Source organism: Pristis pectinata, chromosome 26, assembly GCF_009764475.1.
Source record: "Pristis pectinata isolate sPriPec2 chromosome 26, sPriPec2.1.pri, whole genome shotgun sequence".
Taxonomy (NCBI): domain Eukaryota; kingdom Metazoa; phylum Chordata; class Chondrichthyes; order Rhinopristiformes; family Pristidae; genus Pristis; species Pristis pectinata.
Genome location: NC_067430.1, coordinates 31,394,579 through 31,682,936, shown reverse-complemented (window position 1 = coordinate 31,682,936; position 288,358 = coordinate 31,394,579). Strand labels below are relative to the sequence as shown.

The window sequence follows — 288,358 nt, the reverse complement described above, 5'->3', positions numbered from 1 at the left end:
GCAGTCTGTGGTCTGGACCTTGCTCCATATTTGTCTACAAGGAGCTGTGGTGATCGGGTGATGTGGGGGGTCAGCTTTAACTTGAAGGTGGACATTAGGCACTGGGTTCAAGGCGCACTCCAAGGGTTCAGGCACTGAGACACGGGCTGGCCTTCAGGAACGGCTGCCGCTGAGATGAGGCTTCCTCTGTCCTCCCAGTGGGTGTAACAGACGTAACCGTTTGAACAAAGAGCAAAGGAGCTTTCTCTGGTGTCCCAGGCCAGTGCTGGTTCATCACCTGGTGTCACTATAACAACCTTGGTGTTGCTGTTTGTGGGAGAATTTGCTGCACAGTCGGCTGCAGTGGGGCCAACACTGGAACGGTGACTATCTTCAAAAACCTGGTTGTACTTTCAGTGCCTTAAAAGGACATGAAATTACGGTATAAATGCTGATCTTTCCTTTTTTGGAAGTTGAAAAGTAGGGTCACAGAGAGTAAGGGGACGTTACATTTGTGTTGGACAAACTTGAGTTAACCCCACACCCCAGATCTCAGTGTGAAGCCCTGTGGGACAGTACATTCAGAGCTTATCCAAGTACCAGACTGAGAACGTTGACCTGAACCTTCACTGTCTGTTGCCAACCTTGCGTATCTCCCTGCATAAAAACCGATGAAGTTCCCATAGAGCAGAGCTAGTGAACATCCACTGGACTGGTTTCAGTGATATCAGATTAATTGTGTGCCGGAGAGATTAAGTAGACTGGGACCCTATTCTCCAGAGTTCAGAAGGAAGAGGAGATCTTTGAACCTTACTAAATTCTCCCAGGGTTCAGTGGGCTGGATGCAGAGCGGACGTTCCCTTGGCCGTGGAGTCTACAAGCAGGGGCCACGGTATCAGAATGAGATGGTATCAGAATGAGATATGACTGAGACAAGAAAATATTTCTTCACTCAGTGGGTGGTGAACTTTTGGGATTGTCTACCCCAAGGACTGTGGAGAGGCTCAGTCACTGACTTCATTCAAAACACAAGTTGATAGGTTTCTGGGTGTTCAGGGAATCTCGCGATATGGGGACTGGGCAGCAAAGTTGTGCTGAGGAGGATCAGAATGGGAGAACCAGCTGTAAGGGCTGCGCTTCCTGCTCCTAGTCTGGTTCCTTGTGTCCTTAGAGGAGAAGGTATACACAGGGCTCGTAAAAGGGAAACGTAACATAACATTAATATTACAACAAAGGCCATGGGCAGCACAGTCACAATGGGCCGAAGGGCCTGTTTCTGTGTGAGTCGATGAGGCCACCACAGTCAACAATCTGCAATAACCACCCCCTTTTCTCTCTGTGGTCCACAGGTACGTCCTGATGAACGCCGGGGAGCCTCTCAATGAAGAGGAGGCTGAACAGATGATGAAAGAGGCTGATAAAGACGGAGATGGAACCATAGACTACCAAGGTAGTTCGAGTGACCACCAGCGGCTGCTGTGAAATGTTGAACCATGCCACACTGATGTACAAACCTGCTTCTTTTCCAGAATTTGTCGACATGATGACTGGTGAATCCTTCAAACTGATCAAGTAACTGCTTCTGAAGGAAGATTCCCATCGGATCAGTGAATTACCAGTGGTGCACCCACCATGGCCACAGTTACACCCAGACTCTGTACGTGATGACAAATATATATTTTTTAATTTTGAGACCTTGTTTTCTCCTGTCTCACAGTGTAACACAGGTTATCACAAGTCACAGTGTAACACAGGTTAACACAAGTCACAGTGTAACATGGTGTAACACAGGTTAACACAAGTCATGGTGTAACATGGTGTAACACAGGTTAACACAAATCACAGTGTAACACAGGTTAATACAGCTCATGGTGGAACATAGGTTAACACAGGTCATGATGTAACATGGTGTAACAGAGGTTAACACAAGTCACGGTGTAACACAAGTCACCATGTAACATGGTGTGACAAAGGTTAACACAAGTCACAGTGTAACAGGTTAACACACCTCATGGTGTAACATGGTGTGACACAGATTACACACCCCATGGTGTAACATGGTGTAACACAGATTACACACATCATGGTGTAACATGGTGTAACACAAGTTATCACAAGTCATGGTGTAACACAATTTAACACAAGTCACAATGTAAGCAGGAGCTTTGAAAAGAGGTGATTCTCTGTGTGTGCCTGTGAGTTTCACCTTGCAAGAATCTAAACGAGGCACATTTGCAAATTGTTACCAGTCAATTGGCTAATTAACAGCAAATAAAAGAAGGTAGGTTTAAGTGGAGCGGCCATTGTCGGAGTGGACCAGGGTTAGAGTGGGGGACTGAGGCTTTGGCTCAAGAGGTTTCGGTGAGAGGAGGCTGAGGTCAGTGGTGTGTTCATCTTGTGAGATGTAGGAGTTCTGGGAGACATCAAGTCTCCCTGATGGCTACATCTGCACAAGGTGCATCCCGCTGCAGCTCCTTACAGACTGTGTTAGGGAACTGGAGCTGCAGCTGGATGGCGTATGGGATACCGAGGGGTACATAGACAAGAGCTACAGGGAGGCAGTCACTCCTAAGCTGCAGGGGGCAGGTAGCTGGGTGACTGTCAGGAGAAGGACAGAGAATAGGCAGGGAGTGCAGAGTACCCCTGTGGCCGTTCCCCTCAATAACAGGTATACCGCTTTGGATACTGTTGGATACTGTTGGGGGGGACCTACCAGGGGAAAGCTGCAGTGACCGTGTCTCTGGCACTGAGACTGGTCGTGTGGTGCAGAAGGGAAGGGGGGAGAAGAGGAGATCGGCAGTGACAGGGGATTCCATAGTAAGTGTGGCAGACAGGAGATTCTGTGGACGTGGATGGTACGTTGAATCCCTGGTGCCGGGGTCAGGGACGTCTCAGATTGGGTCCACAGCATTCTGAAGGGGGAGGGTGAACAGCCAGAAGTTGTGGTACATATTGGTACCAATGACATACCGTTGGTAGGAAAAGAGATGAGGTCCTGAAGAGGGAATATAGGGAGCTGAGCTGGAGGGGGACTAATATTCTTGCGGGCAAGTTTGCTAGAACTGTTGGGGAGGGTTTAAACTAGTTTGGCTGGGGATGGGAACCCGAGTGACAGGTCAGAGCTTAGTTCACTTAGTGTACAGGTAGGTGCAGTGTGTAGAAAGACCGAGGAAGGAGAGGCAGTTGAAAGGGCAAAATTGCAGTCAGTTGGATGGGCTGAAGTGTCTACTTAATGTGAGAAGTATCAGGAACAAGGGCGATGACCTTAGAGCATGGGTCAGTACGTGGAACTATGACGTGGTGGCCATTACAGAGACTTGGCTGTCACAAGGGCAGGAATGGCTGCTGGATATTCCGGGGTTTAGATGTTTCAAAAGGGAGAGGGACGGAGGTAAGAGGTGGGGTAGTGGCTTTGCTGATCAGGGACAGTGTCACAGCTGTAGAAAGGGAGGATGTCCTGGAGGGATCATCCACTGAGTCAGTGTGGGTGGAAGTCAGAAACAGGAAGGGAGCGATCACTCTATTGGGAGTATTCTACAGACCCCCCAATAGCAGCAGAGACACTGAGGAGCAGATCGGGAGGCAGATTTTGGAAATGTGCAAAAATAACAGGGTTGTCTTCATGGGTGATTTCAACTTCCCTAACATTGATTGGCACCTCCTGAGTGTAAAGGGGATAGATGGGGTGGAGTTCGTTCAGTGTGTACAGGAAGGATTCCTGACAAAGTATGTGGACAGGCTGACTAGAGGAGAGGCCATACTGGACCTGGTACTAGGCAATGATCCTGGTCAGGTTTCAGATCTCTTGGTGGGAGAGCATTTTGGAGATAGTGACCATAACTCTTTGACCTTTACCATAGCCTTGGAGAGGGATAGGAGCAGACAATATGGGAAAGTATTTAGCTGGGGGAGGGGGAATTGATGCTATTAGGCAGGAACTCGGGACCGTAAATTGGGAACAGATGTTCTTGGGGAAGTGCACAGCGGAAATGTGGAGGTTGCTTAAGGAACATTTGCATGGGGTTTTGGATAGGTTTGTCCCATTGAGGCAGGGTAAGGATGGCAGAGTGAAGGAACCGTGGTTGACACGAGATGTAGAATATCTTGTCAAGAGGAAGAAAGAAGCTTACTTGGGGTTTAGAAAGCATGGATCAGACAGGGCTCTGGAGAGTTACAAGGTAGCCAGGAGGGAGTTTAAGAATGAACTTAGAGGAGAGCTAGAAGGGGACAGGAGAAGTCCTTGGCGAGTAGGATTAAGGAAAACCCCAAGACATTCTACATGAATGTGAAGAATAAGAGGATGACCAGAGTGAGGGTAGGACCGATCGGGGATAAAAAAGGGAACATGTGCCTGGAGTCGGAAGAGGTAGGGGAGGTCCTTAATGAATACTTTGCTTCAGTATTCACCAGTGAGAGACCTTGACGTTTGTGAGGATGGCGTACAACAGACTGATATGCCAGGGCATGGTGACGTGGGGAAATAAGATGTGCAGAAATTTTTTGAAAAACTTTAGGATAGATAAGTCACCAGGGCCAGACAGGATATATCCAAGGTTATTGCAGGAAGCGAGGAAAAAGATTACTGCGCCTTTGGTGATGATCTTTACATCCTCACTGGCCACAGGAGTAGTGCCAGATGATTGGAGGGTGGCAAATGTTGTCCTTTTGTTTAAGAAAGGGAGTAGGGATAACCCTGGGAATTACAGACCAGTGAGTCTTACTTCAGTGGTGGGCAAATTACTGGAGAAGATTCTTAGAGACAGGATTTATGGGCATTTGGAGAAGCATAGGCTGATTAGGGACAGTCAGCATGGCTTTGTGAGGCAAGGTTGTGTCACACGAGCCTGATTGAATTCTTTGAGGATGTGACAAAGCACATTGATGAAGGTAGAGCAGTGGATGTGGTGTACATGGATTTCAGTAAGGCATTTGATAAGGTTCCTCATGGAAGGCTTATTCAGAAAGTCAGGAGGCATGGGATCCAGGGAAACTTGGCTGTGTGAATTCAGAATTGGCTCACACATAGAAGGCGGAGGGTGGTGGTAGATGGAGTGTATTCTGCCTGGAGGTCAGTGACCAGTGGTGTTCCGCAGGGATCTGTTCTGGGACCCCTGCTCTTTGTGATTTTTATAAATGACTGGATGAGGATGTGGAAGGGTGGGTTAGTAAGTTTGCAGATGATACGAAGGTCGGTGGTGTTGTGGATAGTGTAGAAGGTTACGACAGGACATTGATAGGATGCAGATCTGAGAAGTGGCAGATGGAGTTCAATCTGGAAAAGTGTGAAGTGATGCACATTGGAAGATCTAATCTGAAGGCAGAATACAAGGTCAATGGCAGGACTCTTAGTAGTGTGGAGGAACAGAGGGATCTTGGGGTCCACGTCCATAGACCCCTCAAGGTTGCTGTGCAGGTTGATAGGGTTGTTAAGGTGTATGGTGTGTTGGCCTTCATTAGTCAGGGTACCGAGTTCAAGAGCTGCCAAGTAATGTTGCAGCTCTATAAAAGTCTGGTTAGACCACATGGAGTATTGTACTCGTCACCTCATTATAGGAAGGATGTGGAAGCTTTAGAGAGGGTGCAGAGGAGATTTACTAGGATGCTGCCTGGATTGGAGAGCATGTCTTGTGAGGATAGGTTGAGCGAGCTAGGGCTTTTCTCTTTGGAGAGAAGGAGGATGAGAGGTGATTTGATAGAGGTGTACAAGATGATAAGAGGCATAGATCGAGTGGACAGTCAGACTTTTCCCAGGATGACAATGGCTAACATAACGGGGCATAATTTTAAGGTAATTGGAGGAAGGTATAAGGGGAATGTCAGGGGTAAGTTTTTTTACACTGAGAGTGGTGGGTGTGTGGAACGCACTGCCGGCAGAGGTTGTGGCGGCAGATGCATTAGGGACATTTAAGAAACACTTAAGAGACATGAATGATAGAAAAATGGGGGGGCTATGTGGGAGGGAAGGGCTAGATAGATCTTAGGGCAGGATAAAACGTTGGCACAACATTGTGGGCCAAAGGGCCTGTACCGTGCTGTGATGTTCTAACACAGTATAACAGGTTATCACAAGTCATGGCGTAACACGGTGTAACACAGGTTATCACAAGGCATGGTGTAGCATGGTGTAACATAAGCTTTTGTAAGTCACAAAGTAAAATTGGGAATGGTGATACTGGTGGTAGCTTGTGTCCAAGATTTCACTGGAGTGGGCTTGGGTCTTCAGTATCTACAACCGGGCAGAACCTCCCAACTTATGGAAAGTTCAAGATAAAGCAGATTGTTAGTCATGGTGACAGCTGGACAGCAGCTGAACAGGCTGTGGTGATACTGAAGAACTTTGAGTAACCCTTGCCCATTGAGTGTGTGGGTGTGGGCAGGACACTAGTGAATTGTGCAGTGGAGACTTATTCAGCTGACTGATTCAGTCTCCAGCAAAAGACAAAGAAATGCATAAACCTATGAAAGTCGATGAGGGCAGGGCAGCAGACATAGTTTATATGGACTTCAGTAAGGCCTTTGATAAGGTTCCACATGGTAGGCTGCTCGGGGAGGTTTGATCGTATGGAATCCAGGGAGAGCTGGTTAATTGGATACACAGTTGGCTTGATGGTAAGAAGGTAAGGGTGGATGGTTGTTTCTCGGACTGGAGGCCCGTGACCAGTGGTGTGCCTCGGGTCAGTGCTGGGCCCGTTGTCATTTGTCATCTATATCAATGATTTGGATGAGAATGTACAGGGCACGGTCAGTAAGTCTGCAGATGACACGAGAGTAGTTGGTGTAGTGGACAGTGACGAAGGTTCTTTCTTTTTCAATCTTTTTATTAGTTTTCACATTAATACAGATTAATATATAACATCAATGTTTGTACATGTGATACAAGGACAGTGAAGAAGGTGATCAAAAATTACGGGAGGATCTTGATCAGCTGGGTCAGTGGGTCAAGGAATGGCAAATGGAGTTTAATTCGGATAAGTGCGAGGTGTTGCATTTTGGAAAGTCAGATCCAGGTTGGACTTTTACAGTGAACGGCAGGGCCCTGGGGAGTGTTGTGGAACAGAGGGGCCTTGGAGTACAAGTACCTGCTTCACTGAAAGTGGAGTCAAAGGTAGACAGTGTGGTGAAGAAGGCTTTTGGCACGCTGGCCTTCAGTCACGGCATTGAGTACAGAAGTTGGGAGGTCATGGTGTGGTTGTACGGGACGCTGGTGAGGCTGCACTGGAGTATTGTGTTCAGTTTTGGTCAGCCTGCTGTAGGAAAGATGTTACTAAACTGGAAAGAGTGCAGAAAAGATTTTAACAAGGATGTTGCCAGGACTTGAGGGACTGAGTTACAGGGAGAGGTTGGACAGGCTAGGACTTTATTCCTTGGAGCATAGGCACTGCTGGCACTGAGCTGGTTGTGATGCATCCTCACTGATGGATGTTTCCTACTTTGATGTTATTGCCAGGATAGTGAAAGTCTCTTGTTCCACAGTCAGTCCCAATGTGTGAAGAAATGTTTCCACCAGAAATAGAATAAACATTAGCTTGGATGGTGGTGTCAGTACTGAAGTGGGAGCTCTGCGGGTGGCTCTGATTCTGGATAGTACCTGCCTTGACGAACATTAGTCAGCGACAGAGAACATCACCTTTGCCCAGGATGTCTCCTCACATGGCAGTTGTAGGTTCCCTGGGCATCGACCTACCCAGAATTTGGGTAAACTAAAATCTTAGAAATTAGGGACAGGGGGTGGCTATTCAGCCCTTTGAGCCTGCTCTGCTATTCATTACAACCAAAGCTGATCATCTGCCTCAATCCCAAACTGGTGCTCTTTCCCCACACCCCTGTACAGTACACACCCTCTCCTTTCCTGGCAGTTTGGGAAAGGACTGCTTGTTTGTCTGTGGACATTTCCTCCATTTAGAGATGTTAAACTCCTTGGTCACAGAGTTGCACAACACATTGAGGCCCTTTGGCCCACCATGTCCATGCTGACCTTTTTGCCCAGAAACATTAAACTATAGGAAGAGAAGCAAAAGATTTACCTTTCCAAAGCACCTGTCACATCCACAGAATATATCACAGCCAGTGAGGTGTGCTCATACCTGTTACAGCAGGACAAATAATTTCCTCATCCTGAACTTCCATAACGAGCAGAGGGAAGAGATGATCAAATTATGTCCTCTTATTGTTGTTGTTTGAGGGGTAAATATTGATCAGGAGCGTAGGAGTGGGGTTCCTACTTTCTTTGAGTGCGACCTTATAGAGGTGTATAAAATCATGAGGGGCATCGATAGGGTGACTGCACTCGGTCTTTTTCCCCAGAGTTGGGGAACCAAGAACTAGAGGGCACAGGTTTAAGGTGAGAGGGGAGGGATTTATTAGGAATTTGAAGGGCAACTTTTTGTTTACACAAAGGGTGGTATCCATGTTGAATGAGCTGCCAGAGGAAGTGGTTGAGGCAGATACTGTAACAATTTTTAAAAGACGTGGATTGGAATGGTTTAGAGGGATATGCTGACGCTGACAAATGGGACATCTTGGTCGGCATGGACCAGTTGGGCCAATGGGCCTGTTTCCATGCTGTATGACTCTAGGAGAACAGTTCCTCCAACAAATGCCATAGCATTCGTCTGCATCCCTCTTGCAAGTACAGGCTGGAGCTTGGTGTCACTTCCAAAGATGGAGATTCAGAATTCTGCCTCAATGCCACTGGCTGATTACATCTGGACGCGGTTTCAGGCCTAGCTCTGGAGGTTGGAACGGTTCACTGCAGGAAGTGTGAGGACATTCACGGCAACATTTCTGACAACTCAGTAGTCCCTCAGCCCTGCATGACTCCAAACCCCTGGAGTGGTGCAGAAGTACAGAACTCTCTTGGGCAGACATGGAATACCATCCACACCGAATACCAAAGTCAACACCGCTGAGGTTTATCGTTTAAAGAGAGACTCAAGGCCTTAATAGTTAAAATGGAGACACAAGAGATTCTGCAGATGCTGGAATCTGGAGCATTACACAAAGTGCTGGAGGAACTCAGCAGGTCAGGCAGCATCTGTGGAGGGAAATAAACTGTCAACGTTTCAGGCCAAGACCCTTCATCAGGACTGGAAAGGAAGAGGGCAGAAGCCAGAATAAGATGGTGGGGGAAGGGGGAGGAGAGCACACAGGCAGGGGAGAGGTGAGTTCAGGTGGTAGGTGAGTCCAGGTGAGGGGGGAAGGTAGGTGGGTGGGGGAGGGATGAGATGTAATAAGCTGAGAGGTGACAAGTAGAAGTGGCCAAGGGCTGAGGAAGGAATCTGGTGGGAGAGGGCAGTGGACCATGGAATAAAGGATGGACGATGAGAGGAGCTGGGCAGGTCATCAAGGAGGGGGAAGGGAGCCACAGGAATAAGGGAAGACGAAGGAGTTGGGTGGGGTGGGGTTGGGGGGGGGCAGAAAAATGAGGGGTGGGGTTACCGGAAGTTAGAGAAATCGATGTTGAGACACCCAAGGCAGAATATGAGGTGTTGTTCCTCCAACCTGCGTCTGGCCTCAACATGGCAGGAGAGGAGGCCGTGGACAGACAGGTCAGTGTGGAGGTGGGATGTGGAATTGAAGTGGGTGGTCACCAGGAGGTCCTGGCTGTTGCAGTGGACAGAGTGAAGGTACTCGATGAAGCGGTCACCTAATCTGCGTTGGGTCTCACCGATGCACAGGAGGCCACACCGGGAGCAATAAATGACACCCTCAGACTCACAGGTGAAGCGCTGCCTCACCTGGATGGATTGTCTGGGACCTTGAATGGTGGTGAAGGAGGAGGTTTAGGGACAGGGGTAGCACTTGGTGCAGTTGCAGGGTTAAGTGTCGGGGGGTTATCGATGGGGAGGGACGAGTGGACAAGGGAGCCACAGAGAGAGCAGTTTATTTCCCTCCATGGATGCTGCCTGACCTGCTGAGTTTCTCCAGCACTTTATGTGTTGTTTAATGGGTAAAAGTGGTTCATTTTCTAAGAAAAAGCCCAACTTGACTTCCTGTGACATCTCGTACACCCTTTTCAGGAAGTCCCCAGAAAACCACTGACCCGTGGTCACCGTTGGAACATTTGCTGCACACAGTTTTTATCTTGTTGGCTCAGGGTTACGTTTTTGTCGGGACACATGGGATAGCCCCCAACTCCTCCACAAACAAAACCACGAAATCTTTTACACAACTGGGATACAGCAGACAGGGCAACAGTTTAACATCTCATCCAAAAGATGGTGTGCCACTGTCACAAGGGTAATGTTTGTGACCAGAGTCCTACAATACTTCAGGGCAACACAGGGACAAAGTTTCTAATGAGGTAATCCCATCAGCACCAAGTCCCACCAATGCTGTTGTACAATGCAAAGTCCAACCATCTATGGATGAGAACCGGGAATACTGACAAGAGTGTCCAAACACTAGGCTGCATGTCAGAAGGTGGTGATAACCTCAGTCCTTCCCTCACTCAAGACAAACTTCCTACAATCCCGATTTGGAAATTCATCTCCCTCAGCACTGGATCTAAGTATCCCAAGGCCAGGCTACTCACCAGAAGTACAACACTAACTACCACCAGGGACAATTAGGGATGGACAATAACTACTCAAAACCCATGAAAAATTTGAAAACCAACGATTTCGTACCACCATCAGCTACCCAACGATCTACATCCAACATTTTCAACTTTTATTGCAGCAAGTGAACATTCTGATTGCTCTGACCTGGCCAGTTTCATTGCCCTTGAGCTGGAGTGAACGGAGCCACCTTCTGTAACCTGGTTGTGGGACCGATACAAGCAGAAATATTGAAAGACATTGCTATAGGGCGACGATGCCCAGAATTCTAGGGGTCCAGCTTGCAGAATGCAAAGATGCAGCAAACTTCGGAGCAAAAAACAAGCAGCACACTGGAGGCTCTGTGGATAAACAACCCTGCTTAAACGTGGGAGGTGAGGAATGAGGTTAACACAAGGCTGTGATCCCACTAACACTCAACTTCAGACACTTCCCACAAAGGAGCAGGAGGCAGCTGGCTCCAACAGGTATTAACCCAGGCAGATGTTAACCCAGGAAGGTAGACACTGTACCTTCCAATGATCCAGATATCACAGCAGTTACAGAAATTTGCTCTTTGAATGTTTATTGCCAATTCATATGTTAAAAAATTTAAAAAGTTTGCAAAGAACATTTTATAATAAAACAATAAAGATTTTATAAATAGCATAACTATACACATTCATTAAGACAAAGAATTAGTCACTTTACTTTAAACATTCTCTTTACGTAAACAAAACCTTTGTTACCAACTTCTAGGAGAGTTATAATGTCCTACTTTGATGTTGTAAGCCAACATATCCCAAACTTTTGGTCCAAAATTAATTTCAAATTACTTCATTGATCTGTAAATAGCAGTGGACCCTTTATAATTGGGTAGTCAGCCAAAAAAAGTGCTTAAATTTATTTCAAGGATTGGCCAGCTTTGTCATGACTGAACGAACCAGGGTAATCACCAGCACGGGTGACGTTCACACCAAGTCATTGAGAATGGGACAATTGTGCCGTTTACTTTGTCCAACTCTGTGTTGGAACAGAACAGTCTGAATAAAAAAAGTATAATATTCTTGAAGATTCCCAAATAAAATTGATATTTATTGTCACAAAAGAGTAGGTTTAAGCCAAGCTTTCTTTAACTTGGAAGAGCTCATTTTAGGCTTTGAGAATTTTAGCTGCAAAGGTGCTGGCAGGAACAGAATTCATCCCAAATATGGAATCAAAAATTCAAACACTTGTGCATAATATCTCTTGCTGATTGTCTCGATTCCATGATTTTCAGGTGTTACTTGCATTGATGGCGCCCTGGGTGATAGACCCAGATAAACCCAACCAGTCAGATGTCATTACTCAGTAATGGAGATTTGCAGCAATTTGCTGAATACAGTTCATGTCCTGAAAAGATATTCACTATCAGCACTCCAGATGGCTCTGGGCCCCAACAGAGGTACAGAGACAAATGAGGATTCAAGAGTTCTCATTGCTGTGACAATGCTGACGAGGTCCGTTCAGACATTCCCTCTGCAGAACTGGACCCGTCATTCCTTTCTGGAATTGGAGTCCCATTCCCACTTGAATTCTCTGCCCCGCTCTCTGGTTCAGAGATCTCAGGCAGTTTGGCCATTTTCAGGGCCATCTCGTAGGTTGGAGGGTTGTCAATGGCACAAAGGCTGTACGGTGGAGGAGGCAACATGAACTGGGTGGGATCCTGCAATGTGATGCGGTTCCTGCCGGCGGAGACGTACTGCAGCGAGCTGTTTGCTGGGAAAGAGAATGGAGAGTTAAATAGATTTACCAGAATATGAAATAAGTGATAAAGAATTAATTTATCATCTTTGCTCACGGCACTTGAACAGCGTTGAAAAATGACAAGGATTAGAAAGTTAAACAGACAAAACTTCATCCAACAGAGGTTTGGGGATTTGGACAATGAATCACCAGAAATGACTGCTGGAGCCCTCTCCAGAGAGTTCTTACAACTGAGGCTGTTCAATCTCTTGTAGTGTTCAGATAATGTTTACATTTTTAAACATTAAACCTTCAAATGACAACTTCCTCAATGTCATAACTGCAAGATTTGCTTGTTGATAATTTCTCTGCTTTAGGCTGGGTGCAGGTGGTGGGTTCCAAGCATCAACAGTTTGCTAAGATCTAGAATTTGTTCAAGTTGCTTTCATTTGGGACTTCCAATTGTGACCATCCATTGGTCATCCAGCCTCTGGGGGCTATAGTGTGTTACTGGCCAGCCCAACTCTGTCCTCGTCCACCACATGGATCCCTCAACATGGGCTGCTGGACACTAACCTGGACAGTCCCTGGGGGTGGGGAGGGGGGGGGAGAAAGTTGGGGGGGGGTCTAACCAACCACCACACCAGTGATTGGTGAGGGGTGGGGAGGAAATCTGTCCTGTCCTAGTTAGCTCAGATAATGTACAATAAAAATCATCCTGATCCAGGCAATGTAAAGGTATTAATGGTAATGTGCTTAATCAGACATCACCTGGAAGGTCCCCTCCAAACCACACACCATCCTCACTTGGAAATACTTCACCACCACCGGGTCAAAGTCCTGGAGCTTCCTCCCTGACAACAGTGTGGGGACACTATACCTCAAGGACTGCAGCAGTTCAAGAAGCTCACCACCCCCTCCTTAGGGGCAACTAGGGACGGGTAATTAACTGCTGCTCAGCCCACATCCCTTGAATGAATATGAAGAAGCCAACGGGCAGAAATGCCGGTCCCGTTCACCGAACGGTGCTCCTGGGTTTCAAAATATATCTGATTCCGTTCCATCACTTGGTGACAAAGGATGCTGGGAAGCTAGCCCAGGCATCTCCAGGTGCCCACCTCCTGGTGGGGGTGTCAGAGATCGGAGGCAGGTTTGACCTAGGCAAAGGATTCTCCACCTCCTCTCAGGTAGACTGAGAACAGTCAGAAGCAGTGTCAATGTAGCAAAGCTCCGTCCTGCCAGGACCAGAGGACACTGGCTAAAGAAAAGTAGGAGCTCGTGTCTGGATGACCGTGCAACAAGTGACTTGGATGGGTAGCAGATCCAACAGTCTTCGTCCAAACTAGAACATAGAACACTACAGCACGGTACAGGCCCTTTGGCCCACAATGTTGTGCTGACATTTTATCCTGCTCTAAGATCTATCTAACCCTTCCCTCCCACATCGCCCTCCATTTCTCTATCATTCAACTAAATCCAACTAAAGGGAGCTGCAGGGGAAAGCGGAAGGGAGGAGGCTGGTCTACCGAACAGACAGGAGAGACACATAGTGGGCCAAATGGCCTTGCTGTGCTCCATCATTGGAGTGAATCGGGGTGAAGTGGTTTCTTACTTACGTGATATAGTACTGTCATTATCGATGGCAATCACAGTAACCTCGCAAGGTCTGGTGGCAAATGTGGGGATTTGGGGCTTGGCCCTCCTGCAACACTTCACACAACTGGCTGCCACTCCACACACCAGCAGCAGGAAGACTGTCAACAAAATCAACCTGGAAGGAACCGGGGAAACCATTTACACATTTGCACAAACACTACAAACCTTATTAACAGTTGTCAGCCTTGGTAACCACCACAAGACAACAAACTACTTGTGAAAACAAATCTGGTCTTCAGGGCCGAGCTCCCCTAGAGGAACTGGTGACCGTGGTGTAATTGGCATCTAATTCTCCAGAGTCACTTACACCTGGATTCTTGGTCACCTGGTGAAGGTCCTGCTGCTTCAGTCTAGTCTGTCACTACTTGTGGCATTCACCAGGTGACCAGTTCAATACCAGAACTCATCCAGTTATACCAAGGGTGGACAACAGTGGACCATCCCAGCAGTGGATCTAATTAGGGACATTTATCCCCTGGGAGTCAATAAAACACAGACCAGAGAAGTGCAACTTCACAGAGTAAAAGGCAGCAGTGCAGGCTGGGGTTTGGATTCTCATCTCCAAATCCCTGGGTGACACCTTTTGCTCCCAAGTCTCCAAGGAGCCACAGCATCACTAAACGGATCCACAGGTAGCAGCACAGGTGAGGAGTGAGGGTCCATCACTCTCCACTTTCCCAGTGAAGGGCTCACACAGGCTCCGTCAGAACCATTGCCTTGGGAAAGCTGAAACCTGAAAAAGGCTCAAAGTCTCTGCCACCCCCGGGCGTCAGCTCCCAGCTCCGGGCACTGAAGCAACTGGTTTACCCCCCTCCCCCCCCCCGGCGCTGGCAGGGGAGGGGGGATACTCACCACACGTACCACAGGCGGGTCCAGTGCGAGTGGCAGCTGTGGAGAAAGAGAAAGATCCCATCAGTTCGGACACCCTCCCGGGCCCCGCGTCTTCCGCTCGTATTTAAAACCTGCATTTGTATAGCGCCGCTCAGCTTCTCAGAGCAGGTTGGTGATAAAGTAAAAGGGGTGTAGGGAGCCTGTGGATGAGGAACCTGCAGAAACAGCGGGTCGAGCAGCGTCGGTGGGGGGAGCAACTGTCCGAGGGGCTGGTTCACACCCGGTGCGTCGGGCAAGTGGCGGAATATTCTGCTGGGAGGGGTTCTTACCCTGGGGGGGGGTCCCGCGGGGGTGCGGGGAAGGGGAGGGAGGGGGTAGAAGAGGGGTTCCCGGGAGGGGAGGGGGGGTCCCGCACAGGGGAGGGGAGGAATCAGCAGCCTCACCTGTCCTGGCCCGAACCTTCGCCACAGTTTTGAGCCTCGGTGATGGCGACCTGGAAGAAAGAACCAAGGCGGTGAATCCGGACCGGGACCGGGACCGGGAGCGGGGGCGGGGGCGGGGGCGGGAGCGGGGGCGGGGGTCAGGGCCCGGCCGGGGGAGGCATGGAGTCCCCACTCACCTGCAGGAGGCAGAGGAGGAACACCCCGGGGGTCGGCGCGGAGGGACTGCTCCCCATCTCCGCCTCACCGACCACTCGCTCCGGCGGCTTCAGCCTCTCATGAGAGTCACCGCCCCCCCCGGAGCCATTTATAACCGGCCGTCCCTCCCTCTCCTCCGCCCCGCCCCGCCCGAGACCGGCACCCTGCGTGTGACGGGGGAGGGGAGGAGGTGGGGTGGGGATTGCTGGGGGCTGAGTTGGGGGGGGGGGATTGCTGGGGGCTGAGTTGGGGGGGGGGATTGCTGGGGGCTGAGTTGGGGGTGGGCTGCTGAGGGTGACGGGGATTGGAGGGTGTTGGGATGGTTGGGGTCGGGAAGGGGGGGGGGTCCCCGGTGTGTGGGGGTCCCGGGGGTGGGTCTGAGCCCGTTCCCCGACTCGGTGCCGCTCGTTGTCCCGGGAAAGGTGCGGATCTCCGGACACAGTCGGCGGGGGTGTTGTTACCCCGGTGTGGGGTGTGTGTGAGGGGGGAGAGGGGGAAGGTGCGGGGACCCGGAACCCCCCCCCCCCCCCCCCGCAGGGAGAGGGGGACGTGTTCAGCAGATAAATGTCACCCTGTGAATTGAAAACCACAGGTTCTCGTCCAGATTTGGAAGGAGGGAACGTGTTGAAAATCCTTCCCCAGGTAACCGCAGAATCTGTGCATCGGCGCGGGAAGGATTCCAACTCCCGGTGAAGTTGGGGCAGTAATGATTTTTTAAATTTTAAACACCGATTTTCATGATAAAACGACATCCGAAGGGAGGGCGAGTGCAGAAACCTTCCCATTCGCGCAGGAAGGCTGATTGTAACTGGGCAAGTCTCCGTCACAGGGCGACTTACCACGGGCAGTGGCCTTTGGACATCATCTTTAACATACTAAGAAGCTCCACAAGGCTTCACAGGAACAGCTGCCGGTGAACGAGAGCCGGCAGTGGTGAGGGCAGGTCCGTCAGAGAGGAAACTTGCGAGTGTGATGTCAGGGGTTTAAAGAGGCAAACTTGGGAGGTCAGATGAAACGTGTTACAGCAGTCACTGTGGACCAGAGGGCGCACGGTACAGCAGAGGAGAGAGCAGCGGTACCTGTGCTCAGGTCACTGAAACTGTTGGCAGGACAGACGAAGACAGTGAATAAAATTGAAAATACTTTGCTATATCTGGTCTGTGGTTAAAATTAACATCATGCAGATACATTAGGGACATTTAAGAGACTCAGATAGACACGTGAATGATAGAAAAATAGGGGGCTATGTGGGAGGGAAGGGTTAGATAGATCTTAGAGCAGGATAAAATGTTGGCACAACATTGTGGGCCGAAGGGCCTGTACTGTGCTGTAATGTTCTATGTTCTATGTAAAAGAGCAGGCGTGACTCTGTGATTACTGTAGAGAGTCACAGAGTCGTGACTGACCTTTATAAAACACCGGTTTGGACACCGCTGGATTTGTCCAGGAAGGATGTGACGGCTTTGGAAAGTTACAATTCCAGGGATGAGGGACTTTAGTTCTGTGGATGGACTGGGGGTGCTGCAGTTGTTCTCGGCTGCAAGGGGATTTGACAGAGCAGTTTACATTTATGAAGGGTCTACCTGGAGTAGATGGAGAGAAGGTTCCCGTTGGAGGAGCAGTCGAGAACCAGGGAATGAAGGCAATTGGCAAGAGAACCAAAGAAATAAGTTTACAGGTTTAAGGGGAGAGGGCGTGGCAATGAGCCCAGGTGGATAGTCTTACATTGAACCAGTATGAGCTCGATGGGCTGAGTGGCCTCCTTCCACGTTGTAACTTTTCTATGAAGAGGAAGACCTTGAGTGGAGGAGGTTTCAGGAGGGAAGTCCAGAGTTTGGGGTCTGGGTTCCTGTAGCCACGGATGCCAGTGGTGGAGGGACGCTGAGGTTGCCTGGAGTGGGGGAGTGCGGAGATCTCGGAGTGCGGTAGGGCTGGAGGAGGTTAGAAAAGGACGGAGGGACCACGGAGGGATTCAAAAACAAGGAGGAGAAATTTGAAATTGTGCTTAAGTGGGAGCCTGCATAGGTTGGAGAACACGGGGCGATGGGAGAAAGGGACACGGACAGAGGCGTTTTGGATGACCCCAAGTTTATTGAGGGGAGGACGAGGGAGGCGAGCCCCGGCTGTGTCGGAACCGTCAAGAATAGAACCCACAAAGGCACAGAGGGGGGTTTCTCGGTATGTGACCGAGGTGGTAAGGTTGGGCAGTGTTACAGAGCTGTTGGTGGTTGATCAGCCTGAATGTTGTCGATGAGAGGAGGGTGCAGACACCAGTGATAACGGGTTGGCCTGACCATCATCCCCTCCTCCTGTCCCATTGACATTCAGAGCTGCCATACAACAACACTCCACAGGTAGGCACAGGGGCTCTCCTGCAGAGATAAACAAAGAGGGGTCTGTAATGTACAAGTGAGGTCTTGCAGTGACATTTCAAAGGTCACCAATAATTCATAACGTGGAGAATCTCACTGCAATGAGGAGGCCATTTGGCCCATCACGTCTATGCTGGGAAGATGCTCTCCCCTTAATCCCACTCTCCCATAGGGTGTTCCCTTCCTGCAATTCCTGTTGAATTAACCTGCAGCCTGACCCAGTCCGTGCTCCCCATCACAAACCCGCTTTAGTTAAAGGCAGTCACCTGACCCACTTCCTCTGTACTTGGATGGATTCGTGTGCTGGGAAAGTCCCATTTCTTGTTGCTAGGGATAGATGCTAATTGCAAAAGTTATTTTGTGCCAATCAGTACTCAATGATTTAGTGACTGCTTTAACCAGTGGGCCACCACACTGTGATGGTGTGAAGAAGAGTTATCCCTGCTGTCTTGGCCAATATTTCTCTTTCAATCAAAATAATTAACTGGTTATTGACTTTGTGGAATCTTGCTGTGATTTAATTAGTTGCCGTCACAACAACACCGACAGTTCAAAAGTACTCCATTATCTGTGGGACTGATGGAATGTTCTGGGATGGATGTGCAAGGTGCTGTATGAATGCAAGTCTTTGTTCTTTGTGCTTTGCTTTCTGTTCCTTGATCCAACCGTGCTGTCACTGGTGGATGGGGGTGTTGCTATATAAACAGATTTTTTTGGACAAAATGCCATTTTCCTGAGCTATCGTTTACCAGGGTGGTGTTTGTGTAAACTTTCATCCATCGTCACTTTGAACAGCTTGCAGGGCCCCACATGGTCTCCTCTTCCTCCACCTGCATGTTTGGACTGGACAAGAATGCTGCACCTCATCAGTTTCTGCTGCGGTAAGTACCCTCAGTGGATGGGGTTACCGCAGGACAGGACCGCAGCAGCGAGGGCAAAGGTGAAACACCGGCCCTGGGGGCAAAACGCAATCTCCCAAACTCACTCCCTCCTCCAAAAGCATCTTTAAGCACACCCTGTCTCCCGTCTGCAGGGTGAACACAGAACAGTACGGCACAGGATCAGGCCCTTCAGCCCACCATGTCTGTGCCGACCCTGTTGCCAATTTAAACTAATCCCACCTGCCGGGAGGGTCCGTATCCCTCCATTCCCTGCCTGTTCATGGGCCTGCCTGAATGCTCTTGTATCTGCTTCCACCACCTCCCCCATCAGTGTGTTCCAGGCACCCACCACCTCCTGAAGCTCAGCCTGAACAGAGGCAGAAATGTTGATACTTTCTGTGTAAAAAAAAATTTTGCCCATAAATCTCTTTAAATTTTCCCTCACCTTAAACCCATGCCCTCTAGTATTTGACATTTCTACACTATCTACCCGACCTGATTTCATTATTTTATATATTTCTGTCAGGTCTCCCCTCAGCCTCTGATGCTTCAGAGAAAACAATGTAGTTTGTCCAACCTCTCCTTATAGCTCACACTCTCTAATCCAGGCAGCACCCTGGTGAACCTCCTCTGCACCCTCTCCAGAGCCTCCACACCCTTCCTGTAACATGGCGACCAGAACTGCACACAGTGCTCCAAATCTGCTTAACCAAAGTTTTATACAGCTGCAACATGACATCCAGACTTTTATACTCAACACCTCGACTGATGAAGGCAAGCGTGCTGTACGCCTTCTTTACCACCTTATCTACACGTGTTGCCACTTTCAGGGAGCTGTGGACTTGCACCCCAAGATCCCTCTGTACCTCGATGCCCCCGAGGGTCCTGACATTTACTGTACACTTTCCTCTAGCATTTGACCTCCCAAAGTGCAACACCTCCCACTTGTCTGGATTAAACTCCACCTGCCATTTCTCTGCCCACATTTCCAGCTGACCGACATCCTGCTGCGTCCTTTGACGACCTCCCTCACCCGCCACAGCTCCACCAATTTTCACGTCTGCAAACCTACCGATGAGCCCAGCTACATTTTCATCCAAATCATTTGTCACAAACAACAGCGGGTCCCAGCACCGATCCTGCAGGTGGTGGCTGGACAATAAGACTAACAGCCCTCACTCGCAGCCTGAATTTGGGGCATTTCTATGTGAGGATGCATGTTGTTCTTGGGAAATATATACAGAAATTTCTGCCATAAAATATAGCACAGAAAGAGACCATTCAGCCTCACCCCTCCATGCCAGAGTTTATGCTTCACGAGCTCCTCCTCCTGTCTTCCCCTCACTACAGGTATGACCCACCATTCCTTCTCCCTCAGACCCTGGCCCAGACTCCATATAACTGCAGCCAGATTGTTCACCTTAACTACACCCCTTGGGAGTGAGTTCCTGACAGCCATTTGGAAACTTAACCCAGTCTCCTGGAATGGTTCAGTGCCTGCCTCGCACCTGTTCGGTGTGGTCACCTCTCCCTCCTCTGCAACACCACTTTACAGGAGTGCAGAGGCCACACTGGTGACCACAGCAGGGCAGTGAGGACAGAGATACACACCCCCGATACCCTCAGCGGGGTCTGCACTGGAGTGAGGCAGACTCCTCCCCACTGCCGGACACTCGATCATTGCAGTGACTGCAGCTAAACCACCTGGGCCACGTGGCCTGCCTTTTCATTTGGTTTCTGTGGGACAGAAAGGGTTAACATTCCTCTCCCAACCCCCGCCCCCCACACACACTAACCAGCAGTGTTAGCTCCTCCACTTCCCTGTGTCTGCAGCAGTCACCCAAGGTGTTTAGAGACGGAGATGTTTTGTGGTTGGAAGGGTGCCAGTGAAGCGTTGAGAAGGCGAGTTGCTGGCATCCAGCACACTCCCCACACCTCCCGCATTCCCGGTGATGCAGCTCGGAAATCGGCTAACCTTTCCACAGGAAGTGAACCGTGGGAATGCTTTCATTGCCACCAGGTTCCTGTGTCACTAGCCCTGTGCCTATGGGAGACGATGGTTAGAACATTGACCTGTTCTGTAGAGTGAATCAGTCAGGTCCTGTCCTAACTGGGATCTGTGTGGGGTCTTCCTGTGCAAAGCACAGCTTCCCCATGTTGTACAGACAGTGGCCACACCACAGCTAATTACTCTGATGAAGGGGCTCAGACCTGAAATGTTTCCCTCACCACAGATGCTGCCTGACCTGCTGAATCTTTCTGGCATTTTCTGTTTTTGTTTCACGTTTTCAGCAACCAAAAGTTTTTTTGATTTTTATTCGCTAACAATATTACTTCATTGGTTGTATCTTGGGACATAGAGTCATAGAGTGATACAGCACGGAAACAGGCCCTTCGGCCCAACTGGTCCATGCTGACCAAGGTGCCCCTCTAACCTAGTCCCATTTGCCCATGTCTGGCCCATGTCCCTCTGAACCTTTCCCATCCATGGACCTGTCCAAGTGCCTTTTAAATGTTGTTCAAGTACCTGCCTCACCCACTTCCTCTGGCAGCTCGTTCCACATACTCACCACCCTCTGTGTGAGGAAGTTCCCCTCTCACCTTAAACCTGTGCCCCCTAATTTTTAGTTCCCCTTTCCTGAGAAAAAGACAGTGTGTGTTCTCCTGATCTGTTCCCCTCGCGATTTTGTATGCTGTTGCGGTGGGAGATAGTGTGACCATTCACTTCTTCCTATCCCTTGTAGCATTGGAAGCTGTCGATGGTGTGGAGAGGGTGTAACCTGTGCCTGACTAACTCACTGAGGTCAATGCCTTCCTCAGAGACCCACAGGTTCCCTGAGTCTGCAACCTTTCTCTGTTCCTGTTAACCACCAAACACAAAAGGGTTAAGTATTAAATGAATAATGAACCAGGCTTATTTCAATAATGAGTCACAGGAAGCCCTAGCTGATTGAGGCAAGTGTAGCTCGATCCAGACAGGGGATTGAACCCAGGACAATGACATGAAAGGAGCAGGAGGAGGCCATTCAGCCCTTTGAACCTGCCCCACCATTCATCAGGATCATGGCTGATCATCCACATACAGTCCCCTCCCTCCACATATCCCTGATCTAACACTTCCTTCAATATATTTAATGATTTGACATCAACTGCCTCTGTGACGGAGGAGCCCGCAGGTTCACTGCTCCCTGGGTGAAGAAATTTCTCCTCATCTCAGTCCTTAATGACCGCCCCAGTTTCCCCGATTGTGGACCCCCCAGCGTCAGGGACACCTTCCTACACCTGCAGAGAGAATTGTCTGCAGTCAGCTCCTGTACCATCCAGGACCTGTCCCGTCTCATTCTTCTAAACTCAAGCAAATATAAACCCAGTATCCTCAGTCTCCCTTCACACATCGTCAGCCATCTCGGGGACGGCCCCCAGCAGGAACATCTCTCCTCAGACCAAAGCTCTCCTCAAGGTGGGGTCTCATCGCAGCCTGCACAATGGCAGCAGGACAGCCCTGCTCCTGTGCTCATTCTCTCGGTATGAAGGCCAACATTCGACTTGCCTTGTTAACCACCTGCTGTAGCGGCTTCCTTACCTCCGGTGACTGGTACACAAGGACACCCAGGTCTTGCTGCGCCTCTGTCTTTCCTCATCACTCACCGACAGATAATAATCTGCCTTCCTGTTTGTGACACTAAGGCTGATAACATCGTCCTTACCCACATTATACTGCATCTGCCCATTCCCCGAACGTGTCCAGTTCACTCTGGAGCCTCTCCGCAGCCTCCTCACAGCTCCCACTCCCACCCAGTTCTGTCTCATCTGCAAATGTGGAGAGATTATATTCAATTCCCTCATCCAAATCATCAAAATGCTTCATCGGTTTCTGGGGCCCCAGCACTGATCGCCGTGGTACCCACTCATCACTGCCACCCCAGAAGACCCTTTCATTCCTACTCTTTGTTTCCCGTTGACCAGCCAGTTCTCTTTACATATCAGCATCTATCCCCCCATCCCATGTGCTTTAATTGTGCCCGCTGAACTGTTAAGTGTGACCTTGTTAAGAGGCACATGAAGGTTCAAATACACCTTGTCCACTGGTTCTCCCCATCCTCAAAAAATCCCGGCAGACTTGTATTCTGTGATCTGTCTGGCTCTGTGAGGTGCCAGAACAGATATTGGAGGAATCTGTTTATTTCCAACTCAAAAAAAAAGACATTTTTCTACTTATGCTCTCAGAAAGGAAGTTAGAATTAGGAGGAGCTGGATCCCAAACCAGCCCTGGGGTTGGAACTGGTTTATTATTGTCACATGTACCGAGATACAGTGAAAAACTTTTGTTTGCGTGTCATCCAGACAGATCATTCCCGTACATTGAAGTAGTGAAAAAGGGAAAACAGAATGCAGAATCTAGTGTTGCAGTTACAGGGAAAGTGCAGTGCAGGCAGACAATAAGGTGCAAGGGCCACGACGAGGTAGACAGAGAGATCAAGAGTTCATCTGTTAGTGTGTGAGTGGTCCATTCAAGAGTCTGATAACAGCGGGATAGAAGCTGTCCTTGAGCCTGGTGGTACGTGTTCTCAAACTTTTGTATCTTCTGCCCGATGGGAGGGGGGGAGAAGAGAGAATGTCCGGGGTGGGTGGGGCCCTTGATTATGTCGGCTGCTTTAGCAAGGCAGCGGGAAGTGTCCTTTTCCAACAAGGAATTGATTCAGTTTGGCCAGTTAGTTTTTGCTTTTCATGAAGATAAAAGAAGAAAGTGCTGGAAATCCTCAGCAGGCCAGCCTGTATCTGTGGAGAGAGGAACAGACTTAATATTTAAGGTCAAGGGCATTTCATCAGAAGCTTCTAACCTTGCTCAGTTCTGATGGAAGGGCATCGACATGAATCGTGGACTCTCTCTCTCTCTCTTGGTCTCTCTCTCTCTCTCCCCACAGATGCTGCCTGACCGGCTGAGTATTTCCAGCAATGCAGCCATAGAGTGCTGGAGAGATACGACACAGAGACAGGGTCTTCGGCTGACTGGGTCTGCACTGACGGTTATGTTTTGAGTATTTCTGTGTCTTTACCTGTGTTAACTGTGAGCACTTCAGGGAGAGTCTGGAGGATGCTTTGACAGTTTTTTGTGTGGAATGCAGATGGGGTTTTCATCATGTGACATGTGACATCACCTCATGCCCACATGACATATGATCAAAGGGCACCCCATGGAAAGATTTCCCAGTTTGGACTGTGATACCCTGGTCTTGAGAACTGTGACTTGGTGGCATAGAGGCACAGCTGGTAGACCCTATGCCTCACAGCTCCAGCGACCCAGGTTCAATCCCGACCTCTGGCACTGTCTGTGTGGAGCTGGTATCTTCTCGCCATCACTGCACAGGTTTCCCTGGGTGCTCCAGATTCTTCCCACATCCCAAAGATGTGCGGCTCAGTGGGTTAACTGGCCGCAGTAAATTACCCGCAGTGTGAGGGTGAGTAACAAAATCTGGGGGAGTTGATGAGAATGTGGGGAGAATAATATAGTTTTGGGTAGGATTGGTGTAATGTGATGGACGCTTCTTCAGGGTTTCCACATGATTTGATCTACACCCACCCATTCTCTGTGGTAATAGCTGAGCACATCATTCGGTGTAATGCCACCTGACTTTGACAGCTGGCAGGCCGAGGACTGATGCGAATACCTTTCATCTGCTTCGCCTTGGTGAACGGGACTGGGCTGGGAGATCATGTAGTGCAGAGAGTGCAGCGGCAGTGAGAGGGATGTCTACACTTCCACAGGATCAATGTTCCCCCACGTGGAGGGACGTGGCGAGGAGTCCTGTTACCTTTTAAAATCAAATGCAAGTTGTGAAGTTTACTAGTCATCGAGTGGTACAGCATGGAAACAGACCATTCTACCCATCTTGTCCATGCTGACCAGGGGGCACTAAATGTCACTTCCTGCAATCGAGTTGTGAATTTTTATACCTTCCAGTTCTTGGGACTTCTCTTGCCAAAGGCATCAGCCATCTTTAGCAAAGGTGTTTTGCTGCTAGAGGTTGTGACCACTCCACTCTCCAGGGCAGCCTTGGTTGGTCAGCTCTCTATGGTCAGAGGGAGAACGTGCAAACTCCACACAGACAGCACCGGAGGTTGGGATTGAACCTGGATTTGCGAAGCAGTGGTTCCACCGGCTGTGCCCTTCACCATGTTGATGTGGAAAGTCAGCTGAGCAGCAGGTGAAGGAGGAACTGACGCCTGGTCACAGGTGAGGAGCAGGTGAAGGAGGAACTGACGCCTGGTCACAGGTGGGGAGCAGGTGAAGGAGGAACTGACGCCTGGTCACAGGTGGGGAGCAGGTGAAGGAGGAACTGACGCCTGGTCACAGGTGGGGAGCAGGTGAAGGAGGAACTGACACCTGGTCACAGGTGAGGAGCAGGTGAAGGAGGAACTGACACCTGGTCACAGGTGGGGAGCAGGTGAAGGAAGAACTCACGTGATCACAGCTGGATTGAAAGCTGCTTTACCCACAGTAACATCAGGCTGTGCCTTCTCGGCCAGTCCCCTGGTCTGAGGAGGACTTGCCTCCACTGTAGCTCAGAGGAGTGGGGGATCCCGGGTGTGAATTCTGTAACACAGGAAGTCCTCAGCTCACCAGAGACTGCAGGGTCCTGACTGAGTGAAGTCTTGGTCCTGGTGTGGGGAGACATGTGGTGACTGGGGACTACAGACCTAGCACCTACCTGGACACAACCTGCAGACCCACCGGTGGATTTTAGCTACAGTTCTAGCCTTGATCTTTCTCAGTGTCAGGGAGGATCAACGTAATCCTGCCTCTTACGTGTTCATAGAATCAGAACCGTGCAGCTCATGAGTAGGAACTTGGTACCGACCAGTGAGTGGGATTGGTCTGGTGAAATACGGCTTTCATTCATTCACTGGTCGGTGTGGCTCAGGCTGAAGTGAGTGCAGAGACCACTCTGTTTAACTCAATCCTTCATTCAGTCCTTAGTGAGAGTGACCACGAGACCAGCCGTTCTCTGCAGATCCTCCTTCTGGGCAGGGTTACTCTAACGAGGACCCATCAGAGCCTGGATTCTGTAGCCCAGCCATCGCTCACAGTGCAATTCTAACCACCTCCCAAACAGTCATTGCACCACGAGAGCTCTGTTTGAACCCAACATGGCATTCCATTGTTTGGCTTTCAACTTCCTGTCTGGTACGTTTATTTACAGATGTAACGTTCCATTGCATCAGTCATTGTGTGTGTTGCTGAGTCATTTCCTCACCACTCATGGTTGTCACAGCTTGTTCTTCCAGTCCTTGACTCCCTACCTCACTGACCAGACCGCCACTGTGTGCACTCCCCGTGAGCATTTGGGGAGACCAGCACACCAACTCTGATTTACAGGAATAATGTTGTCTCCCCCGCTGGGACCCTCTCAGTCAGTGGAGGTAACTGGTCTCCAGCTGCCACACATCTGCCCACCACAGGGCTGAGACCCCCCCTCAGCCAGTGGAGGTAACTGGTCTCCAGCTGCCACACATCTGCCCACCACAGGGCTGAGACCCCCCCCTCAGCCAGGACCAGCGGAGGTGTCGCTGAGCCTTCTCTTTGCCCAAACCTGTCACAAACTCAATTAATTTAACTCTTTAACCACCAGCAGTCTCAGGGACCTGCAGGTAACCTGGTTAAAAGATTTGGGCTCCCGTGGTTACTTGTATTTGTGAGATGCATCAGTTGTTGATAACCAGCATTTATTTCCCATCCCCAGCTGCCCTGGGATGCGTGGGCGAGCAGCCTTCCTGAACCTCCGCAGTCCTTCTGATGGAGGCAGTGCCTTGCCTCAGAGACACAAGATCATGGTACAACTCCTCCGGACCTCAGTACACAGCAGGCTGACCCTCCAGTGCAGGACTGCACCGGTGCTGCATTGCTGTGGGTGCTGTCTGTTGGATGTGACATGAAATGGATCTCTCATTTGCTTCTCGGGAGGATGTAAAGGTCACCATGAGTGTGGGGAGGAAGATCAGGGGGGGTTACCCTGTGCCTCGGGGCCAGTATCTCCTTCTTTAGTCATTGTTACTGAAATCTGATCACCTGCTCGTTATCTCATTGCTATTTATGGGAGCTTGCTGTGCACAGATTGGCTGCATGTCACAACCATGAGTGCACCTCAGAAATACTTCATTGGCTGTGTGCTGCACCCTGCATTGCTGGGAGTCCATGTACATCACATAAACCATGCAATCACCTCCTTAAAGCAACAAATCGGATCTGTCGACGACCACCTGACTCGGAAGGTTGTGTCGGTGTTTCTCACACGTTTTCTCTTCATCCAGATTTCAGCTGATGCCACCTGTAATTCAACATCCCAACCCTTCCCTGACACAGCTTCAATCTAACAGAGCTGTGGGTACCCCGGGGTATGTACCCCAGGATAAATAAGAGTATGTATCCCAAGGTATGTACCCCGGGATAAGTACCCCAGGGTATGTACATCAGAGTACATACCCCAGGGTATGTATATCAGGGTATGTACCCCAGGGTAAGTACATCAGGGTATGTACACCAGGGTAAGTACCCCAGGGTAAATACATCAGAGTATGTACCCCAGGGTATGTACCCCAGGGTAAATACATCAGAGTATGTACCCCAGGGTTTGTACTTCAGGGTAAGTATCCCAGGGTAAGTATCCTCATGTTCGATTGGTCGCTCTTTAGTTCTCCCACTCACAATCTCGACAGCGGCAGGTACAATAGTTTTCTTGGGATGTGTGCAAAGAGCTCATCTACTCTCAGCACTTGGAGCTTTTGGTATCACCACCATCTCTCAACAAGTCCCCGCCTTTGCCTGTAACAGACCTGTAGGCTCCCCGCTGCCTGCTCCCTGGTTGGTTCCGTCGGCATGAAACTGAAGTCGATAAGTTCCATTGACCTTCTGACTTTTGTTCAGGCAACTCATCTCACTCTGATGATTCACCTTTACTGGTGACACAAGAAACCCTTGAAGCACTTTATAACATTTATGGGCCTCATTTCCCTTCTCAAATTTCTCTCAGCATCCCTGAGCCCTGGGAGCAAATTCCATTTGGTGATGTCATTTACATACATCTCCCACGGTTGGTTAAAGGACTGGTGCACTAATTCCTTGTAAGGCTGGTGAGCCTTACATCAATGGGAAAGTATTGGATAAAATCCAAAGGGATAGGATTGATGTACATTTGGAGAGGCAGGGACGGATCAGGGATAGTCAGCATGGATTAGTGTGGGGCAGACCCTGTCTCACTGGACTCCAGATGAAGGGTCTCAACCTGAAACGTCAACTGTCCACTTCCCTCCACAGATGCTGCCCAACTCGCCGAGTTCCTCCAGCACTTTGTGTGTCGCTCCAGGCTCCAGCGTCTGCAGACTCCTGTGTCTCCACTACTTTCCCTAAGTTCATTTGCTGATGTTCAAAGTTACTCCTGTCACACATGGGTTACAAACCAAACTGGTACAACCTCCTCTGATGGGTCATCACTACCAAGGTGTTTCACATCGATGAAATAAAACAAAACTTCAGTGGGCCACAGAGAGAGACCACAGGCCACATGGATCAGAACTGGGTTTTGAGAGGTGGCTTAAAGGATGAGTGAGTGAGAGAGAGAGAGAGAGAGAGAGAGAAAAGAGGTGGGGCTGAGAGAAGGGAAAAGAGAGGGAGAAAGAGAGGAAAAGGGAAAGGGAGAGAGAGAAGGGAGAAAGGGAAGGGGGTAGAGAGAGAGGGAGGTGAGGTAGGTGGTGGAAAGGCTAATGGAGGGAATTCCAGAGCTCAGGAGAGATCAAGGTCCGGATGAGCAGGTGGCCAGAACTGGAGGAGAGCAGAGATCAGAATAATCAATGTGGAGGGCGCATTCCCTCAGGAGGGAACCGTGGCAATAGGTTCTTCCTGCAAGGATGTCCAGTTTCACCATATTTTGGGTGGCCCCCTCTGGATTGGTGCTCTGTACGAGATACGTTTAGTGCCCCGGAAAGTGAAACCCAGTCCACCCTCTCCTCAACAAACCCTCCCACCAACCTTAAATCTTCCAGGTCCCACAAACAGAATCACAGATGCGGCTCACATGTGGACCAGGTCACAACAAACGTTCACCAATGAGAATTTGAGAGCAAGCTCTTCCTGATCGTTTGTCCAGAGCTGGGTTAGCTGGACGGTCTCTCCAACGGTGAAGGACGGAGCCTGGGGCTGCTGATCAAACATACACATGGAGCGAGAGTGGGGAGTGTCCTGTGCTCCAGAGTGGACCTTGATCCCACAGCAGACAAAAGAACCACTGTGACTTGGGTTTGAGTGTCTGATGCACAGGGAATTGTGTGCTCAAACGTTTGGCCCTTGGCACCTGACTCAGAAGCTGATCCACAAGTTCTGTGCCATTTCTCTGGTGCTGGGGAGACTCACTCTGCCCACCAGCTTCCTGACACCTTGACCCAGCGCCTTCACCTGAGAATTGGGCAGATGGGGTCGTACAGCTCTCTGTCCGAGCTTGTGGGTCATAGAATGTAGAACATAGAACAGTACAGCACAGGATGGGCTCTTTGGCCCACCATGTTGTGCCAACCCATATAAACCTACTCCACAATTGATCTAACCCTTCCCTCCTCCACAGCCCATAACCCTCCATTTTTCTTACATCCATGTGCCTGTCTAAGGATCATTTATATGTCCCTATTGTATCAGCCTCTACCACCACCCCGGGCAGTGTGTTCCAGGCACCCACCACTCTCTGTGTAAAAACCTACCTCTGACATCTCCCCTAAACTTTCCCCCTCTGACAAACTGATGATCTCTGGCATTGGCCATTGCCGCCCTGGGGAAAAGGTGCTGGCTGTCCACTCTATCTATGCCTCTAATAATCTTATACACCTCTATCAAGTCACATCTCATCCTCCATCACTCCAAAGAGAAAAGCCCCAACTCACTCAACTTTTCCTCACAGGACATGTTCTCCAATCCAGGCAGCATCCTGGTAAATCTCCCCGCACCCTTTCTAAAGTTTCCACATCCTTCCTATAATGAGGCGACCAGATCTGAACACAATACTCCGAATGTGGTCAAACCAGAGTTCTATAGAGCTGCAATATTATCTGGCAGCTCTTGAACTCAATCCCCTGACTAATGAAGGCCAGCACACCATATGCCTTTTTAGCCACCCTATCAACCTGTGCGGCAACCTTGAGGGATCTATGGACACGGACTCCAAGATCCCTCTGTTCCTCCACACTTCAAAGAATCCCACCATTAACCTTGTATTCTGCCTTCAAGTTCATTCTTCCAAAGTGTACCACTTCACATTTCTCCGGATTAAACTCCATCTGCCACTTCTCTGCCCAACTCTGCATCCTATCAATGTCCCGTTGTAACCTACAACAACTTTTTACACTATCCACAACACCAACAACCTTCGTGTCATCTGCAAACTTACTAACCCGCCCTTCCACATCCTCATCCAAGTCATTTATAAGAATCATAAAGAGCAGGGTCCCAGAACAGATCCCTGTGGAACACCACTGGTCACCGATCTCTAGGCAGAATACTCTCCACCTACTACCACCCTCTGCCTTCTGTGGGCAAGCCAACTCCAAATCCACACAGCCAAGTCTCCATGGATCCCATGCCTCATGACTTTCTGGATGAGCCTACCAAGGGGAACCTTGTCAAAAGCCTTACTAAAGTCCATATACACCCCATCCACTGCTCTACCTTCATCTATTTGTTTTGCCACCTTCCTGAAAAACTCAATTAGGCTTGTGAGGCATGACCTGCCCGTCACAAAGCCATGCTGACTATCCCTAATAAGACAATGCTTCTCCAAATGCTCGTAACTTTCTTGAACAAAGGAACAACATTTGCCATCCTGCAATACTCTGGTACCACTCCCGTGGCCAGGGTCGATGCAAAGATCATTGTCAATGCCCCAGCAATCTCTTCCCTCACTTCCCGTAGTAACCTGGGGTACATTGCATCCGGCCCCAGGGATTTATCTATCCTAATGTTTTTCAGAAGATCCAACACAACCCTGTTCTACGCTGACTTCACATTCGTCAAAGTTCCCCTCCCTGGTGAACACTGAAGCAAGATATTCATTAGGGACCTCTCCCACCTCCCCCGCCTCCAGACACATTTCCCCCTTTATCCCTGAGCGGCCCTACCCCCACTCTAGTCATCCTCCTGTTCTTCACGTACGTGTAGAATGTCTTGGGGTTTTCCTTAATTCTACTTGCTAAGGCCTTCTCATGTCCCCTTCTAGCTCTCCTAAGTCCCTCCTTAAGCTCCTTCCTGGCTACCTTATAATTAAGATATAAGATTTCTTCATTAGTCACATGTACATCGAAACACACAGTGAAATGCATCTTTTGCGTAGAATGTTCTGGGGGCAGCCCGCAAGTGTCGCCACGCTTCTGGCACCAATGTAGCATGCCCACAACTTCCTAACCAGTACATCTTTGGAATGTGGGAGGAAACCGGAGCACCCGGAGGAAACCCACGCAGACACGGGGAGAACGTACAAACTCCTTACAGACAGCAGCCGGAATTGAACCCGGGTCGCTGGCGCTGTAATAACGTTACGCTAACCGCTACACTACCGTGCCTGTCTGATTTTTGCTTCCTAAACCTTAAGTGTGCTTTCTTCATCATCTTGACTAAATGTTTCGCCTCTCTTGTAAACTGGTGGGTCGGTGGGGCAGCACTGCTGCTGCTGGATCAGAAGGTTGTGGGCTCAGGTTGTAGATAGACACAATGGTCGGCATGGACATGCTGGGCTGAAGGGCCTGTTTCTGTGCTCTGATTCTCAGTCCAGAGCCAGGTTGACACTGCACTCTGTACCACAGGGGGGAGTGGGATCTACTGAAGCACAATATAGAGTAATACAGTACAGAAACAGGCCACTCAGCCCAACTTGTCCATACCGACCATGGGCACCCTTCCATATTAATCCCTTCACCCAGCACCCGCTCTGTAGCCTTCCATGCCTGGGTGATTCAAGCCCTTGTCTAGACATTTCCTAACTCTGTCAGTGACCCAGCTTCCATCACTCTCCGGCAGTGCGTTCCAGGTACTCCCCACTCTCCGGGTGAAGAAGGTGCCCCTCAGATCCCCTCTGCATCTCCTCCCTCTTACCCTGAACCTACGTCCTCTAGTCCTATCTACCTCTGATGTGGGGAAAAGTTTCCTGTCCATACCCCTCATAATTTTAAATACCTCAGTCATGTCCCCTATTAACCCCCTCCGCTCCAGAGAAAACAGACTCAAACTCTCCTCATTACTGAAACAATCCATCCGGGGCAACATTCTGGCCAATCTCCTCTGCACCATCTCCAGCGCCGTCCCATCCTTCCTATAGTGTGGTGACCGGAACTGCACACAGCTGGGTCTGACCAAGGTTTTATAAAGCTGGAGTGTAACCTCCCTGCTCCCGTATCTGATGCCCCGACGATTGAAGGCCAACATCCCATATGTTTTCCTAACCACATTGTCTACCTGTGTTGCCACCTTCAAGGACCTATGAACTAAACGTACGGTCCACCGCCCTCTCCAAATCCCAGATACTCCACAATGAGTCCATCCACAGATCCAACTGAGTAGATCCGCAGGAACCGTAGCTGGATGCACTTCCTGCAGGTGTATTCAAGAGGGGCATTGGAGATGTCCCTGATCACCCACATCCTGCAGGAGAAGCACGCCGCCGTCCTGGCCTCCAGAACCTTTATGACCACTCCTTTCCACTAAGACTGTTAGAGAAAAAACCCTTACCTTGTCACTAGTCACCCTGGTCACCGAAATCCGTACTTTGACCTTGACAGCAGCACTTCTATCTCCCTGCCCCAAGTGGAGGGTGGCGTGGAGGGAGGGAGGGGTGGCAGGGAACGAGTGGTGGGGAAAGATGGTGACGAGGGGTTGGGAGGGGAGCATCTGCAGGAAGTGGTAGAGGTGGGTACACACAATGTTTTCAAGGTTCTTGCACAGGTCCATGGGAAAGGTTTAGATGGAGATGGGCTGAACGTGGTGTCACAAACCAGCAACAAAAGAAACACACTGAGCATGATTCAGTGTTAAAAACTATTTTATTAATCACTACTTATGATAATACGTAAAATAAAAGTAAAAATGTTAGTATGTTAGAATTCAAGAATGTTAAACCTCGAACGTTAACCCCAAAACTAAACTCTTCGTGTGTGTGTGTGACAAAGTCCAAAACTCCCAGTTCCGGAATGGTTCTTAAAGTTCAGTTCCGCAAGCCATAAGGTGAAACATGAGCAAGGGCTTCTTCAACAACCACCGTTGTCTGAAGATAAGATGTAGATGTAGAAAAACATAGAGAGAGTACATACGAAATCCAAATGTTCCACGATGGAACCCAAACGACACTCCAGTGTTTACTCGGTAGTGACTTCCTCACCCCGAAAAGCATCCGAACCGTGGTCGTCCACACACAAATACCTGTTTCCTTCTACAGGTCAGCAACAAAGTGAACTCCACCGGATTACTTCCAACTTCCATACATGGATTTCAGTGGCAAACACAGTTATTGTTTCTCATCCATCGATAGAGAAAACAAGCAGGCTGGTGTCTCTCTCCCTTCTCTCTCTCTCTCCTTCTTCTTCTGACTTCTTCAACAACGTCATTACGTCCTTTATCTTCTATTGACGTAAGCACGCCCCACACACACATACACACACACTCTCTATCTTAAAGGGACTTTCACTGAGTCCGTAACGGGGCAAATGGGATTAACTCAGGAAGGCACCTTGGTCAGCATGGACGAGTTGGGCCGAAGGGCCTGTTTCCGTTCTGTGTGACTCCATGACTGTGTGGAGCTGGGATGGAGGGGAGAAGGGGAGATATAGAAAGGGAGTGAGGAGGCCGTGTGCTCGGGGAGTGGGGGACCACCAAACCAGAATGCCAGGGAGAGCAGGTGGCAGCCTTGGCGACTGGTGTCTGATCTGCTAACTCTGCCCAGGGGCAACCTTGGCTTCCTCTGTCGGTGAAGGAATCAAATCACCACCACGTCGGTGAAAATCAAAAACACTGCAGGTGATGGAGATCTGAAACAGAAATAGAAAATGCTGGAAATACTCAGCAGGTCAGGCAGCATCTGTGGGAAGGGAAACAGAGTCAGTGCTTCAGGTGGAAGTCCCTTCATCAGAACTGGGAAGGAGACAAGAGAAGCCCACTGGGCAACAGGGAGGGCGAAGGAGGGTAACTGATATGTTAGTCCTCGGCCTCCTCCACTGCCGGGAGAATTCCAAGCGCAAACTGGAGGAACAGCAGCTCGTTTTCCGTCTTGGAACTTTGCAGCCTAACGGCATGAACACTGAATTCTCCCACTTTAGGTCATCCCCACCCCACTTCCCCACAACCCGACCCCCCCCCCCCCTCACCAGGCTTCTTCTCTTCTTCCCTTTCCTAGCCTTTTTTTCCCTCTCCTTACCTTCGACCCATCCTCCGGTGGATCTGCTCTGCCCTCCTCCCCCGCACCTGCCCATCACCATCTCTTACCTGCATCTCCCTATCACCTCCCTGTGCCCACCCCACCTCCCCTCTTTTGTCCACCTATCACTGCTCTGCTTTTCCCTCCTATATATTGGGCTTCCCCTTTTCCCATCTTCAGTCCTGACCCGAAACGTCGACCGCCTGCTTTTCTCCACGGATGCTGCCTGGTTTGCTGAGTTTGTGTTTTTCATTCAGAGTGAAGGAGGGGATGCCTCTGACGGGGGCACAGTCGGGTGACCATGGAGATAAGCTGCAGACGAGGTGATTTGTCAGTGAGTGAATGGGAGCAGTTCGAGGGTAAGAACATAGACAAAAGAATGTGGGAGTTGTGAAATACTGAGAGGAGGACCTGCCCAGCAGGTCAGGCAGCTATGTCCTCCACTCCCAACAAACAGCTGGGCCCACAGCACAGGCGGACTTCACGCCACAGGAAGGATGTGGTAGCAGCAGAGAGGGTACAGAAGGGGTTCGACAGGGCGTTGGGGGTGGAACTGTTGTTACAAGGAGAGATCAGATAGGCCGGGTTTGTTCTCACTGGAACATTTGAAAATTGAGGGGTTTCTAAAATTATCAGGGGTATAGATGGACAGAGAGTCTGTTTCCTAGGGCAGGGGCGTCTGGGACCAGGCGGCACAGGTTTAGGGGGAGGGGGGTGACATTTACAGGAGATCTGAGGGGTACATTTTCCCGGTGCTGTTCCTCAGGCTTGTGTTGGGCCTCACTGTGGCAGTGCAGGAGGTCACAGACCGATGGGTCAGCGTGGGGGTGGGAAATAGTTCCCACTGACCACAGGGAAAGTGGTCACAGCTGAAGGGACCTCTCACTACATGAGCCACAGCAACTGCAGAAGAGGCTGTCATGGGTGTCATGGGGAGGGGGACACAGTGGTCCGTGTGGTGGTCACCACACCATGTCTGCCCAGGCATGAGGGGTCCCACATCACTGGGAGGGGTTTCGGGTTGTTGGGAAAGGAACACTTGCCTTTCAGAACATGGATCAGCAGCTTGAGCCCCGAGCATTAACCTCCTGTCCACTGTATTGCACTGGTGGATTCAGTGAGCACTCAGGAGCAATGAAGCTCTGTCACCTCCAGACTGAAGAAGGACTCCTTGTTGAGACAAGCAGAAGTTAAAGCAAAGGTATCAAGTGGGTTTAAATCATTTATTGAAAGTGAAATGAAAATTGAGAATTCAAAGATAGAGAGAGACTTAAAGTAAGAAAAATGTTTATTTCAAATATTGTCATCACCTTTAAGGGAATGAGACACCACAGTTATAAAATTATAATTGTATAATTATCTGTAAATAATTACACATGATCACAGCTTTAAATATTCACCTGGTCCTGGAAGAATCAGCCCTAACTTGTTCTGGGGCCTTTAGTGAAAACTGGTGGCCACACCAATGCAGGACTTCCAATGAAGCAACACCTCTCACAGGGGGTCAGGTGTCACCTCAGGGTTTCTGTGTTTAAACCTTCTCTGCCAACCACATGACCCTGCACCTCAGCACCAGTTCCCTGCACCAATCCTATCCCCCTCGACCTCCTAATTAAATACTGCTCTGCTTTTCCCTCCTATATATTGGGCTTCTCCTTTTCCTATCTTAAGTCCTGAGGAAGGGTCCTGACCCAAAATGTTGACCGCCTGCTTTTCTCCACGGAGGCTGCCTGACCTGCTGAGTTCCTCCAGCATCATCGTGTTTTTCATCTGGATTCCAGCATCGGCTGTCCTTTGTTTCTCTCAATGTCTGTCTGGAGCATCCTCATGAATTGTTCATGGGTCACTCTGGAAGTTGCTGCCTAAGTTACTCCACAGACCACTGGCCTCACCACTGTTAGCTTTGGAAACACCCACACTGATATCAAGGGGCTCTGTTATTTCATCCCACATTTTCCTCAGGATCCCTAAATCTATTCCGTCAGGCCCAGACCATTTGTCCCTTTCATTTAACCTCTGTAGCATTGCCCTTTCATGCCTGTAAGGTTGCTAATGCCGCTTTTAATCAGTTCACAAGTTGCCTTGTGACCAACACTCTTGCCTTCTGTTGACATTGTTCACCCCTCTGACCCACTGTTGATGAAGTTTCTTCAGCCCCCCGAACCCACCCCTCAACAGGATACTGAACGACATCACTGGAGCCCACTACAACTTGTCGCAGTGCGTGAAACCTGGATGCCAGCATGGCAGAGAGGTATCAGAAGCAGTAAAGAAACTCAAACTTTCCTTCAACGTTGGTGATTTTTGTAAAGCTGCTTGTTGTGACAACAGCCTTCCCAACCCTGGCGGAGATGGTCAGGTAAAACCCGTCAATCGAGCCCATTGACAATTGATTTTATCCATGTACCACCCTTCCCTCACTACACTTTGTTTCCTGGGGAAGTTATTTCGCTGTTACCGGTGGGAGCTGCTGTAGTTTCTACTTCCCCTCTTCTTTAACCAAACTTTAGTTTCTTACTCATTATAGAACACACTGGTGTGAAATTAAATTGCTAATTACAGGTTAAGTAGTCAGTGAAGCACTTGAACCGGTCCAGACGAATTAGTGAGTTATAATCAGTGCTTTTATACCTGAGTCTCTGTGATTACAGAGAAGGTCAGTGCCACTTGTCAGATGTCAAGGACTGCCCATGATCAGTGAGGGAGGAGTGTGTGGGGATTTAATGCTTTACTACTTCCCTGAACCAATAAATAGACACTTGGTTTACTATGCTATTAATTCACCCTGTAAATAATATCCAAAGATAACACTTGATAATTAACTTGGAGGTTAAACAAAATAGGTACAAATGCTACAGTCAGTGTGCATTTCCTGGAACCATAAAGGTTGGAGGTATGTGAGAAATGTGTTGTGCTTTGTCATGATGGATAAGTGATTGGGATTAATAACATTGAACACCAGTCATTGCTGGCGTCACAGAGACTTCAGTCAGACTCACGTTTCAACCTGTGTACTTTGTGAAAGATGAGGTCATGTTATCGCCGTGACCACATGATTCATGCTCAGTGTTGCCACTGCTATTACTCAGGAAGAAGTGTGACACAGTGAATAATCAGAGAAGGATGTGGAGGCTTCGGAGGTTCACTAGGATGCTGCCTGGATTAGAGGGCATGAGCTATGAGGAGAGGTTGGACAAACTTGGGTTGTTTTCTCTAGAGCGGAGGAGGCTGAGGGGAGACCTGATAGAGGTTTATAAGAGGCACAGGTGGAGTAGACAGCTGCTGTCTTTTACTAAATAAATTTAATACTAGAGGGCATGCACTTAAGGTGAGAGGGGGAAAGTTCAAAGGAGATGTGTGGGGCAAGTTTTTTACACAGAGAGTGGTGGCTGCCTGGAATGTGCTGCCAGGAGTGGGGGTGGATCCAGATACGATAGAGGGGTTTAAGGTGCTCTTAGATAGGCACATGGATGTGCAGAGAATGGAGGGATATGGATCAGGTGCAGGCAGAAGGGATTAGTTTAGTTAGGTGTCATTAGCTTAGTTTGTTTGGCACAACATGGTGGTCCAAAGGGCCTGTTCCTGTGCTGTCCTATGTTCTAAGTCAGACCATCGTAACCTCAGAGAGTTACTGTTTCCCCGACGGTGGTGAAGCTCAGCTGGTATCTCGCTCACCCGACTTCCAAGTTCAACCCAGAGACCTCAGCACAAATCCAGACAGCCATGACTGTGCTGTCCATGTTACACCAGGCCACGTGCTCACCTGGAGATTGGCAATACTTGAAGCAGGTGCTATCGTCCTGGTCAATGATAACCATCCCTGAACACCTACCACACTGGGAGGTTCCTGCATTACCCTGATGATCCCACATTTGAAGCATTTCACTGGTGTGGGGAACATTGGCTCATCCTGAGGTTGTGAAAGGCACTACAGAAATGCAAGTTTCTCTTTTTCATCAGATGGTCATTATTTCTGGGGCTGCAGGAACCTCCAGCCAGAGCCAAGGAGAGGTACCTGAGACAGGGAGCCAGTGAAACGACGGCAATACGGTGCAGGACCTGGGTAACCACCGGACAGCTGGTCACAGGGAAAAGGTCAGAGATTAATAAAAGTTTCCAAATATTTACAATGAAAAAATATGTGGTTTTTGAAACAACAAAATAACTTCATTCACACTGAAGAGTTTCTCAACAACAAAAGGAGAAATATTCCTTATCAGAGATTCCCAACTTCCTCTACAACACACGCCTGAGGGTTCCTGTTCTCTGCCCCCCTCACTCTTCATAAATGAATAAAAGTGACTTGTTTCTACAATCAGCACTCCCCCACCCTCCTGCAAGGGAAGGGACAGGAGGGGAGGAAAGGAGAGGTCTTTTGCATCATTCACAACTCCACCAATCTTGGTATCGTCTGCAAACTTACCAACCCACCCATCAACATACTCGTCCAGGTCCTTTATGTACATCACAAACAGCAGAGGTCCCAGCACAGATCCCTGCGGAACACCACTACTCACAGGCCTCCAGCCGGAATAAGTGCTTCTAAAATAATCCTGTTTCTAAAATCCTTGTTTCAAAGTCCTTCCCTGGCCTCCCTCCCAGCCCAAATGAAGGGTCTTGAGCCAAAACGCGGACTGTCCATTTCCCTCCACAGATCCTGCTGCACCCACTGAGTTACCCCAGCAGTTTGTGTGTTGCTCCCTCTCTGTAACTTTCTCCAGCCCTACAACCCAAGATTTTGGCATTCCTCCAATTCTGGTCTCTGGACCATCCCAAGATGCTCCACCATCGGTTGTGCCTTTAGCTGCTGAGCTCCAAACATCGTGGATTCCTTCCCTACACCTCTCTGGCTCACCACATCTCTTCCCAGTAATGTTCTCCTGAACCCCATTGTGATTGAGTTCCTGACCTTCTGCCCCAATATCTCTTTATGTGTCCGTGAAAGGCTGGGACCTGGGATACAGGCAACATATCGTTGATCTGCCATTTGACTGACAAACTGTTACTGATTCAGGTAAAGAACCTGCAATGTGGCCTCTCTGGGTCTTGGCACAAACACCCATCTCGTGCGCTTGCCTCTCTATGCCGTTTGGGCTACAGATCAGACCTATGTCTGACGACTGGGTGACCTATGGATCAGACAGCTTTGGGTCCAAGTTCCCATTCCAAAGGCTTGAGCACAAAGATCTAGGTTAAACCAAGGCCCCACAGGCTTCCTGGTTGAAGGAGAAAGTTCCCAGGCACAATTTTGAAGAGCAGACAGATTCTCCCTGGTGTTCTGAGATAAATGCTTAACCCTCAACCAGCATCACTAGAACTGATTATCTGTTCACAATCACACTTGCCTGTTGCAGCTTGCTGTGCACAAACTGGCTGTCATCTCTCATCATCAGAACAGTGACTAAAATTTTAAAAAACTTAATTCTCGAGCACTTTGGTAGTCTGGAAGTTGTGCAAGTTGCTCTAACAATTCACGTTTCTCATCCAATTGGGACATTTCAATTCTGTACTTCATGCAAATCAATGGTATGTTTTTAGACCTCATTTCCCATTTTCATTATCACTTTGTCGTCTGGTTCAGCTCTGTTTGAACCCTTTGCTGACTGGACTTCCTCTTTGGATACCTTCAGGCTGCTATGGTTTTGGAAGTGTTTTAGATTCTAGTTACACTGCTGCACTTTTATTATCAATCCCTGTATAACCTTAGTCTTGCTGAAACATTTGTCAGTGTTGTTCCTTACCTCATTCTCATTTTTAATTTTCACACCAGTCGATTCCAGTTTAATCTTGTGTACTCTGCTTAGACCACTGCAGCTTCACACTCTGCATGCAGAGTTTTTGAAGGATGTTCAGTTAACCTTGGCAGGTTAAAGTGTGTGGCTGTGGAGCAGGCAGTGCCTGGGAGCTGACATTACCACCGTGTGTGCACTGAAGTTTACAGAGAAATTTAGGTTCTGGGTGGGTCAATAACGTTCAACCTTTAGAACTCGACAGAGCTCCAAATGTTACATTTTTTGCACATACAGTGTAGTTTTACATACTGTCTGGTATTCCCAGGGATAGCTTGGGACATGGAACAAGCTACTGTGCAGGTCTGTCCCCTTTAACCACCCCCTCCCCCAGGTGCTGGAGACCGACAGATACCTCCCCTCGTTTGAAAATTCGATTGTGACTTATTCAGGTTTTATACCAAGTGGGTCAACGTTTTGTCTAAATGGTGGCGTGTTGCAGCAATCAGTGCTCTGCGGGAACTCTGAGCTGGTTCTTTTTTATGCTTTAGGTATTTTAACAAAACAGATCGCTCTGACTGGCAGAGGTGGATATTACGTGGAATGCACTCTGATGGTTGCTAATAGCACAGGCGAACATGGCACAATTCTGCCTGTTTTCTGGTGAGTGACACACATTCTGCAGACTGACTGAGCTGGCGCCTTTTGTTCCCTGGTGTCCACAGCTATGTATGGAGGGTGCACGTCTTAGGAAGGCACTGAGACTCCAGTAGACCTGCACAAATCTTTGGAGCTGACAGAACAGGTGAAAATAGCAAGTAAAACAGAGTACAGGGTCCTGGCCTTTATGAATAGGGACACGGAGGGGACGAGCAGCCAGGTTGTTGTGTCCACCTCTGGTCTTCACACTCGTGGAAGGACGTGAAGGCGCTGGAGGATGCTGAAAGCTTTCAGTAGAAAGGTCCTGGGAACAAGGGGCTTCAGTTAGTGGGCAGGGTGTGGGAGCTGGGGTTGTCCACCGTGGAGTGGACAAGGTGGAGGGGTTATAAGTGAAGGTTCATGCACAAACGAGCAGCTTCGTGCCCTTCCTTATCGTCTCCTCCTTTCCCCTTCCCCTCACCCATTACTCCCTCTTCACCATCTCCCATCCAAAACAGTTTGCTTTCTTCGTATCACCCTTCTCCTTGTTGGTTCTCTTCTGATCCTCACTTCCTAATTCTGTTGGAATCCTTTAATTCCTATCCAGTATCTTTTATCATCTCTCCTCCATCTTTCTCGATTATCTTTGGGCCTCCCAGCCCTGTGTCCGTTTGCTGAGTCTCTTCCCTCAACTGGCCATAAAGTCACAGAATCATTCAGCACGGAAACAGGCCCTTCGGCCCACCGAGTCCGTGCCGACCATCAACCATCCATCTGCACTGATCCCATTTTATTCTCCCCACATTCCCATCAACTCCCCCCAGATTCTACCCCAGACCCACACACGAGGGACAATTTGCATCAGCCAATTAACCCACCAACCCACATGTCTTATGACAAGGGAGGAAACCAGAGCACCTGGGGGTAACTCACAGTCACAGGGAGAACGTGCAAACTCCACACAGACAGCGCCTGACGTCAGGATTGAACTGGGGTCTCTGGTGCTCTGAGGCAGCGGCTCTACCTGCTGTGCCACTGTGTGGTGACAGTTGTTTAAAGAGCAGCAGAGGTCTCCCTGGGGCTGATATTTATGGATTGTCATTAAACACAACTGGTTCACTAAAGTTCGACACCTGACCTGATCCCCATCTGACTTTTAGTTCCCTCAGCAGAAGCTCATGAAGCCCTCATGGTTGTCAGGGGTAGGCAGGTACTTGCTGGCTTTCCCACCAACAGCTGTTTCCCAGGAAAAAAACCTGGACACTTTTCAAGACACAAAGCCGATAACACCTGTCGGGTGGCTTTGGTCAGATCAAGGAGTGGAATCCTAGGCAGTGGATCCAACGGGACCCAACAATAAAACCACAGTTCTGCTTCCATCTAATTTCATCCAATTCGGTCAGTCACCAAAGTCTCTTGCAAATTTCTACAGATGTACGGTGGAGAGCATTCTGACTGGTTGCATCACAGCCTGGTACGGAGGCTCCAATGCACAGGATCGCAAGAGGCTGCAGAGGGTTGTAGACTCAACCAGCTCCATCACGGGCACAACCCTCCCCGCCATCGAGGACATCCTCAAGAGGCGATGCCTCAAGAAGGTGGCATCCATCACTAAGTACCCACACCATCTGGGACATGCCCTCTTCTCGTTACTACCATCGGGGAGGAGGTACAGGAACCTGAAGACCCACACTCAACGATTCAGGAACAGCTTCTTCCCCTCCGCCACCACATTTCTGAACAGTCCATGAACCCATGAACACTACCTCGTTATTCCTCTTTCGCACTATTTACTTATTTTTGTAACTTGTAGTAATTTTTATGTCTTTATGTCGTGCACTGTACTGCTGCCACGAAACAACACATTTCACAACATATGTCAGTGATAATAAACCTGATTCCGATTCACTCGGCTTACAACTCTTGAAATAAAACCAGGAAGTGTTGGAAAATCTCAGCAGGTCAGGCAGCATCTGTGGTGAGAGGAGCAGCATTGAAGTTCCAGGTCAATGACCTTTCATCGGGCCTTGGCTGCTGCTGGTGGGGAATGACTGTCTTACTTTATATTTTTTTTATAAATCTGTGACATGGACATTTGAAAGTTCTTTAGGTTGCTCAATATATGTCTCATAGGTCACATTCTTGCCCCTGAGTCAGAAGTTTATTGGGGTTCAAGTCTCACTTCAGGGACTTGAACACAAAGTCTGGGGCAGGACTGAGTGAATGCTGCTTTGTTGGGGACATTGTCCTTCAGAAAGGAAGTTAAACTCGACATCCATTATAATCCCAGACTCCCACAGCTATCGCGACTACCCTTCCTCCTTTAAGAACTCTGTTCCATTCTCCCTGTTGCTCTGCCTTCATCACGTCCAGTATCAGTACTTTCCGGACCAGTGCCTCTGAAATGCCTCCATTCTTCCTGAACCGTGTCGTCCACAGGCCTCTCAACTGCTCTTTCCTGCACTTCTGGTCTCGCACCGTCTGTTCTGTGCCAGAACAAGGGCAGGTTTCCTGTGTCCCTCCTCATGCCCCACTCCAATGCTGTATAACTTGTGCCACCTGGAATGGGATCCCACGCACCTTTCCGCTGCCCTGCTCTCTCAGCGTTCCAGAGTGACCATTCAGTCTGTGAGATCCTGGTCCACTCTGTCACGTCCCCCACTCACTCCCTGTCTCCTGACACCTTCCCACATCACTGCAGTAAATCCAACACCAGTCTGCTGACCTCCTCCTGCACCCCCCAACACCACACCCACCTCTGCCCCCACACCCCATCCCCACACCCTCACCCAACCCCCAACCCCACTCCACACCAAACTCCCCACCCACCCACCCCCACACTCACACCCCCATCCCCCACCCCACTGGGTTTCTGGGCCTGACAGTTCCAGCCCCAATTCCACACCCAAGGACTGTTTCAGGGCTTCTGTCCACCGTCCTTTCAGGCAGTGAGTTCCAGACCCCCACTCCCTCTGCGTGAAACCAGCTTTCCTCTCCCCTTTCATCCAGAGGCAGCTAAGAGCAAATCAAGTGGGTGGGTCTGGAGTCACGTAGAGACCAGACTGGGTAAGGACAGCAGATTTTCTTCCCCGAAGGACATTACTGAACCAGACAGGTTTTTAAGGAAATCTAATAGCATCATGGCCCCTGTCGCTGACTTTTTCCTCTCAGTTCCAGATTTATTTAACTGCTTTAATTGATATTGCCCAGCTACCATGGTGGGGTTTGAACTCACGCCTCCAGGACAATGGTCCAGAACTCTTGGTCCCGTAACTTAACTGCTGCATACCACTGACAGTGTTTGGGTATTCAGTGAATGGTTTATGTATTGTGAGAGCAGACATCACTCTTTGGTCTGGCTGATTAGTGATCCAGGCACAGTCATCTGGTACTTCATTCATATCCCTTGTGCATTAATGGAAGAATAGTTCACACTTTGTCTTTTCCCATACAATGTGCAACATGATTTCCCTCCTTTCCTTAACTAACAGGAAAACCCATCCGTGTGTTGACAGTTCTCCCTACACCAACCCATCCATGTGTTGACAATGACATCCACACTAAACACAACCTAACCAGGAATTGAGTCCTCTTCCCTTGTACAGAAACCTGAGACCTTTCAGTTTCTGTGTTTGAGGTAGGGCAGATTTAATTGCAATGTTTTAACTCACAACTGACAGCTTGTAGTCCACCAAGTTCGGATGCATAAGTGCCTTGTCTATGTGCAATATCTGAAATACCTGAAGTAGCTTCGCAACCCTCCAGATAGGAAACTATGGGCGGCAATGGAATGAGAAGAATTTTCCATTCTGCAAGGTAAATGGATCAGTCTCCTTTCCACCAGATAGAGGCATTCTTTAGGGCAGGTGTCACGGAACAAACTGACCTGTTGTTGAACAGTGAACCCAGCAAACACATTCTCTCCTGGCTCCACTCCACAATGCAGACACTGAGCAGGGAACCTTATGGTAGGGTAGGGGTTACGTTACTGGAGCAGTCAGAGTACTGGACCACTGACCCAGTGATTCGCCTTTGAAAGGGGAATTTAAATTCAACAATTAAATCTGGAATTAGAAAGAAAATCAGGTCTCAGTAGTGGTAACTGTGAATCTACTGCACCACCTGGTTTACTACGAGTTCTTCATGGCATCTTCAGTGCAGGACCAGTGAGGGGTGGATGACAAATGCTGGCATTGCCATCGACATCTGCACCTTGTGAACAATGAAGTAAAAACAAAACCTTCATGATCCCCGTCAACAAAATGACGGGAACTGAATTCTCAGATCACTTCAGGGAACCAGAGCTAATGGCTTTGTCAACCTTAACATTTATTTTTTTATTTTAAGAAACACAGGCATTATGGTGGGGGTTGTGATGCGAGGAAACTGTCCGTATAGTGGTTTTCTGTAACGTGAAACCGTGTCATCTGTGCATGTGTCAGGAAACGTGAGCTGAAAAAATAAATTTTAAGTTTCATGCAGGGAGACTGTGAATTTGGCTTGGGCTTGGGTTTAGGACTTGCACCACCTCCCACCACCCACCCTCACCCACCCCACCCCGTGACCAGACCTCCCTCCACCCCACCCCGTGACCAGACCTCCCTCCACCCCACCCCGTGACCAGAACACCAGCTTCTTGGCTTTATGGTAAATAAGGTCAAAACTCCAACGTACTCCCTGTGCTGGGCCTATCTAATGATATGATCAGGCTACGTGAGACACAATGGCCTCTCTATGTTGTAGGTCCCTGAAGTTGTACAGAAGACTTCACATTATTGCTAACAATTCATGCCCCTATATGGAGAGAGTGCAGATACTAGAATCTGGAACAACAGACAGAGCACTGGAACCCTGAACATGTGGTTTACACCTTTTGCCTCCACAGCTGCTGCTTGACCCACTGAGTACTTCCAGTATTGTGCTTTTTGTTCCTGACTCCTGATGGTGGGGAGCTCTGGCCACCCCTCATCTTCTCACTCGCTCACCAGCAAGGATGAGGTTCCTGTGTCTGATGGCGCTGTTCTTTCCAAGGCACGGGGGAATGTTCTCTCCTGAGGCACCAACACAACCCATGCAGCGAGGCGTGAAAATTCTACAACACATTTACTTTCAGTAGAGATGAAGTCACCATCCTCAGCCACAGGGGCTCTGTGAGGGGAGCCACAATTCCCTCGGAGCAGTTAGCAAGGTGGCAGTTTTTACTGCATGCAGGTAGTATGGTTGCCAGGTTACCAAATAGTAATCTAGGAACCCACACTAATTATCAGGAGCATCACAGCTGCTGCAGAATTTAAATTCCGTTAATGACATACACCTGGAGTTAAGGCGGCAGCAGTAATGGTGGGCACTAAACACTGGGGAAGAAAACGTGACGACACTCCCTGGTCCAGCCTGTGTGTGACTCCAGGCCCAGACCGAGCGAGCGACTCTGGTACCCCAACCGCCGCCACCATGGCAGCAGTGGCACCACGCGGACAGCAGTGGTTCCAGCTGCTTCTCCTCCACCTTCCCAAGGTAATTAGGGGTGTTCAGTGAGGCAGCTTTGAACTTGCTGCCGGGGCAGTGATGAAAAGCTTTGTTGCATTGAATGGAGATGCAAACTGCCCCCCACACGAACTCCTTCAATAGGGAGGTGTGAACAGCCTCTTGAATCAGTTCCACATTCATTGTAATCCCGGCTGATCTAACTCTATGTACTTCTCTCTTTTCATATCTCTTGATAGCTTATAGTTAATAAAAATCTATCAGCCTCGAAATTAAAATTAACAACAAACCCAGCCTCAGTGTTTCACTTGATGAAGAGTTCCGCATCTCCCTGGTCTGTGTGTTGAAGTGTTTCCCAACTTCATTCCTGAAGCTCTGATCCTAAGCTTTAGACTTTGCCTTGTCCCAGCCTCGCTGATGTGTGGAAATATTTTCTCTGTATTCACAAACAAAACGCTGGAGGAACTCGGCAGGTCAGGCAGCGTCTACGGAGGGAAATGGACAGTTGATGATTTGGGCCGAGGTCCTTCATCAGGACTGGAAAGAAAGAGGGGAGAAGCCAGAATCTTCCTCTGCATTTACATTTTAATCCCCCTTAATATCTTGACAATTTCAGTAAAACCAGTTCTCAGCCTTCCAAGGAAAACAGACTTGTTGGGAATAAAAATAAAGTGTGGAAATATTCAGCTGGTCAGACAGCGTCTGTGGTGAGAGAAAGTGTTAATGTTTCAGGTCAATGACCTTTCATCAGAACCTGTTTTGTGTGATCTACCTGCTCCATTTAACTCTTGGAGCTGAGTGGTACACCCACCCTTACTCGCTCAGACATTTAGTGGACGCATTGGATGAAATCTAGCTCTTGCCATTTCACTGCTGTTGATGGATTCAAAGGCCGGTGTTACCTTACCCTGGCTGAGTGAGGACGTGTTACTAGTCCTGTGGAGCAGTTTTGCTGTATAACTCTTGAGCTGGATCTTAACCTGACCCAGGAGAACATGACAGGGACATCTCTGGGCAGCAGCTGCCCATCCAGGATCTACCTGCTGATTGACGTCCTTAGAGAATTAATTGCAAACTCTGGCTTGTGATTGTTTCCCCCTGAGGTTCTGCATCACTGAGCTTACAGACGGCTGGTTATCAGTGACAGACCAGATGGGCCACCTCTGAAGTCTGCTTTGACTGAAGTGCTTTGCTTTAATACTCTGTAGTTGCGGCTGTTCCTGGCTTGGACAATCAATACCTTCCGCTGTTCTGGGGAGATCAGGAGTTCTCTTTGCTGCATGCTGCTGACTAAAAATGAAAACACAGCTTCATCTCCTTGAAGCTGGAAGTGAAGATTTTGGGGATCACCATAAAATTTAATGGTGCTACTATTGTCGGCTGTGAGTTTAACCAACCAGAATTCCCTCCTTAAATGACCCCACCTCTCTCCTCCTCACAACTTCCTCATAACAAAGAGTCACAGAATTATACAGCACGGAATATGGAGGAATTTAAGATAGAGGGATATGTGGGAGGAAGGGGTTAGATAGTCTTAGGTGTGGTTTGAAGGTCGGCACAACATGGTGGGCCGAAGGGCCTGTATTGTGCCGTATTGTTCTATGGTTCTATGGTTCTATGGAAACAGGCCCTTCTGCCCAGCTAGTCCATGCTGACCAAGATGCCTTCCTGAGCTATACACGCAAAATGCTGGAGGAACTCAGCAGGTCAGGCAGCATCTATGGAGGAAAATAAACAGTTGGTGTTTCAGGCCGAGACTCTTCATCAGGACTATTGTGTGTGTTGCTCCAGATTCCAGCATCTGCGGAATCTCTGGTGTCTGCATCTTCCTGACCCAGTCCCATTTGCCCACGTTTGTCCCTCAAAACCTTTCCCATCCATGCACCTGTCCAAATGTCTTTTAGATGTTCTTATTGTACCTGCCTCGGCCTCTTCCTCTGACAGCTCGTTCCATACACCCACCACCCTCTTTGGCTCCCTTTAAGACTTTCCCCTCTCACCTTAAACCTGTGCCCTCTAGTTTTAGACTCCCCCACCCTGGGGAAAAGACTGTGAGCATCCACCTCATCTATGCTCCTCACGATATTTCAAACCTCTATAAGGTCACCCCTAAGTCTAATTTTCTCCACAGAAAAAAGTCCCAGCCTGTCCAGTCTCTCCTCATAATTTAAGCCCTCGGTTACTGGCGACAGTCTTGTGAATCTTTGCTGCACCGTCCTTCCTACTATACGATGACCAAAACTGCACACAATATCCCAGGTGCGGTCTCACCAACACCTTGTACAGCTGAAACATGATGTCCCACCTCCTGTCCTCAGTGCCCTGGCCGATGAAGGCCAGCGTGCTGAATGCCTTCTTCACCACCCTGTCTACCAGTACTACCACTCTCCGGGATCTATGTACTTGTACCTCTCGATCTCTCTGCTCTACAACACTCCCCAGGGCCCTGTCACTTACTGTGTCTGTCTTTTAAAATACATCACTTCACACTTGTCTAAGTTCATTTCCATAAACTGATGAATGGTCTTTAATCTGAAACATTAAATGTTTTGCTTTGCACAGATGTTGCCTGACTTCTGACATCTTTCAGCATTTCCTGCTTTTTCTCCTCATCACCTTCCAAAGCTGAGCTTCCAAAGTATCTGTAGCTTGGTCTCAACGTTTGTTTGATGTCACTCCTGCAAAGCACCTTGATACACTTTTGGTACGTGAAAGGTGCTGTATAAATGCACCTTAGATGAAAAATTGGCGCAATGTATGAGAAACAAAATTATTTCTTTGGCAAAGTCAAAGTGAGTTCTGTGCTCCAGCACACCCCCAGCACACTCAGTGCTCCCTCCAACAACAAAGTATTGCACAAAACGTTTCTTCCTTGATTTTTTTTCTCTTCTATTAGTGTTCAAAGCTTGTGTAGTTTATCTTGCAGGGAACAGGGTGTGTGGCTCACAGATAAACGGAAACTGGTACCTCCAGTCCTTATCAGAAGGCAGGTTGGAATTCTTAATTACACATACGTTAAAAATAGCTCCTGCAGGAAGCTGTCAGTCTACAGGACGATTATCATTTGTCCTCAGGCATACACAGGGTGTCAGGTCTGGTCAGTGGCTTGGGGAAGAGCAGAAATGGAGAGCAGAAACTCCACTTGAGCAGCAGTGGCCCTGAATGCTCCAGTGTGACTTGTAGATGTTCACCTTCCTTGACTAACTGCAGATTGTGTGTTGCTCCAGATTCCAGTATCTGCAGTCTCTTGTGTCTCCAGTTTATTGCTCCACTGTGAAGTCTCTTCCAGGTATTCCCACTCTGAAGAAGCTTTCCTGCTCTCTCTGACGGGAGTCTGTCTCTGTTCCCCCTCTGTGGTTTCTACTGCCACAGATGCTGCTCGACCTGCTGAGTTTCTCCAGCGGATTGAAGGCAAGTTTGTTGCAGTGTCCACAGAAATAAAAATGGAACTGTTCAACAGAACCATTTCTCTTCCAAGGTTTGATTCAGGAACCTCAGTAAGACCACCTTCAGGTTTCTCACTTTGTGACTGTAAAGTCCAAGGGATAGAAACTCTCTTCTGTCTGCTGGAACCAGATGGACACACTAGTACTGGCTGTCTGCTTTAATGGTTCTAATGGGAGGAGAGGACAATGGGTAGCTAGTGCCAATGAGTTAACATCAACCCCTGCACTTCCCATCGTCTGGAGGAGTAGAAGAGGAATCACTGTTGTGCTTCCTCACTCTCTACCCTGAATGCCACTGTGCCACGGTACTCAGGGTGCGGTACGACCACATCATTAATTCCCTCTTAATCGTACTTTATTGCATTAGAGGAAAAGGAAAGGCTCTTTCACCTCTTCCACTGGTCAGTCACGTCAGGCTGAGCAATATCCCTGCTGCCTCTGCCGCCTTCGTTCCACATCTCTGAATGTTGCTGCCTCTTCTTAACAGAATTAATTTTGGAATCTTCAGTGGTCCCAACTCGGCAGGTTTTTGGGGAGAGAGGTTCTGTGTTCTCACCGGTCATGCACTCCTGAGCAGCCTGGCTCTAAGTTTACAGCTCAGATTTACACTCCCTCCACCAGGGAAACAGATTCTCTCTGATCATCTTAATCAAACCTCAGTCTCCTGCATTCAAAGGGATAAAACTCAGCTCAGACACCTTGTCCTCACAATTTAATCCTTTAACCTGTTTTCTCTCTGAGTGCACTCCCTCCAAGCCCAATCTATCCTTACCAAAGATTCTCTGGACTCAGTTGCTTTGTATGACCTTGGATGACGATTCTTAATGGTACATTTTTTGGACCCATGTATATATTTTTAATTTTTGAGATGAGGGCAATACAGGCAAAACTAGCTCAGCTGAGCAGGTGGTTGTGGGCAGAGCATTCAGTTCCATGGTAACGCTGCTCTGGGATCTTGGCCCAGTATTGTGTGTCCCCATTGGATCTGGACTAATCTTGAAGACATACTTTATCAGCAGTTGAAATGCTGGAGGAATGTGGAGGTAATTCTCTGACCTGTGCTGCCTGTCAGGAACCTACCAATGAGTGAGGAATTGAAGGCAGCACGGGTGAGGGTGGTTCTCTGTCAGCGCAGGGTGCTCAGACGAATATACTCGATAAGGAATAATTGGGATTGAATGAAATTCCTGTGTTTGACTAAGATTTTAATTTAGCAACTGCAAACTGTGTCCCATTGTCACCGAGTGGTTAATATTCACCTTTTAAAACAAAAGCTGTCACCTATCACCATTTTACGGAGTAGTGTTGTGAACTGTCCACCTTCGCGAGAGTGAGCGGCAGGCGGTAGTCACACCCTGTGATTAGATCATTGCCGACAGACAGTGTTGGTGGCAGTGTCGTTTGGTGAACTGGTGCGGCAGGGACCCAGGTTCAATCCTGACCTTGGGTCCTGTTTGTGTGTAGGTTACACACTTTTCAGTGACCGCCTGGGTTTCCCCCGGGTGCTCCAGTTTCCTCCCACATCTCAAAGATGTGCCAGTGAGTTAAGTGGCCACTGTAAACTGCCCCTCCGTGTAGGCAGGTGGCAGACAAAGGGGAGCTGATGGGCACATGAGTGAGTTGGAGGGGTACGGGCAGGAGACTAACGGCCTTGCTCTGGGGTGTAGCGTCCACCTGATGGGCTGACTCATCTGCTCTGTGCTAGAGTAAACCCTTCTGTCTGAGGATCCTCACTCGAACAATGCTCTGCTTTTATTCATGTTCCTTCCACTCCTCACCTCCTCCAGCCCTTGAATGCCAGCGCTGGGGTCAGACACCAAGGCCCCAAGCTCTCTCTCCCTAAGCAGTAGCACTGGAGCCTCTCTGCATCCTCCTCATTCAGGCTTTCAGAAGGCTTTCAACAAGGCCCTACGTCAGAGATTAATGTGAAAAATTAAAGCATGGGATTGGGGATAAGGTGCTGATATGGTGGGCAGTTGGATGCCAGACAGGAAACAAAGAGTAGGAATAAATGGGTCCTTTTCCAAGTGGCAGGCAATGAGCAGTGAGTAGCACAGAGGTCAGTGGTGGGACCCCAGGTATTCGTGAATTAAGTGTAATGTCTCCATGTCTGTGAACAATGCCAGTCCTGCAGCCTGGAGCCTCCTGCATCCTCCTCACACCTCACTCTCCCACCTTTTGCATCATTTCCCCTTTCCTGATCATAACCTTCACCAATCTTTCTTCATTCACATTTCAATGGTCAGATTTATGTTCTCTACAAGTGTACCTTCATACTCTACCTCCCCCTCTTAATTAAGCTCTTGGTTCACTGCTGTATTCTAAACTGATCCAGTCCTCAGGTTTGCTGCTTTTTGGGCCAATCTAGGGCTGTTCCTTGCATCTAAAACTAGCTCTAGTTCCCCTTGTTAGCCCTGCTGAGCCATTATATTGTTGTCCCAGAAAGAAATGATCAATTGTTGCAGTTCATCCATCAGCTTCTTAAATGTTTACCATGGCCAAGCCACTGTCAGCCTCGATCTAGCTTGGCTATCTCCTGCCATTTCTTTGATTAGATTCAGGATGCTGCTCTCACACACCGTTATGTCTCGCTCCATCTGAATGAAGAATTCTCCTGCACCATGGTTGTCCCTCGCGGGGCCTCACACATCAAGGTTGGTAACTAATTCTGACTCCACCTTCCCTCACAGCCTTTCCCTCAATGTCAGCAAAATGAAAGAGCTGCTCATTGACTTCAGGAAGGGGCAGTGGACATGCTCCTGTCTACATCAACGGTGCTGAAGTCAAGAGGGTTGAGAGCTTCACGTTCCTCGGAGTGAACTCAGAGGGTTGAGTGAACATTAGTTTGGGTGACCGCTTCGTCGAGCACCTTCGTTCCGTCCGCCACTAAAACAAGGATCTCCCAGTGGACACCCACTTCAACTCCACATCCCACTCCCATAGCGACAGGTCTATCCACGGCCTCCTCGACTGCCACGTTGAGGCCAGACGCAGGTTGGAGGAACAACACCTCATATTCTGCCTTGGGAGTCTGCAACCTGACGGCCTCAACATCGATTTCTCCAACTTCCGGGAACCCCTCCCCTCTTCCTCCCCTTTCTCTCTTTTTCTCTCTCCTTTGTCTTCCCTCATCCCTGTGGCCCCCTTCCCCCTTCCCCCAACCTCATGACCTGCCCATCCCCTCCCCCCCTTCATGACCTGCCCATCTATTCCCCACCTCCTTCCCTTTATTCCAGGGTCCACTGCCCTCTCCTACCGGATTCCTTCTTCTTCAGCCCTTTGTCTCTTCTACCTATCACCTCTCAGCTTCTTACTTCTCCCCCGTCCCCCACCCTCCTACCTTCCCCCCCTCACCTGAACTCACCTCTCCCCTGCCTGCGTGTGCTCCTCCCCCTCCCCCAAACTTCTTATTCTGGCTTCTGCCCTCTTCCTTTCCAGTCCTGATGAAGGGTCTCGACCCGAAACGTCGACTGTTTATTTCCCTCCATGGATACTGCCTGACCCGCTGAGTTCCTCCAGCATTTTGTGTGTTGCTCCAGATTCCAGCATCTGCGGAATTGCTTGTGTCTCCGTGTTTCGACTGTTCGTGTTCTAACCATTGGAATTCATGAAAATGCTCAAACCTCAATATTTGTCACGGGGACTTTTTCATCTTGATTTGGCTTCTTTCCACTTCGCATGAACACACAGTGCCCTGTGCAGTAATTTGTTTCACTGACTCAGGCTTTCCAATCAATGGCCATTCTTTGTTTATTCTTTTACCTGTTCCATGCAAATAGCTGCCTCAAGCCACTAGTTTCCATAAATACAGTTTAAACACATATGGGAGGGACAACGTCAATGCAAATGATGGTTGATCAGAGCATCATATTCAACATCTCTATTGTTTAGAGATTAGAAAAGCGAAGGATGATTTTATTGAAGCAAGGAAGATCCTTAAGCGACCTGATGTTACAGGTGCTATAGAAAGGAAAGGTGTGATAATGTTGGCAACTCAGCAGCCACGGGGAATGTTGCTCTAGATTTTAGTCTTTTATCAACCAAGGTAACTTTTATAACCTGTTGGAATGCTGGTGCATCTTGACTGGCCTCTGTGCACGCCCTTTCTGTGTGTGGACATTTTGCCTGACTGGCTCACTAATTTCCTGCCAAATGCATTGACTCCTGTACGAGCCTTTCCACCGTGCACTCGTTAAATTCATTCACCCTCCTCAGGTGAGATCAGAAGCAACCCAGATGCCACCACTTTCACAGCCTTCCCCCAGCCAGGAATTCCTAAACTTTAGAAGCATTCTTGTGTTACAGCCATCAGCCCAGTGGGCATAAAGCAGCTATCCCGCTGTTCCTGAGAACAACCTGTGGCTGTTCCAGGGATCGACCGGCACAGAGTTGCCTGCTCTGGGCTGTCTGAGTCAGCAGACAGATGACAGGTAGCTAGCTGCAGGTGGCTGCTGCTGGTGTGAAGTCACTGATATCCGACTGGCTGTCCATTCCCACCCAACCATTGAGGAGAACAGTGATGAGCAGCTGATATCATACGACCCTTCTTACACCATCGGCTAAGTGGAATTATCCCCTGTCTTCGGTGGAAGTGAATGCTGGGTCTAAACCCAAGGGGCAAAGTGGTCCAATTTAGTCACTTCTGAAAGACAGCAAACAAAATGACAGGAACTCAGCAGGTCGAGCAGCATCTGTGGGGGGGAAGGAATTGTCGACATTTCTGGTTGGGACCCTGTGTCAGTGCTGAACCGATGCAGGGTTCGACCCAAAATGTCAACAATTCCTTTCCCTCCACAGATGCTGCCTGACCCACTGAGCTCCTCCAGCAGTTTGTGTGTTGCTCCAGATTCCAGCGTCTGCAATCTCTTGAGTCTCGATAGAAAACAAAGATTTTAAATATCGGATTTTTTGATATTTAGAGAATCAAAGGATATGAAGTTAGTGCAGGAAAGGTCAGCAGAGCAGGCCTGAGGGGCTGAATTATCTGCTCCTGCTTCCACTTCTTGTGGTCCTATGTGAAGGGGCATTTATATTCCTGAACTCTTCATAGTTTCTGTCAATATTTTTGTTTTTCCATTTCCTAAAGAATATCCCTCTTGCATGGTCAACTCCTTTCCTCAAACCCCTCCATGGCTTCACCCCTCTCTATCTCTGCCATTTCCTCAGAATAACCCTCCTACACCTTCATTCTGCTCCACTTTGGGTCCTTGGTCAACCCTGAAAGAGCTGCTCCGCCACTGGAGCCCGTGTCTTCAGCTGCCTGGGCTCTGAGTCCCAGAATTAGTTTCCTGAACCTCTCTGATTCTGTCTCCTCCTTTAAGACACACCTTAAAATTCACCCGTGACTAAGTTTTGGCCTTAAGTCTTTGCAATAGACAATCTGCTGGAGGAACTCAGCGTCTGTGGAGGGAAATGGACGGTCGATGTTTCGGGTCGAGACCCTTCATCTGGACTGAAAAACTAATGGGGAGGTAGAGAGCATGGAGAGGTGAAGGGGTGAGGAAAGAGCTGGCAAACTATAGGTGGATCTAGGTGAGGGGGTGGCAGGCAGGTGGAGGAGGGGAGAGTGGGAGCAGTGGCAGAGGCCGGGAGGTGAGAGGTGGAGGTGACAGAAGGCTGCAGACGGTGGCGTCTGAAAGGGGAGGAAGGTGGGGCCTGGAACCAAGTGAGGGAGGTGGGAGGGCAGATGGGAACTGTGGGGGGAGGACACCCAGTGGGAGGGGTGTGAGGGGGACGAGCAGATGGAGTGGGGGGGGGGAAGGAACAGGGTGATGGGGGTTGGGGTGGGGGCAGGAGGAACGGAGGGAGCAGGAGGAGAGAGGAGAGGGACAGACGGGGAGCAGGTTACCTGAAAGTGGAGAATTCAGGGTTCATGCACTGGGTTGTAGACAACCCCGGCAGAATCGGAGGAACTGTTCCTCGAGTTTAGCCTCACCCTGGCGGTGGAAGAGGCCAAGGACAGACAGGTCGGGGTGGGAATGGGGAGGGGAATTAAAATGGCTGCAACTGGGACCTCCAGATGGCCACAGTGGACGGAGAATTGGTGCTCGGCGAAGCAGTCGCCCGGTCTGCGTCTGGTCTCACCAACGTGGAGGAGGCCGCAGCAGGAGTGTCGGATCCAATAAACAAGGCCAGAGGAGACATGCGCGGATCTCTGCCTCACCTGGAAGGGCTGTTTACGGCCCTGGATGGTGGTGAGGGAGGAGGTGTAGGGGCAGGTGTAGGGGAAGGTCTTTGCATGTGGCTCAGTCAAATTATTCTTTTGTTTCATTGCACTCGTGGAAAGTTCCTGCTGTCCTTTTGCTGTGTTAGAGGCGGTCTGTAAATGGACATAGTGTTGTTTCTGGGCACGTCACGGGAATGCTGTCTTATTTCTCCATCCCCCAGTGCTAGTGCCTGCTGCCATGTGCTGAAGCCAAGTCTGCCAGAAGGAGCAGCCGATGGGATTTGTATTATCGTTGCCCAACCCAGCAAGGAAGGAGAGTGTGGGCAGCAGTCTTTAAATAGAGCAAGCTCCCTGCAGGCAGAGGATGAACACTGCACACACATTGCAGCAGTGATGAGTGTGCCAGCTCTCCGGGGAAAGTTTAAGTCGTTCATTCTGATTTATTTTAGAACACATTTCATGCTTGGTAGGTTTTTGATCATGTTAATGTGATCCAGACACAGTGGTCACGCAGGCTACAGGGATAATAACGATATGCTCAGATCATTGAAAAACAATAAACAATGAAAGTGATCCTGCGAGAACCGCAGTGGGATTTTGTAAATGTTATCTATTCATCCAATTCCCCATGGAAATCGGAAGCCTGTGGTTTGTTACCAGGAATTGAAACACAGTCCTGATACGAAGCTTGGGAATTCTTTCAGTTCTCCAATCTGATCTCTGACCGCTCGTAAATCCCAACCACACACTGTTCCCCCACCCCCGAGTCTCACTGGTCCGTACACTCCCTCCTCACCACTCCCCACCCTCCCCCTCCCCCCTCCCCACCCCCTCCTCAAACTCTCCCTCACTCCTCCCCCACACTCCCCCTTCCCCACACTGCCCCCCACCCCCGAGTCTCACTGGTCCTTACATCGGTATTGCTATTGGTTTATTATTGTCACTTGTGCCGAGGTACAGTGAATAACTTGTCATTCTCCCCTCACCCCCCCCACACCCCCCTCCCCACACTCCCCCTCACCTCCTCCCTACCCTCCCCCTCACCCCTCCCCACCCTCCCCTCACCCCCCCCACACACCCCCCTGCCTATCCTCCTCCCTCACCCCTCCCCACGCTCCCCCTCACCCCTCCCCACTCACCCACCCCCTCCCCACCCTCCCCTCACCCCCCACACACCCCCCTGCCTATCCTCCTCCCTCACCCCCTCCCCACCCTCCCCCTCACCCCTCCCCACTCACCCACCCCCTCCCCACCCTCCCCTCACCCCCCCCACACACCCCCCTGCCTATCCTCCTCCCTCACCCCTCCCCACCCTCCCCCTCACCCCTCCCCACTCACCCACCCCCTCCCCACCCTCCCCTCACCCCCCCACACACCCCCCTGCCTATCCTCCTCCCTCACCCCCTCCCCACCCTCCCCCTCACCCCTCCCCACTCACCCACCCCCTCACCCCACCCTCCCCCTCACTTTCCCCCTACACACACAACCTTCCAGACCCCACATTCCCCCAATCCCGTCTCCCCACAGTCCCCTCCTCCACCCACCCACACCCCCCTCACTTTCCCCACACACCCTCACCTCCTACTCCCCCTTCCCCATACTCCCCTCACCTCTCCCCATCCCCACACGCCCCCCTCACCCCTCCCAACCCCCATCTACTCCCCCCTCCCCCACCCGTTTGATAAACTCCTGCAAACACAGGCTGAGGATATCACTGTTTCAGTCGAGGAACGGGAAACAAGTGTGGGGACATAAGTAGAGTTGGTCAGAGGGGTGGGTTTTAACCCCCTCCCCCCCGCCGAGGGGAAGTCAGTGGAGGGGAGGAGCAGGGAACTGTTGGTGAAAGAACTTTCCTCAGTGTGGGGTTGAGGCAGGAGGAGATACGGAGAGGCTGGTGAATGTGAGTGGTGGGGGGAGGTGTAACACTGGGCGTCAGAGAGACGGAGAGTGGGGACATGGGGCAGTGGAAAGACAGGATACGAATGTGTCTGTGGACCTGGTGAGTGAGGGCGGACGGCAGAGGGGAGGAGTGGGTGGGGGTAAACTATGGTTTCCTGGGGATCGAGGACAGGAAGGCGATGACACTGGTATACTGAAGCGGAGGTGATCTCTACCGGGAACATTACTGTCAGTGTACAATAGAAAGCTCGGGTACTCAGGTGATAAAACACATAAATCCTTACTCTTACTGGTAAATCAGAAGTAAGTTCATAAACACCAAAGAGTGAGAAATATATTTCTGCAGCGGACCGAGCCCTGAAATGGAATGTGTACAACTTTGTCACAGATGACTGGAGCTTTGAGAGTTGATTTGTCAAACGACAACAACAGATATTTATAGTTATGAAGTACATGAAATTAGGAACCCAACTCCCTCTAATTACTGTTCACTTTCATGCAATGGCTCGTTTTGCACCACGTCTAATGCTGTTTTAAACCTTGCAGCCACACAATGAAGAGTCGCTTGAGCCTGATCACTTCGGACAATATTGTGTGAGAAGTGACCTTAACCACAGGCAGTTTATGTGAGAAGACCTCAGTGGGCTGAAAAGGTGTTGCTGTTCTCTGCTGTTCTCAGGGTGCAGAAAGCAGGAGGCATTTGGGGATAGAGTTGGCTTGAGCTGTTCTCCAGGAAGAGGACTGATGCTGTCTCACAACCCCTCCTTTCCCAGCAGAAAGTGTACATGACTGTGAAACAGGCACCTCACCAGCAACACCGGCACAGGTGCCACAGGCACGCAATGGCAGAGGTCACTGATATCCGCAAGGAGATGCTTCTTGTTGTTCACGGTTTAACTGTTTCAGCTTTGCTAAAAAAGCAGTTACCTAAGAACTGAAGAAATGGAAACAGCAGGAGGTCATTTGGGTCCTCAGACTTGTTCCTTGGCTCTTCTCTGTCCTCTGAGCAGGAACAGATATTTGTAGATTAAACATCCAAACTCAGCATTTCATCATGCCAGCAAGGGCACAATTAACTGTTGCACTGAAGCGGGCCACCGGGTACTTTGTCTGGGAGCTGCCGCTGAGAGATGCAATAGTGCAAGAAACCCAAAGGCTTGTGCACTAATGACCATGTCTCGGAGGCAAGGCCCTTCTTTCACAGTCTGCACAGGGAGGAAATCAGGTCCGAGTGTGGGAGGTGCATGAGTAGGCCGCTGGTGGGGAGGTTGTGGGGGTTTGCTCCCTTTAATGGGGTGGGTGTGCACAGTTCTGAAGGAACTTTGGGTCAGTGAAACCTTGAACAGGATCTACAGAGCCAGGTTCCCAGCAGGGACCTGAGATCTGCTCAGGGTGACCCCTTGAAGTCTCACAGAATCTGCCTTCACAGGCACTGTGCTTCCCAGGAGTGCGTGGGCATGGTGGGTCGTCCGAGCACCTCCATGCATCAAGCAGGAGATGATGAGGAACTGAGAACAACGCCCAGTATCTGCAATATTTTATGGGAAGTCCCCAATTTTTGATCATGTTTTATTTTTCACAGAAATCAAACAAAGACACGGCAATATGGAATCAGATTTTTAGGCATCAGTAATTAGACATGACTCCAAAAGCAAGATACTGTGGATGCTGGCAATCTGACATAAAAGTGGAAAATGTGGGGGACAGTCAGCAGGTCAGGCAGTGGAGAGAGAAATGAATCATAGAAACGTAGACCGACTGTTCCATGTCGACTATGATGTCTGTCTATGCTAATCCCATTCGCCTGCATTAGACCCATATCCCTCGACACCTTTCTATCCCACAACTGTCCAATTGAATTTTAAATGTTGTAATTGTATCTCCCTCCACTACTTCCTCTGGCAGCTCATTCCACACCCACCACACTCTTGGTGACAAATTTACCCCTCAGAAACCTGCTAATATTCCCCTCTCACCATAACCCTATGCCCTCTAGTTTTAGACTCCCCTACCCTGGGATAAAGACTCTAACGATCTACGCTCTTCACAATATAAGGTCATTCCTTAGTTTCCTGCATTCCAGTGAGAACAAACCCAGCCTCTCCAATCTCTCTTTGTAACTACAGCCCTGCATTCCAGGCAACGTCCTGGTGAATCTCTTCTGCTCCCGCTCTATCGAGACCACATCCTTCCTGTGGTGTGGTGACCAGAACTGTACGCAAGTGCTGCCGAACCACTGTTTTGTACGGCTGCAACATGACGTCCCAACTTTTATACTCAATGGCTCATGGTTGTTTCAGGTAAATGACCTCTCATCTGAACAACAATGAAACAATCCTGTCATAAAATATAATCACTGAATGAGATGAGTTCATGTGTGGTCCATAAACCAGTCCTGACGAAGCCTACTTCTGACCGGCTGAAAGGGCATCTCTCTAAATCCCAGGCAGGCACTGGGATCCGCACTCCAATAGCTCCACCTTAAGTAACTTATAACCATCTCTTCTTCAGGTCCTCAACCACCAGCCCCACAGCCCTCCCAAGCGTGACAACTTCACACATTGTCTTCTCACCCAACACCCCCATGACCAACAACCCCACCCACGTGGCTCCACCTACTTCTGGCAGCCACCCTTGGCAGTACCACTGAGTGAACACCTTGCTGTCTCTCCCCCCCACGGAGTGACAACACTCTGCCCAGGTTCTGCTGATCACCAGCTGAGCCCATTCCTTGGTCTGAAGCAGGTTAGATTAAGTTAGGATTAAGATCTTTATTAGTCACACGTACATCAAAACACACAGTGAAATGCATCTTTTGCGTAGAGTGTTTGGGGGTAGCCCACAAGTGTCGCCACGCTTCCGGTGCCAACATAGCATAACCACAACTTCCTAACCTGTACGTCTTTGGAATGTGGGAGGAAACTGGAGCACCCGGAGGAAACCCACGCAGACACGGGGAGAATGTCCAAACTCTTTACAGACAGCGGCCGGAATTGAACCCGGGTCACTGGCGCTGTAATAGCATCACACTAACCGCTACACTACCACGCCTGCCGCCCCACCATACAGCATCCGCCATACGTTATGTGAATGAGAGAAAGGCCCCAGTTTCTTCTGACAGAGATGACAAAGTTCCTGAGGGAAAATATTGCTGCATTTCCAGTTAATATCCATCAGTATCCTATGTGAAACATTACCCAGGGCAGTGAGATGTGCGCACCCTTGCTGGGCAAAGTCAGGTGCACAGTACCACGCCCTCCCTCCGCCTCTCACTGCCTCTAACTTCTCACACCACTTCTCTAACTCCAAGCACTGGATGAGCAGAAACTTCTTCCAACTACACACCAGGCAGATCGAAGGGATAGTTTTCACATCCATTTACAAACTGTGTTCCCTGATCACCAACTCCATCCTCTCCCAGCAACTACCTAAAACTGAGCCAGACCATTGTGGAGAGAGTCTAACACCTAACCCTGGTGTTCAGTGGTGCTACTGTCACCATGTCCCCGGGGTCACTCAACTGGATCAGCTACTGAAGCTAAAAGAGTGAGTGAGGCTGGGTATCCTGTCGGGGGTGACTCACCTGCTGACACCCCAGAATCCTTCCTTCCATTAAGGCCATAAATCAGCAGCAGGTTGAACAACTCTCCACTTCCTGGATGACTGTAGCTCCAACAGCACTCGAGCTCGACACTGTCCAGGGCAGAGCAGCCTGCGTGATTGGCACTTCATCCACCACCTTAAACATTCACTCCCTCCACCAGTGGTGCACAGAGGCTGCCGCTGACAGAATGCCCACGGTCCTCTGATACCACTTCCCAAACCCCTGACCTCTCCCATTAAGGAGAAGGGCTGAAGGTGCAGGGGAACACCTAATCCTGGAACACCTTCAGTAGAAGGACTGGAGAGACTCACCACCACTTTCCCAAGGGCAGTTAGGGATGGTCAATAAATGCTGGCCTCCCCAGTGATGCCCAGATGCTGAAAAATGAATTAAAATAAGTTAACCACAGAAAATAAATTCATCCAGTCACTCCCCAGTTCTACCTCTGCCTGATTCTGCCTCTGATCACCTGTGACTAAAACTCTCACTGGTGCCTCGTTACCTCCAGACTCGACTACTCCAACACGTTCCTGTCTGGGACTCTCTCTTCCACTAGCAGTGAAAGTGAACTGATGCACATCCCTGCCATCCGTGTCCTAATGTACCTGTTGTTGGGTCCAGGGTCTTGTCGACTTATTTTGCCCAGTACTTTTTCTCCAGTGGTTTTAAGTTCCTCTCCTTTCAGCTCTTTGTTTACCTATTATTATTATTGTGATCTTTTAGTGTCTTCCACTGTGAAGACCAATTCAAAGTGCCATTTCTCTATTTCCCACTATTAATTCCCCAGACTTACCTTTTAAGGGACCAGTGTTTACTTAAGCTATTCTCTTCCTTTTTATATACCTGTGGAACTCTTAATGCCTGCTTATAACTGTATACTCTCACAATCTGTCTTCTTCCTCTTTATAAGTTTTTGAATCATTCTTTGCAGGTTTTTAAAGATTTCACAATCCTCTGGCCCAACACAGATCTTTACAACACTGTATGCTTTTTCTTTCCATTTCATTTCATTATGCAGAAATGGCAAATCCCTCATGTAGAGTCTTTCTTCCTCACCGCAGTATACCTTGGATGAGATTTATAAAGTATCTTCGGCATTCTTTTAGCACTTAAATCACTTTGCATTTCTTTCTGCACTACTTCAGATTGCACTACAGTCTCTGCACCATTCTGCTGATTTGTGCTTGTCGCCGTGTCTATTGTTGTATTATGACCATGTACACTGTTTACTCCGCGAGCTTCATGTGAGCAAGGAATTTCATTGCACCCTGGTGTATGTGACAACAAACTAATCTGAATCTACCTGCTTAAACTTCTGCCAGTGCTGATCTACTGTCTTCCACTATAACCGAGTTTCCCCATCCACTTTCACCAACTCTGTAACAGCATGTTACTCTCCAGAAACAGGCTGATAACAACTTTCAGTTATCTCACTCAAGGAGGAGCTGACATAAAATTATTAAATATTAAAGATAAAATAACTTGAGAATTGGTGTATTTCTTAAACAAAGTTCATTCTGTACAAGGTCACTGTGATGATAAACCAGGATGAAGTACACCGACCGGACTTGCTTTAAACTCTTGGCACAACTCACTACTGTTGTAGATGTACCTGTTGTACAGAGATTACTTGAGCTCAGTTACCTTCCTAGTACTTTTCCTTCACCGGGGGCAAGTTCTGTAGTGACCATTAAACTTATGACTATTTATGAAAAATCATTAACAGCAGTTTTTTTTTATCAACTTATTGGACTACAACTTTGCTAAGCGAGTGTAATTAAAGTTTGTTTCAGTAAGTTTTGATGTCCATATGGTGCAAGGCAACAATGGAAAAGTACAATGTGGGTCTGCAAGGTGAACTCAGTGTGACACCTGAGGCAGTACAACTGCCTGCAACACTCTCCAGCTAAGCATTGCACATTGGGCTGAAAATCTAACGCAAGGGCCACAATATTCAGTCTGCTGCCATTCACTGCTGAGTGTCTTTGGGAACCTTGTACCTCGGGGCAGGAGTCTAATTCCCCATTTACTAAAAGTCCTTGTCAGTGGTGCCCCTACAGATCTCAGAACTGACAGGAAAGGCCGGTCCTTCAAGGTGGGTAGGGTGAGGGGATACCAGGGCTCCAGCCCCCTACAACAATGCACACAGAGAAACACCAGCACAGTTGTAAGGGGACTCTAAAAATAGTACAAGAACACAAGTACATAGGAGCAGGAGTAGGCCACCGGCCCCTCATGCCTGTCCTGCCATTTGGTATGATCAAGGCTGGTGTACACCCAGCCTCAACTCCTCGTCTCTGCCAGATCCCCATAGCTCTTAATTCCCTGATCTTTCAAAAATGTATCTACCCTTCCTTTACCTACCCCTAGAGATGTGCATTCCACATCGGTCTGGAGGAGAGAATTCCAGAGATTCCCCCTCCTCTGTGAGAAGGAATTCCTACTTCTTCAGTTCCCATCAGTTTTAAATGATCACCCCCTTATATTGGTAACTCTGTCCCCTCATGCGAGATTTTTCCACCAGTGGAATCTTCTCAACATCTACGCTGCTCTGTCCCTTTAGGATCTTATATATTTCAATAAGATCACACCTCATTCTTCTAAACTCCAAAGAATGTAGATCCAACACTTTGAGCCATTTTTGATGTGAAAACCCTCTAATTTTAGGAATTACCTTAGTGAATTTCTTCTGGATTGCCTCCAATGCTCGTGTATCCTTTCTTAAATGAGGGAACCGGGACCATGCACAGTACTCCAGATGTAGTCTCATCCACCTGTACAAGTGGAACAGTACTGCCCTATCTCTAAACTCCAGTCCCCTTGCAATACAGGTAATATGCCATTGGCCTTACTGATTATTTGCTGCACCCTCCTGATAACGGTTTGTGATTCATGCACGAGAAAACCTCGATCCCTCTGCACTCAATTCATGTGCAGTGCCCTCCACTCAGATAATGCCCACCTTTTGATTCCTCTCACCACAGTGCATGACCTCACTTTCCCACATTAAAGTCCATTTGTCAAGATTTGTCCACTCACTCAGGCTGGTTATATCCTGTAGCAGCATCCAAATATTGCAGCACACTCTCCCGGACTAAATAAAATTCCTTCAGGGGTCCCGGGACCACACACTGGCTGGAATGCCCAGGGCAGTGTGGGGGGGTGGGTGGGGTGGGGGGCAGAAAAGTTTCCTTCCTCCACAGTAGGTCACTGTCTTCCCACATTGGTGCTTTTCCCTGAAGAAGGAAGCTCATGGCCTGGAGGAACTCAGGTGTAAGGCAACAGCTTTGATCTGGTACCTGCCTGGTGTGGCAGAAGGCTGTGGCTGCAGGGAAAGGTCGTGGACTTTCAACACAGAATCATCTTAAGTTTTTGTTTCTCTCTGAATCAGTCAGAAGGTGATGGTGTAGAAGGATTGTGGCACTGATGAGTCAGTAAACCATGATTCTGGCATAACATCTGGGAGATGCAACAGGTAGGAGATCAGGCAGGTACCATACATCTTCTTCACCACCCTGTCTACCTATGTTGCTACTTTCAGGGAACGATGCACATGTAGCTCTTGGCGTCTCTGTTCTACAACACTTCCCAGAGCCCTGCCACTTACTGTGTAAGTCCTGCCCTGGTTTAACTTACCAAAATGTATCACTTCGTACTTGTCTGAGTTAAATTCCATCTGTTGCTCCTCTGCCCAATTTCCCAGTTGATCTATATCTTGTTGTAACTTTGGACAACCTTCTGCACTGCCCACTATTCCACCAATTTTGGTGCCATCTGCAAACTTGCTAACCACGTCACCTACATTCTCATCCAAATCGTTAATATTGATGACAAATCACAAGGGACCCAGCACTGATCCCTGCAGTATACCACTGGTCACAGGCCTCCTATCTTCAATAAATCAAACACAAAAAATATTTAAAAATAATAATTTAAAAACATTTAACTAATGTAAATTAATTTACACCATTAATATTAATTAAAATAAAGGGGAAAAAGCCCTTAACATCATTGTTACCTTTTCCAACCAGGACAAGGACCACACATGTGGAAGTTGAAGGTGTGTGCATCAGTAGCAGCCTGATGGGCAGGAGTTCCCTGTGGACTCGACACCCACAACGAAGCACAATCAGCCTATTAACTCTGCTTCTCTCTCCACAGTTGTTGCCTGTCTTGTTTTTATTTCAGATTTCCAACAAGAGTAGTATTTTGCTTTTGTACACGCTGTAGTGAGGCTGGGGTAGCCTTCCTTGTAACAGGAATTGACTTTCACCAACACGATGAATGCAACCTTGGCTGCAAAATCAGCCTCAGACCTACTGGAATATTTTATTCTACAGCTGGAACTTAGGATCAAAAGTTTAGAGACTACAGGAAATCTATAGCAAAGTACATGTACGTTTCCTACATTAGATCTGTCATTTCATTGGCTGAGAGCTTTTGGACATTTTGAAAGAGGTGTGAGTGCTGCCATAGAAATGCAAATCTTTTTTCAGTAATCTTCCCCTCTCATAAACTGCTTGTTCCTCTGTCTCCGGTCATTTGTGACTTCCCAGCCTCCTGCAATCCACTGTTGGACAAGAAGTTTGATGAGTGAAAAGTGCTAAGTTCCTTAACCATTTACTTGAATCTCTGAAGTTGGTAAGTGGAGGCCCAGACCTTGTGTCCAGACTGTGAGGCTGGGTTTACAATCACAGCCTATAATGTGGCTGCTCTACCAATGATGCTACACTTGCATCACCTCAATCTGTTGTCAAGAACAAAAATTATTTACATTGGAGAATAGGACAGACCTCAAGGTTCACTGGTTGAAATAACCAGCAGGGGAGTGTTGCTTAAGTTCAATGTTTTATTGAGCCATTACTATAATGATGTTAATTAAATTAAACTCTTTCAATCAAAGCAAAAAAATCTATGATGGGTCCATAACCCTGTCACTTTCTAGTGACACAAGATCACATCACTCTAAATAACTCAAATCTGAGCAACATCCACAAATTCTTTTGATTCCTTAAAGTCAGTTTTTCTTGGACTATCCACAATCTCTCTGCTCTCAGTGCTACTGGCATTGTTGCATTATATATTAAACAATTAGATATCAATTAAAAGGAAACTCATAAATTTGTGAAGGGAAGATGAGATTCAATGTTGAGAAATGTGCAGTTGTACACTTTGGAAGCAGAAATAAGCGGGCAGATTATTATCTAGGAGGAGAGAAAATCCAAAGAACGGAAGTACAAAGGGACTTGGGGGTACTCGTGCAGGATACCTTAAAGGTTAACCACCAGGTCGGATCGGCGGTAAAGAAAGCGAATGTTATGTTGGCATTCATTTCGAGAGGTATAGTGTATAAAAGTAAGGAAGTGTTGATGAGGCTCTACGGGGCACTAGTGAGGCCTCATTTGGAATATTGTGCGCAGTTTTGGGCCCCACATCTTAGAAAGGATGTGCTGACGTTGGAGAGGGTTCAGAGGAGATTTACGAGGATGACTCCAGGAATGAAAGGGCTTACGTATGAGGAGCGTTTGTCGGCTCTTGGACTGTACTCACTGGAGTACAGAAGAATGAGAGGGGACCTCATAGCGACATTTAAAATATTGATAGGAAAGGACAGAGTAGATGTGGCTAGGCTGTTTCCCTTGGTGGGTGAGTCCAGGACCAGAGGGCACAATCTTAGAATTAGAGGGTACAGTTTCAAAACAGAGATGAGGAAAAATTTCTTTAGCCAGAGGGTGGTGAATTTGTGGAACTCCTTGCCACGTACAGCAGTGGAGGCCAGATCAGTGGGGGCGTTCAAGGAGGAGATAGATAGATATCTAAATAGTCAGGATATCAAGGGATATGGGGATAAGGCTGGAAATTGGGATTAGAATAGGTTTTTTTTCCCCATTCCCCATTTCTCATTTCTATTTCCCTTTCCTTGGAGCAGACTTGATGGGCCGAATGGCCTGCTTCTGCTCCCTTGTCTTGTGATCTTGTGATCTTGTGAAATTAATTGTTATTCCTCAAAATCAAACTCTTAACTGGGGTGTTTAATACAATTCAGTGGTCAGTTACAATACATATCTACATTCTATTGAGTTAAACATTGAGTTATCATAAGGTTTAAACTCCACATACAGTTCAGAGACATACAACCCTAGGACCATCACTGCACGAAGAAACCATTCCACCCAGTGAGACCACACGGCCTTCTGTCCCATTTCTGGCTCCTTCCCAGCAGCCTTGCAAATCTTTTTCCTTAAGGTACTTTTCCAGTTCTTTACTGAAAGCTGCAATTGGAATCGCTTCCATCACCCTCTCGGGCAGTGTGTTCCCGATCGGGACCAGCTTTCTCCTCGCATCACATTGGGGTTCTTTGCTAGTTGCTTTGTTCTGAACCCTTCCACCAATGGGATCTGTTTCCCTTTACTCACCTCATTTACAACTTACCCTCACTCTTTCAATTTCGAAGAATGTGGAACTGTAAGGATAGATGGAAGGTTTTAAAGGATTAAAATTATGCTTGAGTTACTAAGTTCACAGTAAACCACAAACTGATCCATGTAGCACAGTTTGCAATGGTTAACCGATTGCCTAGTTTTAAAAAAGCAAAACCAGCTAAGGTTATGTTCTAGCACTGTTAAATTCCAAATTGAGTCTCCTAGAAAATCAGTCCGGCTTTAGTACCTGAGCTTTCAACTTGAATTGTCCAGGGGCATTGTTCCCTGAGGAAACACAGGTTAAAAAATGATCAATAGATTGATAAAGGAACATAGAACTTCAGCCAGTGGAAATTTACACCATCGCTGTGGAGCTGTTTTTGCAACAAATTCTCAGCTAGAAGCTATAGAGGCTTTAAATCATCCAACATGTGAAATATGATCAAAATAAAACAAGCCTCCATAAATTTCATCCGTCCACCACAACAGCCAGGACCTCCCGGTGGCCACCCACTTCAATTCCACATCCCATTCCCACACTGACATGTCTGTCCACGGCCTCCTTTACTGCCACGTTGAGGCCAGATGCAGGTTGGAGGAACAACACCTCGTATTCTGCCTTGGGAGTCTCCAACCTGACGGCATCAACATCGATTTGTCTAACTTCCGGTAACCCCCCCCTTCTTTTTCTTCCCCCACTCCTTTGTCTTCCCTTATTCCTGTGGATCCCCTTCCCCCACCTTGACGACCTGCCCATCTCCTCCCCTCCCCTCCCCCATCCTTTATTCCAGGGTCCACTGCCCTCTCCCACCGGATTCCTTCTTCTTCAGCCCTTTGCCACTTCTACCTATCACCTCTCAGCTTATTACATCTTCTCCCCCTCCCCCACACACCTACCTTCCCCCCTCACCTGAATTCACCTGTCCCCCCCCGCCTGTATGTTCTCCTCCCCCTCCCCCCACCTTCTTATTCTGGCTTCTGCCCTCTTCCTTTCCAGTCCTGATGAAGGGTCTCGACCTGAAACGTCGACTGTTTATTTCCCTCCACAGATGCTGCCTGACCTGCTGAGTTCCTCCAGCACTTCAGGTGTGTTGCTCCAGATTCCAGCATCTGCAGAATTTTTTGTATCTCCATAAATAATCTGATTATATTTAATGTCTTACAATAAAAATATCCTGTGACACATTAACCACAGGCAGCAAAAGTAACTAAATGAAAATACTCACCTTTGTCTTCTTCTCAGGCAGTCCTCCAGGGCTGGGGGGTGACTTGCTTCCGCGCTGGTTTTGTGGGTTCTGAGGTGGCTGATGAGGACCATGTGGGAACCACAGACCCTTCCATCAATGGGGCAGGAGGTGCCTGACAGGGTAGGCAGGTGGTTTCTGAACAGGCATACTCTATCTGCTGCTTACACAGGGCTTCTGTGTGCATCAGATGCACAGAATCCCACCCTAAATGTTCCTTCTCCACTTTGAGTGACCATTGGCCAGAAATTCCCAGAAGCCAATGGTTTGTTGCATGTTGTCAAGGAGGCTCAGAGCACATCCTTGAATCTTTTCCTCTGTCCATCTGACCATCTCTTCTCTTGACAGAGATCAGGATAGAGTCTGTTTCAGGCGTCCAGTATTGGGCATGGCTAACAATGTGGCGCACACATCGGATTCGACTGAGTGCTGGGGTGTTGACTTGGGAAGGGGCAGTAACGTTGATTCCCTTATTCTTCCAGTGAGTTTGGAAGAGTTTGCAGAGGCAGCATTGGTGGTATCTGCAGTAGATAGTCTGTCTCAGAAGCACATAGAAAGTGGGGGTCACTGTAACCTGGTTGACCATGAGTTTTCTGCCCAGTCCTAGGTTTTGAACTTCAATCACCCTTTTCATCAACTGACCAAAGCAGCACTGGTGCATTGAAGGTGATGGTGAATTCCACCATCAGTGCCTGCCTTCACCAAGAGGGGGCTTTCCAGATGTGGGAAATGGTCCACATTTTCCAGGACATTGTATGAATTTAAATGATAAATTGGTTTGTTATTGTCTCATGTACAGAGGTACAGTGACAAACATTATTTTGCATGCCATCCATACAGATCATTATTGCTGGGGTATAGTTTGAAGCAGGGGGAGATTAGTAGAGTACTTTGTGTTCAGTGTAAGACCAGTCCTCTAATATGCTTTGGTAAATGAACCAATAACGATTTGGAGCTCAACTTCTGAGCAAACGTGATGGCAAGTGTCACCTGTGTACTGCAGCTCAACTACTGGGGTTCACATGACTGTGGTTCTGGAGTGAAGCTGCTGAAGGTTGAACCGTTCCCATTAGCTCCACTTCTGTAGCTGGAGAGGAGGAAGTGAGGTGAGTAAGAAAGAAAAAATTGTCGAGGCCATGATGCAGCCTCGTCTGACGCCAGGGTTCACGACATTGTCTCTGTTGTAAACCCATCGATTAGCATTACACCTTGCATGTCATCTAGAAGCAAACATAAGATGCTGATGAATTTGTTAGCAGACAGATTTGAAGAGGGTTTTCCCCAGTTCCTTCTGACTGAGTCAAAAGCATCCATGAGGCTGGTGCTGCTCCCTGCATTTTACTTGGAGTTGTTGGGCAGTGACCTGATAGGCTGAAAGGAACGGGGAGTTTCCAAGACACCAGATGAGCTCAGTCCTGATGGTCCCGAGGTGCACCCATCATCTTGTCCCTTAAGCAGGCTGTTGCTACCCACCATGTATCGTTTGGAGTGGCAATGACAACATCAAAGTGTCTGAACTCCCAGGCCAGGAAAGCAGAGTGGAGTTCAGTTCTTCAATGCTCAGACCGTCCTTGAGGGTCCTGACCTCCCAGCTCCTGAGCTTCACCTTGTGGGGTGGGAGTTGTCTGTGTGTGATTTCTCTCAATGTGGGGTTGCAGCTGCACACCAGCTCTACCCCAGGCTTCACAGGGCAAGGTCTTGGTGCGATGGCAAAGTGGAGACCAGGCTCTGCTGTGTGGGCATTAACACTCAAACACTGTTGTGTACACATAGGCAGGTGCACACGTGCACAGGAACACACAACACACATGCACGCACACACACACACACACACACACACACACACACACACACACACACACACACACACACAGCCTCCCTCCTCGTTTCTCACCTTTCCTCTTCCCCAGTCCCCGGCCACACTCCGATCTCCAGCGACCAGCCTCCAGTTAGTTCATACCCGGTGTTGTTCTCGTCACACATCCGGTCGCTGGAGATCAGAGTGTGCAAAAATCTAATGTGCAAAAATCAAATAGGCAAAAATCAGCAATAAAGTAACCAGGAAACAAAGTACAAATTAATAAGATAATTCATGTTTCAATTGAATTTGTCTTGGCAATAAACTGACACAGTGTTAGGTTACTTTATTGGTGATTTTTGCTCATTTGTTTTCTTCCATTACAAAAGTGATGAAACAGAAGTTATTTATTTTGGCTGTAAAGTGCTTTGAGGTGTTGTGAGGTTGTGATGTGGGTGATCTAAGTGTGAATGTAATGGACCAGATGGGTGACTAGAGCAGGAACAACAATGAGAATGAGCTACTTCGTTCAGAGATTGAGGAGATTTGGTGTGTCACTGAAGACTCTTGCAAATTCTACAGATGCACGGTGGAGAGCGTTCTGACTGGTTGCATCTCCGCCAAGATTTCCTTCATTCTTTACATGAGAATCACAGACAGTGTAGGAAACAAACTCCAATTGCCAGGAATGAGGTCCATCATCAGCAGTTTGCACCAACACGTTTATAGTTTTGGAAAAGCATTTAAGGAGCTGAAAATGGCACAGCGATGAGTGACATATCGGACCCCCCTCCTTCCCACAGTGGAGTCTATGCTCACCTCAAGGCCCGTTCTGCTATTCAATGTGATCATGGTTAATCTTCAGTCAGTACCCTTTTCTGCACTCTTTCACTTTAGTGGCTGCTGCGGCTGAGTGGTTTGAACACTTGTCCCACAGTCAGAAGGTTATGGGCTGTGGTCCAGAATGCTCAATGATGTCTACATAAAAACCAGAGCATCTGTACTGTCCGAGCGTAAACCCAGGGCCTGTTTGCTCTCTCAGGCAAACAACAAAAATATTGCAGAACATTATTTCAAAGGAGGGTTCTCCCTGCTGCCCTGACCAACACTCATCCTTCAGTCACAAGTTCTAAAATAACACATCATGTAGTCAGTCTCACATGGGGCACAATCTCAAATCTCACTGCTCATCAGCCGATGCTTCAGAGAAAACTACCAGCCAGTTGTGGCACACAGCACCTCCCACTCCTGGCTTCCAACTCTGCACATTGTAAGTAAAGCCCCAGGGTCTGGCCCACCGGGGCTGAGGAGCAGGGAATGGGCTCAGGGTCCGGCCTACCGGGGCTGGGGAGCAGGGAACAGGCTCAGGGTCCGGCCCACCAGGGCTTGGGAGCAGGGAATGGGCTCAGGGTCCAGCCCACTGGGGCTGGGGAGCAGGGAACGGGCTCAGGGTCCGGCCCACGGTGCTCCCCAGCTGTGGAGCTTCGCAGTGGGCTGGGACTAGGATCTAGTCCCAAAAATAAACATGCTCTGTTTCTTTTCTTTTAAATAATGTGAACCCTGAAAGCTGTTGTCCACTGTTTCCTTTGAATAATGGCCATTGATGTAGATATAGCTAGATACCAGCTGAACATTAAATTGAGTGGAAAGCCCCCTGTTCACAGAGCTGTTCAGGAACCCTGACGATCACTGATGATGCCCATACTGCAGGAAACTCTTTTACTTCACCGACACTCTGCAGTGATTCCTCCGCTCCTCAGGGAAGGTGACAAGGCAGTTTGATTTGCAAACAGAGTTCATCATTTGTATGCTTCAGGTGTGCACTGCAGACTTGGGGATTGAGCAGATGTCTCTCCAGTGTCTTGCACGGATGCTTGCTGTTGCTGTGTGCGTCACATCCATGGGTACAACCTGCTGCCCCACTTGTCTGTCGCTCCTTCTGCAGAAAACGTTACAATTCTGTGATAGTTTGTCATGTGAAACCAAGAGAGAAAAGGCAGGGTTCCTCTGATGTCTCAACACTCAAGGGAAGTGCCTGCAACACTGTGGCCTGGACCAGTTAGGGGTGTGGACGAAGGATCCGGCTATTGCTGCACCCAGCTGTGTGTGGCATCCTTCCAGACTCCTGAACCAATCACCTCTTTCACATCCCCTTCCTGCTGGTGTTGCCACCAAGGACATCTCCAAGAGGCGGTGCCTCAAGAAGGCGGCATCCATCACTAAGGATCCTCACCACCCGGGACATGCCCTCTTCTCATTACTACCATCGGGGAGGAGGTACAGGAGCCTGAAGACCCACACTCAATGATTCAGGATCAGCTTCTTCCCCTCCGCTGTCAGATTTCTAAACAGTCCATGAACCCATGAACACTACCTCGTTATTCCTTTTTATTTGCACTGTTTATTTATTTTGTAATTTGTAGTAAGTTTCTATCTTTGCATTGTGCTGCTGCTGCAGAACAACAACACATTTCACGTCCTATCAGATTCTGGTTCTGGTTAGTTCTACCTCTTCCTTTATTCTCACTTCAGCATTTGCACGGCCTCAGTCTGCACCACGAGACTGTGCCCCACTCCGCTGTTCTGTGCTTGTCGCTGTATTTGTTGTGTATATTATTACCGTGTACACTGTTTACTCTGTGAGCTTCACGCGAGCAAGGAATTTCATTACACCCTGCTGTATGTGGCAATAAACTAACACTAAACTAATGACAACATCAATCAAGTATTAGCAGGAGTCAGAGAGTGAGTCACAGAGTGATAAGCACAAGAGGACATTCAATCCCTCTTGCTTTTGCAGGCTCTTTGAAAGGGCATTCCAATTACACCCAGCCTGCCTCCCTTTTAAATGTACTTATTCAATTCAGTTACAATTAAAGAAAGCAGAAATTTGAATTGGAATTGGTTTATTATTGTCACATATACCGAGGTACAGTAGAAAACTTGTCTTGCATACCATTCATACATACTGGTTTCCGTGATGTACTGAGCTGTGTCTACAACTCTCTGCAGTTTCTTGTGGTCCCGGGCAGAGCAGTTGGCATACCAAGCCGTGATACATTCAGACAGGATGCTTTCTATGGTGTATCAATAAAAGTTGGTGAGGGTCAAAGAGGACATGCCAAATTTCTTTAGCCTCCTGAGGAAGTAGAGGCACTGGTGAGCTTTCTTGGCCATGGCATCTACGTGGTTGGACCAGGACAGGCTACTGGTGATGTTCACTCCTAGGAACTTGAAGTTCTCAACCCTCTTGACCTCAGCACCATTGATGTAGGCAGGTGCGTGTGCACCGTCACCTTTGCTGAAGTCAATGACCAGCTCTTTTGTTTTGCTGGGATTGAAGGAAAGGTTGTTGTCAGGATACTGCCCAGTCAAAACTGTTAATGCACAAAAGTACAATTCTGTATTCACCACAGATCTTGTCTTGTCCACCCCAAAAACCTTTCCCTTTTGTCACTTTATTTCATTTCCTATTTGTAAAAAAATACAGAAGATGCTGGAAAGACTCAGAAGATCTCTGGAAAGAGAAACAGAATCAAGTAGTGCTGTGGATAGGGCTTTAAACTAAATGGTAGGGGGTGTGTTCAACAGATTGGAAAAGTATGGATAAAGTAAAAGGGAAGGCGAGTACAGGAGAGGTTCTTGAAGTCTCCAAAACAAAGAATAAGACAGAAAGCTTAGAAAGGGATAAGAATTTAACTTCAGGCAACATGGGGACAAATTTGAGAAGAAGGGCAGTGAATACAGGACTGAAGGTGTTAGATTTGAATGCACGCAGTATATGAAATAAGACAGATGAGCTCATAGCGCAGTTAGAAATTGGCAGATATGATGTTGTCAGCATCACAGAGTCGAGGTTGAAAGAAGATCACAGCTGGGAGCTGGACATCCAAGGATACACATCCTATTGAACAGACAGGCAGGCGGGCAGAGGGGTGGGGTGGTTCTGTTGGTAAAAAATGAAATCAAATCCTTAGCAAGAAATGACAGGATCAGAAGATGTAGAATCTTTGTGGGTAGAGTTAAGAAACTGCAAGGGTAAAAAGATCCTGATGGGAGTTATATACAGGCCTCCGAATAGTAGCCAGGATGTGGGGTACAAATTGCAACAGGAGCTAGAAAAGGCATGTAAAAAGGGCAATGTTACAATGGTCATGGGGGATTTCAATACGCAGGTAGGTTGGGAAATCAGGTTGGTACTGGATCCCAAGAGAAGGAATTTGTAGAATGTCTACGAGATGGCATTTTAAAGCAGCTTGTGGTCGAACCCACTAGGGAAAAGGCAATTCTGGATTTGGTGTTGTCCAATGAACCAGATTTGATTAGGGAGCTTAAGGTAAAGGAACCTTTAGGAGGCAGTGATCATAATATGATAGAATTCGCCCTGCAGTTTGAGGGGAGAAGCTAAAATTGGATGTATCAGTATTACAGTTGAGTAAAGATAACTGCAGAGGCATGAGAGAGGAGCTGGCCAAAGTTGATTGGAAGGGGACCCCAACAGGGATGACGGTAGAGCAGCAATGGCAGGAGTTTCTGGGAATAATTCGGAAGATGCAGGATCAGTTCATCGAAAAGAAGAAAAAACATTCTAAAGGGAGGATGAGGCAACCGTGGCTGACAAGGGAAGTCAACGACAGCATAAAAGCAAAAGAGACGGCATACAATATTGCAAAAATTAGCGGGAAGCTTTTAAAAATCAACAGAAGGCAACTAAAAAAAGCAATAAGGGGAGAAAAGATAAAATATGAAGGTAAGCTAGCCAATAATATAAAAAAGGATATCAAAAGTTTTTTCAGCTATAGGAAGGATAGGACAAATGGAATGTCTCTGATTGGGTGAGGCAAGGGTTGCTGTGGGGATAAGTGTCGGATGGACCACGTGAAGAAGAGAGGGGTGGAAAATGGCAGTAAAACTAATGAAGTTTTCGAGTTCTGCATGAGCAGACGAAGCAGCGTCGATGTAACGGGAAAAGAGTGGAGGGAGGGGGACAGAGTAGGACTGAAGGACTCTTACACGTGTCCCACAGGAGACAGGTCTGGCCTAGACCCATGCAAGTTCCCATAGCTGGACCTTTGATCTGGAGAAAGTGAGTGCAGTTGAAGAAGTTGTTCAATGTGCGAACGAGTTCACCCATCTGAACAAGTGCGTTAGTGGAGGAGAACTGGTTCCGTCTCGGGAACAGGTCAGCGACAAGTATCCATCACAAGACTACGGCTACTTCAACAATGCTTCCTCCCACCCTGCCTCCTGTTTCTCCCAGTTTCTACATCTCCACACGTGCTCTGATGCTGAACACGCAGGTACCTCTGAGCTGCCTTCCTTCTTGCTGAGCCATGGCTTCCCCTCTACCACAAATGATCACATCTCATCTATTTCCAGTACCTGTTCTCATGCCTTCTCTTTCTGGAGACTTCCACTTTCCACCCCAGTAATCTTTGCTTTTAATGGATCACCCTTAAACTTCTTCAAGACCTTGCCTCAATTATAGGGTGCACCAACATTCTCAGCCCGCTGCTTGCTCATTTCCCAAGTGCACTTGGTCACCCCTCCCCAGTAATACCTAATAATCTGGTTCCCCTAAACCACAGCATCCCAGCTGTAGCAATGAAAGGTCATTGGGTGTTCTTCCTTCCAAATGGCTGAGGCCCAGGCATTGTGTGTGGATCGATATGGCATGCACATACGCTACCTACACCAGAAACAAAGCATGTTCTTTACTGGTTTTGGTGCCTTATAATTTGGCACCAGAAACACTTGGACAGGTACATGGATAGGAAATGTTCAGAGGGATATGAGCCAAACCCGGGCAAATGGTACTGGCTTAGATGGGCACCTTGGTCGGCATGGACGAGTTGGGCCAAAGAGCTCGTTTCTGTGCTGTTGGACTCTATGACTCTAATTATCCAGAGTGGAGACTTGAAATTAGTGTTGGGCTTATTATGTAAATCAGGGTCTATTTCCTTTGTTAAACTGCATTGTTCCACACATATTATGGTGAGCTTTCTGAAGGCACAATAGCTGAATGAATAGTCCTTTAAATGGACGGCAGATAAAATTGCTTTACTGGCCCGAATATGAGATTGTGGAGTGCTTTTGATGCTTACCACAGTGCCAGCCATGAACCCCTCCTGGCTGCTTCCACCCCTCCCAGATCATCAACTGCCATGGTTAGTGGTAAACGGCTAGAACTTTACCCCAGTTGCAGTTGTTAAGCACGCAATATAATAGGGAAAGCACTTTGAACTCTCCTAAGATGTGTAAGTATTTCAGAGGCGGAGTACATCAAGTCTACACTCCCATGTTACATGTTTAGTGCAAGAACAAATTTAAAATGTATGATTAGGCACATTTTGATCCTTGCCAGTTTTGACTAATAAACTTGCAAATAATTTTATCATTAATGCAGAAGACAGTGTCACCCTAACCAATGGCTGCATACTTGAACACCTGGGTTGATACAAGTGGTTGGTACAGAACCAACCAAAAGAAGTACAATAGTAAATGCATTAGAGAGCACCTTCACCTGCAGTATAAAAAGGAGAAAAAATATACTTTGAAGTTTTTGGTAAGAATGAATGGGTTATAAAAGCAGACAAATAATTCAATGTGAATACTTACTGCAGAATACATTTAGATTAGAAAAGCCTTTACTTACAGAGCTTCCTCTTGTCAGGAGAGGGCCGACATAAAAAAATCAGCTAAAGGTGTAGATCAATAAACAGTGTTGAGTTTTAGTCTGATTCCAACTCCTTAAAACTTAAACATCTAATTTTAAAATAGTTAGTCTTTTCTGTGATGTATAAACCTCTTATATACAGGAAGCCTTCTCAATAATTCCTCCCAGTTCTTCATCTTAAGTTACGACAACCACGGCCATCAAAATGATTTCGTAGTTTTCTGTGATGTCTCCTTTAATGGACATTTTAACAGTGGCCGAGATGATCTGAAGTGCCTAGAAAGCAAATAAAAAAAGTCCTACTTAAAACTCTGCAATGTCAAAAGATGTTATTGGTCTGTATTTAAGACTATAAAATACTATAGCTTTCTTTTAAATATCTATAATTTAAAAATGGTAATATCAATTAAGTTCAAGAAGCCACATTAAAATAGAATTTCTTCAGAAAAGTATTACTCACAGATATAGTTACATGAACCGTCAAAAAGTTCTGATGAAGTTCACACAGACTAAAACAGGAAACTAGATAAGATACTTAGAATCATGGAGTGATAAAGCACGGAAACTGGCCCTTTGGCCCAACTCGTCCATGCTGACCAACATACCCACCTAAGCTAGTCCCATTTGCTTGTGTTTGACCCGTATTGCTCTGAACATTCCCTATCCGTGTATCTGTCCAAATATCTTTTAAACGTTGTAACTGTTAAAGTACCTGTCTCTACCACTTCCTCTGGTAGTTCGTTCCATATGCCCACCACCCTCTGAGTGAAGAAGTTGCCCCTCAGGTCCCTTTTAAACCCTTCCCCTCTCACATGAAACCTATGCCCTCTGGTTTTTGGTTCCCTTTCCTTGGGAAAAAGACTTGGTTGAAGTTTTCTGAGAATGTGTGTAACGTCAATAGCTGGAGGTGTTGCAAGGTCAGGATCTGATACCCTAAATTTCATAGATGAACCGGGTGACTAAACCAATTGCAGGCAGAAATATACAAATAACACACAAAGACACAATGCAGAGAACTAAGGTCCTGAGTAAAGGAGCAGCTAAATGTCAGTGAAGACATAAGAAACTGTAGGTGCAGGAATCTGCAGCAAAACACAAGCTGCACTTGACTGTCCACTTTCCTCCATTGATGCTGCCTGACCCGCTGAGTCCTCCAGCAGCTCATTTTTAGCTTAGTATCAGCTTGACAGCAGGAATGTGAGGGTTAAATCACTGCCCATACCCCTACCTGGTTTCCATGAAGCTGAAAGTGTTAAACTCAAGATTAGAAATGTCATTAAAGAGCTGAAAAATAATTTAGGCAATTGGCAAATTAACACAAACACTTCTATGGCTTTGGACGTTGAATGCGTAAACAAATGAATATGCATATAATAAGGAAAAGAAAATGACCAAGGAATGAACAATGGTATCAAATAGTTTTGTAGTTCCTTAAATTCTGATGATGAGGTGAAACATTGGGCTGTTGGCCAGGTCCTGGCTACGCTCTTAATTTGTGATTTAAAGATGTTACAAAATGTGCTTCTAAACATTGCAATCTGTGGTGTTAGAGCTGTGAGCAACCAGCAATTTATATCTGACAAGTACATTTTTCAATCACCTATCACTTTCAGTCTTCAGCCTACTCTGACCCTGACCTTGTTCCCAGACTACTCACTACACTGTTCCACAAAGTGCAACATCAGCAGTGCTTCACGTTCCAACTGGGAATGTCACAGCAACTATTGCCTTCCCAACTCCCAGTTTAACAATTTCAGGAAATGAATCTGCTTCTCACACCTACACTTCATGAGTCACCCTTTATTTATTTGTCCATCACTCCCCCTGCCTTGCACAATCGCCCCTTTTGTCATTAATCTCCCCCACATTCCACCAGTCACAGACCTTCCCTTTTGTTCTCTCTTCTGTCCTCCCTCTTTGCAGCAACATAACACTTGTTAATCTCTAACCTTTTCACAGTTTCGATGAAAGGTCACTGACTTGAAGTGTTAACTCTGTTTCTCATTCCAGAGCTGAGTGTTTCGAACACTGTGTTTTACTTCACATCGTCTGTGCTGAGACTATTTTCCTATTCATAAGTAACTACGCAATGATTGTAACTTCACCAAATATTTCACAGGACTATCATCTAATGCATGGCACGCTTGTTGGTAAAGTTGTATCTTGGTACGCGCGACAATAAACCAACATAATCTATTCAATTTATCATCAAAAGATTTAATTAAATATGAAACTTCAATTTCTCAGAGTGGAACTTTAATTAACTAACTGCACCACATTCTTTAATCTTATAATTCATTTTTAAAACTAATAAGAAAATCACTTAGGAATGTTGTCGAAGTGTTGTGTTGTGTTGTGAACTATGAGGTGCTTACAGGACTTGGACCGGTGAGATCTGATGACTTACATCGTGCCCACTAGGGGGAGTCCAGCGAACAGTGATGGTCCTTGTGTTACCAGCTTCCAGCACACCTCTGATCGGATCAATGGTGAATCCCTTCACGTGAACTGCCTGTGGATTGTCAATGATGAACTCAACACTCTGCAAAGGCAACAACACCGATCTGTTGTCGAGATTTTTAAACTGCAGAACCCTATTTTCTAGCTGAGCTGTGAATTACAGCTTGATCTTTATTGCTAAATACTAATTTCGTGACATTAAGAAAGTCTTTCATTTCTATAGCGCCCTTCACAAACCCATGCACCTTATAGCCGACACCCACACAGGCAGCTCCATGATATGATCATGGCAAAGTACGGCACTTTACTGGAGGTGGCCCATTTCATCTACTTTATGCAATTTTACCCCTTATTATCAGATTCAGACTTATTATCACTGGCAGATGACGTGAAATTTATTGTTTTGCAGTAGCAGTACAGTGCAAAGGCATAAAATTATTATAAATTACAAAATAAATAAATGGTGCAAAAATAAGGAATAACGAGGTAGTGTTCATGGGTTCATGGACCATTCAGAAATCTGATGGCGGAGGGGAAGAAGCTATTCCTAAATTGTTGAGTGTGGGTCTTCAGGCTCCTGTACCTCCTCCCCAATGGTAGTAATGAGAAGAGGGCATGTCCCAGCTGGTGAGGGTCCTTCGTGATGGATGCTGCCTTCTTGAGGCACTGCCTCTTGAAGATGTCCTCGATGGTGGGGCGGTTTGTGCCTGTGATGGAGCTGGCTGAGTCTACAACCCTCTGCAACCTCTTGTGATTCTGTGCATTGGAGCCTCCATACCAGGCTGTGATGCAACCAGCCAGAATGCTCTCCACCGTACATCTGTAGAAATTTGTAAGAGTCTTTGGTGACAGACCAAATCTCCTTAATCTCTTAACAAAGTACAGCTGCTGGCGTGCCTTCTTCATGATTGCATCAATGTGTTGGGCCCAGGACAGATCCTCTGAGATGTTGACACCCAGGAACTTGAAGTTGTTCACCCTTTCCACCGCTGAGCCCTGACACTGGAAAGGGACTCATTAGTTGCTGGCACATCTGGCGAAGAGAGGTGACCCAGTGTTCTATTTGTGAATGGACTGGTCAGGTTGAGCCAGACCCAGACAATGGTCTGGGTCCTTGAAGGAACAAACACTGGGATGTTGTTGAGTGCAGCTCCCAGCTGCCCTTCACAACTGGGATGTGCAAAGATCCCAAACCCAAAAAGAAAGCCTCCTGGACCCAACTGACGAGATTTGCTACCATCAGAAACCCACACAGCACCGGCATGGGTCAGAGGAACACCACCCCCAAAACCGCTGAGAAAACCTTTCACGGCTAGTGAGGCCATGCCCCAGCTTTGAGAGCTGTCGAGCTGTCAAGTGTTTGCAATGTTTCTGAATGCCCTGGATATCTTTATGTAAGTCCATGGTTGGACTCAGAAGAGGGATGTGCTGAGCATCCCACCATCCACCTTCCCACTCACCATTCTCATGCCTTCTACTCCTCCTCAAACAGACCCCCATTGCATCCCTCCCCCCTCAACTATTTAGTGCTAGTTATAGTGATCCAAAGTGCCTTTTAATGGTAATTATTATGAAAGTAATGAACACTGAAAATTAACTGCTTCAAATTGGAGTCTCACTCCAACAGGCTTTGAATTTTGCAGAGATTTTTCTGTTCAGTTTTTTCTCTCTCAAGCCAATGTTTTCCTCCTGCTCTGTTTCCATCGACTGTGAATTGACCCTCTTTAATTTACTCTTCTTCTCAGTGGAATTATGATGTTATTGCAATGATGGCAGTGTGGCTGAGGGAAGAGCAGGACTGGCAACTTAATGTTCTGGGCTATAGAAGTTTCAGACGTGTTAGGGAGAATGCAAGAGGCAGTGGGGAAGTTACACTACTGATTAGGGAGAACATAACAGTAATACTTAGAGAGGATATCCTGGGGGGATTGTCCAATGAGGCCATTATGGGTAGAACTTAGTAGTAAGAGAGAGGTGATCATTTTGCTGGGGTTATACCATAGACCTCCCAATAGTCTAGTGACAAGAGAGTACTCGACCTTATCTTAGGAAAAGAAATCATACAGGTGGTGTAAGTGTTGGTTGGGAACAGTGACCACAATTCCATAAGGTTCAAGGTAGTTATGGAAAGGGATAAAGTTGGTTCTCAGGTTAAGGTCTTGAATGGGGGGAAGGCTGATTTCAATCGTGTAAGAGAGAACCTGGCAAAAGTAGATTGGGAGAAGCTGCTTGTGGGTAAAACAACAGCCGATGGGTGGAGCCTTTGAAAAGAGAGATCAGGTCCAGCAGGTTCCAGTAAGGGTGAAAGGCAAACGTGGCAAGAATGGGGAATCTCGGATGAGAAAGGATATTGAAGGTTTAATCAGGGAAAAAAGGAAACATGTGGCAGGTACAGGCAACTGGGATCGAGGGAGTCACTAGAGTAATATAGATGTGTAGGAGAGAACTTCAGAAAGAAGTTAGGAAGGACTAATATCTTTGGCAGGTTAGATTAAGGAGAACCCCAAGAGATTCTGTAAGTATATCAGGAGCAAGAAGGTAGTTGGGAAAGAGTGGGTCCGCTTAGGGACCAAAGGGGTAATCTGTGTGTGGTGCCAGGGGATGTGGGTGAGGTCCTAAATGAACACTTCTCGTCTGTATCCACCAAGGGGAAAGGGTATGGAAGGTAGTGAGTTCAGGGAGGGGTACGTGGATAACCTGGAGCAGGTCAGTATTAAGAAGGATGTGGTGTTGGATGTCATGAGATGCATAAGTCCCCAGGGCCAGATGAGATCTATCTGGTTGTTATGGGAAACAAAGGAGGAGATAGCTGAGGCTGTAACAGAGATTTTTGCTTCTTTATTTGCCACAGATGAGGTGCCAGAAGGCTGCAGGACAGCTAATGCCGTTCCTTTATTTAAGAAGGGTGGCATGGATAAGGCAGGTAACTACAGGATGGTGAGCCTTATGTCATCGGCGGGGAAATTATTGGAGAAAATCCTAAGGGACAGGATTTTTGTACATTTGGAAAGGCAAGGGCTGATCAGGGATAGTCAGCATGGCTTTGTGTGGGGGATTCATGACTCAGTAATTTGAATTTTTTGAGGGAAATAAGAAGGTTGATGAGGGCGGGGTGGTAAACATTGTCTCTATGGATGTCAGTAAGGCATTTGACAAGGTCCTGCATGACAGGCTGGGCCAGAAGGTTAAGGAACATGGAATCCAAGGTAAGCTGGATCCAAAATTAGCTTGGTGATGGGATGCAGAGGGTAGTGGTGCAGGGATGCTTCTCTGTTGGAGGTCTGTGACCAGGGAGCAGTACTGGGACTCTTGTTGCTTGTGATGTATACTAATGACTTAGATGTGAATGTAGCAGATACTGTTGGTAAGTTTGCAGCTGATACAAAAGCCACATTATAGGACGGATGTTGCTGCACTGGAGAGAGTGCAGAGGAGATTCACCAGCATGTTGGAGACACAAGAAACTGCAGGTCTGCTGGAGGAACTCAGCTGGTCGAGCAGCCTTTCCCAGGGGCAGTGGTGGAAGCAGATATGATAGTGGCATTTAAAAAACTTTTAGAAAGACACATAAATATGCAGGGAAGGGAGGGATATGGATCATATGCAGCCAGAAGAGATTTAGTTTAATTTGAAGTCATGTTCGGTGCAGACATTGCTGGACGGCCTGTTCCTGTGCTGTACTGTTCTGTGTTTTATCTGTGGGAGGAAAGGAATTATTGACATTTCGGGTCAAAACCCTGTGTCAGTCCTGATTAAGTGAAAACAAGTCAAATCAGAAAGAAGAGTAAAGGGAAGGAGACAAAAGAGGAAAGTCAGAAAAAAGACAAAAGTGAGGAGACAGATGAGAACTACTTTTGTGAAATCCTGTGAGGTTCGATCATTCCCTTCCTGGGTCAGAGAGGTGAAATGGCACTGAGGAACAAAATACGTCTTAAAGATCCTTATTCTGTTAAGCACCAGTCCTCACATCCTGCAGTGACCCTGATACAGTTTAACAGTGCAAATCAAACTATTTTGTGAAACACATGGGATATTGTCAGGAAACTCCCATGTTCATCTGTTGTTGAAAAGTGATTCACAACTGAGTGATCTCTTCCTCTCCACAACCTGTGAGGTTACTTATGCACTAATAACTGTGAGCATTAAACTCACCATCTCATTTCCCACTAAATTTTGGTCTAATTTACCTTTCTTAACTTTAAAGACTTTTAAATAACTTTCAAAATATGCTTGGTTATACATCTACATTTGAGAAGAATGTGGATGTTACCTTTTTCCCAGCAGCTTGGGTCGATCGGATGCATCCTACCTGGAATTCTCTCAAAGCTGTGGTGTATTTATTGTCAGACTTGATGCTTTTCAGAGTGAGCAGAACTGACTTCAATGGTCGAGGAACATCTGTAGACAACAGTTGCAGGAAATCACAGTGAAAACTCCACAAACAGAAAACCACAGAAACACCTCTTCACCTTGTGATGTGAGGAACACTTCTAAATGCAGAGGGTGGCAAAAATTTGGATTTGGCGATTGATGTTGAATTAGTTGTTAATTTTAAATCTGAGTTAGACTCTTGTTAACCTCAAAAATGAGGAAAAGGCAGGTAAAAGGTCACAGATCAGCAATGATCAGGATAGGTTGGGCTTTTATCCCTGGAGCGAAGGAGGCTGAGGGGTGAATATATAGAGGTATTTAAAGCCATGAGGGGCATAGATAAGGTGAATGCTCACAGTCTTTTCCTAGGTTAGAAAAATCTAAAACTAGAGGGCGTGGGTTTAAGGTGAGAGAGGAAAGATTGAAAGGGGACCTGAGGGGCAACTTTTTCACCAGAGGGTGGTGGGTATGTGGAACGAGCTGCCAGAGGAAGTGATAGAGGCGGGTACAATTACAACATTTAAAAGACATTTGGGCAGGTACATGGATAGGAAAGGTTTAGAGGGATGTGGGCCAAATGCAGGAAAATGTGTTCAGCTCAGGTAGACAATTTGATCAGCATGGACGAGTTGGGCCGAAGGCCCTGTTTCCATGCTGTATAACTTTATGACTCGAAGTGGAACAAGCCGAAGAGGTGATGTTCCAGTAATCCAATGCTGCTACCCAATTTGATCAGAACTGGAAATGGGAATGGGTTAGAGGGCATGGGCACATTTAGAGGTAATAATTTTGACTGTTGTGAGAAATAGACATCAAGTTAAAACCTGACAACTGAAATTTGTGTGAGGGGCAAACAACCGCTGAGCCCTCCCTCAGTTGTGTGATGACGTTGTAGCACAATATATATACCTGTTCCATCCATATTCTCATTACTTGGTAAGATGCTTAACGACTCCACTGGGACATCTATTGGGTCTCCACCTTCAACAAACATCAAATGTTCTCTTGCAGCTCCCTTCAGCTGGATCGTGTGACTGACCTGTGAAGAGAAAGGTCCTTTGGTAATCAACAATCATTTTGGAATTTCCTGCATGCAGAAGGTGTGCTGCTGCTATTTTAGGGAGTTGCTGAACAGGTTGATTGAACAAGTGTTGGCCACTATCACTCAATGTCACCACACACCGATGGGAGCTTTGAAATGTACTTTTTACACCAAACTTTACTATGTTTGCAACAGGTGACATCTCTTTCTTAGATTATGGGTTGAAAGGGCTCGTATCTGTGCTTTATGATTCTATGATTCCATCATAAAGATAACTATAAAAACAATTTTCCTTTTAAGCAGGTGCTGGGATAAGAGGGATCCAGTTACCTTGTCAAACAGCTCTACATATATCACGTCTGAGTAACATAGACTTTCATGGTCTGGGCTGAAAGTTACTTCAAATTCTTGAGTCTGCATTGCTTCTATGCAGCCTTTAACAGGAGAAACACTGAAGACACTCTGGCCACCAAAGTTCTGAGTACCTGGCAGAATATATAAATTAGGAGAATTGTACCTCTGGCATTCTACTTAAGTTTGTGTCACTTTGTTGATGCAACTACTCAGTACTCAGGAAACCCAATGTAGCTTTAAAGCTTATACAACTATAGGCTATATGTAGCTTAGCAGTGTGGAGGAACAGAGGGATCTTGGGTTTCATGTTCATAGATACCTCAAGATTGCCATGCAGGTCGATAGGGTTGTTAAGAAGTCGTATGGAGTGTTGGCCTTCATTAGTCGGGGTATTGAGTTCAAGAGCCGCAAGATGATGTTGCAGCTCTAAAGAACTCTGGTCAGACCACACTTGGAGTAATGTGTTCAGTTCTGGTCGCCTCATTATAAAAAGGATGTGGAAGCTTTAGAGAAGGTGCAGAGGAGATTTACCAGGATGTTGCCTGGATTAGAGAGCATGTCTTATGAAGACAGATTGAGTGAGCTGGGGCTTTTCTCTTTGGAGAGAAAGAGGATAAGAGGTGACTTGATAGAGGTGCACAAGATGATAAGAGGCATAGATCGAGTGGACAGTCAGAGACTTTTTCACAGGGCGACAATGGCTAACACGAGGGGACATAATTTTAAGGTGATTGGAGGAAGGTATAAGGGGAATGTCAGGGGTAAGTTTTTTTTACACAGAGAGTAGTGGGTGCGTGGAACGCACTGCCGGCAGAGGTGGTGGGGGCAGATACATTAGGGACAATTAAGAGACTCTTAGACACATGAATGATGAAAAAATAGGGGGCTGTGTGGGAGGGAAGGGTTAGATAGATCTTAGAGCAGGATAAAACGTCAGCACAACATTGTGGGCCGAAGGGCCTGTACTGTGCTGTAGTGTTCTATGTTCTATAACCTCACAGATTAGCCAGCAAAATTACAAGAAGAAGAAAAAGATTAGGACCAGTGATGCAGCATTGTGGTGTAATAATGGACCATGTCTTCAATTTCTCATAGTCTAAGTGTGTCTGCATCACCTGGGAGTTGTAGTTTGCAAATGGTAGAAGGAATAATGATTGTTTGATGAGAATTAGAGAGCAGCGGGTCTAAGAGCAGCTTTTTGAAGTATGGTTAAAAATAGGATGCAGGGGCTGGTAAGTAATGAAATAAATGTATATTGGAGAACCAATGGTGAAGGTGAGCACAAGATACTTGGGAAAGGACGTTGCCAGCAGAATTCCAGGTGAATGAAGTTTCTAGGGTAGATTATCTGAGTGGTTCATCAGACATATAACTAGGGAAAGTGCTGAGCCATTTAGCCCAACGAGATGGCAGGCCTGATGTTCTGTTTGTGCTGAATTAGTTGACCAGAGCTTCACTGCTGAAAAGGATTCTGCTTCAGGAGCACATGTCCCTAGACACTGGATGAGGACAGGACCAGTTTGGCTGTGAAGGTGCCATTGGTTGAATAGACTGCAGATAATGAGTGTCAAATCCAACTTGGGTGTGATGTCACCTGTGGGGAGGTGCTCCGACCCATCAGTCAGCTTCAGGTACAAAAAAAATGCTCATAACTGAAAGTGAATGACATGTTTGGATTTAACATTTCTATATTAAAGTGGCTTTGCATAATTAAAAAGTACTTACCCACTAAAGGATCAGATATTTCATTTGATGCTAAGAAGGGTGGTAACTCTTGCTGGTCTTTGTACTTTGTGTAAGACAGACTTCCCAGCTTCACATCAAACATGACATGAAGCCTTGTGGCATTCTGCAACTGTCAGAATAATATATGAATAAAATCAGGTTAAATGTAAAACGCAAGTTCACCAGGCACCACTTCCAGTGACTATCAATGTGTGATTTTCTTTATACGATCCAATAAATAGCACCTGGAATCGTTTCAATTGTTTGACACTCAGATTGATGCCCCACAGGCAGCTGTGGTGCCCAGTGTCAGTGACGTCCCACTTACAACATCCTGACAATGCTGACTGTTGATCAGCCAATGTTTTCAGGCGTTCCTCTCCATATAAACACTGCAGTCAATTCATGTTAAATTAATAATTGCTCTGCTGATAAATACTCACTTAATAGTGTTGAATAGCAAGTAATTTTGTGTTTGACAGTGTTTACTGTGATGGAATGTAACAGGGTAGTTATAATGAATTTGCAATATGCGTGAGAAAACTTGTCAAATCAATCCCAACATTTCATTCTATTATGACTCCCATTTTGCCACAGCTTGTAAACGAAAGCACATTGCAGAGCACCTGTCTCTGAGTTCAGGCCAAGGCTAATTGAGTGATGTGGGGAAAATGTGCACAGTAGCAATAATAATCTAATTAGCAATAGTAATTGTTGGCAACTAGAATTTGAGAATTTCAAGCTCAGTTCAATTGAAGAAATATTGTTGTACCAAGTTTTCATTTGCAGAATTTACTGTACGCTTTTTAAATGATGCTACGTAGTAGCCTTAATTACACAGTGCCCACTTGACCTCTCAATAACTCAGGAAGAGCATTTCTCGAGGACGGAGCCACCTTTGGCTGCCAGTCTGTGCCTTTTTGCAAATTGTTACTAGTTGTATGGCTAATTAACAGCAGTGAATAAAAGGAAGGGAAGTATCAGTGGAGTGGCCATTGTGTGCGTGGGTCAGGGTTAGAGGGGATGGGCTTGGGGGCTCTGGCTCAAGAGGCTTTGGTGAGAGGAGGCAGAGGTGAAGGTAAGTCTTTTGTTTCTTTCTTTGCTTTTTCCTTTTGTGCCAGGCTTGAGTAGTTAGAGTGGCTCCAGGGTCAGTGGTATGTTCATCTTGTCAGAGTTCAGGGAGACCTCCAGTCTCCCTGATGGCTACATCAGCATGAGGTGTATCCAGCTGCAGCTCCTTACAGACTGTTTTAGGGAACTGGAAATGCAGCTGGATGACCTTCAGTTCTTATGAGAGAATGAGGAGTTCATAGATAAGAGCTACAGGGAGGCAGTCATGCCCTGCTGCCCGAGGCAGGTAGCTGGGTGACTGTCAGGAGAAGGACAGAGAATAGGTAGGTAGTGCAGAGTACCCCTGTGGCTATTCCCCTGAATAACAAGTATACTGCTTTGGATACTGTTGGGGGGGATGACTTACCAGGGGAAAGCCATAGTGACCAGGTCTCTGGCACTGAGCCTGGTCATGTGGTGCAGAAGGGCAGCAGGGTGAAGAGGAGGGTGATAGTGATAGGGGATTCTATAGTAAGGGAGCAGACAGGAGATTCTGTGGATGTGAAAGAGACTCCTGGATGGTATGTTGCCTCCCTGGTGCCAGGGTCAGGGACATCTCTGATCGGGTCCACAGCATTCTGAAGGGGGATGGTGAACAGCCAGAGCTCGTGGTACATATTGGTACCAATGACATAGGTAGGAAAAGAGATGAGGTCCTGAAGAGGGAAGATAGGGAGTTAGGTAGGAAGCTGAAAAGCAGGACCTCAAGGGTAGTAATCTCTGGATTGCTGCCTGTGCCACGTGCCAGTGAGGGTAAGAATAGGATGATTTGGCAGATGAATGCGTGGCTGAGGATTTGGGGCAGGGTTTCAGATTTGTTGATAATTGGGACCTCTTCTGGGGAAGGTACGACCTGTACAAAAGGGAGGGGTTACACCTGAACTGGAGGGGGACAGGTTTCTTGTGGGCAGGTTTGCTAGAACTGTTGGGGAGGGTTTAAACTAGTTTGGCAGGAGGATGGGAACCAGAGTGACAGGTCAGAGCTTGGTTCATTTAGTGTACAAGTAGATGCAGAGTGTAGAAAGACTGAGGAAGGAGAGGCAGTTGAAAGGGCAAAATTGCAGTCAGTTGGATGGGCTGAAGTGTCTATTTTAATGCGAGAAGTATCAGGAATAAAGGTAATGAACTTAAAGTGTGGGTAAGTACGTGGAACTATGATATTGTGGCTACTACAGACTTGGCTGTTGCAAGGGCAGGAATGGCTGCTGGATATTCCAGGGTTTAGATGTTTCAAAAGGGAGAGGGACGGAGGTAAGAGGTGGGGGAGTGGCTTTGCTGATCAGGGACAGTGTCACAGCTGTAGAAAGGGAGGACGTCCTGGAGGGATCGTCCACTGAGTCAGTGTGGGTGGAAGTCAGAAACAGGAAGGGAGCGATCACTCTATTGGGAGTATTCTACAGATCCCCCAGTAGCAGCAGAGACACTGAGGAGCAGATTGGGAGGCAGATTTTGGAGAGGTGCAAAAATAACAAGGCTGTTATCATGGGTGATTTCAGCTTCCCTAATATTGATTGGCACCTCCTGAGTGTAAAGGGGATAGATGGGGTGGAGTTTGTTCGGTATGTACAGGAAGGATTCCTGACACAGTACGTGGACAGGTTGACTAGAGGAGAGGCCATATTGGACGTGGTACTAGGCAATGAGCCTGGTCAGGTTTCAGATCTCTTGGTGGGAGAGTATTTTGGAGATAGTGACCATAATTCCTTGACCTTTACCATAGCCTTGGAGAGGGATAGGAGCAGACAATATGGGAAAGTATTTAATTTGGGGAGGGGGAATTATGATGCTATTAGGTAGGAACTTGGGAGGATAAATTGGGAACAGATGTTCTTAGGGAAGTGCACAATGGAAATATGGAGATTTGTTTAGGGAGTACTTGCATGGTGTTCTGATTAGGTTTGCCCCATTGAGGCAGGGTAAGGATGGTAGAGTGAAGAAACCATAGTTGACATGAGACATAGAATATCTTGTCAAGAGAAAGAAAGAAGCCTACCTAAGGTTTAGAAAACAAGGATCAGATGGGGCTCTGGAGAGTTGCAAGGTAGCCAGGAGGGACCTTAATGAATTTAGGAGAGCTAGAAGGGGGCATGTGAAGGCCTTGGCAAGTAAGGTTAAGGAAAACCCCAAGGTGTTCTACACATACATGAAGAATAGGGGGATGACTAGAGTGAGGGTATGACTGCTCAAAGATAAGAGGCAACATGTGCCTGGAGTTGGAAGAGGTAGGGGAGATCCTTAATGAATAGTTTGCTTCAGTATTCACCAGTGACAGAGACCGTGACATTAGTGAGGATGGCATATGACAGGCTGATATGCTAGGACATTTTGATGTGAAGAAAGATGTGCTGGAGCTTTTGAAAAACATTAGGATAGATAAGTCACCAGGGCTGGATGGGATATATCCAAGGATATTATGGGAAGCAAGGGAAGAGATTGCTATGCCTTTGGTGATGATCTTTACGTCCTCACTGGCCACAGGAGTAGTGCTGGATGACTGGAGGGTGGCAGATGTTGTTCCTTCTTTCAAGAAAGGGAGTAGGGATAACCCTGGGAATTACAGACCAGTGAGTCTTTCTTCAGTGTTGGGCAAATTACTGGAGAAGATTCTTAGAGACAGGATTTATGGGCATTTGGAGAAGCATAGGCTGATTAGGGACAGTCAGCATGGCTTTGTGAGGGGCAGGTCATGCCTCACGAGCTTGATTGAATTCTTTGAGGATGTGATGAAGGTAGAGCAGTGGATGTGGTGTACATGGATTTCAGTAAGGCAGTTGATAAGGTTCCTTATGGAAGGCTCACTTAGTCAGGAGGCATGGGATCCAGGGAAACTTGGCTGTGTGGATTCAGGATTGGCTTGCCCATAAAAGATGGAGGGTGGTTGTGGATGGAGCGTATTCTACCTGGAGGTCAGTGACCAGTGGTGTTCTGCAGGGATCTGTTCTGGGACCCCTGCTCTTTGTGGGTTTTTATAAATGACCTGGATGAGGGTGGGGAAGGGTGGGTTTTTAAGTTTGCTGATGACCCAAAGGTTGGTGTTGTGGATAGTGTAGAAAATTGCTGTAGAATACAACAGGACACTGATAGGATGCAGAGCTGGGCTGAAAAGTGGCAGATGGAGTTCCACCTGGAAAAGTGAAGTAATACACTTTGGAAGATCAAATTTGAAGGCAGAGTACTAGGTTAATGGCAGGACTCTTGGCAGTGTGGAGGAACGGAGATCTTGGAGTCCACATCCATAGATCCCTCAAGGTTGCCATGCAGGTCAATAGGGTTGTTAAGAAGGGGAATGGTCTGTTGGTCTTCATTAGTTGGGGGACTGAGTTCAAGAGTTGCCATGTAAAACTCTGGTTAGACCACACTTGGAGTATTGTTAATTTCTGGTCACCTCATTATAGGAAGGATGTAGAAGCTTTAGAGAGGGTGCAGAGGAGATTTACCAGGATGTTGCTTGGATTGGAGAGCACGTCTTATGAGGATAGGTTGAGCGAGCTAGGGCTTCTCTTTGGAGTGAAGGAGGATGAGAGATGACTTGATAGAGGTGTACAAGATAAGAGGCATAGATCGAGTGGACAGTCAGACTTTCTCCCTAGGATGAAAATGTCTACCATGAGGGGTTAATTTTAAGGTGATTGGAGGAAGGTATAAGGGGGATGTCAGAAGTTTTTTTAAGAGGATTGTGATGTGTGGAACGCACTGCCGGCAGAGGTTGTGGGGGCAGATACATTAGGGACATTTAAGAGACTCTTGGATAGCCCCCCATTTTTCCATCATTCATGTGTCTATGTGGGAGGGAAGGGTTAGATAGATCTTAGAGCAGGATAAAATGTCGGCACAACATTGTGAGTTGGAGGGCCTGTACTCTTCTGCAATGTTCTGACACTGCTTTGACCACTAGTGGAGCATGTGTACAATTCTGGGCACCATGCATATGGAAAGAGGTGAGGGTTTTAAAGTGGGGGGGGGGTAGAAGCAATTTACCAAAATAATTCCAGAAACGAGAGACTTTAACCATGTGGATACTTTAGAGAAGTTGTTGTTGTTCTTGGAACAGCGGGGATTGTGAGGAGGTCTGACAGGATTATTTAAAATCATGAAGTGCATTGACTGAGACAACTAGTCCTGGTGCTGGAGGTGTCAAGAGCCAGAGGACATGGAATGAATGTGATAAAAGAACAAGTGACGTGACTGAGTTGTGTTATGGTCTGGAATACACTGATTTCGGTTTGAGTGGTGGAAGGTTCAACTGTAATCTTCAAAAGGTAACTGGATAAGGGTGTGAAATTAAATAATTGGTAGTGCAGGGGGGGTGGTGTGGGCTGGAATGCTAGGACTAGCTGGACTGCTCTTATAAGAACCATTCAAGGCCTGATGGTCCAAATGTCCTCCTCCTATGCTGGAATCATTCTGATGGGCCGAATGTCCTCCCTGTGATTCTTTGTGCTTAGCTGGCATTTACCTTTGTAGCTCATGGCTCAGAACTGTACACAGTAAAAGAACCTTGGCACCTTCCAGAAAGGAAAAGTTCAGTGGGAACTAAAAGAAGATACATGGTCTCAATGTCACTCACCTGATATGTTACTGTTCTTTTTTGATTTGCAAGAACATATCCCATATCCAATACTTTTTCCACAGAGCATGTCACTATTGGGTCTACACCACACCCAGTCAGGATTAGGGAACAGTTTGCTTTAGCAGTTCTGATTTCCATGGATTCATAGAACTGTGGACAGATGATGGGGCACTTTAACTAGAAGCTGTTATTTTTAGTGACAGGAGAATTCATTCCATAACTATCCAAACTGGAGATACAAAATTTCATATTACAATGAAAGGACATCTAAAAGTAGACACTAGCAAAAAAGGTCTTGTATTCATAATCAGTAACTCATCAAAAATTTACCCAACCTATACTCTCCTTATGGATACTAGCTACATCATAAGCTAAAGTAACATAACAAATGTCTTTTTCTTCAGACCATTATTGTTACACCTACCGTCTCCTACCAGCTCCTTCAGCTTGCCTTTTTATTACAGGTTGGTCAAAGTCAGACACTGGAACAGGCCCTTCAGCCCAACTGGTCCATGCTGACCAAGATTCCCATCTAAGCTAGACCCATTTACCTGTGTTTGGCCCATATCCTTCAACCTTTCCTATCCATGTACCTTGAGACTTCATAGCTTCAAGGTATGTTTGTGGTACCATTGCTGATGACATGGGGGAGCAGCCCCTAGAAGTGATGTGTCTACCTCAGCTCCCTTCATTTCAATGGCCAATGATTTTTGGTGGGAGGATTTTTCACTGTATGGAAACTGCTCTTTTCCCAAGTTAGTTATTTTCAGGAGGAACATGAAGAAAGAATTCAAGGTTGCTTGCTTTGGACCAGAAAGACCCATGCCCACAGTAACAGATCTCTACCTGTACAAGATGCCCAACCTGAAAGGGACCATGTTATAAAAGCTGTGTTTGGGAAGGCTGAAGGAGCAGGCTTCCTATAAGGCAGCCAAGTTCTGGTGGGAGAGATCATGCAGTGAATGCTCCTCCTGGTTCCAACAAGGTTTGGCTGAGTTGCTGTTCAGGACTTTGCTATTCCCTTCCCCAAGCATCCAAATCCCATCCTGGCCAAACATGAAGAAATACCTGGAGGCCAGCCTCATGCCAGAGCTGTCCAGAATTAGCTGGACCCTGGCTGCGAACAGCATCACAATGCCTGTTGGGCACACAAAGCTTCACACTTCAATTCAACTGAAATCTAATGTGTGATTTGGGCCTCGTGCCCACCCAGACCTGTGTGCAGACCAAGCATCCTGGCTACTAACAGGCAAATATTCACTTGTGAACTCATACCAGCAATAAATAAAAAAAAACATTTGCTTCACTTCAGTCTCTTAACTGTTTCAACAGTGGTGTGTGGCATCTTCTTGGGAATCTACTAATTTCCCTGGAGTCTCTGGTATTTAGGGGCTTGGGGTTTTTGATGTGAATTCTGAGTCAATGCAGGCCTACTGACACCAGCAGAGCCACATGTGTGAACATACATGACCTAAAAGATTCCAAGGTAAGTTCACTAGAAGTTGAAATAAAAACAGAAAATACTGGAAACACTCAGCAGGTCAGGCAGTGTCTGTGGAGAGAAACAGGTAAAAGCTCATGTTGATTGGATTCTGATGACTGGTCATTGAACTAAAATGATAACTTTGGTTCCCTTCCACAGATGCTGCCTGGTCTGCTGAGTATTGCCACCATTTTCTGTTTCTATTTTGGGTTTCCAGTGTAGTTTGGGTTTGGATCACTGGAAAAGTTCCCAGGTTGGTCAAGTAGAAAAAGAGCATCCCCCCATCCACCCCAGCACACCATTGGGTGGGACATACAGCTCTGGAGAGTATGAAACATACTGGACCACTTCTGCAGGCATACCCATTGGTATCTCCTCAGATTGTCCCCAGAGCTTTCCTTACACTGCTGCTGTTACTCTATATCCCTGCCTGGATCTGAAGCCTGCAGTCTCAGGGTCAGTTCCCATCTGGGACGTAAGGTCATGCAGTCAATGTCAGTGTGGTTCCCTGCTTTGAATATACTGCAATAAGGACCTCTGACCAGAACTGAAACCAATATGAAATACATTATTAATCCGTTGAATTCAAAAAACAAGCTAAATAAAGAAAAGCAGTGCCTCACCACTTTGCTAGCTGTTGGTGTGAAGGAAAAACTAAGATTCTGAGTTTCTCCGGGTTGAAGAGCTCGAAGAAAATTTAACAGCTGGAAGGGCCCTCCAGGATCCAGGACAGTTGATTTCAGCTGTAATATTGTTCGTTAAGGATTCACTGAGAGAAGACTCCAGAAAACTGGAGATATAGGGTTAAATGAATTTGGTGGTGATTTTTGGCTCACTATAAATGTATTATACAACACTGCACAAATAATAGAAATAATTAAGGTAAGATAATGTCAAAATATAATATCGCCATTACTGAATCCATTAAAGGGGAAAGTCTTCCTCTGGTGAGGATGTGGAATTTGCTACTACCTGCAGTGGATGACACACAGATGTATTTAAGGGGCAGTTGGATAAATAACAGTGGGAGAAAGGATTATCTGGGCATGGTTTGGGGGAGGAGGAAAGGGGTAGGATGCTTGTGCAATATAAACTCCAGCACAGACTAGTTGAGTCAAATTATTTATTTCTGCATCATAAATGCTAGGCAATTGTAATTCTATTTTAAAATTTCCTTTTTAATTCCTGCTTGCGTCTTGGTGTCATAGAGTCATACAGCACAGAACTAGGCCCTGCAGCCCAACTGGTCCATGCTGACCAAGATTCCCATCTAAGCTAGTCCCATTTGCCTGCATTTGGCCCATATCCCTCTAAACCTTTCCTATCCATGTACCTATCAGTGTCTTGGACTATTCTCCAACAAGGAAGCCAGGACACTTCACTCTGCCTCTGATCACAGCAGCAGGCTGGGAGATCTATCCTTGGGAGAAGTGCATTGCTAACCTTGGGGCCTCCCCAATACTGGACTTGCTGATCTGTATGCTACCACTTCAGTGTAGCCCAGTCCATTGACATAAAGGCCACCAGGCCAAAACTAGGTTTTAATTAGCAGCTTGAAGAGTTAATGCAATTAACAAAAGTGAAACTAATGATTCCCAGATGATTATTCATTAGGATTCCACTGAAATAGGCAAGAGGAGGAAAGCCATTTGTCTTGTATGTTGAGGCCAAATAAGGAGGGTAAATGAATCCAAGCTCCTCTGCTCAAACATCTGGGTACTGGTTAATATGTCAGGGTGGCTCAGTGGCACAACAGGCAGTGCTGCTGCCTCGCCTCCAGTGAGCCAGCTTCAATCCTGATCCACTGCAGCCTGTACAGAACCTGCATGTTCCTCCTGTAACCATATGGGTATCCTCTGGATGTTCCATTTTCCTTCTACATCCCAAAGGCACATGGATAGGTTAATTGGCTAAAATTACTCCTTGTGTAGGTGCTTGGTCCGAGAATCAGTGTGAAGTTGATGGGCATATGAGGGAAAACAGGTTACAGGGAAAGAGGTGGGAGAATGGATTGTTCTGTGAGCTGGTATTGACATAATGGGATGAATGGCCTCGTCAGTCATAAGGAATTTTTAGAAACTATGGATTACATTGTTTGCACAACTTTTCATTTGTGCAGTTGCATTTAACATAAAAAAAACAAGAGGAGAGGTAAATAATATAGTGCACAAGGTCAGGCCTGTTCTTAAGGACAACCCATATCTTCACAAGACTCTTGGAACTCCTGGAGTAGCTGAGTACAATTACAGTGAAAGGATACATCCAGATCATCTTGAGAAATATTCTGAACCATGACTTTTTTAAGCACTCTATGCCCTACAATAATAACATTAAAATAAATTGGATTGATTTAAAAATAAATTACATGTAAGGAAAAACTAGTCTTAAATTTCTAAAGCTTCAACACCAGGTACAGCCCAGAGTTACAAATGAAAGCTATTGGTGGTGAAACTCTTTAAATTCCCCTCAATTAATTATGACTTATCCTTGAATGACGTTTATATTGTTACATGTGAAGGTTGTCGAACTATTTGTCATTTTTGGTTCAGGTGTGAATTTTATTCAGCTGGAGCACAGTCTACAAAGCTACCTAGGTGCAAGCATCAATGTGAGATTGTGATATGATCAATCTCTTCATATCTTCCCTTTGGATAAAAAATTGTTATTTTCAATAAAGTCATCACCAGCAGTAATTGGGCTGACAGTCAAACCCCATTATCCAACTGGGAACAACCATGTCCTGAACTAGTTGATTTTTAAGCCCATGATTGTAGATCCCAGTCATTTTGAGCATTCAGGTCATTTACAGGACAATCATGGACATTTGTCTGTGTTGTATTCTAATCATGAAATTCACTTCTATCTGATATCCAAAAGGCATGAACAGCAGTTCCCTCAATGTACAACTTTCCATCCATATCACTCTTGGTTTTAGGTAAAACCAACTGTCTCTACAACTTGTCTTTTTACAGCTTTATTTACTATCAGAAGATGCCAAGATCCTAGAACAGATATCTAACACTTTAGAGTTTATCTAAAATAATCAGGTCTACTCAATTCAAATGTTTCTGATAATTCGAAAACCTGATTAAGATCCAACAAACAAATTAGACATTGGATTAATTAGCAAATCTTTGATGTAAATCTGCATAAGTAATTATTTCCTACCAAGTGAAAGAAAATTGGACCTTACAGGTTACCTTGTCAAAGTGAAAAGTTCACTCAGCTGCAGAAATGGATGGATACTAGAACTCTAAAATATGGGATGTGTGGGACCACCAGCTCAATTCTTTTGTTTCTTTCTCCACTCTGACATATGTTGGTTGATGCTTGAGAAAGCTTTTGTGTAGGCTCACTAACTCCTGGACCTCAGGCACTTTGCATGTGCAAGTGAGGTTATTTAGTTACTTTGAGACTGATTCTAGCCTCAGCTGACATGGAGACACAACCATCTGAAGCTGAAACCTCCATTGATTTTTCTCTTTCTTAGTCTGGGTTCTGATAGTCAGTACAACATTTCCACTGTCACCCTCATTAGCCAACAGTACAGAGCAAGGGTCAGATCATGAAGCTGAGACCCTCACGTGAGGTGTGGCTTGGTTTTGCAGGGAGCCATGTATTTATTAAGGCATCAAACAACCTATGAACGTGTGAACCATTCCTGATTAAATTTGCAATGAATTAGATCAAAACTGTAACTGACTTCAGAAAATATGTCATTACCTACTGCATTCTCTCCAAAGTCCACAATATTCCGTTTGTTACATGAAACAAGTACAAGTGGTGGGGCAACTGTGGGGCAATTAACCTCCAGATACAGGGTGTTGTGAATGCTACAATACACAAAATATTAGGTTATTCTCACAATGATATGCAGCACTCTTTGCCACAAAAACAGAGTAGATTGTTAATTTGCCACCCAAACATCCAGCATTTCATCAGTAATAGAAACCGCCTGAGTTTTAAACCAAAAACCTATCTCACAATTTTTCATAAAAATTACATTCAGTTATTTTAGATAATAGTGGATAAAATTAAGCTTAATACTTATAAGAAGCCTTTGAAGTATTGTACATTTTTATATGTATCCCACTACTTTATTGCATCATAGATGGGGTTGTAAAGAGATCTTATGGCACTTTGATAAGACAAGATTTCTTTATCAGCCATGTGTACATCAGAACACACAGTGAAATGCATCTTTGCGTAGAATGTTCTAGGGGCAGTCCACAAGTTTCGCCACGCTTCCGGTGCCAACATAGCATGCCCACAACTTCCTAACTTGTACGTCTTTAGAATGTGGGAGGAAAGTGGAGCACCCAGAGGAAACCCATGCAGACATGGGGAGAACATACAAACTCCTTACAGACAGTGGCCGGAATTGAACCCAGGTTGCTGGCACTGTAATAGCGTTACACTAACCGCTACACTACTGTGCCTGCCTGGTAGTGTAGCGGTTTGGCCTTCATAAATCAGGGCACTGAGTATGGGAGTTGGGATGTTGAAGTCGTACATGACCTTGAGGCCGAATTTAGAGTCTAGTGTGCAGTTCTGATCACCTACTTACAGGAAGGATCTCAATCAGCTTGAAAGCGTGCAGAGAAAATTTACACGGATGTTGCCGGCACTTGAGGACCTGAGTTACAGGGACAGGTTGAATAGGTTAGGACTTTATTCCCTGGAGTGCAGGAGAATGAGGGGAGATCTTGTATACAAAATTATGAGGGGTATAGATAGGGTGAATCCATGTAGGCTTTTCCTCCTAAGATTGGGTGAGGTTTAGGGTAAAAGGGGAATCTGAAGGGAAACTTCTTCACTCAGAGGGTGGTGCGAGTGTGGAACGAGCTGCCAGTGGAAGTGGTAGATGAAAGTTCAATTGTAACATTGAAGAGATGTTTGTATAGGTACGTGGATGGGAGGGTTTTGGAGCGATATGGTCCGGGTGCAGGTAGGTGGGACTAGGCAGAAGATCAGGTCGGCACGGACTAGATGTGCTGTATTACTCTATGAATGACTCTCTGCAAGGCACATTAATGTACAAAGTGACACTTACAGGATGGACATGGGATCACCATTGCAAACAGTTCAAGAAAGCAATTATTAATAAGATTGCTAGAAAATACTAAATATTTGAATATTGTGATTGGTGTGAGAACTAATATTTTTTATTACAAACATAAAAGCAATCATGCTGCTTAATTAAATCTATTCCTTTCTGAGCCATATTTTCTTGTTCAATATTTTTCTCCTCTGTATAAAGTACTGAGTGAATATGGAGCAGGACCACATGGGCAGATGTTACCAGCTGGCTCTTAGTGTAGTGTAGTGGTTAGTGTAACGCTTTACAGCACCAGTGACCCGGGTTCAATTCTGGCCACTGTCTGTAAGGAGTTTGTACGTTCTCCCCGCGTCTGCGTGGGTTTCCTCCAGGTGCTCTGGTTTCCTCCCACATTCCAAAGACGTACAGGTTAGGAAGTTGTGGGCATGCTATGTTGGCGCCGGAAGTGTGGCGACACTTGCGGGCTGCCCCCAGAACACTCTACGCAAAAGATGCATTTCACTGTGTGTTTCGATGTACATGTGACTAATAAAGATCTCTTCTCTTCTCTTCTCTTGTGGCACTGGGCAGATTACTGGAGGGGATAACCACTGAAAACATCTCAACTATATCTGCCTCTCTCCACACAAGGCCAGTCCTTGGCCTTAGACCTTGAGTAGCTGACAGGAAGAGGAATCTTGGCTAATTTTCCCCTTCCTCATACAGCAGTAAAGAAACATGCTTTTTGTGGATGTACTGCTCTCCTGAGCTGAAACCTGCTAATTGAACATGGAGGGAGAAACACAACTAGAGTTGTTTGGTTTTATGTTCAAGAGTTGCCTTGGGCAAGGTGTGTAACAAATGGGATATCACTGGTAGTTAGAATTTTTTTATTGAATCGTTATCTCAGCAAGTTTGACATTTCTTAGAATCCTAAACTTTCAGTGACAACACAGGATTCTAAATCCAAATAAATTGATCACTCTGCATTATAAATTTCAATGGGAAAGTTAAAAGGCAGAAAATGTGAAACATATCTCCAAATAGTCAATTAGCCTAGCAATTCCTTCCTCAGCTGACTGAAAGCACACGTACAATGTAACCAAATGCACTGGCATATTGTTGTCTCTCTGACTATTGCATTGTCAAACTAACTGGCAAAATAAAGGTGGGTGTATGGTTAATGAGATTTGGTTTATTATTGTCGCATGTACCGATATACAGTGAAAAGCTTTTGTTTAGTGTGCCATCAGACAGATCATTCCATAGATAATTACATAGAGATTGTAAAAAAGAAAACAGAATGCAGAATATTGTGTTACAGTTACAAAGAAAATGCAGTGCAGGCAGACAAATAAAGTGCAAGGGCATGATGAGGTACACTGGGAGATCAAAAGTTCATCTTTTAACATGTGAGAGGTCCGTTCAAGAGTCCGATAACAGTGGGACAGAAGCTGTCCTTGAGTCTGTCCTTTTGTATCTTCTGCCCATGGAAGGGGTGGAGAAGAGAGAATGACTGGGGTAGGAGGGGTCCTTGATTATGTTGTCTGCTTTCTCGAGGCAGTGGGATGTATAGATGAAGTCAATGGACAAGAGTTTGGTTTGCGTGATGGACTGGGCTGTGTTCACAACTCTCTGCAATTCCTTCCAGTCTTGGGCAGAGCAGTTGCCAAACAAGCTGTGATGCATCCGGATAGGATGCCTTCTAGGGTGCAACTATAAAAATTGGTAAGAGTCATCGGGGACATGACAAATTTCCTTAGCCGTCTGAGGAAGTAGAGGTGTAACTGAGGAGTAGAATCTGTATTTACAAATTTCTCACCAATGAACTCTAATTATATGATGCATCTGTTTTTTCCTGCAGATTTCTGAATTCATATCATTACCAAAAACAATTTTCAAAGTATTGCTGGTAGCAGGAGGTTTTACCTGCCACCAGTGCCTTTTGGGAAATGAAAAACATTGCCTGCAATTGTTAATCCACTGTGATATAAACAGTGCGTGAGGGGGGCCATAAGGTGCCATCGGCATCTCACACACACAATTGTATTTAGAAACTATCCAGTCAGCTTACTTGTGGAAAATAACTCACACCCCATGGATTTTTTCAGAACATTATTTTAAAATATATTTTTACAATTCTGGCTCCTGCTTGATAGTATTATAATTAAATATATAAACATTAATCTTGGAAATCTTATGCAATTGGTGGCAAATAATTTCACTTCAATTAGCGAGAAGTGATATCCTCATGGTTGCTGATACAATATGAACACAATTACACATAAATAGCTTAACCATTAAAACTGCTAGTGCTCACGTGGTTAATTGATTCTGGCACAAAAATTAATTTTAACACCAAATCACATTCATGTCATGGAACTGTTTACTTAAAAATAGAAACAGTGGAATTAACTTAAAGACATTCCTTCAACCTTATGTTTGGATGATGGGCAGGAGACCATTAAATCTCTTCAACTAAACCACTTCCATGATATAATTCCAAGGAATATAATAACTTAATCAAAAATCAAGAGCAAGGAAGATGGATTTCAAGATGAATGAATACAATTCAGTGCTAAAGGTGTTAAACAAAGACTGAGTTTAATAGAACAGCAATACCATCAATGTTGTGTTACCTGTAAGGAAGGTAACCTTCCTTTTTATAGCTTGTTGCATCTCCATGCATAATAAAACAGGGAATAACAAAACTATGGAATTCCTCCTTGAAATTCCTCAGCAATGAAGCGAGAGCAGCGTTGTAAGCATCAGAACTGAAACAGAAGGACAGCACATTTGAAAAGGATGTTTGGCTTCTGAATCTTGGAGTATAAATTAAGGGCTGCCAAAGGCTGCACATGTCATAAATACATCTGGATCACCACATAATCTGCAGCCAGCACTCTTTTAATTACAGAATGCAAGTTAGACTGTGGAACAGATTGCACATAAAACTATGATTGAAAAATACTAATATCACCTTCACTAAATTATTAAAGTTTTAATTATAAATGTTATACATGTGATTACTGGTTGCATCTTTACTTTGAATGAACAGTGCATTTTTTGTGGAAATTGTTTATAAAAATAGTACTAAATCAAAGATAAGTTTGGTATAAGCATTTGTTTACCATGAATACAAACTAAAATAGTAGATGTTGGGCAGGTGAGACCAAGCGATGCCATGGGCTTGGATTTGGTGGACCAAACCAGCAGTGTGGCTCAATGATATCCTGGGCACTAGCATGGCCCTTGACGTTGGACTGTGCTGGGAACTGGAGATGACTCTAAGCTGTGGCCAGGACCATGCAGTTGCACAACAACCAGCAAGCAGCAGGGGATACAGAGAGTGTCCAACCTGCATCCACAGGTCAGTGTCCCTCCCTTACTCTCTCTCAGGAGGTCTCAGAATCTCTGACATTCAATCTTTGAGCTGAGGGTTGCCACATGGAGATTTGCCCTCTCCATGACCCATGCAACTCATTCCTTCATGGAAGGTGAAGAAGGAAATGATGAATTTTATTCTCCAAATGAGAAGTTATTGTGTTAAATCGGCAACTTCAGGTTCCAGCAAGAACTGGTAGTACAAACTGGCAGCTTAGAGTCAACTCTCAATTAGGTTCTGTTGGTAAATAGAATGCCTTGACCAATGCACACCTGATTCTCCAATCTGTGCTTCCACAGCCAAAGCTCTATGTCAGGTGGTGATCTTCATAGAACTACCTGTCACTTCACAAACAGACAAGAACCAAGCGATTAATGATTTCACTTACTCAACAGCAATGTCTGCTGGATCAGGAGGCTTGAATGGAGTGTTGGTCTCTTTGACTGGTGGTTTAGGAGGACCTGGACTGTGTTCCTTTAAGTCCTTTTGTTTTGATTGTGGTTTCTTTTTGTTCTGTAGAAATAAACAAAGGACACTTGGGTTCACACCAGTAACTTTCTCTGACTCACACAACTTTCACTGAGTGGAATGAATGGTGATCAAATTGATTAGAATTACAGAAACCATGCAACGTACCTACTAAGGGTTAAATAACAAAGCACGTTTTTTAAAAATTTTCAAACCAACTTCTGATAATTTTCTTTCTTTTTCTCCTCACCTCCTTCTCTCCCATAAACATGTAATCTGTGGTGATACTCCACTGGGATTGCCAGACCGTGAATGTCAACAGCTTGATCAATTGCAGGGTGCTTCTCATATAAATGTGACTTTGAAGTACTTCCCTCTCTCTCCCTAACTTCTTGATCTTATTCAGGCATTCTCCTGTTCTTCCTGCTCTTCTTACTGTCACTTTGAACCATTTTACCATTTCTAATCTTGCCAATCTATTGATAGAATGTTTTCCATTTCTGCGTTTCATTCCAGTTGCAGGAGGAAATAGAAAAGGGAGGTGGATCTGGAGATACAAAGGGGACATGAGGAGGCTACAGGAGCATACAATTGGGTTGTGAGTGGGCAAAGATTTGGCAAATGTAGTGTCATGTGGAAAAATGCAAAATAGTCCATTATTGCAGGAAAACGTTAGTATGCAGGTACAGCAAGTAATTGGGAAAACTAGAGCAACACACAAAGTGCTGGAGGAACTCAGCAGGTCAGGCAGCATCTATGGAGGGAAATGAACAGTCGACGTTTTGACGTGTCCATTTCCCTCCACAGATGCTGCCTGACCCACTGAGTTCCTCTAGTGGTTTGTGTGTTGCTCCAGTTTTCCCAATTACTTTCCCAATCACCAAAACATTCCCCAATTTTCCAATACGGATGCCAGAAACATTCAGAGTTTTTGACAGCTACCTGAGTTGGGCTTTTTTTCAGCTGTTTCATATGCTCAGCTTTTCTCTCGCGCCCCCCCCCCCCCCCCCCATACCTTACCTCAGGAGAGTATTCGTGCCAGTACATGGATAGTCCTACTGGGATGGGGTAGTGATAGACCTAATCCAAGGGGATGAAGTGTCAGTCTGGGATACTGACTATAACTCTAAGTTTCAAAGTAGCTAAAGAAATGTAGCAATAAAACGAGTTGTCGGAGTGTTCTTACTGATGTATCCTGTTCTGATTTTGCAGTGCTCTCCGTTTCCTGTTTCTCCAAAATTCTCCTCGTTTCTTCTGCCCAACACAACATCCGCACAGCTTCCTCTTGGACCTGCAGGTCTGATAGTGTTGGCTTAAATGTTAGGACCACCTTACATTTCTATGGTTCATGGAAAAGAAAGATAACACTTTAAGGTGACAGACAGAAGCTTAATTTGATGATAGATAAAACATGAAATTTATTAGGTATGCACAGACAGTCCAATGCCTGACCCCGGATCAGTGCTGAGGCCTCAACTTCTTACAGTTTATATAAATGACCTGGATAAAGACACCAAAGGTACGGTTGCTAAATCCACTGATGACCCAAAGGTAGGTACGAAAGTAAGTTTGGAAGAGAACACAAGGAGGCTGCAAATGGATGTGCACAGGTTAACTGAATGGGCAAAGATCTGACCAATAGATAATAATATGGGGACATGTGAAGCTGTCAATGTTGGCAGGAAATATAAAGAAGAACCATAGACCAGTACAGCACAATACAGGCCCTTCAGCCCACCATGTTGTGCCGACCTTTAAACCGTGCCTAAGACTAACTAACCCCTTCCTTCCACATATCCCCCTATTTTAAATTCCTCCATATGCTTATCTAGCAATCTCTTGAACTTGACCAATGTATCAGCCTCCACCACCACCCCAGGCAGCGCATTCCATGCACCAACCACTCTCTGGGTGAAAAACCTCCCTCTGATATCTCCCTTGAACTTCCCACCCATTACCTTAAAGCAATGCCCTCTTGTATTGAGCATTGGTGCCCTGGGAAAGAGGTGCTGGCTGTCCACTCTATCTATTCCTCTTAATATTTTGTATACCTCTATCATGTCACCTCTCATTCTCCTCCTCTCCAATGAGTAAAGCCCTAGCTCCCTTAGTCTCTCCTCATAATCCATACTCTCCAATCCAGGCAACATCCTGGTAAATCTCTTCTGCACCTTTTCCAACGCTTCCATATCCTTCCTATAATGAGGTGACCAGAACTGGACACAGTACTCCAAGGGTGGTCTAACCAGAGTTTTGTAGAGCTGCATCATTACCTCGTGGCTCAATCCCACGACTTATGAAAGCTAACATCCCATAAGCTTTCTTAACTACCCTATCCACCTGTGAGGCAACTTTCAGTGATCTGTGGATATGAACCCCCAGATCTCTCTGCTCCTCCACACTGCCCAGAATCCTTTCCTACCTTCCTACTTTAATACCCTGCACTCTGCTTCTCCTTCCTCAAAGCCTCTCTACATGTTAGATCTGCCTTTTCCCCATCCACTTCTTCCTTTGACCTACCCCTCTGGTTCCCATCCCCCTCGCTAACTAGTTTAAACCCTCCCGAACCACCCTAGCAAACCTGCCTGCAAGGATATTGGCCCCCCTCGGGTTCAGGTGTAACCCGTCCTCTCTGTACAGGTCCCACCTTCCCCAGAAGAGATCCCAATGATCCAAAAATCTAAAACCTTCCCTCCTGCACCAACTCCTCGGCCACGCATTCATCTGCTATCTCCTCCTATTCCTACCTTCACTATCACGTGGCACTGGCAGCAATCCTGAGATTGCTACCCTTGAGGTCCTGTTCTTCAGCCTTCTGCCTAGCTCCCTAAACTCTCTTTTCAGGACCTCATCCCTCTTCCTACCTATGTCATTGGTACCAACATGTACCACAACTTCTGGCTGTTCTCCCTCCCGCTCAAGAATCCTGTGGACCCGATCAGAGGATTTTATTTACTTGGATATTCAGAAGGCCTTTGACAAGATGCCGCACATGAGGCTGCAAAACAAGATGGGAGCCCATGGTATTACAGTAAAGGTACTAGCTTGGACAGAAGAATGGTTGACTGGCAGAAGGCAAAGAGTGGGAATAAAGAATAAAGGCCTTTTCTGGTTGGCTGCTGGTGACTAGTGGTGTTCTGTAGGGATTGGTGTTGGGTCAGCTACTTTTCATACTATATGTTAATGATCTGGATGACAGAATTGATAGCTTTGTGGCCAAGCTTGCGGATGATAAAAAGATCGGTGGAGGTGCAGGTAGTGTTGAGGAAGCAGGGAGTCTGCAGAAGGACTTGGACGGGTTGGGAGAATGGGCAAAGAAGTGGCAGATGGAACACAGCATAGGGAAGTGTACGGTCATGCACTTTGGTAGAAGGAATAAAGGCATAGACTATTTTCTAAACGGAGACCAAATTCAGAAATCAGAGGTGCAAAGGGACTTGGGAGTCCCAGTGCAGGATTTCCTAAAGGTTAACTTGCAGGTGAGTCAGTAGTAAGGAAGGCAAATGCAATGTTAGCATTCATTTCGAGAGGACTATAATATAAAAGCAAGGATGTAATGCTGAGGCTTTATAAGGCATTGGTCAGACCACATTTGGAGTATTGTGAGCAATTTTGGGCCCCATATCTAAGGAAGGATGTGCTGGCATTGGAGAGGGTCCAGAGGAGGTTTACAAGAATGATCCTGGGAATGAAAGGGTTAACATATGAGGAGTGTTTGGTTCTGGGCCTGTACTCGCTGGAGTTTAGAAGGATGACGGCGGGATCTCATTGAAACCTACTGAATATTGAAAGGCCTGGATAGAGTGGACATGGAGAGGATGTTTCCAGTGGTGGGAGAGTCCAGGACCAGAGGGCACAGCCTCCAGGATAGAAGGATATCCCTTTAGGACAGAGATGAGGAGGAATTTCTTTAGGTAGAGGGTGGTAAATCTGTGGAATTCATTGCCACAGAGGGCTGGTGGAGGCCAAGTCATTGGGTATATTTAAAGCGGAGATTGATAGGTTCTTGATTAGTAAGGGAATCAAAGGTTATGGAGAGAAGGCAGGAAATGGGGATGGGAGGGAAAATAATCAGCCATGATCGAATGGTGGAGCAGACTCGAATGGTGGAGCAGACTCGAAGGGCTGGATGGCCTAATTCTGTCCTATGTCTTATGGTCTTACTAAATGGTGAGAGATTGCAGAGCTCAAAGATGCAGCGGCATCTGGGGGTCCCAGTGCATCATTCATAAAAGGCTGGAATGTAGGTATAGCAAGTAATTCGGAACGTTAACAGAATGTTACCATTTATTATTAGGGCAATTGAATACAAAAGCAGGGAGCAAACAAACAACCTGCTGGAGGAACTCAGCAGGTCGAGCAGCATCTATGGGGGAAAGGAATTGTCAACCCTGATGCAGGGGTTTGACTCAAAATGGCGACAGTTTGTTGCTCCATATTCCAGCCTCTGTAGTCTCTTGGGAGTCCAGAAAAGCAGGGAGGTTATGTTTCAGTTATACGGGGTACTGCTGAGCCCACATCTGGTGCACAGAGTTGGTCTACTTATCTAAGGAAGGATGTTAACATGTTGGAAGCAGTTCAGAGAAAGTTTACTGGACTAAGATGTACAAAGACAGGTTGTCTAATGAGGAAAGGTTGGAGTGCCTACGCTAGTATCCACTGGAGCTTAGAAGAGTCAGACGGACTTGAATGAAACATATAAGATTTTTAAGGATCTTGACAGGGTGATGTGGAGAGGATGTTTCCTCTGTGGAAGATTCAAGAACTATGGGATCACTATTTAAAACTAAAGGGTTGTGCCTTTAAGACCAAGCAAGACATTCTTTATTCTCTCAGAAGGTTGTGAATCTTTGGAACTCTTCCTCAAATGGTGGTGGAAGCTGTGTTTTTGTAAGACAGAACTTTGTAAAGAGAGACGCAGATACTCTTTCTCATAAGCAAGGGTGAAAGGTTACGGTAGATAGATGAGAATGCACAGCTGAGGTTACCATTAGATCAGCATAGTCTTATTAAATGGCAGAGCAGGTTGGATGAGCTGAGTGAGTTACTCCTGCTCCTAATTTGCACAAAACTTTAATTGTTCTGCCCTTTGCTGTACCTTCAACTGCCTGGGCCCTCTCTGGAATTACCTCCCTCAACCCCTTTAACTCTCTTTCCACCTTTAAGATGCTCTTTGGTTAAGTCCTTAGTCACCTCACCTTATACCTCTTTCTACAGGCTGAATTTTGTTTGATAATTCTCCTGCACTTTTGGAACATTTTATTCAGGTGAGATCTGAATAAATGCAAGCTGTGGATGTGCGTGAATTTACAGTAATGTTCTTTTGACTCTGGACTATGACTGAAACTAACTCCAACTTCAACAAAGCACCCCATCAGTGTGGTGAACTTTGCCACTTCCTAGATCAGCTGACCTTACACTTATCCTGAGTCATTTTGTCTGGGAATGAATTTAGGTCCCAGAGTGAAAAGAGCCACAGCTCTGCCCCCTTCTCCAGAAGTACGCTGAAACTGAATCAACAGTGATGTCTACATCCAGGTATCTATTCTACCAACAGGGCCACAGTGAAAGCAATTTGGCCTTCAAGAACTTTTAAAAGATAGAAAACAGCCCAAGGTCTTACAGATCAAAGATCATAACACAGAGCCAAAGAAGGAAAGAGTAAGGGAAGCTTGAAAAAACATGGTGCTTTTTTAAATGGTTCTTAAAGGAGGGCAGGGAGATTGAGGAGTGTAGGAAGCTCCAGAATGTGGGGCTTAGGTGGTTGAGGCACAGCTGCTAGTGGTGGAATAAAGGGAGAGAAGAACACACAGGAGGCCAGAGTCAGGAGGAAGAGAGGGTTACAGGACCAGAAGAGATTGCAGGTTACTGTGACAGGGAGGGGCATGGCCAAAAATGTCATGGATAAAGTGCCAATGTAGGTCAAAGAATGCAAAGGCAATAGCAGGGCAGGAGGGCAGTGCAGTGTAGGGTATTGGCTGAAGGTTTTGGAAGGATGGTAAATGAGAGGCTAATTGGGAGGTCATTAGATAAGGGGTCCAGTGCTGACCAAGGCATAGCAGGATGGATGGAGGGGATGTAGAATGAAAAGCACAAAGCAGCATTGAATAGGATGTAGACGGTTTACTTCAGTCTGAGACAGTGACTGGGACTGTCTAATGTGAGGTGATTGAGGCACCAGTTCGAAGCTTGGTGGGTAAGGGAAAGATTAGTTGTAGCTTGGTGAACAACAAGGAGGGCATGAAAAACAGGCAGATGAGCGATGCTCTCTGTGTATTGGTGATGATTAAATCAATGAGCTCCTTCCACTTGCTGTCAGTGATGAGGTGAGAGCAGATTCAGGAAATGGTTGGCTGTACAGAAAAGAAATTGGGTGTTACTGTCACCATACAAATGATATAAGTAAAGTTAAAGTAAGTTACAAACATCCCATCACGGTACGATCCCCATCACTTTCAGCTCTGTTAAGATCCTGCGGAGAATCTCTGACCTGTCCTGGCAACACTGTCCCAACAGCGGGCACAATGGTTAGAGAGGAGGACTCTGGAACGATAAATTCAAATGTTGTGGGTCCCACAGGAGCGATTTCTCCACTTCCGATCCTGGGTACCTGATGAGTAAATTCATTCTGGCTGGTGTGCGAGTTCACCACGTACAGAGTCACTGTGGCAATGTTGTTCAGTGCTGTAGCAGCAAAGTGAACCACTGAATGGGACAAGTGGAGTGGAGGGACAACGCCAACAGCTTTGCAGGAAATCTGGAAGTCCCTAAATAACGAAACAGAATCTGTTGATAAAATGTTTATTACTGTTTTTTAATGGCATCAAGTTATCATTGATTCCTTTACTGGGATTTAATGAGAGAAAGATTTGCATCTCTACAGCAGTTTCCATGCCCTTTTAGGATACTCTAAAGCACTCTTGATGTAAAACCATAGTTATAACAGAGAAAGCAAACAATCTTCTGAGGAACTCAGTGGGTCAAGCAGCATCTGTTGGGAGAAGAGGAACTGTCGATGTTTCAGGTCGAAGTGGCATCAGGACTGAGAGTGGACGAGGGAGATGGCCAGTATAAAGAGGAGGGGGGAGTGGTGAGACAACGGACCAGAGTGACTGGTGGACTGGGGGTGGGGGGGGAGGGTGAAGGATAATGGGCAGATCGAGCTGGGAGGGGTGGAGGGGAGACAGGCAGGTGGAGCTTTGAATGGAGGCAGACAAAGAGGAAGATGAAGCCGGTTGGGGGGGGGGTGGGGGGTGAAGGTGGAGACAGCTAGGAGGGTGCAGCTTCAAATAGGAAGAATCTGCATATCCAAAGTTATGTCCACCTCTGGCCCTTTTGATTCAAATAATGGGTGGAATTTAGGCACTCATTGGGTTGAACAACAGGGATAATATTTTTCATTTAAAGCAATGAACATGAATATTAAGTACTTCCACATCACCAAATACCGAGCTAACCCTTCTCAACACTCTGCTTCCCTCTGCCTGCAAGGATAAACTGTTATCTTTAAGTACCTTATCACTCAGTACAAGTGTGTACTGGAAACACCTGACAGGATAAGTAGCGTCTGTGGAAAGGGTTAATGTTTCAGAGTGAATACCCTTGGTTAGAACTGAGAACAACTTCTTTACAGCTCATTATCTGACCACTAGGGAGGGGCAATGTTTTCCCAGCCCTCTGATGTCTCTCGTTAGTTCTTAGACCTGAAATGTTAAACTCCTTTGAGACACAAGAGACTGCAGATGCTGGAATCTGGAGCAACACACAATCTGCAGGAGGAGCTCAGCGGGCCAGGCAGCATCTGTGAGGGGAGAGGAATTGTCGCTGTTTCAGGTCGAAACCCTGCATCAGGACTCTTTTTCACTTTCCACAGATGCTGAGTGTTTCCAGTAATTTCTGTTTCTTTTTCAGATTTCCAGCAACTGCAGTTTTTTATTTTCAGTGTGCACTGGATTTGAATCGTTATTTACATGGTAGTTTTGAAACTATGTTTGCACCAGTTCAGCTAGTTTGATTTGCTGAAGTGGTAACACACTGTGATCTGTGGTGTTACAACATTGATCCTCCTCCACAAGTCCCTGCAGTGAGCATCCAATGTCAGTGGGGCCATCTGGAGGAACCTGTTGTACTGGAGAAAATCTCCAGCAGGTGGCAAACTGCAGCAGCTGCCCATGCTGTTCTTTCACAGCCAGTGGTGAAACACAACATGGTTCGCAGAGGGCTGGGAAACAGCGCTACTCTCTCTTCACCATCAAATAATGACTTGTAAAGAAGCAACTAACATGAAAAATTAGGGAACAGGATCCAAGATAACTCCAGCTTCTCGTTCTGAAGACTGATGATCACATTTGTCATAAACCAAGTGACTTGGGGATATTATTTGAACACTGACCTCATAACAGCTCCAAACTGACACAAAAATTAGTTGAAATTGAGGCTTGGCTTTCAGATTGTTATTCAAGATGAGAATCCTATGTGCCAACTGCTATCTTGCCTCTTTAAGAGGTGGGGCTTGTACCCAGCTGTGGCCTGAAGTCATGTCACTGTGCACTCATGGACCAGTAACAAGATTGGGAGTCACACGGTGGGGGTGGTGGGCACACGATTTCTCCAGCATGGACCACAAGTTGTTGGTGCAAAAGCAGGCACTCAGAGTGCCCTGCACATTTGATGAAGTGAAATGGAGATGCCGAGAGAGACTACTGCATGCAATGATGTCCCAAGAACCTGTACAGCTGAAGGGAAGTTGGGGTCAAATATAGAGTATAAACCAAGGAGTCCAGTAGCCTGACAGGTGAGACTGATCAACTTAGAGTGTTAATCAGTGCATGGAAATAAGATATTATTGCAATCACAGAAATGTGGTTGAAAGAAGGGCAGGACTGGCAGCTCAGCCGTACAGGGTATAGAAATTTCAGGCATGATGATGGGAGGTAAAGAGTCATAGAGTCAAACAGGCCCTTCGGCCCAACTGGTCCATGTCAACCAAGCTAGTCCCATTTGCCAGCATTTGACCCATAACCTTTCCAATCCATGTACCTGTCCAATTGTCTTTAAACCATCTTAAAAGAGGAGGGAGATATCGCAGTATTGATTAGAGAGAATGTGATGGCAGTACTTGGGGAAGATCTTCCAGTGAGGCCATATGGGTGGAACGTAGAAACAAGAAAGGAGCGATCACTTTGCTGGTGTTATACTTCAGGCCCCCCAAGTCAGTGGGAGATGGAGCAAATAAGTAGACAAATTGCAGAAAGGCGCAAGAGAATACTGTTATGGTAGTGGGGGATTTTAACTTCCCCAATAGTGATTGAGAATGCCTTGTCTGAGGGGATTAGATGGGGAGGAATTTGTAAAGAGCATCCAGGTGAGTTTTTTGAGCCAATACATAGATGGGGATCTTGGGAAATGATGCTGGCAAGTGGTGGACGTGTCAGTGGGGAAGCATTTTGGGAACAGTGACTCCAAGGTAGTTATAGAGAGGTATAAGATGGTCTGCAAGTTAGGATCCTAAACTGGGAGGGGCTGTTTCAATAATATAACACAAGACCTGGCAAAACTAGATTGAGGACGGCTGCTTGTGGGTAAAACAACATTCAACTCTGAGGGAAATAGAGAGAGTTCAGGGCCAACGTGTTCCCACAAGGTGAAAAGTAAGGTTGGCAATATTAGGGAACGCTGGATGACAAGGGATGTTGAGGAGCTGATGAAGAAACAAACGAAAATGTACAACAAACTGGAGGAACTCAGTGGATCGAGCAGCATCTGTGGGGGGGAAGGCATTGTCAACTTTCTGGGTCAAAACTCTGCATCAGGACAGAGTGGAGGTGAGATGGCCGGTATAAAACGGGAGAAGGGAAGTGGTGAGACATGGGTGGTGGACTGAGGAGGGGTGCAAGATGACAGTAGGCAGGGAGGGGAGTGGGGTGGAGTTGGGAGGCAGTGGCAGGTGACTGAGAGATGGAGGCAAACAGAGAGAAAAAATGAGAGGCAGGATGGAGTGAGGTAGGGGGGAGGGAAGTGTGAAGTTTTGGAGCGGCTGCTGGAGGGAGATAAGTAGGAACACAAAGGGCCACCAGTGCTGGACTCTGGTAAGTGAAGGAGCTAACAATGGGAAACACTGGGGGGAGGTGTACGGCAAATAGAACCAGAACCAGATGGGGGTTGGGGGGGGATGAAATAACATTGGCAGATGAGATTAAGGTAAACGTCAAGACTTTCTCTAAGTATATTAAGAGGAAAAGAATAACCAGGGAAAGACTAGGTCCCCTTAGGGACCAAAGGGGCAATCTGTGCATGGAGCTGGGGGTTGGGGTGTTGTTTTAAGTGAATACTTCTTGTCCGTTTTCATTGAGGAGAAGGCTATAGTAGAGGGGAAGTTCAGGGTGAGGAATGGTGATGTTCTGGAGCATGTTAGCATTAAGAACAAGGAGGTTTTAGATGTCATGAGATGAATAAAGGTGGATAAATCCCCAGGGTCTGATGAGATGTATCCCAGGCTGTTATGGGAGGAGATTGCTGGGGCTCTAACAGACATTTCTGCATCTTCATTAGCCACATGTGAAGTACTGTATGACTGGGGGACAGCAAATGTTGTTCCTTTATTGATGAAGAGTATTAGGGATAAGCCTGATAACTACAGGCTAGTGAGTCTTACATCAGTGGTAGGGATTCTGAAACTATTGGAAAAAATTCTAAGGGACAGGATTTATCTTCACATGGGAAGGCAAGGATTGATTAGGGATCATCAACATGACTTTGCTCATGGGAGATCCTGTCTTACAAATTTGAATGTATTTTCTGAGGAGTTAACTAAGCATACTGATGAAAGTAATACAGTAGATGTTGTGTACATGGACTTCATTAAGACCTTTGGCAAGCTCCCACACTTTAGGAGGGTTCAGGGGGTTGGAGTCCATGGGATTTTGAGTAGGCTGGCATGCTGGATCCAAAATCGGCCTGGTGATAGGAGGCAGAGCGTGGTGGGGGGTGGGGGAGGGGTGGATGCTTGTTTGATTGGGAGTCTGTGACCAGTGATGTACCACAGGGACTGGTGCTAGAACTTTTCATGTCTGTGATATACATTAAACTGGATGTCAGTGTAGGAGGTATAATCAGTATGTCTGCAGATGATACAACATTGGTGGTGTCACAGGTAGCAGAGAAGGGTGTCTAAGGCTACAAAGGAAAGTTGAGTGGAGCAATGGCAAATAGAATATAATCCTGGCTGGTGCAAGGTGATTCACTTTGGGAGGGCAAGCAAGGGTAGGATGTACACAGCAACTGGTGGGGCCCTAGGGAGTGTTGATGAACAGAGCGACCTTAGGGTACATCCATAAATTCCTGAAAGTGGCATCCTAGGTGGTTACCATTGTGGAGAAGGGATGTGGAATACTTGCCTTCATCAGCTGTGGAAAAGATACAAGTGTTGGGATGTCATTCTGTAACTTTATGAAGCACTGGTTAGGCCACGCCTGGAGTATTGTGGGAAGTTCTGGTCCCCACACAACAGGAAGGATGTGATTGTGCTGGAGATTACCTAATCCCATCTCCCTGCATATGGTCCATATTCCTCCATCCCCTGGCTGTTCATGTGCCTGCTGAATGCAGCAATCTCCTGGTTGACAGCCCTGTACTTGATACCGCTCTCCTGTGCTGTTAGCGAGGAATGTGCACGTTCTCCCTGTGACCGCACTAGTTTCCCCCGTACTGTATGTTCTGGTTTCCCCCACGTCCCAACAACGTGCTGGTTCACAGGTCCATTGGCTTCTGTAAATTACGCCCAGTGTAGGTGGGAGGGAGGAATGATGGGACCAGGGAATGATGTTCTCACCAGTGGAAGGAGGTCATTCAGCCCATCAATCCTATGCTAGCTCCCAGAGCAATCCCATTCCCCCACTTATTACCCTGCACCCTACTCTCTCCCACGTGCAGGACCTATCATATCATAAGGAAATAGGGAAAAAGGATCAAAATATCACCTCAGAACCCATAGAACTCAACTGAAGCAAGTCATCCTCAATCCAGAGAGACTATCACAGAAAATGACTGATAAGATCCAAATGGGTCAAACATGCCCTTCATACCTGGTCCTCTCCTCACCAGGAGCATGCCATTTATATCTTTTACATTTCAGATAAACAATAAAATATTATTTATTTTGTAATTTATAGCACTGTTATGTCATGCACTATACTGCTGCTGGAAAACAACAACTTTCACATCATGTTGGACAATGATAATAAACCTGATTCTGATTCTAATATATCCTTTCATCGATCTGAAACGTTAACCAAATGTTATTCTTAATATGACTCACCAAATAAACTACAAGTGTAAAGCATAAAATAGTTCTGCCATTGAAGATGAATAATTCTCAAATAGAGGCATGGTTTGTAGTCATAACATTAGGCCTGATTGGTCATAGAAATTAAAATGATTCCTGCTTCGTAACATTCGATTTTTTTCTTCAAATTCTGTTATTTGACGTGTTACTATTAAGATATTCTGTGAGCATAACATGCGATTTTGCTTCTTAAAAGAATGTTATCTATTGTTTGTGAAACTCAAAAGTGATAACTGTAACTGTGAAGTACTATTCAGAGATTTTAAATGGACTCAGACACCCTTGAGGTCATTTAAAGATCTGCTCCAAATTCTACAGTATGCGGCAGAAAACGGTGTGCATATCAGATGAAATGTAATTTCTCACCAGCAAATGCAACTTTTAGATGTTTGTCACTTCTACATTAAACCATCATAACTCATTCACACCAGTGATTCCTCATGAATGATTGCCCTTCACACTTGCAAAGGATGCAACATAACTCACTGTCACAGATGAGATATCCTTGGTTTATGAAGTGCCCAGTATTTGATGGAGACAGGACAATGTTTTTACCCTTTTAAGGAATATATCGATGACTGGCTCAAATCAAGGAAATGGGATTAAATTTAATTTGGCTTTGGTTTTGCTGCACTCACAGGTGTGGTAAGAGTAGGGCTCTTGCAGACTGTAGAGAGAGGACTCCCTTAGGAGAAAGATCTTTGGAACAAAAAAAATGCAGTGAATTTCAGTACAATATTCTTTTATGCTAGTCCCATTTAAAAGCAGATATTCCACCTGTTACCTGTTGATTTCGGACTTGCAGATCAGCTCAAAGTTGTACTCTTTGGCTTGTTTAGCTTTGAACATGATGTCCAAACTCAGTCTCTCGAGAGGGAGGAGTACACCAAAGCCATCATTGGGTTGCACGTCTACATACTGTAAGGTACAGAAAAAATATCGTCACCAAACCAACTTCAAGCATTCTGTGTCAGGTTTTACAGATTATAAACTGAGGACTGCAGTTTGGTATGTGTTTAAGTGCAACAGATTGTGGTATTTTGTACCTATATTTTAACAAATGTAAAGTTATTATTTTGGTACTTTCTTTAATCAGTAACTGTATTTGGTTACATGTACCAAGAGGCAAATATATGTAGTCATTCAGTATCCCACTGCTGACCACTGTTACAGACTGTAAGCCAATAGTTAATTGAAGCAGTTTCAGAAAATGATAATGTCACAAGCTTAACGGGCTAATATTCCACAGAATTTACTCAGATCCTGGATTATAAATAAAGGTTATATTGTCTGTGTTTGAGAGGTTAGCACGAGCCTCTGATATGGGGAAAAATATTGGCGCCTTTTGTTCAATTACATGGTACTAACTTTGGACCATTCCCATTCAATCCCCCTTCATGTTTTCTGCATATCTGCACTCTATAAATGGATCTTGCCAGATCTGATGGGGACTTACAGCACAAAGATATTGTGAGCGTGCTAACAATAATGGAAGTGTTTGTGGTTATCTTCACAGCACCACCATTTTACCTTCTGAAATATTTTTGGGTACAACAAATCCTGCAGTGACTTTACATCTATGAATGGCTTCTGGTTCTTGGTCACGAGCTGCCTTCCTGCTTGTTCAGATCCCCGTTTAGTGTTCTGAGTAGGTGAGATAGACACCCACTGGAAGCCAACAGGGACCTTCTTCAGTTATGTGGATCTGGTCACAATCTGGACCAGTAATTGCCATCTGGCAGTAATTTTAATGAGACCCCACAAGGTTATCCTGTTAGAAGGAGGAGTCAGCAACAAGGTCAGCTAAGAGTCCACCTATATTGCAATCATGTGGAGCATTTTCATCCCATATTCTGTCTGCAGCACACTGATGCAATCACGAAGAAGGCATGAAGCACGCCATCGGCCCTGCTTCAATAGGAGTTTGAGAGATTTGATGTGTCACCAAAGACTCTTACAAATTTCTATAGACGTACGGTGGAGAGCATTCTGACTGGTTGTAGCACTGCCTGGTATGGAGGCTCCAATGCACAGGATCACAAGAGGCTGCAGAGGGTTGTAGACTCAACCAGCTCCATCACAGGCACAACCCTCCCCACCATTGAGGACATCTTCAAGAGGCGGTGCCTCAGGAAGGTGGCATCCATCACTAAGGACCCTCACCACCTGGGACATGGCCTCTTCTCATTACTACCATTGGGGAGGAGGTACAGGAGCCTGAAGACCCACACTCAATGATTCAGGAACAGTTTCCTCCTCTCCACCACCAGATTTCTGAATGGTCCACGAACCCATGAACACTACCTTGTTATTCCTTCTTCTTGCCCTATTTATTTATTTTGTAATTTATAGTAACTTTATGTCTTTGCACTGTGCTGCAGCTGCAAAACAACAATTTTCACATCATAAGTTGGAGATGATGAACCTGATTCTGATCTCAGTGGGAGGGACATTCAGTAGCAGCTCACTCACCTCGGGAACGCCAACAAATCCAAACTCCTGGCTCAAGATTGATTTGTTTCTGATCCGGACAGTTTTCCGAACAGTTTCATAGATTGAACAAGGTCCAAAGTCAATTGTTTGATGATCAATCTCTATGTCTGAGCTGGTGACAACAGCGTGAACAGTGAATGGAATTAATCTAACCTAAAAGAAATGCAGCATGGTAAAAACTTTGAGTAATTACAGTTTTGAAACCTATATACCCTTTAAAACCAAGAGCCCCAAAACACAAGAACCCAAGAGAAAAGAAAGATAACATATACTTTTATATCTGAAGTTTGGTTACTGGTTACTCCAACTAAAAGAAAAACAATAGGTGATTCTGCCGGTGTTCCTTGGAGATGTTCAAGCCTACCTACTTTGATTATTTGTATGAAAAGAGCATCTTTCAAAATATTTCTCCCTCAATATCAATATAAGATCCAAATTTTTGTTTTTCTAGTTTAGAGTATCCAGATGAATAAAACTGGAGAACACAGATTTAGGGTAAGGGGGAAGAGACTTACAGGGGATCTGAGGGGTCCTCTTCACCCAGAGAGTGGTGAGTACCTGAAACCCACTGCCTGAGGGAGTGGTGAAGAAGAGTTGCTAACAACGTTTAAAAAGGGTCTACATGAGCACCTGAAATGCCTAGGCATAGAAGTTTATGAACCAATGACTGGAAGGTGGGATTAATATCAATGGGTGCCCATTGCCCAGTGATGGGCCAAATGGCCTGTTTCCAAGGTGTATGACTCAATGAATACAATGACTTGCTGCTTCTACAAAGGGCTGGAGGTAAATTTGAGAACTAGCAGCAAGTATGTAAATATTACAGGGTACCGGCACAACAATGAAAACATGGGTGAGATGTTTTCATTGTTGTGCTGGTACCCTGTAATATTTACATACTTCCAGAGATTCCAGAGAAACTGAAGTCCTCTTCAACAGAGCAACGAAGGAGATCCAATAGAAAGTTACACGATTGGTAAGATAAATGCAGAAAATTTATCTAAATGGATTGGAAAGTCAACAGCCATGAACGTAAATTTAAGATCCTCATTAAAAATTTGATTGTTATATTCACAAAGGATTAATAGGACAGAGAACAGCCTACCAGACCCAGTAACTGAAGCAAACAATGTTAGATTTAAAAACTGCTTGAATGAGTTTTTGAAAAAAGTAAATATGAAGTTGTGAGTTCATATAAAGTGCTGGTTGGGGCACAAGAATGGTGCAGTTTTGGAACCCATGCTACATTAGGATTTTCAGGTAATAGAGAGGTACAGTGCAACTTCATTATAATTCCACCTTGTGTGAGGAAATAGAAATACTTGTGGAAGTGGGGATGCTATCATAAGAAAACAAGAGTAACTGTGAAAGCTTGGGGCAGAGCAGATGGAAATAAAGTGACAGTGTCTGAAGGCTTTGAAGCGACAAGACAAAAATACAAAGTTAACCCCTAGAAATTTAGGGAAGGGACAGGAGAAACCCATTGCACGTTGTGCTGTGACTGTGGAGTGCACCACTAGAGTTATTGGCTGCAGCAGAGAACATGGGTAGATTATTGTCTTCATTATTTGGGCATCTGATTTTATGCCCACTGAAATCAATGGGAATAAACATTAGATAATTTAGACCTGGGTGGCAGATTGGAGGTCCATACCTTTCATATTAATCTCTTGCAATGAACTGGACAGGGTATAAGGATATGTGAATGCATAGGCACAAAGCATACTGCTTGTGTGTAGGAAAAGTATTAACACAGATTGGCTGACTTTACATCAGGGTTAATTAGGGCCTTGAAACCCATAACACTTTTTGTAAGGTTAGGGTTAGCTCCAGTTCCTCTCCAACATTGTTGCATTTATAAGGTGAATGGTCTGTTCATTGCTCTTAGAAGTTGTAATTGATCAAACATTCATATCATCTTAACTGTTTCATTGGAAGAAAACAAACACTTAAGTTTCAATTGGATTCTACTCTGTCACATTAATAAATGTATTAACCTGATTTGCCACCCATATGTTCATTGGAGCCTCCAGGACAAGAGTTGACGTATTAAAGTAAATGTTAGCATCTTCAGGTAAAGATTTTCTGAAATACATAACATTTTGAAAATGAACATAACATTCTGAAAATGGAACATTATTTGCAGCTTTCCTACAGAAAGATTTTCTGTGAATTTCTAATTTACAAAGTATATATCCAAATTTACAGTATGTCTTTCTCTAATATTATTCCTGTGATCATTTTGCTTCTTACTTCAATGCCAAAGTACTACCACAAGTTGGGAGGATAATAATTGAAAGTCAGAACAAGCATAGACAGTAATGTGACTATTGTAGTCCACTCCAGATAACAAACAGAACTCAGTGCAATAATGAAACTAAATTGTGTTCCAATAAAGGATAGTATCTTTATGCATTTGCTGTAATTTCACATAAAACCAGATTGAAGCAATTTGTTCCACTCAAGGAAATCACACCGAGGATAGAGATGGAAAGTGGTGTGGTGGCAAAAATTGGATCATCAGGCTACTCTGGAAGGCAAGGGATTGCTTGGGGACCTGACAAACATTATTGCATCTTCATTAGCCATGGGTAAGGTACCAGATGACTGGAGGATAACAAATTGTTCATTTATTCAAGAAGGGCAGTAGAGATAAGCCAGGTAGGTACAGAGCAGTGAGTCTTACATCCGCAGTAGGGAAGTAGTTGGAAAATGTTCTAAGGAACATGATTTGTCTTCACTTCGATAATCAGTATGGCTGTGTTCATGGGAAACCCTGTCTCATGAACTTAATTGAATTTTTTGAGGAGGTGATTAAGTATATTGATGAAGGGAGTACAGTATATTGTTGAAGGGAGTCCATGTTGTCTCTATTGCTTTTTGTAAGGCTTTTGGCAATGTCCCGCATGATAGGCTGGTCCAAGGTGTGAGAGCCCAGGGGATTCAGAGCAGGCTGGCAGAGTGGATTCAAGATTGACTAGGTACTAGGAGGAGATGGTGGTTGTGGAAGGATGCTTTCTGATTGGAAGTTGGTGATCACTACTGTACCATAAGCATTGATGCCGGGACCTTTGATGTTTGTGACATACATTACCAACTTGGATGTGAATGTAGGAGAATGATCACTAGGTTTGAAGATAATGTGAACATTGCTGGTGGTGAAGAAGGTTGTCTGTCGCTACAGTGTGATGTAGTTCAGCTGGAAAGTTGGGTAGACTGATGGCAATTGGAAGTTTGGGAAAGTAAGCAAGGGGAGGACGCTCAGGATAAATGATAGGGCCCTGGGCAGTGTTGATCCCTGAGAGTGGCAGCACAGGTGGATAATGTGGTGAAGAAGGCATGTGAAATGTTTGCCTTCATCAGCTGAGGAAAAGAATATAAGAGCTGGGACATCATGTTGCAACTTTATAAAGCACTGGTTAGGCCACACCTGGAGCGCTGTGGGAAGTTCTGGCGGCCACACTACAGGGAGGACGTGATTGTGCAGGAGAGGGTACAGAGAAGAGTTACCAGGAGGTTGCCTGGACTGGAGCATTTCAGTTATAAGGAGAAACTAGACAGGCTGGGTTTGTTTTCCCTGGAGCGGAGGCGGCTGTGGGGTCACCTGATAGATACAAAATACGAGGGGAATGGAGAGAGTGCCAAAAAATAGAGGGCATAGGTTCAAGGTGAGAGGTAGAAGGTTTGGAGGGGATTCGAGGAGGCGGGTGGAGTCAGGAATGTGCTGACTGAAGAGGTGGTGGAGGCAGATACTCTCACACCATTTTAAAAAGGAGTCTAGACCGGTGCTGTAATTGCCAAGGCACAGAAGGCTATGGACCTAATGAGGACAAATGGGCATGTGTAGACAGGTACAATGGACAGCATAGACATGATGGGCCAAAGGGCCTGTTTCTGTGCTTTATGACTCTGTGACAATGACAAGGCAGCCAGGACCCAGTAATTTAATGCGTGTGGTTTGACAGCACGGAAGAGGCAAACATGGCAAGGCGGCAGGTAATCCAGAGAGGAAACAGGAGTGAGCACAAGGACAGAGTGGAAGAAAAGGGAAGGCTAAAGAGCTGTTGCTTCATTACTTCTTTAGTGTCACAGAGATGACTTTCTTTTTAAAGCTTTAGACATGGTGCTCCAGTAATCACATTTTTATTCAAATATAATTTCAAACAATTGGAATGCCTGCTACTGTTTTGGAATAATGATATTGGTACAGTTTGTAATTATGTTAAGCATATTTCAGAAGTATGCCTAAGGTTACAGTCAGTGAAGATGAATCATTAAGGAAAAATAACCATTAGGATAAAAAAAAGGATGCAGTCAATGGAATGAAAAGCCTTAACAAGGGGCTGAGTATGTTCAGACTTGTAGAAATCATTGGTTCAGGAATGGGATACTAATGCTTCGGTAAGCAACAGTTGTGTTGGAGTGAAAGAGCTGATGACTCCCTATATAGAGGGTGGTGGAATAAGACAGAGGCTACGCAGCCCTCAGTTTGCTGCCAAGGTGATTCAAGATTGTGTACAGTTTGTTAACTTCATCAAATATTACATCATTTAGCAGCTAAAACAACTTCTCAAATGAAGGTCGTGGCTGTGATTGAATTTGGAGAAGGGAAGTAGGAAAGGTTTGTTTTTCTGATTCACTCTCATTCAGCTCTGACTAAAACACCTAAATCATCTCCACGAGCATCCACAATAATGTCTCAGTGAACGTGACAATGAGCTGCAATCCCGACTGGTTCTCCTGTACAAATCACGCCATCTCTTCTTAGTGGGCATGTGCTGTCTCCAGTAAATTGAGCAGAAGAGATCAAAGCCATTGATCAGGTGAGGGCTTTGATCCCCAATTTCCTGTGTGGTTGCATGGGGTGTGTTAGAAGCCACCTATTTCTCTTTGTCTACATGAACCTTGAGTACCTTAGTAGCCTTGCTTGTGCATACAGTTGTGGACAGCACAACATGATCATTGTGCTGTCCACCTACTCAGGAGGTGATAACTCTTGAATAGCAAGAAATTACTTGTCATTATCACTGACAGGAGTAAAGGCATTGGGGTGAACGTTAACTCCTAAAAATGAGTGAGTTAAGATCCAGGCTTTATTCAGCCTGTTTTTCTACGTCATGCTACTTTTGTGGAGTTCTCTTCGATTCATTCAGGGAAGACAGGAACAGAAGTGGGCCATTCAGCCCCATTAATGGGTTCTGCCACCCTCTGTGGCTTATTATGACCACACTGATCACTGCACTAAAAATGGACTTTTTTGTTCTAATTGTGTACAATTGTGTATAATTTATGTTTATGTTTTTCTTGTGAATGCTGCATATATGATGCTCTGTGCCTGTGATGCTGCTGCAGCTAAGTTTTTCATTGCACCTGTGCACACATGGACCTGTGCAGATGACAATAAACTCGACTTTGATTCTTAATTTCATTGGAATTTTCAAATGAACTTTTCTGACGCTGTGGTACTTTGTCAAATACTGGAGGGCATAACTTTAAGGTGAGTGGGGGAAAGGTTAAAGGTGATTTGAGAGCCAGTTTTTTACACAGAGAATGGTAGGTGTCTGGAACACACTGTGACAGGAGGTGGTGGAAGCAGGTAGGACAATGATGTTTAAGATGAACAGGCAGGGAAAAGAGTGATACAGACCACGTGCAGGCAGATGGGATTAGTTTAATTTGACATCAAGGTGGTCACAGACTTTGTCGGCCTAAGGGCCTGTTCGTGTGCTGTTCTCTTCTATGTTCTATGTTGTTTTTCTCCAGATAATGTAGCATGGGTGGAGACACAGTTAGTTTGTTTCATCTGCAAAAACATCTTTGTACCACTTGTCCTTGTGAGGCATACACTAATTAACTGTACTGCATGATGGGCTGGTCCAGAAGGTTAGGGCACGTGGGAACCAAGGTGTGTTGGCAAACTGGATCCAAAATTGGCTTAGAGATTGGAGTCAGAGGGTAGTGGTGAAGGGGTGTTTTTCTGACTAAGTTTGTACCCAGTGGTGGACCACAGGGTTCAGTGCTGGGACTGATTAGTGAAGTAGCAGACAGCAATGAAGGTTGCGAAAGGATACAGAGGGACATAGATCAGTTGGAAAATTTGGTGGAACAGTGGCAGATGGAACTTAATCCAGAACAGTGTGAGGTAATGTATTTTGACATATCAAATTCTAACAGGACATATACAATAAATGGTGGGGACCTTGGGATGCAAGTAATGTTGATGCGTAGAGGGACCTTGGGGTGCATTGCTCCCTGAAAGTGGCGACACAGGTAGATAGGGTGGTGGAGAAGGACTTTGGTGTGTTTGCTTTCACAGGCTGAGGCATTGAGTACAGCAGTTGGGACGTCATGTTGCAGCTGTACAGAACATGGTTAAACTGCATTTGGAGTATTGTGTACAGCCCTGGTCACCACACTACAGGAAGGATGTGGTAGCACTAGAGAGGGTGCAGAGGAGATTCACCAGGTGTTGTCTGAATGGAGGCTGTAGTTATAAGGAGAGTTTGGACAGACTGGGTTTATTCTCACTGGAACATTGGAGACTGAGGGGTGACCCTAATGAGGTTAATAAGATTGTGTGTGGCCTAGATTCTTCTTCCCAGGGTGAGATAGGTCTAACGCTAGAGGCACAGGTTTTAAAGCACGAGGGGAGACATCTAACAGAGATCTGAGGGGTAAGTTTTTTCACAAGCTACCAGAGGGGGTAGGTGGAGGCAGATACAATTACAATGTTTAGACAAGTACTTGGATAGGAAAGGAGTGGAGGGATAGGGGCCAAGAGTGGGCAAATGGGATTAGCAGAGATCAGCATCACGATCGGCATGGATGTTGGGTGAAGGGCTTGTACAACTCTACGATTCGATGTTGAAGAATCAAAAGAACAGAAAACAATTTTGATTTTTAAGTTCTTGCCAAGCAGAATAGTACTGTATTCGGACTAATCAGTTTGTGAAACTATAAAATGTGGCTGTATAGCAGCATTTGGGACTGCACTCAAGAGGAAGGCACCTTTTTGAGTGCTTAGTAAAGAGCTACACAGGCCAAGGCTGAACCGACTGATCTACTGATGTGATTAGCACACGTGTGTGTTTGCTCATGACCATTTAAGTTTTTGTGTGTGAAATAAGTTGGAACAAGATTATCCAAGTTTAAAGGAATAGATGTGGTGTGATTCTGGGGTTAAATGCCAAGCTTTTCATGTCCTCAGATGCCTTTTAGCTAATGAAGTGCTTTCAAAATGTGGTCTTTGTTGAAATGCAGGAAACTTATGGCCAATTTATTTGCAACAAGCTCCCACAAACAAAAAAAATGAGAACAAGGTCAGTTTTGTTTTGATAAATATTGGTTAGAACACTGGAGAGAATTCCACTTATCTTCAAAATAGCAGTCATGGGATTTTTTTGATGGTCCACTGTAAAATTAGACAGCAGGTAGAAGTGGTACCTTGGACAGGTAGATGTCCTCCAGGACAGCCCTGAGTATCAGATCAAGTTTTTCACACCTAAATGTCTGGAAAGGGACTTGAACCAAAACCTTCTGCCTCCCATAGGGATTTCTGATATTACAGAGGAAAGCTGCCCTTTTCATGAGCAGTTAGTTGCCTGATACAAGCTTTGATGCTGAAGGGTTTAATGATCTGAATTTAAATCTGACACATCTTGTATTAGTGTTATGCAAACTTTATAACAATCCTGAAATGTTGTTGGAAGAATTAAATTCAAAATTGGACATTTCTTTTCACAAGTGAAAAGGCTCAGGTCAAGCATTACTGACCGAAAGATTGAGCTGGATCCAGCTGATTTCGGTAGAGAACCATTGGCTAGTTCTCAGTTTGTGCCTTAGTTCCTCCCAAATCCCCACAGCTGCCATGTCGAGTAGTCTCTTCATTTGAATGGGCTTGTGACCTTTATCACTTGAAGATGTTTCTTGTACTTTGATCAATAATAATGTTTTAAATGAACTTCCTGTGACTTAACGGATTTTAAATATAATTTATTGCTTTATAGTTTGAAGATACCAAGCTGTCTGAAGGTACCAAGGTTGGTCCATGGGTGGGGTCTTAGTTTCCACTGCCTATGGCTTGGGCACTACCTGTGGGCTGCTATCCTACATGGGAGGGCTGTCACAGCAATGCCAGGAGGCTTTGGGAGTGCATGCCCACAGAAGGCAAGTGTGACCACAGGCTGAGTGTGGGGCGTCAGCCTGCTGATAACCTTGGACAGCACAGATATCACATTGTGGGCTGAGGAACTATTCTGAAAGCAAGAAAAATGATGCAACAGTGGTGCAGTAATGATGGGAATTTCTTTGAAAGCATGACATTGAGATTTCTTCTCAAAGTATGCAGATAATTTCAGTGTGAATTTAAAGCTGCTTCATTATTTTCATCTACATCACTGATCAAAGGTTTACTTTGAACTCCCATGGCACTGTAAATACAGCCTACAGAGAAATAATGTTAGTGACTAAGTATAACCTCACTATTAATATAAATTAAGTATTTCATATATTTACATTTGCTTAGTAATTAATTCTACATGTATAATAAACTATCCAAAACTACAGCAGGAAGTCCACTGAAACTCAGTTATACTTCTGTACGGGAAATGATTAACTGCTTTCTACACTCAAGTCACAATGCATCTGCATTTATGATTTTTTTCTTTTAATCTATTTTTTAAAGTAAACAAAGAATGTGAATAATTAATACAAAGTAAAATAGTCTTCATGTGACATTATTATGGGAACTAGCTGAAGTAACCACAATTCACTTATTTCTTATATAACTTTCCTTCTCAGCCTTTTTAGCTTTTCCTTGTTTCATTAGCTTGTGTCTCTCAGTCAACCATAGGTCATTCACAGATTACAGCTGCAAGCATAACTTTTCAGTTTTACACTCTCACTCAATCCCAAATATAGAGCATAGAACAGTGCAACACAGGAACAGGCCCTTCGGCCCACCACATCTGTGCCAACCATGATGCCAAATTAAACTAATCCCATCTGCACATGGTCTATAATCCTTCCATTCCCTGACTGTTTGTCTGCCTGTTTAATTGCCTCTTAAACATTGCTATTGTATCTGCTTCCACCACCACGACTGGCAGTGTGTTCCAGGCATCCACTACTCTCTGTGTAAAAGAAAACTTTGCCCTGCATATCTCCTTTAAACTTTCCCCCCTCACCTTAAACCTATGCCCTCTAGTATTTGACAATTCCATCCTGGGAAAATGACTATCTACATTATCTATGCCTCTCATAATCTTATAAACTTCTATCAGGTTGACCCTCAGCCTCTGACCCTCCAGAGAAAACAATCCATATTTGTCCAACCTCTCCTTACAGCTAATACTTTCTGATCCAGGCAACATCCTGGTGAACTTCTTCTCCACCCTCTCCAAAGTCTCCACATCCTTCCTGAATTGAGGCAGCCAGAACTGCACTCAATACTCCAATGCAGCCTAACCAAAGTTTTATACAGCTGCAACATGACTTCCCAACTTTTATATTTGATGCCCCGACCAATGAAGGTAAGCACACCATATACCTTCGTTATTACCCTATCCACTTGTGTTGTCATGTCCTCTTCAGTCCTTTGCCTTTCAATCTGCCCCTGACCCCATTTGTCTTTAGCTCCTCTTCAAACTTATCCAGAGCTCCATTTTTGTTTAAAACCCACCTTTCTGGATAGACCTTTGACTGTAGCTCTTAAATACCCATATCATGACACTGCATGCACTTCTTTACTCTTTTAATGCACTGATTTTTTTTCTTCCGGGGGTGCCTCAGGAGATGTACTATGTCTGAAGAACTACATAAACACAAGTTTATGGCACTTCTCCAAAACTTTTGTCAGTGTTGAATTTGCAACCCTTCCGGTATGGTTACTTTTAACCAGCTGTTTGGTTAGCTGTGTTCACTCGTGTGACAAAGAAAGACTTACCTTGGCAGAAATTTGAGTTTGAAAACTTAAACTGGAGTGCGCTTGGATAAAACCACTTTTAGGTAGAAATTCCAAATGGTTTCTCAGCTCTTTGCACACCACAAATTTTACCTGGTGTCCTAAGGATGCCCTGGCAAAACAAACCACAAGTCAAATATAAATGTAGACACAAGAGCATCTCCTCATGTTCAGCTTGGGTAGCCTACAGCCTAATGATAGTCTAATGGTAGCAATACTGAATTTAGAATTTTCCTGTTCCAACTAACCCACTCCTCCTGTGTTCCTTTCCCACTCCCACCAGTCCACCCAGGATCTCTCTCCCTTCCCCTCGTCCCCCTCTGTTACCTGGACACATCATCCTGGCTCCATCTGCCCATCATCCCTCCCTTATCTGGTTCCACCCATCACCCACCAGCTCCCTGTCTCACCCCTCCCTGTCACTTCTACATACTGGTTATCTTCCCTCTACACCTTCAGTCCTTGTGCAGGGTCTCGACCCAGAACGTTGACCATCCCTTTGCCTCCATAGATGCTGCCCTGACCTGCTGAGTTCACCCAGCAGTTTGTTTTTTGCTTCAAATACAAATGTGACCCAGTTAATTGAATGCAATAAAGTGTTATTGTGAAGTTCACGTATTGGTTGAGTAATGTCTGCTTGTGAGCCAGAGTTAGGAGAGGATAACAAGCTCCTGGCTAGAAGGTGCATGACCACAGAAAAAGCTGAGGTGGGTTGTATTCTTGCACCTTGATGCACAGATTACAGAGTGGACCAGACAGCAGGTTGCCCACTTGATCTCCTAGCCGGGGAACAGTGTGTTGGTGAAAGGATCTGAAGACTAAAAGAGAAATGAAATAAAAGATTAACTGAAAAATGTTTTATATTATTGCATTCTGTTACTAAACATCACAGGAACAGGTACACCAAACTCTTAAATGGGATAATTCCTGATGTAGAGACTGGTTCCCTGTGACACTTGTCATGAGCAAAATGTACAAGTCCGTCAAATGAAACCTCTCCAGGTCCCCGATCTATGATGCCGATGAAAGGCACGATTCTTTGGCCGTAGAAAGAACTGACTGCAGGGCTGGACAACTTGACAAGAGGTGACATTTTGAAAAGGTTTTGTTTACGTTTGTAGTAAACATTTGTTTAAGTGTACCCTGTAAATTCTGTTCAAAAGAAGTGAGAAAAATGCACTGAACACGTCAAAGCTTGATCCAGTTTCTAGGCATTAACGTTTAAATTGCAGTGATAGGTTTTCAGAATTCCCTTACAGTGACTACACCGTAGTTGATATTTTGTTGGAAGCTAAGGCAGGAGCCATAAGTTGAATTGATAAAGGCTCATTTTTTAACTGCAAATCGGGCAAAAAAGCAATTTAACCTGGGTTAGATCATATTGACAACTATTTCTGGGTGAAGATGTACCACTGGGAAATTGGACTGACACTTCTTGCACGGTTCACATTAGCATGTCTGATAATTTCCCGATGGCAGGCATAGGGAAACACAAGGTGCCATGGCACTGAAACTATCAATGAAACGCAGATTGAAAGGTCCCCTTTATGACATTGATGTATGGATCCAAACATCTGCTAGACTCGTATTCCACTTCAAAATATTCTTCCAGTCATTTCCTTGTTCCCCTGTTGTTTCCGGCTTTGTAGCTTTATGTACCTCAGAGCATCTCTCTGCAATCTCCACCTGAGGGGTGGCCACTCACTACACGAGGCCCCAGCAGTGGATGTGTGGGGGCGCTGATTCGCACTGTGTCCCCCACCCCCGAGGGTTGCCTCACTTCCAGGACAGTCGTTTGTGCAGCTTGTATGTGCTGCCCTGAGGAGGGCCCCATAAGGTCTGTCATCTGTGGGCAGCTCAGGAACAAAGCCCCACTGGTGATGATTCCCTGCAGCTCCCAACAGAAAACTCACAAGTCCCGATTACTCACCTTTCAGTGTGCCAACCTGTCAACCACCCTCATGTTGTTTCAAACTTCTTCTTGGCCAATGTTATGGTTTATTGTGGGGTAAAGGACTGGGCATGAACACTAAGTCCTACATTGAACAGAGATCCAAAAAAAGGTGAAATTCCCAGACTACAGTTCCATTCATGTATGTCAGTATCTCAATGAAAATCAACAAAGAGGAAGAGATAATTGGGTTCTGGGTAATGTAGGCTGTCACCATGCTATTGCCTCCTGCCCAGGACAAAGCTTCCTCCTTGCCTTTTTGAAGAAATTCAGGGGAGTTATTCCCAGTGCCCTGGGCAATCCTTATCCTTTAGGTCACTAAAAAAGCCTGATTCAGTCATCAAAACTCCACAGTCTGTGAGAGTCTTTTGAATACAATTTGACTTGCTGCATTCACTATGTTATAACCGTAATTTCATTTGTAAAGCACTTTTGGGACATTCTGAGATTATGAGAGGTGCTGCAGAAATGCAAATCTTTCTCTTTAACTGATATGGATTCTCATCAGGAATTGTTACAAAACTAAGCAGATGGCTGTGTATTTTACACACGTTTCTTTTCCCAAAGTTGGGAGGTAGCAAAACCGTACTTTTCCTCATGATGAAACACACATGCATACATATGTGCATACACACACACACAAACACGCACACACACACATGCATACGCACACACATACACAAATTGATAGTGGCATGTGGATGAATCTACTTTTCTTACTAACAAACCCTAGGCAATGATTATCATCACTGCTTGAATCTTAACATTACACAACACTTTGATAATAAATATAGACATTAGGCACATAAGTGGATAATGGTAATTTTATAATGTCTTTAACAATTAGAAATTAAAGAGAAACTTAAAAAGATATGAGTGGCTGCTCTAGCCACAGGTTTCGGTGACTAATTTTTATCAACAAACACTGCTGCACAATTCCATAGTATGTGAATCACTGCAGTTCAAACCACGCATGGTTTATTAATGGAGTGGGGATTTGGGGTTTCATAAATTCTCAAGCAATATTTTGAAACATTAAAGCACCCAAGTACAAGAATTTAGGAGGCTTAAATTTTCTCCTTGACAGATATTTATGGAATCCCTGTCTTTGCACAGGTGGCCAATACTTAGGAATTCATTTTTTGCTTTTCCAAAGGCTTATTGGGTAAATCAAATGGAAACAAGAAGTGAGAGGCAAAATATTAGGAGCAGGTAATTAAGCTCGTAACACCCAAAGTTTGTGGAGAAATGCAGATGCTATGGAGTTAAGTCTCCTGCTGATCACTGCCAACTGGCCTCTGTGGTGGAGGCAGCTCAACACTCCTGGCAGAAATGGCTAATGCAATGCCAGCAGGAGACACAAGAGATTCTGCAGATGCTGGAATCTGGAGCAACACACACAAAATGCAGGAGAAGCTCGGCAGGTCGGGCAGCATCTATGGAGGGAAATAAACAGTTGTTGAAGGGTCTCGACCCGAAACGTCCACAGTTTATTTCCCTCCATAGATGCTGCCCTGATCTGCTGAGTTCCTCCAGTATTTTGTGTGTGTTAATGCAATGCTAATATTGTTCACACCACTCCCAGGACATGAACCACAAATTCAGAAATAACAAGACACTATCTGTACCATTTATCTGGTATTCAAGCCCTAGCATTGACTACCAACTGATCAGCCTGTTACACAGTTCCTGCTTGCCCATGCCAAACCTCATGTGGAATTGTCAAACTTGCAATGACAAGCTGCTTTTGATTTGGGATGTTTGGGAGTCTCTCGCTTATCAGCAGGACCTTTGGCTGCCACAGTAACAGCTTTCTGTGTACTATAAATGTCTGTTAGAATAGATACCTGAATAATATTAAGTACATTTATTCACCTAACATTCATTAGTGTCAGCAATAAACTTATGGTAATATATGATCCCCAAATTTAGTAATAATGATAGGGAAGGAGTGGATGGGTCACCAGGTGGTTTTATTTTTAGTTGTTTGTTCTTAGGATAGGAACATCACCAGCAAGGCTGACACCTATTATTCTTCCTTAGCATCATTCAGAAGCTGGTGTTAAGCTTCAGCTCTTGTGGTGAGACTATTCTATTAATTCTACCAGTAGGGATTTCCAGATGCAGTGAAAGAATGGCAATATGTCTTTAAGTCAGGGTCCTGTATGTCTTGGAGGGAAATCTGCAGGGCCTGTGTTCCCATGGACCTGTGTTCCCATGGCCCTGTGTTCCCATGGACCTGGTTCCCATGGGCCTACTGTCCTTCCCCTCTTGGTGGTGGAGGATGCATGACTGGGGGTGCTATCACAAAACCTGGTGAGTTGCTGCTGTGTATCCACTATACGATACCTGGAAATATGCTGATAGTGATGGGAGTAGGTACTTAAGCCAGTGTCATAGAGTCATAGAGCACAGAAATGGGACCTTCAGCTCAACTGGTCCATGGCAACCAAGGTTACCACTGAAGCCAGTCTCATTTGCCCACGTTTGGCCCATATCCCTCTAAACCTTCCTATCCATGTACCTGTCCAAGTGTCTTTTAAATGTTGTTAATGTACCTGCCTCAACCACTTCCTCTGGCAGCTCATTCCATATATGGACCACCCTCTGTGTGAAATAGTTGTTACTCAGGTTCCTATTAAATCTCTCCCCTCTCACCTTAAACCTACTGCCCTCCAGTTTTTTGATTCCCTTTCCTGGGAAAAGACTGTGCGCACCCACCCTATCTACGTCCCTCATGATTTTATACAGTGGATGTGTGTCAATCCGGCAGACTGCTTTGAGCTGGAAAGAACTGATTGCCTGGAGTACAGCTGCAATTGTACGTGGCAAGTGCTCCATCGGTATGTGCTCCTGACTCGGACCACAGCCATTGTAGATAGGAGGGCTGCTCCAGTTCTTGGTGAATGTGACCGACGGTGAGGGTCTTGTGATGACAATGGCACTGAATACCAAGGGAAAGTGTTCCTTAGCTTCGATAGAAAATGTTGGAACTACAAATGAGGCGAGGCAGCATCTGCAGAGAGTTAATGTCTCAAGCCAGTGACCTTTCAGGAAATGCAACATCATGTTGGAGAGAGACATTGCCTGGCACTTAAACAGCAAGGAATATTTGCACCACACATCAGCCCAAACCAGCAGGTTGTCCATAGTTTACTACAAGTGGCACGCAGTGCCTCATTGTCCATGTTGTTCTGAATGGGGCAGAGTACTGTGTAATCATCTGCAAACATACCCACTTCTCACTTAATGTTCATTAATAAAGCAGTTTAATATGGTTATGCCAAGGGAAATGCCCCAAGGAACTATTTATTGTGTGCTACTTCTCCGTGAGTTGGTTGTGTTAAGTTGTCTACTAGCCCCCTGTCAGTGTTTGCAATGGTAAGCCTTTGATAAACACTGGAAGAAGAGCAGTTGGAGGAAGAAGAGCACTTTCTTCTTGTATGGTCGTCCTTTAACACAAGAGTTCTCTGACTAGTCAAGCTGTAGGTTGAAAGTGAATCAGCCAGGCAGTCACTTTTATGATAACAGTGAGAAACTCCAGAGCAACTGCAAGAAACCCTCGTCCTTCCCCTCATACAGATGTGACCCATGTCCTTGCCACAATGTGCAAATCAAACCCATAGCTTGAAAGGTCTGCCCATTCATGGCAAACACACAATATGTCTGAATTAAATGGTTTAAGTTTAAGTTTGAAACACTTTGATCAACTTGTAACTGCAAGAAATTACCAGCTGATCTGACAACTATTGGGGCACTGATGGCCAGTGACATTAGTGGTATTGCATTCAACTGATGCATCTTATTAACCATCCTCTCTTTCGCCAGGAACACACTAAAGATGAATATCAATGACCTTAGCATGACAGATTATTTTAAATTTGGGGGCAGATACATTAGGGACATTTAAGAGATTCTTAGATAGCCACATGAATGATAGAGAAATGGGGGCTATGTGAGAGGGAAGGGTTAGATAGATATTAGAGCAGGATAAAATGTCGGCACAACATTGTGGGCTGAAGGGCCTGTACTGTACTCTAATGTTCTATGTTCTATGTTCTATTTGTTGACTCTATTGAGATAAAGGCCGGTGTTAATAACTTTGCTGAAAGTAAAACAGGAGATTGCTCAGCACTTCAGACATAGAACACAGAACAGTACAGCACAGGAACAGGCCCTTCGGTCCACCATGTCTGTGCCGACCATGATGCCAAATTCAACAAGTCCCATCTGCCTGCACATGGCCCACATCCCTCCATTCCCTGCCTGTTCATGTGTCTGTCTAAATGCCTCTTAAACATTGCTGTCGTATCTGCAGCTTCTGTGGTAGAGAACTGAGTTAATTCTTCAGAATGATGAGCCTTTATCAATTTTAACCCTGTTTCTGCCATGAACTAAAGCAAAAGATTAGTATGCTTTGACAAAAATATTTCCTTTTCTCACAGATGGTTCCAGCTGGCTTAAAAAGCTTCTTTGCCATGGGGCCCTTCAAAACATCTACAGTAACTATACTGTCATTTCTCATGGCAGCGTTCTTGATTCACTGACAACTCTACAAAAAGTGAGAACAAAAAAAGCGTCTGAAATTATGTAATAGTTCTGGGTTTCCTAAAGTACATGGTGTGTTCTAAAGACAGTAAGAAACATTTGCATTTAAGGTTTTGATGAGGACTTTTGGCTTAAAATGTTAACTTTCTTTCCACACTGCTACCTGACCTGCTGAACGTTTCCAGCATTTTCTATTTTTTATTTCAGATTTCCAGCACCTAGCAGCATTTTGATTTTTATTTGCACTAATACAGTACTTTTCACACACACTTTTGTGTGTAGCAAGCTCCCACAAAAGCAACCAGATGTTGATGAGATAACTTGTTTTTGGTAGTGTTGAACAAGGGAAAAATATCCTCAACATGCGGTGTCCTGGGAGGCAAAGGTTACTGTTACAAACAAAAATAATACATGTGCAAATACGCTCCCTGTGTAAAAAAGGTTGAATCTTTGCTGATGCTGATGAAAGTCGTGTAGAGTAAATTACATAAAAGATCTGTTATAGGGTCTGCAATTGGAATGTGCTAGCAGAGGTTGACAAGGGTGGATTAGTTGGTTTAATTAGGCCTCCTACCAAATTGTATTGTACGTTACAGAAGCCAATGATAAAAGCTGACACTGAAAGGCCTGGATAGAGTGGACATGGAGAGGATGCTTCCATCAGTGGGAGAGTCTAGGATACAAGCCTCAGAATAAAGGGACATCCCTTTAAAACTGAAATGAGGAGAAATTTCTTCAGCCAGAGGGTGGTGAATCTGTGGAATTCGCTATAACAGAGGGCAGTGGTGGCCAAGTCATTGGGTGTATTTAAGGCAGAGATTGATAGGTCCTTGATTGGTAAGGGGGTTAAGGATGATGGGGAGGAGGCAGGAGAGTGGGGTTGAAAAAAATCAGCCATGATGGCAGAGCATACTGGATGGGCTGAATGGCCTAATTCTGCTCTGATGTCTTATAGTCTTATGGATCAGGAGAGGTACCAAATCCAATATGGATAAAAGCAAACATATAGAATCAGAGAAGAACGCCAAGGTCATTAAACAGCCTGGAAATTGTTGTTTTTGAGGGCACAGGTGTGATGAGATGCCAGAATTTTCATTCCATTCCTGAAGGTTTATGTTTCGTTACATGGAAAGGTGAATGGCATATTTGCAATCTTTTTACTAAGACAGATAAGAAGTGTGGTTTACAATATTCTGTTGAATTATGTGGAACAGCTCCAGACACCCAGGTCTGATCTTGATCTTGGGGACAGTCTGTGTGGAATTTGTATGTTCTCCTTGTGACCTCGTGAATTTCCTCTGGATGCTCTTGTTTCCTCCCACATCCCAAAGACATGCTGGTAGGTTAAAAGGCTATTGTAAATTGCTCCTTTCTAATGTCAAAAAAGGCTCAATGGACACGTGAGTGAATGAGTGAGATAGGAAGACACAGAGAAAAATGGATAGAGAGAGAGAGAGAGAGAGAGAGAGAGAGAGAGAGAGAGAGAGAGAGAGGCAGACAGACAAAGCGAGAGAGTAAGTTGCAGGGGTACAGGAAACATCCAGTCTGACCAATCTGACTGAATTTCTTGAAGAGGTAACAAAGTGTATCGATGAGGGTAGTGCTGTAGATGTGGTTTCCATGGATTTCAGTAAGGCCTTTGAGAAGATTCCACATGGGAATCTGGTCCGAAGAGTTAGGGCCAATGGCTCTCAGGGCAATTTGGCCAACTGGTTCCAAAATTGGTTCGGCAATAGGAATCAGAGGGTGATGATAGAGATCTGTTCTAGTGATTGGATCCCTGTAACTTGTGGTGTTCCACAGGGAACAGTGCTGGGACCTTTGCTGTTTGTAATACATGTGAATGACTTGGATGTGGGTGTAGGAAGCACGATCAGTAAGTTCACAGATGACATGAAGAGTAGGATGATGTCGATGAGTTGGTGAATGGGCTGAGAAATGACAGATGGAGTAAAATCTGGATAAATGTGAGGTAATGCATCTTAAGAGCTAGGACACATACCATGAATGATAGGGTCTTAGGGAGCAAGGATGAACAGAAGGACCTTGGAGTACAAGTCCAGAGATCCTTGAAGATGGTAGCACATGTACATGATATGGTTAGTAAGGCACATGGGATACAGGCCTTCACTAGTCAGGGCATTGAATATAAAAGCAGAGAGGTTATGCACCAACTTTATAACATTTTGATTTTGGCTTCAGCTAGAGTACTGTGTGTAGTTCTAGGGCCACAATGTAGATGGATGTGATAGTGGTGGAGAGGGTAGAGAGCACATTCACCAGGACGTTACCTGGGATAGAGCATTTAACTTATGAGGAGAAACGGGAGAAGCTCTGTTCTCCCTGGAGTGGAGGGGACATGATTGACTGAGATAAAATTATGAGGAGCACAGATAGGGCAGACAGCCGGGAACCTTTCTCCATATCAAAGACAGACAAAACTAGAGGACATAGATATAGCATAAGGAGGAAGAGATTCAGAGGGGACCTGAGGGAAACCTTCTTCACCCAGAGAGAGGTAAGTACCTGGAATGTACTGCCGGAGAGAGCGATGGAAGCTAAGTTGCTGACAGTATTTAAGAAGTCTCTCAAGGGGAACTTGAATTGCTTAGGAATAGAAAGGTTCAGGCCAGGTGCTGGAAGCTGGCATTAAATTGGATGGATGCCCCCGGTCAGTGTGGATGTGGTGGGCCGAATGGCCTGTTTCCATGCTGTATGCCTCGATGACGATGACTCTAACATGGACACAATGTGCTCAGTGGCTTCTTTCTGTGTCGTGATAAGGTAAAGTCTTGGGAAAGGTGCACCAGTTAAAGTGACCCTTACCAGGAATAATGTTCTGAAAAATCTGTTATATCTGAAATAGAAATGCCGTTTTGCAGATTCACTTGGTGTTTCACCTCCACTCTCTTTACATCAAATGCATTCTACCATAAAGGGCCATTTCTTTCTCTTATCAACTTACCTGTTGTGAACACGGATGGCATCTTGATAAAGTCGGTCATACATGCAGATTTTCAAGTCTATATTAGGATTTGAAACCCAGACTGGTACGTCAACGGCTTGTGCTTGAACTTTAATGGGGATCTATTTTTAGGAGCAGAAAAAACAAATCATTAGGGCTGATCTGTATAACCTGCTGTGCCTAATTAAATAATTGCAATAGTTCCAAGAATGTTATTGTTTTGTGGTGGAATTCAAACTGGAATAGTACAAGCTCATATTGCATCATAAAAATCTCTAAGAGAATTTTGTTACATAAATATTCAAACAGATTAGAAGCCATTTGTCTTATATATTCTCATTCTGTGACAATGAACATTGCCTTGTGACCTGGCCTGTTTTGCTCACTTTCCAACAGCTGGTGCTAGAGGAAACTCTTCAGCTGACACAGCCTGTGTCGCAGCTAAAGGAGAATCACACAGAGCTGAGTTGTTTATTAAGGAGATATAAATGGTAGGTACAGCACACCATAACTATTTCTGCACCTTCCTTACTAAAGCTATAAACTATAAAAATACCAGCTCAGGGTCCACCGGCAACACACAGGTTTCTTTGTAATGAATTCATTTCGTCATAATCTGTTGAGCAAAATGTTATTAATTAAGTTCACAGCAGGTTTGAGAAGTCAGCAGCCTTACATAATATCTATTATTTGTTTGTCTTTGTTGTCTTCATTATAAGAGATAAATATATTTAAATCCTGTTTTAAACTTCCAGACATAAATATACCAATTCAAGCCAATGCCCTTAACCTTGACCACTATTAAAATCAAAATTCTGATTACAAGAGAATAAAATTGACACTGAATCTATTCCATTGAGAGAAGTTTAATGATTTCTGTTTATCTTGCAGCAGATCTCCAGCACAAACCTGTGACAAGTTAGGTCTGGTTCAGGAACAAAAACTCCATTTATTTCAAAGGTAGGGAATGGCTGCAAGGGAACTAGGTGAGCTTTAAGCTGTATTTATTATTTTATTGTTTATTTTATTGTTCTTTGACGTTGTCAGTGTTTTGCATTCTTTCATTACTTAATCATTTTATGTTTAAATTGGTTGATTAATTTTTGGTAGTTTTTGAACACTTGAATGCCAATATGTTTCTCGACATGCTTGACATGGCGGTCAGAAGGCATGGCTGAGCTTTTCTTCAGAATCTCTGATGAGAGGGCATTTTCTGGCACTGCCACACTATGGGATTTGTGTCTGTGTGCTGTAGGTAAGTGGTACGCTCAAGTAGCTCCCCAATGCCAGGAAATTCTAAGACCTCGTCTTCTGATGCAGAGCATTATGGTTTCTCCAGGGAAATATTTATTTAGAGAAACAAATCACTGAAGTAATTCACAGGAACCAATGAGCTGGTAGGAATTAATTGTTAAACCCTAAATAATGATTCAGTTGGCACAATTTTCTGAGGAAAACAAGGGAATGGATTTTGTAATCACCTGTAATCTGTAACTACAGTGGTGAATGATTCTGGGAAAACAGAATAACTTGGGCAGAAAAGAGAACACAGGAACTTGGTGAACAGGAACAAGAATAAGCCACACGGCTCAACAAGTCTGCTCTATTGTTCAATAAATCGCTGCTGATCCTCAACCTCCATCCTACTTTCCTTCCCAGTCATCATTTCCCTTAACATTTCAAAAAACCTATTGATCTGAGTCTTCAATATAATCAATGACTGAGAATCCACAGCCCTCGGAGTAGAAACACTCAACGTTGCTTCTGACACTGAATGAAAGAAGAGTGGGAGAAATTTCATGTTTAAAGTACACAACAGTATTCCCCTTAGTAATGGCTATGGAGTTCTACAAGACTTGCTGGCTATGGGTACAACTCACTGCAAACAAAACATATAATCCTGGAACAACAATCTGGGGTATCCATAGATCCTTGGTTTAAGGAATTAAAGTTTTTTTTTGTTTGAGGATGCCCTGGGAATTTTTTGTTACATTAGGTGAAGAGCCACAGTCTTTTCCCCAGGGTAGGGAGTCTAAAACTAGAGGGGATAGGTTTAAAGTGAGAGGGGAAAGATTTCAAAGGGACCTGAGGGGCAATTTTTTCCACACAAAGGGTGGTGGGTATACAGAACGTTCTGCCAGAGGAAGTGGTAGAGGTGGGTACAGTTAAGACATTTAAAAGACATTTGGATAGGTACAAGGATAAGGAAGGTTTAGAGGGATATGGGTCAAACACAGGCAAATATATTTACGACAGAGTTAAATCAATTTTTGCATAGAAAGGGAATTAAGGGTTATGGGGAAAAGGCAGGTAGGTGGATCTGAGTCCACAGCCAGATCAGCCATAATCTTATTGACTGGCAGAGCAGGCTAAACAGGCCAGGTGCCCGACTCCTGCTCCTGTTTCTTATGTTCTTATGTTCAAATGGGACTAGCTCAGATAGGCAACTTGGTCGGTATGGACGAGTTGGGCCAAAGGGCCTGTTTCCATGCTGTGTATGATTCTATGACTCTACTAAAGGCACTACATTTATGGAAGCTGCTGTTATATTGAAATGTGGGTGAAAACCCACATTGCAATGAGAATCTAAAAAATGTTTGCCCATTGTGGACTTGAATGTACTGCCTTCTGATTCAGTGACAATTATTCCACCAGATGAGCCAAGTAGGCACCTAAATTGTTCCATGTTAACGGTTTGACTTACATTTTTGTGGGCTCCATAAGGAAATACTAACTCAAGATCTGCCTGTGCGTTGCCAGGGACTGTAGGCAGAAAGATAATTGGCAACTTGATTGAAGAAAATGGGTCAATGCTATCCTTTGTGACCTAAAATAATTCAGTAAACAAAAGGACACGATGAATTATAGCAATAAAAGCCAGCTGCAAAAGCAATGAATAGTAAATTGGAGATTTCAGGTATTATTTTATCAAAGACTGACCATTTCTCATTACTACCATCGGGGAGGAGGTACAGGAGCCTGAAGACCCACACTCAAAGAGTTAGGAACAGCTTCTTCCCCTCCGCCATCAGATTTCTGAATGGTCCATGAACACCACCTCATTATTCCTTTTTTTGCACTATTTATTTTGTAATTTATAGTAATTTTTACATCTTGCACTGTACTGCTTCCACAGAACAACAAATTTCATGACATGTAAGTCAGTGATAATAAACCTGAATCTGGTTCTGATTTATCAATATTTGTACTGCAAGCAACCACAGTAAAGCAAACAAAACACTAACAATTATGTTAGAGTTGTGTTTAAACTGTTTAAAATATTCATCTATTATTGAGATGTTTTTAAATATGTCCACTAAAGCTTATGTTGCCAATCAGCCACAAGGCACTTTATGGAAAGGTTCAGAACTTGCCATTCATACCACCCCGATTCAGTTTTGTCAAAGACATCCCAGAAGGGTACATTTCTAAGGCACAATGTAGTAGTATTTACTCTGTGGTAGCTGTTGTGCAAAGATAGCACATTAAACCCTTACTCCAGTGAAAACCAGATTCCAAAGATTACATTACTGCATTATTTGAACAACATATTTCACTTAGTGAAGCCTCAGAACTACCTGGTGATGAGAGGGAAAAATCACAGGTTAAATGCTATTTCAAAGCATGATGGAAATTTCGAGGATGCTGCTTGAAAAAAAGGAACTTTCATATTTGTGGCATATTTGTGAATTACTCATGTTTTAAGAAGTTATTATTATCAAGTAAATAAATGAATGCAGGACCTCAAAGCTTCTGTTGGTGCAGAAGGAATTGTTGTTGTTTTAATATCCAAAAGAATCTAAAAGCCTCCAGTGGAGCAAGCATGCCTAACATTGAACTGCATTAACTGAAGAGTAATTAGTAGAAACATTACCAAGGAAGGTGACTGATGGCATTGTTCTTCTTTCAGACTGACAATGTTTTGAATGACAGCTTTAATCAAGCTGTCTCAAAAAAGTCAACAATGTTTTGGTACATGTTAGAGTGACAGAGCTGCAGCAGTTGTGGTTGTAGGCAACGAGAGCTGCCGGAAATATAGGGGATGCAGCAGAGATGGAAAATAAGTCTAATGACCGGGAGCTGTGTACTCAACAAGGTCTGAAAATGAGGTAGGCAACATGTATGTTAAGGGCAGGTGGCAGTTTCAAATGAAAGCGAATGATGTTGTTGTGTAAAAGTGAAAGCTGGAAACCTGACGCTGGGAATGTCAAATACAAGGAGGGCTTGTACAGTGAAGACATAGGAAGGCTGTGAGAGCAGGGTGGTGCGTGATTTAAATGAAGTTTGTGTATGAAAAGAATGCACAAGTGATGAAGGTTTGAAACTGGCAGATGTCCTGTGTGGCTGCTTTATGACCCACTGCTCAAGAGAAGCAGCGTCCATTTTGATTGGATAAATTAATCATACATTGTAAAGTGAGCATAGTCAAGGTTCAGCATGACCTGGGGCATAAAGAAGGCTCCAAATTGGAAAAAGGACTAAATTCAACAGAATGAGAGAAGATTCAAAATAGGTAGATCGTGGGAGAAAATTAATAACTCTCAGTTCTGAGGGTTCAAAGGTGATTAATGAGGCCAAAAAGGCACCTAGAGGCACAGAGAACATGATCTTCACTGAGTGACAACTCCAAAAAATATTCAGGGAGCAACAGAGCCATTATATGTGTCACCTTTAGACCTCAGTAAAGCTTTTGATTTCATCATTTGGGAGAGAATATGGAACATCCATCTCAAATTTGGCTGTCCACAGAATTTCATCTCCATTTTACATTTGCTCCATGATTGCATGCAAATAATGATCATATCAGTGGGTCTACAACAGAGCCCATCTCGCTGAAAACCAGTGTCAAACAAGGCTGCATCATTGTCCCAATGCTTTTCTCAGTCTTGCTTGTCATAATGTTGCACCTCACATTCAAAAAGATTTGTGCAGGAGTGGAGTAATCTTTAGGGCTAATGGGAGACAATTCAACCTAAGGTGACTACACTCCAGAGGCAAAGTAACTTGAACTCTTGTGTCAAGCTGAAGCAGTATTGAGACAATGTGGGCACTAAAATTATGAGTGGTGTAGATAGGGCAGATAATCAGAGTCTTTTTCCTTGGCTGTGAGAGTCTTAAACTAGAGGGCACAGGTTTAAGGTGAGAGGGGAGAAGTTTAAAGGAGATCTGAGGGGCAAGTTTTTCAGACAGAGGGTGGTGGGTGTATGGAACCAGCTGCCAGAGGAAGTGGTAGAGATAGATACAACTACAATGTTTAAAAGGCATTTGGACAGGTACTTGGATAGTAAAGGCACAGAAGGATTTGGGAGTAATGTGAGCAAGGGGATTAGTTATCACAGCTGGCAGGGATGAGTTGGGCCGAAGGGCTCATTTCTGTGCTGTACACCAAAAAGTCTCCTAGGAGAAATGCAGCATCCCAATGCCTCCGGGGAATTTCTCATCCATGACCACAGTAAAGTGGAGAAGGAGCACTCAGGAAGGTATTAAGCTCCTTTGCAGCCCCAGAACTTTATGGTCTTTTCCTCAGACCTCTCCTTCAGGTAGGGGAGCAGAGACTATAACAGAGATTAGCTTGGGGGCAAAACTCTGGAAATTCCTCTCTGATCCCTTCAGATGATCAAGATTAGTCCAGGAGATCACTTCTATCGAGTCCCACTCTCCCTCACAGGAATACACTCCCAGCCTCTTGCAGAACAAGAAGGCTAATAATGATTTGAACCATAGGAGAGTGACCATCTACCAAAAAGAGGCTGCTGTGGACACTGTGGGAAGAGAGAGGGCAAGAAGCAGATGGTGAGGCCGGAGGATTGGCCACATGTGTTTGGCCACAGTTCCTTTGGCATTGAATTACTGTCCTTCACATACTCTGCATGAAAACCTGGCGTTTCTTCGAGCTGCGAGTCATCTGCTACTGTTTTCCCTTGCTACTAATTGCTAACGTTTGTTGCTCCACCCTCATTTTGCTTGCATCAAATGATGCATGACCAGGGAGCATGTGTTCAAACTGACACACACTACAAAGTATGTCGAATGGTATACCGTGACATGCTAAATGCCTTGGCATAGGCATAGAGAATGATGGGTTGTTGGCTTATTTTATGAAAGAACAATGCATAGAGGTGCATTAAAGAACAGAGAGTTTACCTAACCAGGACACTGGCATAAAATAAAGTCATCTAGTGTAATACGTAGTTAACTTCTTAAGAATAACTGATGGATCAAGCTGGAATGCATATTTGCATCATTTTAGGGTGACAGTCCCACAGGTTACAAAAGAGTTACAGTTCATAAGGAGACACAAGAGACTGGATTCAGGAGCTCAGTGGGTCAGGCAGCATCTGTGGAGGCAAAGGGTTGGTTGACGTTTTGGGTCAAGACCCTGATGCAGGTCACTCAACCCTCTACATTTCACAAGTATATCTTGAAACTTAAAACTTTTTTTACATGCCCATTGTATTTTTGTTTTGGTATTCCTCATTGTTGACTATCCCTCCCGGTTTGGTTTCTTCTGCAAACTTAAAAATTGTACTGTAGATTACAAGTTGAAATTGTTAATATAGATTGTGAACATTTGTGGTCCCACCAATGATCTTTCTAGGACTTCATGACCTCCCTTCTACCTTTATGATCTTTCCTCTACACTCTGCCTTAAAGCCACCAGGCTATACAGTTACCCATCTACCCCCTGATTTAGTGTGCTCTGTCATTGTTCATTAATCTACCACGTGGCACCTTAACAAAGACCATTTTGAATATGTAAATGGTTTGCATCTACTGTGTTATCCTTATCTCTCCCTTTCCTATACCTTAAAACACTTCACTAAATTTTGAAATCAGCGCTGCTATTCAATATTATTTTCAGGTTTCTGGACGTTTTTTCTATCTTTTCCTTCAGTTGGGATTCCACTTTCTGTTGTTTGCTCTCTACCAGTCCTCAGGCACTGCAGCTTCTGCAGATACATGATGTAGCAATGCTACTGCCTTGAAAATCCACTAATGGGATTAGTCTGGACAAGAGATTTATTCTCTCCAAGTTATTTGTTTTAGCCCTTCTATTCCTACCTGAATTTCCTTACTTTTTCTCACGTTCCTAACAATTTAATTGCGCCTCTTTGCTTTCCTTTTGTTCATTTCTCTCTTGGTCTATTCATATTCGCTCTCACTATGTGTCCTCCTACTCTCCATCTACTCAGTCTATCACTTTTTTTTACCCTAATTATTATCTCAACAGATAATGGTTTGTTCTTTATTCAGCAATATATATATATTTTTGTGAATATAATTTTAAATATTTCCCACTGCCGTTTTATAACACTTTCATTCTTTTTCTCTTATATTGGTCCCAGTGTCAACACTTCTCTGACCTTCCACCCTTCATGCCTTTGTCCTTCTTAGTTATTGCTTTAAATGTTATATTATGGTCACTATTGCCCAGCTGCTGTCCTATTTTTATCTTTCCTACAGCTCTGGTTCATTCTTCACTGGTGGATCCTTTGTTGGAATTTTCACATAAGCTCATCAAGCAATCCTTCATACAATATAGGAACTCCTTTTCCTTATCCCTTTTGGCCAATTAATATCGGGATATCTTAGCTGATCCTTTCTGCACTTGTCCATGGACAAGGAGTAGAGAGAGTCATCGGGTCATAGAGTCATGGAAACAGGCCATTCGACCCAGCATACTCATACCAACCAGTGTAAAAAAACTTGCCTCACAAGTCTCCTTTAAACTTTTCCCCTCTCACCTTAATTCTATGCCCTCTAGTATTTGACATTTCCACACTGGGAAAATAACTGACTATCTACCCTATCTGTGCCTCTCATAATTTTATTAACTCCTATCAGGTCTCCCCTCAGCCTCCGAAACTCCAGAGAAAATAACCCAAGTTTGTCCAACCTCCCCTTATAGCCAATACTCTCCAATCCAGGCAACATCCGGGTGAACCTCTTCTGCACACTCTGCAAAGTCTCCACATCCTTCCTGTAATGAGACGAAGAGAACTGCACACAATACTCCAAATGTGGCCTAACTAAAGTCTTACAGAGCTGCAACGTGACTTTTATACTCAATACCACAACTGATAAAGGCAAATATGTTGTACTTCTTTACCACCCTATCAACTTGTGTTTCTGTCCCTCAGAATTTTTTCCCTACTACTGATGTTAGGTTCACAGGTCTGTAATTACCAGCATTTTCTCTGCTGCTCTTCTTGGAAAGGGGGACCTCATTTGCTTACGCCAGTCATCTGGTACCTTACCTGTGGCCAGCAAAGATTTAAGAATCTATCAGAGCCCCTGCAATCTCTTCCCCTGCCTCCCCTAGCAGCCCGGGATAAAGCTCATCCAGCCCCGGGGATTCATCCACCTTTAAACCCGCTAAGGCATTGAATACCTCCTCTTTATTTATGGAGACTTGCACTAGAATTTCACCTTCCCTTTCACTGACTCCTTCAACTACAAAGACTGTTTCCTTCGTGAATATTAATGACAAGTATCATTTAGGATCTCACCTACATGTTTGGCTCCATGCACAGATTGCCCCTGTTGTCCTTAATGGGCCCTACTCTTTCCCTGGTTATTCTTTTCATGATCTAGTTTCCTAATTTCCTTTTTAAGCGCCTCCCTACACTTTTCATACCTTCAACAGGCTTCCCCATCTTTACTTCTCTATACCTGTTATTTACTTCCTGAGACCATAAGAGCATAAGATATAGGACCAGAATTAGGCCATTTGGCCCATCGAGTCTGCTCCGCCATTCAATCAAGGCTAGTTTTTTCAACCCCATTCTCCTGCCTTCTTCCAGTAACCCTTAACCACCCCCCCCCCACCAATGACTTGGCCTCCATCACCCTCTGTGGCAACGAATTCCGTAGATTCACCACCTTCTGGCTGAAGAAATTCCTCCTCATCTCAGTTCTTAAGGGACGTCCCTTTATTCTGAGGCTGTGCCCTCAGATCCTGAACTCTCCCACTGATGGAAACATCCTCTCCACGTCCACTCTATCCAGGCCTTTCAGCATTTGGTAAGTTTCAATGAGATCCCCCCTCATCCTTCTGAACTCCATCGAGTACAGGCCCAGAGGAATCAAACACTCCTCATACATCCTTTTTTCTCTTTATCCAACCCTCAATATCTTTTGGCATCCAGAGTTCCCTCTACTTGTTACTCCTGGGTTTTACTCTTACAGGAACATGTTGGCCCTGAACTCTCACTGTTTCACCTTTGGCTGCTTCCCACTGTGCTGATGTACCAGGCATTCTATTCTAATTGAGGCCAAATTAATGATTTCTACCACTTTCGCTCTGCCTCTTTACTTTTATTACTTGAATACTCTGTTTCCCTACAGTTGTTTTTTTTAAATTCCTTGCTATATAGCTTACAAACTTTAAAATTTTTTAAAATAATTATCTAGACTGCTTTAAAGTGTGCTTGGCTTACGGCAAATCTCTTTCTGCCTTCCACTATGTTGAAGTCTGCGCAAGACTTGAGAATTCAGTTCCCCTCACCATTGTTTTAACTGTTCCTACCTGGCCAATTTTGATCTCATTGGAGACTGGGTGATCAATGATAAACAAATCCTCTTCATGTTCTGGAAGTTCAAATAAATAGAACAGGGCATTAATAATCTTACAGAATGTCTGTATGTGACTAATTTGAATATAAGTACAAATGAAGTGGTGCATTGTAGGAAAGAGAAAGTACACTTGGATAATAAACATCTAAATGGGTTACAGAGGAAACAAACCTGGGGTACAGGTATCCAATCACTAATTTGAGACAAGTTAATAAGATCATAAAACAACCAAAATCTGGGATTCATTTCTAAAATGACATAAGTAAAAAACAGAGAAGGAATATCAAAAATGCATAGATCCATGGCTAGATCACACGGAGTCAGTGTATTGTATAAATCTCCATGTAAAGATGTGGCTGTAGTGCACTTTGGGATGTACTGAAAGGGACATGAGTGCAAATTATTTCACAGAGATGTGGAGACACTGGCGAAGATATGAACAAGATTCACTACACCAAAACTAAGAGTATATACAGGATATATTTATTAGAAAAGTTCAAACAAGCTGGGTTATTTAATTTTTTTCTGGCGAATAGGCTGGGTATCTGATCCCAGATTTTCTCGGCATGGGACCTGATCCCTGACGTTATGGGCTGGTGTGCCTGATGGGAAGTGGGGGGTTGGGGTATGGGGTGGTGCCCTGATGGGGAAAATCTTGCCTGTCCTCCCCAGCCCAGAAGCAGCAGTGTGTTCCCACAAATGTCCTCACTTTGCTTCAGTTGCTGGGCATTATGAAGTCTAGGAAACCTAGTCGCCTACAGTTAAGCTAGCAAAGCAGGCTAAATCAAAAGCTCACTGACATATCTAAATTGACATCCTTCCAAGGAGCAGGCTGCCTGCCTGACCTTTGTCCCATCATAAAAATTGCAAGTGGACAAGTTAGAGATGGACTGGAGTTAAGGTTCAAAATTTTAAAATACCCCCACCTAATTAACTTGAATGCAAATTCAACTGTTGTGCATCCTCTCTCTGTACTGGGTGAACTTGTACGCATACAGGCTTTGACTTGCTGAACCCAATAATGGACCCACATAAATATCAGGATGATTTATAAATAATTCCTCTATTGAAAAAGTGGCCTCTTATTTTAGATGTTTCAAATTCAGATTAAGGTGGAACTGCCTCTGTCCGCCCCGTCCTCAGCTACTGCATAGGCCCAATGGGTGCAGCGCTCAGTTTCCCACTCCCTGATGCTGTGGCCGTTACAGTACCCGCTGGGGTGCGCTAGAACTTCTGGGTAATGTTCTGAAACAAAATTTCACATGTAGGCTTTGTGCTATATGTGAAATTTCATGAATATATTTCTTCAATATGTAAAACTATAAATTGAATTGGCACTTCGTTGGGTATCTGTGCGAGCGATAATCAAGACCACAGGAGAATAATTTTATAATGCACACGTTATATTCTGCATTCCATGTATTAGAATTGTGAAATCCTTGCTTTCTCTGCATTCATGCATAAAATGCATGGTGGCTCCAGAGTTATGCAAGAAGGCAAACCTGCCTCGTTAATCAACTACATGTTATGGTGGAATGGAAACGGGTAGCGTGTGTCACCAATAAACAGTGGGACTTTATCTCATTAGAGGTGTGTGGCAAGGATAGGGTAAGTCTGTTTCCCATCTCTAGACACATTCATCTGGAAAAAAGAAAAGATTATCTTTGAAGAACAACCTGGGGACGATAGTGGAGGAATACAGTGCACCTTAATTGCCAGGTTCCCCAGTAACCACCCAGGTCCTGCTCCTGCAGTTGAAGCACGGTTCTTGTGATCACAATAGTCCACTGAGAGAGTGGCGTCAGACATGCGGTGTGGCCAGTGGCCTTTGTGTTCCAGAGCTTCCCCTTTGCGGGACCATGCTACAATCTCTGGAACTGCATCAGTTTTTGATAAATTTCTATGGTGCTGTCCATCAAAATGTTGCATCAAATTTCTGGGCCATTGTATTGCACTGGCAACCTCATTCTTTACTTGTTTTATACAGGATGATGGTCACGTAAATGCCACTTCAGAACCATGAAACTTACTTTCTTCAATCTCTGCTGAAGGAGTCGATTTACTTCCTGGCTAGGAAAACAGTAAAGGCATGTTATACAGCAGTCATCTAAATATGAACAGATCTATAAGAAATAAGACAAGGCATATAATCCCCCTAGCCTAGCTGATCTGATCTTAACCTCAACTCCACTTTCCTATTTGTTCTCCATAACCCTTGGCTACCCTATAGACTAAAATCTATCTCGGTCTTCCTTGTATTCAAGGATTCAGGCTCCATTGCTCTCTGAGGCACAGAATTCCAAAGATTTGTGACCCCCTGAAAGAAGGAATTGCTTCTGATCACCATCTGAAATGGGCAATCCCTTAATCTGAAGCCACGGCCCGTGGTTGACAGAGAGTATTCTCTGAGCATTCATCCTGTCAAGCTACCTTAAAATCTTTCAACTCGTCACCTCTTGTTCTACACTTCCATGAGTAATGGTCCAAACTCAGTCCTGATGCAAGGTTTCAGCCCATAACGTCAACAATTCCTTTCCCCCCACTGAGTTCTTCCAGAAGATTGTTTGTTGCTCCAGATTCCAGCGTCTGCCTCCATAGCCCTCACTGGACCATTTCATCGTCATTAGCTCTGATTTTAACAAAGATCAGGAATTGGAAGCTGATCATCCATGTTGGGAAATGGATGGTCAGCTCATTTCCTGTCCTGTCTCCCTAGGCCTGTTTGAAGTTTGTCTGCTTCTCCTAAAGCGAGCTTGCACTGCCACTGTTACATTTCACGGTCAAATAATTTGCAGAGTTTCACTCAGTCTTCAGTGCCTCCCTGGAGAACCTGGTGGAGACAAACAGGGGAAGGAGTTACTGTTCCCTGGGGCCCATTTGTGCATTCCTAGGACACGATCCAGACCGCCTGAGAAGGTCAGAAGCATCTGGAGGATGCCAGGTACTGGGGAAGGGCTTCAATTACCTCAGAGGCAAGAACAGCTTTCCCGTCTCTCAACAATGCCAGCTAGCACTTCTTTTAACCTCCCAATCTCCTTCTTCAGCTTTCCATCACACCTGTCCTCTGAGCTCACACTGATCCCATCTGGGTGGGAAAAACTGGTCAAAGTGTGGCACAACCCAGGAGTAACCAACTGCTACAAACAAAGTAATGTATGTACAAATAATATGGCATAAAATCTTACATGAAATTACCAAAAGTGTTATGTAAAATACCACAAAATGTTCTACGTTAACATGAGACACAAGAAATTCTGCAGATGCTGGAACCTGGAGCAACACACAAACAGTACTGGAGGAACTCAGCAGGTCAGGCAGCATCTCTGGAGGGAAATAAACAGTCGACGTTTCGGACCGAGACCCTTCATCAGAACTCTGGAGTTGTCTGGAATGTTTCATGTTCAACCATTAGCACAACTGAAGTCCTTTGTTGGAGGATACAGTTTGACTCCTAACCACAGTCTGCATATTTGTCACAGTAATGATTTTTCCCCCTGACAGCTGCACCAAACACCATTCAAATGCCGCTTAAGGACAGAGCTGCCCACACCAAAGCCAGCTTGTTATCTGCATTTACATTGTCACCTAGCACAGGTCCACAAGGAAGGTTTGTGATGGGATAAACAAATTCCCCCAAGATTTCCTTCAGCTCACAGAATGTTTGAAAAGTTTGGCACAAAGACTGGGTTCCCCAACACATCTGGTAACAGGAACTTTGGTCATTTTTTTTGGTTAACTTTGATTCACCATGAGTTCTGCATTCTTGCTGAAGCCATGTCTACACATCATTCAACATCAGTTATTTCCCAACTATTCAGTATAATTAAAGAAGTTTTATATTCAGGCTTCTGAAGTGGATTAATAAATATCACTTCACATGCATAGAACATAGAATATAGAACACTACAGCACAGTGCATTCAAAAGCAAGTCAAACCACTTGAACAAAATGATCCACAATGTTGTTTTGTCATATGGCACAGTGTCCAAACACTCTGGGAACTTCAGTGCCATCTGAGTATGCTTACCTCTTTAGACACTGATGAAGTGAAATTCATTTGCAGAAACTCAAAGTGAGTGCCCCGAGCTCCACGATTGGTCAGAGTTACGGTCTGTGTAATTGTTTTACCAATAACATGGGAGCCAAAATCGACAAATGTTTTATCCACAGAAAGCTACAGGAACCAATCAAAAGATATTGTTCAATCTATGCTTGAACAACACTTTTCAAAGTATACAGTTGTAATCCCTTAAACTGACATTCTAAACCACAATATACGCACCATATTTAAAGCAATTTAACATCATTTGCCTACCAACTGTTGCATCTTCCAAACTTGGAAAGAATTATGAAATCTTTTTCCCCATTGTTCTTCCCACCATTTTTAAAAGGGTGAGATATTTTGAAATATAAACTAGAAATTTATGTCTGTCATATTGCCATAGGACTGCTTGGTACTCTTGTTTGATATTTATTTACATAAGTAGCAATGAATTAATGGCAGCTAGTGAAATTGCAAACACAGGAATGCTACTTGGGAATATTAAGCCTTAGCATATTAATATTGCAAGTACCAATACCTAAACTAAATTAAATCACTTTCTCTTAGATTATAATTGGGATGAGCTAAGTAAGCTTCTGAAGAAGCTAAGCCTAAAAATTGTTTGATGCCTTAAAAGGTGTGTAAAATTAGTGATTCACAGGGTGGGTGAGAGTGTAGTATGTTTTGTGTGAACACCCCTCAGTAGTATTGAGGCCCAGGGCATGACCCCCATTACAGCTCCGACCTTGCGGAGGTAGGGGAGGAACTTTGGTGAGTCACAGAATGCAGAATGTGGATGTGGGGAGGACGGACAAGGTCAAGGGAAGTGGCTGGGTTCCAATTATATACTGAGGGTGAGGTAAAGGAAGAGAAGGGGGGGGTGGATGTGTTTGGGCTAGGATCTGATGACAGGGAGCTCCAAGAGACACTGGAAGCGAGGGGTAAGAATGAAATTTAATGACAGTCACTTGTAGGTTTGTCCCTGTTCTCTACTCTGTGGCTATGGATCTGTTCAGGCCAGTCCCCTTTTAAATTGCACTGAAGAAGTCTTCCCCAGCCTTTTCACCAGATGTTTCTGCATGAGTGGCCCACATCTCTGAGGGCCATGAACATGCAGATTTTGAAAAGGAGATGCCAAAGTATGTGCTGAAAGCTGTCTGACACCACTGTGTGCTAGTGTGACTTGTGCACAGAGGACCTGGAACCAACTGGAGCCCAACGAAAAGGGCACTACTATGATACAACTGTGCTTATTGATCAGGCTTTTGAATAAACAGCTTCATGTAGCACACAAAAATGTTGCACTGTGCAAGAGAAGTTCTCAGCCACAGTCTCCCAAGTCTGTGCCAGCTCTGAGTGGATAACCAGCTGAGGTCACAGAGCTTACTTGGAAAAGCTGATGCCAGGGTCAGTGATGTCTCTGAGTGGGCATGGAGCATTCTGAAAGGGGAGGGTGAGTTGCCAGAGGCCATGGTCTATATTGGCACTAATGACAAAGGCACGAAGAGAGATGAGGTCCTGCACTGAGAATTTAAGGAGTTAGGTCGAAAGTTGAAAAAGCAGAATCTCTAGTGTTGTAGTGTTGGGATTACTCCCTGTACCACGCACTAATGAGGCCAGAAATAGGAAGGATTCGTGGCTAAAGAGCTGGTGTAGGAGAGAGGGCTTCAGATACCTGGGTCATTGGGATCGCTTCCAGGGCAGGTAAGACTTGCACAAGAGGGATGGGTTGTACCTAAACTGGAGGGGCACCAATATCCTTGTAGGGAGGTTTGCCAGTGCTACTCGGGAGGGTTTAAACTAGTGTGGGAACTGGAACAGCAGGTCAGAAGTTGGAGTGTTGAGAAGGTAGAGGTTAAGTCAAGTCAGTCTGATAGGAAGAAACAGACAGGGCCAGGATAATGACTACAGCAGGAATGATTATGTGAATGTATTTATTTTAATGTTAGGAGTATAATGGGTAAGGCAGTTGAGCTTAGAGGCTGGATTAGTACATGGAAATACAATCATGTAGCCATGGGAAAGACTGGCGCTCAACGTTCCATGGTGCAGATGTTTTTGATGCGATGGAGAAGGATGTAGAAGAGGTGGGGGAGCTGCATTACTGATTGGGGAGAAGGTCATGGCTGCACTAGGAGACGACATCCTGGAGGGCTCATCCAGTGAGACCCTATGGCTGAACTCGGGAATAAGAAAGGTACAATAAATCTGACGGGGTTTAATATAGGCTTCCCAATAGCCAACAGGAGCTGCAGGAACCATAAACAGTCTAATCATGGAAAGATGCAAAAATCATCAGGATTATTGTAGCGGGTGATTTTAACTTCCCCAATATTGAGTGGGACTCCCTTAGTGCCAGGGGTTTAGGTGGGACAGAATTTGTTTGGCGCATCCAGGAGGGTTTCTTGAAACAATATGTAAATAGCCCAACACGGGACGGGGCTGTGCTAGACCTTATATTGGGGAATGGGCCTGACCAAGTTTCAGTGGGGGAACATTTTGGGAACAGTGACCATAATTCTGTAAGTTTTAAGATAGTTATGGATAAGGATAAGGTTGGTCCTTGGATGAATGTGCTAAATTGAGGGAAGATGAACTACAAGAGTATTAGGCAGGAGCAGTAGGTTGAGAGTGGCTGTTTGAAGGTAAATAAACATCCAACACGTAGGAGCCTTTTAAAGGCTAATTAGTTGGAGTTCAGGATCAGCAGGTTCCTGGGAGGATGAAAGACGGGGACAGCAAGCTTCAGGAACTTTGGATGACAAGACATATTATAAGTTTAGTCAAAAAGAAAAGGGAAGCATTTGTAAAGTTTAGGAAGCTAAAAACAAGCGAGGCCCTTGAGGAATATAAAGGAAGCAGGAAAGAACTTAAACAAGAAATTAGGAAGGCTAAAATAGGCCATGAAATGTCCTTGGCAAGTAGGATTAAGGAGAATCCCAAGGAATTTTGCATTTCTATTAGGAACAAGAGGGTAGCTGGGAAAGGGTAGGTCCACTGCACGGAGCCAGGGGAAGTGGGTAAGGTCCTTAATGAGTACTTTACATTGGTATTCCAAGGAGAAGGACACAAATGAAGGGGGTGTTGATTTTCTAGGGCATGTGAATATTAAGGAGGAGGTGTTGGGTGGCTTGAAAGGCATTAAGGTGGATAAATCCCCATGGCCTGATGGGATTTATCCCAGGATACTTAGGGAAGCATGGGAGGAGATTGCCTGGGCTCTGATGAAGATCTTTACATCCTCTCTAGCCACAGGCAAGATGCAAGAAGACTTTGTCATTCCTTTGTTTAAGAAGGGCAAGAGGAACAAGCCAAGAAATTATAGGCCAATGAGCCTTACATCAGTGGTAGGGAAATTATTGGAGAAGATTCTTAGGGACAGGATTTACTCACATTTGACAAGGTCCCCCATGGTAGGCTGGTCCAGAAGATTAAGTCACATAGGATGCATGGTGAGTTGGTAAATTGGATCCAAAATTGTCTTGCTCATAGAAGACAGAGGGTAGTAGTGGGGTGATGTTATTCTGCCCGGAGGTCTGTGACCAGTGGTGTTTCACAAGGATCAATGCTGGGACCTCTGTTGTTTGTAATATATGTTAAAGATTTTGATAAATATGTTGGTGGTCTGATTAGTAAGTTTGCAGATGACATGAAAACTGGTGGATAGTGAGGAAGGTTATCAAAGGATATAGCATATATTGACCAGCTGGAAATTTGGGCAGAAAAATGGCAGATGGAGTTTAATCCAGACATGTATGAGGTGATGCATTTTGTGGGGTCAAATGCAAGAGGAAAGTACACAGTAAATGCAGGACCCTTAGGAACATTAATGCACAGAGGGACTTTGCGGTGCAAGTCCACAGCTCCCTGAAATGCCAACACAAGTGGATAGGGCAGTAAAGAAGGCAAAGGGCATACTTGCCTTTATTGGCTGGGGCATTGAGTATAAAAGTTGGGAAGTCATGTTGCAGACGTATTGAACCTTAGTTAGGCCACATTTGGAGTACTGTGTGCTGTTCTGGACACCACATTACAGGAAGGATGTGGAGGCTTTGGAGAGGGCACAGAAAAGGTTCACCTGGATGCTACCTGGAGTGGAGGCGTATTAGCTATAAGGAGAGGTTGAACAAACATGGATTGTTTTCTCTGGAGTGTTGGAGGCTGAGGGACGACCTGATAGAAGTATATAAAACTATGAAAGGATTAGATACGGTAGATAAGAGTCTTTTTCCTGGGGTGGAAAGGTCAAATACTTGAGGACATAGGTTTAAGGTGAGGGGGGAAAGGTTAAAGGAAATTTGCGAGGCAAATTGTTTACACAGGGAGTGGTGGGTGCCTGGAATGGGCTGCCAGAGGAAGTGGTAGAAGCAGATATGAAAGCAACATTTAAAAGACACTTAGATAGACACATGAACAGGCAGGGGATGGAGGGACACAGACCATGTGCAGGCAGTTGGTGTTTATTTAATTTGGCATCATGACTGGAGCAGACATGGTGGGCCGAAGCGCCTATTCCTGCAATATACTTTTCTGTTTTAAGCTCAAATCGAATAATGCTGGTGCTTCGCAGGTCGTTCTCAGATACAGCAGATGTCCCAGTGGATGCAATAAGAAGTAAGCAAGTTCCTGCAATCTTTAAGCCCCTGGCTGAGAGCTTATCAGTTAGATGCCCAGGGATTTAAAACACAGAGGTTTCTAAATTCAGAACAGCCAAGTTTGTATAACATAATGTGTGGAAAGTTATTCTGTCTTAAATGTGGATACAATAAACACAACATTACATGGAGGCAAATACTCTGTGCCAAAACTTACGTCACATTTTTTAGTTGTACATTTAAGCGGAACAGTAAAGGATCCTGTCTGAGCCCGAAACATTATTTCTCCTTCAAGATCTTCATTTAGCTGAGTTCAAGCATAAAAGAAATCTTTGTCTTTATCAAACTCTTTTCTCCAACAACTGCTACTTTAAAAATATTTTTCTAAGCCCCTATTAAACTTGTTTCTTTTCAAAGCTTTTGCAGTCAGTTTTCAGCATTAGTCTTTTTGTCTTCCTCGAACTCACCTCAGCTGTCTGCCGAATCATGTCAGTACCGATGTGTTTCCCCAGCTATATACATTAAAGGAAGAAAGATCAGCAAAAGCTAATGTGAATCCCCTTTTGACTGAGACAAGAGAAATTATACTGAGGTGAAAGCAAGTGGCAGGAAATTAAACAAATATTCTGTGCTAGTCTTCATGAAAGACCTTGTCTGAAATGCTCAAATTCTCCGAAGCATAAAAAGTCTTTGAACATAGGTTATGAATTGCTTTGGACCATTCTAAGGATGTGTCATACAATAGATAAATGCAAGATGAGGTATATTAGATAATTCATATGAGTTTAAAAGTGCATTTAATCACTAATTTGTTACTTGCATGTCCAAACTGAGACCGTTACTATCACAATTTAATATTATTTTTAAAACAATTATAGAAATTACTTGAAACACTGTCACACCTCATTGCCGCATAAAATGTCAGAGTTACATTCTTAATCCTTGCGGCTATTTTTATGTCTTTCAATATTCATTTGTTCTTTATTTCTTTTAATGCTCTTATATAAATTGTTCCAAGATTATTTAACATCTGTATGGCTAGTTAGTGTCACATTTAGTAATTTAACAGAAGTGAAAAATACACAAGGCAAATACCGAATATGTTGGATTAATTTGTGGATAAGTCTGACTCTAAATCCATTAAAGTCAAATCAATAAAAAAAAACACACCAAAACCATGCATCATGTCTTCAAGAAGTATGTTCCTGTAAACATATATCCAAGATCCAATTTGTGAATGTGGTGGGACTTACAGATATTGAATACATGCAACACTGGCATGGCCTTCTCACACACTTTCCACAAGCTGCACCAACTAAAGAATTCAACAATGTGTATGTAATGTGGCTGATAATTTATGTGAAATGCTTTTAGTTGGGCCTTTTCTGGAGAAATGCTTGGAACCATCCCACAAAACGGAATTAGTTACGAACCTGCCTGGAGAAAACTTTCCAGTGGCTGGTCTTACTGAGACTGGTGAATACTTTACAAAGTATTTTTGATTATCTATTCATTTCTACTTACCATAGGTTTAAAAATTACTGTCATTTCACAGGACATGCCAGCTGAAACTGGACCAGAAGGCTTGAATCTAGGAATAAAAATGTGATGAGTAGAAAGTTTTATTGGACATCTTTGCTCACAATGAAGATTAAAAGGTTTAGTTAAAAGCCAATATTAAATAGCTGGCTTCAAGAACAAAGCTGGACACTCCTGTTAACTTTCTCTCAGCTTTCAATCAAACTCTTTCCACTATGATCATGGCAAAAAATAAAGCAAAGCAGTTTTACCACCATGTAATGATGCACAGAAGAGCACGTAGATCATTGCAACAATAATGGGTGAAAGTGGCACGGACAGCAATACAAGTGGTGATGATAAAGTGGTCCTTCAGCTTGTGCCCACACAATTTCCATGTCTGGCCCAACTTGACCAAGGTGCCTTCCTGAGCTAGTCCCATTTGCTTCCATTTGGTCCAAATCCCTCTAAACCTTTTTCTATCCGTGACCCTGTCCAAATATCTTTTAAACATAGTAATTGTACCCACACGACCACTTCTTCTGGCAGCTCGTTCCATATACCCACCACCCTCTGTGTGAAAACATTGCCCCTTAGGTCCCCTTTAAATTTTTCCCCTCTCACCTTAAACTTATGCCCTTTAGTTTTAGACTCCCCTACCCTGGGAAAAAGACCATGATCATCCACTTCATCTATGCACCTCATGATTTTATACACGTTTATCAGGTCACCCCTCAGTCTCCTTCACTCCAGGGAAAACAGTCCCAGCCTATCAATCTCAGAGTGCAGTAAAACTCTGATAATCCGGCACATTCGGGACTTTGGTGGTGATGGTGTAGCAGATTTTTTGGACTGTTGGATGTTATTCACATTGATACACTCACAGGTTTTTTCAATTCACTATTTTGTACGTGTTACTTTGTATTATAATAAATTTCCCAGTGAAACCAGTAAATTTAAAGGGAATGTGGGAAGTGGAACCCTAGTTAGTTTGAAGAGAGCATGGGAACCGGGAGCTCGGCAAACGTTACCTGGTGAGCCAAATGCCAAACTATCGGGGTTTCCAAATGGTTGGACAGCAGATTACCAGAATTTTACACTATTTCATTGCTAATTATTAATAATATCAGATGCACAACACTGAACTGCAAATCTTAGCTGCCATCAACAAATTCTAAAATCTCTGACTACCAGACTTCAGTAAGTAGCTGGAAGTTACTGAAGAACGTATTTGCTAAACTGCTTCATGCAGATTTAATTCTGCATGTGTATTGGTGAACTCGTACCTCAATAGAAGTTCAATAGTATCACAGCAGCAGCAATGTACAGCACAAACATGACATGAGAATTCATATTTTCATGAACGAACTTTTCCATTAAAAAGAGCACTTGTGAAATCAACTAGACTACTGTCCTCCACATTTAAGGGCTCTGCTACATTGTGATGGCATCTACACAATGATCACTGGTAATTAAATCAATAATACATTTCATGTCAAGATAAAGGGATTTATTTTAATCTCCATATAAAGGGAAGTAATCAAAATGGGGGTTAGTCATTCTGGTAGCAGCACAAGCTAGTGGAAACACTCAGCGGGTCAGGCAACACTTGTGGAAAGGAGAGCAAAGTTAACATTTCAGGTCTGGGACCCTACATCCCTCTATGTTTCCCAGTTTTGATGAAGGGTCTTCAACTTGAAATGTTAAATCTGTTCGTTTTTCCACAGATGCTGCCTGACTTGAATGTTCCCAGTGTTTTCTGTTTTTATTTCAGATTTCCAGTGTCTGCGTTTTTTTTATTTCTCACACATAACAGCGCAGGTTAAGGAACACCTGCCAGAAGCCAGCAGGGTCTTTCTTTTGCGGGTTAGACTTTGGTCATCATGACTGCAATTTTTTGAAATTGGATTAAAATTTTCTCATTCTGTAGAATATGACAGTTCTATTACAGTTTTGTCTCAAACATTATTTAATATCATATCTCTGCTTACTAGTAATTAAACATTCTCTTAGTTTTACATAATACTCACTCAACTTCAATGAAGTCTTTCAGGTGATCACTGATGTCAATCAGTTTACAGTAAGTGATACCGTATGAAGCATTTATCAGTGTCGCCCTTTTCTTGTATGTTTTCCCAATATCAAAGTTCTAAGAAAACACAGTTTACAGCAATAATACATTAGTTACCACATTACATCAATTAATCCTCTACACTAAACTGTAGCCAAACAGAAAGCAGTGACTTTCAAAATGCTGTTCCCTTACAGAAATAAGGGCAGTAGGAAAAGCAAAAGATATCTGAAATAAAAGCCCAGGATGTAAGAAGACATAAACCTGCAGGCCTGTCTGCATCTTGAAGGCAAAAGGACAATTTTCTGGATCCAACTGCATCATCTGTAGCCAAAAGATCCCTAAAGAGGAGTGAACCAAACAACATGGAGCAAGGAAAAGAAACAGTCAGAAGTCAAGCCAGAGCAATGCTGACCCTGTGACCTATAAAAGTGAGGAGCTGGCAGCGTGGTAAAGGGGGTTCTGGAAAGCTGGAGAAAAGTGAAACATGACTCATGATGTACAAAGCTCAGGTCAGCAGTCATAAATTGGCAGGAAAAGAACAAAAACAATGAAACTAAATATTGAATAAATATTGAAAAAATTAAAATGGAAAAAGGGGTGCAGGCCATCTAAAAAAATATAGAAACTGCCAGAAACTTGCAGAACCTGAGCGTAGGCTCTTGCAAAGCTGTGTCTTGACCCTCCACATCAAAACATCTCCCTCACTGCCAAATGCCAATGCAGTGTGTATCCTCAGCATCCCTTGGCTTCAGGAAAATGTGCAAAGGAAAGTGTGTTGCTCAAGCAAATGATCAGGACAAATTGCTGAGCCAAGTAGCAGAATAAGAAAACATTAGTATGATGTTAATGAGCCTGAGGAAATACGTTGAGAATCTGGGTTTCAAACCCGGATGAAATGATGATTTCAAACACCCCACATTAATGGGTTTTCAAACTGATTTTCAAATTAAAACAAGGATGAAGCATTATAATTTAATTCTGGGATGGTCCACACCTGATCTGTGTCGGAACCGGGGTTACTTTGTGCATACCAGGTTTTAGATATCCTTTACTGGAAATAACTTGATTTGGCATTGTTAATGAAGCTTGTCATAGAGTTCTACCATTAAAATTAAATTGCGCTTCACCTAATCTGCACCATAAAAATCACAAAGTCTAATTCTTCTATGAACACATCATTCTGAGACTTTTGTAGAAAACAGAGATTGCTTTCAGTGAAGAAATTTCAAAATAAACAGGTTGGTAAATTTTTAGCTTATGTCAGCATCAACATCTTCTTTCTTTTTTGTCTTTTCTAATGAAATGTATTTTCTGAAATGTGATAGCTTTGTTCTTACCCACTTGGATCCTGGATATTACAGCTTAATGTACCAAGGAAGTAAGAACACAGGATACAAGTTAAAATGAGCAATAAATAAGTGTGGAACAGAGATCTGGAAGAATCAAACTCAGAATGTTTGGATTAGTCCAAAAAGGCACAAGTATTTCATTGTCTATAAAGCACTTTGGAATGGCCCAAGGTTGTGAAAGATGCTAAAGAAATGTAACTCTTTTTTTTTGGCCCATCATGTAAGAAATATATTGGGATTATTCTAAATGCACTTTGATGCCATGATGAGGAATTAATTTTTCTGCAGGGATAAACCTTCAAAGGTTGGATAGGCTTTCTAGATCTATGACTTGTGTAAAATCTTTGTACATTGCTAATCATTGTTCTCTTGGTGTAACATTTGCACAGCTCAGGAAGAATGAGGTTTATACAACACTTACTGATACTCCATTAAAATATTTTAATTGGAAGGTTGTTCCACATATATTCACCAGTCCATAGAAGAAAAGATTCTTGCAATCTAAAGTATTTCCTCAGGCTTGTTAATTTTATCCTGATGTCTTCTAGTTCTGTATGCAGACTCCAAGATAAGTAGTCTACCTGCACCTACATTATCCACAATGATGAGATGCAAAGAAAAAGGTTGTGAAATTTACTGAACTGATCAAATCCCCAGAGAGAAACAGGATTGCCTGAGAAGTGAAAATTGGACGAGGGTACAACAGCATGAAGGCACTGACTGGATAAAGTTACCAGCAGTGCAGCCACATAAACAAAATTAGCAGGAGTCAATAGAAGACAGGCAACTCAACCAGAAAAGAAAGTGGGATGGAAACCACTTTCACTAAGTGGATGCTGAGCTACACTCAATTGCCAATATTGTTTTGTGACCTGTATTCCACAGTTTGCAAGAGATAAATCCACTAAATTACTATTATTTTTTACACAACATTATGTACATTGGTAACATTATGACAAACTGTTGACAAAAATGCCTGGATTGAAATTGTGTTTTGATCATGCAGTGCAGCACAGGGCTGAGGTGATGTTTGCTGTAACACAAGGTCAGTTTATGTACAACATCTTTTGGTATAGGCTCTTAATTCAGCAAGTAAACCATACACCAGTGACAGACCATGGCAGCCGGTAAAGACCTGCTTGATTCTCTATTCTGGGGGAGGGGTGCTGTATGGTGTGATATTTAGTGTGAAGATCACGAATGGCAGCAGGTCAAGGATAAGAACTCAGTTTTAAAACACTTGGCATTTTAGGGCAGGATAATAGGACAGAGGTTCAAGATGATGAATCTCAATGATGCATAATAGAACTCACCCACTTCTCAAATTTTAAATAAAAGGAGACAGTAGTTTCTTCAGACAGCATCCTCCTCACCGTTATAGAATACATTCAGTTTTTGAACAAAGAAGTCCTACCCTCATTTCTTTACATTGGTGACTTGTTTTATCTCTTTAATGTATATGTAGAAAGCTAATGAAGTAAATACATTGACATTACTGAATCTACAACTATGTGCATTATAAAAACAGAAAATGCTAGAACTACTCAGCAGGTCAGGTTACATCTGTGGGAAGAGAAACCGTTAATGTTTCAGGTCGAAGGTCCTTCAACGAAACTCAAAGAATTCATTCTGCTGAGTATTTCCAGCATTTCCTGTTTTAATTTTAGATTTCCAGTATCTGCAGTTTTATTGATTTTCAAGTATTTGCAATGAATCTACAACACTAACCTGGAAGTGAACGACAGCTGGCTTGCTATAGAAAGGACAACCTTTGAATTCACGGCCAGCTGCCACCTGTTTGTGAATGATCCCACTTCTTTGTTTATCCAGTTGTCGCGCTAAGATTTCTTGTTCCATTTTACTGGTCCCTGCACCAAAATGTTTATCGGTGGGTTCATCCTTAACATTACACAGAAAATAAATCAATAGATGGTAACAACTTCTTAAAAAATAGCCTATGTATTCAGCACACCTCAGACAACTTAGGATGTTTTTTAACCTTTAAAACCAGATTCAGTTGACACTGATATATTTTCTCTAAAAGTTAAGAGAATCACTGGGGAAAAAGAAATCTGCTCTCGGGATTGATCAGGACTTTTAAACACTTATTTTGAAAATGTATACAGCTGATTCAACTACGATGCATCAGGTCTGCATAGGGATTTTAAGATATTTAATAAATTGCTTGAGTTTCAAAGTAGCCAACATACCTGAATGTATAATCATTTCATCAACTGTTATGCCATTTTTCATACTGAATTAATATTTTGCTACAAAGTACAAGATTTAAATGAATATGTGATCAACTATTTGAAGAATTTTGTCACCCGAGTGTTTGCTAAAGTAAAAAATAGAATGCTGAAAATACTCAGGTCAGGCAACATCTGTGGAGAAAGAAACAGCGTTAATATTTCAGGCCAATGGTCTTTCATCAGTTTCCTAAATTCTTTCGATAAGTGACACCACCACCATGGCTAATCTCATCAGGAATTTCAATCCAACAGCTATACATTCCAGGACACCATTTAACTGGGTTATATCAGTAATTTTCAACTTTTCTTGATTTTATTGTGGTGAAACATTTATATATTTCCTTGATATTTGACATAGGTTTAACAAAGAGCAATGAATTGTGATCAAAGTCTTTCTCCTTATTAACATCTCAAAATTATTTTTGAATCTGTATCTTACCATTAAATAATATCCCAAGTAAACAAATGAGGTAATCTAAGTACAAGGGAGGGAATGTGCAGGATGTCCTTTGACAGGTCATAAATGCAGATTGTTGGTCAGCTGGAAAAATAAGCAGTAGAATCTGAGTGTCTCCCTTCTAACCTATCAAGTAGTATCACCATATTAGGACACGATGCCTGATAGGATGGTAATTCATGTGGCAGTTCTGTACACCACAATCACAGATAGTTTAGACTGGTAAGTAGACCTAAAGGCTGCCTTTTTGCAAGGTACACTTTAAGTGAAAAGTTAATTTTAAATTTTCTGTCTAAACCATTTATTCTTTCAGACAGAAGAAGATGACAAGGCTTATTTTGAAATCTTGAATAACAAATCATCTTAAAATAATGCAGACCAGCTTCTCAGACAATGTTCAAGATTGAAGAGGTTTCAAATTGTAGCCACTTTCATTGAATCATTCAGAAAAATGCTACCAGAGGCAGCAAATTCAAAGCTAGATAAGCTGAATTTTATTGATGAGGTTTACTTTAACAAAAGCAAGGTAAATTATAATCTCAATGGTAAAAGTGATGGGTTGTTTGACGTATTAATTTGGCACAACAATGCTTTCATAAAGTCATAGAGATACAGGACGGAAACAGGCCCTTCGGCCCACCAAATCCGTGCCAACCATCCAACATCTGTTATTTCACTAACCATAACCTAAACAATGTTACCCTCCCCACATTCCCATCAACTCCCCAAGATTCTACCACTCATTTACACATTAGGGGCAATTTACAGCATTAAATTAACCCACCAACCCCCACATTTTTGGGATGTGGGAGAAAACCTGGTGCACCCGGAGGAAACCCATTCAATCATAAGGAGAACGTGCAACCTCCACACAGACAGCACTGGAGGTCTGGGTGGAACCCAGGTTGTTGGCACTGTGAGGCAGCAGTTCTACCTGCTGCACCACTCTATCAACCAAAACACGAGAACATGAATAACAAACCTAGTGTTTACTCAGATCGTGATTCATGGTACACTCCAGTATTGAGTTTAATCCTTGGGAGAATGTTCACAGGTGGACATAAACATCTCACTGGGTTGCATAGGTGATCTTGGGGAAGCTGGAATGCCTTCATTAACTTGGTGCACCAACCATCATATAAGTGCCACTGAGAGGCAGGCGGGTATGATTATGGCTTAAGAAGTCTTGCTCCTGTTCTGTACTGTTATTTTTTTTTACCTGTATTACATCAATGCACTCTGTACTAACCCAATGTAACTGCACTGTGTAATGAATTGACCTGTACGATCGGTTTGTAAGACAAGTTTTTCACTGTACCTCGGTACAAGTGACAATAATGAACCAATACCAATACCGGTACCAATAACATTCCCACACTATCATATGCTTTGGAAGTTCCTTATCAGATAAGAAAGGATCTCCAGAATTATGTTCAGTTCAGGCATGATAAGTTGCTCATTTAGAAAAATATAGCGACATCTGGCAATATATGAAGATTTATTGTAAATGACTAATGGTAGCACAATCTTCATCTTAATGTATCCTGGAAGCCTATAAATCAAAATGAGATACATGCAAAGTGCTAATGAGTTCAACATAGAATTATCAAATTTTGCTTACTTGTGTGCTCAACCTAAGTTCTACTTTCTTTTATTAACTAAATGCAATTATTTAGTGAAAGGAATAGGCTCTGGCCACTTTGGTTTGGTCCCCCTCGACAGCAGGTCAACAATTAATACTATATCAATCAATAATTATCAGTGAAAACTATAAACCACCACATCAATAAATAAAAGAAAACAGAACTTAGGTTGAACGCACAAGTAAACAAAATTTGATAATTCTATCTTGAACTCATTAGCACTTTGCATGTATCTCATTTTGATTTATAGGCTTCCAGGATACATTAAGACGAATATTATGTTACCATTTGTCATTTACAACAAATCTTCACATATTGCCACCATATAAATGTGATATTTAGTATATAAAAGCAGATTTCACTATTTAATGTCTCCTTTAGCACCTGCATCAACTCTCCTCTGCCCTGTCCAACGATTCTGACCTCTGATATCTTTCATAGAAGCTCTGCCGACCTTCTGATACAGGGTTTCGACCCAAAATGTTGAAAATTCCTCCCCCCCCCCCCCCCCCCCAACTGAGTTCCTCCAGTGGACTGTTTGTTGCTCCAGATTCCAGCAACTGCAGTCTCGTGTCTGCCAGCCTTCACTATGGCTAAATCCCTTAGCCTCAACATCTTATGTATGATGTTCAACTTCAAGATCTTAATAACAGAACAGCTATTTCTGACTATGCACACAGAACGCTGGAGGAACTCAGCGGGTCAGGCAGCATCTATGGAGGGGAATGAACAGTCGACGTTTCGGGCCAAGACCCTTCCCCCCCCCACTTTGTTGGCCCCTTCACCCTTTCCCCTCCCCCACCCCTCACGACCTGCCCACCTCCTTCCCCTTATTCCATGGTCCACTGCCGTCCCCTATCAGATTCCTTCTTCAGCCTCTTCCACCGATCACCTCCCAGCTTCTCACATCATTCCCTTTTAACCCCCACTCCCCACCTAGATACCTCCCCGCCCCCCCCTCACCTGGACTCACTATCACCTGCCAGCTCGTGCTCCCCCCCCTCCCTCCTTTTATTCTGGCTTCTGCTCTCTTCCTTTCCAGTCCTGACGAAGAGTCTTGGCCTGAAACATTGACTGTTCATTTCCCTCCATAGATGCTGCCCGACCTGTTGAGTTCCTCCAGCATTTTGTGCGCATTGCTCCAGATTTCCAGCATCTGCAGTCTCTCTTGCATCTCTATTTCAGACTATACTCTCTTTTTGTCTGTACACATTTCCCCTGCATTCCTCCAACTCATGACTCTCAGTCCACACTGTGAAATGAAGATTCACCTTTGCTCCTTCATGAATTATTTCTCAAGTTGTCTGTACCAGCTCATCTGAGGTCCCACTTGCTACGATACCTCTGTGCAACAGGTTTGGGGAGAGGAGTGAAGGACAAACACCAGGACCCCCATGGCTTTGTCATTATCCTGTGTTTCCCAAATCACTCACCATTTCTCGGACTTGGCTACATTGGAGGTATACCGAGAGAAGAGGACGCGGAGTGGTTTTGTCATTCATTGCCATAGCTGGGTTTCTCCATTAAACTCCATAATGCCTGACAATCTGAGCCAAAATGTACTAGAGTCTCAGAGTCATTCAGCACAGAACAGGCCATTCAGCCCACCACATCCATGCTGACCAATGGGGACCCATCCGTATTAATCCCATCTTCCAGCTCTTGTCCATAGCTTCCTATGCCTGGGCGATACAAGTGCTCATCTGTCTGTCAGTGACTCTGCTTCCACACTCTCTCAGGCAGAGTGTTCCAGGTACTTGTCACCCTCTACATCTCGTATTTCATTACCCTAAGTCAATGTCCTCTAGTTTAATCTACATCTGGTATAGGGAATAGTTTTCTGCAGTCTACACTATCTTTGTCCCTTGTTGTTTCTATACCTCAATCATCTCCTCCCTTAGCCCCCCGAGAAAACAGGACCCAGCCTCTCCAAATAACTGAAAACGCTCCATCCCAGGCAACATCCTACTGAGTCTCCTCAGTATTATTATTATTATTATTATTATTATTCCAGGGTTTCCCTAAAAAGCACGATAACCTCTGGCTCCCCTCCATTCATGACAAATTTTATCCAAACCCTTCACCAATTCCAAATGAAAGGAGCTCATGGATCTTTTGACTCTGCCTACTCTGCCATCTCCAGCTCCTTCGTTTTTGTCCCCACCACACTCTAACTCAACCTTCCTTCAGAGTTGTCTGGTTACTCTGTAACATCTCTCCCATTTATTTCCACTCTCTATCTGTACTGCAGGATCTTCTTATCTGATCTCCATCCCACCTAAACTTTTGTTCTCATTTTAAAATCTTCCTTACCCTTCTTTCACCAGACTCATGTATCCCATCCTCCCTTCCGACCCACCCTCATATATTGACCTTTGCACCTGTATTGCTGGGAGAACCTTCACTACCTTTGTCGTACTCTTTACAAGTGCCTTCCTGAATCCTTCACTCCTCTCCTGAAACTGTTAAACCCAAACTTCTGAGCAAGCTTTCAGTAGGAGACACAAGAGACTGAAGATGCTCAAATCTGGAGCAACAAACAAAATGTTGGATGAACTCAATGGGTCAGGCAGTATCTGTGGAGAGAAGTGGACAGTTGATGTTTCAGGTTGACACCCTTCATCTGGACTGGCTTTCAGTTACCTTTTCAAATTTTTCTAACATTTAATTTCCTGAATTGGGACATTTTTTTATTTAAAATATTATTAAAATTGTAGATTCTTTGTTAATTATTTATTTCCTATGGTGAAAACTTGAATCTTTCAGAACATAGGAATTTAACATTAATATTCAATATAGATTTTTTGACATAAGATATGAAATTACAGATAGACATGACCTTGCACCTTATTGTCTGCCTGCACTGCACTTCCTCTGTAAGTGGAACACTTTATTCTGCATTCTGTTATTGTTTTCCCTTGTACTGCCTCAATGCACTGTTGTAATGAAATGATCTGTATGGATGGCATGCAAAACAAAGTTTTTCACTGTACCTCGGTACATGTGACAATGATAAACCAATTTACCAATTAAATTTACATGTGAACATATGAATTAGGCAGAGGAATATTGTGCCTATATACAGTATACTCCACACTTGGAGTATTGTGTTCAGTTCTGGTCGCCTCATTATAGAGAGGATGTGGAAGCTTTAGAGGGTGTGCAGAGGAGATTTACCAGGGTGTTGCCTGGATTGGAGAGGATAGGTTGAGCGAGATAGGGCTTTTCTCTTTGGAGAGAAAGAGGATGAGAGGTGACTTGATAGAGGTGTACAAGATGATAAGAGGCATAGATCGAGTGGACAGTCAGAGACTTTCTCCCAGGGTGACAATGGCTACCATGAGGGGACGTAATTTTAAGGTGATCAGAGGAAAGTATAAGGGGGATGTCAGGGGTAAATTTTTTACACAGAGAGTGGTGGGTGCATGGAACGCACTGCCGGCAGAGGTTGTGGGGGCAGATACATTAGGGACGTTTAAGAGACTCTTAGATAGACACATGAATGATAGAAAAATAGGGGGCTATGTGGGAGGGAAGGGTTAGATCTTAGAGCAGGATAAAATATCGCCACAACATTGTGGGCCGAAGGGCCTGAACTGTGCTGTAGTGTTCTATGTATGTTCTAATAAGCCACTCGGACCCTTAAGCAGCTCTACTATTTAGTAAGATCATGCCAGATCTAATTTTGGTCAGCTGCCACTGGCTCAGTGACTAGGGTGACCTGTCAGCCAGAGATGTCCGTTCACCAACACTTTTAGACCGTTGATGTGTAAAATTATGTCAAGTGTACCTGTCATTGGACATTACAACCCAGCCATGAATGAATAGTGCTGCTTGCTTTGCATCAATGCAATTTATGGAAGTCCTCTAGGAGCCAGGCTCAGCCTGATTCAGAAAGGTATATATTTACCAGCAAACCTTAGGACTCCATTTTACCCATGATACTGACCCCCATTTCCTACAAACCTGCACCCCACTGTCTCCAACTCAGCAATCACCTGACCCAACTATCTTTGGTCACTTACACTTCTTCAGGTCCCTTTAATCCTGCCTCAACTCACTCCATCCCTCTAGCTAGGGCCCTGACTCAGTAACGCCCACCTGACTGACAACTGCAGGCACCCCCACCTCCTACTCCACTATCAATCTTTCCTAATCCACGCCAGCTCCTTGGATCCTCTCCTCTGCAAATATCAGGACCTGGACTTGGACCCATACTTGCTTTTGTTCATGCGCACTGCACTAGCAAAGTGTGCAAAGGAAAGGCCCTTCCCATTGTGAGGCCAGTGAATGAGCCTGGGGACTCCTGACTTCCACCCACAGCACAGCAACCAATCACTGTAATGTCCCTTTGTATCTGCCGATGAATTTCTGGGCTGTACTTTCTCCCATTCCCCCCCGTCTCTACTCCTTGATTGGGGAATTATTGCACAAACACCTATCATTATTAGAAGGATTCTCTTTTATACCTGACATGGTTTCTGCTCATAATCCCAAAGTCCAGAGAATTCAGGCTGATTAAGACTTTCTTCATCCTCATCATCGTTGATGTCTGGTTCGTGATGATCTTGGTTCTGTCCTGTGACAGTTTCTTCCTCTGAATCTGATGAGAGGACTTGCCATTCTTTTTGCTTATAAAAGAAAGCAAATTGATGAAAGTTTATTTATAAGTTTTATTGTGTAGCTATAGGGATTGATCACAGTAGAGTTTGATCATTATGCTCCACATCTTGCCATGTCAGAAACTATAATGCAGTATGTAAGAAGGCAGCCAAAGCAACAAACAGCAGTGTAGATACCTGCAGCTGACTCGATCCTATATTAATTGGCTCTGATTGAGTCCATGGGATGATTTCACACCAGGCAGCTACCTGAAAATCTATTCCTAGGAATCTAATGTGGAAAAAACGCACCAGCAATGTACTGGCCAACAATCAGATAATGCAAAGGTGGGGAAATCAACTACACACTCTACAGTGACCCAACCAACAGAAACAAGAATCTCAGAATCAGAATCAGGTTTACTATCACTGACATATGTTATGAAATGTGTTGTTCTGTGGCACCAGTAAGTGCAAGATGTAAAAATTACCTTAAGTTACCAAATAAATAAATAAATACAAAGCTACTGATGTTTTTGTTTGGTGCCCATTTCCCTAACCCCACCATCAATACCATTGCCTCACTCCAACCTGCTGCTCTTTGCTTAGACTTATTTACCTACTTCTTGTTGTACTAGGCAGTTCCTTCATTCCCTGCCAAGCCATGGGTATATGCAACCTGTGTACTCTCAAGCTCCCACAGCTTGTTCCATAAGTAGTGCCACAGTGATAATTACAGTGGAAATTGCAAAGGTTTCCATCTGAATAGCTCACGTCACTAACTGAATAACTTGATGTAAAAAGGATGTTTTAACTGGTTAATTATACCAGTAGCTACAGAATTAGTGACAGATCTGTACACGCAAATTTTTAGCTCTTTTCACAGCACTAAAAACACATAACGTGCTCAGCAAGTTACGACTTCTGTTGGCTTTGGATAAGGATTTTATGCTCCAACTTGTAATTAGAAGGTTTGATAACTATGATAAACTGCAATGCCATTCAATTAAACATGTACTTAATGTGGAAGCTCAGGAATAAGAATACATATTCTCATTACATCTCAGGTTTCATTCAAACCTTAAATAGAGCAAACTGTTGTCTTCACAGACTTTGATATCAAAATCATAATATTAAGACATACTTTTTATATTCAACATTAAGTCTGAAAATATTTACAACGTATTCTGCAGTGTGTGACAATCTTTTCAGGACAGTCAGAAGGCAAATCTAACTTTTCAAATACTGACACATTGCTATATATACTTAATAAACATAGTATGATTAGCTATCAACTGAATTATTTTACTTACTTCATCGATACTAATAAGTTCTTTGTCTTCAGAAATATTCCCCAGGTACTTGTACAGTTTTTTTTTGGGTTTCCATGCCCCTGAAACATTATCTTGTGTCTTTGATGTTTCAGGGAATAATGCCGGATTGACTCGTTTCTTCTTTTCCATATTGCTTTCTTCTCTAAGGATCTTAGCCATAATTTCCGCCTTCGAAGTTTTCTGCTGCTTTATAAATTCCCTGTCAAAACATCATAAAGATATGACAAATCTCCAGTATAGAGTATATCCACAATAACAGCAGAGAAACAGATCACTTCACCTAACAAGGCCATCCTGTTGTTTTGCATCACAGGATTCTCCTCCTCCTTTAATCTAACTCCATCTTCATACATTTCTACTGCAACCTATGCAATCTACTTATCCATCTTCCCCTTATATACGTATATGTTTACTATTAATCCATATGATAGTAAGTTCCACATTTAACCCAACTTTTATAGTCCAATTACACATTTGCAAAGATTATAGTCTCATTTTATCTTTGTATTAGATATAAACCATGAATTAAACATTAAACATAACAAAGTATTTAAGTTTTGAGCAAGTTATACATACCTTGGATATTAAAGGACCAATTATTATCTAACTACCAACCCAATTTTATGCATAAGGGATTTCAATTCACAGGGCACTGGTAGCACTACAGGAGAAAGAGGGAGCACTTCTGTTAGGATGGGCTTCACTTAAATTGACTTGGGACTATAACTCTACAAAATGAATTACTAGATCTGCAGAGAAAGTGCTAAACCATGTGAAAGAGAGTTCAGTTGATTCTAGAGCCCTAGTTCAGCAAATAAGAGCATGGTCTGACTTCAGTAAATTTCACATGAGCTGAGATATGCAGACTCAGATCCTGATTGGCCAGGGCATGTTAAACTCATAAGGCAGCAGTACCTGAAGGCCTGAGCCAACCACTGAAAGGGAGATTCTGCAAAGCTCCCCTCCCTGGCTGAACAACTCTTCCCTCGAGTTGGTTAAATTTGGGGATGCTCAAGACCCCAGAACTGCAGTAGTGCAGTTCTGAAGGATTATAGGATTGGAGGAGATTACAGAGATAGGCGAGGGCAAGACTATGGAGGGATTTGGAGTTTAAATCTGTGGCATTGCTTAATCGGATCATCAATTCACTTTTGAATGTCCAGATTTCAAAGGAAATAGAAATCTTGTTAAAACTTCAATGGCCCAAGACTAAATGAAATAATCCCTTTCAGGGAGAGTCCCTGTCCCAGTGTTGGTGGGATTTAAACCAAACAAAGTTGCAAATACATTCACTAATGAAGCTGAAAAATACAAAGGAAGAAGTTAGCGAGGTGTAGCACTGAATCTCTCTTACTCCTGAATTTTGAATGGTCCAGTATTCTACCCCAAATGAAACAGCATGAAACTCTTGCAATTTTGCTATGGTTTAGCTGCAATTTAGGTTGATTATTTGGATTTGTGGATACTATTAATACCCACTTCTCTCTGTTGATAAACTATTTTTAGTACAAATACACAGAGATTGTAAGCATACTAAACACTGTTCATATGTCAGACCCAGTGACATATGATCCATATGTGGATCATTTCAAAGGCATTTGGAACAGATTGCATGAAACAGGTATCAAGAAATGGGCTGGCATGTGAATTATTTATAGTTCATGTTAGTTAATATTGGTGTCACTAACTTCACGAGTAATGAGTTAATTTACAGTAACTACTTTTAGCCAGTAAAAGAAGGACATGGATTTTTTTTCAGTTTACACATAAAATTCTATTCTTTGCAAATGTAAAGTTTAACATTCTAAAGCAAGGAAGGCTACTACAGAGATGAACAAGAAGTGTAATTTACTGGTTGCCAGCTGAAAGTAGCAAGATTGCCTCAAATAAAGGACGATGCTTGCTTTGGGGAATGCTTATCCCCACACTATCATTTTCATTTTTCTCAGCCGAAACATTGGTCAAAATATACCATCTGCATAAAGTATTGGTGCAATTTCTCTCCAAAGTGAAGTAAGTGGATAATATTCACGTTGATCACATCTGAAGAGTGCACTGCTGTAAGTGACCATGATTGATTTTACACACAGAATATAGAACATAGAAAAACTACAGCACAATTCAGGCCCTTCGGCCCACAAAGCTGTGCCGAACATGTCCCTACCCTAGACATTACTAGGCTTACCCATAGCCCTTTACTCAGCTCCATGTACCTATCTAACAGTCTCTTGAAAGACCCTATCGTATCCAAAATCCTCTACTCTAGATTTTGCGGGAGAAGTCACTCTGCTTTATTTGAAGGTTTTGCTGCAGATTCTGTTATGCTATTTGCTCTTTGAGTTCTACTAAAAGTTCCTTGAACTTTCTCTCTCCATGGATGCTGCCTAACCTAATGAACATTTGCAACATTTTTCAGTATTTCTTTCAGATTTCCAGTGTCCATGATGCTTTGTTTATGTATTTCTGTTTATTGCCTGCAGACTCATTTCAGTTAGACTCCGTAGGCCATTTGCTGTAATTTATTGTGCTGTTTACACTCACTATTTGCTGTACCAAGCATGACTTTCTGCACATTGTTCCTTGAGCCTAACTCACTGGCTCACTTATTGATGTGAATACTATCTTTGACTTCAGAGGTGTACAAACTTTACTTGCTGAAAACTTGCTGCAGGGAGATTTGTTTCTGCTGGATCCCATCCCTCATCTCCAATGTTAAATTTCAAACATGAATTTTAAATATTTTGTTTTTAATACCCCTTCCAAACTTTATCATTTCCCCCCAAGAAAAAAAACTTCAGCTTGAAAACCTAGGGAATATGAAAAGGAATTAATAATCTTGAAATGCATATATGTGTTCCTGGAAGTTACTGATTTATATTTTTACAGTTACATTCTGAAAGGAAATTCTCACTCAAATGTAAAGTAGGAATGGAACAATGGGGTTGTTGAACAATCAGATACTCACTGTTTCTTTTTCTCAAATTCCTGCTGGTGCTTTGCATAGATAATAAATTGTTGGGCAACTCCACTTTCTAAGATCAGGGTTTCTTTTCTCTTCTGCTTTTGTTTTTCTGATGCGGCCCGAGCTTTTCTTCTCAGCTGTATTGCTCGTTGATTTTCCTATGTGCAAGAGATTTAATTTTATGCAGCAAGTTATTAATTATGAAATCTGGAAAACTTGCAACCTACATTCATTATAGTTCTGCTGCAAGACCACAGATGATAGGAACGCTGCTCAGTGAGTCCACCCACACAAACAACTGAGTCACAAGGTTCTGATTTGAAGTAGGAAGAGAGTAGGAGCAATACAAGCTCAGTAGTGTAGTGGTTAGCGTAACGCTATTACAGCACCAGTGACCCGAGTTCAATTACCGCCGCTGTCTGTAAGGAGTTTGTACGTTCTCCCCGTGTCTGCGTGGGTTTCCTCCGGGTGCTCCGGTTTCCTCCCACATTCCAAAGACGTACAAGTTAGGAGAGTACTTGCAGGCTGCCCCCAGCACATTTTCACTGTGTACATTTCACGACATATGTCAGTGACATATTTCACTGTGTGTTTCGATGTACTTGTGACTAATAAATAAATATCTTATCTTACATAGGGGGAGAATTAGCCAGGTTTCAAGCATTTATTTACTAATGCTAATGGAAGCATTCAGAAAAACAAATGGTCATGATTTTTTTTATATGTTTGAGATGTGGGCATCACCAAAAAAACCTGGTTTCATTTCTCATTCCTAATTGCCCTCAAGAAGCTGGTGTGAGTCACTCTCAGTTGCTCCAGGTGGGTTGAGTGAATTCTTACACTTCTGTTGGGTAGAGAGTTGTAAGATTTTCTCTTAGTGACAATAAAGCAGCAGCAAAACATTTTCAATCAGGATATGGTTTGAACTGGAGTGAAACATGCAGACAGTAGTGTTGGCAAATGTTTACTGTCCTTGATCTCTTGGTGGTAGCTTTTGCAGGGTTAGGACTTGCTGCCAAAGATACCTTGGCAAGAAGCTGTACCCAGCTCCTATTTGAGATTAGTCAGTAGCCTTTTGGGAACTGCTAGTACAAGACATTCCAACCTCTTACACCAATTTGCTTTCAGCAAGTTATGCAAGGTGCACCTTTCTAACTAAAACGTTATTCAATGAGTTGACTTCATTAGAGGAGAAGCTCAGTGCACTACAAGTGCATGCAGTATCCAACAAGCAGTTGTTCTGATGTCACTCCCTTTGGTTCTTTAGTTTTATCTGTGACTATTTGCAAAAACTGGTCAAGACACTCGTGATATCATAACAGAGACACTAATATTTCTATTTTTAGAAAAATCAGGCATGGAAATATCATGGAAACTCAGTCACTGCAGCAAATTAACATAAAAGTTTGATAAAGTTCACTGAAACCAGGGCAGATGGAGAGTTAACTCTTAGCCATTTTCTCCTTTTTTTGTGGAGACACGAGAGGCGGCAGATGCTGGAATCTGGAGCAACACACAATCTGCTGGAGGAACTCAGCAGGTCCAGCAGTATCTGTGGGGGGAAAGGAATTGTCGATGCAGGCTTTCCGCCCACAGATGCCGCTCGACCTGCTGAGTTTCTCCTGCAGACTGTTTATTGCTCCTTTGTTGTAATGCAAGCACTGCCTTCATGCCATTTATTAGTTTTCTTCGTGGTATTAATTAGGTTAAAGAGGAGATGAAACGGATGAACCGCTTTCATTCCATAGGTGCTGGCTTTATTCATAGGTACTTCTTTTCTCTCCAGTTGCAGCAGTCAGAGCAGCAGAGGGGAGGAGCTAGCAGTTTTTTTAAAAAGTTGTGTGATTGGAAAACTGAAAGGTCTGAAGGTAGATAAGTCACCTGGACCAGATGGACTACACCCCTTGAAAGAGATAGCTGAAGAGATTGTGGAGGTATTAGTAGTGATCTTTAAAGAATCACTAGGTTCAGGAACGGTTCTGGAGGACTGGAAAATCACAAATGTCACTCCACTCTTTAAGAAGGGAGGGAGACAAAAGACAGGAAATTATAGGCCAGTTAGCCTGACTTCAGTGGTTGGTAAGATGTTAGAGTCCATTATTAAGGATGAGGTTTCAGGGTACTCGGAAGCACATGATAAAATAGTCCAAAGAAGATTGGCTGACTAGCAGAAGGCAAAGAGTGGGAATAAAGGGGGCCTTTTCTGGTTGGCTGCCGGTGACTAGTGGTGTTCTGTAGGGGTCGGTGTTGGGTCCACTACTTTTCATGTTATACGTATGTTAATGATCTGAATGACGGAATTGAGGGCTTCGTGGCCAAGTTTGTGGATAATACAAAGATAGGTGGAGGGGCAGGTAGTGTTGAGGAAACAGGGAGTCTGTAGAAGGACTTGGACAGGTCGTGAGAATAGGCCGAGAAGTGGCAGATGGAATACAGTGTAGGGAAGTTTCTCAGTCATGCACTTTGGTGGAAGGAATAAAAGCATAGACTATTTTTTAAACGGGGAGTGAATTCAGATATCAGAGGTGCAAAGAGACTTGGGAGTCCTAGTGCAGGCTGAGTCGTTAGTAAGGAAGGCAAATGCAATGTTAGCATTCATTTCGAGAGGACTAGAATATAAAAGCAAGGTGTTGGTCAGACCACATTTGGAGTATTGTGAGCAGTTTTGGGCCCCATGTCTAAGGAAGGATGTGCTGGCATTGGAGCGGGTCCGGAAGATGTTTACAAGAATGATCCTGGGAATGAAAGTCTAGGACCAGAGGGCACAGCCTCAGAATTGAAAGACATTCCTTTTAGAACAGAGATGAAGAGGAGTTTCTTTAGCCAGAGGGTGATAAATCTGTGGAATTCATTGCCACAGACAGCTGTGGAGGCCAGGTCATTGGGTATATTTAAAGCAGAGGTTGTTAGGTTCTTGATTAGTGAGGGTGTCAAAGGTTACAGGGAGAAGGCAGGAGAATGGGGTTGAGAGGGAAAAATAAATTAGCCATGATCGAATGGCGGAGCAGACTCAAAGTGTCTTATGATCTCAGACTAGTTACCACAATATGTACTCACAGCCAGAAGTTTCTAGTTTATATACATTACTGCAATTTGGATTGTCATATTCAAAAGGGAGAACTCTTCAGAATGAAAAGCTCTTTCCTCCCCTGTTAAATTTTAAATGTGTTGAGAAAATAGGCATCAAACATTCAGTACAGTTGTATAAGCTAGATAAGTCTACAACTGATCCAGGCTTCCAAACAACCCTCTGAATTATTTGCAAACCCACAAGACAACCACCTGAGTTTATATTCCTGATGAAATGAAAGCCCGGCTCTTGGACAACATCCTTCAAGTGTTCTCACACCAAGACTAAAGATGCCAAGTATACCAACACTAAATAAAATACTCTGTATCTACATAAACATGACTAGGACAGAGCTTTCAATATCAACAAAAAACTTTCAGTTCATCTCCAAACACATTAACTACACTCAAACTAGGCAGTAAATAAATCCATTGGTTGATATTTCTGTAAATCCATTTCTTTCACTTCAGCTAGATATTTTCTGAGTATTTCTAAATGCCTTTCAGTTTATAATTGTTGCAGCTGAGAGGAACTTGCATGAAATAACCTTAGGTGCCCTAAACGTGAGAAAGTCATTGGTTTATTGTAGCCACAGGCTTAAATGAGTTTGTATAAATCCCATGCATTATGTTAGGGATTATCCTGGAGTTATGAAATTATGGATAGCATAATTATGGATTAATTAAAATGAGAACCAGTCTTCAGGAAATAAAATCTGTTCACAATTTAACTTTAACTGATGCTTTGAGATCATTGAAACCAATCATTGGGTGTGGGACATTGATTCTGCACCATTGAAACATACAGGGGAAGACAATGGATGAATGTTCATGTTAATTGGTGAACATTGAAAACTTCAGGATGAGATCAGAGAAGGCATTAAGTGGCCATGTCCTGTTTGTATCCCTGTCACTTAATGCACAGTTCAGGACAGGTCTGCTTTGTCACTTAATATTCTGGCCAGTTGTATATTCAGGGAACCATTCCTCAGCACTGTAGCAAAAGGGTATATTTTTGGTGTCTGGAGTTTGTACTCAGAGGCTTTCAGAACAGACAGCAGTATTGAACATTCAAAGAGGTTCTGCTAGTTCGGATGTGCTCCCATTGTAAATATGTAATTCTGCAGTTACCTGACTATGTTCAAAATGTTAGTTAAGTAGGTGACTATAGCCATTGAATCTGTAGTTAATAGCGTATTGTTATAAACTGTTGTAGCGGCTAGCGTAACTCTATTACAGTGCTAGCGACCCAGGTTCAATTCTAGCTGTTGTCTGTAAGAAGTTTGTACATCCTCGCTGTGACTGCATAGGTTTCCTCCAGGTGCTCTGGTTTCCTCCCACATTCCAAAGTCATGAGGGTTAGGAAGTTGTGGGCATGCTATGTTGGCGCCGGAAGCGTGGCGACACCTGCGGGCTGCCCCCAGAACACTACGCAAAAGATGCATTTCACTGTGTGTTTCAATATACATGTGACTAATAAAGAAATCTTATCTTATCTAAACAGTATAAAACATTGTGTCAGGAGAGTGAGATTCTCTTAAACTCTCTCTCCAGAAGATCTGCCATGTGAATAAAGACTTCTTATATTTCCCAGTTACAACTTCTGCGTGGCTCAGTTCAGTCAGCCACAACACGTTGTTACTATCTCTCAAGGCAACCAGACATTTATTGAATTATCCACTTAACCAATTATTGGGTTTACAAGTTGATCCTATTAAAAGCTTGTTCAAAGCTAATCTGCATATCAGAACACCGCATCAGATGCAACAGGTCTGATTTTCACATGGTTAGCACACCATGTCCATCAAGATGCTGAGGAGAAGAAGGGGTGGGGTCTCTTTAGCCCAGGATTACTGCCAACTTTGCACATAACATCCCTTTCTAGACAACCCTAAGCTTTGCTCACTGGCAAATATTCATAGGAAATTTAAAGGAATATAAAATGAACTAAAACAATATTGCTCATATCATTAATCTGCTGTAAACTTTAAAAAATACACTTTTCTTCCACAATTTTCATTACTTATTATTTTTTCTTTAAATTCCTCGGATCAATCGGAGCTGTTCCACAACTTGTATCCAACACAAGCCAAGTGCAAACTTCCCATACAGGGGCTCCCTGGGTTATGGAAGACCTGACTTATGGAAATCCAACTTTACACAAATATTTAAAGAATTTTTCAAGATAGTAATAATAATAATAATAAAATATTTTGTGGAATTCATTAACAACTGGATACAACATATGTTCCATTAGTTTAATTATGGATAGTGTTAGAGCGAATATAGAAGAAATTTGATGAAGTGAAAGAATTATAGCAAATGTATGTAGAGTGATATGACATGGGTTACTATAGAAAACGGATGTTTCTGACATGGCGAAACTGGTTTACAAATAGTTCTCAGGATTGGAACCGTTATGTAACCGTTATGCAATCTGTATTCTCTGGGAAATACCCAGTTTTCACTCTGGTGGCTCAAATGAGATTGAAGCCCATTGTGTAGGGAAACATGCATTAAAAAATACACCTGGGAAGTATTCTAAAGATTTAAGGCAATAATATATTATGATACTACACCATATCATCTTGGATTTTGATTGCTCTGCAATTTAACTTCTGTCAATTAATAAAAATACTGTAAGTTAGATCTCTTTATAAAGTTAGATATCAAAGCACCATTTACTTGGTTCAACTCAATGTTCTTCTTCAGCGACAATACACTTTGCATCCTTTTCTCCAGGTCTTCCCTTATCTGTAGTTCTTTTACAGCTTGTTCTTCACGAACTCTAGATTAAGAAACATCACATTATGTTTTGGTGTATAATTTTTTTCTCTGCACCATTCCCAGCAGGATTAATGATCACAAAAATTGCCTAATATTAAATCAACTGTTACTGTTGCACAATTATTAAATCCCAGAAGCTTGCCAAGTTTCTGGTTCCTGAGCAGTTTTGATAGGTTCACATTGGCACTATTCTAATAACACAGCCTTGGTTGCTTCAGGTAAACGATATCATACCAGCTAAGTGAACATGTTTACATTTTTCCATGTTTGATAAGGTATGGAATAATTTACACCTCTAATGAGATAAAATTGTTGCTGAATGCTGGAGGAGAAGAAAGCTGGAGAAGTATCTGTAAATCTACAACTCAAATGGAAGATTTGGCGCATTAGAACTAGATCATGATGACTCTGAATGAAATAATAAAGATAAACTAGTGAGATGAGAGATGAATATTAAAGAAAATAGTAAGGAATAATTGGGATAATTCCATTGTAAAAATCTCATAATTTACTGGTTCCCATTCTCAAATATTGTAAGGAGCAAAATGACCACAAGTAGAATTCTCATAAATATAAAAAATATTCTATTTCATCCAGTCCCGCCTTTCAGATTTACCTTGCCATAGATTCCTTCAGAAACTGTATTGCTTTCTGATTGTATTTTTTAGCGTTCTCCACTGCTTTCCTGTGTTCCATTTCTTGATCTTTAAGATCTTTCATGGGTTTCCTGTACATGGAGAGAACATCGTACATATCAGCATTACAATTTGTCATCTATCCCTTCCAGGGAGATTACTTACAGTCCTGAGAACCACTGGAGTACAATGCCGGGCAACTTTCAAGGCTTGAAACCAACATATTACTTGGAAGCATATTTACTTCACACATCTTCTAACTGTTACATTATCCCTTTATTTTACTGTCTGTGTCACTTGTGTTTTCTTTCTTTCACTTTTCTTTCAAATAAGTACAGGACCTGCTTAGTACAGGGCAAAGAGCTGTAAAACAGTTCATTTTAATTCTAGAGCAACTCACAAAACGCTGGAGGAACTCAGTGGGTCGGGGAGCATCTGTGGGGGGAAATGGGCAGTCGACATTTCGGGTCGAGACCCTTCAACTGAGCTGGTCCCCGGCTTACATAAGGCTTCCAGTCCGATGAAGGGTCTCGGCCCGAAACTTCAACTGTCCTTCTCCCTCCACAGACGCTGCCCGACCCGCTGATTTCCTGCAGCATCTTGTGTCTTGCTCCAGATTCCAGCATCCACAGTCTCCTGTGTCTCCATAAATCTAATTCTAGTGGTGGTTCTATATATTACCATTATTCCTTAAGCAATACAGTTTTTAAAATTTTAAATAAGCTGAAAATACTGGTGTTAATAACCTGTGATGAAAAGGACAATCTGATTTATGCTTTGCCTGATTTCCCCAAGGAGACGGAAACCAAACTGATGGCCCATTTACTGACACTCCATTTTCTCCTGACTATAGAAGTTAATCTCATCTCCAATTTTTTTACTAAACGTATTAAAGGTATTAATGTCAGGGGACTGTCGATGGAATAATATATAATTAGCTTGAGTGACATACTGCTTCATCTACTTTCATTGGATGGTTATCAGGTTCAGTGCTTATTCCTAAATCCCAGAGGCTGACATTTTGTGTAAGCAGATGGACTCTTCCGACCTTTGGTAGAGGATCTTCCTTGGGTGCTATGTGGTTCATCTGCTTACAGACAGGAAGAATTTTTATTTATAACACTTCTTGCTGAGTTTGGCTGGAAGAACAGTTGGAAAGGCAACAAAATTACTTTGAAAGAACAAACATTTCCTGATTTAGCCCATAAACAGAAAATTATGCCAAGAACCATGCTGATTACGAAAGAATGAGAGGGGACTGAAAATTAAAATAAAAGGGATAAAGAGTGCAAATGAGAAATGATTAGCTAAAGGGAATCTATAGGAGTTCCATCAGTATAGTCAAAAATCACATGGCTGACTGAGGCTTATTAAGGACAAAAAGTCAGAACTTGCACATGGGCAGTTTTAAGGTACTAAGTACGTACTTTGTATCTGTCTTCACCTAGGAAGGGTGTGATTCCGTAATTATAATGAAAGAGGAGATAGTTGTGACATTGGATATGTTACAATTGATAGTATGGTGGTGTTAGAAAGGTTGGCTGAACTCAAAGTAGGTGGGTTACCAGGATCGGATGGGATGAATCTCAGGATTCTGAGGGAAGTTTAGGTGTAAATCATGGGGGCACTAACATAATCTTTCAGTGCTCTTTGGATATACGAGGAGGTGGTGGAATCAGATGTGTTGCCAGAGGAGGTGGTGGAAACAAATACAATCACTATGTTTAAGAGGCATTTAGACAGATACTGAGATAGACAAGGTGTAGAAGGCTTTGGTCCTAATGCAGGCAAATGGGATTAATGTAGATGGGGTAAAGGTTGGCATGGATGTGGTGGGCTGAAGGGCCTGCTTCTGTTCTGTATGACTCTATGAGTGGTGCCAGTGGACTGGAGAATGATGAATGTTACTCCTTTGTTGAAAAAAAGGGAGCAAGGATAAATCTAGCAACTATAGGCCAGTCAGTTTAACTTCAGTGGTGGGAAAGCTTTTCGAAACATTGATCTGGAACAGGATTAACATGGAGGAAAGTGGATTCAATAAGGCAAACCAGCATGGATTTGTTGAGGGTAGATTGTGTTTAACCGATTAGATAGAAAATTTTGATAAAGTAATGGACAGAGTTGATGAGGGTAATGTAGTCGCTGACATAATGTAAGTGCCACATAACAGGCTTGTGAGCAAAGTTGAAGCACATGGCATAATAAGAACATTGATTGCATGCATAGGAAACTGGCTAACTAACAGATGAACAAGGTCCATGGTGAAAGACTGTTTTTCAGACTGGAGAAATAGTAGTGTTCCCAAGGAATCAATGTTGGGCCATTGTTTTCTTTTGATTTCTGTTAATGGCCTTGGCTTGGAAGTGCAAGGCATAATTTCTAGTCAGCAGATGACACAGCCCTTGGCAATGTTGTGAACTGTGAGGAAGAGAGTGACCCAATGCAGCAGAGTGGAATGGGCAGATTGAGTTTAGTGCAGAGAAATAAAAGGAGAGGCATTTTGATGGGAAGAAAGAGGAGAGGCAATATAGAATAAAGGGCACTGTTCCAAAAAGGGACGGAGGAACAGAGGGACCTGGGAGATGGGTGAACAAGTCACTGAAAGTGAAGGGCAGGTTGAGAAAGTGGTTAATGAGCCATTCACAGTTGTGAACTTTATCAATAGAAGCACAGTGTATCAAAGCAGGAAAATCATGTTGAACGTTGACATCAGTGTCAACTAGTAGACACAGGCCCAACTAGTACAGCCACTGTCTCACAGCTCCAGTGACCTGGGATCAATCCTGGTCTCCAGAGATGTCAGTGTAGGTCTGTGCAGAGCTTGCATGTTTGCTCCATGATGACGTGGATTTCCTCTGGGTGCTCTGTGCCAGAAGGAAACCTGCACCATATATGGAATGCTGCATTCCATTCTGTTCACCTCTTCATAGGAAGGATGTGAAACCATGAGAGAAGATCCAGAACAGACTTGTGAGACAGGTTCCTGGGATGAGAGAACTATAGTTGCAAGGATATTGGTGGAGGGGTCGAGGACTATGGATCATAGATATAAATGGAAGAGAATTAAAAGTAACACAAGAAAAATCTTCTTCATGCAGTATGTGGCTGGAATCTAGAATATCCTGCCTGCAGGTTTGGTGAAGGCAAGTTCCAATGTGCCCTTCGATGGGAATTAGATAAATACCTGCTGAGGAAAAACTTGCAAGGCCCCGGGGATGGGGACTTGGGGTGGGGTATGGTGGGTGGAACCAGTGAGTTGTATTGGTAGCAAGCCTGCAAGGACACAATGTGCGAAAAGCTCTCCTTCTGTGTTGCAAGCATGTTGTGATTCACTGAAATGGATAACTGCAGTTGGTGGGTTTGGAGCTTTCTTTTCAAATCTATCTATCTGTTTTCATTAAACTGTAACCTCCTGTTCAATGAAGAAATATTTCAATGGATGATTATTCCTAAACTATATTAATCTATTCAGAATAAATATTTGTAAGGATTCTGCTCTAAGTATTACATCATCTAATGCTGGCCTTAGATTGATAAGAACATAAAAAATAACAACAGGAGCAGACATTCAGTCCCTCGCATCTGCTCTGCCATTCAATAAGACCATAGCTGATCTTTTACCCCAGTGCCCCTGTCCTGTATTACATCTATATGCCTTGATTCCCTCAACATCTAAAAATCTATAAACCTCCACCTTGAATACGCTCAGTGACTGAGACTTCACAACCCTCATGGGTAGAGAATAATAAAGATTCATTACTGTCTGTGTGAAAAAAATTCACTTTGCTGATCCCTTATCTTGAGGCTGTGACTCCTGGTTCAAGATACTCCTGCCAGGGGAATCATTATTCTGGTTTCTACACTAAATTCTGTAAGAATTTTGTATGAGATCACCTTTCATCCTTCTAGAATCTAGAGAGTATGGGCCCAGTCTGCCCAATGTCTCTGTATAGGACCAACTCACACAACACAGGTATCTGATGAACCTTCAACACACTCCCTTTGTTGCAAACATGTGTTTCCTTGGAAGCGAGGCTAGACCTGGTATACAGTTTCACCAGGGCTTAACAGGAGTAAGACATCTTTATTATGAGGACATAAGTACAAGAATAAAGGCCAACATTCCATTTGTCTTCCTAATTGCTTGTACTTGCACATTAACTTTCAGTGATTTGTGTACATGAACAACCAGATCCAGCTGAACACTAGTATCTTTCAAGCTCGCACCATTTAAAAGATACACTGCTTTTCTTTTTTTTACCAAAGTGGAGGACTTTACCTTTTTTCCACATCATATTCCATCATCCATTCACCTAGCTGGTCTATATCCCCTGAAGCCTCTCTGCATCCTCCTCAATAATCATTTGGCATTTTGTTTTATAGCTCTACCAACTGTGAAAATGCCAAATGATTATTAACTGCAGTCAATGTATAAGTCATATTCCTGAGTTGAATAAGAGGCCTGAATATTTTCAGTTTCTGTGAAAAGTAAGTATTAAGTTGGCAGTTGAGATTTCTTTAGCATTAGAATACAAATGGACAATGATAGCAGATGCATATGGCTCATACACTTCAGGAACCATGTTCCCATCAGACATGCTTCTGTTAGGACCTCATAGAGTTGGAAGAGAATATTTTATTGTTATTAGTTTAATCTGGATTTAAATATATATCTCCCAGATAAATAGGTTGCATGTTAATCTAGTGTGTCATTTAATCTTTGTTCAATCATTCTCAACAGACCAGACGATGAATGAAACATCACAACACAAGGTGGTAGCAGGAAGAAAAGGCTGCTCAGCCCAACTAGCTACCTTTTCTCCATTTGTCTCCAACCCCCCCGCTGAATTAGGGACAGCCAGCATGGCTTTGTGAAGGGAAGACCTTGCCTCACAAGCCTGATAAGATTTCTTTGAGGAGGTGACGAGGAAGATTGATGAGGGTAGTGTGGTGGATGTGGTCTATATGGATTTTAGTAAGGCGTTTGATAAGGTTCCTCATGGTAGGCTTCTTCAGAAGGTCAGAGGCCAAGGGATCCAGGGAAGCTTGGCTGTGTGGATTAGGAATTGGCTTGCCTGTAGAAAGCAGAGGGTTGTGGTGGAAGGAGTGCCCTTGGATTGGAGGGCAGTGACTAGTGGTGTCCCACAGGGTTCTGTTCTGGGACCTCTACTTTTTGTGATATTTATAGATGACTTAGATGAGGGAGTGGAAGGCTGGGTTAGTAAGTTTGCGGACGACACTAAGATCGGCGGTGTTGTGGATAGTGTGGAGGGCTGTCGGAGCTTACAGAGGGATATTGATAGGATGCAGAGCTGGGCTGACAAGTGGCAGATGGAGTTTCAATCCGGAGAAGTGTGAGGTGGTACACTTTGGAAGGACAAACTCCAGGGCAGAGTACAGGGTAAAGGCAAGGTACTTGGCAGTGTAGAGGAGCAGAGGGATCTGGGGGTTCATATTCACAGTTCACTGAAAGTTGCCTCACAGGTGGATAGAGCAGTTAAGAAGGCCTATGGGAATGTTAGCTTTCGTAAGTCGTGGGATTGAGTTTAAGAGCCGCGAAGTGATGATGCAGCTTTACAAAACTCTAGTTAGACCACATTTAGAGTACTGTGTTCAGTTCTGGTCGCCGCATTATAGGAAGGATGTGGAGGCGCTGGAGAGGGTGCAGAGGAGATTTACCAGGATGCTGCCTGGATTAGAGTGTATGGAATATGAGGAGAGGCTTAAGGTGCTAGGGCTTTATTCACTGGAAAGGAGGAGGATGAGAGGAGACATGATAGAGGTATATAAAATATTGAGAGGAATAGATAGAGTAGACAGTCAGCGCCCCCTTCCCAGGGCACCAATGCTCAAGACAAGAGGGCATGGCTTTAAGGTTATGGGTGGGAGGTTCAGGGGAGATGTCAGGGGGAGGTTTTTCACCCAGAGAGTGGCTGGTGCATGGAATGCACTGCCTGGGGTGGTGGTGGAGGCAGATACATTGGACAGGTTCAAGATTTTGTTGGATAGGCATATGGAGGAATGTGAGATAGAGGGATATGCGGGAGGAAAGGGTTAGATAGTGTGAGGGTGGTTTGATGGAAGGGCCTGTTTTGTGCTGTATGGTTCTATGGTTCTATGGAAACTAAATCACTACAATTTCCCTCTGAGTGCTTCAGCTGACTCAGTGCAAAAGATTTTACCAATGTACATTCTCAGTAAGGAAACTTATCCACCAGACATGTAAATCGTTATGAACATACCTGGAACTTTTCAACATTTTGGCCAGTGCTAAGTATTTTCCTATAACACTGAAGATAATCACGGGATAGAAATTAGTTTGTGAGGACGAGCAATAAATGTGCAACATATTGTGTGTTGTGTTCCATTTCCAAAAGAGAACAAAGATGGGTCACAGAATCAGACAGCACAGACATGGGTCCTTTTGGCTTACCTCGTCCATACCAACTGTGATGCTAATCACATTTGCCCGCATTAGGCCTATACCCCTCTACACCTTTCCTACCCATGCACCTGTCTAAATGCCCTTTATATGTTGTAATTCTATCTGTCTCTATCACCTCCTCTGGCAGCTCGTTCCATATACCCACCTCTGTGTGAAAAACTTACCCCTTAGATCTCCTTTAAATTTCTCCTGTCTCACTTTAAACCATTGCCCTCTAGTTCTATGTTCCCCTGCTCTGGGAAGAAAAGACTCTGACTATCTACCCTATCTATGCCCCTTATAATTTTATAAAACTCTGTGAGGTCTACCCCTCAGCACCCTACGTTCCCGTGAGAATAAACCCAGTCTCTCCAATCGCTCATTACAACTACAGCCCTTCATTCCAGGCAGTGTCCTAGTGAATCTCCTCGATGGTCTTTCTAAACCTGTTTAGTCAATGACTAAAGACTAAAGTAAATTACTGGGTGGGAGTTTCACCAACTTTTTGATTGTTTTTATCCTTCTCTCTGCCTGTAAACGAACAGCCTCATTGGCTTCCAGTCTTTGTTTTGCCTCAAGTGCACGTTGGACTTCATATTCTTCCTCATCCTTCTTATGTTGTTCATGGAGTTGCAATAATTTTGCTTGCTCAAGTTCAACTTTGAAGAGTTCATATCTAAAATAGGAGAAAAAAGATTCTGAAAACCAGTTCTGAACAAAAGTTTACTAGCTTTCAAAAAGAAAGGGCTTCAATATCCATCACTTAAGTAAAACTGATGCCAATGTAAAGGATAATTTATCCAGCTTTTTTGTCAGCACCAAGCTTATCACAAAAGCTTGGTGATAAGTAAGCTGCAAGTACCAGAAAATATGTTGGGTCAAGTAAACAAAACACTGAAATTTAAAATGATCTGATCTGGTAATATAACAGGTGAATATGAGTAACTTATTGAATTTAACAATTAAACACTTGTACTGGGCTAGCAGACCAAAGGCCAAAATTATTATTTGAACCATGAAGCATATTATTAAAGTGCTTAATCATAAATTGCTAAAACTGAAAACATAAATGCAAAGGATAAAACCATCAAATTTTTGATCTGAAGATTATTTTAAGCTTTAGGATTTATGTTTACTTGTTTCAGTGCTTTACCTACATTTTATCGCATTGAAGCAAATATATAAACATATGGCATACACAGTGTGAAGAAAGATAAGCTTTCAACAATAAGGATTATTCCACTTCTTTCTAGCACAAAAGTGGCAATAGTTTCTGTACCACTCAATTTATGTAGTGAGTACACAAGGAGGGATCATGTGCCTTCTATTTGTCCATGAAAAGAAATTAGAGACTTTAAGCTTCCAAATAGCTGAGCTCACTGATCGCTGTAGCTTAACATGTTACTAAAATCTCCACCGCTTTGCTCAGAGTATGAAAGAAAACATTTCACAATAGATAATTAATGTGGAGATAACTGGATTTTCCAAGAAATCAAATAAGGAGGACTGACAAATTCACAGGTCAAGATTAAATTTTGAATAATTTGCTTCAGATTCAACAGAATGTCAGTTCAAGAATCTCCATGAAATATTGGATAATTAACATCTGATAGAATTTTCAAATCCTATGCTGACTCATGGGGCTGATATCTATAATTATTGCCAGGGCAATGGACAAATAACATTCAATCGAAATATGTTCTCAAATTCACCATTTATTAATGTAAAAAAGATAATTCTGTGCAATAGATAGTAAATGTGGAATCATGAACTGTGTTAAAGGGACGAAGCAGAATATTTTCTAGTGGCAGGAGGACCAGTAACAAAAGGAAATCGATTTAAGATAATTGACAAAAAGCTGGCAGAAGAAATAAAACCAGAAAATGCTGGAAACACACAGTGCGTCAGGCAGCATCTGTGGAAAGGAAAGCAGAGTTAATGTTTCAGCTCCAAGACCCTTTGTGAGATGCTGCTGAGTGTCACCAGGATTTTCTGACACAATTTCAAACTCCCAGCACCTGCAGTCTTTTCAATTTCTTTTATTTTCATTTAGCAGATGATAAGAATGACTATTATACCTACTGGGTTGCTGTGATCTAGCATACAGGCCTGTGAAAGGGCAGTGGAAGAAGATTGAAAAGGGAACTTTCATAAAGGAATTGGATGAAAAAAAAGAAAACCCATCAGTGATGGAGAAAGAGCGGGGTAGTGGAACTTAGATGGCTCTTTAGGAACTAGTATGCTCATGTTGGGCTGAATAGCTTCTCCTCTGCTGTACAAATCCATGGTTCAGAGTTATCTTTGTCACAATGTTAACAGAACATGCAATAACTTACAACATAAACCTCTGGAATTTGTTTCTAAAGTTGGTCAAGAGTTTCCACTTCCAATGTGTATCCCAACTTATTTTGTTTATTGTAGAAAATAAAGGTTTACATTTCAAATTTTATCAATTCTAGATTGCTCAAAATGATATAACTTTCCACGGCTTCACAATTAATCCATTCTGATAAAGTGAAAATGACATAATATCAAGTAAAAATTAATCCAAATTTGAACAAAATGTTATTAAATGCATACCATGAAATGGAACTGATGAAGTATGAAGACTAAGCCTACAGTGTTATGGGAGATACCTCACTACAGTGCTTAAAGTTATATACCTGGTATATTGTGGCTTACCTTCATAAAACACTGGCCCAAGATATCACTGGAACATGATAAGATTGCCTCTTTTCCAATCTCACCAAATTTATTAATACAACTTTTAAAAAGTCATATTTTTAATGGAATCTACAAATTAAGCCATGAGTTCTTGTGTGGCATTATTCTATTTAATGCCTAAATTCCCATTGGCACATTGTTATACAGACATCGATTCAGAGTCTTACAGCACAGAAAAAGGCCCATTGGCCCACTGAGCCTGTGCCAGCCATCAGTCACCCATTTACACTAATTCCCTTTATTCTCCCCACATTCCCATCAATTTCCCTCAAATTCAACATACTGGGGGCTTTTTACGATGGCCAGTTACATCACGAGCCACCATGCCTTAAGATGTACAAGGAATCGTGTCCTTGCAAGGAAACCAGATCACCTGGACTAAACTCATGTGGGCACAGGGAGAACTCCACACAGATAGCACTAGAGGTCAGGATTAGACCAGGGCCCGGGAGCTGTGAGGCAGCAGCCCTACTTGTGCCACCGAGCTGCTCCATTTCTAAAAGAAAGGCTTAATCTTTGCAAAGTTCCCAACGTGTTTGGCAATCAACAAGTTTATTCCTCTTTAGCGGTCATCCTTATAGAATGATAGTACAAATGCTCATGTGGGGTTATAATAAACTGTATTGTTTTTAATTTCAAACTTCTGCTCAGAGTCACTGCCTTAATTAAGTAAACAGGTTATTGATGAATGAGATGTTGTGAAATTAATCAACTAAGATCAAAACTTTGTCATTACATAGGTCAATAATGTGCTGCAATTACCATAAACACACTCGTTAAATAATTTACTACACATCAAATTACAATGGTATTAGGCAGGAACTTGGGAGCGTAAATTGGGAACAGATGTTCTCTGGTAAATGCACTGCAGAAATGTAGAGATTGTTTAGGGACCACTTGCATGGGGTTCTTGATAGGTTTGTCCCACTGAGACAAGGAAAGGATGGTAGGGTGAAGGAACCATGGTTAACAAGAGAGGTGGAAGGTTTAGTCAAGAGGAAGAAGGAAACTTAGTTAAAGTTTAGGAAGCAAAGATCAGTCAGGGCTCTTGAGAATTATAAGGTAGCCAGGAAGGAGCTTAAGAAGGGACTTAGGAGAGCTAGAAGGGGGCATGAGAAGGCCAAGGGAAGTAGGGTTAAGGAAAACCCTAAGGCTTTCTATACATACGTGAGAAACAAGAGGATGACTAGGGTGAGGGTAGGATCGCTCAGGGATAAGGGGGAGAAAATGTGTCTGGAGGTGAAGGAAGTAGGGGAGGTCCTGAATGAATACTTTGCTTCAGTGTTCACCAAGGAGAGGGACTTTGACGAAGGGGAGGTTAGCATAAAACAGGCAAATGTGTTGGAGCATGTCGAAGTTAAGAAAGAAGCAGTGTTGGAGCTACTAAAAAGCATTAGGATAGATAAGTCCCCGGGGTTGGAAGGATGCACCCTAGGGTACGATGGGAAGCGAAGGAAGAGATTGCTGGAGCGTTAACAACGATCTTTGAGTCCTCCCTGGCCACAGGAATGTTACCGGAGGATTGGAGGATGGCAAATGTTGTTCCATTGTTCAAGAAAAGTGAAAGGGATAATCCTGGGAATTATAGACCAGTTAGTATTGGTATTGGTTTATTATTGTCACTTGTGCCGAGGTACAGTGAAAAGCTTGTCTTACAAACCGATCGTACAGGTCAGTTCATTACACAGTGCAGTTACATTGAGTTAGTACAGAGTTCATTGAAGTAGTACAGGTAAAAACAATAACAGTACAGAGTAAAGTGTCACAGCTACAGAGAAAGTGCAGTGCAATAAGGTGCAAGGTCACAACAAGATAGATCGTGAGGTCACAGTCCATCTCATTGTATAAGGGAAATGTTCAATAGTCTTATCACAGTGGGGTAGACGCTGTCCTTAAGTCTGGTGGTACGTGCCCTCAGGCACCAGTATCTTCTACCCGATGGAAGAGGAGAGAAGAGAGAATGTCCCGGGTGGGTGGGGTCTTTGATTATGCTGGATGCTACACCAAGACAACGAGAGGTAAAGACAGAGTCCAAGGAGGGGAGGCTGGTGTCCGTGATGTGCTGGGCTGTGTCCACAACTCTCTGCAGCTTCTTGCGGTCCTGGGCAGAGCAGTTGCCGTACAAAGCCGTGATACATCCAGATAGGATGCTTTCTATGGTGCATCGGTAAAAGTTGGTGAAAGTCAAAGGGGACAAACCAAATTTCTTTAGCCTCCTGAGGAAGTAGAAGCGCTGGTGAGCTTTCTTGGTTGTGTCATCTACATGATTTGACCAAGACAGGCTGTTGGTGATGTTCACTCCCAGGAACTTGAAGCTCTCGACCCTCTCGACCTCAGCACCATTGATGTAGACAGGTGCCTGTACACCACCCCCTTTCCTGAAGTCAATGACCAGCTCTTTTGTTTTGTCGACATTGAGGGAAAGGTCGTTGTCATGACACCATTCCACTAAGCTCTCTATCTCCTTCCTGTACTCCGACTCATCACTGTTTGAGATACAGCCTACAATGGTGGTATCATCTGCAAACTTGTAGATGGAGTTAGAGCAGAATCTGGCCACATAGTCATGAGTGTATAGGGAGTAGAGTAGAGGGCTGAGGACGCAGCCTTGTGGGGCACCAGCGTTGAGAATAATCGTGTCGGAGGTATTGCTGCCTATCCTCACTGATTGCAGTCTGTTTGTTAGAAAGTCAAGGATCCAGTTACAGAGGGAGGTGTTGAGTCCTAGGTCTCGGAGTTCAGTGACAAGTTTGCTTGGAATTATTGTATTGAAGGCAGAGCTGTAGTTGATAAACAATAGTCTAACGTAAGTGTCCTTACTGTCCAGATGCTCCAGAGCTGAGTGAAGGGCCAGGGAGATGGCATCCGCTGTAGACCTGTTTTGCCAATAGGCAAAGTGCAATGGGTCCAGGTTGTCTGGGAGGCTGGAGTTGATGCGTGCCATGACCAGCCTCTCAAAGCACTTCATGATGGTGGATGTCAGAGCCACTGGTCGGTAGTCATTGAGGCATGTTACCTTGCTTTTATTTGGTACCGGGATGATAGTGGTCTTCTTAAAACAGGAGGGAACCTGAGATTGAAGTAGGGAGAGGTTGAATATGTCCGCAAATACTTCTGCCAGCTGATCAGCACAAGATCTGAGCACGCGGCCTGGGACACTATCTGGGCCAAGTGCTTTCCTCGTGTTCACTCTCCGGGAGACTGATCTTACGTCCTCCACTGTGATCACAGGTTCAGCTGCGTTGTTGGCTGTGTACGTCAGTGGTGGGCAAACTATTGGAGAGGATTCTTAGGGACAAGATTTATGAGCATTTGGAGACGCATAGTCTTATAAGGGATAGTCAACATGGCTTTGTGAAGGGCAGGTCATACCTCATGACCCTAATTGAGATTTTCGAGGAAGTAACAAGACAGATTGATGCAGGTAGAGCAGTGGATGTTATATATATAGATTTAGCAAGGCATTTGACAAGGTTCCCCATGGTAGGCTCATCCAGAAGGTCATGAGGTATGGGATCCATGGAAAATTGGCTGTGTGGATTTGGAATTGGCTTGCCCACAGATGGCAACCCAAAGATGTGACCTCTGCTCTTTGTGATTTTTATAAATGACTTGGATAAGGAAGTGGAAGGGTGGGTTGGTAAGTTTGCAGATGACACGAAGGCTGGTGGTGTCGTAGGTAGTGCAGAGGTTGTCGTAGGTTACAATGGGATATTGACAGGATGCAGAGCTGGGTAGAGACGTGGCAGATGGATTTCAATCCGGAGAAGTGTGAAGTGCTACACTTTGGAAGACCTAACTTGAAGGCAGAATACATGGTTAATGACAGGATTCTTAGCAGTGTGGAGGAACAGAGAGATCTTGGGGTTCTAGTACATAGATCCCTCAAAGCTGCTGTGCAAGTTGATAGGGTGGTTAAAAAGGCATATGGTGTTCTGGCTTTCATTAGCCGGGGGATTGAGTTCAAGAGCAGAGAGGTAATTTTGCAGGTCTATAAGACCCTGGTTAGACCAGATCTGGAATATTGTGTTCAGTTCTGGTCACTACATTATAGGAAGGATATGGAAGCTTTGGAGAGGGTGCAGAGGAGATTTACAAGAATGCTGCCTGGACTGGAGAACATCTCTTTTGAGGAGAGGCTGTACAAGTTAGGACTTTTCTTATTGGAGAGACAGAGGATGAGAAGAGACTTGATAGGGATATATAAGATTAGGAGAGGCATATACAGAGTGAACAGCCAGCATCTTTTCCCCAGGGTGGTAATGGCCAATACTAGAGGTCACCCGTTTAAGGTGTGTGGAGGAAAGCTCAGGGGAGATGTCAGAGGTAGGTTTTTTTTACACAGAAAGCGGTGGGTGCCTGGAATGCACTGCTGGGGGTGGTAGGGGCAGATACGATAGGGTCATTTAAGAGACTCTTAGATGGGCACGTGGTTGAAAGAAAAATAGAGGGTTATGGGAGGTGACGTAGAGAGGGGGATAGATAGAATGTGGATAAGGTTTATATAGGTTGGCACAACATTGTGGGCCGAAGGGCCCATACTGTGCTGTACTGTTCTATGTTCTACATCAACCCACCAAAGTGCAATATAATATTGGAAATCTGCTCATTAAATCTACTTTTGCTTCTATATCACATATGGAGTGATTCATCAGTGCACTCAATAAAGAATTAAAGTAAATCAATCTGCTTCAAAGAAAGTGAAAACACCTGTTGGGGTATGTGATAACAGAAAATGCTGGAGATACTCAGAGGGTCAGGCAGCATCTGTGGAGGGAGATAATCTTTCAGAGTGATGAGCCTTCAGCAGAGCGTTCTGAACTCTCCCCTTAGATGCTGTCTGACCTGCTGAGTATTTCCAATATTTTCAGTTTTTATTTCAAGCTTCCAGCATCTGCATTTTGTTTTGTTTTTCAGACATCTGTATTCTGTCTTCAGTCAATAACTTACTCAGTCTCTTGCAATGTCAAATCAATTTTTGAATGAATGTCTTCCTCCTCTCGAAGCTCTTCACACAGCCGTCTGTGTTGTGCTCGAAGACGAAACAAAGCAGCACTGAGAGAACAAATTATTGATATTAGTGATCAGCACGGTCATGATGTTTGAAAGCAAAAATTGATTTAGTCATAGACGTGGAGTGGTACAGCATGGAAACAGACCCTTCAGCCCACCAAGCGTGCTGACCGTCAACCACCCATTTTAATGTCACATTCCCATCAACTCCCCACAGATTCTACCACTGACCTGCACATTGGGGGAAATGTACAGGGACCAATTAACCTACCAAACTGCACGTCTTTGGGATGTGGGAGGTAACTGGAGCAAATGGAAGAAACCCATGCATTCACAGGGAGAACGTGCAAACAGGCAGCACCTGAGGTCATGATTGAACTCAGGTCCCTGGTGCTATGAAGCAGTGATTTTACACATTGCACCACTGTTTAGCTTTGCATTCATCCCATTTTCACTAACTATCAGACCCACATTCAGGGTTTGCTATTCTAAAGCTGTATTTATCACAGGATGACGCTGGCAATGACATCATTTATTGCCCATCTCTAAATACCCCCAAGCTCCTGAACTGATTGACCTGTTAGGGCATTTCATCGGGCAGGTCAGAGCATGAGTCTGTGGTCACATGAAAGTCTGATCCAGGAGTGTCAGCAGGTTTCTGAAAGAACACCAGCTGACCAGATATAATTTTACAACAATCTTGTAGTTTCATGGTCACCAGGAAAATTAGATTGTTATAAGCTATCTTAACAACTGGGAGCACTGACGTGTGGTTCAGGAATTTCTGGATGACTGAGAATAGTGACACATCGTTGATTCTTCTTCAAAACTCTCTTGACTATGACACTGTTGAATACCAAACTAGGCCATTGCCGATCCCATTATTTTCAACCCTAATTAACAACTTCAGTGGGCTTTTATATGAAAAAAAATCCTGTTTATTCAATTGAGAGAGAATGAGAGAGAGAGAGAGAGAGAGAGAGAGAGAGAAATGAGAACAGGATAGATAGAGTCATAGAGTTATGTAGCATGGAAACAGGCCCTTTGGCCCAACTGGTCTGTGCTGACCAAGGTGCCCCATCCAAGCTAGTCCCATTTGCCAGCATTTGGCCCACAACCTTCTAAACCTTTCCAATCCATGCACTGTCCAACTACCTTTTAAAAGTTATCACACCTGCCTCAACCACTTCCACTGGGAGCTCATTCCACACAGATACCACCCTTTGTGTAAAAACGTTGCCCCTCAAGTTCCTATCAAATCTGTCCCCTCACACCTTAAAACTATGCCCTCTAGTTCTTTATGCCCCAACCCTGGGAAAAAGACTGAGTACATTCACCCTATTATGCCCCTCGTAATTTTATACACTAGGATAAACACCATGCACAGAATTTGGAGAAGTGATTCCTACAGTTGTGAAATAATGAAGTAAATCTCAGGCATATTGCTTACATATTGTTGGCAGTTTCTTGCTCTTGAATATCTTCTTCCACTTTATCTCTCTGTTCCTTTAAAATTTCCATTCTCCTGCGACATTCTTTTAATTCTTCTCTAAAATTAGAAAACACCAATGAACCAAAGCACAGAGTAAGGATACAGCTTTCAGAACATCAGACATTTCAAGAAATTCTGTTACATCAATTGACTTTTCCTGTTATTATAGGTCTTATTAGAACTTTAATGCTTAGTCTTTTGGGCACCAAGATTGTTTTTCAACTCAAACAAAGTTTTAAAATTTAGCCATAGGAAACAATAGTTCAAAATTATTAGTATGTACAGTAAACAATATTTTCATGCAAAATTTTATTGTCCTAATATAAATGGAAGCATTATTCCACTTTCTTGAAGCCTCATTAAAACAGCAGAGAGTGAGAGAGAGATTTCAAGTAAGCACTAAGGGTTTGAACTCACTAGCCAAATCTCTCCTGTCCTGGTCTGTTGATGTTTGTACATACAATTGTCATTTACATATTGGCAAAGTCAAAAAAGTACATATTATTTAAATAAAAAATGATGTTCCATTTGTTTTGTTCAGATAAAAGCTTGATTTAACTGTATTTATAATTAAATAACTTTTGAAAGAGCTAATAAAAAAGTTTAATTTTTGCCTAACATTTTCTCTTTGTTCTCTGTCAAAAGAGAAAAAATGTGTCCATTAATGGAGTGTTAGATCTTATTAGCTTAAATTGTTGGTTAAAAACATAATTTAAGATGCACTAGTGAAGTGAAAATGCTAATAAACATTATTCATTTATTAGCATAACCTTCAAAGTTACTTTCCTTCTCTGTGTCTGTCAGTTCTAACATTTAGCATGTAGGCCTGTCTGGATAAGGTTGGCAGATTTTCTTTCCTGAAGGACATTAGCAAACCAGATGGGCTTTTGCAACAATCCAATGATTTCACTGTCACAAGTTTCTTACTCTAGATGTATTTAATTACTTGAATGTAAGTTCTCCAACTGTAGTGGACTAAGTCACAGGATACTTGTCCAATAACCTAACCACTATGCTACTGTAGCCCACCACACACAAAAGGGAGCACCCCTGAAAGTACACATCCTGGTAGTCCATCATTGACAAAGTCATCACAAATCTCAGCAGCGTGCATGGGAAGTTTTCAGCTGTGATGTTTGACACCATAGTTCTTCCTCACAGAGCCTGATCTCACTGAGGACTGGCAATGAGTCTGTTCCTGAACAGTTTGCAGGAGATCCTCATGAATGGCCATATCCCACTGAAGACTGCACTTCGGGTTGCTTTTCAAGCATTTGTATGGTTGACCTTTTCTTCTACCTTGTATCAGCTCTGCACACAAGATCTGTTTAGGGAGATGATCACCTTCCGTTCTGATGACATGTCTGCTCCACCCAAGTTGTATTTCTAGCACTGTATGCTCAAGGCCAGTTATGTTTGCACTTTCAAGGACCTCAATATTGGACATTATTCCCTGCCAGCAAATGCTTATTATTGAACAGAGGGAGCACCTGTGAAACTGCTTGAACTATTTAATGTGCCATCTGCAGAAGGTCCATAGGCAAGTATCACAGTGCTTACCACACTTGTATCCTTGGCTGAAAATCATGTTTATGAAACAGAAAGGAATCAAATCTAATCAGGTCAGAAACTAATTAATAAACAACTAGCACTTTATGGAAGCAATGCCTGTCATTTTCTGATTTCTTCTGTTCTTAGCGCGATGAACTTGCTGAAGGTAACAGCCCTCCAATGTAGGCCAATAAGATAGTAAAAGTGGTTAGCATAACGCTATTACAATGCCAGCAACCCAGGTTCAATTCCGGCCACTGTCTGTAAGGAGTTTGTACATTCTCCCTGTGTCTGCGTGGGTTTCCTCCAGGTGCTCTGGTTTCCTCCCACATTCCAAAGACATACAGGTTAAGAAGTTGTGGGCATGCTACATCGGTGCTGGGAGCATGGCGACACTTGCGGGCTGCCCCCAGAACACTCTATGCAAAAGATGCATTTCACTGTGTGTTTCGATGTACATATGACTAATAAAGAAATCTGATCTGATCTTATTCTGGAGAATCTGTGGTGAAGCAGGATTTTTACAATCCAGGTTGAACATAGAACCATAGAACAGTACAGTACAATACAGGTCCTTCGATCCACAATGTTGTGCAGACCTTTAAACCTTGCCTAAGACTATCTAACCCCTTCCTCCCACATATCCCTCTATTTTAAATTCCTCCATATGCTTATCTAGTAATCTCTTGAATTTGACCAATGTACCTGCCTCCACCACCACCCCAGGCAGCACATTCCACGCCCCAACCACTCTCTGGGTAAAAAACCTTCCTCTGATATCTCCCTTGAACTTCCCACCCATTACTTTAAAGCCATGCCCTCTTGTATTGAGCATCGGTGTCCTGGGAAAAAGGCACTGGCTGTCTACTCTATCTATTCCTTTTAATATTTTGTACACGTCTATCATGTCTCCTCTCATCCTCCTTCTCCAGAACTGGACACAGTACTCTAAGTGTAGTCTAACCAGAGTTTTATAGAGCTGTGTCATTACCCCTCAGCTTTTAAACTCGATCCCTCGACTTACGAATGCTAACATCCCATAAGCTTTCTTACCTACCCTGTCCACCTGTGAGGCAACTTTCAGGGATCTGTGGATATGGACCCCCACATCCCTCTTGCTGACTTCCCTGAGTGACAATCATTAGCCTTAAGTTGACCTCCACTGTATCATTTACCGATGTCACTTCCCACAGAGAGGAGGCAAGCAGGAAAACATTTTAAATCTAATAGACTTAATGGGAGAGGCCAATTTAAACACAGCTTCACCTAGGTAACAGCTTCATTTAAGGCATCTGTAAGGAAAGTGCCAGTGAAGCAATAACACTCCAATATACCTCACTTAATATACCACAATTCTGTTAGCTGGTAGAATAGTTCTTCCAATTTACCATAACAAAAAGATTAATGGGAAGTTATTCCAAAATAAAAAGGGCAATATGGTTCTGATGCAAACCATTATCAAAACCGTATAATTTAATGTTTTACTATTAATTTGAAACTGAAATATTCAGCGGCTGAGCCCCAGAGGCATCATCAATCTCAGTAATTATCAAAGTCTTTCAGCTGTGATGGGATTTACCAGCTCCCATTATGTAAACATTCCAGTATAGCCCTGAGCAGATTATGTCAGGCACGAGGTCTGTGAAATTGAGATCTGCTTGTGTTAATATAGTCAAAATGGTTCCTTAGCTGTATCTCTAGGCGTTGTATTTCATAAATTTTAGACAACCCATAATATTAAACAAAAACTTCCTTATTTTTTAAATAGATGCTGAAAAATCTCAACTTTAGATTGTTTAGTAGTTTTGCAGCCATGATTATAACTGTGAGAATGGTGTTACTGAGCACCTTCATGTGTTGACTGAAACCTAAATAACAAACACAGTAACCAAGAGTCCTGCTGTTCCTTTGTCACTGAATCTTTCCTGAAATCTCCATTTTGTTTTTTCTTTAAAAATTCATTTTCAGTTTCTGGGCTTTACTGACAAATCCAGCAGTTATTATCCATTCCTAACTGTCCTTGAGAGAGTGGTGGTGTGCCACCTTCCTGAACCACAGCAGTTCTTCTGGGGAAGGTACCTTCTGGGTGCTATTGGAGAGGAACTCCAGGATTTAGAGCCAGCAATGATGGACTGGGGAGATGTTTCCAGGTCAGGATGGTGTCTGCCTTGGAAGAGAACCTGCAGGTGGTGGTATTCCCAAGCGTCTGCTGCTTTTGTCCTTCCTAGTGGTAGAGGTCGAGCATCTTGTGAGTTATTGGCATGGCACTCATCCAGGAAAGTATCCATCACATTGCTGGCTTATGCCTTCTAGATGGAGAAAAATCTTGGTGTGTCGGGAGGTGAATCACTCACTGCAGGATACCCAGCCTCTGATTGGCTTTTGTAGCCATGGTATTTATGTGGCCAGTCCACTTAACATTATGGCTAATGGTGACCCCCAAGATATTGATTGTTCTTATTGGTTCTGAGGGAAGATCTTTGCCCTGAAATGTTCTCTTTCCACAGATGCTGCCTGATATTTCCAGCATTTTCTGTTTCTCTATGAAGATGCACCTTTATCACAGATAAAATGAGATGGTAATACATGCAGTTATATGTATATGAATATGCAGAAATGGAGAATGAGGAGCATTCTTGAGGATCTTATACTGGCAATGGATTGCTATCCGAAGTTAGCAAAGTAAATTATTAAAGACACATTATTCTGCAACCTGAAAGGAAGAGAAAATGAATATATTCCAGTTGACTGGAATCACTTTTTCTGCGATCTTCAGAGCTCCCCATTTAATCAGTTCATTTGGAAAAAAAGTCAAAAACCTTGCCTGATGCCATGCATATCAAAGCTGACAGCAGAAAGGTTGTCATGTTAGTTCATTATGTAGATGAACAAACTATTTATACCATGTTGTCAAACACAGGGACTGATACATCTATAAATATACAACTCTTGAATTGTTTCTCTACTCAGCAACCTAAGCCTTGCAAAAAAACACCTCTGCTTTCAAACATATAATTTCAGCTTGGCAAGTCAATTAATAAATCACATTATCACAGAATGATTCCAGTACAGAAGTAGGCCATTTGGCCCATTAACTCTGTACCTGTCTTATGTAAGAGCGATCTCCCCCACCTTATCCCTCTGGAAAAATATAGACCTGTGACATGTACAGCTGCTTAACCTGCTGCCTACTTAAATAAATACACATTGATGAAAAGATTAGAAAGTTTGTCAGTAAATTTACAGGGTCGACTTTTAAGTGATGCAGAAATATCCCTAATCCTCAGATATGAGGAACAGAAAGAAGAAATGTCAGAAATAGAGGTGCAGCAAATGGAAATGACACTACAGATAACATGACTGAGGTTTACACATTCAGGAAGCACAATTGATCACACACAGACATGCAGATTAATTGTCAATGAATAGATATAGCTGGATGCTAAACCTGGGAATAATCTCACACCTGTCAACACTGGTCTGTGCAAATTCAGATTCACGTCAGTTTATTGTCATGCACACTAGCGTGCAATGACATTCCTTGCTTGTGTGAAGTTCAGAAAGTAAACAGTATACATGGTAATAATAAATACAACAATACTTAAAGCGATGAGTAAAACACAATGGAATGGTGCAAGGTATAGCAGTACAACCTGAAGTATTGAAATTGCTGGAAAGGCAACCATTTCATAAGGATTTGAAGATCTATAAGTAGACCAGTAAAATACGTACTGTTCAATATCACATCAATCATTGCTAACCTGTTGCTACAGATGATATCTGTGTGTGAACCCAATAAATGAGTGAAAGTTTCATCCCAGTGCTGCCTAAAATGGTGGGAGGATGTAGGAAGGGAATCGTGCCGGCTCCTCCCTACCTCCACCAGGATTTTCATCCTCTATCCCAGCTGAATATTTCGGCCATATGTTCATGGCTTTGAATTCTGGACTCAGCCACAACAGAAAATTTCTTGAAGATTTTTCCAGAAATGTAGGATAGCAGGCTGCCAAATGAGAGCATGGCTTTCAGGAAAATAACAGATAGAAGTACCTTGGTATACTTCACTGCAACATCAAAAATATTTGTCTTCAGGAATTGGTTTGCTAAGAAATTATATAAATTTCTGCAATAAAAATTCATTTTGTTGCCAGGGATCACAGATGTCAGATTAGAATAATTATAGGTTGAGCTAAAAGTGAAAAACATGTAATAACTGTCAATTTAATTTTGGCATGTCATATTTCAGTTGTAAACTTCATGCAGCAAAACTAACATGGGATCCGTATTCTTACCTAATCAGCATTTATTTCTATTTAAATCATAAATATACAATGTATAGTCTTAGTTCATTCTCATTGCTGAAGTTATTTTACCGATTATCTTCGGTGTAAGGGTCCAAGTGATGACGTATGAGAGTGTATCACTAGTATGGCAAATTTGGCACCTGACGCTTGATACAAATTGCAGAGAAATTGCATTTTCTAGCAAAAGGCCACGCATTTTACAGAAAATGGGATCTTAAGAAAGCACAGCTGAAAAGTATTTTGTAAATACATTAAAATCTAAAATTGAGTGCATTCAGCAGACATGTAAACAATCTGCAAATAAACAGGACTGTTTCTGACGTGAAATGAAATGCTAATTCACATATTAAATGAAAATGAATAAATATCTGCATTAACACAGCCATTTGTAACTGGCTAAAATGAAAAAGTACAAGCCCAATCTGCTTTATAATGAAATATGGATACAGTGTTGGCAGAGATATTTCTAGACCTGGAATTCTTTTATTTGAATCTGAACAGCTGAAAGAGCAATGAAGCAATGAAGTGTCAGAATTCCTCAGTGAGATGCTCTAATTACTGCCATAGATCATTCCCAACCTTGTAACAACCCACCTGCAAATGAGCTGCCTAACTGCAAGATGTCACAGAATGAAAAGGTGTTATTTAAGGGAAAACAAGTTTGTTGAGACCATCATGAAAGTATTGAAACATTTATTTAATTTCAATCTTCACTAATATTTTACCTATGTAAAAATGGACATTTGTCTGTCTATTTTCTAGTTAATATCTAGCAAATAAACGTCGTGGAGTTCAGACTGCATGATGATTGCCATCACCACTGTCTTAGAATTGAAATCTAAACAATCCTAGAATCCATACAATAAAAATGGAACTTCATTTTTTCATTACCCTTAAATATTAGCCAACATAGAATCTCAGTTAAGAGTGGAGTTGATCCCAAATTTGATGCTTGACTTTATGAGGGTACAAGCTGTTCTTTAGCTGGTGGTTCTGCAGAAAACCACTGGCTAGCTGCAGCAAGCAGGTAGCTCCTTCCTGTCTTCCACACATGTGCACTGCAACACAGAGGTCAGGAATGAGCAGAAGATTGCATGTTGGTGCATCGGATCTCCTGCACTGCTGCTGAACTCAACAGAATGCCCATGGCAGAATGTGAATGTACTGAAGAGCCAACTGCTCTTCACATCTGGCCCCTCAGCTTCACGCTATGGCTGGTAGATATAATGCAACCCTGATTGAAAAGAAAAGTTCAGTAAGGTGGCTTCTTTATTTCTCTTTATCCTTTATTAAAATTAATTTCTAGTGCTTTAAGATGTTTTAAGTAAACCTATTTAAAAAATTACTGTTTCATTACTTGTCTAAATGTTTTTGAACAGATTTTCAATGTGTCTGAATATCTGTGAGTTTGACTGGGCCCATGGGTCTGCAGAATGAAGTCAGCTGTGGAAACAGTGCTGACAAAGAGAAGATTGGCAGGATGGATCAAGCAATTCTGGTAGAAAACTTAGTTCAGAGGTCTTGAGATTCGATTGCATGCATGTTTTTCAGTTGACATAGCCTTTTCATCTACTTGTTAGCAGTCAGGATCATAAATGGACTGTGTCCCCTTCCCCCTTCCACCGACAAGCTCTCCTCCACACACACGGACAGACCCACATCAATACAGAAACAGTTTGATAGTTAGTTACCTGATATGTTGAACTTCATCGAGCTGAATAAGCTCTTAATACATCAATGCACTTTAACAGATATGAATATGTGGTGTTGATATGTTTTTAGTTTTGTTTTAGAGCTGTTTTATTGACTATTTTAGATATTTATCAGTGTTCTTTTTGTTGCACTGATATGAGCTGGTGAGAAACAGTATTTCGTTTTTTTTGTGTATGTAAATACTCAGAGAAATGACAATAAAGCAAATCTTGAAATCTTGAATCTTCCAGCCAGTCATCCAGAAGGATCAGTTTGCTTCTCTCTGGGACATGGGCCAGGATTTCCTCAAGGTCAGATTAGAAAATCTGTTTTGCCTCATCCATATATAGGCCATAGAAAGGTACAGCACAGGAACAGGCCACATAATCTACTTGTGTTGCCACTTTCAGGGAGCTATAGACTTGCATCCCAAGATCTCTCAGTACATCCATGTCCCTCAGGGTCCTGCCATTTACTGTACACTTTCCCCTCCATCTGCCATTTCTTTGCCTGCATTTACAACTGATCGATATCCTGCTGAATCCTTTGACAACCTTCCTCACTCTCCACAACTCTGCCAATTTTTGTGTCATCTGTAAACGTACCAATCAGCCCACTTACATTTTGTCCAAGTCATTTACATACTGTATATCACAAACCCAGAGGTCCTAGCCCCACCAATCCTTGTGGAAGACCACTGGTCACAGACCTCCAGTCAGAATAACACCCCTCCACCACTACCCTCTGTCTTCTACGGCCAAGCCAATTTTGAATCCAATCTACCAAGTCTCCATGGATACCATGTGCCTTAATCTTCTGGATCAGCCTATCATGTAGCATCTTGTTGAAAGCTTTATTTAAGTCCATGTATACAACATCCACTGTCCTACCCTCGTCAATCATCTTCTCACAAATCACAATCAAGTTTGTAGGACATGACCTCCTCCACACAAAGCTATCCTGTCTATCCCTAATAAGACAATGCTTTTCCAGACTCAGGTAGATCCTATCCCACAGAGTCTTCTCCCACAATTTCCCTATTGCTGACGTAAGGTTCATTGGCCTATAATTTCCTGGTTTGTCTTTACTGCCCTTCTTAAACAGTGTAATAACACTGGCTATTCTGCAGTCCTCTGGGACTTTGCCTGTGCTAAAGAAGATACAAAGATCTCTGTCACAGCCTCAGCTATCTCCTCTCTTGCCTCTCTCACTAACCTGGGAAAGATCCCGTCAGGCCCTGGGGACTTATCCACCTTAATGTTCTTCAAAAGCCCCAACACCTCCTCCTCCTTAATATTAACATGTCCGAGAATATCAGAACATGCTTCCCAGTTCTCACTGTCCTCCATGTCCTTCTCCTTGGTGAATACTGATGCCCATGCATAACTTTATTAAATCTGAAGTAGCCATTGTTGACCAGCTACCTCCTGGGCTTGAAGTGAGGGCTTGATCCAATGAAAAGAGGTCCAAGATGTTGGAGACAAGGCTCTGCCTTATGGACATTAACGTGATACGTGTTAACACAAGCACATGTCTGTGGGCTCCGGAAGATATTTACTTGCCCATTACCTCCTCGTCAACCCTTCTCCTTCACCCACCCTCCATCAATAAGAGCATTAATGGATTGTCAACAATAAGCAGAGATCTTGCACTACCCAAGAAGGAAAAACTCAAATGGATGATCCTGTCCTGATCTGAATGAGTTGCATAAGTTTCTGAATGGGTCCTGTGCAGTCCCATTACATAATAGTTGCTGTACAGTCTGTTTGACCTTAGCACTAAGTGAATAAATCCTTGGATATGACAGGCAGTATCCATCATGTAAAGAGTTTCAGAAATAAAGGATGAGAGATGTGAAGGTGAAAGAATTTTAGCCATTGGGCTTTAGACTTCACTCATGGGAAACGCTTTATCGCATTTTAGTTAACAAAAAATAAATATAATTAAGATCAGTGAAGAGGGAGAACCATTAGCTTCATTCCATAATCCTTTACCATACCAAAAATGATGCTTTGTAATAAGACTTCAATTTTAACCTCAGTACTGGCAGGAGTTGAGCACCTCTGGGTGAATACCTGTCTTCCATTTATCCTGATTTCATGCTCCTGATTTCAAACATAGAACAACACAGGAGTCTGACCCAAATGGCTTGGTTCCTGGCCAGCAGCTTAGATTCCCATCAGGACTGATCTTGTCTATATTATACCCGTAGAGGTCATACCTACAAGTGATCCGTTTTCCCAATAATTACTTTATGAAAGACCATGTGATCGATTTTCTTGGGCGAGCTAAATTTAGGTGCATTACACCTGAAGTGTGCCAGTAGCATGTGTCCCAGGTAAAACGCCATGCCTAAACTTCTTGGAGGTATGTAGGTCACACAAAATTCAAGCATGTCTAGCATGTTAACGGTAAGAAACCGATTAAGGGGTCATTGAAAAAGCAAAGTCCAGAGTACTTCTGTCAGAACAACTACAACTAAGTGAACCAGTGTTATTGTGAGTGGGTCCATTTTAACACAGCAAAGCTCACTATAAAATCTGAAATTGCTTGAAAGCTTAACACAAAATTCTTTCAAAGTGTTAACAGATGAAGTTTGCCATGGATTTAAACACTATATGCTGATTTTAAAATTCAATCCCTTAATAAGTTTCTGGTCTGCTCTGATAGGACAGGATGACAGCAGCTTGATGAAGATAACGAATACACATAAATGCTGCTGCAATGGAGAGGTGAAGAATCATGCTAATCTTTGCAACAGGAGAAAAATGGCTCAAAAACAGGAGTATATGATGCATTGTAGAAGATGGCAAAGGAAGCAACTCCAGCCGTAGTTTCTGTTGCACATGGAGTCAACGCCAGAAAAAACTCTCTGACCTCACCAGATGGAATAAAGTGAGGCATTAGATGACACTGCTTTTCAACTAACAGGTGATTTACAAGTGCACTTCAATAAATTCTGCATCCTACAATCTTTTTTTCTTGTCTGTGAGGCTTGAAAGGCATTTGTCTTAATCCCTTTCAACCTTTTTTTGGTATCAATGCAGCACAAGCATGCTGACCTGCCATGAGCTCGCAAGCTGCAATACTTCCTCACCCACAGCAAGTTCATTGTCTTTTTACTGGACCTCATATTGGCATGGGTAGTGTCAGCGTATTATAGTATTCATCACTGTGTTACAGCAGTGAGCAGCCAGTCCTCCGCAAGAGACCTCACCACTTGCAGAGTATGCCATTTTCATCCATAGTAGAAACTAATGTAGAATCTTGATTATCTTGAACAAGGTTAGTTTTTAAGGTCAAACTGTCAATAGGTTTGTCTGGCCTATGGAACCCTCAGCTTACTCTCTGATAGTGGACAGCTCAGTGGAGTGATTTGTTGATGGCACTCTGCGTTGGGCGCAGCTGGGGACAGAGTTCTCCCGTATCTTCCCATAAATTCACAAATTGCTTCTGAGGAAAAGTTTTTTTTACAGGAAGCAGACTTCGCGTTTGACATATTAACAGAAAAAGGTAAACAGTTCAACTGTACAACCCTGTAAATGAAACTTTAGTATGAAGGTAATAATATAAGTGACAAAAGCATGAAAAATACAATGACTGTGCTGAGCGAAATTTACTTCTCAAAGAAAGAGATCAGTTACATTACACGGGTTTCTTTCACCAATTTGAATCACATGTTCTTTCTTCAATATGTAGACGGCTAAAAGGTAATGTAGCTTAACCATCAGTCATATATCCTGAAATCTAACAGCCTGGATCTTTTTTTAAGGTGAAAGAAATGAAATACATCAAGGTGACCATCAACTATTTTCAATTCAGAGAGTTAAAAGTTGATGTATTATGGAGCTCCCTTACACTGTCGTATTCTAACTTGAAATGTATGAGGAAAAACCCTCACCATGAATTATATTCATACATAGACATCTATACCAACTTTCTCTCCAATCCCAAAGATATCCATTTCCTAGAACACTCAGTACCACTGAAACTGTAAAATACCTTATTTTTTGGACTTCCAAATCTTTTTCCTGAAGGAGAAACTCGAGCTCCCGCTGAATTCTCTGGCATTTTCGCATCTGTGCCTTCTCAGAGTAACTCAACCTTTTTTTATGAGAAGAATCAACTTCCTCTTCACTTTCCTCCCTTAAAAGAACATAATGTCTATTAAATTTCAATCAAGACAAAATGTGCCAATTTTGCCATTAACTTATACATTTGGCAGTATAATATATCAAATTAGCTTAGATGGGAATCTTGGTTGGCATGGACCATAGAACATAGAAAACCTACAGCACAATTCAGGCCCTTCAGCCCACAAAGCTGTGCCGAGCATGTCCCTACCTCAGAAATTACTAGGCTTACCTATAGCCCTCTATTTTTCTCAGCTCCATGTACCTATCCAAAAGTTTCTTAAAAGACCCTATCGTTTCCGCTTTGACCACCATTGCCGGCAGCCCATTCCACACACTCACCACTCTCTGAGTAAAAAACTTACCCCTGACATCTCCTCTATACCTACTCCCCTACACCTTAAACCTGTGTCCTCTTGTGGCAACCATTTCAGCCCTGGGGAAAAGTCTCTGACTATCTACCCGATCAATGCCTCTCATCATCTTATACACCTCTATCAGGTCCCCCCTCATCCTCCGTCGCTCCAAGGAGAAAAGGCCGAGTTCTCTCAACCTGCTTTCATAAGACATGCCCTGCAATCCAGGCAGCATCCTTGTAAATCTCCTCTGCATCCTCTCTATGGCCTCCACATCCTTCCTGTAGTGAGGCAACCAGAACTGAGCACAGTACTCCGTGGGGTCTGATCAGGGTCCTATATAGCTGCAACAATACCTCTCGGCTCCTAAATTCGATTCCCCGATTGATGAAGGACAATACACCATATGCCTTCTTAACCACAGAGTCAACCTGCGCAGCCGCTTTGAGTGTCCTATGGACTTGGACCCCAAGATCCCTCTGATCCTCCACACTGCCAAGACTCCTACCATTAAGACTATACTCTGCTATCATATTTGACCTACCAAAGTGAACCACTTCACACTTATCTGGGTTGAACTGCATCTGGCACTTCTCTGTTCAACTTTGCATCCTATCTATGTCTCGCTGTAACCTCTGACAGCCCTCCATACTATCCACTACACATCCAGCCTTTGTGTCATCTGCAAACTTACTAACCCATCCCTCCAATTCTTCATCCAGGTTGTTTATAAAAATCACAAAGGGTAAGGGTCCCATGACAGATCCCTGAGGTACATCACTGGTCACCGACCTCCATGCAAAACACAACCCTTCAACAACCACTCTTTGCCTTCTGTGGGTCAGCCAGTTCTGGATCCTCATTGCAATGTCCCCTTGGATCCCATGCCTCCTTACTTTCTCAATAAGCCTTGCATGGGGTACCTTGTCAAATGCCTTGCTGAAATCTATATACACTACATCTACTGCTCTCTCTTCATTGATGTGTTTAGTCACATCCTCAAAAAATTCAATCAGGCTCATAAGGCAGGACCAGCCCTTGACAAAGCCATGCTGACTATTCCTAATCATATTATAGAACCATACAGCACAAAACAGGCCCTTCGGCCCACCATGATATTATACCTCTCCAAATGTTCATAAATCCTGCCTCTCAGGATCTTCTCCATCAGTTTACCAACCACTGAGGTAAGACTCACCGGTCTATAATTTCCTGGGCTAGTTGACCAGTTGAGCCAAAGGGCCTCTTTCTGTGCTGTATGATGCTAAGTAACTAAAAACTTCAATTGTCCCTTGAGAGGAACTATTTTAACTCATGGATCTCAGTTAAACATACTAGATCCAAACCCAATGTTAATGAAATCAATTAGATGTGTAAGCATGGCAGGAGGTCACAGCTGCCAGTCTTATAAGTAGTGGTAGAAAAAGTGTCTAACATCACATCAGCAAAAAAGAAACCTGTGGTCCTCAGGTTACTAGGGCCCAAGAACCCGGGACTACTCTTGCTTCCCTTTGTCAACAAGGAAGTCTCTATTTTAAAGCTCACTTCAGTTCTGGCCTATTGCTCATTCATAATTTTAGTCACCCTATCTCTGATGGCCCTGCCTTCAGGGACTTAGACACCAAGCTCTGGAATTTGCTTCCTAAATCTTTCCTTTCTTTCTCCCTTTCTATAAGATCATTTTCCTGCCCTGAAATCTCTGGAAGTCATAGTATAATAATGGTACATGGCTGGAAGAGGAAAGGTTAATTATGGACACTATTTCAGGTAAATGTACACTTGGAGGTTTTACACTATGTCTCTCTGGGTTTAATATCACCACTGTATGGCAGCAACTGCATGAGAACAACAGTATCAGTAGGGTCCCCTTCAAGCTACACACCAGCCTGATTTTGGAAATATAACACCATTCCTTCATTGTTGCTGGGACTCCTTCCCATCTAAAGGAGCACCTTCATCAGAAGGACTGCAGTGGTTCAAGTGGGTGGCTCGCCATCATCTTGTCAGTGACAATGAGGGGTGGGTAATAAAATCTGCCCTCGCTAGTGATATCCATGTCACTCAAAGAAAAGTAATAACAAAGGTTTAATTTCCACAGTGAACCAGAATGAGATTATTTCTAGATTAATGTAATGATAACAAGGAGTCAAACAGACCACCCTCTTCACTCCACTGGAACGTATCTCTTGGCAACACTTGATGGATGGATGTCGGATTAAGTCAGAGGACTATAGACTGATAGTTTTAAAAATAAATGGGCAAATAACCGATACGCAGCATGAATAATATGTCAGTAATTGCAACCCTTTCATTCTCAAAATATCAAAACAGCAGTCACTTCTCTTGCATTAACTCACACTATAGAATTGACACTTAAAATATATTTACTAACTTCTTACATGGTGAAACATCATGATAGTCTCTACCAGCTTAGTATCTTTGCTATCTTTGGACTAACTTGTCACTGACATTATCAGTAAAAATTCATCACTTAAAGCATTCCCACAAAGGGCTTTAGACAACTTTATCTCTCATAGATGTAATAACTATTCACAGATTGGAATTATAGATGTTGCATAACTACACAAGCACACTGGCACCTATAGTAATATTCTCAGGCCAGTCTTTTTTCCACCTAGTCAATCTGGCTAAGTTACACAAAATAACATTAAAGTTGAAAATGCCAAGAAATTATTCAAAAGGAATTTAAACACCTGAAAAGACTGTAATATATATTCTATCTATGTCAAAATAATTGTTTCAGAGTATATGGTGTATTGTCCTTCATCAATTGGGGAATTGAATTTAGGAGCCAGGAGGTAATGTTGCAGCTATATAGGTCCCTGGTCAGACCCCACTTGGAGTACTGTGCTCAGTTCTGGTCGCCTCACTACAGGAAAGATGTGGAAGCCATAGAGAGGGTGCAGAGGAGATTTACAAGGATGCTGCCTGGGATGCAGAGCATGCCTTATGAAAGCAGGTTGAGGGAACTCGGCCTTTTCTCCTTGGAGAGACGGACGATGAGGGGGGACCTGATAGAGGTGTATAAGATGATGAGAGGTATTGATCGGGTAGATAGTCAGAGGCTTTTCCCCAGGGCTGAATTGGTGGCCACAAGAGGACATAGGCTTAAGGTGTTGGGGAGTAGATATAGAGGAGATGTCAGGGTAAGTTTTTACTCAGAGAGTGGTGAGTGCGTGGAATGGGCTGCTGGAGATGGTGGTGGAGGCTGATACGATAGGATCTTTCAAGAGACTGTTAGATAGGTATATGGAGCTGAGTAAAATAGAGGGCTATGGGTAAGCCTAGTAATTTCTAGGGTAGGGACATGTTCGGCACAGCTTTGTGGGCCAAAAGGCCTGAATTGTGCTGTAATTGTTCTATGTTCTATTATGTACTATATTATGTGTAATTCTATCTGCAATAAAGGATTCAAAAATATTTATGGGCAAAAATATTTAATTTTTCCTCAGACTTACAGAATGTGTGGACACAGATATAAGCTAACAAAAATGTACAGCTGTTGTTGGAATTGGTGGGTGGGGGAATCTTCTTCACAATTAATACCTTGAAATGATCTTTTAGAATAGGTTAACGGTGAAAATGCTGGAGTAAGGTAGAGCGGGATGCTTCAAGGGAGGTGTATGGCAGTATGGTGGTTAAGTCACCATAGAAAGCATCCTATCTGGATGTATCACAGCTTGGTACGGCAAGTGCCTTGCCCAGGACCGCAAGAAACTGCAGAGAGTTGTGGACACAGCCCAGCACATCATGGAAACCAGTCTCCCCTCCTTGGACTCTGTCTTTACCTCTCGTTGTCTTGGTGTAGCATCCAGCATAATCAAAAACCCCACCCACCCGGGACATTCTCTCTTCTCTCCTCTTCCATCGGGTAGAAGATACTGGTGCCTGAGGGCACGTACCACCAGACTTAAGGACAGCTTCTACCCCACTGTGATAAGACTATTGAACAGTTCCCTTACACAAAGAAATGGACTATGACCTCACGATATACCTTGTTGAGACCTTGCACCTTATTGCACTACACTTTCTCTGTAGCTGTGACACTTTACTCTGTACTGTTATTGCTTTTACCTGCACTACATCAATGGACTCTGTACTAACTCAATGTAACTGCACTGTGTAATGAATTGACCTGTACGATCAGTTTGTAAGACAAGCTTTTCACTGTACCTCGGTACAAGTGACAATAATAAACCAATACCAATACACTGTTCTAGCAGACAGAGCTGTGGACCACTGATCCAGAGACATGAGTTTGAATCCCACCATGCCTGCTGTAGGAATTTAATTTAATTAAATAAATAAATCTGGGAATCCCAACAACTAACTACCAGATTGTATAAAAATCCATCTGGTTCACTAATGGACTTCAGGAAAGGAAATCTACTATTGTTCCCTGGTGGTCTATATGTGACTCCAGACTCGTCAATATAAATGATTCTTAACTGCCTTCTCAGTTCAGGAGCTCAGGTGCAATGAGAATTGGACAATAAATGACTGCAGTGCCAGTAACGTGCGCAATCCATGATCAAATAAGTAAAATGAAAGTTAATGGTAGCTTTCTATGAAAAGACGAGCTAAACAGACAAAATAATTTTCTTCAACACTGTTTTCCTTTTGAATTCATCCTCTCAGCTGAATGAAGAAAATAAGCAACTTACATTTGCTCATCTGCACCAAGAATAATCTTTCAATCAATGTGTGCTCTCTGGTGAGAAACTTGTGGCAGCATTAACCACCTCTCAAAAAAAGAAATGAAATGAATTTCAGAAGCCATTAAAACATAAGAAATAGGAGTAGGTCATTTGTCACCTTATGCCTGCTGTACCAGTAAGATCCCAACACCACTTGCCTGCAGTAACCCCATATCTCACGATTCCCTTAATATCCAAAAAGGTATCAATCTCTGTCTTGAATATGCCCAATGACTAAGTGGGGAGAAATTTAAAGGGGACCTGGGGTGGCAGGTTTTTCACACAGAGGGTGGTGGGTATATGGAACAAGCTGCCAGAGCAGGTGCTAGAGGCAGATATAATGACAATGTTTAAAAGGATTTGGACAGGTACTTGGATAGGAAAGGCATGGATGGATATGGACCCAGTACAGGTGAATGGGATTAAAGTGGATGGGCATCATGGGCATCATGGTCAGCATGGACGAGAAGGGCTGAAGGGCCCACTTCTGTGCTGTACGATTCTATGAAATCATGGCTCGTGTAGATCAACTCCATTTTGCTGCCTTTGTTTACATTTGAAACCCTTTCCACATAGTTCAGTGAAATTACAGCAACTCACCATGTAATCTCAGAGATATCATCACCTAGAATCCCATCATCACTTTCCATCATTGCTTCATTGTGCTCACAAAGCTGCTCTTCCATTCCTTCCAACAAAAGCAGAAATATGACAAAAAATCCATTCTGCTTGGTTTTCACAGCAACTTCTCCAGAACATCAATTGATAAACCACAGCAGTTAAGTGACTGCTATGCTACCAAGGTATTCGCACATGTTAAATTTTTCACTTTAGCACCATACAAGAGTCTGGCTAAGTAGAACAGACCAAGATGGTTCTGAAAGCTGTTTGCAATATATAGCCAATTATATGAACACAAATATCCCTGAAGCCATTTCTTCATACAATCTGGAAATGCAAAATAATAATACACATTTGATAATAAATGGTAAGTTACTTTTGAAAAACCACCAAAGTACTTCCTTCTTAAAAAATAAGCTTCTGTTCTTCCACTCTTACCTCATTGGTAAAAAAATTTGGATTAATTATCGGAATGTTAATGCTCTTCTTTAGCTTACCCACCCTGTAGAGATCCGAGTGCTCAATTAATTGTGTTGTAGGCTCATGGATTCACATTATGACAAAAATCTAACATTACTACTGTTTTCTACAATATATATTTTGTGTCAATGATATATTAATTTGTAATCATCCTACAGAAGAAATGTTTTATACAAACACCGGTTCATTACTAAAACATCTTGAAGAGATGAAATAGCATGCTTAAGTTAAAAAAATACACCAAATGTCCATATATTTGGTAACAAAACAAAAAATTGTAATAAAATGTCCAAATGAAAATATGTATGATGATGAAGTAGTTTGAAAATATAGATGTCTCTTCAGAAGATGAAATTTACATTTCAAATTAAATTTATTATACTTTCATATTTTTTATCTTTTCTATAATACATTTGGGAATGTCTTCTATGAATATGGTCCCTTGATAACAACAAAGAAATCAGTTATAAAAATACTTCTGCAGTAATTAGCTGTTAATAGTTATGTAATAAAATGACATTTGGTAACAAAACAGTCGAAGCAGTAAGGAAAGCAGGTCATGTTTATTGCAAAAACGGTAACTACAGTTAAACAACCATGGCAATAGATCAAGGCTGTGCATTGCTGTCAGTTATGATTACTGTATTTAGTACCAGCTAATAGTGGGTCTACATTCTTTCAAAACCAATTCTGTCACTTAACTCAGAAAGGGCATAGGTTAGAAATGAAAGAAAGATGGAAGTTCAAAGCAAGAGTGGGAGGACGGAAGAAGCTGTAGTTTCAGGGAGGAATGCGAAAGTAAAGCAACAGGGAAACAAACCAACCTATGTGACACCTTGGATATGTGGATGATGATCACCATGTTGGAAAAGCCATCCTTGTACTTGCTAATGTCTCAGCGAACTTTAACTCGATTGACTTTCGCCACTTTCCTCTAATCGCTCTCTTCCACTGGACAAATCATTGGGACTACCTGAACTTGGTTCCCTCCATTCCAATCCAATTATCAGTGACAGTATCACTTGGCCTCTTTTGGTTTGTCAACAAACTACCAGGAAGACAAGATCTGAGTTAGGAAAAGTATTGAGGTGGGTGGCAGGGGGTTGGAGGAGGTTCCTGACAAGATACCTGAAGGGAGAAATGAGTAATGGCATGGTTAGGTGACAGAGAGGAGCAAAGAGGAACGATGCCCCCACCCCTATCCAGAAAGGTTGAGAGATTCAAAAAAAGGAAGAAAGCAGAAATGAGGAACTAGGGGCATTCCCTTCATCATTTTGATTATGAAAGTTGTTCTAAAAGTGTCAGAACAAAAATCACAGTACAATTATCCTGATCAGAGAATTAAGCACCAAATCAGTGTAAGAAGCTCTGTGCAGAAATAGCTTTAACACTTGGCCCAAAATTAAGTAAAAATAGCCTTCTTTGTTTTATAGAACATAGGACAGCACAGCACAGGAAAAGGCCCTTTGGCCCACGACGTCTGTGCCAACCATGATGCCAATCCCAAACTAGTCCCACCTGCCTGCGCATGGTCTGCATCCCTCCACTCCCTGCCTGTTCATGTGCCTGTCTAAATGCCACTGAAACACTGCTGTGGTATTTCACTTCAGCCTAGCTAGGAATTTTAAAACTGCAAGCCAGCAGATATTTTAACATGCAACATGAGGACAGCGGTAAAGTCCATGCCCGAGCTCTTCTTAAATAATTATGTTGCCTAAAATGTTTCTGCTACAGCAAAGTTTAATTTTAAAATGTTTTGGATCCACCTGTGACTATGTTGAAGGAAAAATAGATGAGTCCAATTAGATTTTCTTTTAGTTACATGGATAGCAAAAACATCTTACATAAAAATACTGTACCATGTTTTCAGGTAAAGCATTTCAGACCACAACAGCCTCTGTGTTAAATGATTTTTCCTTATTTCCCCAATTATTTGTAACCCATGACCTTTGGTTATTGAAGGAAGGAAACTGTTTCGCTCTTCTTGTTCTGGCAAAGTCTCACGTAACATTGACCATCTCAATTAGGTCACCCCTGAGCCTTTGCACACCGAGAACAATCCCAGGTTCTTCACATAGCTGAAGTTCCTCAGCCTGGCATTGTCTTGGTAAACCTTCTCAGTGCTATCTCCAAAGCCTGGACATATCTCCAAAGTGTGCTGCACAGAACCGCGAACAATATTTAGCCTTTTTTTTGGATATGAGGAGGATGTGGATTTTTTGAACTTGGTTCAATCAAATTCAGAGAGCTGCAAGTCATGATGAAGGAAGGCAGAGTGCACTAGGTTTTGTTTTTTGATGCCTTTATCGTGTATTCCTTTCTGTGACAATATCATCCATTTTCAGGCTACAACTTTAACAACAGAGCCAGCATCTTCTGTAACTGTGTAATATGATTGCATCTTTTAGTACTTTTGTGAACACAAGACCAAATTACCATCCAGGAATTGATTTATAATTTTAAGTTGAATTGAAGAATCACAAAAATATAACCCATAAAGCAAGGAGAGGAATAAAACATGAGATACAGTTATGCAAGAGGAGATACAGATAAACAAAGTATAATGTCTGGCATTCCACACATCCCACATTTGACTTTAATTTATGTCGTATTTTATATTAATGTCACTTTCAATAAACAAAACTATAACGAGGTTACCAGATCTTCCATTGTTGAAATATTTATTAGGTATCAGTGGAAAGCTGCTGATTCTAAAGGCCCACGCAACTGCACAACATGGGATAATACTTTCAATGACATTAATACACAGAGAGCGGCTGATATCTGGAACGTGCTGCCAGAGGAGGTGGAGGATCAGGCATTTAGACAGACACTTAAATAAGCAAGGCATAGAAGTGTGTGGTCCTAATGTGGGCAAATGGGATCAGTGTAGGTGAGCAAAAAGGTTGGCATGGACGTGGTGGGCAAAGAGCCCATTTCTATGCTGTACAACTCATACCAGTACAATATACCTTTAACTAACTGGAATTATGTTATATAAGCTATTAATTATTATATTATAATATTTAGAATGTATTTTCTTGTATATATATATATATATATATCTAGAGAGAGAGAATATAGAGAAATAAAAGAATAACATGAATTCTGAATTGCATTACTGCCTTGTAACAAAACAAAGTCTGTGCACAACACTCTAAAGAGGGTATGTATAGACTTAAATATTTTCTCTTGTTACCTTAATCCATATTTCCTCAAAATATAGAAGGAGCCCACTTGGCCCATTGAGTCTATTCCCTCCCAGCACAACCCATTCCCCCATTTATTTCCCTGGAAGCTATTCTCTCACACCATATTACTCTATTAATAACCCCCATCAGCCACATATACTGGGGGAAACTTATAGTAGTCAATTAACCTAATAACTAGCATGTCTTTAGGATGTAGGAGGAAACTGGAACACCCGGGGAAGCTCTATGGCATAGGGAGAACAAGCAATCTCCTTTCCTTCTTAATTCTTCATTCCCACAACAAGGTTTTTACAACTACTTACAAAGGAGTGTGCAGGGGAAGTACAGCAAAGCCAATTTGAAGTTGCATGACTTTGCAAACATATACAGAGACTAATCTGAAACCAGGGTCTTAAATCTGAATAAAACAAACTATGAAGGTTGCAGAGAAGAAATCACATTAAAAGGTAAACCAGCAATGGCTAACTTTTAATGAATTAATACAAGTAAAATACCCCTTTAAAGCAAAAAATTACCCACAGGAAGAATGGATTGGCTATCAAGAAAAGCTAAAGATAGCATTTATTCAAAAGAAAAGGCTAATAATGTCGCTGAAGCAAAGCAGTAAGTCTAAGGATTGTGAGAATTCAGATCTCAGCAAAGAAAGGAAAACCATTGTTAAAGAAAGGGAAAGTAGAATTTGGGAATAATCTAGTGAGAAACATAAAAAGACTTTTCAAGCTTTCAGGATACGTGATGCATCCTTAGGATGCGTGCTTAGACCACTGCTCTACTCTCTCTACACTCACGACTGTGTGGCTAAGCACAGCTCAAATGCCATCTATAAATTCACCGATGTCACCAATGTTTTTAGCAGTATCTCAGATGGCGATGAGGAGGCGTACAGGAGTAAGATAAATTGACTGGTTGAGTGGTGTTGCAACAACAACCTCACACTCAGCGTCAGCAAAACCAAGGAACTGATTGTGGACTTCAGGAAGAGAAAGTCAGGAGAACACAGACCAGTCCGCATAGAGGGGTTAGTGGTGGAAAGGGTGAGCAACTTCAAGTTACTGGGGTTCAACATCTCGGAGGATCTATCCTGGGCCAAACACATTGATGCAATCATGAAGAAGGCACGCCAGTGGCTCTACTTCATTAGGAGTTTGAGGAGATTTGGCAAGTCATCAAAGACTCTTACAATTTTTTATAGATGTACAGTGGAGAAAGTTCTGACATCACAACCTAGTATGGAGCCTTCAATGCATAGGATCACAAGAGGCTGCAGAGGGTTAGAGACACAGCCAGCTCCACCACGGGTACAACCCTTCCCACCACTGAGGACATCTTCAAGAGGTGGTGCCTCAAGAAGGTGGCATCCATCATTAAGGACCCTCACCATCCGGGACATGCCCTCTTCTCATTACTACCATTGGGGAGGAGGTACAGGAGCCTGAAGACCTACACTCAATGATTTAGGAACAGATTCCTCCCCTCTGCCATCAGATTTCTGAACGGTCCATGAACCCATGAACACTACCTCATTATTCCTTTTTATTTTTCACTATTTATTTATTTTTGTAATTTATAGATTTTTATGTCTTTGCACTATACTGCTGTCGCAAAACAACAAATTTCACGTCATATGTCAGTGATAATAAATCTGATTCTGATTCTTATTATGTTGGTCCCTTACAGACTGTGACAGAAGAAATTATATTGGAGAATAAGGACATGGCAGGGAAATTAGAAAAATATTTGGCATTTGCCTTCATGGAACTCAAAAACTTCCCAAAACTAGCAGAGAACTGGAGGTCCAGAGCAAATAAGGAGCTCAAAGAAATTTTCATTAATAGAACAGCAGATGTAGAGAAATTAATGAGACTGGATACTGATAAAGCCCCAGGATCCAAACGTGTGTTTTAGGGTTTTGAACAATGGGCTGTGGTGATAGTGGGTGTGCTGGTTATCATCTTCAGAAGTTCCATTGATCCTAGAATAGCTCCCACAGATTGGAAGGTGATAAACGTAAGCCCACTATTTAAGTCTAAATGATCATTTAGTCTGAAGTCAGTAACAGGGAAAATGCTGGAATCTATAAGTAAGGAAAAATAATAAAAGGATTGGAGCTATGAAAGAGAAATTGTACATGGCAAATCTGTTGGAATTTCTTGAGATTGCAATTGGCACAAATAAGGGAATCTTGTTGATGTGGTAGATTTGGACTTTCAGAAGGTCTTCAATAAGCTGTCACTCATAAGTTTTTGAATAAAATAAGAATGCATGCTACTGAGGGTAATATACTGTTGTACATTGAGGATTGGTTAATGGACAGAGTAAGAATAAACAAGTTGCAAAAGGTTGGTTTGCAGGTGCAACAGGTTATCAAGAAGGCAAATGGAATGTTGGCCTTCATTTCTAGAGGGATTGAATTTAAGAGCAGGGAGGTTATGCGGCAATTGGTAAGGCCACACCTGGAGTACTACGTGCAGTTCTGGTCTCCTTACTTGAGGAAGGATATACTGGCTTTGGAGGCTGTGCAGGTTCACCAGGTTGATTCACCGGGTAGCCTATGAGGAGAGATTGAGTCACCTGGGACTATACTCACTGGAATTCAGAAGAATGAGAGGGGATCTTATAGAAACATAAAATTATGAAAGGAATAGATAAGATAGAGGCAGGAAGGTTGTTTCCACTGGTAGGTGAGACTAGAACTAGGGGACGTGGCCTTAAGATTCGGGGGAGTAGATTTAGGACGGAGATGAGGAGAAACTGCTTTTCCCAGATAAGAGTGAATCTGTGGAATTCTCTGCCCAGGGAAGCAGTAGAGGCTACCTTATTAAATGTACTTAAGACACAGATAGATAGATTTTTGCATAGTAGGGGAATTAAGGGTTCTGGGGAAAAGGCAGGTAGGTGGGTCTGAGTCCACAGCCAGATCAGCCATGAAATTATTGAATGGCGGAGCAGGCTCGTCGGGCCAGATGGCCGACTCCTGCTCCTATTTCTTATGTTCTTATGTAAGTCACTTTCAGGTTGGGAGGCTGACCAAGGTGGTGCCAGAGGAATCGATACCATGTTCCCACCTGTTCACAATCTATGTCAATGCTTTGGATGTGGGGATCAAAGACTTCAATGGAACTGAAGTAACAGGAGGGAAGCAGCATGGGGAGCTAATATTATACTGCCCAAAGAGCACCCACAATACCTTTGATGACATTCATAAGGTAGTTGTACATTCTATTCATGTCGATGTCAGGATATGCCTGATAGATAGAACAACCTGCCAAGGGTGCTTAGACTTACAGTCATTTTAAGGTAATAGCACTAATATATCACCAATAAGCTACTTTCTGAAACAAATCCAAATGACAATCCCCTTTTTACTTTGCTCACCCTCTTGCTCTGAACCCAACTTTGATTCTTCCTCTCCATTTTCATTCTGAGAATTGCGTTCCTCCTCCATACTATCACATCTGAAGAGTCTGCAAATAAAATTTTCATTCATTTTAGGGTCACAGAGTCTTAGAATCATCAATTTTATGTGATTTTTCCAGACCTAACAATGGTAATGGGTTTTTCAGAAATACATGAGGTGCATAAGGCCCCGTGTATTTGCCACAGAGGGTTGTGGAGGCCATGTCATTGGGTGCATCTAAAACAGAGATTGACAGATTCTTGATTTGTAAGAGGGTTAAGGATTACGGGGAGAAGGAAGGAGAATGGGGTTGAAAATAAATCAGCCATGATTGAATGGCAGAGCAGACTTGATGGGCTGAATGGCCTAATTCTGCTTCTATATTTTATGGTCTTATGGTCATAAAAAAATCAAAATTCCATCTTTCATAAAATGCTGACAATTTCAAAACAATGCTGCCATATTGTTTCAATTATCTCCAAGATACAATAAAATGCAGTTTTAGAAACAATTCAAAATTAAGCCTATCAGGTTAACAATAGTTGTGCATTAAAACTGTGTATGAAGTGGAGAGGAATGTTACTTTATATAAAGTGCTCAACATGCAATTTATTTTTCACAGAAACATTTTTCATACCATTTATGAGATTATACAGAATTTTGATTTTGCAATGTAATTAGTTGGCTGTGAGACAATAACATAATGGCACATTGTGCTCAACAAACTAAATCGCTTTTTTTGCCCTATTTTTTTTTCAATTGTATTTTTGACAGGCCACACACCCATTGAAAATACCTAGGACTTTGCCCAAGATATACTTTCGAAAATGGTTCCATGAAAGGCAGTGGTTTTGCTACCAAACTCTCCATCTTTTCATTCCATGCCTTTCACATACTCCTTCTACAATCACATCCCATCTCTGCCTCCAACTAGCCTCCCTTCCCCCCTTCACCCTCTTCCGACCACTAGATACCCCTACCATTGGCCCCTCCACTAATACTCTCTGTCCTCCCTCTCGATCCCTCCCACATCCCCGATCCACCCACTACAAGAAGATACAAGGACACAAGAAAATAGGAGCAGGCCTCCTGGCCCTCTAGCCTGTCCCTCCATTCAATAGGATCATGGCTGACCTGCCCAAGGTGTTGTTTTCTCCTCTGTGCCAGTTCTGACAGCCCTGATCCTGATCTTTCAAAAACTTATCCACCCCTCTTTAAATACCTCCAGTGATCAAGCCTACACAGCTTGTCAGAGATTCACCACCCTCTGCAAGAAGTTCCAATAATTGTTCCCTAATCTTGAAACAACATTCCCTCGGTTGAGATTCTCCCACTAGTGGAAACATCTCAATATCTACCCTGTCATGCTCCTTAGCATGATATTTGCTTCAATAAGATCATTCTTCATTCTTCTGAACTTCAAAGAATACAGATCTAAATCTTTTAGCCATTTATGATAGAACAACCCTCTTATTCCCAGGAATTAGCCTATAGGGTCATAGGATCACACCATGGAAACAGGCCATTTGGCCCACCAGGTCCTCACTGACCAGTGGGCACTCATCTTCCAGCACTTGACCCATAGGTGAGTTAAGTGCTTGTCTCGACATTTCTTAAATGCTGTCAGCAACTCTGCTTCCACCATTCCCTCAGGCAGTGCATTCCAGGTACTCACCACTCTCTGGATGAGAGAGGACCCCCTCAGATCCCCTCTAAATCTCTTCCCCTTACCCTAAATCTATGTCCTCAAGTTTTATTTGCATCCAATAAGGTGAAAGGTTTCCTGCCATCTACCTTATCTATACTCCTCAATTTTATACACCTCTGTCATGTCATCTCCATTCCAGGGAGAACAGACCCAGCTTTTCCAGTCTCCCCTCATAACTAACATGCCACATCCCAGGCAACATCTTGATGAATCTCCTCTGCACCCTCTCCAGTGCTCTCACTTCTTTCCAATTGTGAACTTCTGGACTGCCTCTAATATATCCTTACTTAAATTAGGGTCCAGAACCATCCACAGTACTCCAGGTGTGGTCTCACCAACACACTGTACAATTGTAACACTACTTCCCTGAGTTGAAACTCCCTTCATCTTGCAATGAAGGCCTATATGTCACTTGCCTTCCTAACTACTTGATACACCTATATTGTAAACTTTTTCTTCTCCATGCACAAGATTCCTCTGTACTCCATTCACCTTCTTCCTCTCTTGCACACACACTCTCCCTCATATCTCACAACCTCATTATCTGCCCACGTACCTCCTACACCATTTTCAATCTCCTTCCATTTTCTCCCTCACCTCTTCCTCCCCCTCCCTCCCATTCTCTCCCTTTATAATCCCATTCCATCCACTCCCTCTTTCCACTCCCCACCACCCTCCCACCCTCCCTACCCTAACCCCATTCCCTTGCATTTCACCCTTTCCCACTCCCACCCTCCCTCTCCCCTTCTCCTCTGTACTCCTCTTTCCTTCTCTCCCTCCCCTTCCTCCTCCTTTCTTCCCTCCTCCTTCCCTCCACTCCCCTCCGCCTCTCATCTCCTTTCCTCCATCCTCTGTCCCTTCTTCTTCCCTCCCCTCCCCCTCTCCCCTCCCCTCTCCCCTCCCCCTCTCTCCCTCTCCCTCTCCCTCCCTCTCCCTCCCTCCCCCCCTCCCCCTCTCCCTCTCCCTCCCTCCCTCTCCCTCCCTCTCCCTCCCCCTCTCCCTCCCTCCCCCCTCCCTCTCCCTCCCCCCTCCCTCTCCCTCCCCCCTCCCTCTCCCTCCCCCTCTCCCCCTCCCTCCCCCCCTCCCCCTCCCTCCCCCCCTCCCCCCCCTCCCTCCCTCCCCCTCCCTCCCTCCCCCCCTCCCTCCCCCTCCCTCCCCCCCCCCCCCCCTCCCTCCCTCCCTCTCCCTCCCTCCCCCTCCCTCCCTCCCCCTCCCTCCCCCTCCCTCCCTCCCTCCCTCCTCCCTCCCTCCCCCTCCCTCTCCCTCCCTCCCCCTCCCTCCCCCTCCCTCCCTCCCTCCCCCTCCCTCCCCTCCCTCCCTCCCCCTCCCTCCCTCTCCCTCCTTCCCTCTCCCTCCCCCTCTCCCCCCCCTGCCTCCCTCCCTCTCCTCCCTCCTCCCCTCTCCCTCCCTCTCTCTCCCTCCCCTCTCCCTCCCTCTCTCTCTCCCTCCTTCTCTCTGCCTCCCTCCCTCTCCCTCCCTCCCTCCCTCTCCCTCCCTCCCTCTCTCCCTCTCTCTCTCTCTCCCTCTGTCCCTCTCTCTCTCCCTCTCCCCTCCCTCCCTCTCCCTCCCTCCCTCTCCCTCCCCTCTCTCTGCCTTCCTCTCCCTCCCTCCCTCTCCCCTCTCCCTCCTCCCCTCCCTCCCTCCCTCTCCCTCTCCCTCCTCTCTCCCTGCCTCCCCTCCTCCCCTTCCTCCCTCTCCCTCCCTCCTCTCTCTGCCTCCCTCTCCCTCCCTCCCTCTCCCCTCTCCCTCCCTCTCCCTCTCCCTCCCTCCCTCTCCCTCCCTCCCTCTCCCTCCCTCCCTCTCCCTCTCCTCCCTCCCTCTCCCTCCCTCCCTCTCCCTCCCTCTCCCTCCCTCCCTCTCCCTCCCTCCCTCTCCCTCCCTCCCTCTCCCTCCCTCCCTCTCCCTCCCTCCCCCTCCCTCCCCCTCCCTCCCCCTCCCTCTCCCCCTCCCTCCCCCTCCCTCCCCCTCCCCCTCCCTCCCCCTCCCTCCCCCTCCCTCCCCCTCCCTCCCTCCCCCTCCCTCCCCTCCCTCCCCCTCCCTCCCCCCCTCCCTCCCTCTCCCTCCCTCTCCCTCCCTCCCTCTCCCTCCCTCTCCCTCCCTCCCCCCCCCCCCCCCCCCCTCCCCCCCCCTCCCCCCCCCTCCCCCTCCCCCTCCCTCCCCCTCCCCCTCCCTCCCCCTCCCCCTCCCTCCCCCTCCCTCCCCCTCCCTCCCCCTCCCTCCCCCTCCCTCCCCCTCCCTCCCCCTCCCTCCCCCTCCCTCCCCCTCCCTCCCTCCCTCTCCCTCCCTCCCTCTCCCTCCCTCTCCCTCCCTCCCTCTCCCTCCCTCTCCCTCCCTCTCCCTTCCTCCCTCTCCCTCCCTCTCCCTCCCTCTCCCTCCCTCCCTCTCCCTCCCTCTCCCTCCCTCCCTCTCCCTCCCTCTCCCTCCCTCTCCCTTCCTCCCTCTCCCTCCCTCTCCCTCCCTCTCCCATTCCTCACCGCCGTCCCTGATCGCTCAGCGCCGCGTTCTCCGTTTCCATGGCGACGGCACAAGCAACAGCCAATGGGAGCCGTGCTCCGGGGCGCCAATGGGCGGCCGGCGGCCAGGGTGACGGTTACAACAACAACCCGCGCTGCCGCGGCGCCGCTCCATATGCGCCTCCCCTCCCCCTTCCACCGCAGCCCGCAGCAGGGTAGTTGCATTCAGATGGCGCCTGCTCTTCCAGTTATCCCCCCCCCACAGCTGTCAGCTGTGCGCAGCAAGATCCCACAATGCAGTGATGTTGGTTGAGGCATGGAGTGAGTCCAGGACCCTGGGGACAACCCCCCCCCCCCCCCCCCGGAATGCACGGCAGCCTCCTCACCCACCTGTGGGTGAGTACCTGGCAGAAATGTGGGCATTCAGTTGCCTAAACTCTCGGGCTTGTTCCTCTCAGTGCAGGGTAAATGTGGGCAGAACGCAGGGACTTTGAGCTGGTGTCCTGAGGTGTTTTCCATGCACCTGACAGGTCTTGGTTCATCCTGACACAATGCAGGTCTTCCTTGGCATTCCCTCGGGTCAAGGATAACTTGCCTTTGTAGGTTCTGAGGTGGTTGATGAAGATAATGTGGGATCTGCAGAGTCCTCCACAGATGCGGCAGGAGGTGGGCTGGGCAGTCTGTGAGGTGGTCCCCTGCTTCTGCTATTCACATGGAGTCACTGGGTAACCCCACTCCAACTGTACAGACTCAAGGTTCGCAATACCACCCTGAATGCTTCTTGAGCATTCAGAGACCAGGAATTACCAGGAGTCAGTGGAGATGTTGCACTTTTTCAGAGAGGCTTTGAGCGTTTACTTGAATCCGTTCTTCTCTCCACCTGGCAATCTCTTTCCATGACAGAGCTCGTAATAGAGTGTTTGTTTTGGGAGTCTGGTGTGGGCAGGCCTGACAGGCTGGGGATGTTGGCCCAGCTGAGGACAATATCATTGGTTCACTTATCCTATGGAGGAATTTGCAGAAATAAATTTGGTGGTATTTTTCTCGTGTCTTGAGGTGCCTGCTCTCAGATGTACGTTGGAAGGCAGAGATCACTGCTGCCTGGTAGACCATAAGCTTTAAGGTCTTGATCTTCAAACATCAGTTTCCTCAGTCTTCACTGAGTGGTCGCTCCTAAGCTATTGGAAGTGTCTCACTGTGAACCTTTATTGTCAGAGGGCTGTGTTGTACCAGGTTGGTAGAGGACATATGTTTGCAGAACTGTTTGCTGGTTTGCACACTTTCCCAGTACCAAACTGGCATTATTAGCCTGGAATAAAGTGTCAGATTTCCAGCATCTACAGTACTTTGTGATTAGAAGAGTTGTCTGAAGTAAAATACGTGTAAGGTAAATTCTGTATTTTAAGAATGCAAGCTGCGTCCTGCATGATGAGATTCAGTGGTCATAAATTGAAGTTTTTGTACAAAATTACTTGACAAACAAAATCAATGATTGTTCTTCAGCACCTCACCAAATGACTAATCTTCATGAGTGATCTCAGCTGGTTAAAGTGGGCAGGGTATTCTACTGTGCAAAGCATCACAATTATCTCTGTTCTCAATTAGCAAACTTAGCACGAAAGAAAAGGATTGAACCTGCAAACTCCAGCACTATATTAGGCGGTGCATGTAGCTACTAATCCACTGCAAAAATCTTGACAAAAACGTTTTGACAGTTAACCATATAATCTAACTGAAAACAACTATTTTGCATAATTTCATGCTATCAAGTGCTGAAGTGATTCACTTTGAATTTACTGCATCAAAGGATCAGAATGCTTTCAACTATTCTGTTGTCTTCAAGCACAGAACTCTTGGAGTCAAATATTTCCTTACAGTTTCTCTGTTTATTTTGCTGGGGGAATTTTCTTCTTCTGTCGTATAACTTTAAGAATAGAAACTGCCATACAGTTTTAATTTCAATTCCTTACACATTGCAGTGTCCAGCTGGAGAGTAAAATGTGAATCCAAGAGGTTGCTCTGAAGTTCAGTCAGTGGCAGGATGTTATGTGGTCTCCGGCTTGATCGGGCTTTTCACAGTCATAGCCAGGTGAAATTTTAAGTCATGATCAGTCTTCATACTATTTACATTCTCGGCTACAAACTGAACTCTATTTGTAGATTCATAGACTTATACAGCACAGAAACAGGCCTTCGACCCAACTTGTCCATGCTGACCAAGATGCCAATTTACACTAATCCTATTGTTGAAATTTTGGGTCAAATACAATGAAATTTTTGGTTACAGTGTTTTCTGCCTATGCTGACCATCAAACATACATTTACACCAACCCCACTTTCTTTATTCCCATCAACTCCTCCTAGATTCTTCCACCCACCTACGCATTAGGAGCAATTTACAGCGGCCAATTAACCTACCAACTCACACATCTAGGGGATGTGGGAGGAAACCAGAGCACCCAGGGAAATCCACAGGGAGAATGTGCAAACTCCATGCAGACAACACCAGAGGTCAGGATTGAACCCAGGTCACTGGAGCTGTGAGGTAGCAATTCAACCAGCTGAGCCACTGTGCTGCCCGATGGAGTAGGAGGTACTGGGCTTGGGTCCAAGAGGTGTTTTAGGATTGGGTCTCAGTGTTGGGTTGGGTCTCTGTGAATGGGAAGACCCAGGCTTTGGTTTGTACAAGTTGCTTCACTTAATCTCAGGGCATCCTAAAGGTGCTACACAACCACAGAAGTACTGTTGAAATGTTATCACTATTTTATATATCAAAGTTAGAAATAAATAAATAAGATGGGTGAATAGATTACATTTACTATTGTGTTCACTTTAACAAATGCCAAAATTATTCCTTAGTGAAACATTCTTGTTAGGAAATATGAACCACAATTATTCTTATAATTCATATTAAATAAATGATTGTGGTTGGGGACAGGCACTGTGTCTTTAATGTACACAGGAATTATGACAGGACCATATTAGTTGCAATAGCCATTGTGTATTTTTAATCATAGCAGAGTGCAGCTTCAAGCATTGTGCATCAGATTCGCCTAGTTCTGCTTATAACCATTTTTATTAACATATTCAAAAGATTGTTTCACATTACAATTAATCTCATTAAAGTACTTTCTATGATTTCCTAGAACGATTGACCAGAGTACTCAAATCACTCATAATAGTAAATCCTCAAATAATTTTTTGGTTTGTCTGTAATCCCACTGGTGCTCTTATTCAGCTTGATTAAATTTTGTATTCTCCTCTCATAGCAAGGCAAGTTTACAGAATTCTCACTCTAATACTTATTCCAGCTCAGCTACCGTTCATTTGTAAAACTGCTGTTGAGGATTTTAATTGAATATTATTTATTTAATTATGGACTGTGGTTTTTGTTAAGACCAGCATTTATTTCCCATCCCTAGATAGCCTTGAGAAGGTGGTTGTGAGCCACATTTTTAGAACTGCTGCTGTACTGCTGACGAATATGCTCCCACAATGCTGTTAGGGAGGGAATTCCAGGATTTTAACTCATCGATGATGTTGATGGAATAGCAATGTATTTCCACCTCAGGAGAGCATATGACTTGGAGGGGAACCTGCTGGTGGTGATATTCCAATGTGCCTACTGTCCTTTTTGTTCTTGGTTTTTGGCAGGTGCTGTCAAAGTTGCCTCGGAGAGTAACTGTAGTGCATTTTGTAGATTTGAAGTCACAGTGAATGGAATGATGATGGATGGAGTGAATCATAATCATAGTGAATGGGCTACCAATCATAAAGTTAATTTGTCCTGTATGTGTTGAGCTTCATGAGTGTTGTCAGAGTTGCTAAGTGGAAATTATTCTACAAAGTTCTAACACTGGAATTGGAATTGGTTTATTATTGTCACATGTACTGAGCTACAGTGAAAAACTTGTCTTGCATACCGTTCATACACAGCAATTCATTACACTGCATCGAGGTTCTACAAGGTAAAACAATAACAGAATGCAGAATAAAGTGTAACAGCTACAGAGAAAGTACAGTGCAGGTAGACAATAAGGTGCAAGGTCATAACGACAGTGCACTGACTTTGGTCTTTGCACTTGTATATAGAAGCTATGCTCTTTGATGTACTAGTTCAAGCCATTTGGGAAAACTGTAATAAGGTAACAAAGATGCTACCAGCATCTTTGTGGAATCTGGATCATTTGCAATGTGGTGTCTGAATTTGACCCAGCATGACTCCCAATCTTCTGCTGCGCTTTATTCATGTGGAATAATACAGCTTATTTACACTATACATAGACAAAAGCACTCAGCATCCATGGTAATGAGTTATGAAAAATGTAGACCAGGTTTTCACAGATCAAAACCCAACTTGAAACTAATAAATAGTATCACTTTAAATTTTTTTGCTGGTGGTTTTCCTTCAATTTCCAACTCATGCAAATGATACTGTCATGGATTGAGCCATCGACATGACAGATCATCCTCATCTGTGAACTCTTTCGTGATATAACTCTTTCTGTGATCTACCCGTTCAAGTGCACATACAGTATTGCGTTGATCACTTTGTTTGTGTGTTGGAAGTACATGCCTTATATAGTAGTTTTTTTTGACTCCCACTCAGTGACATCTAAGATCATGAAATGAAGTCTTATAGGTTGTGTGCCAATAACTCTGTCCTTTGAGGCTATTCCCCATGCCAATAATCAATGCTTCAGATTAAATATAATTCTGTATAAAAACAGGAGAAACAAAGGACTGCAGATGCCGGAATCTAGATAAAAACACTGTGATGCTGGAGGAACTCAGCAGACCAGGCAGCATCTTTGGAGGAAAGCAGGTGGCCAATGTTTTGGGTCAGGACCCTTAAGAAGTATCAGCACTGTTTGAATGCTTTTATGTTCAATTATTAATATTCTTTATCTGAATTACTAGTTCAGTGCTTAACACTCTCTGCATCAGCACCCTTACTGCTTTGTAGGGTCGAAACATGTGAAGAGACACTTTACAAAGTTGAAAAGATGATCTGTTGATGTAAGAAATACAAAATTAGGAAAGCAAAAAACAAGCTTGCATTTCTATAATGCTTTCCTCATCCCTTTCTGAACACACCAAAGTGCTGCCCAGCCAATGAAATACTTTGGAGATGTCTTCACAGCTGCACTGAAGAAAACACAGCAATTAATTTTTTGACAGCAAATTCCCACAAACAGTAATAATGACCAAATTATCTGTGTGATGTTGAGCATGTGATACATATTGGCTAGGGTACTGGGTGAATTATCTTGTTCTCCTCCAGAATGGTGCTATGAAACCTTTTGCATTACCCAAGGTGACAAGGCAGAGCCTTGGTTTAATGATCCATCTAAAAGACAGTTCCTCCAATAGAGCAGCATCCCTCATTACTCCACTGGAGGGGCAGGGTTAATCACAGAATCATGGAATTGTTGCAGCATGAAGGATACTATTTGACCCATTAATACTGTAAAGGATCTATGTAAAAGCAACCCAGTTAGTCCCTCTCAAATTCTTTCTTTTCAGCTACATATCCGACAGTATTTCAAATACAACAATTGAATATGCCTTCACTACTATCCCTAGCACATTCTGCACCCTAACAATTTGCTGGATTAAAACAAAATCCTCATGTCACTTTTTTTTGCTAAATACCTTAATTCTATGTCCTCTTGTTGTTAGCCAGTGGGAACAGTTTCCCTCTGTCTGTTCTGTTTCAGTACCTCTGTTGGATTCCCCTACAAACTCCACTATTCTAAGGAGAACAGTCCAGCTTCTCCACATAACATCCCACAAAGCATTTTAGTAAATCTCATCTGCAACCTCTCTAAACCCTTCATATCTTTGTTAAAGTGTGGCACACAGAACTGGACACCGGACTTCAGTTGTGGTCAAACCAGTGCTTTATAAAGCTTTATCATATTTTCCTAGTCCTTGCACTATGCCTCTGCATTTTTAAAACCACTTCCTCACGTATGTCCTGATCTCTCTGTTCAAATTCCTATTTTAGGAATTGTATCCTCTGGTGTTATATTGCCTCTTACATTTCCTGCCTGAAATTGCACCCTGTACATCCATGTCTGAGTCATTAATATAAAGAAAGGTAGTTGTCCAGTTACCAACTCCTGGGAAACTCCACTGTATACTTACCTCCAATGTGAAAAACAACCCTTTTACTACTACTCTCTGTTTGCTGTTATTTAGCCAATTTCTGTCTGGACTGCTACAGCCCTTTTTATTCTATGGCCTTAAATCTGATGACAAGCCAATCATGTGGCAACTCGTTGAACACCTTTTGTAAGTTCAAATTTGCCATATCAGTTGTAGTTCACTCACGGATTCTCCTTGTTACTTTATCAAAAAAAGTATCAAATTAGCTGGACACAACTTGCTTTTAACAAATGATCAGTCCATACTTATCCAAGTGACTACTAATTCTGTGTATGATTATCGTTTCTTGAACTTTCCCCACCACTGAGATTGAACTGACTGGTCTGTAGTATATCCCCACACCTTTTCTGAGCAAGGGTATGACATTAGCCATTTTCCAGTCCTCAGGTGCCACCCCTGGATCTATAGATGTCTGGGGGATTATGGCCAGGGTTTACAACCCTTTTCTATTCACATGCCTAAGGAATATTTGTGAAATCCCTTTTATGTTTCCTGCTAATCTTTTCTCATTCTTCCTGTTTGCCTCTCTCATTTCCTTTTTAACTTTCCTCTAAACTTTCTGTAATCATTCTCAAGTATTGACAACCTGGCATCTGTCAGATGCTCTTTCTTTCTACTTTATTCTGTTCATCCATGGAGCTCTGGCTTTAATATCCCAATCCTTCTTTTTCATGGGAATGTTTCTAGGGTGTAGCTGAAATATCTTAGAGCTATAGAGTGGTACAGCATGAAAACAGGCCTTTCAGCCCACCATGTCCACGCCAGTCATCAAGTACCTATCTAGACCAATCTCCCTTTCTAGTATTTGGCTCATAACCTTGTATGCCATGATAGTTCAAGTGCTCACTTCTTAAATATTGTGCCTTCACCATCCATCAAACAATGCATTCCAGATTTCAACCATCCTCTGCCTGGAAAGATTCTTCCTCATTCTTCAACGTTCCCTCCCCTTTGCTTTAAACCTATGCCCTCTGGTCATGGACACCTCTGCATGGGGGTAAAGCTTCTGAGTATCAACCCTTTCCGAATGAGAATCAGGTTTATTTTCTCTGATTTATGTGACATTAAGTTTGTTGTTTTGCAGCAGCAGTACAGTGCAAAGACATAAAAATTACTATAAATTGCAAAATAAATAAATAGTGCAAAAAAAGGAATAACAAGGTGGTGTTCTATGCTTTTTCTATGCTCTTCATAATTTTGTATACCTCGACCAAGTATACTTCTCTGCTCCAAAGAAACAGGACAAGAAAATAGAGTGACGCGGCTAAAGGCACTGCCCCACGGCGCCAGAGACCCAGGTCCAGTCCTGGGTGCTGTCTATGTGAAGTTTGCATGTTCTCTGTTTCCTCCAGTTCCCCCCCACATCCCAAAGACATGTGGGTTGGTAGGTTAATTAGCCACTGTAAGTGTGTGGAAAGTGGTAGGATCTGGGGGCAGTTGATGAGAATGTGGGGAGAATAAAATGGGATTAATGTAGGATTAGTGTAAATGGATGGTTAATGTGTGGACTTGATGGACTGAAGTGCCTGTTTATGTGCTGTATCTCTCTGTGACTCACTGAAAGCAAATCCAGCCTCTCCTCATAGCTGAAATGCTCCATTTCAGGCAACATCCCAGTAAATCCCCTCTCCAATGTATTCACATACTTCCTACAGTATCATGACCAGACTTCAGAGTACTCCACTAGTGGTACCTTAATCTCTCTGCTCTTATGTTCTGTCCTGTGGCTAATGAAGGTAAGTATCCTGTATGCCTTCTTCACCACCTTGTCTATCAGTGCTGCTGCCTTCAGGGATCCCTGACCATGTATTCTAAGGCTCCTAGGATCCCACCATCCATATCTTAGCTTTATTAGTCTTCCCAAAAAGAATCACCTTGCAGTTTTCAAGACTAAATTCCATCTGCCGTATCTCTAGCCTTTTTACTAACTCACCAATATTGTTCTATAGTTGAAGACTACCCTCCTCATCAATTTTCATGCCTTTTGTGAACTTGCTAATCATACCTCCTACATCCACATTCAGATAATCAATATATGTATAACAAACAGAAGGTGTCCTAGCACTTATCCCTGTGGTACACCACTGGCCACAGGCCTCCAATCCCAAATCAACCCTCCACTTCATCTTCTGCCTCCTGTCACCAAGCCAATTTGAGATCCAAATTTCTCCAAATTTCATTGGCCTAAAAGATAACAGCCTGTCTCCCATGTGGCACCTTGTCAAAGACCTTACTGAAGTCTACCCTCATCGACATAATTAGTTATCACTTCCAAAAAATCCAATCAAATCAGTTATATAGGACCTCCTCTCAACAAAGCCATGCTCATTAACCTTGATTATCTTGCCTCCTAAGTGTAGAATTGTAAAAGGCCTCCCATTGTTCACTTGTAGTTTTGCATGCCAATCTTTGAGATCAGTTTTACCAGCCAGATCTGTTTTCATCCTATTAGCATTTTTTTAGTTGCCTATTTATACCCACATATTGTCTCTGACTTTGCAATAGATTGTTGTGCCCAAGATTATGCAGTGGGATTTCAACCAACAACCTTTTGTTTCAGAGGTGAGGAGAGCTACCCAATGAGCCATGGCTGACACTGGAGATGCAATAAAGGATGGTAGTAGATTGTGTGGCAAACGTTTCATGAAATTGTTAATGTTTGATGTATTAATAGTGTTAGTTTTTGCATGGCTGAGTGCTGATAGCTTTTTAAATTCTGTTGTATTATTCTTAGTTGTTGATGACAGGGTATCTTAACTTTCAGCTGGCTGTGCAGTACACCAACATGCCTCAAGGCCTGACACTCCCAAATTGGTATTTTATTGTTCTGTGATGTGTTTCAAAGACAACATAAATGGTGCAAGTCATTTGATGTGGCTTGCATCTGCTCAAAAACTGGCACTTTCACTTCCCTGGTGATATTTTATATAAAATTGTAGTGTCTAAATGCAAATCATTATGGAATCAATTTGAAACCCTGCCCAACCATCAGTAAAACTCAATCGGGAGATTTGTCAGCCACTGTTCCACCTGGATCTTATTGTTTTTATATATAATGGCTTCCATTGGCAATGGTACAGGGCTGGTTCTGAGTTTCTTTAGCTATCTAAATCACAGCCCAATGATTCTCACTCCATCCCTGTGGTGTTTGTAACTCCATCCAGAGCAGAGCAGGTGCTCTGGGGTTTCTACCAGTTAAAGTCAAGTGAAGAGGAAAACTATTGTGGAACTTACCAAAAGGGTGATGGAAGCAAATTCAATTGCAGCTTTCAAAAATGAATTGACTAAATACATTAAGGTAAATGATTGTCAGGATTGCAGGGATGAAAATGGGGTGGGAATTTGTTGGAATGTTCTAACAAGAAGCCAATGGACTGAGTAGAGTTCTGTGCTATGATGGTTCTATTTCTTTAGTTATCTCCTTACCAGATAATGCTGAGAAATGTGCACTTTGGAAGAAGAAATAAACAGGCAGATTATTATCTAGATGGGGAGAAAATTCAAAGTACAGAAGTGCAAAGGGACTTGGGGGTCCTCATTGCAGGATACCCTAAAAGTTAACCACCAGGTTGGATCGGCGGTAAGAAAAGCAAATGCTAGGTTGGCATTCATTTCGAGAGGTACAGTATAACGTATAAAAGTAAGGATGTGTTGATGAGGCTCTATGGGGCACTGGTGAGACCTCATTTGGAATACTGTATGCAGTTTTGGCCCCCTTATCTTAGGAAGGATGTACTGATGTTGGAGAAGGTTCAGAGAAGATTTATGAGGATGATTCTTGGAATGAAAGGGCTTACATACGATGAGCGATCGTCGGCTCTTGGACCGTACTCATTAGAGTACAGAAGAATGAGAGGGGACCTCATAGAAACATTTTAAATGTTGAAAGGACTGGACAGAGTAGATGTGGCTAAGTTATTTCCCTTGGTGGGTGAGTCCAGGACTAGAGGGCACAGTCTTAGAATTAGAGGGTATCCATTTAGAACAGAAATGAGAAGAAAATTCTTCAGCCAGAGGTCGTGGATTTATGGAATTTGTTGCCACATACGGCTGTGGAGGCCCGATCATTGGGGGTGTTTAAGGAGGAGGTTGATAGGTATCTAATCAGTCAAGGTATCAAGGGATATGGGGAAAAGGCCGGGAATTGGGGCTAGATGGGAATAGTTTAGCTCATGGTAAGGTAACAGAGCAGACTCGATGGACCGAGTGGCCTACTTCTGCTCCTTTGTCTTGTGATCTTGTGTGATCATTGCCTATCTTATGGAAGGTTTAGACATCTTGGATTTCCCGATTCAATGCTGGTCAGTGACCCTTGGCTTCCTGAGTTTCCAGAAGTCATCATCTTGGTTTCCACCTTGGTTGGAAAGTCTTCCTGCCCACTTTCCAACTATTCCAAGTGGAATGCTGGCTGGCAGCATGTTAATAATATCTTTTGGTTAAAAGTCACTGTGACTGCTTTTTGCTGGTTATTCTGAGCTGAATTGTTATTATACGTCTGTAAATCAGTACGTTCTCAAGCTCATGATGTATGATTGTGAAAGGTTTCTGCCAGGTTTGCTTTTCTTTACTCCACCCAAGACATAGACTGGCAGTAGCACAAAATTTTATCTTTAATACAGTTGTATTCCTTTGTACAACCACAAGCTCACAGATCTGACTTTGTGGCACTTGCATGACTTTCATGAATTGGTTATTCCCACAGCATAACAGGGGTATATTCTAAAGCCCAAGGAATGGTAGAACCATATCTAGAGGTTGTATTTAAAAGAGTTCTATATACCATAGATTTACCATTATCGTCAGATCGGTGCACACCATTTGAGGAATCTATAAACAACATCATTCATCCATGTAGCCATCAGCTGAAGTACTAATTATAATAATGAAATCCAGTAACTAAATTATTGTTATGTATCTGTAGACTCCACTCCAGGGAGATAGTATAGATTATAAACAATTTACTCAAAAAATCAAAAATATGGACATGCAGCAGCAGCAAATGTAACTCCTGCTTTTGACTTGTCTTAGTAACAGCCAAGGAAAATTTAGCTGCAAAGTCTAGGAATATAAACTGTTACATTTCCATGTGTTGAAATCACCATTTCACATTCATAGAACAATTGCAAATATTTGGAAAAAAACTGTGTCTAGGAATAGGACCAGTTTACTTAGTCCCAGCAACTTAGATACTGGCTGATATGTGCACAACTTCCAAGTATCCATCCTAGTTGTGCGGTCATTAATACTTCTTCCAAAAACAAGACCTACCCATTTTAATTCTGAAAATTTTGATTGACCAAACTGCAACAACCAGAGAGAGAGGGAGATACTGAGATTTCCAGGACCCTTTGTTTAGTAATTCTTTGTTACTTGTATTACTAGCAGTGTAGGAGAAACTGAATTTGGATTTATGTTTTTGCCTAGAGCTCTACTAATTGGGTCTAAATGGGCTAATTCATGACACATAAAGTGGTCCTTAATTAAAAAGGGTCCATCTGTAGTTTGTTTATTGGATACTAACCATGTGGTACAAGACTTGAAATTTTCTTCAAGATTTGAATCACGCTTGGACCAGTGAAGGTTTGACAAGACCCCGTTCAGTATATAGTTAATGAATGTTTCATTCAATTATATGTATGTTTTAAGGTTATAGGTGGCTGACATTTTTCTCATACTTCATGAGCTTGAGAACACCCTGATTTTCAAATGTATAATGATGATTTGGCTTAGAACTGTATATATCAAAGATACAGTATGCAACATTCTCATGTGCTTATGGTACTTTAGCAATAATTATGTGGCTTTTCCTATAGATTATGCTTTGCACCACTTGACTCTTATTTAACAATAACATGGTGAGTTCTCTTGCATTATCCTGCCAATTAGATGGGTATACAATAAAATGGGGTCCCTTTGAACTAAGAAGCAGATTTACCACATTTTCTAACTCTATTTAGTAACATTTTAGAAAATTTACTGCTCCTATTGAAGCCATCCTTTGCATGATTTATAAGGATTTTTCTCATCCACTAAACCCTAATCCCTTGGCAAAGCTGAACCCTGTTAACCATTGAAAATCAAGAAAACAGCAGATGCTGGAGATCTGAAACAAAAATAGGAAATGCTGGAAACACTCAGCAGTTAGGCAGCATCTAAGCAGAGAGAAAAAGAATGAATAATCCTTCATAAGAACTAGGGAATGAGAAAACATGTGTGTTTTAAATTGCAGAGAAAGGGAGGAGTGCAGAAATCAAAGGATATGTTTGTGGTGGGGTGGAGACCAATGTCGTCCAGGTGACATAATGGTTAACTGATGGGTGAAGACAGTTTGGGGAGAGAGAGGGAAACAAGGAACAAGCTGGAACCATGAGGTGCAGTTGCAGACCACAATAGTTGTTGGAAATCTGGAAAAGAGAGTACTGGAAATACTCAGCAGATCGGGCAGCAGCTGAAAAGTGAAAAATCGAGTTAATATTATTTAACAATATTAATATTAATAATATATTATTTGAGTCAAGATCATTTAGTTGTGATCTTGCATCAAAACTGGACAGTTCTGACACAAACAGCAAAGACTAGTTATCTGAAATAGTTGACTTCAATATTGAGTCCCAAGGACTGCAATATGGAAGATGAGGTGCTGTTCCATGAGCTTATATTGAGCTTCAATGCAACAGTAACAGTGGTAAAAAGATGACATGCAGGCCATTCTTACTCATTTTGGCCACTGTGTGATTCCTAACCCACTAATGTAGTTGATTCTTAATAACCTGTACGAATCAGGGGAAATTAGGAATTGACAATAAATGCTGGCATTCCCAGTGATTCTTCCCCTCTACCATGGTTGTCAAGGATCTCCAGCTTGTCTTCTCTATTTCCCGCACTTCTAATCTCACTCTTTTGCTCCCAGCCACAGCAAAGATAACGTTCCCTTGAACTCACTATCCATCCCAGCAGCTTCACATTCAACTGATCATTCTTTGTAATTTCTGCCTTCAAAGAGATTCCACCATAAGACATGACTTCCTCTCCCCTGCCCTTTCAGCATTCCAAAGGGACAGTTCAGTTCATGATTTCCTTGTTCGCTCTTCCATCTCCTACATCATTCTACTTCTCACAGCACTTCCACACACAGCCACAGGAGATGCAACACCTGCCCTTCCAACCATCCAGAGACCCAAAGTGTCCTTTCAGGTGGAGCAGCAATTCACTTTCACTTCTTCCCATCTAATGTACTCATTTGGTACTCATGATGTGGTCTCCTCCTCACTGGAAGAATGAATGGCAGAACAGAGAACGCTTTGTGGAACACCTCTGTTCAATCTGTGAAGGTAATGCTGAGCTTCCAGTCACCTATCATTTATTCCTCCATTCCAGTCCCAAAGTGCCATCTTTGACCTCTTACACTGTTCCAACAAAACCCAAGTAAGCTCGAAGAATAGCATTTCATCTTCCACAAATTTACCAATATCAGATAACTACCCTTTCTTATTTGTGTCAGAACTGATCAGTTCTGATGTGAGATCATCCACTTGTAACATGAACTCAGTTTCCTGTCCTCAGAGATGTAGTCTGAGTATTTCCACCATTCTTTTTTGTGCAAGATTTCAAGCTTCTGCAGTGTTCTGCATCTGTATACATGGACTTTAGTAAAGCTTTTGATAAGGTCCCTCACTGGTTGATACAGAAGAATAAGGCACGTGGGATCCATGGTGACTTAGTAGATTGGATTCAAAATTGGCTTGGCCATAGAAGACAGTGGCTGGGGTGTTATTCTGACTGGAGGTCTGTGACCAGTGGTGTTCTGCAAAGATCAGTGCTGGGACCTCTGTTTGTGATATATTTAAGTGATTTGGATGAAAACGTAGGTGGACTGATTAGTAAGTTTTCAGATGACACCAAAATTGGCATAGTTGTGGAGAGTGAGGAAGGTTGTCAAAGGATTCAGCAGGATATTGACCAGTTGTAAATGTGGGCAGAGAAATGGTAGATGGAGTTTAATCCAGACAGTGTGATATTTTGCACTTTGGGAGGTCAAATGCAATAGGAAAGTATACAGCAAATGGTAGAACCCTTGTAAGCACTGACGTACAGAGGGATCTTGGGGTACAAGTTTATAGCTCCCTGAAAATAGCAACACAAGTAGTGGTAAAGAAGGCGTACGGCACATTTGCCTTCATCCATCAGGGTGTCGAGTATAAAAGTCGGCAAGTCATAATGCAGCTGTATAAAATTTGGTTGGGCCGCATTTGGAGTATTGTGTGCAATTCTGGTCACCGCATTACAGAAGGATGTGGAGGTTGGAGAGGGTGCAGAAGACATTAACCAAAATGTTGCCTGGATTAGAGAGTATTAACTATAAGGAGAGGTTGGACAAACTTGGATAGTTTTCTCTAGAGCACCAGAAGCTTAGGGGGGGACATGATAGAAGTATATAAAAATATGAGAGGCATTGATAGGGTAGATAGTTAGTCTTTTTCCCAGGGTGCAAATGTCAAATACTAGGGGGCAGAGGTTTAAGGTGAAAGTTTAAAGGAGATTTATGAGGTGTTTTGTACACAGAGAATGGTTGGTGCCTTGAACCCACTGCCAGGGGACATGGTTGAAGCAGAAACAATAGCTGTGTTTAATGTTCAAAGAGATATGGGGTGCTTGTACATAAGTCACTGAAGTCCAACATACAGGTGCAGCAAGCAATTAAAATGACAAATAGTATGTTAGCCTTTATTAAGGTAGGATTTGAATACAGGAATAAGACTCTATTCTTTGGCATTTGGAAGAAACAGAGGAGATATCATTTTTAAAGGGCTTCAGAAGCTAGATGCAAGGAGAATATTTCCCCGACCAAGGAGCCTAGGTCCAGGGGACAGAGTTTGAGAATAGATGTAGGCTGTTTGGACTGAGCTGAGAAGAAGTTTCTTCACTGAGGGTGGTGAACCTTTGGAATTCTGTACCCCCAGAGAATTGTTCAGGACAAGTCATCGTATTCATTCAAAATAGAGATCAGTAATTTTTGAACATTTAAGGAAATGAAGGGATATGGACATTGAGTCGTAGAGCTAGACAGAACGGAATCAGGTCCTTTGGCCCAACTCCTCCGTGCCAAACAAGCTGCCTAACTGAGGTAGTCCTATTTGCTTGTGTTTGGCCTTTATCCCTCTAAACCTTTCCTATCCATGTAACTGTCCAAATGTCTTTTAAATGTTGTAACTGTACCTGCCTCTACCACTTCCTCTGGCAGCTTGTTCCATATACCCACCACCCTCTGTGTGAAAAACTTATGAAAAATTTACCCCTCAGGTCCCTTTTGAATCTTTTCCCTCTAGCTTTAACCCTATGCCCTCTGGGTATGAACTCCACTACCATGGGGAAAAGACTTTGGCTATTCAGCTTATCTATGCCCCTCATGATTTTATAAATCAAAATAAGGTCAGCCCTCAGCCTCCTACGCTCCAGGGAGTAAGGTTCTAGTCTAACCAGCCACTCCTAATAACCCAAGTCTTCCAGTCCTGGTAACGTCCTCATAGATCTTTTCTGTACCCTCTCCAATTTAATGACATCCATCCTACAACAGGACGACCAAACTGTATGCAGTACTCCAAATATGGCCATACCAATATCAGGTACAGCTCTAACATGACATCCCAACTCCTGTACTCAGTATTCTGACTGATAAAGGCAAGCATCCAAACGCCTTCTTCGCCACCCTTTCTACCTGTGTCACTACTTTCAAGGAACTGTGTACCTGCACCTCTAGGCGTGTCTGTTCTACAACACTCCCCAGGGGCCAACCATTTACTGTGCAAGTCCTGCCCTGGTTTATCTTAGCTAAATGCAACACCCCACGTTTATCTGAATTAAACTCCATCTGCCATTCCTCGGCCCACTGGCCCAGTTGATCAAGATCCCGTTGTAATCTTAGATTACCTCATTCACTGTCCGATACCACTAATTTTAGTGTCATCCACAAACTTATTAACCATGCCACCTACATTCTCATCCAAATCATTAATATAAATGGCAAACAGCAGTGGACCCAGCACCAATTCCTGCAGCATACAGCTGGTCACAGGCTTCCAGCATGAAAGCCAACCCTCTACCACAACCCTCTGTCTCCTACCATCAAGCCAATTTTGTATTCAATTGGCTGGCTCGTCCTGGATCCAAATTTCCGGACTAGCCTTCCATGTGGTACCTTGTTGAAGGTCTTGCTAAGGTCCACGTAGACAATGTCTACCGTACTTCCCTCATGCATCATCTTAGTCATCTCTTCACAAAACTCAACCAAATTCATGGGATATGATTTCCCATGCACAAAACCATGCTACCTATCCCTAATCAGTCCTTGCCTTTCTAAATGCAAGGACAGTGCAGGAAAAAATACTGAGGTAGATAGAAGATCAGCCAATATCTTACTGATTTTGGAATGGGCTCAGAGGGCTGAATGGCCTACTTCTGCTCCTTTTTGTACTGTTCTAGTGACATTATTGCACAAATAGTGTTCTTAATATGGCTGCCAGCATGACTCATGTTACAAATGTCTGCTTGCATTTGGTTGCAATGTTGGAAACAATCCTCCACATGTGACACTCAAACAACAGGCACTTCAGAATTATTGGCAATTCTTAGAATTACTGTACTTTATTTTCTAGGAGTAGGAAGGATTATAGTAGAAGAACGTGTTGTAGCTCAGGCTTTTGCCAAGTTTCCTTGTGTGCCAATTCCATAAATAGGCCGCGTCTCTAATGAGTTGAGATGTATCTTTGTCCTGTGTCAGCTATCAATTAATGCAGCCTGGTCTCTGCTAACTCTTTTGCATCTTGAGACAAGACACTTCTAGACCACTGTCAACAGGATAACCTCCTTCATAACATTTACTTAATAGTTAAAATATATATATGAAAGCCAAAATGATTCAGTAAGATATTCTACATACTAAAGACCTGGATCAGTCTTCAAGTAGACTGATTCCTTTAGAAATCTGCTTGAAATTTTGTAGTTCTTGGGATTATTTGCATGTTTTAATCTGTGATGTTTCAAGAAGAATGCTGAACACAAGGTAGCTTTGACTTTTACACATTCACAGAGGAGGGATATTTTTGTCAGAATGATGTAGAACTTCTTGGGATGCTGAAGCAGTCATGCTTGCTGTTCCTTGCCCTGTAGGTCCACACTGTCCTGGGACACATCTTCCAGTGGCAGTGTCCCCAAAACCAGCTCTGATGTCATTGGCAAGGCCCTTAAGGCTTCCAAAAATCCTTTGATAGCTGTTTAAGCCTATCCCCAGGGTGAGATGGTTGTAAAACAGTACAAATGCATGTGAATGTTTCACATCCTTTGCACATTTTTTCCAGCCCTTGCAACTCCAGATAACAATCCAGTCCTGACTCCTGGGGTCATCCTGTGGCTCTACGTTGTCTGGTTACCCAACAATCCATCCCTGACTGGACCCACTTACCTGAGGTCAGCTGTGGCAGTAGCAGTACCCTGTCAGACCCCTCAACTTTTAGACAGAGTCATAGAGCAATACAGCACAGATACAGGCCCTTCGGCCCAACGAGTCCATGCTGCATTTGGCCCGTATCCTTCCAAGCTCCGCCCCTCCACGTACCTAACCAAGTGCTTCTTAAAGGATTTTATTGTACCTGCCTCAACCACTTCCTCTGGCAGCTTGTTCCATATACTCACCACCCGATGCATGAAAATTTGCCACTCAGGTCCCTTTTAAGTCTTTTCCTTCTCGCCCTAAACCTATGCCCCCTAGTGTTGGACTCCCCTACCCTGGGGAAAAGACTGTTACCATACCTCTCATAATTTTAAACATTTCTGTAAGGTCGCCCCTCATTCTCCTATGTTCCAACAAATAAAGACCCAGCCTGCCCAACCTCTCTCTATAACTCAGGCCTTCTAGTCCTGACAACATCCTTGTAAATCTTCTCTGCGCTCTTTCCAGGTTAGCTATATCCTTTCTATAATAGGATGACCAAAACCGTACACGGTACTCCAGGTGCGGCCTTACCAATGACTTTTATAACTGCAACATAATATCCCAACTCCTATACTCAATGCCCTGACTGATGAAGGTCAGCTTGCTAAATGCCGTCTTCACCACCCTGCCCACCTGCAATGCTGCTTTCAAAGAACTATGCACTTGTACTCATAGGTCCTCTGGTCCATTACACTCCCTTGTGCCCTACCATTCATAGTATAAGCTCTACGCTGGTTTGACTTTCCAAAATGCATCACCTCACACTTATCTGTATTAAAATCCATTTGCCACTCCTCGGCCCACTTCCCTAACTGATCAAGATCCCGCTGTAACCTACGATAACCTTCTTCACTATCAACAACACACTTAATTTCGTGTCCTCTTAATTTCATGTCATCCACAAACTTACTGATCAATATAAATGATTCGCATCCAACTATAAGTGACAAATAAGAAGGGTCCCAACACCAATTCCTGGAGCTCACCATTAGTCACCGGCCTCTGTTCTACCACCCTCTGCTTCCTCCCTCTGAGCCAATTTTGAATCCACCTAACTAGCTCTCTCTAGATTCCATGGGCCCTAACCTTCCAGACCAGACTACCATGCAGGACCTTGTCGAAGGCCTTGCTAATGCCACCATATGTGGCTATGCAGAGAAAGGTCCAATATCAGTCTTGTACTGCACAGTTTTGGCTGCAGCCCACCCTGCCTAAATAAAGGTGCTACTGAATTTCTAGATCATGCATTTTATTGCAGAAGCCACAGATTATGAACAAAATGGTAGATATCTACCTCAAAGCATGGATAAAATTACTGTTGAATTTGTTTCCATTTTGGGAAGCCAACTTTGACTGTTGTATCCAACCCTGATCTTTTGCACCCTAATTAAATCCTCTGATGTTCTGACAGTATCACATCTGTTGTGACTGACCAATGGCGTATAGGAAAAGTTTATTAATTGACCAATGTTTTAGATTGTGAATTAGTTTGACAACAAAGTAAACCACAACAGCAATGAGATATTAACTCCACCGACACTTCCACACTTTGACGCCACTTGCTTCGATGTATTTGCAGCTGAAACTCTCATTTGTGCTTTTAATAATTCTAGAATGGATTATTGAAAATAACATAAGAAACAGGAGTAGGAGGGACAATTAGACCATCAATCCTGCTCTGTGATTCAATAACATCATGGCTGATCCAGTCTTGGCTTCAATATCACTTCTCTACACTCTTCCCAGACTCTTTGACTCACTTGAAGTTCAAATATCTGTTAATCTCCACCCTGAATATACTCAAAGTCTCCTTCTCCACAACTCTCTAAAGTAGAGAATTGCAAAGATCCACAATTCTCTGAGAAGAGAAATCTCTCCTTATCTCGATCTTAAACTGGTAACCTCATTTAAATTGTGACCCCTAGTTCTAAATAGCATCATTACATTTAGATTTAGTGTATTGTCATTTACACTAGGGTGCAATGAAATTCCTTGCTTGCTTGAAGCTCACAGAGTAGCCTCATTATGGGGATCATCCTCCCAGTGTCCACCCTGTCAATTCTCCTTGGGAATCTTATGTTTCAATATCCAAAGGTCCAATGGAACCTTATTTTTCTAAACTCCAATGAGCATAAACCCAACCTGCACACTATCTCCATTTGCCAACCCAAGAATCAACCTAGTGAACCTTCTCTGCACTGCTTCCAATGCCATATATCCTTCCTTAAATATGAAGACCAAAACTGGATGCATATTCCAGGTGTGGTCTCATTTCTGACTGGCCTTTTACCCCCCCCCCCCCCGCACCATTCCATTCAACCATCACTCCTGTGCTCTCTGATTCTAGCTCCAGATAAATCAATGGCTTAGTTTTACAATTTTCATCGTTGGTTTCACATCTCTCATGGTCTCAGACCTGCAATCTCCTCTGGCCCTACACACTGCCGAGATATTGCACTCCTCTTATTGTTGTATCTCATTTGTACCAAAGGCATCCGACAGCTGTGGCACAGCTGTGCACACTCTGGCCCCTGAAGCTGACGGTTGTGGGTTCAGACCTCTTGCTGCAGGTTTGTGCCAACCGTCAAGCCTGAAGTGAGCTGATGGTGCTGCGCGGAGGGGGTGCTGCGCGGAGGGGGTGCTGCAGGGAGGGTGCAGCGCGGAGGGGTTGCTGCGCGGAGGGTGCTGCAGGGAGGGGGTGCAGCGCGGAGGGTGCTGCAGGGAGGGGGTGCTGCGCGGAGGGGGTGCTGCGCGGAGGGGGTGCTGCAGGGAGGGTGCAGCGCGGAGGGGTTGCTGCGCGGAGGGTGCTGCAGGGAGGGGGTGCAGCGCGGAGGGTGCTGCAGGGAGGGGGTGCTGCGCGGAGGGGGTGCAGCGCGGAGCGGAGGGAGGGGCTGCACTGCTGGAAGTGCCCAGTCCGCTCTCAGGTAAATGTCAAATTATCCCAGCGAGAAAACGGCGGACTTTCTTCCTCCTCTCTCCCCAATAATCACCCCTTAATCAATGTCACTGAAACAGTGATCTGGTCAGACATACAGCATGGAGATAGGCCCTTCGGCTCAACTCGTCCATGCTGACCAAGATGCACATCTAAGCCAGTCCCATTTGCCTGTGTTTGTCCCTCTAAACCTTCCCTATCCATGTACCTGTCCAGATGTCTTTTAACTGTTGCTATCGTACCTGCCTCAGCCTCTTCCTCTGGCAGCTCGTTCTTCGTTGTCACAATGCTGGGAGCTTGCTGTGCACAAATAGACTGCTGTGTTTTCCACGTTGCAACAGGGAAAGCTGTGGGATGCCTTGGGACATCCTGGGGCCGAGAAAGGTTCTACAGAAATGCAAGACTGCCTGTGCGTTTTTATTAATTTTCTATTCATCGCTTTGAAGTGTAAGGGAGCGAATTGCAGCTTTGATGTAGACCGAACTGACAGAAGTTTCAATCCAGAGAAAACGGGAAACGTCCCAAGTGTTAGGGGATGTCCATTGATTTGGTGGGGGAATGAGGTGGTGGTGGAAGGTGCTGCTCTCTCTCAGCGGGGACTGTTGCTCCGGACCTGGGGAGTGCAGCGTTAAACGTTGCACGGACTGGGAGGAGCTGCTGCTGCTTTCAGTGCGAGCAGCTTGCGGGTGTGAGCAGAGCAAAGGAGCGCTAGCTTCTGATTACGTTTTCTGATAACCGTGTTACCCCCAGCGACCTGAGCTGAGGAGAATCTCGGCTGCAAAATGGAACGGCGGCAGTTCTTCAGTACCCCGGTGACGGCTGTCCTGCCCAGACAGGGTGCGTGTTAAACCCAGCAGCAGCCCCCAACTTCAGGGAACTAACATGGAGTTTACCAGTTTCATGGTCACATCTCTGCTTCTATTTTACCAGCAGCACAGTAAGTTTGTAAGGTAAGGCATAATTGTATTCGATGTTCTCATCTTCCCAAACAAGGTCGGTCCCTTCCCAATCATTGACTGAAACGCGTAACTTTTTCAAGTGAAAGGACAAGGAATTCATTCGCCAGTTGACAGCGCAAGAGAAATGTGCCGGTAGATAAATTAAAGAAATATTGTTTTGGCAGCTCATTGTACATGTGCAGGATTAAATAGCTTTATTGTACATTAGCCGGCGCGCATTCGCGCGCACAGCCCCACATTCCTTTATCTGAAGGTGTTGGGTCTGGGTACGTCCTGACTCTCTGATGTGAGCCTTGTCAAACATCGGAGGAAACGCCGGATTTTTTCAGCTGAGTTTCCCTTCTACAATTTACAAACATTTGTTAACTCTTCCGCATTACACTTGACCCATTTTCGTCTTCCAAACGCTTCTCTGTGTAATCTCTTTCCTGCAGATCTATTACTTTCTAATGGAGATATTTTTAAACATACTGTACACGTTTAAGCTGGAAAAGGGGTCACCATTATATCCCACTGCGTAGTTTTGTTCTCAGGGTAACCCAGATTTAGGTTTTATTATTTTATAATCAAAATTCAGCACAGGACATTGGCGAACGGCTGTGTGCTGAAATTTCGCCATGGAGTCGGCACTCTGAATATTTTTATTTTAAACACTCGAGGGTTAACGTTTAAACAAACCATGCCGCATCTAACCGACTGCTCAGGGTTAATGAAACAATCATTAAGCAGCCCAGTTGAGCCCCAAATGTGTCTTCCTCATACTCAGAAATTAATTCTCCGTTTTCAACCGTTATCTCCTTAGCCTTGCAGCGAAATCATTAATTGTTGTCTCTTCAAACTATGGCTACAGTTAATGATCAGAGCTCCACACTCCACGCCCACCCCATATCCTCGGAACATTAATCAAAACTCAAGGACAAAAGTAGTTTCAGTCATTAAATCAAATGATAATTAACACATCTGATTTCATCGGTCTACTATTGCAAAGGCTGCGTCCTTTGCCTATAACAGTTTTCAAATGGCATTTTTGCTTTCTGTAACAATTCTAGTTACATAAAGCAGTCAAAATTCCTTCAGGCCCATTCTTAGCACTGATAATGGATCAGAACTAAGACCAAAATTGGGCTCTGGGTCTTACCCATATGAATAGGGTGTGCTGCAGACACCCATACCTCCACAGGGATACCTGAAAAATGGCCCATGCCAATATTGGGTGGAGTATCCTTCAGGCATGGTCTGAGAGTTACACAGTTCTCCTTGTCCCACAAAACGGGCACAACAATTCTCAGTGTCAGTTCAGTATGTTTTCCGAACCATGTGAACGAAGCCATTAGAGATCATGTGTACTCACAGTTATCTTTATTTGCATCAGCAAAGAAATTGGACTCGTTTTGCAGGACTGAATGTAAGCACCACTTCACATGTTAGATTAACAACCATCAGGGAATTGGCTTTGCATACCCAGGCACAACTCACCTAGATGTTAGATACACATCTAATGACATCATCTACTGTACTGCAACCATTCACACATTAACAACAGAAAATGGCTGTTACAGGTATGACCTACTACCTGCATTTTTCACACACAGTAAGTGAAGGAGCAAACCCTGCTGCAGTCGGTAAAGAGACATTAACACTCCCTCACTGGAATATTGATGTTTTGCCCGTAACCTCTGTCAGGCTCATTTATCCCTGCTTCACATTTGTCCACAAACATTGTTGGCAATGATCCCAGCATCTCGACATTATGTACCTCCGTGCTAGATGCTGCGATGCGTCTTGAGTCTGCACCTCACGGTGCAGATTGGGGTCCCGTCAGGCTGGTTTTTTGAGTGGGCAGTGCCCAGAAACACAAGAAAATGATGTTCTCCCTTTCTCTATCCTCATCCTCCACTCACCTCTTAGATCTTTATGTCTTACTGTGGCTATCGCAGAGAGTGTTCTCTGTGAACTGACTTGTTTTACAGCCATCGGTGTGACAATGATATGATTAGCTGTGAAATGCTTTGCTCCATGCTACAGAGTGAAAATCACCCTAATAACTATAAAACTAGGCTTTTCCTTAATTTCATGATTTTACTTGTAGGTCATGCAATTGGGTGTTGACAGTACACACAAGACCTGTTTACTCTTCTAAAAAAATGTCATAGTTATACAGCACAGAAATAGGCCATTCAGCCCAACTAGTCCATGCCGACCAAGGTGTCTTCCTGAGCTAGTCCCATTTGCCTGCATTTGACCCATGTCACTCTAAACCTTTCCCATCCATTATCTTGCTGTCTTTTAAATGTTGTCATTGTACTAGCCGCTACCACTTCCCCTGGAAGCTTGTTACATACACCCACCACCCTCTGTGTGAAAAACTTGTGCCTCAGGTCCCCTTTAAATCTTTCCCCTCTCACCTTAAACCCATGCCCTCCAGTTTTAGACTCCCTGACTAGTCACCTTATCTGTGCCCTTCATGATTTTATAAATCTCTACAAGGTCACCCCAGCCTCATTCACTCCAGGGAAAACAGTCCCAGCCTATCCAGTCTCTCCTCATAATCCAATCCCTCCAGTCCCAGCAACATCTTTGTGAAACTTTCCTGCACCCTTGAGCATAATCACATCGTTCCTATAGTATGGTGACCAGAAGTGCACACAATATTCCAGGTGTGGTCTCACCAACGTCCATAGGCCTTCTTCACCACCCTATCTGCCTGTGTCATCACTTTCAGGGAACCAAGTATGTGTACCCTTGGGTCTGTGTTCCAGAATATTCCCCAGGGCCCTGACATTTACTGTGCAAGTTCTTCCCTGGTTTAACTTCCCAAGATGTTGCACTTGTCTGAATTAAATTCCATTTATCATTCCTTTGCCCACTTTCCCAGTTGATCTATATTATCCTGTTGTGACCTTAGACAAGCTTCTCATTGTCCACCACACCACCAATTTTGGTGTCATACGTAAACTTATTAATCATGCCACCTACATTCTCATCCAAATCATTAATATATATAACAAATAACAGGGACCCAGCACTGATCCCTGCAGCACACCACTGGTAACAGGCCTCCAATCTGAAAAACAACCCTCTGCTTCCACCAAGCTGATTTTGTATCCAATTGTCTAGTTCACCCTGGATCCCATGTGATTTCACCTTCTGGACCATTTTACCATGTGGGACCCTGTCAAAAGCCCTACATGTAGACAACATCTATCGTCCTGCCCTTGCCAATCCTCTTGGCCACCTCTTCAAAAAACTCAGTTAATTTCTTGACTCAGCTATGCTGACTATCCCTAATCAGTCTTTGCCTTTGCAAATGCATGTCCCTCGGAATCCTCCACTAACTTTCCCACCATTGATGTTAGGCTCACCGTCTCGTAGTTCTCTGGTACGTCCTTGCAGCTCTTCTTAAATAAAGGCTCAACATTAACCACTCTGCAGTCTTCCGGTACCTCACCTAAGGCTATGGATGATACGAAGATCTCTGCCAGTGCCCTTGCATTTTCTTCCCTTGCTTCCCACAACATCCTAGGATACATCTGGTCAGGCCATGCCGACTTGTCCACCTTGATATGCCTCAAGACTGCTAACACCTCCCCGTTTCATACTATTGATTATGCTTCAGACATTGCTGTTCTCTTCCCTGAATTCCTTAGCTTCCATGACCTTTCTCCACAGTAAATACGAGTGAGAACTATTCATTTAAGACCTTGCCATCTCCCATGGCTCCATACAGAGACAACCACACTGATTTTTAAGGAGATATGTCCTCTTCCTGGTTACTCTTTTCCTCTTAATATAGAATCTCAGGATTTTCTTTTTTAAGTGTCCTCCTGCATCCCTTGTACTCCTCCAGGGATTTGCTTGTTTCCAGCTGCCTATACCCGACATATTCCTCATTCTTTTTCCTAACTAGAGCCTCAATATCCAGCGTCAACCAAGGTTTCTTAATCTTGCCAGCTTTGCCCTTCGCTCTAATAGGAATGTACTGGTCCTGAACTCCCCCTATCTCACTCTTAAAAGCCTCCCACTTGCCAAACAGCCTCTTGTTCCTGTCTCGTGCCATTAAAATTTGCCTTGCTCCAATTTAGGACTTCAACTTATGAGCCAGTCCTATATTCTTCCATAATTATTTTCAAACTAATAGAATTATGGTCACCCACTGACCTATCAACCGCTTGCCTAGCTTCATTTCACAAGAGGTGGTCGACTGTTGCCTCCTCTCTAGTGGGACTGTCTACATATTGCTCAAGAAAATTTTCCTGGATACACTTAACAAATTCTGCTCCATGTAATCCCTTAGTACTATGTCTGTCCCTGTCAATATTTGGGAAGTTAAAATTGCCTAATATTACAACCCCATTATTCCTCCAGCTATCTGTAATCGCACTACGTATTTGCTCTTCTAATTCCTGTCTGCTATTGCAGGGCCAATAATACAATCCCATCAAAGTGATCACCCCCTTCTTATTTTAATGTTCTACCCATATAGCCTCACTGTATGTTCCCACAGGAATATCCTCTCTAAGTACTGCTGTGATGTGCTCCCTAATCAAAAATGCCAGTCCTGCCCATTGCTCAACCATGTTTCTGTAATAATTATAATGTCACAATCCCATGTACCTATCCATGCCCTGAGCTTACCCGGCAGGCTTCTTGTGTTAAATGCATTTCAGCCTATCAGACCTTCCTCACTCTCTGTCCTGCCCCTGCCTGTCCTGCCTACTGGATTTGCTTGCTTTAATTTCTATGTTTACTCTAACTTTCTCACCTGCCACACTACTACTTTGGGTCCCACCCCCTGCCAGATTTACTTAAACCCTCCCAAATCACTCTAGCAAATCTCCCTGCCAGGATATTAAAAGAACAAAGGGCTGCAGGGATGCTGGAATCTAGATGAAAAACACTATGATGCTGGAGGAACTCAGCAGGCCAGGCAGCATCCGTGGAGAAAAGCAGGCAGTCAATGTTTTGGGTCAGGACCCTTCTTCACGATATTTAAAGGTCTCCCTCCAGTTCAAGTACAACCCATCCCTCTTGTGCAGTTCACCAGAAGAGCTCCCAATGGTCCAAGAATCTGATCCCTCCCTCCCTGCTCCAGCTCCTCAGCCACGTATTCATCTCTCCAGTCCTCCTATTCCTACCCTCAGTCGTGTGTGACACTGGGAGTAATCCAGAGATTACAACCCTTGAGGATGAATTCCAATTTCTAGACACTTGTTTTCCATGGACAAGGGAACTCCACTGCATAATTCACAATATTTTTATGGTTCCTTAATGGACACAAGGTTAGACAGGATTCTCATCTTTTCATATAATTTACCTGCTTTGCTCTTCCTCGTCTCTACTTTCATCGTCCGATGACCTCCGACTCGCTGTTTAGGTATTGGTTTATCTTCTCTCTCTCTAGAGGCTGTTCCTCTCTCTCTAGAGGATTTCAGAGTTGTTGAAGTTAACTTGCACGGCTTCTGTTGACAGGGTCACCAGTGTATCTCCCGTACCCAATGAAGCCCCTCTATCATTCCTACTCACTCTCTTTTAAGATCCTCTTTAACCTTCTCCCTTCTACTGTTCTCTCACCTCTCCTCTTTCACCAAACCTTGGCCTCCTTTGCCTATAAGGTGAATCTTGACTGTAGGATATTGTAAATTGGGTGAAGTTTGTTCTTCCATTGCTCCTTAAGTGTTTCATTAAGCCATTGATTTATTCCTGATTGGTTTTGGTTACATCTCTGAATAGCTACTTGGTCTGTTTTCTATGTTGGTGATTGTGAATAAAAGATGTTCTGGCTAGGATATCACTTCCTAACAATTATTCATCAACAACTAATTAATTAATTGTCAATTATTGCTTCTTCCAAAGCAGGTTTTATTGAAATTTCATTAAAATGTATCAATTTTGGTGAATTTGAGTCTGTAATGATTTATCTGCCAGTTCTAAAAGGGACCTAACTTTTAAAAAGGTATAAACCAAATTAATAAACAATGAACTCTCACAATATAATTGAAAATATTGCTAAATGTATCTCGGTCTGGAAAAATAAAATGAACATTTTAAAAGATTATAATGTCAAATGTATGGGCAGCACAGTGGCACAGTTAGTAGAGCTACTACCTCACAGCTCCTGTGAGCTGGCTTCAGTCCTACTGTCCAGCGCTGTCTGTGTGGAGGTTGCACATTCTCACTGAACATTCCTGGTACTGTAGTTTCTTCCCACATCTCAAAGATGTGTGAGTTGGTAGGTTAATTGGCCACTGTAACTTGCCGTAGTGTGTAAGTGAGTAACAGAGTCTGGGGGTGGTTGATGGGAAAATGGGGAGAATAAAGTGGGATTGGTGTCGGATTAGAGTAAATGGTCAGTGTGGACTTGGTGGGACGAAGGACCTGTTTCCACACTGTGGGATTCTATGATTCTATAAAATTATTAAACTATAAGGGTAAGTATTGAAGGCCAATGTCTTCCTGGGTGACCCATTATGAGAGAGGGATAGGCTGCTGAACTCTTGAAGGGAGCAGATGCAATGCAACATGTTATGGCACATTTCTCTGTAAAGTTTTACAATCTGAGGTCCTCCCACTGGTGTGTAGGGTTTCACTGTGGGAAGGCAAAATTTCATTGTTGACTTAAGTACAATAGCTATAAATGTATGGAAACATAGAACACAGAACATTACAGCACAGTACAGGCCCTTCGGCCCACAATGTTGTGCCGACATTTTATCCTGCTCTAAGATCTATCTAACCCTTCCCTCCCACGTAGCCCCCCATTTCTCTGTCATTCATGTGTCTATCTAAGAGACTCTTAAATGTCCCCAATGTATCTGTCCCCACAACCTCTGCTGGCAGTGCATTCCATGTACCCACTACTCTCTGTGTAAAAAAACTTACCCCTGACATTCCTCCAATCACCTTAAAATTATGTCCCCTCGTGTTAGCCACTTGGAAGTTTGGCATTAACAGTTACCATTACTGTGGTGCATAATATTGCATGTCCTCACAATGACGGAGTTTTAAACATATAGTCATACGAAATGCTAGTGCTGTAGAATATTCCAACAGGCACCCAAAGTAAACCATAGTGAATTAATAATTTTTGACGGTTGCAATGTTAGTGAGATTTCTTCTACGTAAATATTCAACCAGTAATTATCAGAATTATGTATCTGTAATATAAAGAGAGTGCTTTATATTTATATGTATTCTTTTTCCTTTTTTATTTTGGTTTAATAATTTCATTTGGACTTGTACCACTATCTTCAATGCTTGTGCATTGTATCAGACATTGTGAAATGCTCTAACGTTTCTGTTGTAGCTTTCTGAGTTTAGGGTGGGAATGTGCAGAATACATGTATGTAAAAAGATCTATAAACGCTATTTTTGTTATTTTGTAAACTGTCTATTTAAAAAAATCCATCAGATAGCTATGTTTATAATTAACTCTTTCTGTGCCTCCTGCACATACACTCTTTGCCAATGATATCATGGAATCTTAGAGAGAAACTATTTACTATGTCATTTTTCAAAGAGCAGTGTAATTGGTCCTGCCTCTCTGCTCTTTCTAAATACCCTCTGTATTTCATTCATTCTAAATATATACTAAATTCCCTTCGGAAATGTACTTTGAATGTATTTATTTCTATCCTGCTTTCAGGCAGCACATTACAGGTCATAGGGTCATTATAACACAGAAAGTGGCCATTTAGCACATTGACTCTAGCCACTTGTCTGCAGAACAATCCAGTCAGTCCCTTCTCCCGCTTTATCTAAGCCCTTCAGCTTTACATCCAACACGCACCAGTCCAATTTCCTTTTGCAATTTATTTGTTCATTCTCACAACCACTGCTGAGCAAAGCTGTGTGAGTTCGGACATGGCCAGCAACGTTTTGGATTACCTCATGGTTATAGAAAGTAGAATGAGGGAGACCAGTCAGGACTGTGCTGGAACAGTCAAGCCCAGAGGTAACAAGGATATGGGTCAGGGGCTCGAACAAGGACTGTATATGCTAATCTTACTGAGCTGGAAATAGATAGTCTTAGTGATGGCATAGTTATAAGGTACAAAACTAAACTCGGGTAAATACGGAGACAGCAGAGACTGCAGATTGCTGGAATCTGGAGCAAAAATGCTGTAGGAGCTCAGGATCTGGATGAAGGGTCTCGACCCGAAACATAGACTGTCCATTTCCCTCCACAGATGCTGTCTGAACCGCTGAGTTCCTCCAGCAGTTAGTTTTTTGCTTAAGGCTAAATATGATACAAGAGGTTTTGACAGTATGATTCAAACACAAAATACGTTTCCTGGGATTGAGGCTAGGTCTGAGTGATGGCAGAAAGGCTTGGGGGTGACGGCAGGTGGTTGTGTTGGTGATCAGAATGGAGTCCTTGGGCTGGGGGGGCCTGAAGAATTGAAGGCAAGCCTCAGTGGAGCCATATGGTGGTTGTCCAGGGAGTGACCAACACTGAAAGCCCGCAGGACCATGTGAACTAATTTCTAAGTGAAGCATTGTATGGGAAATAATGTCAAGTTTTTGTCATCTTGTGTCAGGTTGAGGAGTTAATCTAAATCAAATTTGGTAACAAATTCTTCTGACCTGTTCCCGTTAGCTGATATTACAAGGACTATGAGATGCAGATTTAAAACTTTAGGGAAAACATATGATAGGAAAATCCACCTGAACTACACTGCCTATTCTGCAGTCTCTTCTGTCTCCATATTTACCCCTGAGTTTAGTTTTGTACCTTATAACTATGCCATCACTAAAGCTATCTATTTCCAGCTCAGTAAGTTCAGCATATTTGGTTCTTGTCTGAGCCCCTGACCCACACCCTTGTTGCCTCTGGGTTTGACTGTACCAGGACAGTCCTGACTGGTCTCTCTCATGCTACTTTATATAACCATGAAGTAATCCAAAATGTTGCTGGCCATGTCTGAGCTCACACAGTTCTGCTCAGCTCCTGGGCAGGTCATTGATGCAAAGGCAGATCTTGGATACTGCAAGATTCTTGGCAAGTTCCACGTAGAACAACTATTGCCAGATACAGGGGCTTCAGTCAAGGGTATTTACTCTGTTCTGACAGCAAGGAGCTCCATCACATGATGCTCACGTCCTACACCTGATGGGGTCATTGTTAACCACGTGAGATTCTATAAGTACATTAGCAGCAAATGGGTAACTAGAGAAAGAATAAGGATCACTGTGGTTGTTTGTGTGTGGAGCCATGGGAGGTGGACAAGGTCTTAAATGAACACTTTCTCATTTACTGTGGAGAAGGTCAAGGAAGGTAAGAAATTCAGGGAAAAAAACAGTGATGTCTGAGACATATCGACATTATGAAAGAGGAGGTATTTACAGTCTTGAAGTAAATAAAGATGGATAAATCCCTGGGGTCTGACCTGGTGTATCCTAGGGCATTGTGGAAAGCAAGGGAAGAAATTGCTGGGACCTTGGCAGAGATTTTTGTATCTTACTTAGTCATGGTTGAGGGGCTGGAAAACTGGAAAAAGCCTAACGTTGTGCCTTTATTTAACAAGGGCTGCAAGGACAAGCCAGGGAATTACCACCTGGTTAGCCTAACATTAGTGGTTGGTAAGTTACTGGATGGGATTCTGAGAGACAGGATCTATCTGCACTTAGAAAGATAAAGATTGCTTAGGGATAGTCAGCATGACTTTGTGCATGGGAGATTGTGTCTTAGAAATTTAATTGAGTGTTTTGAAAAGGTGACCAAGAGGATTGATGAGGACGAGGCTTTTGACATGGCTGTGCATTGTAGAATAGTCTAGAAGGTGAGATCACAAGGGATCCAGGGTGAGCTAGCTAGTTGGGTACAAAATTGGATTGCATTATGAGGAGAAACTGGATAGGCTGTTTTCCCTGGAGTGAATGAGGCTAAGGGGTGACCTTATAGAGGTTTATAAAATCATGAGGGGCATAGATAAAGGGGATGGTTACAGTTTTTTTTCCCCTAGGGTAGGGGAGTCTAAAACTAGAGGACATAAGTTTGAGGTGAGAGAGGAAAGATTTAAAGGCGACATAAAACTCAAGTTTTTCACACAGAGGGTGGTGGGTATAAGCTGCCAGAGGAAGTGGTAGAGGCAGGCACAATTAAAATGTTTAAGAGGCATTTTGGACAGGCACTTTGGCTTGCAAGGATGAGTAGGGCCGAAGGGCCTGTTTGCATGCTGTGTAACTCTATGATTCTCTGATTTGTTTACATATAAAACATAATACACCATACTGACCTACATGCCTCCAAACCCTGTGCTTATTGACCTGCACCATTACCTGGTTAGCCAGAGCTCATTTTAAAATTTTCTTGATGGTCTTCAAACACCAGTGTGGACTCACCCCTCCCTATCTCTCCACCTTCTCCCGCCCCACAAGCCTCCATGATCTCTGTGCCTCTCCAACACTCACCCTGATTTGTGCCTCTGCTGCCTGGCCCCTGAACACTGGAAGTCCCTCTCAGGTTCTCCACCTCTTTTCCTCCACATATTGAGGAAGTTTATTGATAACCTATCTCTTTGACCAAGCTTTTGATCATCTTCCCATTTGTTGGATAACACTCCTACAAAGTACCTTGGAATATTTTTACTACATTAAAGGTGCTGCATATTATGTGACGTATTTTAAATCTGTCTGTATTTAGCCTTTGCTCATTTTGCTGTAATCTACTAATACACTGAAGAAGATCCCTGGATGCATGTTGACTGAAAAGAATACTTATTATTACATCCAATGGTTGCTATTGTATAATGTCAATTGCTGTTATTCGTTTAATTCCCCTGCAGTCGCTCCGGCAGATTATTATTTAATTAGAGTGGGTGTCACCACATGCCGCTGATATATGGTGCACCGGCCATCACTGCTTATCCTTAGAGGACTGGTGCATTTACCATTTTTAGTGAGTTTATGTGTCCATCTTTTAATAAAAGCTGGTATCCGAAAAACAGCTAGTCCCAGTGAGTATGAAACTACCAAATTGTTGTAAAATCCATTTTGTTCATCAGTGTCTTTCAGGGGAGCAACTTTACCATCCTGCTGAGTCTGCCCGCTATGTGATTCCAGTTCCAGCAATGTTGTTGAATATTAACTGCCTCCTTGGTTCAGGAGCAATAAATGCTGTGAAAAAATAAATTAAAAATATCTCCATTATCCCTTTTATCATTGATTGACATAATTCAGTATTTAACTCTTTTCATTCAAAATCAATGTTGAATCAAATTTACTCTGCAGGAATAAGGATTCTGAAAAAAAGTTAAACACTCTATTGCTTAAATAAGTACTAACATAGTGTAATAGAGGGCTATAATGTAAAATTGCAGAAAAAGAACATTGACTTCTGATCAAAGATAAAACTGCAGCTAATATTGAAATTGGAGCCAATCTGTACAATTTGGGTGTATGTGGTTTGCACAGTTTGGGTTAACGTGGTTTGCACAGTGTATCTCTAGCCTGAGGAAATTTCACAGTTGCTTGCTAACTCACTGCTAGGGGGCTCTAATCTTTCTGACATTTGACAGCTGTAGAAACTACAGTAGAAGGATTGTCTGGAATGTGATTGACCTCCCCTGTGACACTGTTCACCTTGAAACATATTCATCTTTTCATTACTGTAAACAGTATTACTTAATATAGAATAAAACAGGTAGGAATTCTTGGCAACCAAGCGTCAAGAAATGGTCAATATCCCCAACAGGCAAGGAAATCCGCAAGAAGTTGGAGGAACAGGCTTATTCAAAGGTTTATGATGTGTAAATTTATTCTCTGCTTTTTTAAATTTTCAATCTCTCAGACTGGAGATTATTTAATAAGAAAATCAATATTTTTTATTGATGCCATTGTCAAAATTTGACAAAATTTTTGCAACAAAGATTTTTGCCATAATTCATAGTGAATGAGCCTTTATTGGGGGCATCTTCACTGCATGGGTTTATCAGTGATTAAACCTGAAACCACAGGGATCCACACCAGAAGTACAGCTTAACCAAGTGCTGAAGCCCCACTGACTCACAAATGAAGCAGAGTAAAGCTACCACCCCTCAGGAAAGCTACCACCTCCTTGACTTTAACTGTGGTGTCAGTCTGGGCTGGATATTGGATTCAATATTTTTACACAGTTGCTCAGCATCAAAGAGAAGTGGCCAGCTTCACACCAGCTTTTTAGCTTGCAGGAGATGCTCACATTTTATTGCCCTTTATCTCTCATACATAGAGTGTAACAGCTTGCACCTTCTACATATGTTCTCTTGTTAGGCTGTATTTTGACAACTCAGAATGATGTGACTGTTTTCTTTTAGTTGGTACTACCACCAAAGAACATGAAGGTCCATTGTAATGATCCAGATACAAAAAACTGGCCAAGAAGTTGAAACAACTTTTCCAGATCATTTCATGTCACTATGGAAATTTAGCTGGATCATTAATAAGGAGAAGGTTTATTTGAAATTCAAGTCCACTTTCCTACTCTTTCCTCATGACTCTTGATTCACATTGATTAGAAATCTATCCATCTCAGACTTAAATATACCCTAGGACTCTCTCCCAACAGCTCTCTTTTGAAAGGTGTCTTGAAGACTCGCAGCCCAATGAGAGAAGAAATTCTTCCTCATTGCAGTCTTAAATAGGCACCCCCTTATACTGACACCATGCTCTCTGGCTCCCATGAGAGGAAGTATCCTCTAAGCAGTTACCCAATCTAGCCCTCTAAGGAACTTGTGTTTCAATAAGATTGCCTCTAATTCTTCTAAACTCCAATGAGTAGACTTCCAACCTATTTAATCTTTTCTCAAAGGACAACCTTCCATACCCAGGACCATTCTAATGAACCTCCTCTGAACCACCTCCAATAAAATAATGTCTTTCCTTAAATAAGGGGACCAGAATTATTCACACTACTCTAAATATGGTCTCACTAATGCCTTATACAGTTGTGGTAAGGCTTTCTTATTTTCATACTCCAACCACCTTGAAATAAGGGCCAATATTCCATTAGCCTTTTCTATTACCTGGGCTAGCTCTCTGTGTTTCATGCACATGGATCCCCAAATCCCTTTATGCTGCAGCTTTCTATAGTTCTTTTCCATTTAAATAATATGTTCATTTGCTCTTCCTTCCAATATAAACAACTTCACTTTTTCCCACATTATACACCATTTGCCTACTTTTTGAGCACTTGTCCAGCCCATCAACATCTCTGTAAACTGTTTATATCCTCCTTGCAATTTGTCTACTCACCCATTTTTGAGTATGGCTTCCTGCCATCATTAATGTATGTTGTAAACAGTTGTTGTCCCAGCATTGAATCCTGTGGCACCGCACTGGTCACAGGCTGCCAACCAGAAAATGACCCCATATCCCTACCCTCTGCTTCCTGCCTGTCACCTCTAACACAGGGCTCTTGCCTTGTGACTTAACTTTTTCTGAGGCACCTTATTAAACATCTTCTGGAAGTTTAAGTACAAAACATCTACTGGTTGCCTTCTATTTACCGTAGTTGAGACTTCTTCTAAAAACTGAAATAAATTTGTCGGACACCATTTCTCTTTCATGAAGCCATGCTGACTCTGCTCAATTAGATTGTGATTTTTCAAATACGCTGCTCTTATTTCTTTAATAATTGATTTTTACCATTTTCCAACAATAGATGTTGAGCTTATCAGGCTACAATTACCTGCCTTTTCTTTCCTCCCTCCCCCCACCCTTTCAAATAAGGGTGTCACACTGACAGTCTTCCAATTCTCTGGCACTTCTCCAGAACTTCTCCAGAATCCAATTATTTTTGGAAGATTATAACTATTGCATCCACCACTTATATTAGGACCATATGGTGCATCCATCAGGGCTAGGGAACTTACCAGCCCCCAGCACCATTAGTTTGTACTTTTTCCCCTGTGATGGTACTTAATTTCTTCCCACCATTACTCATCATTAATGATATGTTCATAGTATCTTCTACTGTAAAGACAGACGCAGATTATCTGTTTAACTCCTCTACCATTTCCTTGTTGCCCATAACTATTTGTTCCAGCCTCATCCTCTGGGGGACCCATGTGTGCTCGGACCTCTCTCATCCTTTATGTCTACTATAGAACCATAGAACAATAGAGCACAATACAGGCCCTTCAGCCCACCATGTTGTGCTGACCTTTAAACCACGCCTAAGACTATCTAACCCCTTCCTCCCACATATCCCTCTATCTTAATTCCTCCATATGCTTATCTAACAATCTCTTGAACTTGACCAACGTATCAGCCTCCACCACCACCCCAGGCAGCACATTCCACGCACGAACCACTCTCTGGGTGAAAAACCTCCCTCTGATATCTCCCTTGAACTTCCCACCCATTACCTTAAAGCCATGCCCTCTTGTATTGAGCATAGGTGCCCCGGGAAAGAGGTGCTGGCTGTCCACTCTATCTATTCCTCTTAATATTTTGTACACCTCTATCTGTCTCCTGTCATCCTGTCATCCTCCTTCTCTCCAAAGAGTAAAGCCCTAGCTCCCTTAGTCTCTCCACATGATGCATACTCTCTAATCCAGGCAGCATCCTGGTAAATCTCCTCTGCACCTTTTCCAGTGCTTCCACATTCTTCCTATAATGAGGTGACCAGAACTGGACACAGTACTCCAGGTGTGGTCTAATCTGAATTTTGTAGAGCTGCATCATTACCTCGCGGCTCTTAAACTCGATCCCACGACTTATGAAAGCTAACATCCCATAAGCTTTCTTAACTAACCTATCCACCTGTGAGGTGACTTTCAGTGACCTGTGGATATGAACCCCCAGATCCCTCTGGCCTATAATTCCCTGGACTATCCCTACTACCTTTCTTGAATAAGGGGACAACATTTTCCACCCTCCAATCCTCCAGTACCATTCCCGTGGACAACGAGGACTCAAAGATCCTAGCCCACGGTTCAGCAATCTCCTCCCTCGTCTCATGAAGCAGCCTGGGGATTATTCCCTCAGGCCCCGGGGACTTATCTGTCCTAATATTTTCTAACAGCTCCAACACATCCTCTCTCTTGATATCTACAATTTACATAATCCATATTATAAACCAGTTCCCAGTAATGTGTAGGAGTTCAATCCAGGAGTGAAACTGAAGTTGTTCGGTAGTCTGGACTAGTTCTCTATGTTTATGTGTGTATACACCTTTGATTTCCTTGAAGGTGAGCAGTTTAAGCTAAATGATCCAAAATCTGGTGACCTCATAAACTGCTGTATTGAAAGCTGAATGAATTTGGCTCCATGTTAAAATAATGATGGTACATACTGGCCATCCTCAATGAGCTGCTTCCCTTAACTCAAGCAGAATAACCTTGGCATTCTGTCCCACAGCCCCGGGGCAAAACGTCCTTTCCATAGGTTCTCTCTATTCAGCAGCCTTTCACCATGGGCGGTCCCCTGGGATGTATGAATTGCTTCTTCTTAAATGCCTAACTCTAGGACCAACTTAATATGTATTTACTCACAACCGATCCCACCCACCCCATTCCCTACATCTCCCCAAACTTCAGGTTGCTGAATCCAGTCTTAAATAGGATGGCTACAGTAAATGCTTTGACACCCTCAAGTCACACTACCATCCAGAGCTATAATGGCAGCCAGCTGTTTGAATATCAGTGCCAAGCCAGAGTACCACTGCAGTGCTTTGACCCTTTATGTGGGCAGTATGTCAGACCTTTCAATCCCCCATGCAATCGTCTCTCGATCCTTATCCGAATGGTCTGGGCTAGAAGATGTGTGGAACATCCCTGGGGATCAGGCACCTGGGCTGCCTTTACCTTCTGTAAATCAGAAGAGATTGTGGGATGAGTGGAGTATGTGATTTGAGTATTAGATGAGATCTTCTTGTCATTTTCAAGGAACACTGTGTTGACCTTGGCCACAGAACATGGGGACCAAGCTGTTAATGGCCTATGCTTTCTCTGCGAGTCAAACTGATGGCCCCAGCTCCAGAGCAAATAGATTTGCAGTGAACAATGAGTTAGAACTGGAGGAGCACTGAGATCTCAGAAGGTTACAGGAGTGGAGGAGATGACAGAGGAAGGCAAGAGTGAGGTAAAAATCAAGGCTTTGCTTAACTTGAGCTCGCTTACTGGGAACCAACAGAGGTAAGGAGCACAATTGTGAATATTGAGTTAGGACAACAGTTAAAAGTAATTGTGAAAACTGACTCAGTTCTCTTTGTCAAGGGCAATGAAGCCAGAAATGGTGCCCCTGTCTCACTGAAATCAGCTTACACTGCACGGCTTAGCCACACTCTGCCTTACGAAATAAGCCCTTGATATTGTAGGCTTTGCTTTGAATTGGAATTTACTCAGTAATCTTAAAGGATTTTTTTGTTAAACAGGGCAATGAATGATCTTGGGGAGTATATAACCACTGATATAGAAATATCCTGGTTACCAAATCTGGATGATTTAATGAAGGGATATGCTCGGAATTTTCGACCAGGAATAGGAGGTAAGTCCATATTCAATAGGGCAAAAGCACCAAGAACAGTTGCCTTTTATGGCTTATAAAGTAAGCGAGGCACCATAATCAAGGTGTTCAAAGGGTTTGAAATGCTTGACCTGCTGAGTTCTTCCAGCATTCTGTTTTGTTCTAGGTTCCAGCATCCATAGTCTCTTTTGTCTGAAGGGTTATTTACTCTAGTGATGGAATCCAAAGCAAGGGGGAAAATTGCAAAATCAGACTATTGTGTTTAGGAATGGAGTCAGCAAACAGTTCACATGAAAGGTGATGGTATATGGACCCCTTCTCAAAAGGCTGTGGATGTTGGCAAGTGGAACATTCAAGACTGAAATAATTTTTTTGTTAGGCTAAGTTGCTGAGCTTCTAGCAGTGGGACAGGGAAGGAGCAGATTATCCAGGATCCAGTTGATGCCAAACAGACTCAAAAAGCTGAATGAATATTCCTGCGAATGGTGTCTAGATGAAACCAGGATTAGGATTCACTCCAGTAACCCTCTCTACAAGAATGAGCAAGAGGCACCAAAGTACTTATGGTCACACATTGGGCAGCACAGTGGTGCAGCTAGTAGAGCCACTGCCTCACAGCTCCAGAGACCCGGGTTCAATCCTGTCCTCCAGTGCTGTACGTGTGGAGTTTGCATCTTCTCCCTGTGACTGTGTGGCTTTACTCTGCGTGCTGCAGTTTCCACCAACACCCCAAAAGTTTGAAGGTTGGTAGGTTAATTGGGTGGAGTTGATGGGAATGTGGGGAAAATGAAAGGTTAGGGTGGGATTAGTGTAAAAATGGGTGCTTGATGGTCAACACGAACGGTGGGCCAAAGGGCCTGTTTCCACGCTGTATCTCTCAATGAATCTATAAATAAGGACCTCCGATCAAGGTATAACACATATCCAAGAGTAATTTCCCCCAGCACACATCAGCCCTCGGGAAATGAAGAGAGGAAAAAATGGAGAAAAATTCAAACAAAGGGACAAAAAGCAAATGTAGCCTTGAGTCCTATTTGCTCTTTTATTGAATAACCAAAAACACCAGAGAGGATTGATTGCGAACAAGAGCAAGGGGGACTTGGGTGAACAATATAATGGAATCATTACACCACTGAGCCCAGATGATAAAAAGAGACCATTACAACCACTGTGGTACAGGTATAAATCTTTATCATCTGGTTTTGCATACCTGTTTAGCCTAATCGTTGCATGTACTCAGATTTTCCAGTTTGCTGTAGTGTTGCTGATTGATGAGTTTCTGTGGGTATGATAAAATGCTGTGTATTTAACGTTTGTTTGAATCAAATCCATAATATTTAAGCTTCTATTAATCTTGCATTTGGTGATTTTTTTTATATACAGGGCCTCCTTTGAACGTAGCATTGGCTATAGAAGTTGCCAGTATTGACCATATATCAGAAGCTAATATGGTAATGCTTTTCTCTGTTTAAAGAAAAAGATGCATTTGATGTTAAATTTAGTTTTAGTCCATTCACTGCCTGGTATGTGGTGACTAACATTATATAATAAAACAGAATGTGCAAAGCAACTAGTCTCTGTCATTGTGAACAAACAAACACAGATGTTTCAAGCCTGGTATTAATGGCTCATCACTGCAGGTGAACTGATGTCTTACGTCTAAGCTATATCTGAATTTAGTTAAAATGTAGTATCAACTTTATCCTAAATAAGGTATCACGCAAAATGAAGAAGTTAATGATAGGACCAGGGCAGACATTATTACTTTCCAATACATGTGGCAGGCATATGAAAGTAAATATGTCTCAGATGCTCCCTAATCTTTGTTTCAAGCTCTGGTATGATGCATGGTTAAAGGACTCATTACCTACAGAGAACCAACATAAATATTCTCTCTGTAGGTAATGAGTCCTTTAATCCTAATGTGCTTCCCTATGAAGCTCCTGAAATGAATGTTACATAGCCAGTTCACTGTAGTTTGAATGATTATGGTTTGGTAATATATGTTAAAGGCTTTTTTTTAATCAAAGACGAAGGAGAGGCAGATAACTTTTCAGCCTCTGGAGATGGGAATGAAAATCCAGCGAGCTTCATTTAAATTGCCATTCACAGAATGAATAATGGCCAGATTTCTGCTTTCCCTGTCTTTACTAATATAGACAATGCTTCAGTTTCTAGATAAATTGTCTTTGTGGGAAATGGCTTTCTAATAAGGCAGCTGATGAAACAGCTGCTTCCAGGTAATGAGATGAGCACTGCTCGAGGACAGATATCACAACACCTGGAAACACACAAACTTCAGTCTGTCTTCTAGTTTCGGAATGAGATTGTACTCCTGGTATTGTGGCTAACAGTGATTCCTCAAAGCACTGAAGCAGATTATTGTTTCCCTTTTAGTCTCATTTGTTTGTGAGTCTTTACTTTGCACATCCATGGCTACCAGAGAGTGGATCACACTTCATTGATCTGTTGGTTATGAAGTACTTTGAGGTATGCTGGAGTTGTGAAGGTTGCTACTTAAGTGTAAATCCATGCAGCATTTTGTGTAAAACCTGGGTAAATTTTCATGTCTTTTACTCATAAAGCAGGCAATTTTGGTAAAACAATGCCTTTTCACAGTCCATGAAATTGCAACCACAGAGCCAGTGAAAAGAATGCAGCTCTAACCAGGAACCCCTCAATCATGCCTAACATTTTGCCTTTATTCAGTGATGGGTCCCTATATGGGTTAAACTTGACCCTGATTACATCATGGAGTTTGACCCTAGACATCCCTGGTAAGATACAAGCAGTTTAAGGCTTACTTTACTTGTGACCTGCAAAGTTCAGAGCGGAGGAATTTGTCCTCTCATACTGCTCCTTTCCATGGAATGTATTCTACCTCTCTAGTGACTTTAAATCACTGAAGAGCACAACTCCAGAGAGATATTAGAGAATGGACATTGCTGTTAACTACAGTTCCATGTTGTCCTTTACATGAATTATACCTCCAGCAAGAGAGTTAAGGGAAATAAGTAATACATAACACTGTACTATGCCAAGTAGAAGATCATAGATGTGAATGTTAATTGCTTAAGGCCTGGCAGTAAAGAAGTGTAGCACCAGGCTCAGAAGAGGAAGCCTCTCCTGAAGTGTTTCTCTCTACTGTTTGCCAGGAGTACACAATGACAGTTTTCTTGCGTCAGATCTGGAAAGATGAACGTCTTTCGTACAACCATACAAACAAGACCCTCGGATTGGACAGTCGCTTTGTGGATAAGCTGTGGTTACCAGACACGTACATTGTGAATGCAAAGTCAGCCTGGTTTCATGATGTTACAGTCGAAAACAAACTCATCAGGCTTCAACCAGATGGAGTCATACTTTACAGCATCAGGTTCGATTGAATGTGCCAAAAAGAGATACCTGCATCATTTTATAATTTTTTTTTCAATTATCCATGAGGTCTTAAGGATGAATTTATGAATTTGTGTGCTGACACATTGGCTATGGATCTGACCACCTTAAGGTCAGGAACTGGTGCCTAGTGCAGCTGACTTTCTCTTCATAAACAAGGCTCACAGCTGGCAGTTCTGACTCATAAAATGTGCTGTGGTGAAGATTTATTAGCTGATGTTCTGTTTGCAAATATGAATTATGGAAATTTATATACAACTGTCTCCATTGCCATAGTTGGGTAATTCACTGCTTTATAACAACAGGAATCTTTTGTTGTATAATGTACAAAATGTTATCATGCTGCTGAGGGATAGTTTCAACTACCCTATCCCATGAAGTCCACACAACTCAATTGCTGCCCAGACAAACTATTTTGAGTTTAATTACAAGGTAATTGCTGCTGGTCCTGGAAGTTAGTAGACTGGCAGTTGCTTGTACATTTGCAGCAGTTTCAAGTTAGATTTTAAAGCATGACCTTTTGAAATTTGATACCTGAATTGAGGTTGACTCAAAATTTCTAAACAGATGTCCCTTTGGACTAACTGTAATAAATCACTGGTTAGAATCTGTCATCTAATCTGGACCCCTTTTTTTTGGTAGAATTACTTCCACAGTTGCTTGTGACATGGATCTCACCAAATACCCAATGGATGAACAAGAATGCATGCTGGATCTTGAGAGCTGTGAGTTTACTTTATAACTAAGCTGTCGCCCTTCCTTCTGGATTAATGATTTTCTGCAAAAATGTCTGAAGATGCTGAGTGGGATTGTGGGTTGTGAGGAGGATGCAGAGAGCCTACAAGGGAATATAAACAGGCTGAGTGAATGGGCAAGGATATTGCAAATGGAACATAATGTAGAAAGTGTTAAATCATTCACTTTGGTAGAAAAAGGACAAAAGTGTGGTATTTTCAAATGGTGAGAGATTTCACCTGAGATGGGAGGCTTGCCCTATGAAGAGTGATTATACCTTTAGAGAGGGAAAAATGGTAGTTGATCTCATTGGAAACCTACAGGGCTTGACAGAGTAGATGCAGGGATGACTAGAACCAGAGTCACAGTCTCAAGATTAGTCAATCATTCAGGCCTGAGATTTCTTCACTCAGACAAATCTGAGTGCTGTGGAGGCACAGTCACTGAATATATCAGGACAGAGGTTGATAGGTTTCTTTAATATCTACAAATCAATGTATATAGGGTTAGTGCAGGGAAGTGGCACTGAGGTAAATGGTAAATCATGATCTTATTGAAAGTGCTGAATGACCTCTCCCTGCTTCTGTCCAGTGCATGTGATGGCAAGGGTTAGGCAAAGAAGGGGGAGGATTTAGGTTAGTGAAATGTTGGGCTTGTGGGCTGGCATGAAGTGGGCACTGGGTTAGTGAAGAGTGATCAATGGCTAACTTCATATTTGAGGATGGGCTTTGAGGCTCGTAAGGGATATTTTGAAGGTTTAGTCGGGGGATTCTGGAGAGTACCAATAGTAGAAACTATTTATTGTTATTTTGCTTTATGTGAATGCATTAGGTAAATACGTACTGCCACAACATTGGCCCAGTTTTAACTTTTGTTAATCACCATTTCTGAGACAGGATGTACTAAAGGGGATCCATTTCTTTAAGGAGTTTAGCAAATAATTTCATTTGATTTGTCTGACAAAGGCATATGATAAAGGCTATGTGTCATTTGAGTATGATGTGATCCTGATGCAAATACCTCCTGTACTCTTGTTCTCAACTGTTGGGATGGTTCCCAATCTACCTTCGTCTTGTTAATCTCAGTCACTGACTCAATGCTTTCTCAAGGCAGTGCAACAGTGCCACTGTATGATTTACCACACCAGAGTGTGTAACAAGTGGCAGGTAAAGTGCTGAAGTAATATATACGTTCTTGTTAGCCATGTGAGTAATGTTACAATAAAAATTCATCGAAAGGAATAAAAAGAAAATTTTAAGAGATGAGGGCATTGATGGCAAAGCATCTATTGTCCATCTCTCATTGTCCCTTACATTGAGCCCCCTTCTACAGTCTCTGCAGTCCGTGTGATGGGGATGCGTCCATGTGTTGTTTGGTTGGGAGTTCTATGACTTAGACCCAGTGACAATGAAGGAATGGGGTGGTGTGTGAATCAGAGGGGACCTGTACATGGTGCTGTCCCCGTACACTTGCTGCTCTTGTCCTTCTAAAATGTATCAAACATTTGTTAATGGTGTTTCCATGTACTGTTTCATCCTCATGGATTTGATACTCATTTTTCCAGATGGCTATTCAGCAGAAGATATTGTTTATAAATGGTCAGACAATCAGCACCAGATACATGGACTGGACCAAATCCAACTGGCTCAGTTTACAATAACCAACTATTACTTTGTCACTGAAATGATGAATTTCAAATCAGGTAAGTAACATTTTCAAAAATGTTATCTTAGCAGCTCAGCAAAGATCAAGGATGAACATGTGTCTCTGGCATTAGGACCATAAGACATAGGAGCAGGATTAGACCATTCAACCATCAAATCTGCGCAACCTTTCAGTCATGGCTGATTTATTTTTCCCTCTCAACCCCATTCTCCTGCCTTGTCCCGTAACCTTTGACGCCCTTACTAATCAAGAACCTACCAACCTCTGCATTAAATATACCCAATGACTTGGCCTCCACAGATTTATCACCCTCTGGCTAAAGAAAATCCTCTTCATCTCTGTTCTAAAAGGAATGTCCTTCTATTCTGAGGCTGTGCCCTCTGGTCCTAGACTCTCCCACTACTAGAAACATCCCCTCCACGTCCACTCTATCCAGGCCTTTCAATATTCGGTAGGTTTCAATGAGATTCCCCCTCATCCTTCTAAACTCCAACGAGTACAGGCCCAGGACCATCAAATGCGCCACATACGTTAACCCTTTCATTCCCGGGATCATTCTTGTAAACCTCCTCTGAACCCTCTCCAATGCCAGCACATCCTTCCTTAGATATGGGGCCCAAAACTGCTCACAATGCTGCAACGCTTTATAAAGCCTCAGCATTACACCCTTGCTTTTATATTCTAGTCCTCTCAAAATGAATGCTAACATTGCATTTCTCTTCCTTACTACCGACTCACCTGCAAGTTAACCTTTAGGGAACCCTGCACTAGGACTCCCAAGTCCTTTGTGCCTCCGATTTCTGAATTTGCTCCCCATTTAGAAAAATAAAGGTGTAGACTATTTTCTAAATGGGGAGCAAATTCTACCAAAGTGCATGACTGAGAAACTTCCCTACGCTGTATTCCATCTGCCACTTTTTTGCCCATTCTCCCAACCCGTCCAAGTCCTTCTGCAGACTCCCTGCTTCCTCAACACCACCTGCCCCTCCACCTATCTTTGTAACATCTGCGAACTTGGCCACAAAGCCATCAATTCCGTTATCCACTTGGGATTGTGGCGACTGGCCCCATCATTCTCTGTGAGGTCTGCCATGGATACGTTCTGCAGGAATTTTATTATATGGGTCTAACATAATAACATAAGAATTAGGAGTAGGAGCCCTGCAAGAATGTTGCTAGCTTCTCTGCTACAATGTGGGATAGCAGTTCATAAGGAGCTTGGGGCATAAGATTTATGAGTTTGAAGGGCAAATTTCCAGCAGATGATTAGCTACTAGCTACTAATTGTTAGGGACAAGACTTTCCATAATACTCAATGACATTGCCGCATGACCGAGCTATTTTTCCTTGTAACCTTTGCACATCTGGTGGGTTCAACATTGATGATGAATTCTGATGCATTTATGGTTTTCTGTTCTCTTAATGTGTTTTTTTCCAACTGCTACAATTTATGCTTCCATTCCCAATGCTTCTGCAGTTCTGAGATGATCTTTTCCAGTTCTGACCTTGAAACTTGCTGAATTCTTTCCTCCAGAGAATTGCATGAAACTATAAATTGTGTTCACATCATAGGCAGAGCAATGCTCTCTCTGCTGAAAAGAGCAGCCATCATCTTGAAGAGTTGATCATTCTCCACTGAGGAAAAAGCAAGGTGCAGGAAATGCTAGTGATCACAATGAATGGCAGTGTTGGTTTGTGCCGTCTGTGCACATTCTGGTCCTCACCCATCTACTGTCCCGTGCCTCACTTTGGATTTGGATCCAACAAATTGTGGGCCAAAGTGCAAACTGAGTGTAAAAATGCCTCACAGGTGTTGCAGCAAGTTCTCTTTGGCAACACCAAAGGGATTTTACCATAATAGTGTCAGCATCTAGATTTCCCCTCTTATTTTCTCAATATTTTACCTTATTTTGACCTTTCCCTGGTTGACAGTACTCTGGCCTCTAATCCAGAATGTTATTGGTTCAAGTTCAAGAGACTTGAGCATTTAGACTGACGCTGCAGTGCGGCACTGACAGAGAGCAGCACTGTCAACAGTGTTGTATTTCAGATTAAATTTTAAACTGAGGCAGGTGCTCTGCACACCCTGCAGGTATGCTCATTTAAAAAATGTCAAGCACGTCATCATCATGCAGGTCGTTTGGATTTAATCTGGATAAAAGCCAGACTATGCAAGTTAAATTCATTCCCCATGACTAAAACAGCCGCTCCATACCACCTTCTCGAGCACTGTTAGGGATGGGCAGTAAATGCTTTTTTCAGTATCACACTCAAACTGTGAATAAGTAAAACAAGAACTGCAGTGAACATCAGGAGAAGTTTTACTCTTCATATTAAATAATTAAAACAGAGGTCCATGGACATTAAGGAAATCAAGTGATATGGATTAGTACAGGAAAGCTGTGTTCATGTTAAGTATAGTCATGATCTTCTTAAATGCATGAACTGGAAAGAGGGTGGGAATAGTCTCCTTTTTTTTATCTTGTCATGAACACTAAATGCACACATGTTCACTTACACATAATGTACATAATCCGTATGCACTTAGCAGGCACATACACAGATGCACACCAAATACATACTATACCGTACAGTTGGGGTGTGTGCTGGACATGTCTATGATTTCTGTGACTATACCATCACTGGTAGGTGGACAGGAGCAGAAAGGCTAGTTTCCTTAGAAGCTCATCTGGTTCATCACTTATCCTTGCCAAGCCTTTGTCTCTCAGGTCCTTCCTCACTGCTACATTGACCACACAGCATATAGGACGATGCCATCAGCTTTTATTAATAAAGACAGAGGACAAAAAAAAGACTTGTATTTTTATAGCACATTTTATGCTCCAATAAAATGTCCCAAGATGCTATACAACCAATTAAATGCCTCTGGGGTCACTGTTGTAATGTTTGAAAGTGGCTGCCAATTTATGTGTGGCAGGCACATCCCACACATGACAGGCTGATACTGATCAAAACATCTGTTTCACAGTGATGCTGATTGAAAGATAAATATTGGCCAGTGCTGTGGAAGCAGACAGGCCCCAGTTTAATGTTTGAGAAATGCTCAAAGTAAGTGAGCATTTCTCAGAAAATTCTGATGATTAAACCCTCACATGGGAGGCTTCCATTTTGATCCCAGTTTGATCCTGCACTGGTGAAAGAAATCGCAAGTTGGTGTCTGTGAGCTTTAGAGGGGATTAACTCCCAGATCTTTCACTCTAGCCACTGGTGAAAGAGCATGTGCACGAGCAGACAAGACCAGGATTGGGTCTAATCCTGTCAGTTCCTTTCCCCAGCTGCTGTACATGTCCTGGTTCTATCCACTTAGAAAGTCTCTTGGCCAAGGTGCCTGTGGTAGACCCATGTCTATGGAATTATGGTGGAGAATAAGCTGGTGCCTTTGGAAAGGGAGAGATGCAAAGCCACAATGTGACTGTGCTGGAGAATGTGCTGATCAATGCTCACACAAATGGTAGTAATTAAAACCCTGAGCTTCTCTATTGTTTCTCCAGCAGGTCAATTTCCACGCCTAAGTCTTCGTTTCTGTTTGCGGAGGAACAGAGGTGTTTACATCATTCAGTCGTACATGCCTTCCATATTACTGGTGGCAATGTCCTGGGTATCATTCTGGATCAGTCAGTCAGCCGTGCCTGCAAGAGTCTCCTTAGGTGATGTACCCAATAATTCACGCTTGGCTTCCAAAACCAAGTTACTGCTTCAGCTTTATTTTTTTATTTGTTATCATCATGTTTGTTATAAGTATATGTAAACAATGTTATAATACAAAGGTACAATATTGAAGCACCATGCACTTTTGCGGTTGTCTTAACCATGAAACCATAAGAAATGGGAACAGGAGGAGGCTGTTCAGCCCCTCAGTTGGATCATATCTGATCTAGCATTCCTCAGTCATGCCCTTTCCCCATAACCCTTGATTCTCTTACTGATAACTAATCTATCTATCTCAGCCTTAAATATACCAAGGACTCTGCCCCCTCAGGTGTCTGTGGCAAAGAGCCAAAGTTCCGATGGGATGGGCTCCACCTGAACCACGCTGGGACCAGGGTGCTGGCCAATCACGTAACTAGGGCTGTAGATAGGGCTTTAAACTAAATTGATGGGGGGTGGGTTCAACAGATTCAAAGAGTACGGATAAAGTAAAAGCGAAGGAGAGTTCAGGAGAGGTTCCTGAAGTCTGCAAAGTAAAGAATAAGACAGAAAGTTTAGACATAGACATAGAACACTACAGCATAGTACAGGCCCTTCGGCCCATAATGTTGTGCTGACATTTTATCCTGCTCTAAGATCTATCTAACCCTTCCCTCCCACATTGCCCCCCCATTTCTCTATCATTCATGTGTCTACCTAAGAGTCTCTTAAATGTCCCTAATGTATCTGCCCTCACAACCTCAGCCGGCAATGTGTTCCACGCACCCACCACTCTCTGTATAAAAAAACTTACTCCTGACATCTCCCTTATACCTTCCTCCAATCACCTTAAAATTATGTCCCCTTGTGTTAGCCATTGTCGCCCGGGTAAAAGTCTCCGACTGTCCACTCGATCTATGCCTCTTATCATCTTGCACACCTCTATCAAGTCACCTCTCATCCTCCTTCTCTCCAAAGAGAAAAGCCCTAGCTCGCTCAACCTATCCTCATAAAACATGCTCTCCAATCCAGGCAACATCCTGGTAAATCTCCTCTGCACCCTCTCTAAAGCTTCCACATCCTTCCTATAATGAGGCAACCAGAACTGAACACTATAGTGCAAGTGTGGTCTAACCAGAGTTCTACAGAGGTGCAACTTTACCTCACGGCTCTTGAACTCAATACCCCGACTAATGAAGGCGAACACTCCATACGCCTTCTTAACAACCCTATCGACCTGTGCGGCAACGTTGAGAGATCTATGAACGTGGACCCCAAGATCCTTCTGTTCCTCCACACTGCTAAGAGTCCTGCCATTAACCTTGTATTCTGCCTTAGAAAGGGATAAGAATTTAACTTCGGGCAACATGGAGACAAATTTGCGAAGAAGGGCAGTGAATACAGGACTGAAGGTGCTATATTTGAATGCACGCAGTATATGAAATAAGGCAGATGAGCTCATAGCGCAGTTAGAAATTGGCAGATATGATGTTGTCAGCATCACAGAGTCGAGGTTGAAAGAAGATCACAGCTGGGAGCTGGACATCCAAGGATACACATCCTATTGAACAGACAGGCAGGCGGGCAGAGGGGTGGGGTGGCTCTGTTGGTAAAAAAAATGAAATCAAATCCTGAACAAGAAGTGACAGGATCAGAAGATGTAGAATCCTTGTGGGTAGAGTTAAGAAACTGCAAGGCTGAAAAGACCCTGATGGGAACTATATCCAGGCCTCCGAATAGTAGCCAGGATGTGGGGTACAAATTACAACAGGAGCTAGAAAAGGCATGTAAAAAGGGCAATGTTATGGTGGTCATGGGGGATTTCAATTCGCAGGTAGGTTGGGAAAATCAGGTTGGTACTGGATCCCAAGAGAAGGAATTTGTAGAATGCCTACAAGGCTTTTTAGAGCAGCTTGTGGTTGAGCCCACTAGAGAAAAGGCAATTCTGGATTTGGTGTTGTCCAATGAACCAGATTTGATTAGGGAGCTTAAGGTAAAGGAACCCTTGGGAGGCAGTGATCATAATATGATAGAATTCACCCTGCAGTTCAGTATTACAGTTGAGTAAAGATAACTGCAAATGCATGAGAGAGGAGCTGGCCAAAGTTGATTGGAAGGGGACCCCAGCAGGGATGACGGTAGAGCAGCAATGGCAGGAGTTTCCAGGAGCAATGCAGGATCAGTTCAGCCCAAAGAAGAAGGAGGATTCTAAAGGGAGGATGAGGCAACCGTGGCTGACAAGGGAAGTCAACGACAGCATAAAAGCAAAAGAGAGGACATAGAATATTGCAAAAATTAGCTGGAAGCTAGAGGGTTGGGAATCTTTTAAAAATCAACAGAAGGCAACTAAAAAAAGCAATAAGGGGAGAAAAGATGAAATATGAAGGTAAGTTAGCCAATAATATAACAAAGGATACCAAATGTTTTTTCAGATATATAAAGAGTAAAAGAGAGGCAAGAGTGGATATTGGATCACTGGAAAATGACGCTGGAGAGGCAGTAATGGGGAACAAAGAAATGGCAGACAAACTGAATAAGTATTTTGCATCAATCTTCTCTGTGGAAGACATCAACAACATGCCAGAAATTTGAGAGTGTCAGGGGGCAGAAGTGAGTGTAATCGCTGTTATTAAGGAGAAGGTGCTTGAGAAAGTGAAAGGTTTGAAGGCAGATAAATCACCTGGACCGGATGGACTACACCCCAGGGTTCTGAAAGAGGTAGCTGAAGAGATTGTGGAGGCATTTGTAGTGATCTTTCAAGAATCACTAGAGTCAGGAATTATTCCGGGGGACTGGAAAATCGTAAATGTCACTCCACTCTTTAAGAAAGGAGGGAGGCAAAAGACAGGAAATTATAGACCAGTTAGCCTGACTTCGGTGGTTGGTAGGATGTTAGAGTCCATTATTAAGGATGAGGTTTCGGGGTACTTGGAAGCTTATGATAAAATAGGCTGAAGTCAGCATGGTTTCCTTAAGGGGAGATCTTGCCTGACAAATCTGTTGAAATTCTTTGAGGAAGTAGCAGGCAGGATAGACAAAGGAGAATCAGTGGATGTTGTTCACTTGGATTTTCAGAAGGCCTTTGACAAGGTGCCGCACATGAGGCTGCTGAGCAAGATAGGAGCCCATGGTATTACAGGAAAGATACTAGTATGGACAGAAGATTGGCTGACTGGCAGAAGGCAAAGAGTTTGAATGAAGGGGGCCTTTTCTGGTTGGCTGCTGGTGACTAGTGGTGTTCTGCAGGGGTCGGTGTTGGGTCTGCTACTTTTCATGTTATATGTTGACGATCTGGATGACGGAATTGAGGGTTTTGTGGCCAAGTTTTCGGATGATACAAAGAAAGGTGGAGAGGCAGGTAGTGTTGAGGAAGCAGGGAGTCTGCAGAAGGACTTGGACGGGTTGGGAGAATGGGCAAAGAAGTGGCAGATGGAACATAGCGTAGGGAAGTGTACGGTCATGCACTTTGGTAGAAGGAATAAAGGTGTAGAATATTTTCTAAATGGGGTGCGAATTCAGAAATCAGAGGTGCAAAAGGACTTGGGAATCCTAGTGCAGGATTCCCTAAAGGTTAACTTGTAGGTTGATTCAGTAGTAAGGAAGGCAAATGCAATGTTAGCATTCATTTCGAGAGAACTGTAATATAAAAGCAAGCATGTAATGGTGAGTCTTTGTAAGGCGTTTGTCAGACCACATCTGGAGTATTGTGAGCAGTTTTGGGCCCCATATCTAAGGAAGGATGTGCTGGCATCGGAGCGGGTCCAGAAGAGGTTTACAAGAATGATCTCGGGAATGAAAGGGTTAACATATGAGGAGTGTTTGGTTCTGGGCCTGTACTCACTGGAGTTTAGAAGGATGAGGCGGGATCTCATTGAAACCTACTGAATATTGAAAGACCTGGATAGAGTGGACATGGAGAGGATGTTTCCAGTGGTGGGAGAGTCTAGGACCAGAGGGCACAGCCTCAGGATAGAAGGATGTCCCTTTTAGAACAGAGATAAGGAGGAATTTCTTTAGGCAGAGGGTGGTGAATCTGTGGAATTCATTGCTGTGGAGGCCGTCATTGGGTATATTTAATGCGGAGGTTGATAGGTTCTTGATCAGTGAGGGTGTCAAAGGTTACGGGGAGAAGGCAGGAGAATGAGGTTGAGAGGGAAAAATAAATCAGCCGTGATCGAATGGCAGAGCAGATTCGAAGGGCCGAATGGCCTAATTCTGCTCCTATGTCTTATTGTCTTATGTACTAGCTTTCTGTGTTTCATGCACAAGGATCTCCAAATCCCTTTGTGCTGCAGCTTTCTGCAGTTCTTCTCTATTTAAGTAATACTCTCTTGTTCTTCCTTCCAATGTAAACAATTTCACACTTTCCATCAATATACTTCAACCTTTTACTTGCTCACTTAACCCATTAATATCTCTCTGTAAACTGTTTATGTTCTCCTTGTAATTTACCTTCCCCTCCTTTGTTCTTGTCTGCAAATTTGGCTACTTTCTTATTTCTAGTCATTAAAATATATCATAAACCCTTGCAGTCCCATCACTGATCACTGCGATCCTAGGGTGCAGGCCATCCGGACCAAGGTGCTTATCAGTATTTCGTTCCTTAGTTTTGCCTAGTACTATTTCTTTGCCTGGATATTAGCTGTTCCACTTATACTGGTCCCAACTTCCCCAGAACCAGTTCCAATGCCCCAGGAATCTGAATCTCTCCCTCCTGCACCATCTCCAGCCACACACCCATGTGGTCTATTCTCCTGTCCCTATGCTCAGTTGCAAGTGGCACTGCAAGTGCTTATGAGCTTACTATCTTTCATGTCCTGCTTTTATCTCCAAACTCCTTAAATTCATCATGCAGGACCTTATTACTATTTTTACCTATGTCGTTGGTACCAATAAGTAAAAAGACAAAAGATGTTCACCCTCTAGAGCTGTTTCGTGACCCTAGCACCAGCGAAGCAACGTACCATCCTGCAGGCCTGCTGTGGCCACAGAAGCACCTGTCTGTTCCCCTTACAATAGAATCCCCTATCACTATAGCTCCACCACTCTGTTTTATCCTCTGCTGTGCACCACTTACAACTGGGATGTTAAACTGAGGCTCGTTTACCCTCTCTGGAGGACATAAAAGATTCAACTGTCCTTTCATGTGAAAGAGAGCATCAAATTCCTCTGGCAATCCCCATGCCCTTTGTCTCTTCATGCAAGAAAAGAAACCTTTGGTGGTAGCTTCTTTCAACGGGCATCACCCCTGACTTTGAATTGAGATGTGGATCAAGTCCTGGATGGAGATTTGAGCACAAAAACGTCTAAACTTCACCCCCTGTGGAACTGAGGGAGTCCTGATGAAGGGCCTCGGCCTGAAACATCGACTGTTTATTTCCCTTCATGGATGCTGCCTGACCTGCTGAGTTCCTCCAGCACTTTTTGGGTATTGCTCCAGATTCCAGCATCTGCAGAATTTCTTGTGTCTCTGATCTGTCAGAAATGGCATTGTTTGCATGAGATGTTAAGCCAAGGAGTGCTCTGTTCTCTTTTGGGTGTGAAAGGTCCTATGGGGCAGGAGAGTTTTCCCCAGGTCTTGGTCTGTATTTAGCCCTTGCTCAAATTCACTCTAATATATGATCAGGTCCTATCACATTGCTGTTTTTGCAGGAGCTAGCTGTTGCTGTGCACAAAATGGCTGCTGCATGGTCTATATTGTAATCGTGACTACATGTCAAGATATTTATTTTGCTGTAAGATGCAAAGGTATTGTCTGAGGTGTTATAGCAATGCACACCAAACCCTTCTAAATTTTTCCTTTTCAAAAAATGGTCACAAAAATGTGAAAATGTTTTGTTTTAACCTCTGACCACTGATACCTGTGTGGTTGTTTGGTATTGTGAGTGCTCTGTGGATTTAATACTCTGTTCTGTGCTATTTCCTCAGAGTAACAGGAAAAGCATACAATGCCCAGTGACTTTAATAACTGAGGTCACAATGCAAAATCTGATCCATGTTAAGGATGAAACAACAAACGGTGTAGGGGCAGGAGGAGGCCATTCAGCCCTTCAAGCCTGTTCACAGCTGCACTACCTTCAACCCGTGAGCCCATGTGTAGTCACACAGTGTAACTACATGGGACACTTTGGACCTGATGCACAACTGCTTGTGAAGCCTCCATATGAAACAAAGACCACATGGTTTGTACTACAGCATAGGAGAGAACTGGCAGCTGAATTTCGGAAGTCTGCCTCATAAAGTATTTTGGGTGGTCTGCAGGTTTGCTTCTTTTGCCATTTGGGTAGAGAAAAATAACTTTACTGGAATAAGGAGATAATAATGTAAGAAATAAGCAGGAGTAGGCCATTCAGCCCCTCGACCCTGCTCCACCATTCGATGCCAGCTGATCTGATCTTTGACCTCAGCTCCACATTCCTGCTCATTCCCCATCAGCCTATACTCCCCTGTGGTGCTAAAATCTGTCCCAGCCTTGACTGTACTCAATGACTCAGCTTCAACAGCTCCCACTGAAAGAAAAATATTCACCCTTATTTCCCCAATCCCCCACTTCCCCCCCCACCGCCCCTCCCCCAACTGTCCCACCTGGGATTCACAGAGATTGTGACTCTGGTGTCACTGCTAAAGGAGCAGCAGTCCCATCATCTGTTCCCCACAGTGTACACACTTCTGGATACAGCAGTGTGCAATGTGACAGGGAGCACATTGCCTGGGATCGTCTCCCTGTAATTGCTGTTCCTTACTCCCAGCCCCGAATTGTGGAATCTCCCCACTGACTGTTCATCCTTGACTTAAAGGAAATTGTGCCGCCTGCACTGTTGAACTGATTAACACCCACTCTGTGGCAAGGAACATAAACCAACGACTCATCCTGTCCCATTTCTTTAGGTATCACCACAGTGCTGACCATGACAACTCTGATGATCAGTGCAAGGAAGTCCCTACCCAGGGCATCTGCCATTAAAGCACTGGATGTCTACTTCTGGATCTGCTACGTCTTCGTCTTTGCTGCTCTGGTGGAGTATGCATTTGCTCACTTCAATGCAGACTACATGAGAAAGCAACGTGCCAAAATTAAGACAAATAAACCAAGTGGGGAGGTGGGTATTGCTCTAACAGAGCATTGAACAGTTAGGCTGAAGTGTGGGTGTGGAAGTGTTAAAGTATGAAATCAAACCTAGCTTAAAATAAAACTCTTTACCTGAAGGTGTCGAGTCAAACTGCCTTGCTCACCTGCCTTCTCTCTACGTATGAAAACAGGATGCAGAAAGTACCAGAAACACATGCACAGCTTATGTTCTCCCTGTCCAGGGAATCACCCTAAAAGCTGTCCAGTTGCACCGGACAATAACCAGCTGAGTCACTGGAGAAGACCAGTAATTACAGATGGTTGACATAGTAAAGGGGATCTTGTGCTTGTGCTGGATGTCCTTGTGGTAGTACTGCCTCCAGTACTACCACAAGGACATCCAGCACAAGCACAGTAGTAACTGTCCTGAGTTACCAGCTGTGACTCTGTCTCTCGTTCCTGAACCAGAATTTTGCGTATTCAAGTCCCACTCCAGAGGCACTGGCACAAATCCAATGCTGATGCTCTGATGTTGTGCTGAGGGAGCACTACACTGTCTGAGGGGTCATCGTGGGCGAGGTTTTAATATGAAGTTGTACCTGCTCTCCAGGGGGAATTCATGACATTATGTTCAAGAGGAGTAGGAGTGGGTGAGGGGAGCTTTTGGGGGCAATGTTCATTCCCCCAATCAACAGCTGTGAAAACCCGATACTTACTGCTTGTGGGACTTGATGTGCAGTACCTACCTGTTGGGTTACCTACGCCAGTATTTCTTTGGCTGTACGGCAAACTGGATATGAAAGGCAGAAAAGAAATGCAAACCTCTCTTTTTATTGCAGGAAATTAAGACAACCGGAAAACACGCTATCGTCCTGTTCTCCTTGTCAGCTGCTGGGGTGAACCAGGAGCTGCTCATGTCCAACAGATTACACCGGGCCAACAGGATTCTCCGTGGAGACGAAGTTGAGAATGGAAAGGCTCGAGCAGATAAGCATAACACAGCACTGAACAAGAAGCTTACACTGAAGTCCATATTCAAGCCTATTGATTCCGACACGATTGACATTTATGCAAGGGCTGTCTTTCCAGCTGCTTTTGCTGCAGTCAATGTCATTTACTGGGTGGCGTATACCATGTAAGTGGCATGGTAGAGTGGTGAGTTAAACATTGTACAGGAACTCTAGCAATAGGTGAACAGTGAACATGTGTGATGCTGAACCTCCAGAGAGCCTTTGCTCCAGGTGTTATATTATCCCGTGGAAACTTGATGAACATGAACAAATACTAAAAGTGTGATATTTGACTGAATACCTGCACTGGGCTGTCTATGCTCTGTTGAATATTAGTTTTTGCCCTTAATGTTTTAAAATGAATTAAATCATCAAATTATCCAATGTGTTGGTGCAAACAATCTGTTCCTTGGAAATAATAAAGCTCATTTAACTTCATGGTGTTGGATAACTCATGGACAGATTTCAATTTTAGGATAGGTCAGGGATTAATTTTGGGGCACGTGTTAGCATCTTTGGGCACTAGCTCCAGTTCGGCTATCTCTGGGTATTACTGAGGTGGAGCAAAGTGCCGGCGGGTGCCCTGTGAGGGGTATAAGTACACGGCTGAGGCTGGCAGCTGCTGGGATACTTTGGTCTTAAGGGTTCATGTCTCAGTGACATTGCATCAAACCTGATGTGAGATCATTGATCCGTAACATTAACTTTCTCTCCCCACAGATGCTGCCAGTCTGACAGCTACTTCCAACTGTTTCCTGCTTTTGTTTCAGATCACCATCACCTTTTGTTTGCTTTGAAGTTGAGGTTTCCTTCCTCTTCCATCATTCTGGGGTGACCTACAATGGACTCTAGTCTGATGTGTAGTGCAATCTATTGTCTGATAATCAGTTCCCTGAGACTGCTCTACCATTCACTCTGATTATAACTAATCCAATCTCGTCTGCCCTTGTAGTTCTAATATCTGTCCGTCTCTGCTTTGAACAGATTCAATGGTCGCCTCCAATGCTCTCTGAGGTTGATATTCTCAAGGAACCACAATCCACTAAAGAGAAATTCCTCCTCACCACCATCTGAAATGGGCATCCCCGTAATCTGAAACTATGTCCTTTAGTTCTAGGAACTCCCATAAGGGAAGACATCCTCTCAGCAATCTTGTGTGTTGTACTAAGATCATCTCCCATTCTCTTAAACTCCATTAAATTTAGGCTCAACATGCACAACCTTTCTTCCTATATCAACCCCTTCGTCCCAGGAATCAACCCAATGCCATTTCTCTGCACTGCCTTCGATGCAAGAATATCCTTCCTTAAATACAGGTACGGGCTTACTTGCTGCATCAAAACGTCCCTCCTTATGCTCCATACCCCTCGCAATAGAGACCAATGTTCCATTGCTTTCCTACTTGCTTGCTGTATCTGCATGCCGTTCCTTTGAGTTTTGTGCACTAAGGATCCCTGATCCCTTTGGTACCATAACATTATGTAATCCCACTCCTTTTAATAATTTGTTTTTCTTTCTTCCTTCCAAGATAGACAACCTCACATTTTTCTACGTTATACTCCAGCTACATCCTTTGCAAGCTCTGTGTCCTTACAACTTGCTAACCTATCTTGGTATAATCAGCAAATTTGGATGCAGTACACACAGACCCTTCATCCAAGTCATGAATATGGACTGTAAATAGCTGAGGCCCCAGCACTGACCCCCGTGGCACTCCACTAGTACCGATCACTAATTCAAACATGACCCATTTCTCCTAATTCACTGTTCAGTACTTACCCACTCTCATCTGTATCAATATATTGTCCCCAACCTCTTGAGCTCTCATTTTATGCAGTAACCTTTACTGTGGTACCTAATTAATTGTCTTCTGGGGATCTAGATCTACTGGTTCCCCTTGATCTACCTTGTTTTTAAACATCCTCAGCAAACTCTAGCAAATTTCTTAAAGCTTCCCTTTCACAAACCATTTTGTTCTGCTCCGTTGTCTAATGATTTTCTGAAAGTTCTGTTTCTACCTCTTCACTAATGGTTCGGGAATGTTGTCCCAATGCAGATTTTACACTGGCTGAGAAAACATAAACTGGTCCAAAGAAAAAGAGGTGGAATAAACAAATCAATGAGACTTGGAAATAGAAGCAAAAGTTGGCCAGTTGGTCACTCCAGGTGTTCTACTGTTCAACAAGATCACAGCAGATGCTGAGCCTCTCCACATCCCTGCAGAATTCCCACATCCTCTGAATCTCTGAGTGCCCAAAAAGAATAGAATGAAAGCAAAGTTGAAGGAAAGATGACCAACATAATAGGTACAAATATATTTTGTTAAAAGTTTAAGTTTATCAAAGTGCTTTGAAGTTAACATTACATTACTAAATTGGCTTATGATTGATTACAATATTAATGTTTGTCACTGTCACGGGTGTTGGGACAAAATCAGTCCACCCAAGGAGACAGTTTCCTTTGATCCCATACTGATCCAAGGGTTAGTCCCGTACCGGTCCAAGGGTCGGTCTCGTACCGGTCCAAGGGTTAGTCCTTAAGGGAGTAGTTAGCACAGAAACAGGTATCAGTTCTTCACTCTTTTATTGGATAATAATCTGAATCAGAATACATAACAATGAGAAGTCAGTACGCTTCAAAACTGAGAGTCTTTAATATATAAACAATAAATTTACAAAAAATACAGCCTGGTGCACTTTGCTGATCCCTGGGATAAATGATATACTGGCAGATAGTCAGCAGTGCTGGACAGTGAACAAACACACCCTTATATCCATTTCCCTGTTAAGATAGAGTCTGTAGGTTGAGACAGATATTTGCAGTAATCAACCTATTTAAAGAGAAAGAAAATTAGAAAAATAACATCCAAACTGTAGGAAGGGAGAAACAATACAACTATCATCAAATTCCTACCAACCCAGCCAGAGCACCACCATACAACCATCATTGTGTTCCTACTAAGCCGGCCAGAGTACCACCATACAACCATCATTATGTTCCTACCAACCCAGCCAGAGCACCACCATACAACCATCATTGTGTTCCTACCAACCCAGCCAGAGCACCACCATACAACCATCATTGTGTTCCTACTAAGCCGGCCAGAGCACCACCATACAACCATCATTGTGTTCCTACTAAGCCGGCCAGAGTACCACCATACAACCATCATTGTGTTCCTACCAACCCAGCCAGAGCACCACCATACAACCATCATTGTGTTCCTACCAACCCAGCCAGAGCACCACCATACAACCATCATTGTGTTCCTACCAACCCAGCCAGAGCACCACCATACAACCATCATTGTGTTCCTACTAAGCCAGTCAAAGCACCGCAAGAAAAACACTTCAGCAAACACATATAGTCTTGAGTCACATTTGAGTGAGCTTTGACACCTAACCATCCAAGAGGTGAGAGTTAGCAGCAATATAAAAGAGAGAGAGGTGAGGGGATGTCTAGGGAAGTAATCCCAGGCTCAGGGACAATCATAAGGCCAGAAATGGAAGAGCACAGAGATTCTGGAGCATTGTGAGCTACAGGAGATTACAGAGAGGGCTGAGTCCGTGAAGGAGAGTTCAGAGATAGAGGGCTGAGTCTGTGAAGGAGATCACAGAGATAGAGGGCTGAGTCCATGAAGGAGATCACAGAGATAGGGGGCTGAGTCCGTGAAGGCATTTGAAATAAAGGATGAGAACTGTAAAATCGATAGGCTGTTTAGCAGGTATGGGTCAGCAAGCACGGGGGTGATGGGTAAAGGGGACTCAGTGCAGTGGGCAGCAGTTGTTAGGGGAGTAGGAGGAGGGAGGTTGGCCAGGAGAGCTATGGAATAGTCATGGTTGGAGATGACAGAGGCAAGAACGATGACTTCAACAACAGAGGAACTGAAACAGGGCAGAGCTGGGTGATGTTACAGAGTGGAAGTAGTCTTTGACAGTGCTATAAATGTTCTAAAGTAAAACCCATTTGAGATGGGGGTTTAGTCAATCAGATCACAACATTTCGTTCAGTGTGTCAAAGCCTGTGCAAGAGCTGATGTGGAAGGAGGTGCTGGTGGTACAATGGTACGATCCTGAGGACCACTAACTGGGCACTGTAATCCCATTTCAAGTCAAGAGGAGTTCCCACTCCAGAATAACAACCAAGGACATATGCTGGACAGTGACCATGGAGAAATGTTGGCCAAGGATGACTGGTCTTCTCCCCAGTAAGGAAGAGGGAGGTTGCAAATGCTTGCAAAGCTGCATTGGAAGCTGTCAGCTTCAGCTGCTGAGTCAGACATGCAGAAAGAAAAGTGAACAGAAAACACGTTTTAAAATTCACTCGAATCACCAAGAAAGGCCTGAGGGCTCTTCTTCATTTATTCATTTTCAGCATCGGGGCATCAGTGGCATTTATTACCCTTGAACTGAGTGGCTAACTGGGCCAGTTAAGAGTCAACAACATTAGTGGGTCTGGAGTCACACATAACCAGGACCAGGTATGGTCAGCAGATCTCCTTCCCTGTGGGGTATTAGTGCACCAATGTTTTATTGAGACAATCCATTAGTTTGGTGACTCGTGTTGAAAATGGCTATTTAAAACAAAATTCCAGATTACTAGGTGCATGGATAGGAAAGGTTTTAGAGGGATATGGGCCAAATGCAGGCACATGGGACTTGCTTGGATGGGTGTCTAGGTGGGCATGGACTAGCTGGGCCGAAGGGACTGTTTCTGTGCTGTATAACTCTATGACTATTATTAACTGACTGGAAATGCCACAGGTGCTATGCTGGGATTTGAATTCAGTCTCTGCATCGTTAGTCCAGACTTCTGGACTACTAGCCCAGTAAATGAATCATTGGACCAGCACCCCCTCCTTCCACATCAGCTCCTGGAGCTTGGTGATGGACAGGTCTTCACCTTGTGCTCCCTCTGCTTTCTGCTGCACACCTCAGTCACACCATGTTTGTGTTGAAAGCTTTTGTACTGGGAATAGACTAGCAGAAGATTAAAACCCGATCCTCACCGGAAAGCCACATGATCTTTCTTCTTGATTATGCCCCACACAATGAGTTGCACTTTTCTTGAAAAATGGAGCATTGCAGGTGCGAGAACGTTTCATTATCCCCAAACCACAGCTGACAGGGCAAGGGCTCCACGCTGTCCAGATCGACCAAAACCCAGTGACTGAAACAAAACAGGAAGAATAAGGCAGCAAAGATTCCCACCAGGATTGTTCTTCTCCCCTCATCCTCTCATTGTTTCAGGAGACCTGGGTTGGTGGGTGGGGGGGTAGGGGAGACAGTGGGGGGGGGGTTGCAGGAGAGTTCTGACCCTACACAGAGGGATGTAATGGTGTCACCAGGTTGCCATCACTCACTCTACATTAGGACATGAGAAAGAGGCTTTCTGAATCCTCAGAGACACAAGAAATTCTGCAGATGCTGGAATCTGGAGCAACACACAAAGTGCTGGAGGAACTCAGCAGGTCAGGCAGCATCCATGGAGGGAAATAAACAGTTGACGTTTCAGGCCGAGACCCTTCATCAGGACTAGAAGGGAAGAGGGCAGAAGCCAGAATAAGAAGGTGGGGGGAGGGGGAGGGGGAGGAGCACATGCAGGCAGCGGATAGACGAGTTCAGGCGATAGGTGAGTCTAAGTGATAGGCAAATCCTTCCAGACGTCCCAGAGCAGATCATGGTCATTAAAGCTTTGTAAGTAGTCACTGTTGCAATGCAAGTAACGCAGCAGCTGATTTGCATACAGCAAGATCCCATTAAGAGCGGTAAGAGTTGATCATCTGTTTTAGTGATGTTGGCCCCAGGACATCACGTTTGCTCTATTGCTCTTCTAGCAGCCAGAGACCTCCATCCGGTGGCTCTCCCTGGGTTAGTGCGGCACTCTCTCAATCCTGCACAGGAGGGTCTACCTAACCTTCTGGCTCAGAGGTCAGAGGCACACTGAGGCGCAGCTGACACACAACATGATCACAGTCCCCACATTTCACTCTGCACGATTCTGAAATGGTTCATTGTTTGTGTAATCAGACAGAGAGTGTGGACAAGTTTTCCAACTCCGGTCTGCTCACAGCCATCCTCATCCCCCTCCACCCCCAGCCCTCACCCATCAACCCTGTGTCCACTTGTTTAGCAAGGGTCACTATAGACTGGTTTAGCCTTCCTCAGCTCCGGGACGTTAGGGGCAATTGTGGTGCTGCTGCTGGGGTCAGTCACCTCCGTACAAGCCAGGGCAGCAGTGGGCCTCTTGTGGTCCAGCTACACTCCAGTGAGTACAGCATCCCAAGCCATTCCCTGAACCCATGGGAGCCCAGGACACGAGCCAACTGAGCTGAACTCATTGGGTGATGCAGGTCTGGCTGTGAATATCCCTGACCGGGAGAGAGAAGGCAGTGGTCAGGTATCCAGGCAGCAGGGATATTCGCCAACACACTGCTGCTGACAACAGGTGGGGAGTGGGGGGAGGTGGGGTGTGGGGGGAGGTGGGGTGTGGGAGGGAGGTGGGGTGTGAGGGGAGGTGGGGAGGGGGGGAGGTGGGGTGTGGGGGGAGGTGGGGAGTGGGGGGGAGGTGGGGTGTGGGGGGAGGTGGGGAGTGGGGGGGAGGTGGGGTGTGGGGGGAGGTGGGGAGTGGGGGGGAGGTGGGGAGTGGGGGGGAGGTGGGGTGTGGGGGGAGGTGGGGTGTGGGAGGGAGGTGGGGAGTGGGGGGGAGGTGGGGAGTGGAGGGAGGTGGGGAGTGGAGGGAGGTGGGGAGTGGGGGGGAGGTGGGGTGTGGGGGGAGGTGGGGAGTGGGGGGAGGTGGGGTGTGGGGGGAGGTGGGGAGTGGGGGGGAGGTGGGGTGTGAGGGGAGGTGGGGAGGGGGGGAGGTGGGGAGTGGGGGGGAGGTGGGGAGTGGGGAGTGGGGGGAAGGTGGGGAGTGGGGGGGGTATGAAGGGAGGTGGGGAGTGGGGCACTGCAGTCTTGTCCTCGGTGCAGGGAGCGGACTGGATACAGGGACGTTGCTCTCTCTGGATCAGGGGGGCACCCTCCTCAGAGACAGGAACGCAGGAACCCTGGCAGGCAGCAGTCAGGCCTCACGTCAGAGACCGCAGCGACAGAGCACGGGAAACAGCCTCATATCAGGTATGTCCATAGCCTGAGTGAAGCCAGTCCCCCGATACCCCGACAAAAACACTCCCCACTTTCCCCACATCACCTCACTGCAGCCTGTACCCACACACACCCAACAACGGAGCGCTCTCTCCCACTCAAACCTCCCGTGTTGTTCACACATCGTGTTGCTGCCCTGCAAGGGGCGGTGGGCAGTGGCAGTGGTCACGTACCTGGGCAGTCAGCATTTCCGCAGGGCATAGCCTGCTCGAGGGAGCCGCTGCAGGGGAGGCCCCCGTTGGCTGGAGTGGGGTTGTCACAGATACGAACTCGTCTCTTGATGCCGGCACAGGAGGCAGTGCATGGAGACCAGGGTGACCACTCCGACCACTCCCCGTTGACTGTGGGACGCAGAAACGTTTCACTCAGCCGGATAATGCAGTGTACACACAGGGAGAGTGTTTTACCACATTACGTAGAACATAGAACAGTACAGCACAGGAACAGGCCCTTTGGCCCACAATGTCTGTGCTGATTAAACTAATCCCATATTCCTGCACATGATCCCTGTCTCTCCATTCCCAGCCTGTTCATGTCCCTGTCTAAATCGACCTTAAACATTGCTATTGTATCTGCTCCCACCACATCCCCTGGCAGTCAGTTCCAGACACCCACTACTCTCTGTGTAAAAAAACTTGCCCCACACATCTCCTTTAAACATTGTCTGGGTCTTAGGGAATACGGGTTGGGGAGGTGTCAGACAAGCATTAGGTGGTGGGAGGGGTTGGAAACTGAAACTGATGGGAGTGGTGGGTGGGGCATTGACTGTGGGGAGATGTGGACACCAAGTAAACTCTACAAGGGGATCCATGTGCAGGAAGATTAACACCTAGGACTCCCTGACAAGTAAAGTTGGTCTCTTGAAATAATTCTGAAGCAGGCCTCAGCTCTCCAGTTCAGGCCGGCTCAGTGCCTGTGGCTCACACTGGCCTCCAATGAACAGTGGAACTTTGTTCTGGTTGTATCAGGCACATGCTGCTTGTTGTTTGACATCAGTGCCCAAGGTTGGTGACCTCTGTGCATTTGTGAATCAAACTTCTGGGAGTGCACAAACACACAAACATAATTTGGGCAAAAACATTCATTCT

The 288,358-nt window shown here is 43.9% G+C and overlaps 5 protein-coding genes and 1 long non-coding RNA gene across 7 annotated transcripts in view; 3 read left to right on the top strand and 3 right to left on the bottom strand.

Moving 5' to 3' along the window:
* The window catches only part of LOC127583250 (calglandulin-like), a 6,749-nt gene extending 5,177 nt beyond the window's left edge, over positions 1 to 1,572 (top strand). The window contains exons 4-5 of the mRNA XM_052039018.1: positions 1,329 to 1,429; positions 1,509 to 1,572. Of these exons, the coding sequence (XP_051894978.1) occupies positions 1,329 to 1,429; positions 1,509 to 1,555 (148 nt within the window). The 3' untranslated portion in view covers positions 1,556 to 1,572. The remainder of the gene's footprint in view (positions 1 to 1,328; positions 1,430 to 1,508) is intronic.
* A 9,534-nt stretch (positions 1,573 to 11,106) lies between these two features.
* LOC127583462 (transmembrane protein 52-like) lies at positions 11,107 to 15,427 on the bottom strand. The gene is made up of 5 exons (XM_052039485.1): positions 15,349 to 15,427; positions 15,173 to 15,222; positions 14,751 to 14,786; positions 13,859 to 14,013; positions 11,107 to 12,275 (listed from the first exon to the last, which is right to left on the bottom strand). Exons 1-5 carry the CDS (start codon positions 15,403 to 15,405, stop codon positions 11,992 to 11,994), a joined length of 582 nt encoding a protein of 193 aa, XP_051895445.1. The 5' UTR covers positions 15,406 to 15,427; the 3' UTR covers positions 11,107 to 11,991.
* A 22,625-nt stretch (positions 15,428 to 38,052) lies between these two features.
* LOC127583463 (uncharacterized) lies at positions 38,053 to 42,026 on the top strand. Its single transcript, XR_007958259.1, has 3 exons — positions 38,053 to 38,152; positions 40,338 to 40,449; positions 41,858 to 42,026. It is a non-coding gene; the product is annotated as an uncharacterized LOC127583463 (long non-coding RNA).
* Positions 42,027 to 69,698: 27,672 nt separating this feature from the next.
* On the bottom strand, positions 69,699 to 213,418 carry cfap74 (cilia and flagella associated protein 74). The gene is given in 42 exon segments (XM_052039017.1): positions 69,699 to 69,777; positions 70,585 to 70,704; positions 71,828 to 71,914; positions 73,016 to 73,083; positions 77,351 to 77,440; positions 79,572 to 79,706; positions 83,895 to 84,022; positions 84,905 to 85,034; positions 85,368 to 85,522; positions 87,117 to 87,246; positions 92,794 to 92,946; positions 94,903 to 95,022; positions 96,540 to 96,595; positions 98,003 to 98,112; positions 101,957 to 102,091; positions 103,091 to 103,215; positions 104,357 to 104,509; positions 109,661 to 109,937; positions 116,298 to 116,431; positions 117,986 to 118,159; positions 120,004 to 120,091; positions 127,950 to 127,966; positions 127,968 to 128,079; positions 137,432 to 137,553; positions 140,136 to 140,258; positions 146,961 to 147,081; positions 149,007 to 149,077; positions 151,035 to 151,181; positions 155,862 to 155,951; positions 157,169 to 157,235; positions 159,193 to 159,311; positions 162,314 to 162,484; positions 169,407 to 169,568; positions 170,852 to 171,071; positions 173,838 to 173,992; positions 179,589 to 179,691; positions 180,307 to 180,417; positions 187,252 to 187,425; positions 194,424 to 194,528; positions 195,937 to 196,035; positions 207,528 to 207,671; positions 213,333 to 213,418. Coding segments are annotated over 42 exon segments (5,166 nt in total).
* Positions 213,419 to 245,692: 32,274 nt separating this feature from the next.
* Positions 245,693 to 280,563, top strand: LOC127583276 (gamma-aminobutyric acid receptor subunit delta-like). Of its 2 annotated transcripts, none has more exons than XM_052039061.1 (9): positions 245,693 to 246,147; positions 262,511 to 262,623; positions 263,986 to 264,053; positions 265,758 to 265,978; positions 266,641 to 266,723; positions 268,298 to 268,435; positions 271,914 to 272,066; positions 278,935 to 279,146; positions 279,955 to 280,563. In XM_052039061.1, the coding sequence occupies exons 1-9, from the start codon at positions 246,080 to 246,082 to the stop codon at positions 280,252 to 280,254; spliced, it is 1,356 nt and encodes a 451-aa protein (XP_051895021.1). In that variant the 5' UTR covers positions 245,693 to 246,079; the 3' UTR covers positions 280,255 to 280,563. The 2 variants fall into 2 exon arrangements, with proteins under 2 accessions (XP_051895021.1, XP_051895020.1); XM_052039060.1 differs by having other exon boundaries at positions 245,695 to 246,147; positions 271,911 to 272,066.
* Positions 280,564 to 281,649: 1,086 nt separating this feature from the next.
* Positions 281,650 to 288,358, bottom strand: part of LOC127583279 (coadhesin-like) — a 9,724-nt gene continuing 3,015 nt past the window's right edge. Inside the window, exons 2-4 of the mRNA XM_052039063.1 lie at positions 287,444 to 287,611; positions 285,134 to 285,294; positions 281,650 to 282,955 (exon numbers count right to left, since the gene is read on the bottom strand). Coding sequence (XP_051895023.1) covers positions 282,893 to 282,955; positions 285,134 to 285,294; positions 287,444 to 287,611 — 392 coding nt within the window. The 3' untranslated portion in view covers positions 281,650 to 282,892. The remainder of the gene's footprint in view (positions 282,956 to 285,133; positions 285,295 to 287,443; positions 287,612 to 288,358) is intronic.

Coding starts and splice junctions, on each gene's coding strand:
- LOC127583462 (XM_052039485.1), bottom strand. CDS start 15,405: ATGGGGAGCAGTCCCTCCGCGCCGACCCCCGGGGTGTTCCTCCTCTGC. Junction 14,014..14,750: donor ACCCGCCTGTGGTACGTGTG/GTGAGTATCCCC, acceptor GGTTCCTTCCAG/GTTGATTTTGTTGACAGTCT. Junction 12,276..13,858: donor TAATGACAGTACTATATCAC/GTAAGTAAGAAA, acceptor TCTCTTTCCCAG/CAAACAGCTCGCTGCAGTAC.
- LOC127583276 (XM_052039060.1), top strand. CDS start 246,080: ATGGAGTTTACCAGTTTCATGGTCACATCTCTGCTTCTATTTTACCAG. Junction 265,979..266,640: donor GTCATACTTTACAGCATCAG/GTTCGATTGAAT, acceptor TTTTTTTGGTAG/AATTACTTCCACAGTTGCTT. Junction 272,067..278,934: donor GCCTGCAAGAGTCTCCTTAG/GTGATGTACCCA, acceptor CCATTTCTTTAG/GTATCACCACAGTGCTGACC.